Source organism: Rhinolophus ferrumequinum, chromosome 10, assembly GCF_004115265.2.
Source record: "Rhinolophus ferrumequinum isolate MPI-CBG mRhiFer1 chromosome 10, mRhiFer1_v1.p, whole genome shotgun sequence".
NCBI classification, from domain to species: domain Eukaryota; kingdom Metazoa; phylum Chordata; class Mammalia; order Chiroptera; family Rhinolophidae; genus Rhinolophus; species Rhinolophus ferrumequinum.
The window spans coordinates 56023123-56298837 of record NC_046293.1 but is presented as its reverse complement, the minus strand read 5'-3'; the positions used below and the strand labels follow the sequence as shown (position 1 = coordinate 56298837).

Genomic DNA, 275715 nt, shown 5'->3' with positions numbered 1-275715 from the left:
GAGGTTGGGATAACAAATGTCCCAGCGCTTCCCTCCACACATCAAACCTCTCGAAGAAAGATCTCGGGAAGGTGTGTGTCATGTCTCATTGCCCACAGATTTTGTGAAACAGGGTCTGTAGGAAAATCCCTGGGGTTGCCCTTCAGGGTGGAAGGATGGATATCGTTAGAGGAACTGGTTGGGAAGTTCTTTTGTCTGTTGGGCTTTTCTCTGGACCTCAATGGAATCTTCCTGTTCATAAGCCCTATGAAAGGATCTCTGTTTAACCAAATTTCTCCCAAAGCCTCCCCTTCAAGGACCACCCTATTACGAGGGATAGGAATAAGGGAGGGAAGAATGGCAGTCAGAGATTAGATTTCATAGTGGGGTCCAACCTCTTGCAGGATGACAGAAAAGGAGGTGCTGGAGTCGCCCAAGCCCTCCTTCCCAGCAGAGACTCGGCAAAGTGGGGTGAGTCTGGGCCTCTGACCATGGGGTGTGGGGAGCTGCAAAGCCACCGCAGCCCTTGAAAAGTGCTTGAATTGATGGCACTTATATGCGACTCATTTATTGTTAGGATGCTAGCCAGCACCTGCACCCGCCAGTACCCCCTAATCCTGGGGTGTGCCCCTTACCCCAGGTTAGGAACATGTCTAGTTAGCCTCAGCCTTACCTAGAGAGCATGACAATTCTTTTAACATTGGGTTTCCTTCATTCCCTCCCTCCCTCCCTCAGCTACAGCGGCTGAAGCAGTTATTCAGGAAGGAGTCTACAGGGACAAAGGAAATGGAGCTTCCCCCAGAGCCCCAGGCCAACGGGGAGGCAGTGGGAGCTGGGGGTGGGCCCATCTACTACATCTATGAGGAAGAGGAGGAAGAAGAGGAAGAAGAGGAGCCACCCCCAGAACCTCCGAAGCTTGTCAATGATAAGCCCCACAAATTCAAAGAACATTTCTTCAAGAAGCCCAAGTTCTGTGATGTCTGTGCCCGGATGATTGTGCGTGAGTCATGAAGGGAAGTGGAGAACGTGTGATGTCGAAGGCGGGACAGGGGGAAAGGGTTTAGCAGAGGAGTGTTTGTATAGCAGACAGGCTGTGGCAAGAATTGGCTTTAAGAAAATAACTGTTAGAGACCTCAAGTGTGGGCTCCCAGACAGAAGAGGGACCTGAGAGCTAGAGTAGCAACAACGGTACAAAGGCAGAAGGAAACAGGAGCCTCACCGAAATGTTCTCCCCTTCTCCCAAGTCAACAACAAATTTGGGCTTCGCTGTAAGAACTGCAAAACTAGCATCCACGATCACTGTCAGTCCTACGTGGAGATGCAGAGATGCTTCGGCAAGATCGTGAGTAGACTGGGGAGCCAGACAGTAGGAGGGAGCAGACAGGTGCCAGCTACCCCCTTGCCAGTCCCTCCTCAGGTCACCCCATCCATTTTCCTGCCTTTTCTTTCTCAGCCTATCTCTTAACTTCGAGAAGGGGTGAGCACTCATGGGAGAGATGGGGTTCTGGGCCCTACTGTGTTCTCTCTAATGCTTTCTCCCATCCCATCTTACCCTGCAGCCCCCTGGCTTCCGTCGGGCCTATAGCTCCCCACTCTACAGCAACCAGCAGTACGCTTGTGTCAAAGATCTCTGTAAGTGCCCCCCCTGGGACCTGAGGGAATGGGCAAGCCTAGATAGAGATGGTTTCAGCACCATCTCTAGCTTTGGAAGCCAAATTCTGAAACAGAAAGATTCTACTTCCTGTGGTTCTCTCTCAACCTAATATTTGAGCCATTTTGGATGCAGAGTCAATACTCCCGTTTGATAGCTGAGGGAGATAAGATTTAGCTAGATCTCCACACAGCTAGCAAGAGACAGAGCCAAGACGAAAACCTTCATCTGCCTAACTTCAAAATCTGTGCTCTTCATATGCAAAACCATTTTTAAGTGAACAAAGATTCTGACAATCCTCATCCTCCTTACAGAAGAATTCCAGACTCAGGGCCAGACCAAGAGCTGTGGACACCCTGGGCACATTCTTAATTTGGCAACCCTTACAAAACGTTATTTGACAATTGGCTCCACATTTATTTGGAGGAGAGGCTGAATTCTGTGAGGAGCATGGGTGTAAAAAAGAACTCACTGGTGGTGGCACCCCAGCTGGCACATGCCACTTAGTGGAACAAAAGCCAGCAGTTAAAGGACCTCTCTACTTAGAAGGAGAATAGTGATTCTGAGAATGCCCTGCCTAGAAGGAGTGCTGATAATATTTTTCTCGATCACATTACATTTCCAGTGATGTTTTTGGAGCTCTTTGTAGATTGATGACTTGTGTTTGCCCAAGTGACCCTTCCCTAATCTGACAGACACACACAGACACACGCACACACGCACGTATCTGCTCAGTCCCACCTCTCCCTTGCTTAGGCGGTGTCTCTGTCCTCCAAGCCTTGCTCTGCCTCCCCAGTAACAGCTTCTTTCTTCTTCCATTCCCACTAGCTGCCGCCAATCGCAATGACCCTGTGTTTGAAACGCTGCGCACTGGGGTGATCATGGCAAACAAGGAGCGGAAGAAGGGCCAGGCAGATAAGAAAAATGTGAGCGCCGCCCCTTCCTACTGAGATGCCTTCCAGAGACCCCAGGGAGCAGCACCTGGCTCCTCTCTGGAAAGCTGACAGACGCTAGGGATCCTTATTTCCTAAAATCGCACATAACCAGACAGACACATTTTGCATGCAATTGTAGAGGTCCTCAGGTTAAGAACTCCTGCCATAGCATGTGTTTTCTCCAGGAACTCCCTTCTGAACTTGTCAGATTAACCACCATAATGAACTGAAGCATTCCCCAATGCCAGGCCCCTAGCATTGCTCGACAACAGAAGCAAGAGCTATGCTTTGGATTTGGGGAAGAGAACTGGCCGTGCCAACTATTCAGAGAATTCTGAGTTATATAAGGGTCCGTGACGATCATCTAGTCTGACCCATTTATCCTATAGATGAGGTAAATGAGGCACAAAACTAGTGGCCAAAAGCAGTTTCATTTCCTTTTGTAATAGGGTTACTAGATTGGTAATGCCATAGACTTGCATTCAGTTCTGCTGGAATTTGTTCACATCCTTATGTTTTTCTGGACAATCAAGATGGACTAATGTGGATAATGGTTACAGTTAGATGGATTCCTAAAATTGGTTGAATGACAGTACCCAAAGGATTCTGGTCCTTTAGGGAGTGTCCAGCTAGAGGGAGATTTCTGATGCCTCATAACATGATTTGGTCCTTGGTCCTCACCTGTGGACATTTTTTTCACTGATGCAAATGAAGACATAAATCGTATCTCCATTAAGTTTGTGGGAAACACTGAATAATATATTCAAAAAAATCTTAGACTAGAGTGACTTTCAAGATGGCAGATTAGAGGGGGGAAAAAATCTTAGACTAGAAGAAAGGCCCAGATCTAATAATTTGAAATTTTGTAAGGAAAAATGTACATATCTGTTCTTAGATTTAAAAAGTTCAACTGCACAAAAACAGAATTAGAGATATGGCCTCAAAGTAGTTGATATGGAGGATGGGTGCAAATTAAGGATTTCTGTGAAGTGCGCTATGACTGTAAGACACTAACAATTTGATTTGACTGCATCCAAAAGGGCTAGCACATTCAGGTTCTATTTTTTTAGGGGAATTATAAAAACTTGCCCATTTTTTCTCTTACACACTGGAGTATTTTTAAGGAGGGTGATTTGAAGGGACTGAGAATGATTAGAGAAGAAAAGACAGGAAGGACATGTTAGCTATCCTCAGATCTTTAAAGGGACTATATTTGTTCTATAGTGCAAACAGAGGGCAAATCGGGACCAGTAACTAAAAGTTACAGGGAGACTGACATAGGCTTAATATAGGGAATTGCTCCCAAATTGCATGGGCTTTCTTTGCAAGGTAGTGAGCTACATTCAAGCATAATGGGTGACCCACCTACCAGGATGTTTTAGCGGAAGTCCCTGCATTAGGCAGGTGGTTGACTAGATATTTCTTCCAAGGCTCCTTCCAACCCTATTATTCTATAGTTCTCTGGCCTGACTGGAGAGCCAGGGCAAGCAAGAGTTCCCAAGACAGCATCTTCCTAACTATGGTGCCCCCTCCAGCCTCTAGCAGCCATGATGGAAGAGGAGCCGGAGTCTGCAAGACCAGAGGAAGGCAAACCCCAGGATGGTGAGTAACACCCACCTCCATCCATAGAGATGGAGTAGGGTCAGGGGCTCAGCCACAGGGGATGGAGGGTCAAAGGGCATGCCAGGTTTGGAGATAAAGGAGGCCCTACAACAGAAAGGTAAGAGAATGAAGACTACCCTCCAGGAGCCAATTTGTTGGTGTTTCCCATCCCAGGAAACCCTCAAGGGGATAAGAAGGCTGAAAAGAAGACAACTGATGACAAGGTGAGAACATTTTCTCCTTGCAGGGACCCCAGTCCTCTCCCCAACCCAGTTCCAACGCTACTCACAGCCTCAACTAAAGCTCACACTTACTCTGTGGGTTCTCATCACCCTTAACCTGCCTTCTCCACCACCTCACACACACACAACCAACACACTCCTCTTAGTTCAGGGACCTGGGAGGTAGATGGCCTGTAGTGTGTCTGGAGAATGCCTCTCCCTGTCTGGACTCCTGCCCCTCAGTGTGGGGAAAAGGAGCCCTGAAACTCATCACCCACCCCCTTTTACCCTCCAGAACAAGCAGCCTGGTTTCCAGCAGTCTCATTACTTTGTGGCTCTCTATCGGTTCAAAGCCCTGGAGAAGGATGACCTGGATTTCCCGTGAGAGCCCTTAGGATTGGGGTGGGAGTGTACTGGGAGTGAAGAGGAGAGAGCCCAGCTCCCTATGGAAAAGGAAGGAGGGAGGGGGGCTACTCAGGGCTTGGAGCCTATTGTGGCTGGACCTGGGTAGAGCCAAGGGACTGGATATATGAGTAAGGCCCCAAATCTCAGAGCCCCTGCCTCCTCCGCCAGGCCAGGAGAGAAGATCACAGTCATTGATGACTCCAATGAGGAGTGGTGGCGGGTAAGAGAATGACTGGGGCTAGGGTGGAACGTGGGTTGAGTTTAAAACCTGAGATTAAGAGACCAATTCTCCCTGCTGTCTCCTCTAGGGGAAAATAGGGGAGAAAGTCGGATTTTTCCCTCCAAACTTCATCATTCGGGTCCGGTCTGGAGAACGTGTGTACCGGGTAACGAGATCCTTCGTGGGGAACCGCGAGATAGGACAGATCACTCTCAAGAAGGACCAGGTAGCTCTGGTGCCCCAGTCCCCCCCCCCCCCCCCAGGCCCGAGGCTCCTCTGCAAACGGCACTCCTTGCAGATCTTAACCCATTTAATATATGGGCTTCCATAACTCTGGGCTCCCCTGCTCTCCTCTCCGACGTTTTCCTTTGATTCCTCTCCTCCCTAATCCTTTCATCTTTAGATCGTGGTGCAGAAAGGAGATGAAGCCGGCGGCTACGTCAAGGTCTACACCGGCCGCAAGGTGGGGCTGTTTCCCACAGACTTCCTAGAGGAGATTTAGGTATCCCGGCGCCAGCTGGCGGGAGAAACTCGTGCCCCGTTCTGGGCAGGCCCAGTGGAAATTGAAGAGGAAAGGGGCGAAAGCAACTATACTGCTGGGTGGGGGAGGGCAGGAAGGCCCGGCAGACCGTGACGGGGCTCCTGGGAAGGGACTGGTTCCCGCTCCCTCCCCTGACCTTGGGCTTCGGATATTGATGGCTCAGAGCCTCTCCAGCAACCCAGGTCCAGCTTTTGAGAACTGGAAAAAGAATGCGTCTCCACTAGGAGGCGCCCTGGGGGCGCTGGGGTGGGTGGGAGGCGAACTGTTGAATGTTGCGGATTTATTAAAAGTTTTGACAAAAGTTAGTAAAGTTTGTTCTTTAACTGGGATCCAAGGAGACAGGGAGGGGAGCGCCTACGAAGGAGTGGAGAATTCTCCACTGTCTTACCTCACTACCATCCGGTAACCCGAAACCCACCTGGGCTGAGCCCGGTGGGAGGCGAGGAGACAGGTGCGTCCGCCAGGTGAGGCCTCTGTCGTCGATGAAGAAAGCGGAGCTGGGCTGGGGTCACCGCCCCGGCGCCCCTGCAGCTTGGAGCAGGATCCCGTAGCCCGGTAGGTCCACCCAGCTCTCGGAGATTTTGCCGCGGGCAGCCCCTTCATTTCGGAACCTGGCTCAGTGCCGAGCTGGGCCGCCAGGGGGCGATGCAAGATCTCGGTTGGAGAGCGAGGGACGGGGCGGGGGCGGGGGTGGTGGGAAGAGGAGAGAACCAGAGACACGGAGCCCGAGACCCTGGGCCTGGGAGGGGGTGGGGTGCGTGCCGTCTCCATGGCAACACTTCCTCAAGTCCTCTGGGAACCAAGCAAGCAAGGCCGGGGGGCCTAACCCCTCTCGCGCGGCCCCCGCCCCAGCCCTTTGCGACAGGTACCAAGTGAGAGGGAGCCGGGCAGACAGCTAACCGACTCACGCGGAGACCCCCGCTGCGGCGCGCTTTATGTAAATGTTATTATTTGCATATGTAGATATGCAAATGCACCGGCCCTGGTCAGGGTGGCAGGTGGCGGGGAGCGGGAAGGTGTGGGGAAGGGAGCTGAAGGAGACGAGGAGTTTGGGGACCTGGGAGGCAGCCTGGGGTGGTCGCTGGAGTCGGGAAGGCGGAGGGTCTTGAGCTTGATGGAGTATGGGGGAGGGTCAGCCTGGCCAGCCAGGAGATCCTCTTCTGCCCGTTGTCTGCCAAGCCTGAGGTTGGCACCGCCTAGCAAGGTTGGCAGCGGGAGCCCGGGCACCATCTGCTGCTGGCGGGGGGAGGACAGAGGCTCAGCTGGGCTGGGGAAGAGGAGGGCCCGGGACGGGCTCTCGCCACTTCCTTCCAGAAGGCTGAGGTGCGGTGGGGGTAGGGGAAAGCACATAAGACTCGCTGGGTTCTGTATCCTGTTCCCTTTGCCCTTGACTGTCCTGGACTCCTGGGGGGACGACGGGGTCATAAAGGAAGACTCAGGCAGCCCCCCTTTAATCATGCCTGGGCTGGAATAGCAGATCACATGCTCCCCTCCACCACCACACACAAATCAAGCCTTTTGCCCCCATGCCTCCTCGGGACCCGCCTACCACGAATGGGGGAGGTGGCTAGGGCTTGGGTCGCATCTCTTCATCAAGCGGTCTGAGGGACTCAAAACCAGAGCCCCCCAGATCCTCGAGGGGGCCCCCCACAATGCTGAAGAAAAAGCAATTTACTGGCTCATTGGGCGGCGATGTCGGTGTGGGGGTACCGAAAAGCAGAGAGAGCGGCTGTTCTTCCCCCCATATACTCGAGGGGCACCCCCCTTCCCCGCCTTGCGGAGCCGGCAGCTGTCCCTAATTAGAGCGGCGGTTTAATTGGATTTATCAGCAGTTAATAGGAAATTAAGCAAAAGGCCCGAGAGAGGGAGGGCAGCAGGAGGAGCGGGAAGGCCGGCTGTGCTGAGATCGAAGGACGGGTGCTGGGGTGCCAGAGGTGGGGACACAAGGCCCAGTATCGCGATTGAGCCCCATGGTCATGCCCTCCCCCCAGTACTTGTCCGTTGGTTGAGCCCTGGCCCTCCGGGCGGAGAGCAGGTCTCTGGAGAGGGAGGTGGGAGCGACAGCGACCCTGTGTGAGCCCCCAACGCCCCTACTCCCCCAAGCAGCCGACTGGGTGATGGATGATGCTGCCTCACGCTGCAAAGGTCATAAGTCTGGGCCAAGGAGCAGACTGAATCGAAAATAGACGGGAGGAGGGGCCGGGTTACTAGGGTCCAGGACACAACCCGCACCCTACCCATCCCCAGTGCCCATCCAACTCTTAGCAAAGAAAGTGCCCCTTGAATTCGGAAGATTGGGCAGCACAGGGGATGAAGCACCTATGGCTATGCAGTGACCCTCTCTTCCACCCCCTGCCTCCTGGCTGTGTTGGGGATCCTGGAAGTTTGCCTGTGCAGCCACCAATGTCGCTCTATGGCTCCTGCTCTTCTTCCCAACTACTGGGGTTGGGGTTGGCTGGGTAGTTTGAGGACAAAGTGGCCCAAGGTCTGCACCACACGCCCAGGGAGCCAAGGAAGGAAGCTTGCAGGCAGGTGGTGCAGGGTCAACAGCCCCAGGAGCCTCCTGTCATCAGGACCTCATTATATGGTTAAGCTAACAGGGTCTGCTAACAGGGACCCCAGCGACCTCTCTGCCGGTCCACCACCGGACGGCACAGGCAGCAGCTTCTGCATATGTGTGGGTGCCAACCTCTGAATGCATGGTGGTGGGTGGGTCTCTGTGCCCCTGATAATTATGGGTGTCTATGGCTCTCGTGTGTAGTGTGTGAGGTGTCTATCAGAACCCCAGGTATGGTGTGTATGTTGGTGTGCCCCCGGTGTGTGCGTGATATATCTGTCAGTCTTGTCCCCATTCTGCCCCCCCCAACCTCTATAATTATTGTCCGTCTAAGCTCCTGGGTGTCATGGTGTGCATATGTGCTTTGGCATGTCTGTTCATTCTTCATGCCTGGGTGTGCCCCGCGTGTGGGTATTTCCGTGGGTCTCTGCCTGCAGGACTGTATGCATGAGAATTAGTAAGAGCCTCTGGTGAGTGTGTGTTGCTCTGGCGTCTCCGTCTGTAGGTGTGTGTGTCACGGTGACAGTACGTGGGCGTGTGCCTGGGTGTGAGCCACAAGGCGGCATGTATTCGAATGACAGTGTGACGCACGGCGCTCGCGTGCGTGTGCGCGTGTGTCTGTCTGTGTGTGTGTGTGTGCGCGCGCGCGCGCGCCGGAGTGGATCTCCCGCCCCCTCACCTTCCTCTCCCCATTTCTATTCCTCTCTCTTCTCAGGGCGGGCTTGGCTCCGCGGTCCGCATCATCTCCATCCATTATTGAAGAAACAGCCGCGTCGGCTCCAATCACATCAACACCCCCGCCCCCTCCGTTCTTCTTGCCCTGCGGCCCCTCTGGGTGCTGAGAGGCGGGGAGCCGCAGCGCGGCAAGGGCACCAGGCAGGAGCGGACTCATGACCCTGTGCCCCGAACCGGGCCAGGCACCGGGACGCCAGGGTCCGGGCGGAGAGCGCTTTGCATAAACAGATGGCGCGGGCGTCTTTGTCTCGCTTTCTCGTTCGCTCTCCGCGCGGCTCCAGGCTGCGCGGCTGTCTGGCTGATGCAATCATGATCATTTCAGAGCGTCGGGTCCCGGCGCCCTTAATAGAGGCAGAGGGGGTCAGGGGACCCGGGGATCCAGAGCAGATGCTGGGCACTGTCTTCCCTCCTGGGCGCCCCCTCCACGCCCCACAGCTTCAGAGGGAAGACGGAGGCCGCACCGAGGTGACGGGCATGAGGAGGTGACCGGGAAGGGGGCCCCAGGCAGTGCCCAGAGTTGTCCCTAGGCTGTCTCATTGGACTGCTGCAGCACCCACCCCACCCCCCAGGCAGCAAGCCAGGGAATGGGAGGGGGGAGACAGAGATAAAGACAGTGACTGAGAGGCATTTGTAAAGAGAGACCCAGCGAGGTAGAGAGATGTAGAGGGGAGTGACCAACACAGAGAGACAGAGAAACAGATGCAGAAGGACAAAGCCAGGTAGAGAGCTACAGAGAAATAGACAGACAGACACAGCCAGAATAAGGAAGAGACACGGACATACACAGAGATGAAGAGACAGAGACAAACAGGCAGGGCCTGAAGAAGAAAGAGGTAGAAAGAAGGGCAGCCAGAGACTAGGACAGGCAAAGTCAGAGGGCAGAGGGCAGTCCCAGGAAGGACAGGGAGCCCCAGGCGTCTGGAGCCACCCAGCCTCAAAGGTGTCTGCTTGAACTTGGAGTGCTCGAGGCTGGAGAGGTGGGAGTTTTCGCGTCCCCTTTCCGCACCCTCCCGGCCCACTGCGGGACCCATTGCTTTGGCCGCCGAAGTGACAGGAGCCGCGCGCGGGGCGGGGACCCACATTAGGCGCTGACTTACCTGCGGGCAAGTCGTGGGGTGCAGGGCCGACGCGGCACTACAGGGGGCGCCCGAGGCATCTCCTCTGAGAGCTTAGGAGAAGCTCGGCCTCTAGGGGGCGCCCACGGCCCCTGCCTCCAGCTTGCTGCGCCAAGTCTTGCTGCTTTTGACGTGCGTCTCTGCTTGCACCGGGAATAGTGTCCTGCGCGATTTAGCGTTCACAATCCGGTCCCGGTAGGATCCCGCCCGCCCCCGGCCTCGCCTAATCCTCAGCTAATGACTTCTGCTGTCCCTCACCCGCTGGGTCATCGTGGCCTGGGTCCTTCTGCTGGGAAAAGTGCGGGGACGTGGGGACAGGTGGAATTTGGAACCCAAGGAGTTCTGTGTTCCAGCTCGGTCCCCAGCGGCCACCATGAGGGCGGAGCATAGAAATAGGGTCACAGAGAAAGGGTCAGCGACTGGCACCAGGAGCCGGTTAAAGGTCAAGGAGAGGCCAAATCCGAAGCAATCCTGTAATAGGGAACTCAGAGCTGGGCAGAGGCCAAAGGCGGGAGGATTCGCGGCACCTCGAGGAAAGGAGCGCGGCGGCGGAGGGTTTGGGACGCGCCAGGTTCACCTGAACTCAGAAGAAAGGACTCAGGAAAACGGGTGAGGGCCGGAGAAGCAAAGGGACACGCACGGCGTAGGGGCCAGACGTCCCTGTCGACGTCCTGATGCCCCAGCTGTGTCACATAGAGCCAGATGTGCAGCCCAGCTGTGCGGCCCCTCAAGCTTGAGCTCTGGAATTGATTTTTAGTCCCAGAGACTGAAGGGCTGGGGGGCACGGTGACAAGACACTCCACTCCCTGGCCCGACCCTGGAGGTGCGGGTGCTCAGGGAGGGCCGGGCTCTGTGCTGCTCCAGGCTCTGACATCCCGTCATTCCCCTCCCCCGCCCCACACACACGTCGCAGCAAGTCTCTGTCTCTTTGTTCTCACCGTGTCTCTGACACTTTATCTCATTATCCGCCGGAGGGAGGCGGAGAGCCGGGACCCCGCAGCCTAATTACAGCTGAGCTTGTCAGTGCAGGGGACGGGAGAGGTATCAGCACCGGGGAAAGGAATGGGGCCGTCAGGAAGGGCCCCCTCCCTCTCTATACCTCTGAGGGGCCCAGCGGTGCACAGCTCACCCCAGCCAGAGCTGCCACAGGGCTCTGGAGGGGAGAAGTGGGGAGCTCCACAGAACCCAGCTACCCAAGGGGCAGTAAGGAAGGAGAGAGGGTGGAGGCTAGCATGGGAGTGGGGGAGAGATGGTTAGGGCTGGGCTCCTAGGTCCCTAGGACCCAGTACCCCAAAGAAGGTGTCAGTGAGCCTTCTCATCCTGACAGCATAGCATACGCCTGAAGTGGAGGCAATCGCTCTACACTTCAGTTTGTGTCTTGTTCTCTTTCCTTCTCAACATCTTGTCTGTCTTTCCTTGTCTATTTCCCTCACGCCACTCTCTTCCTCTCCATCACAGCCAGAGGCAGAGAGTGGCCTCCTTGGGTGGCTCCACCTTCACCCCTATCCGAGGTGGGCAGGGCAGGCAAGTTTCTCAAGCCCCCAAACTTCACTGAGTGACTTATTCTGTCCTGAGTCAGGTTTAAGATACTCTGTTCCCCTGGCCTCCAAGTAGTATTCCAGGCCAACCATGCAACTTGGATAAACCACCAAGGACTAGAGGGGCTGGGGCAGCTTTAGTGCTGTTGGCCTGTCTGCCCTCCTGCTCCTTCCACTACACTATGGAGGGGACAGAACCAGGACCTCCAGGAGCTGCTAGATCCTGGATGGCTTTAGGAGTGTCAGGGAAGCGTTGCAGATGCTGTCAGTCTTCCCTGGTCCCACCTGTGAGCACTCCACACCTGCACTTTGCTGGAGGTCTGTCTACCTGTCTCATTCGGAGTTCCTCTCCCTACTTGTGGATCCCCTCTCCATCAGAGTCTGGGTCAAAGCCTGTGAGGCCTCTCCCTCAGACCAACCCAGAGCCCCAAGTATGATAGTGTCCCATGGCCAGGGTGTGGGCATCTGGAGGAGAGAGTGGGGGAGCAGAAATCCCTCTGCTCCCCAACAATTCTCCTCCCCGCTCTGAGCCTGGAACTGTGGGAAAAAGAAAGATGGGCGGGTGTGGGATGAGTCGGAGACTTCGGGGCCGGGCTGGGCAAGGTTGGGCTGGGTTGACCCCTCCCCAGCCGGGGGCGGGACCCCAGTAGGAGCGAGGGAGCCCGGCCGCTGGGGAGGACCAGACACTGGAGAGGCGTTATGGCGGGAACTAGTCTCGGGGCCCGCTTCTACCGGCAGATCAAGAGACATCCTGCGGTGAGTTCGGTCCCCAGAGCCACTGGTTCTAACTCTCGCTGCTCCGGCGGCCCCCAAATATCCCAGCCCCCTCCTCTTGCCTAGTTGCCGCAGTTCTCCTAACTGTTCTTTAGTGTACCTTAAACTATACTTGCAATGTGCCCCGGTGCCTCCTGAATCTCCCTCCGACAGGCTCGCTTTGGGGTGAGGGAAGCTACGACAGATACTGTGGGGTGGTTGGTTCCAGGTCGTCTCTCCCAGACGGGAGGGAGCGTCAGCCTGAAGCAGGGGTGGGAGCGGACGGGCAGAAAAGCTTGGAAAGGGCTGCTGAGAACCGCGGGGAGGGGGCTGACTCTGACAGTGCCCTCCGTCTTCCCCACAGCTCATCCCGATGATCGGCTTCATTGGCCTGGGCATGGGCAGCGCTGCGCTCTACTTGCTGCGGCTCGCCCTGCGCAGCCCCGACGTCTGGTAAAGGCCGCGCTTTGGACAGTGGTGGGGTCCTGGGTGGGGCAAGATGGAGCAGGAACGCGTGGACCTCTCGGGAACAGTGGGGATGGGTGGTCCTAGCGGAGATTCCATGGTCGCTCACTTGCCACGGCCCCGCCCGGCAATCTCGCGGCCGGAGCCCGCTCTTGCTCAGGGAGGGCCCGCCTCGGCTCGGGCCCATCCGACCGCTCTTTCCCCGGCGGCTCGCGACCGGGCCCACTTCGGGCTGCGGACCCCGCCCCGCTCCAGGCCTGGTTGCCATGGCGACGCCGCTCTGCCGGCAGCTAGCAGCCTTTGGGTACCTCAATCTCCTCGCCCAGGGGTTTGGGGGTGTGGCAGGCGAGCGGCTGGGGCTCCGTTGGGGCCAGGATGGCGCGGAGACACCGCTCTCGGCCAGAGGTGGCGAGGGGTGGGGGGTCCTCCGCACGCATCGGGAACATCCTCTGCGTTATCAGAATTTGAGACACATCACAGAAAACCCATCCCCTGGGGATCTCTGCCTGATTCCCACTGCTCTGCTCTGCCGGTTTGACCTAGGGTGGCGAGGAACGGTCGTAAACCTAAGCCAGGTTATCATTCTGTCACCCGGCTTCACGCAGACAATGGTGACAACCTTCTTGCCTCACTTGTCAGCAACCGCTAATGTGCCACCTTCCCTGTCAGTCTCTGGGAAATGGGTTCCCCACGGTAGGAGGGGGGTACAGGCATAGAGGCAGAGACCCTGGGTAGAGTCCTAGCTCCCAGAAAGGAAACCATAACCCTCACTCCCTCTCCGCAGCTGGGACCGAAAGAACAACCCGGAGCCCTGGAACCGTCTGAGCCCCAATGACCAATACAAGGTACCTCTTGGTAACTCTAGGGTTGCACCTCCATCCTCTCACCTCCTGGTCCCGGGACGACCCCTCAGCTCCCCGAGCCTCCCCGCAAAGGGAGGCCTGGGGCACTCGGTGCAATTCCCCCCAATAGTTCCTTGCAGTTTCCACGGACTATAAGAAGCTGAAGAAGGACCGGCCCGACTTCTGAGCCTGGCTGCTGTGCGCATTCCACGTACACCACCGTCAGCCAGCCTCATTTCTTCCACTCTCTGCCCCGAGGCCCCAGGGCTCCACTCTAGCCACCCTGTCCAGCTCCTGCATACACAAGCCCGGTTCCCACACGGAGAGGCGGCTCCACCCCCGCCCCCCTTCCCTCGTTCCCTACAGCGGAAGCACCTCTGACCCTCAGCTTGAGTCCCACGCGGGGGAGGAGTTAGGAGGGTGGGCAGCAGCCGGTTTGACCCAAAAGCCCCAAGCCAGCCCCTCTGCCCTGCTACCGGGGCATGGTAGGGTGTGGCACAGGCTACGTGTTGAGCGTGGCTAACGTGAGCCAAGAGCAAGCAGGGGCCTCTGAGTGCCAAGCGACGTGGCAGGCCCATTGGCTCAGGCGCCAGCGCAGGCGGAGCTGCTCCATTGGGCTCATTGCCTGCTGCCCAGCCTGCCCTGGAGGCACCTATGCTCAGGCAGGAGCAGCTCACTCCTTCCTCCCTGTGCCCAAGCCCCCTGCCTCCCAAGATAACAGGGACCCCCTCCTGCCTTGCACCTGGGCCTTCCCCTGCCATCCCGCCCCTCCCTTGCTCCCTTCTGTCCCCGGGGATCAAACAGAAGCAGCAGTGGGCAAAATACAATTTCATTTAACAAATTGAATTTGCTGCGCCTGCTAATCACGTCTGGTGTCGGCTCTGATCAGAGACAGAGAGAGGAGGCTGCAGCCCCAGGGGTCCCCGTGGAGGTGGTAGGAGGGAAGGGAGGAACACGTGGAGGGAGGCAAACCACCACCTGGCCCAGGGGACCCCTCCCCACAGTAATAGAAGCTTAGGTCAGGTTAGCATTTTATTAGATAAAAACAGAAAGGAGGGTGCCTACCCACCCCTTCCTCTGGCTCACAAGAGTAACTCCCCTACCCCCAAGTAAGAGCAGGAGTCTGTAACACTGAAATAATGGGAGAGGTTAGGGCCGAAAGCCCTAGCCTCCTTTTTCTAAGTCTTCTTACAAAAGAAATCTCAGCTACAAATTCTGGGAAGGGAACTACACCTGGCTCTTTTCCTAAGTAGGAGGCCTTCCCTCCTCCAGCAAAAAACACTGGAAGATAGGCACCTCCACCACTGGTCCAGGTAGGGAGAATAATAATTTCAAGCTGTGGGGCTCATTTCCTTGGCGCCGTCAGTGCTCTTCAAAACCAGGCATGGGGAAAGCCCTGGCAAACTGCTCCACCCGTTGCTTGAGGTCAGCCAGTCGCTGTCTTGTTTCTGCATCCTGGAGGAGGAAGGATTTGAAATCCTGGAGTTTGGCTAGAGAGGAGTGAGAAAACACGTGGTCAGAGCGTGGTCAGAGCTGTAGGGAAGGCAATTAGCTGACTGGGGGAAGGGCATATGACGACTATAAACTGGCTGGCTTAGGGGAGCCTGGCCCTTACCGGTCTTGCTCTTCACCTCCAAGCCGATCTTGACGCCTTCATCTATAAAGTCCACAACTCTTCGGAAGTCATCTTCTCGAAACTGTCTAGAGGTCAAGGCTGGGGCCCCTGGGAGAGAGGCAGAAGAGGATGAGCAGAGGCCCAGCCTTGGCAGCCACCTTTCCCTCCTGGAACCCCAGGTCTCACCAAGCCGAAGGCCGCCCGGTGTGATGGCACTTCGGTCTCCAGGACAGGTGTTCTTGTTGGCTGTGATGGATACCAGCTCCAGCACCCGCTCAGCCCGGGCCCCATCCAGGCCCTTGGGCCGCAGGTCCACTAGCACTAGGTGGTTGTCAGTGCCACCTAAAGGGGAAACAATGAGCGGGGAGTGGTGAGTCCTGGGCCTCTGCCTGAGGCTACAAAGGCTCTCAGCCACCCCCCTGGCTCACCAGACACCAGTGAGTAGCCTCGCTCTAGCAGGGCATCAGCCATTGCCCGAGCGTTCTTCAGAACCTGCAGGGAGTACTCCCGGAACATGGGGGTGCCAGCCTGGAGATGAGACAGCAGCACCTGGGCCCCCAAGTCCTGTCCTTTCTGCTCCTCCTCCCCCAGCACAGTTGTGACCCCAGCCTTGAACCCTCCCCTCCTGACACTTTCCTTCTAACAGCTCCAACTTCAGTGAGCATGGTATAGGGTCTGAGCATCCACGCCAATGCCCACCCCCCAACAAGAATAGGCTCCCCAACCTGCTTTAGAGCCACAGCCACTGCAGCAATGGCATGATTGTGGGGGCCTCCCTGCAGGGATGGGAACACAGCAAAGTTGATTTGGTCCTCAAATGTGTAAGGGATCTCCCGGCCAGTCTTGGGGTCCACAGACCGCACCCCCTTCCGGTAGAAAATGAGTCCTGACCTGTGTGGGAAGAAGGCAGTCAGAATCTAAGCTGAAAAGAAAGGGCAAGGGATGGGAAGAGCAGAGGAAGCTGGCTGGCCCGAGCCCCCCGAGGGCTCTCAGAGTCCACCTCAGTTGTGCTCAGTGTGCCGGACTCCAGTACTGGGGGGGAGCAGACCCTCCCTCCCACCCCCAAGCCCCCTGCCAAGGAATTGCCACCATGGGAAAGAGAAGAATTGTCAGACTGGGTAGGAGTCTTCAGGTGGAGTGAGTTCCTCTCAGATCCAGCCCAACAGTGCCCTGGGAATAGGGCATGAAGGCAGGGAAAGGCAAGGCCTGACCTCAGGGAAGCCTGACCTGGCCCCTCGAAGGGTCTTGTGGGTGGTAGTGGTGACAACATCTGCATGCTTGAAAGGTGAGGGGATCACCTTGCCAGCCACCAGGCCACTGATGTGGGCCATGTCTGCCAGCAGGTATGCCTTGACTTCATCACACACCTGGGCAGGTAGAGACAGGCCTCAGCCTGGGGAGGGCCCAGACAGGTCTGCCCAAAGCTGCCCCTCCTCCAAAATCTCCACACTACCCCTTGGGGAGTGGTCAGTAGCCCAGGCCTCCACCAACCTCTCTCATGCGGGCATAGTCGATGAGGCGGGCATAGGCGCTGGTGCCAGCTATGATGAGCCGCGGTCGGAAAAGTCGAGCAGTGATTGCCAGCTGGTCATAGTCAATAAGGCCAGTTTTGGGCTGGACAGAGACAAAAAGCTAAAACCCTGAGAAGAAAGGAGAGCAGCTCACTCCCCTCCTTCACCCTGCGGACTGCCCAGGGCTCCAGCCTCTTTCCCAGAAGAAGGCCCCCACAGTACCCTAGGGCACTCACGTTCAGCTTATAGGGCATAGACTCAAAGAAGATGGATGTGGCCGAGATCCGCTTGACATCAGACATATAGCCATGGGTGAGGCTGGGAGGGGAGGAGAGGAAATAAGAAGGCGTCAAAATGGAGTAACCCTAGACTTATCCTGCCCCACTCCAAAGGCGCGGCCCGGGAACGCTGCGCTTAGCCTGGCTCTGTCCATTGTGCTGAGCACTGGCTCCTCGGGTCTCACCTTCTTCCCGCACTGTAACTTGCAGGACAGGAAGTGGACGTTCCATATGCATGGCATATGGTAGAGGTTCAATAAATAACTCCTCTCCCATACCCATACTGCCCCGAGCCCACCCGCTCCATACTCACTGGCCCCCGTCAGGCAGGTCCAGCCCCATGATTCGGTCGTGAGGTTGCAGAAGGGCCGTGTAGGCGGCCAGATTAGCTGGGGACCCGGAGTAGGGCTGGACATTGACTCCCCATTGTGCAGGATCCAGATCAAAGGCCTCCAAGGCCCGGCGCTGACACAGCAGCTCGATTTCATCAACTACCTCTGCTCCTCCATAATACCTGCCATGGGAGGGGGGCATATCAGGGCACAGAGAAAGGGTTCCACCATCCCCTTTGACCAGCAGCAAAGGACAGGGAAGGCCACTCCTCTAAATGCACTGGGAGGGTACAGGCAGTTATCCGCCACTGGGAACACCATCCCTGAGGCTGCCCTCTAGCCCTCTGGGCTGTCCCTTACCTCTTGCCAGGATAACCCTCTGAGTACTTGTTGTTCAGACAGGACCCCAGGGCCTCCAGCGCAGCTCGGCTGCAGAAGTTCTGGTGGGGGGGGAGGCAATGTGAGAAGATACTGAGCCCCTCTCCCTGGCTCCCTACAGTCCACCCTGCTCGAGTCCTGGGCTGGGTGGAGCTGGGCTCTACAGAAAGCTCTGTTCATTCAGGGGGTCCTTGCCAGGCCTGGAGCAGGGCCAGAGAGAGCATCCTCAGAAACCCAGCTACCACGATATGTCTCCCCAGCAAGGCCACCTCTCCACCTGTGCTTCCAGGTTCCTGTTTTCTCTTGGGAGGGTTAGGGACCAGACTCGATTGTAGGGTCCCTGGAAAGCTCTGGAAGCTCTCTAATGCCTCCATCCCATAACCCGGACTGGCCCTGCCTTTGCTTCAGAGGAAAGTAAGAAGACTGGGAGATAAAGCACAGCAGGAAGGCACTGAGTTTGAAAGGGAGACTGGAGAAACAGCGGTAAGATGACCTGCTACTTCTTGCACCCATGGTGGCCCAAGCCCTGGACCCCTCCCCAGGCTCCACCTCGGAGGCAATGAGTTCCAGGCCTCGACACTGCCTGTCCTTCTCCCTCTGCAGCAGCTCCCACATCTCAGGGTCACTGTCTGACAGACTCTCCTGGCCTGTCCAGGCCTTGGTTGCTTCTCTGGTCTGGGTCTGGGCTGCCTCACTGTGTTGGCACCTTACGGCCATCCTGACCAGCTGAGCACATCTCTGCAGAGGCTGGGGAAGAAAAGCCAGGGTCAAATAAAAGCATCCAGATAAACAGTCTCCCAACAACTCTCAGCTAACTCTCAGCTATGCTTATTGGGCCCTCTGGCTCCAAACCCAGCAGCCAGCTGTCCAGCCTGCCTTTTCCAGTTTTCACCACCCCACCTTCAAAAGCCAGTTCTAGAGCCAAGGTTGAGATCAATGTCCAGGGGGTGGTTCTCATTCGGTCCATTCACCTCACCTCAAAATCTTCCTCCACCTTGACCCATGAACCACTCTGCAAAGCCACAGAGTAAAGGTAAAGTCTGTCTTCTGGAAGCTAGAGGTTTCAGAACCTCCCCACCCACAGGAACAAAAGGGGATTCCCTGTAGGGCCTCCCTAAACGGATTCCCCAGTGGGGGGTAGGGGGAGGAAGCCGAGTTTCAAGGGACAACAGGCTTAGAGGTGGTTCTCAGAACAATGGAGGAGGCGGAGCTGACCTTTAGCAGGACCTCGGGAAGAGGAGTGGGAGTGGGGGTGGGGGGTCTGCTGGCAGGAAAGCCAAAACCCACATCCTGTCCTTTGCCCGGCTCCCTTTTCATCTCCTTCCAGCCCACTGACCACTGATGCAAGCAGTGGCGCTTGGTTGCATCATCTGCATGGCCCAGAGCGGGCAGGAAAGACTCAGCTTGCCTGTCCAGGCCGGGAACCCTGCTCGTTCGCCAGCACAGGGTCCACGGGGCACCTGGTGCAGTTCTTTCCCTTAATGCCACATGGAATGGATGATCACAATGCCCTGGGGCATCTGGTTACCAGAATGGGGAGGGGAGGGGCCCCCAATTACCTCACGCGCACCCGGGGGTCTCAGGGAATCCTAGTTGCGCGTCAGCTCCTGGAGGACCCAGACCATGTGCGTGGAAAAGCCAGGGGAACCCCAAAGTTTGTGAATGGGAACTACGGTAGGAAGGGAGCTTGCTTTCTACTAGTCGCCCAGTCTCCGGAGCCCCATTCTTACCTGAGCCCTCCAGAGCAAAGAGAAGGACAGCATCGTAACCCGAGGTCGCAGGAGGTCCAGCCACCAACTCTTGCCGCGGGAAGCAGAGGGGTCGGAAAAAGACTGATCCAAGAGCGCGTGCGCGAGAAGAGGGGACCAAGAAGCCACAGTATTAAGGGGAGGAGCCTACGCATGCGTGTGGTGACACCTTTATGGTCTTCTGGGAATTGTAGTTTTTCCACCTTTCTTCCGCTTCATTTCCCGTCTGTAGCCCCAGGGTCAGAGGCTCCTGCTAGAATGTAAAGAGATCCAGTGCCGCCACATCTCCTCACTGTGCTGGAGCTCTTCAGGATTTTTTTTCCTGTTATCCAGACAACAACCATTTATTGGACGCCTACTGAATACCTAGTATTATTAGGCACTCTGGGAAATACAAAGTCTCCTATACAAGCTAAAGAGCCATGATGCACTGGAAAGCACCTGATTACCTGGTCTGGAAGGGTGAGAGACATTAAGTTCAAGTTCCAGCTCTGGGATTAACTAGCAAATTAGCCGATTTGAGCCTCAGTTTCCTCACTTGTAAATAAATAAGATGTGGTGGGATTAAAAGAGGCTTTGCATGTAAACATACTCTGGGATGGATTGTTACCCCCTCCTCCTCTGACTGACAAACCTGCTTCCTCCTTGGCCTTCTCCTCAGATATCTGGGAGCTGAGTGAGATGCCCCCTCCTGTCATTACACTTGTTGAATTTTACCTGTTCACCTCTTGCCACCCTAGCAGTCAGTGAACTATTTTTATATCCCCAGGGCTATAGATCCTTGGAACTGGAAGGGATCTTCCTTTCGACCTGACTTCCTCTGGACTCATACTTTGGGGGAGGGACTCACTGATCCCTCCAGGAACAGGTTCCCAAACCTGGACATCAGAATTGGTTGGGAAATATGATATAAATATATGAGTGTGGAGCCTCTCTCCTCAGAGGTTCTAGTTCAATGGATCTGTTTTTCCTTGTCTTTTTTTTTTAATTTATTGGGGTGACAGTTGTTAGTAAAATTACATAGATTTCACGTGTACAATTCTGTGTTACATCATCTATAAATCCCATTGTGTGTTCACCACGCAGAGTCAGTTCTCCTTCCATCACCATATATTTGATCCTCAATGGATCTTAAAGAGTAGTGGGCATTTGCCCACTCGTGCTTACACACAATGAAACCTCTCCTCAATAATTCTGATAAGCAATGAACCTCACATAGCAATATTGCCTCACATAGCAATATTACACATTCATTCATTCAGATGTATTGAGCTCCTACTCTGTGCCAGGCATGCCATAGCCCTGGAGATATAAGAATAGATCACTGAGTGCTGGGACATCAAGAAGTGAACAGGTCACAAAATGCAGCAAGTACAATTACAGGCAGGGGCACTTCACTCTGCTCTCAGATATCCAGATGTTCAAAGAGGAAAGGCGGGGAAAAGGAGGAGAAAAAGGAGAAGAGGATGGTCTTGGAGGAGGCAGATTTGTGTCAGAGAAAGCGGGGAGAACAATTCATCACAAAGCAAGTTCACATGCAAAGTATCATTTAATCTCATGCTATTTTATTATTGCTTTACAAGTGAGGAAACTGCAGCTCAGATGGGCTAACTTGTTAATTCCAATCATTCCCATTTGGCTCTCATACCAAGGCCTCAGAAGTCCCCCCTAACTCTAACATCCTTCCCTCCCACTCTAGCCCCAAGTGTTCTCAGTTCTTTGCAGTAATAGGCCTGGTGTTAGGAATCTGCTGGGTTATTCTCCTCCCTCCAATCTCTGACCCAGAACCACTTCCTACCTTCCTCCTTCTTTCAGTTGATCCTGTTATTCATCCATCCATCCAATATTTATTTTCTCCTTACCGACTTTTCACTCCCAGGCATGTCTGGGTCACACTCACCTTTCACTCAGTTTCCCGCTGATTACTCAGTGGGCAATCCCCTGGAGAACACTGTCCTCTCCGAGTCGGTTCCTAGACCCAGGACTTAAGGCCAAGGAAGGCTGAAGACGAGGCGTCGTTCCGTGCCGCAGCTCGTCCATACCCTCTCCCTCGTCCCAGTCAGTGGTCCCGAGGGGTGGGGGGAGGCTGAGCTTGAGAACTGCTAATGAAGCCGCAGCCAATTAACGCCTGGGCGAGGGTTGGGGGCGGATAAAATTAGCAGCCGCGGCTGCTGGAGGGAGCTAGAGGCGGGGGTGAGGACGGTGGGCAGCTGGCTGAAGGGGGCCTCGTTTGCAGGCGGCGGCGGCGAGGACCAGGCCCGGCTCTCCAAACTCGCGCTCTTCCCTTCCCCCACCCCCTCGTCTCAGGCCTCCCTCCCTCCCTCCCTCATCCGTCTGCAAACTCAGCGCCCACGAAATTAGGAAGGAAAAGGAAGATCGATGACTCCAGATGCTGCAAACACCGTTCGCCCTCCCCCACCTGCCGCCTCCCGCCAGCCCCGCGGAGCTTAGCAGGTTGTCAGCGCTCTACTTACACTGTCCCTGCATCTCCTTGAATGGGAATTCTAGGTCTATACCTCCACCCCCAAGTCGTGTCAACTAGTCCGCTGGCAGTCCCCTCTCAGGTTTAATCCCCATCCTGTTACCTATGTCATACCCCAAGGGTCGGCCTCATCTCTGTCTAAGTAGTCTCGGATGACCTCCAAGGTGCTAGGTCCGTTAATATTTGCATGTTTCCCCGCGACGGGGAGGAGGCCCTGGCCAGGTCTCTGCCAGACATAAACCCACATCATTCCCCCTTCCCTGAAAAGGTCTCACACATACTGGTATTGGATTTCACTTTATTTTGTTTCCTTTCTCGACTGTTTTGGAGTAGAAAAAATATCACGGAGAGGAAGCAACCGGGAAAGGGGCAGGTGGACCAGGACTACAGCGACAGGAAGGAGGCAGGCATAGGGCAGGGGCTGGAGTCCATCACGTACCCAGGAGTCTTCTTTCGCTACCCTAATTGGAGTTTGAGGGAAAGGGGACAGGCATACGGCAGGCAGAAGGGAATGAGGATAGGCCGCAGCTTATACTGCTTTAGTCTTTACGTGGGAACAGGGTGGAGCAGGAAGACGAGCGCCTGGGGGCAATAAAGTCAGGGTAAGAGGAGGGTGCCAGGCCAGGCATTATTAAAGCTGTGGGCAAAGGGAATGTCCAGCCCAGCGTCAGGAGCGTAAAGGGGACCCAATGTGGATGTAGGGAACGCTGGAACCGCCTATTCTGGGCTGCGCTTTGCCCCTCCACTTCGGGGTGTAGCTGAGGAGACTACCAGCCTCATAGGCACTCCCAAAAGGGAAAAGGGGACTCACGCCGGCTGATGTTCCCCTGGAGGGCTGTTCCTCTCCGCCCCCAGAATAAAAGGGTGGATGCGGCCACAGGACTTGGGGGCATGGGGAGGGGTCCCACTTAGGGAGGCCGGGATTTGGCGGGAAGTTCGGCCGAGGGAGGGGCGCACTATCCAAAGTAGGGGTGCTCGCTCTGGAAGTTATAGTCTGGGCACACCTTCTGCACCAGTTTGTAATCAAAGCTGAGGAAGGAGACGAAAATGCAGATGACTTTGAAGGGCTTGGCACAGAGCCAGGCAGCCTGACTCTGCGTATGCTCGGTGAAGCACACCTGTGATGGGTCGTACAGGCACGGGCGATGCTTACGCGCACGGTTTGTCTTCTCATACTCCACGTGGCAATTGAAAGCTCGTGACTCTTTGGCCCCAGGCACTCCGAGCGAGCCCCCAAGTGGGCCCGCCAGCGCTCCCCCAAGGGTACCTCCTAACCCTGACCCTGTGGCCGCCAGCCCCAGCGGGGGCCCCAGTCCAGGGAGCACCCCCTCCAGGGCCAGGGTGGACTGCAGAGGGTGGGGAGCGGGGCCCGGCAGCCAGACGCCCCCGAACTCGACACGCTTGGAGGGCGGCACGATACTGACGCTGAGGTTGCCCAGGCTGGACGAGTTGTGGCGGAAGTACACGCTGAAAGTCCCGTTCACATGATCCACGATCTTGCCGGTCACCAGCAGCGAGAACTTGAGGGTATGCACCCGGAAGTAGAAGTCTCCCCAGCCAAAGATCTTTTTGGCGCGGGCCGCCTTCATAGACGGCTTTCTTTTGGTGCGCGGCGCTGGCAACGCTCCCGCCGCTCCCGCCCGGGCCAGTGCAGTGGTGTGGTTAGCGGGCCACGCCCAGCTCCAGGAGCCAGCGGTGCCCAGGCCGTCGGAAGACTTGGGCGCTGGGAGCTGTTGGCCAGGGACGCCCCCTCCGGCCGCTGCGGGGCGCAGCTCCACATACTGTGGCCTCCCGGACTCCGGTATCTGGGCACTGACGGCCTGTGAACACAGAATAAGGAGGAAAAAGAGACGCTGGGGTTGTCCTGTTAGCCTGGGATGATTGTATTGCATGTCTGTCTACCTGGAGTGATGTGTATTTGTGTGTTTACCTATGGTGATGGGTGTGTGGCCACCCCGCCAGAGCCCTACCCACACCAGCCCCTTTCAAAAAGTCCCTAGGAGACCAAACGGAATCCGGCAGTCCGCTGTCAGTGGTACAGGGAGTGTGCATTGGAATAGACTTGCAGCCCTACCAAGCTATGTATGTGGTGTTGGCCAAGTCACTTCACCTATCTAGGCCTCAGTTTCTACATCTGTGAAATGACACTGAGAATCCTTATGTTCTTCCAGAACTCCGATGCAGCTGAGAAAGCCCAAGCCAGTGTGGGTTTGAATAGGGAGTGGAGCTGGGGACCTGGGCTCCATTTCCTCCAGCCTGGAGCCTAGATGGTCCAGAGTGATGGGCCAGGGAGGAGCTGGACTCAGGCAAGGGAGGCCATGACCGCTGTCAACATCCAGCATTAAGAAAGAGGTGAAGACCTCCCAAAGTCTCTGCTGAGACTACAGCCCCCACCTCAGTCTCAGCCTTTACTCCCTTGCAGGAAGGGGCACGGAAAACCGCTAGAGATGAGGAGAGCAGTGGAGAGTCTGGGCGTGTGGGTTGAGATTTGGGGGCTACACCACTACCCCTCCCAGTCTCCAGTGCTCTGGCAGTGGGGGGGGGGGCTCCTGGTGGTCCTCTGGGCTCAGAGGCAGGCAGGAGGAGCCGCCCTGGCCCGCCCCTACCCGTCTCCCCTGTCTCAGGTGGCTGCGATCTGGGAGACAGCTTGGGCACGAGTACAAGATAGATCGAGAGGCAGGAGCAGCGGGGCCAGGCCCAAGCCATCAATTATCTGGGGGTGGGGGGGTGGGGGTGGCCGGGAGTGAAAAAGACGGGTGAGAGCAAGAGGAAGAAATATGGAGATGCTGCTCCAGTAAGGGGAGCGAGGGAGAGGAGCTGTGTGTGTCAGTCAGACTGTGCTAGCTGTGGCCGTTAGTGTGGCTCTTACTGCGTGTGGGTTCAGACAGGGGCGGGGTGGGGGCAGGGAGTACTACGTGTATCAGTCTGGGGTGGTTGTGTTTCTGTTAGCCTGGGATGATTGTATTGCATGTCTGTCTACCTGGAGTGATGTGTATTTGTGTGTTTACCTATGGTGATGGGTGTGTGTCTGCCTGCGGTGTCTGTGCAGGGTGGGTGGCTCTGTGTGTGGCCCTGGTGACTGTGTATATCTGTCTGTATGCCCATGTGTATCAGTCTGAGGATGCTGTGTACGTGTGTCTGCCTGCTTGTGGTGGCTGAATGTCTGTTGTGTCAGTCTGTGGAGGTTATGTATGTATGCCTGGGTTGTATATGTGCCTGGGTTGGCTGTGTGTACGTGTGTTAATCTGAGTGAGGCTGAGTATCAGTCTGTGGTTGTATGCCAAGGTTGGCTGTATGTCTGAGGGAGGCTGTGTGTGACTCTAGGTGTGTCACTTTTCCTGTGTGAGCTATCTTCTTGTGTCCATGTCTCAAGCTCTTTCTAAAGGGTGTGTGTCAGTATATTCACAATGATAGAACAAGTGTGCTCACTGTGTTTCCCCTGGGCGGGGTGCATGTGTGTGAGCTGTATATGAATGGTCCCTGCTGGCTGAGCTTTGGGTAGGTAAAGAGGCCTGTCAGCACGGGTGTCACCCTCTGTTTGCACACACCCACGTGTATATACCATGAGTCTACAGGGGACAGGAACAGCAGAGTCAGGCTGCGGGGCTAGAATCTCCGCTGCCTGGTCCCCTCCCCTGCAGCGCTGCGATCCTGGGTTATTAATGCAGCGACACCCGCTCATCATACATATTTATCGCCCCCCCATCCCTCCTCCCAGCTCAGGTGAGAGGGTTGGGGGAGGCAAAAGTGATTGACTCAGACAGACAAGCTTGAATAGGCAGTTAACACCCGGAGGGTGAGACTGAGAGGGGCTGGGAGAAGGGGTTCTAGGCCGCAGGGGGACGGAGGAAGGGCCTCCTAGGAGGAGGGGCCAATGCCCCCGCCCCGGGAGGTGGGCTTTGAGGGGGCAGGGCTCCAGCTCCAAGCTCAGAGGAGGGCATTGGAAGATGAAGTGTGTGAAGCTTCAAGAGAAAGTCTAAGGGTGGGGCTGGGGGGCACCATTTGAACTCTAACACTTAACTCCTCACCCCTCTGGGCCCAACCACTGCTTTTTCCCGGAGCTTCCATCGGTCCCCACAATCTGCAGGTACAACCCCAAATGTCTCCAAGCCACCCCGCCCCTAGCACACCCCAGCAGCACCCGAAGTCTTGCACCCTCCCAGTCAGGGGCTGGGAGAGGGAAGCAGTTTTGGCTGGGTTGTGAAGGGTGCCAGGTTTCTCCCCTCTGATCCCAGACAAATTGCTGTCTACGCTTCTCTGATCCAGGCAAATCCCTGGGCTTTGGGCACCCGCACCCCCCACCTGCCCAGGAAACAGCCACGATAAAAGGGAAGAGTTGGGGGGGGCGGACAAAGCGACCTTGTGGGGGTGTCGGACAGGGAGGGGCGAGAGTCTGCGAGGAAACGAGCCGAGAAATGGGAACATGGAATAAAATAAAATCAAATCCTCCCTCTGGCTTCCTTGCTCGCCGGCTTGCTCTCCCTCTCTCGCTCTCCCTTTTTCACTGTTTTGCTCTCTCTCTCTCTCTCTCTCTTCCCCACTCTCCTCTCAGTCTCTCTCAGTCTCTTCTTCATTGTGTCTAATTTTCTCCTTTCATGATTCTGTTTTTCTCCCTGTTTCTGTCTGTCTCTGGTTATTTCCCTCTATCCTTCAGGTTGTGTGTCTCCAATTGCGGGTGGGGGTGGGAGTGAGGGCAAAGCAGGGTGACAAGGGAGCCCCTCTTTGCCCAGAATCATGGTGCTGTCCCTCCCCCTCTAGGACTGAAAGTGAAAGCAGGGTTTTGTCCGAGGAGGGGTCCCCCTTGCTCCAGAGCTGGTTTAATTAAGCTAATTGAGCACGATGACATTTGCGGAGGGGAGAACCTAGCGGGACTGTGGCCTGGGGGGCGGAGGTGTTCTGTGGCAGACAGGGAGGGGGGTGAGGGGTGAGCTTCACCAGGCGTGCTTCCAGGCCCATGGTGGGGGGGGCGGGAGCCGAGCCAGGAGCTCTTTGCCCCCAAGGCAGCAAGCCCACGCACTGGAGGGGAGTTGAGGCTGCCTCTTGCTGCTGAACAAACTCCACTGGGGGAAGGGGTTCTTTTGGGATGGGACTGCTGGGAAAGGGGGGGAGGATCAGACTGTTAGCCCCCCAGCCGCATTGCAGAGTGCACCTCCCCGGGGCCTCCAGACTGGTCGGTAGCTTCTCTCCTGCTGCCTGGGTCAGGCGGGGCCGCTCAGGATTCCGACGGGGGAAGGGACAGCACCCTGTGGTTGGAGAAGAAACAGTGCTCCCTGCCTGGGTTGGGGATGAGGAGGGAAGAGCGTACTGAGCTCTTGCACCTAGAAAGAGGAGGGGGCACTGCAGTCAGAACAGGATGGAGTAGCTGGGGTCTGGCTGAGAACCAGGGATTGAGATGGGGGTGAAGTCAGAGGTAGGGTGGACAGGACAGGCTGGGGTGAGGACTGGAACAGATATGGAGGGGCACTGGGAATGCAAACCTGCATCTGGAAGGCACAGGTACTGGGTGCAGAGATGAGGATGAAACAAAGGTAGGAACATGGATGAAGCTTGGGAACAGGAATTAAGAGGAAATCAGAAATGGTGGACAGGCATGGGCAGAGACAGGGACGCAGATGGGGTAGGGACCAGGGAAATGAAGAGAGGGGACAGAATGGGATGGGAACCAAAATGAGGATGCGGGAGGATAGGGATGGTGGATGAGGGATGGGCAGGAATGAGAATGGGATGGGGACTAGGAGATGGGGATGGGGACTGGATGCGGGTGGGAACAGGAATGGGGAATGGGACGTGGTTATTGGGCAGAAACAGGGATGCTGAGGGATGCAGAGACCCAGGGGGTGGGGATGGGGAAGGTGAAAGGGGACTGGAATGGGAAATCGAGGACAAGGAAGGAGGTGGGAGAAAGGGACGAAGACAGAAGCTGAGGACAGGTATGGGAGACAAGTGAGAGGAAAAGGCAGAAGAGCAGGATTGGGCTCTGAGAGGGGGCCAGGCAGGTGGAGGCGCAGATACCTCCATCCAGACCTTACTATAGCGAGAGGGGGCGGGGACCGCTGGTGGGGCCAGCTCTGCCCTTGGGCCGGGCACCCCTCCCCCTCAGCCCCGCCTGCCCGCCTGCTCTCTGCCTGCAGCGCAAGGCTCACCGTTATCTGAATTTTGATTTTATTTTATTTTATTTTATTTCCCTGCTTCCTAGAGCCGACGCGGTCCCCACGGGAACGGCGCCCCCCGCCCCCCGCCCCGCGCCTCACTTTATTATTGCAATAAATGTGCCTATAAAGGCGCGGGCTCCAGGGCGCGGTGAGGGGGGTGGTGGGAGCCGCGGAGCTGCGATGTAATTTCCCGAAGCCGGAGCCGGAGGGGGAGTGGGCGGGGTGGAGGTGGAGGAGGGGCGGGCGAGGGAGAGGGGGAGACTCGCCAATTTCCAGCACTCAAGGCGGAGCTCCCTGCTCCCCACCCCACACCCCGCGACTCCCCACTCTGCCGGGCAATGCCTGAGCCTTGGGACCCCTCCCACAAGACTCTGCCCTCTCTGTGTTATCCTGCCCCCCTCCTGGGCCCCGCCCACGTGGAGTTGAGAAGCTTCCTCCAAAGTTGTCGATCTCTTTGCCAATGACTTCATCTCTGACTCCTGCAATGCCCCCTCCACTTACCTAGTCTCTTTCACCTTTTCTCTCTCCCCTTCCCAATGACTCCGTCTCTGACCCTAGTGACCCTTCTTTACCTTGTTTCTGTTCCCTAATTACTTCACATCTTCTCCAGTCATCCTGTCTTGGATCTCCAGTTCTTCTCCCAGCCCCACTGGAGACCCTCTAGATCCTTTCCAGCGGGTACCCCTCCCACACTCGCAGGCTTGGGCCCAAGGGAGCTGTCAAAGCGCTGCCCCTCTCTCCTGTGCCCCTAGCCCAGCTGCGGCCCTGATTACCCCCAAATCCCCACCAACAGCTCCAGGCCCTAGCCCAGGCTGCACCGTGCCTAAGTGGCCCAGCCAGAGATTAGCTGGGGGGCTAGAGGTGATGATGGGAGGGGGTGGGCTAGACACATGGCCAGGGCCAGCCGGCTCCAGAGACTGGAGACTCCGGCTTAATCCTTCCCCGAGGCATTATAGAGCTGGAAGGTCCCACAGGGCTCCACCCCTGCCCTCCCCCAACTAATTAGTAATTAGTGATTAGTGATTAGTGACTATTGATTGCCTGCTGCTTCTCCCAGTAGGCAGCTGCTTTGGCAAGGGGTGGGGAAGACACACACAGAGAAAGAGAGAGTGAGAGAGAGAAGAGTCAGAGACCAGACGGTATTAGAAAGATACTGAAGAAGGCCTGGCCCAGAGGGCAGGGCCCCAGGGCCAGTGGAAGGCAGGAGTCCCAAGCCCTGAGAGATGACCAGGAGCCATGAGCAAAGAGAAAGGAGAATGAGCTTCAGGAGGAGGGGGCAAGTGAACAGGGTGAGAGAAGGCAGGGTTGTTACCTATCATGGACAGTTAGGGTTTCCCAAAGAGCTGTCTTGTAAACTGTCCCCCACCAGCCTCTTACCCAGTGTCCACCCACTGCCAACCCTGCCAGTGAGACAGCCCTGGGTGCACACACATACATAGGCTACACTCAGATACACAAACGCATCCTGAGCTTTGCAATCCCACAATCAAATGCACTCAAAACCATAAGCACGTAGATACACTCACAAACCCTGGAGACTCATACAGGCAACACATGGGCCCCAGCACACAGATGCACTGGAGACCCACCTTGGGGTACACACATTTGCACACGACATACTCACAAGTGTAGACAAATGCACACATCTTTCTACACATATACCCCCACCCACAGTTATAAATATTCTCACCCCCACAGTCTGTATACACAAGTAAACACAGGTTCTCACAAACACACAAGCTGGACTAAATGGGAGATACACTCCCCCCACACTCATTCCCAACACAGAGGCCCACAGCTGCAGCTCACATACACGCAGCTACATCCCCATTACTCACGTCCTCGTGCTTACTCTCCCTCAAGTCTCCACCAGATGTTTCATTCCCCTTCAGGGGGCAAAGGAAATTAAACCAGATCTGTCCACAGGGGAGTTTATGTGATGGGGAGAGTGAAGAGGAGAGCGGGAGGAAGCAGAAAGGAGGGGTGGGGAGTACCATCCCTCCCATCCTCTCCACCAGGCCTTCTTCACACACAGTAGGTTGTGGGGCACAGACTCCCCCCCCACTGCAGTCCTCTAAGGGCAGAGCTGGGCAGCAAGCCCAAAAGAAGCTCTAGCTAGTGGGAGCAGTTTCTGAAGAGGGGGCTCCTTTGCCCACCTTCCAGCCCCTCAAGGTCACCAGGCAGGTTTGGGAAAATCAGGGAACTCAATCACCAGCTTCACTGGGCAGCCCCTGCCCTTCTGGAGCTGCTGAGAGCGATTTGGCTGAGCAGATGGAGATTCAAATGTTGAAGGGAGAACTACACCCCTTCCAGACTCTGCAGGGGCTGGGGATAGGGTGCAGGGAGTAGGGTTTTAGGAAACCACCTGCCTGCCCCTAAACTATGTAGGTCGGGGTGCAGGAAACAGGAAAATCATGGGCAGGGGAGCTGACTGAAGGAGACAGGGGGCCAGGGCCTCGGTCCCCAGTGTGGGACACACAGCGGGGCACAGATGGCTGCACTGTGAAGCAGGCACCTGCACTCACTCCTTCAAAGCCAACACAACACCCCATACCAGCATATACATGCACCCTGGTCCCCAGCATGGAGACATCCAAGTCTGCCCCCCCCCACATGCATGCACACAGGTGCACACGCTGCCTCACACACTCGACACCAGCACAGATGAGCACACCGTGTACATGAGTTGAAGCCTCCAAGTCAGGAGGAAGGCAGATCAAGTCTGGGCCCCCTTAGCCTCTGGGTCCTCGCCCCAGAGCCTCAGGGAAAAAAGGCAGCCTTGGGAGGTGGGGCCTTGGAGGGCACGGGAAGAGAGACTCCCCTTCTAGACAGCCCCCACCCCTATCAGCCGGCACCAGAGAGGGGTGTGTCTGTGAGGTTGTGCAGGGGAGATGGTGTCTCCGCGGGAAATATGATGGGAGACTGTAGCCAAGTTCGGCAGTATCTGTGTGCGTCCGTGTGTGCGCGCGTTTTGGGGCCGTGTATGTTCGGAACACAGTGCCCACCTGGCATGGTGACAAGTGCAGAGAAGAGAAATGGGAAGGCACGAGTGGAGGGGTGGAAGGACAGACAGAGAGGGAGGCGAGCGAGGTTGGCGCGGAAAGGCGGCAAGGCTGACACCCTGCTGGCTTGTCTGTCTGTCTCGCACTCCCGCTCTGTCTGGCGCACTCGCGGGTCGGGCTTAGTCCCCTCCCCCGCCGCGCCTGAAGCCAGATCCGAGTCGGGCCTCCACCCTTGCCCCAGTCCCCGACCCTCAGCCAACTTGCACTGGGAGCGCGCCTATCCTGGACTGGGGAGTCTGTCTGTCCGCGTCCTCCACGCGGCGCAAAGTTGGGACGCTGGGGGCGGGGCGGGCGCACGGAACCCCTCGCACTCTGGGACCTTTGCATGCCGGACCCCGCGCTCGCGCTGCAGCCCTGCTGCTCTTACCTTCCTCAGGAGCCACGGGCCAAAGAGCAAGAAAAGCCATTCCGGGAGCAGCCGCATCTTCCTGGGCGGCGAGCGGGGCGGGTGGGTCAGGTCCCGGGGCAGGCCGGAGCCAGGTGGGAGCAAGGGGTTCCGGGCTGGCGTGCGGGGGGTAGCTGCCGGAGCGGCGGAGCGGCGGCGCGGCCCGCGGACTGAGCGCTGGCAGCGAGCGCGGCGCTGGGGGCGGGGCGCGGGCGGGGGAGAAAGTTGGGTCCGACACGGGCGGCGGGCGGGGGCGGGGCTCCGCGGCGCTCCAATCCCGGCCGCACCCCGCGCGCCCCCTCCCGCCCGGCTGGGGGCACCGAAGGTGACTTTCAACCCGACACGCCCGGGACACGCCCCCGGCCCAGGTGCGAAGTAGAGAGGGCGACGGGGCTCAGGGACCATGAGCCAAGGGTCTGGGTCTGTGCACGGATGAGGAATAGGGCAGGGCGTGGGGCTTGAGCTCCAGAACGGTGTTCCCAAAGGGCCCAGCACGACCGGTGTCCCTCGGTGCTCCGGGCCAAGGTGGGTCCCTGGGCAGGAGCAGGGCCGGGGCCGAGGTGAGGGCGGGCGGGGTCTCGGGCAGCTGCTACCGCGCGGCGCTGACGGGGATGGATGGGCGCCCCGCGGCTCTTTCGGCCCGGAGATGAGAATCATTGATCACGGACGGAAACCCCATCACGTCTGTCAATAGGGCTGACAAACGGCGCCCGCCGCTCCCACCCCCGCCCCCAGGGCACCTCCGCTAGACCGGCCGTTCACCTTTGCCCCTCGCCCCCCGCCGCTGACCCCTGCGCGTCCCACGCAGAGTGTCCCTGCGTGGGGGTTGGGCAAGAAGTCCCCCTCAGCGCCGCCTGTCCGGCCTTTTGGTGCAATCTCTATCCCTTCCCTCTTACTGCCCCATTTTTCACCATCAGCTCCTCTCGATCCCTGTCTCCTTGCTCCTATGTCTCTGTCCTTGTCTCTGTCCCCAGCTCCAGCCCTGTCTCTGTCCCTATCCTCTTGGCTGTTTCTTCACTGTTTCTTCCTCCCCCAGTCTCTCTCTCTCTCTCTCTCCTGCCCGGGAATCTTCATCTGTCAGCTGTTGCTATGCAGTGAGGCTGTGGCTGAGGTTGTGGTATGACCGACACCTAGACAACTAGAGATAGGGACAAGCAGAGAGATAGAGACAAGCAAAGAGATAGAGACGGGCACATACTCTGAGACACCAACACCCCCACCCCAGCCATGCACGCAGATGCTTTCACAAGTGCAAGCCATACCATACAGGTGAGCACACAGGCAGAGTGAAACACATCCATGCAGAGATCACACACTAGAGGCACAATGACACACAGGCGGACACACTTGGTTTACACACACACAGGAGCACACAGAGACATGCACGCTTGCACCAAGAGACAACTACACCCAACCAGGTACTCAGAGCCCATCCCTGCTTTCTTGCCTTAGTAGAGAGGCCAACATCCACAGGCAGAGATGGACACACACACAGGTGTCCACTGGCACTGACAGTCCTAAAGACAAGCCCAGACACATGCAGACAGATATACGGATGTGACAGACAGACACACACACACACACACAAAGATCAGGGATACTGAGAAGATGAGGCAAACAGAGACACCCAGAGAGAGATAGACAGTAGCCAGGAGAAAGGAACCTGGGTGCATGTGGGGCAGAGAGGAGAGAGGCAGGAGGGAGCAGGAGTGGCCAAGGCCCGAAGCTCCAAGGCTCCAACCAGAATCCTGAGCTCGGGTGGGTTCCAAGCCCAGGGGCTGCAGCAGTGGGTGGGGGCAGTGGGCACACCTAGGCCTATAGTGCCTAGGACAGAAACCCATCACTAGGGTCTTGATCTTCTGGAGTCCTGACCCACCCCACCTCTCCTCCTTTTGCTGCAATCTCAGACACACACACAACACACACACACACACACACACACACACACACACACACACACCGCTCCCCTTTCTGGGTTTTTGCCTCTGTCCCTGTCTCTCTCCATATCTGTATCTGTTTCTCATTCTGTCTATATTGCCTCTACTCCCGTCTCTTCTCCATCTCTTAGGACGCCTCTGCCCTCCTTGCCAGGTGGGGAGTGTTCCAGGATTGCCTCTTGGTAGACCCTCTCCTGGTGGGTCCTGGAGGGCAGAGGGAGGATGCAGAGGGAGGGGTGTGCGTTCCAAGCCGCAGCTGGGAGCCCCTCTCGCTTTGCCCAGGATCTTGAGGCGACAGGCAGAGAATCAGTGGCTCCCCGGGGGCGCCAGATGCACGGCTGGCAGAGGGAGTGAGGGGGTGGGGATGGTGGTGGTGTTGTGGGGGGAGCAGGCAGGCGCTGAGGAGGGAGAAAGCCGGCTGGAGGAGGGTGGAGGGGGTGTGGCAGAATTGCCTGAGGGAAGCAAGTGAGAGGTTGGGCTGGGGTCCGCCCGCAGGTGCATAATTAGTGTGTTGGGGAGGGGGCTGTGCTGGGCTTCGGGATGAGCGGCGCTGCAGGAGTGCGTACGCCACCTGGTGGATAGATGGGGGCACAAGCCTCCCTCTCAACAATCGACGAGGATGCCCCTTTTTTCTCAGCAGGGTCTCTCTGCCCCGGGGCCCTTGGGGCCTTTGGGCCCTGGAAAGCACGGCGACAGTAGAGGATCTCAGAGTTGGCTTGGAGACTGAAGTTGGAGATGGGATCTCAGGGCTGAGAGGGCTTTTGTTTTCAAAGGTGCCTAGACCCATAGCTTCGTCAAGAAAGGAGGAATAGACTGAGGAAGTTGAAGTAGGGAGGGAGGGGTAATGAAAGGCAATGCTCCCCCTTTGGGAGTTGGGTAAGGGTTCTTTGTAGCTGCCCTCTCTAAGCTCGTATTTGCTGTTGAGGGGAGAGTGGGGCTCTAACCCTGTCTGTATTGGACAGTGTAAAGCTGTGTGATCTTCTGTAACAGGTTCCCCTCTCTTGGCAGGGTTGAAGTAGACCTGGGACCCCTTTGATTGTAGCTGTCCTTTCCTGTCCACCCCTGGGATGTTTAAAATGATTGGTGAACTGGGTCTGTTGGTGGCCCGTGGGGCCTGGCAGACTGGTTTTCCCAGTTCTCCTTCACTCCAGGGTCCCCCCTCCTCCTGAATCCAGGATTCTACTCTTGGCATCTGGTTAGTTTCCATGAAGTATGAGATGTTAGTGCTTCAAGAGCAACCTCAGGCAGAGAGCTGTACAGGACCACCCTGAAGGATTATAAAGCCCTTCACAGCTCCAGGATGTCCATTTCTCATGTTGGGATTTCTCACTGTGGGAGGTCATTTTGGATAGGGTTGGTGGTGTCCCCTAAAAGTGATAATGCACAGAAACAGATCTTGGAGTTAGTATCCTAGAGCCAGAGGGAAACAAGACGCAGATAGGTGAAGTCACTGGCTCAAGGTCACACACCCAGGAGAAGCAGGTCTTTTTTGTCAAGTCCAGTGCCACCCCCTTCTTCTGCCACAGCGAGATGGAGACAGAGGGAGCTCAGAGAAGGGTACTGAAGACCAGACTGAAGCCTGCCTCCAGCACAGACTAGGGCTACCTCTGGTGGCTGCAGCAGGCAAGCACAGCCCAGCTCACAGAGTATCGCACTCATAGGTAGACACAAGTGGCATTTTTCTTTCTCTTTCTTTTCTTTTTCTTTTTTTCTTTTTTTTTTTAACAATTTTATTTATAACAATATCTGTGTTATTTAGTTGTAAAGGAATTCAGCAAAAATTATTAAAACGTTCATGTCCCCAAAAAGGGGCAACCCACTTACCCTTCCTTGGTGTGCCCCACCTCCTCCTTCTCCCCAGGGGAAGAGAGGCTGGGGGACTGTTTACCAAAGTCTCCAGCCCGGGGAGCCACCGTGGGGGCACTGGAGAAGGGGGAGCTGTCTGGGAGGGGTATTGAGTATGGCCATCTCAAAAGTGCCTCTATAATGGGGGCTGGGGCATGGGATGGCCTCCCCCAAAACTAAAAAACTCCATCCTTTCCTTCCTACCTCAGCCAGAGCCAAATCTTCCAGACAGAGGCAGCGAAGGACTCTCCCTCCCCAGAACTAGCCCTCAAGGAGTTGGGAGGGGTGAGGGGGAGGATGACAGGGGAGAGCCCTGACAAAGTGTCTTGTACAAGGAGGGGAAGGCAGCACCACCAGCTCTCCCAGTGGGGGTGCATTTTGGTGGGCAGGGCCCCCTTATACCTGTAAGCCAAAGGAACCCCCAGAGCCCTGCTGTCCCAGCTCCCTGAAGGCAACATGGGGGGTGGGGTTGCTGAGGAGCAGGCAGAAGGAAAACGGAAAGAGATAATACTGTGCTCGCTTGCTCGCTTGTTCACTCACATATAAAAAGTAATTCCTTCATTTTTACATTTATACATCCCAGCAGGGCTGGGGAGGGCTTGTTGGGCAGGAGTGGGGCTCATTGAAGTACTTCTCTGGCAGGGGGCAGGAGGCTCTCTGGGGGAAGTCCGAAGGGCAGGGCCCTATGCCAAAGGGTCTCCTATCTCGTCCTCAGGGCCCCGGCCCAGGAGTTCTCGTTTCTCATCCGTGCTGGCCAGGGAGTGGCGGCTGCCGTGACCACCCATGTAGAGTGTGGCGTACACAGGGTTGGTGAAGTTGGTGGGCTGCAAGGTGACAGAAGGTTCAGGTATGGCTCAGGGTCTGGGCTCTATGGCCCAGGTATCCTACCCACACCTCCACTCCATCATCCAACCCAACGCCCTTAGTCATCCCATCCATAACCTCTTGCCCCTGCCCTGGAAGTTACCCCCTCTTTCCTCCCAGCCCACCTTGTCCGGGTCCAGGGCAAAGTCAGCATCCAGTAGGCCCCCTACATCATCAGGCTCCCCGCCTTCATACATCTTATAGGTGGGGTTCCCAATCTCCACGTTCATGGCCCCGTTGGTCATCCGTTGGTGCTGGAAGCCCTTAGCCCTGGGGAGAGGCAGGAGTAGAGGAGTAGAGATTCTAGGGGGGTAAGGCTAGGGTGGTAAAGTAATGACCAGAATTTTTCAGACTCCTCGTAACTCACCCCCGGACTCGCCGCTTGTACCAGAATACTGCTCCCGCTACCAGAAGCATCAGCAGCAGCAACAGCAGAGGGATAAGGATGGAGGCCATATCTAGAGGGGAGGAGGTGGGGGACTCAGTCCAAAAGGCCTAGGAGGCACAAGCACCCCCACCCGATTCCAGGCCCCAGCAGCCCTGCCTTCCCACCCCCTGCCACCTACGTCCTGGCTGCTGTTGGCTGACCACCTGCTCCTCACACTGGGGTCCTGCCATATGGGGTGGGCACCTGCAGACAGGAGAGCAGAGCTGAGCCGACATGACTTCCACAGCCATGGCTGCCAGGGAAATGGGGAGGGGCCGCAGGATCCTGATGCGAGCTCAGATTTGGGGAAGGGGGATGATCTAGGCCTCGAAGAAGCTGAGGCCCAACTCACTGGCACTCAGGCATCATTTTGCTGTTCATGGTGCAGGAACCGCCATTGCTGCAGTGGCCATCGCAGGTCAGACAGCTGGGGGCCACCCGGCCATCAGAGCAGCTGTAGGAGGGAGTGAAAGGCTGGCGTGAGGCTGGTGAGGGGTGCCTGAGACGCTGAGGAAGAGGCAGGGCAGGGCTGGGAGGGGCAGATGGAGGGCGTAGAGCTGTGACAGGGCAGAGTCCAGCCAGGCACAACTGTGGGGCCCCACTCACTTGCAGGTGACATCCCCACTCTGCTTGTTGACCACGCAGGCTCCATTGAGACAGCGGCTGCACTTGTTCACTTGGCACCTCGGGCCCTCGAAGTAGGCGGTACAGCGGCACTGGCGGGAGCCATTAGCAGCCATCTGGCACGTGCCGAAGTTCTCACAGTAGCCAGAGCACTGTCCTGTGGTTTGGGGTTTGGGGGAGAGGAGGTACTTCAAGTTCCATTCTCATGAATGTCCTTCATAGGTTGTGGGGTGAGCTAGACACTTGAGGGGGCCCCCAGGTCTTTTGGGTGATCCCTACCTTCTCCTGAGTCCCCGGCAGCCCCCACATCACAGACTGCAGGAACAAGGACATCCCCGAGCATCCTGACAGGGCACTACTTTTGCTTGAATAATCCTGGTGCCAGAGGGCTCACTACCTTGGGGGAAGTGCCGACACCTCCACAGAGGAGCACCAGCAACTTGGGCCTGGCTGAGCTGAGAATGGCCTCCCTCCCTAGAACTCACTCCTGTGGCTACCACCCTAGGCTCTCAGGTCCCCCAGCTACCCTCATTCCTCCCCTGGGTCCCAGGGATGGCTGACTCACGGTACTGGCAGCGGTCACCCAGGAATCCAGGTAGGCATCGGCACTGGGGCTGGTTGCCCTGGTTGACAGTGCAGGTGCTGTTGTTGGCACAGTAGCCCGCACACACCTGCTGGGTGCATTTTGGGCCTGTGAAGCCTGTGGGGCAGCGGCACGTGGGCATGCCTGGTGGGAGACGATGTGTGAGTGGGCCTGTGGCCCACTGAACCACCTGGCCCTCCTGCAGAGGAACAGGGCTGGAAGGCCCCAGGTGGGAGGCAGGTAGCAGAGGGATGGGACACAGGGGTGTGGCAGGAGGCATGAGGGGACGCAGAAGTGACGCAAGGTGGGGCAGGGCCAGTGGATTGGGGGGCTGGGGTCACGGGGCCAGGAGCAGTCCTGGTGGGAGAACTGAAGGCCATACCAGAGGGGGAGGCAGCGCAGGTGCCTCCATTGCGACAGTGCTCCCAGCACTGATCGAGCTCACACTTGTCGCCTGTGTAGCGGGGCTGGCAGCGGCACTTGGGCTGCCTCCGTGCATTGAGGAAGCAGCTGCCACCGTTGAAGCACTGTAGATTACAAGTTCCCGGCCGAGGAGCTGCAGGAAGGACCATGGGGGCAGAGCCAGGGAGGGAGGGATTCAGGGGCTGCAAGGAGGAGGGTTCTGGGGCATGAGGGGAGGGGCAGGGGAGGGATGTGCGCATACCATCTGGTGGGGGTGTTGGTGAGGGCACAGCCACACAGGTGCCATTGTCCAGGCGCTTCCCGTTGGGACAGGTACAGACAGGCCCACTGGGGCTCAGCAGGCAGAGCCACTCACACTTCTTGCGGTCACATGGGTTGGTCACTGTAGGTGTGGGCCAGTGGGGGAGGATGTTGAGCCCTGTGGACCCAAGCCCTGTGGACCCCTGCCCACCAGGAACCGAGGCCGCAGCTTGGAGACCTAGTGCCCCTAGGCCTCCCTGCCCCAGCCTGGGCTCTCCCTCCTTGCCCACCTTCAGGCTGCTTGTGCTGGTGGTATAGGACCACATCAGAGGCATGGTTCAGGCCTCCTGTCAGGTTGATCAAGGGGCTGTGTCCAAACTTATGGATCTTGAAGACACGATTATTGATGTAAGTGACACCATAGATGTAATCCTCAAAGACATCGATGCTGAAGGGGTGACTTAGGCCTGGGGGAGGAGGACATGGACTCAGAGGGGACTCAAGCCCGGGTTGTGTCCTTCAGGACACTGGCTCTGAGGCACCTCAAACCTAAGATGTCCAAAACCAAATTCTTCCCAGCCTGTTCCTCCTTCTGTGGCCACTACTGGCAAAATGTCCCATTACCCCTAGACTTCTGAGATGAGGACTGACTTCTGTTGCCTCTCCCCACATTTGCTAAGTTCCTACTGCCACCTATGTTGCCTCCACGCAGTTTAATACTCATTGGTAGAACAAATGAATGGACAGGTAGGCCAGAGGGTCAGGGTGGGTGTCAGGCCTGCAGTGCTGGTGCAAGGGAAATCCCATTGGGAGAGGCCTGGAAGACACTGCACGATGGTTGGGGGCCAGGCTGGGGAGGATGGCAGGCGCTGGGGGAGGGCTTGGGCTCAGTGGGGAGGACAGGAGGCCCCAGGTCCAGGCTGGCTGAGGCTGCTGTCAGATGCTGACCTCGTTTGCTGTCAGCAGCCACGATGGGGTCTGTGCCATTGAGCCGGATACTGCCGATGACTGAGAGTTTGGCATCTGCCCAGTATAGACGTTCATTGTGATAATCCACGGCCAGGCCTGGGGGAGGCAGAGAACATGATGAGGCCCAGCCCCTCCCGCCTGAGGCTGGGGGAGAAAGAACTGTGTCTGTGTTGGGATGGCTCCTCCCTGTTCCCATGAGCACTCCCAATCACGTCTTCTGGAAAAGCCTCCACAATCCACCTGCCCCATCCCAGTCCAAGCCCCTCCCCTCCCACACTGTCCCCTGCTGCCTCAGACCTGTGGGCCACTGGATGTTGTCCTGCACCAGTGTCTCCCGCAGTGTCCCATCCATCGCTGCTGTTTCAATCTTAGGGTGGTTCCCCCAGTCTGACCAGTACATGGTGCTGGAGAGGGAGAAGGGGTGAGTGTGGGTAGGACCTGGGGCTGCCAGAAAGGCCAGTCAAGGTGGGCCTCCAGGTTCCTGGCCTGGGCACAGAGACTTCTGGGTCTTGCGAGGAGGGCATTCTGTCTGCCTCCTTCAGAGAAAACCAGGGGGAGTCAGCTTCCTGATCAGGTTAAGAATCTTTTGTTGTAAAACCACAGTGTGCTGCGAAGTGGGCAGAGCTGCCCCCTGGAACAAAGGAGCAGCCAAATCTTGGCTGCCCAGGACAGCCAGCCAAGTAGAAGTCAGGTCCCTATCCAAGCCCTGGGCAAAGGCAGGCTGGGGTTGGCCAGACTGGGGCAGACTGGGCCAGACTGGAAGACCCGAGGCAAGGAAGACTCAAGCTCAGGGAAGGGCAGGCTTGGGATTCTGGGCCCCTGCCCCTGTCCCGGCCTTCCCCACAGGATGCATACTCCCAGGACCCCTGCCTACCCCCTCAGCGGGTCCACCACAATGGCGTGGGGCTCATCAATCATGCCAGAGATGAGCGTCTTGCGGTTCTCGCCCTTCATTTGTGCCACTTCAATCACGTCTCGGCCTGAGTCAGTCCAGTACACGTTCCCGGCCACCCAGTCGATGGCAATGCCCCTTGGCATCTTGAGCCCTGAAATCTGAATGGCGGGGATCACAGTGTCAGGGGCTACCACCTTTTGTCTTCTTGCCCATTGTCTACCCCCAACTCTGCCAGCCTATCCCTCCTAAACAGTCATGTCAGACTGAGCCAGTTTCCTGGCTTTGAAGAGATTCAGTGGACACTTATCTTATGGGCCACACTTAGCACTTTCACATGTTTTGCTGGGTTAGATATTACTACTCTGCTTTATTGAAGAACAAAGTGAGGCCCAAAGAGGCCAAATAGGTGTTGGCCAAGACTGACACAGTAGGTGGCAGTGACAATCAGGAATTGTACATGGCTCTTGTGCTGAAGGCCTGTGTGCCCAGGGTGCCCTGCTGCCTTGGGCTGCAGTGTGGCAGAGCCAATGACAGATTCTCACTGCTCTGTCCATCTGTGGCCTGTGCCTCCCGACATAATCCTGACTGCCCTCGGCCTCCAGTCTTAGCCTCTGCCCATCCACTGTCTTTTTCAAACTCTGCTCGAAATTAGCTGCTCTTTGGAGTCTCTCCACCCAGTCAATCCTTGTAGACTCCACCCCAGGCTGGGTGCTCACATTGAGGTGGGTGACACCTCGGTCAATCTGTCGCCGATGGCGATTGGAAGTAGTGGGAGGCGCAGCAGGGGGCAGGCTGCGGTAGGAGATGGTGCCCGTGTGCCAGTTGGTCCAGTAGACACGGCCAGCCTTGACGTGGACATCCATGGCATCGATGCGCACAGTCTCGTCACCCTGGAAGGCCTGCTCGTAAGCCGAGTGAGGGTGACTGGGGAACAGGCTGCGGATCTCATTGTCATCAGCAATGTACAGGACCTGATATTCAGAGCCTGGAGGAGCGAGAGGTCAGATGTCAGGTGTGGGGAAAGACAGGGGCAGGAGGCTAGGCCTGGGCGTCAGGGCTGGGGGCTGTCGGGCCCGGTTTTGGGAGGAATGTGCCTGAGATATGCTCCTACACCCAGCCCAGCCCCTTTCACACGAACAATGTCTTCTCTCCTAATCAAACCATCTGCACCAGTCAGAAACCTCTGCTCAGCCCACCCCAGTGCCAGGCCCTAGTGCTAGCTTCAGCTCTTGAAGGTGTTTCCTCCTTTCCTCCCCTCAGCTGATCTAACGGGACCTGCTACTCTGGAAAGCTGTCCCTGCTCCTCTAGTCCCAGCGACTTCTGACTCATGGCCACTGGCTGGCATCACCATGCTCCCTGCTCCACACTGTCTGATGTGTGCCTGTGGGTGCACGTGCATGTGGATTTAAGTGCACAGGCATGAGGGGTGCAGGCACCCATGGCATGGGCGTGCACTTGGGAGTGTGGGGTGGGGTTGTATGTATATGCATGCCCTTGAGTGTGCACGGGGGTTATGTGCATGGGTGTGTGGATGTATTTGGGTACAGGCACGAGGAAGCTGCAGGTGCTTAGGCATATGGGGGACAGCTTGCATGTTCTCGCCAAAAAAAAACAAAACAGGTAAATATGTGAGGTGATGGATGTGTTAATTAACTTCATGGGGGGAATCCTTTCACAAGGTGTACATGTATCAAATCATCACACTGTACACATTAAATATCAGACAGTTTTGTCAATTACATTTCAATAAAGCTGAAATAAGAAAAGCATAATGGGAATATGCAAGTGGGGTACACGTGAGTGTGGCAATGTGTGTCTGTGTGCACGCCTCCTAGGAGTGGTGGGTGAGGAGGCATGTGTGGAAGGAATATGTGCTGCCCCCACCCCAGAATTCCTCAGATGAGCCAGTCCAGGACCTGTGCCCAGAAGGCTGCACCTGTGGGTCTGGGGTTCCGCACTTACACAAGGGTGTATGGAGGAAAACATCCCACTCTGGGTCCACCCATTTTATATCCTGGTGTTGCAAAGCCCTGCCCACTCTTCCTGTCCTCTCCCGGCTCAGGCTTCAGTACCTTCGGCCTTGCAGGTGTTGTGCGTCTTCATGAAGTTTCGAGCACAGCTGCAGAGGTGTCCGCCCTTGGTGTTGTTGCACAACTGTGAGCAGGTGCCGAAGCGTAGGCACTCGTTGATGTCTGGGGATTACATGGGAGGGTCATGGAGAAACGCCATGTGGCTGGGGTTTTTGTCCCAGGCCCCCTGGGTCCTGCCTTCTTACCCTGGCATCCCGGCTGGCCTGGCACGGTGTGGAAGCCCGAGCGGCAGGCACAGTAGGCAGCTTTCTCGGTGCGCACGCAGCGTGCCTCATCTCCACAGATGCTGGCGTTGGTGGCGCAGCTGGTGAGCTTGGGGTCTGTGGGGGGAACGAGAGTGGGTTCTCTCCTGAGCCGCCCTACACCTGGACTTCGGTTCTCCACGCTGCCATCCCTGCACCTGCCCTGTTGCCCCCACACACCCCTCTTACCAATGCTGCAGTCCTCCTCATCGGAGCCGTCCCCACAGTCATCGAACATGTTGCAGCGCAGCGAGGAGGAGAGGCAGCGCTGGTTCCGGCACAGAAACTCCTTCTTGTCTTTGCAGTGGGGGGTCTGCGCTGTGGGTGGCTCTGGGGAGGGCAGGGAATTCAGGTCCTGGGTATTCACCACCCTTGCTCCCTCCTCCCTTAGGGGCCTCCAGTCAGTCATGGATACAGGTAGGACACAAGCCTGGCTGTTTGTCAAGCTTGCAGGGAAAGTGGGTTAAACGTGCAGGTTCTACCTCAAGACCTACGGTATCAGGAAGCTGCCAGTGCCTTTCCCCAGGAGCTTCTCCCTCCGCAGGAAGGGCCCCCAGGCTCCCAGCAATGGAATCTACTCTTCCTGGTGACTCCAGACACAGCTCCCACTTGGCTCACCCCATCCTCTGTAGCACCCCACTATGGGCCCCCAAAGCGTCTTTGCACTGGCCCCTTGCTCACCACAGTCTTCTTCATCCGTCCCATCCCCGCAGTTGTCGGTGCCATCGCATTGGCGCCCAATCCACAAGCAGACGCGATCGTTCTTACAACGGAAGGGTCGGTTGGGAGGGCACACAAACCGGGCTGCAGGAGACAGAGCCAGAATCAGGCCTGGGGGGCGGCTGTGGGCCCCTGGGGAGCGTGAGAGCCCCGTCTCCCAGAGCCCACCCCCCTGCTCTGGGTGCCCGCTCTGCCCTCGCCCTGGAGCCTCACCGCACTCCTCAGGGTTCTCATCTGAGTTGTCCCCACAGTCGTCCTCGCCGTCGCACTTCCACGCCAGGGGCTTGCACAGGGTGTTATTGCATTGGAACTCATCCAGGGGGCAGGTTCGCACTGGGCGCCAGGGAGAGCAAAGGGCAAAGACTGAGCGGAGCCCCAGGCTGCTGGAGGCAGGACCTTGCCCACACCCCTCCCTCCACAGGTGGAGGCCAGAGGAGTCACCAGGCTAGCAGTGGTACAGCCACATTGAACCCAGGTCTAATTCTCTACTAGCTGAACAGCCAGGGCAGAACTGCTTCCTCTGGTATTTAGGGGAGCAGAAGAGGCCTTCTTGGGAAGAGTGCACTGAGGGGTCCAGAGGGTCCTCTTTCTCTGGGGGTTGTGGCAGGGCACGGGGGCCTATTGCGTAGACCAATGGCAGGCACAGAGGAGGAACAGTGGGCTTGGCGTGAGGAGACCTAGTACCCGTCCCTGTCCTCAGCCCACCAGGGCAGAGCCAGGATGTCTACCTCACAGGTGGGGTCTCTGCTCCAAGCCCCAACCTTTTACTCAGGTTCACACGGCCCCCTCTAGGCTGCAGAGCCCACGCTGATCAGCCAGGAGCAGGCACTACCTTATTGCCCGAGAAAAGGAGAGAGCGCAGGAACTTTGTTTCTCAGGGCAGCCGACTGCCTTGTGGGAACGTATGGGGTAGGGCCTAGAGGGACACAGCCCACAGGTTTCTGCTGGATTTCAGCCCAAGTGGCTCTCTGACTAAGTGCTGTTATGGGGTGGGGGTGGGGAGCGCTCACCGCCAGTGCCACAGGCTTCCTCATCACTCCCGTCCATGCAGTCGGCATCTGCATCACAGCGCCACCGCAGGGGGATGCAGTGACCACTCTTGCACTGGAACTGGTCCATGTCACAGCGGGGGGTGCAGTCTTTCTGTGGGCCAGGAAGCAGGCATCCTGGTCAGATCTGGGCACCCATCCAGCCCTGCCCTGACTCTCCCTCCTTCCGGTTTCCCTGCCCACCTCGTCTGAGCCATCTGCACAGTCATGGTCCCCATCACATTTCCAGCGCCCAGCGATGCAGCGGCCATTGGCACAGGAAAATTCACTCTCAGAGCAGGGCCGAGGGGCTGGGGAAGGATAAGGGACAGACAGGCCCCAAGAAGGTGGGCGTGGGCACTCAGCCCTGGAGGGCATCTCCAGCCCTTGGCAGAGTGATGCTGCCCATATCTGTGTCCGTGAAGGCCACAGCGGACTGGCACAATGACCAAGATGCTCAACCAATCCCGGGTAGCCAACTGGCTGCCCTCATGGGACCTGCCAAGCACAGAGGGTGCTCACTTACCCCTCTGGGGCAGACACAGGAGAGAGGGCATGGGTCCCTGGCCCTGCCCTCAGGACAGACTGAGTGGGGAGGGTAGGGGAGGGACAAGACCACTAAGACAAGCACCAGGGTTTAGGGAGCGGCCAGTAAAGGATGATAGGCTGAGGCACAGCACAGGGACAGGTGGGCTCTGGGGCAGAGGCAGGGGTGAGGTGGGAGCACGGTACATCAGAGACACCTACCTCTGTAACCCCAAGAGGACAGTGTGAAAATGGAGAGAAACATGAGATGAGGTGAAATGGTACAAACTCAAATACACAACATGGAGTGGGGTGAGGAGGGAGGGGCTCCTGACCCCTAGCCCTGGGGGTGGCCACCTGCTCTAGTGCAGCCTTGTCGTGGTGGGAGCAGGGCTGCTGAGAAGGGAAGTGCCCAAGGTCTACCGGGGAAGAGCCCCTGCTGGGCGGGGTGGGGTGGGGTGGGGAGGGGACATACTGCAGCTCTCCTCGTCTGAGTTGTCCCCACAGTCGTTGTCATAGTCACACTGCCAGCGGCCGGGCACGCAGCGGTTGTTCTTGCAGCGGAACTGGTAGGGCTCACAGGTGCGCTCGTCTAGGGGAGGCAAGGTGGGAGGGCAGTCAGGGACCGAGTGAGGGGCAGACCTCAGGGTCTCACAGCGGCATGGCCAGCATGGCCAGGAAAGGTTAGGGCCAGGAGGGGGAGAGTGGGCATTCCAGCCGGAGAAGGTCAGCATTAGGAGGCCACATTCTGAGACGCAGGATTTACAAGGAGGTTCTGGGGTAGGGGAAGCTGCTTTGGGAGGGGATGAACAGATCTAAGAGATTCTGCACAGGTATGTGCTGAAGAGGCGCTGGTGGGCACAGGGACAGGAGAATTAGGAAGCGGTGGCAGGAAGCCGGGTGCCAGGCGATGCGGACACACAGCTCTGCCCCCATGAGTGGACATCAACCTGCCTCCCCAGGCAGGAGGCCTTGTCCTGGGAGTCAGGGCTCGGCAGACTCACCGCACTCTTCCTTGGGCTCGTCAGAACCGTCCCCACAGTCGTCCTCCCCATCACACTTCCAGCGGGCCGGGATGCAGCGGCCTGAGTCCTTGCAGCGGAACTCATCCACTCCGCAGGTCATCTGGGCTGTGAGGGGGGGGCTCCTTTCAGGAATGTGCTGTGAGGGTGGGGAGGGGGTCCCATGTGGGGGTGGTGGGAGCAGAGACACCATGGAGAAAGGGTGGGCTCCAGAGGCGGGGGGGGGGGGGGGGGGGAGCCAGGGGGCGGGGCTCCTGGGGAGAGGCAGGCTCTAGGCTCCGGGGTGCTGGGCAACTCACTGCAGTTGGCGGGCTCGTCACTGCCATCCACACAGTCATTGTCGCGGTCACACACCCAGACTCGTGGGATGCAGCGCTTGGTGATGGAGCACTGGAACTGGTTGGGGGCACAGGTCACCTCGGCTGCGGGGTAGGGGAGAAAATGAGGACCCGCATGTTCTGCCTCCCACCACATTTTAAGAACACCATCTTCTCCCTCTTCCAAGCCCTGGCCCCTACTCCCCCAGGCACTGCCAGCAATTTCTTGGGAGGAAGGTACAGTTTATTTCCAATTTTAGTGCTTTTTATTTTCTGGATCTGCACATCTCTCTACCGAGCACGATGATTTTATGAGCAACCAAGTCACACTCCATATAATATATGTTGCCCTCTAATAACATTACTTGCGAGCAACACAGCCCCTGGAAAACAGTGGTGGGAAGAAGCCAACATGCCCTGTGTGTGGTGCTGTTTGCCCACCACCCTGTGCCCTGCCCGCAGCGTGCTGCACTCACGGCAGTCCTTCTCATCTTCCCCGTCTCCACAGTTGTCCTGCCCATTGCAGCGGAAGATGCCAGGAATACAGCGGTTGGTGTTGGTGCACTTGAACTGACTAGGCAAGCAGACGTGGATGTCTGTGTGGGGGGAGGAGAGCAGGGTAACTCATGGTGGATGGAGGACTCGGGCAGGGCGCTGGTGCCCCACTCCCTCAGCGGGAGAGGCAGGCTCAGGGCCTGGGGAGCAGGACGCCAGCCTGGAGAAGAGGCTGCTGGGGGCTGAGCTTCCTCGCCCTTGGAGCACAGTGTGAAACCCCCAAATCCCAAGGAAAGACAAGGAGGGGAAGGAGGGCAACCAGTGGCTGGACAGCCCTTTACCGCAGTTGGCCTCGTCACTGTTATCCTGGCAGTCATTGTCCCCATCGCAGATGAAGGCAGGGTTCGTGCAGATGCCTGTAGAGCACTGGAACTGTCCTGGGCGGCACTTGAATTCGGCTGCCAGAGGGGAGGCTTAGCATCAGAAGAGCTGGGGGTGGGCGGGCCACACAGGGCCCTGGAGTCAGGCCGCCCCTACACGTGACCCTCTCTCCACCCCTGCTCTGGGCACTCACGACAGTCCGGGGGCTCGTCTGAGTGGTCCCCACAATCGTCCTCTGTGTCACACTTCCACCAGAAGGGGATGCACTTGTCGTTCTTGCACACAAACTGGAGGGCAGGTGGGGGCAAGAGGGGTTGGTGGGGGTCTGGGGAACTCAGAAGGTTTTCTTTTGAGGGGCTGGGATGTTTCAAGGAGCAGCAGGGTCAGGGTACTTTGGGAAAAGGTTGAGCAGGATGGAAGGCTGGGATATGATGAGTGCAGGAGGGCCAGGCAGGGGAGTATCTGTGTGGGGGTGAGGTTGGGGGATTGGTGAGGGAGGTCAGGGTTAGGGTGTAGGGGTGTTTGTGTGAGGTGACGGGTGTAAAAGTATTGCTGTGGGAGACAAGAGGTAGGCAAGAAATGTAGGGGTGTTAGCGTGGGAAAACCAGATGCATGAGGACATTAGAAAGGGTGTTGGGGTCCAAGGAGGAGTGGGACGACTGGTGTGGGGGGATCAGGGGAATGAGGCAATGACGAATGAGGGCCCAGGGGAAGAGCCTCACCTGGCTTGCCGTGCAGTTGGACACACAGGTGCGTCCGTCGCCGCCCAGGTAGAAATTGGTGGGACAGGCACATTTGTGGCCGCCCCCAGGGGACAGTAGGCACAAGTTGCTGCAGCCACCATTGTTGACTTTGCAGGGGTGATTGGGCACTGCCAGAGAAAAAGCGGTTCAAGGGCGGCCGACTGTGCCAGTTTATGGACCACTGCTCCCTGAGCCACTTGGCCTCTGGCAGAGTGAGGGCAGCACTAGCTGCTAACACATTTTCTGGTCTTTCCAAGGCTGCCCAGCCCCCTCTATCCTGGGCAGACGTGGGATGGGTCCAAATCCTGCTCTTTTAGGAGAGAGCTGAAGCCAAAGACAGGAGAGGACTCTCTTGAGGTCCCAGGATCAGAACAGTCCTGAAGCCCACACACGGCCTCACCTGCGCCGGCCCTCAGCTATGGCCTGCCTGCCTTCAGGGTCCCACCTCACTGGTCTGCACCCAGACCCACCCGACTTGACCGGCCTCAAGGCCTGGCTGCTACAAGACTCCAGGGCTGGCCTCAGGCTGGAATGAGCTCCCAAGAGCCAGCCCAGAGCCTGTCTACAGCCTCCTGCATCTCCCAGCATCTGGCAGGAAGCCCTGGTCGCTTACCATCTGGCTGGCGCAGGGCGTGGAAGACATGCAGGTCCATGGGCCGGTGCAGTGTGCTGATGAGGAGCGTCTTGTTGGTGCCCGTGGTCTTATGAGCTCGGTTTATGGACTTGGTCTCCCAGTCAGTCCAGTAGACGTAGTCCTCAAACAGGGTCAGTGCAAAGATGTGCGGGATGTCCTGGTTCAGCACTGCAGAGGGTGGAGAGGACAGGCCCGGGGGCAGGCAGCGCTGAGTATGCGCTGGGCGCCTTCCCTGCTGTACCCTCTGATCCCCAGAACAATCCTGTAAGGCAGGCGTTAGCCTCAGTTCCAGATGGGTAAGTGGATTCCGAAGGTCGCACAGCTAATAAGTGGCAGAGCTGGAACTCAAATCCAGGTCTGTCTGACAGCAGGCTTCTGCGTCACAGTATTATATGGTTTCTTGTCAGGAAGTGGGGAGTACTGAAGTACCCCAACCCCAGGCCTCCCACTCCCATCTGCCTTGGGGTCGCATCATCTGGGACTGTACATGGGGAGGGTCCTCACGCCTGGGCCAATCCCAGTAGTGCACCCTTCAATGCTCTGAACCCACGCACCGCTGGCGGGTGGTGTCCTGGGACCATGCCCTCTGGCTTTTATGCTCTTGCCCTGAAGGCCTGATCCCCTGCAGCGTCACTCTCCATCCCCATCAGGTGTGCTGTGCCCAGGCAGCCTCCCTGGCATACTGACCAACGTGACGATTGGAGCCATCTAAGCTGGCAAACTCAATGTAGTCTTCCCGGGCATCGGCCCAGTAGATGCGCTCGGTGACATAGTCCAGGGTCAGGCCATTGGGCCACGTGATCTTGGTGTCCACGATGACGCTGCGTCCAGACCCATCCATGCCAATCCGGCCAATAAGTGAGTGGTCACCCCAGTCTGTCCAGTACAGGTACCTGGCAGGTGGGTGGGCAGTGAGCTCCAAGAAATCAAGTGACTGGTCCCTCCAGCTCCCACCTGCATGTGGGGAGGCTGGGCCTGGCTGCCTGAGTGTGCCATGTCAACTGCTTTCAGAGGCTCCCTCAACCCTCCTTGCCCACTTACCCATTCTGCACGTCCACCACCAGAGCCCTGGGCTCACGGAGGCCAGAGCTGACTAGCACCGTCCGATAGGCACCGTTGAGCTTGGACACTTCAATGGTGTCCCGGCCTTTGTCACACCAGTACAGGTTGCCGCCCACCCAGTCCACAGCCAGCCCGTCGGGGTTGCTGAGGCCAGTCCGGTGCAGCACCTGCAGGCAGGGAAGGAAGAGCCTGGGTGCCCTGTGGTAGGACTCTCAGCCTCTCTGGGGCTCAGCTTCCCCATGTGTAAAGCAGGGAGGACAATGGAGAGAAAAGGCACAGCTTTGGGCCTGATGTCAGTTGAGGGTCTAGGAAAGGGGTCTATAGATGAGCGAGACCACCACAGCGCCTGGGAGCACAGGTTTGAGGGAGGTCAGACATCAGGGGGAACCTATGGGTAATTAGGGATAGAACAAGAGGAAATCTCCTAGGTCTTCCTCTAGGCTTAGAGAGGAAAAGGCGAGGACAAGCAGTCATGTAGATTCAGTAGGGAAGGGGGTGAAGAAAATAATTGTGGGAGGTGGGTGGGGAGAAGGGGAGATGGCCTTGAAACAGTGCCCTGTGGGGAGGGGCAATGAGGCTGGATCTCTGCACCCCCACAGCTGTCAGCTGGGGAGTGGCTGCCCCGGGCTTACCTGCACGTTGCTCCCATTAAGGTGCATCCTTCGGATCATGCTGCCCTGGGTTGTCACGTCCGTCCAGTAAATCATCTGCTCTCGGTAGTCAAAGTCCAAGGCGACGGCGTTGTTGAGGCCCTGGATTAGGGGGTGGAGAGGGATGACGGCAGAAGACAGGAGGGGTGGCTGGATAGGTCAGGAAGGGGTGATGGCCATGGGCCAGTGGGGAGGACGTGGGCCTGTACTGGGTGAGGACAGTAGCTCTGGGCCTGGGACACGGTAGGGGGAGGAGGTCTGGTACCTGCTTAAGCAGGGTGTAGTTGGAGCCGTCCAGGTTGAGCTTGCGCAGGTAGTACCGGTTGGCGAAGATCAGAAATGGCTCCTCATCTGGAGACAGGATTCTGGCTCAGCCGCTCGCTGGGGCATATTCTGGGCACCCCTGGTCCCCAGCCTGTCGTGAGCTCTGCTTCCCCAGCCCTCCCACAACAGCCCTCAACTGGCTGGGCCATCTCACCAGTCACAGCCTTGCAGCTGTGGGGGTCACCGCCGCGGGGGGCATAGCCCTCCACACACAGACACTTGTAGCTGCCGTGGGTGTTGATGCAGCGCTGGCTGCAGGGGAAGGTGGTACTGCACTCGTCCACATCAGCACAAGTGCGGCCGTCATCCTTCGGCCGGAAGCCGGGTCGGCAGCGGCACTGCAGGCACAGGGAGCTTTGGCTGGGGATGGGGCAGGGGTCTGGGCCTCCCCGTGAGCTGACAGCCTCCCACCCTAGAGACCCTGGGTCAGAAGCCTTCATGGGGCTCCAGTTCCCTTCACCCTGTGTAGCTGGCTCTGCTGGGGAAGCCTAGCCTTGCTGGGGGAGGCAGGCAGCACACAGATACTGCGCCAACCACGCTAGTTATCTGGCTCTCACCCCACCCAAACCACTACATTGAATCCCCAACCACCATGTTTCCACGTCCATAGGGCGGTGCTCAGGCCTTACCTGGGCCCGTGGGCACCATTTGACAGAGCTGAACGTGCTCCTCTCCAATGGTTTCTTCAACTTGCTCTTCTTTAGCCCTAGCATCTGCCCATTTTCAGGGGCCTCCGCTGCTTTCCCTCACCTCCCAGCCCTCGGGGTGGCCGAGCACAGGGCTCAGGCTTCGGACCTCCCCTCTTTTCTATCTATGCTCACTCCCTTGGGAATCTGATCCAGACTCATGGACTTAAATGTCGTCTCTATGGTGATAACTCCCAGATTTCACTCTCCTGTCTGGCCTCCTCCGTGAACCACAGACCTGTGCAGCGCCTACTTGACATCTGCACAGGCTTTTCTCTCACAGTCCTTCTCTCATCTTCCAGCAAAGCTGCTGGTTCTACCTTCCAAATAGATGCAGAACCCAACCAAGCAGAGTTCCGTTTTGTTCACTGCTGGGTCCCCACTGCCTAGAATGCTGCCTGACAGAGCAGGTGCTGTGTAAGCCTTTGTAGAATGAATGAATGAATGAATGAATGAATGGTAGAAAAAGAAGTTCCCAACCAGGCTTGGGGGTGTGGAAGCTCCCACCCTGGGGCGGGGCACACCTTGAAGCCAATCTTGAGGTCCTCGCAGTCCTGGCTGCAGCCACTGAGCTTGCGGTTGAGACACTCATTGACATGGCAGCCACGCTCGTCTGAGCCGTCGCCACAGTCGTCCTGGCCGTTGCAAAGCAGCGCCTCGGCCACGCAGCGCCCGTTGCTGCACAGGAACTGCGAGGAGGTGTAGCACTTGTGCTCTAGGGAGGGGTGGAGGTGGCAGGTCAGCAGGGTCTCCAGCCGTCTGGGGAACAGGTGTAGAGGGGCAAGGCGAGAGCGGGGAGTCAGGCATCGGGCCCACCTGGGCTGGTGCAGTGTGGGTTCATGGGGGCCTCATCGCTCTGGTCGTGGCAGTCATTTTCACCATCGCACTCCCACTGGCGAGAACTCAGACAGCGCCCGTTGGCACAGCGGAACTCATTGGGGCCACAGGTCGGGTACTCTGGCGGAAGAGGGGACGGGTGAGGCTGGTGGCCTGGGCAAAGCCCATCACCATGAGGGCAGGGCCTGTCTTCCCCCATGGCCCCAGGGCTCACCACACTCGGGGGACTCATCGGAGCCGTCGGCGCAGTCACGGTCATGGTCACACACAAAGTGCTTGGGGATGCACTGGCGGTTCTGGCACATGAACTCGCGGTCGTCGCAGGTGCTGTTGTATACTGTGGACAGAGGAGGACGTGGCCCCTCTGCTCCTGCCTGACCAGCTGTTGACTGTCACCCCCTGACCTTCCTGTGGTCCACGTGGTAGAACGGGCAGAGCAGTGGATAGGGGGCCAGACACCTGGGTTGTAGCTGGGGCTCTGCCACTAACGGCCTGAGTGACCCCTGCTGAAGCACTTCCCTTCCCGGACCTCAGTGCCCCTTGTGTAAAAGCAAGCCTGTGGCAGTCGTTGCCCACCCCCCTCCGCACGGCCCGTCACTCACAGCAGCCAGCTGTGACGCTCTCATCAGCACCGTCAGCACAATCCTTGTCACCGTCACACAGCCAGCGCTCGGGGACGCACACGTGGGTGCCGGGGCAGGAGAAGGAGTTGGGGCCACACGTCTTGCCTTCTGTGGAGGGAACAGAGAGAGGCTGAGAGAGCAGGAGCAGGCAGAGGAGAGTTGGGCAGCGGGGTGCCATCCCCTGTGCTGCGCGGTCCTTCCTGGGGCGCCTCCCCGACCTGGCCCCGGCCGCCCCTCACCACAGTGCGCCGCCTCGTCCGAGCCGTCACCGCAGTCGTCACTGCCGTCACACAGCCACTGCTTGGAGATGCAGCGATGGTTCTGGCACTCGAACTGGGCCTCTGAGCAGAACTTGTCTGGGGCAGTCAAAAGCCACAGTTAGATGGGGGAGGGGCTAGTGGGTCACTCAGGTGCCACAGGACGAATGGGAGAGAGACCCCTGGTGCCCCTCTGTGGAGGGCTCAGCATGAGCTGGAGAGATGACACCCCTCTGCTTAGGGTCTGGGTGGGGGGCCTGGGGTGAAGGCCCTGGGTACCCTTCTCCCAGGAGGACATTTCCTGGGAGGGAGCTAAGAGGTGGGGCCTGGACTGGGTCTTAGTGGCTACGGGGAAGCCCGGCCCCCTGCAGGTGCTCTGGGCCCCCAGCTCAGGAGATGGGGTGCTGTGGTCACTCACTGCAGTGGGTCTCATCCTCGCCGTGTTCACAGTCGTCCTCCTTGTCACATGTCCAGCTCATGGGGATGCAGCGTCCACTGGGACAAGCGAAGTAATTCAGGGGGCATCTGGGGCGCTTCACACCTGGGGGTGAGGAAGGCATGAGGGCCCTGCTCCCCTCGGGGGCCCATGGCTCCCCACACCCCCGACTACTGGCCAGACCTGGGCAGTCGCGCTCGTCGCTGTAATCCCCGCAGTCGTTCGCGCCGTCACACACCCAGCTGGGCGCGTAGCAGAGGGAGGTCTTCTCACAGGGCTGGAACTGCACGCCTTTCACCCCCAGGCGGAAGTAGCTGCTGCAGTTGGTAGCACCTGGTGGGGGTGGGGGTGAGGAGTGACATCAGGTTCCTTCCAATCACCCTCCCAGACAACTACTGGCCCACTGGGGCCTTCGTGTGTTTTGGAAAATTGAACAGTGTCCTTCAGGTGGGGCGCTGCCCACACCTTCTACTCACTGCCCTCTCCCTGAATCCCCGGGGAGCCCAGGCCTGGAGGCAGGGAGCAGGAGTGAGACAGGCAGGCTGTGAGTGAGGGGACGGTGGCAGCCCTGTGCGCTCAGAGGGAAGGTAGAGAGGAAGACTGGGCAGGAGAGGGGGAGCAGCACAGCAGGAGACAAGGAGGGCTCAGGAAGAGGGTACCACTCACTGCAGTTCATCTCGTCTGAGGCGTCCTCACAGTCCACAAACTGGTTGCAGCGGCTGGAGTTCCCGATGCAGGTGCCGTCCCGGCAACGGAACTCGCCCACACCACAGGCCGTTTCTAGAACAGCGCCCACCCGGTATCATCAGGCCAAGTCCTCCCTGTGGGGCCCAGGAGGGCACAGGCCAGATCTCCTGGCCCAAAGCCTGTCATAGAGTACCCTGAACCAGACCCCTTGGGGCCCAAAGCTCGTTAAGGTGGGGATGGTGCAGAGTTTGGGGGGTGCAAGGCCCGGGCACAGTGTCCCACTCACTGTTGCAGAGAATCTCGTCAGAGCCGTCCCCACAGTCATCTGCCCCGTTGCACCACAGCATGTTGGACACACAGCGCCCGTTGTTGCACTGGCGGAAGGTCTTCTTGCAGCGGCGTGTGTCTGCAGGTGGGGAAGCAGGCCTTGAGTCAGCAGCAACTACAGCAAAGGGGCTGCCTCTTATGAGACGTTATGCATTTGTTCCCTTGACAAACTGTGCAGACCCGGCTATGGGCCTGGCACAGGGCTCACGGTGGTTCTGCCCTCCATGAGCTCCCAAAATTCCTTCTCGGGCCATGGAGCTCGGTCATGGAGCTTTTGCTCCTCTCACTCCCATGCCCCACCCTGCTGGGGGCTGAGGCTGGTCGCTGGAGGCCAGGGGTCTGGGGGAGGCAGCTCCTTACTGCAGTAGGATGGCTTCTCGTCAGACTTGTCCTTGCAGTGGGAGACGCCGTCACACGTCAGGCTGAAGTTGATGCACTCACCATTGGCACACTCGAACTCATCTTGTGCTCGGCAAGAGGAATTCACCGCTGTGGGGGAGGGCAGGAGCGTCATGATCCAGGGCCCTGGGGCCCTCTGTGCCCATGCCCCTCTCCCCCAGGAACTGAGGTCATCCTCAGTTTCTCCTTAGTGAAAGGATCAAGTTGCTGGGCTGTTGGAGAGTCTGGGAGGAGCTGGTCCCCAGTGAGAGCCCAGGGTTCCCCACCAGTGCCTTCTTCCCTCTCTCCCTGTCTCACCCCGGCAGGTGAGGTCCTCCTGGAGGATGCGGCCCCCTCGGCAGGAGCAGTTCACATGGCCTTGGTGGGTGAGCAGACACAGTTCCTGGCAGCCCCCAGTGTTGATGCGGCAAGGGGAGAGTTCGCCTGAGCAGGGAAGGAGGATAAAGAGGTAAGAATGTTCTCTGCTGTGCACCCACACCCACTCCTACAGCTTCACTGAGCTCCTGGGCACTGGCTGTGGCACAGTGATGGAGGGCCAGGTGTTTGGGGTGGGGTGGGGGGGGCTGAGGTGGAAGACGTGTGTCCCCTTAGGTGGGGTGCTATGGAATTCAAGGCATGCTTTGGGGAGATTCAAGTCTAAGAAGCCTTGAGACTATGTGTGTAGTGGTGGGGCCCCCAGGGCCTGTGTGAGTGGCCCAGGAAAGCTTCAGGTTTGTGTGGGGGACACTCGGTCAGCTAGGCCCAGTGTGGGAGTGTGTCTGTGCACGTGCACAGAGGGTGGTGCCGGCAGAGCCGGGGCTGTGTGTGTGTGATCAGGTTCCAGGGGGACGTGTGGCTCTGGGTGGGAGGAATGGTGAGAACATGCACTGGGGTGTCCGAGGATGTGGATGAGACCAGAGTGGGTGAGGTGTGCGTGCATGTGTGCGTGCATGCGTGCTGGCATGGTGGGCAGGACAGCGAGGCTGGTGGCAGCGGCCCCACTCACAGCTGTTGGTGTCATTGGCCACAGCGATGATGCCCATGGGCTGCTGGGGGATGTCCACGCGCAGTAGCTTCATGTCACTGCCCACATACTTGTTGGCCCGTTGCACAGCCCGCCGCACCCAGTCGGTCCAGAAGATGTGCTCCCCGTACACAGCCAACCCGAAGGGGTGGACTGGCTCCGACTTCAGGATCACCTGTGGACAAGCACCTTGGCCGTCACGGGTATCGCTCAGGCCTCTTGCCCGGACTCCACACCCCTGCAGCTGGCTCCAGGGACGAGGGGGCCTGGCCCTGCCCTAGGTCCCCTAGACACAATCACAGAATGGGTAGGACCCACAGATTCATCTTGCCACCTCGCTCATTTAATTGATAAGGGAAAACAAGCCTGGAAGGTGAGGATTGCACAAGGCCACACAGCTAAGTGGCAATGTCAGGGCCTGGATTGGACTCCTCATGGTCCGCGTGGCTGTTGCCAGCGTGTGGCTTCCCTTTCTGCTGCTCTGTGCCTGGGTGGTCTCCTTCTTGGCTGACAGGCCATTCCCTGACCCCAGCCCCCTTGTTCCACGCGTCCTGCCTGCCCTGGAAACTCACATAACGGTGGGAGCCGTCATACTCGCACCGCTCGATCTTGTCCAGGGTGGCATCAGAAAAGTAGAGCTTCTCAGCACGGTGGTCAATAGCTAGGCCATTGGGCGTACGGATGTCCTTCTCGATGAGAGTCAGGGCATTGGCTCCTGACAGGGCTGCTCGCATGATGCTGGGGTGCTGCTCGTTCCAGTTGGTCCAGAACATCAAGCTGGGGGACGACAGAGTCATAGGGAGGAGTCAAAGTCAAGGGGTCTGCCATGGAGGGCCCAGGCCAGCGCGTGCAGATGAGCAGAATCCAGGGGTCAGCCAGGGTGTGACCCAGACCCCAGTACCACAGGGAACCTCCAAGCCGCCAAGGCCAACACAATCCTAGTGTCCAGGAAGGGCCTGGCTACTGCAGTCTGTGAGAGCAAATGTTCCTCAGTGTCTGTGTAATGACCATCTGCATTTACTGAGAGAGAGTGTAGCCAAGTGAGTCAGGCTCTGGGGTTCTAGTTGTGGCTCCACCACTTTGCAGCTAGGGATCCTAGCAAGTTACTTAACCTCTCTGTGCCTCAGTTTCCTCCTCTATGAAATGGGGATAATACTACTACCTCTCCTATAGGGTGGCCTGAGGATTAAATGAGTTAATATTCATCTTGATGACAGCCAGTAAATGCTCTGTGAGTATTTTCTATTATTTTATTAACTGCTCTCTTCTCTCCGTATCCAGGAGACCCTTGTTCAGTGTCTACTGTGTCCTAGGTCCTGGGGATGCATGGATCCTACCCTTAAGAAGCTCTTGAGAATCTCCTTCTCCATAATTTAAGGCCTTTGCACATCTGGGTCTGAGCCCCAGCTCTGCCCTTGAATGAGCCTCGACCTCCTCTCGGTAAAGGAGGTGGGAGAGCAGGCTGGCCATGCCGTGCTCCTCCCCGGGTGGTATGGCCCCAGAGATGGATGTGGCGGACCTCAGCGCTGGTCAAGCACCACACTGGCTGTGACAGTGTGGTCCTTACACTATCGGCATTGGATCGTGATTCCTGGGTCCTCGGTCCCAGAGATTCACTGGGTTAGGCCTGGAGTGGGGTCGGGGAACCAGCGCTCCCCGGGCCACCCTCATGCATCCTGGAGTTTGAGAACCACTGAGCTGCACAGAAGCCAGTTCTGTTCTCCAGTTTTATCAGAGGAGCTGCCCTGCCTGCCCTCAGCTCCTCACCAAGTACCTCTGTGCCTGTCTTCCTTCCACCCCTCTGAAGTTCTGGCCCCAGAGCTGTTCTCCGGCCAGTGGACTTACCTGGCTTGTGTTCTGGACTCCTTTGCAACCTGAGCCCAGCCTCCTGAGCCATCCTCAGCCTCCCACCATGGGAGCCCTTTGAATGGGCGTGGGAGGTTCCTTGCAGCCCCTCCCTGCCTAGAGCTCTCCCTCCTCCGGCTCCTGCTGAAAGCACTCCCCTGTCTGCTCTGCCTTTCCCTGGTCTCTCCACTTCCAGGCGCTGTGCCAACCTGCCGCCTCCGTGATACCTCTCAATCATCACGTACAGCCCTGTGCTGGTCATCAGTACTTCCCACCAATATGATCTCTCTCCCCAGCTAGGTGGCTTGAACAGGCCCAGCTCAAGGTGTCCACATAGCAGGTGTTTAGTGAGTAATCTTTGCCTTAAGCTTGGAGTCCCAGAAATACAGAGGACCTACTATGTGCCTTGAACATGGCCTTCTAATGAAGGAATCAATTAATCACAACTCAGAAGGTCCTCCACAGCCCCCAGATCTTCCCCTAGGTTCAGGTACCGTGTTTCCTTGAAAATAAGACCTAGCCAGCCCATTAGCTCTAATATGTCTTTTGACGAAAAAATTAATATAAGACCCGGTGTTATATTATATTATGTTATATTATATTATACCCAGTTTTACATTATATTAAAATAAGACTGGATCTTATATTAATTTGTGCTCCAAAAGACGCATTAGAGCTGATGGTCCGGCTAGGTCTTATTTTTGGGGAAACATGGTCCCTGAAATATTATAATCCGCATATTACAGATGAGGAAACTGAAGTTCAGAGAGGTCACACAGCTGGTCTAAGGTCAAACAACAAGGAAGTGGTTGATCTCAGGTTAGAGCCAACCTCTCCTGCTCCTGCACCGCCCTCCCAGGTCTGCCTGGGGCAGTTTCTGCTGCCCTGGGGCCCACCCTTCCCCATGCCCTGGGCTTGGCAGCTCACTTCTGGCATTCGTCCAGCACAAAGGCCCGAGGGTGGTCGTCTCCAGACATGGTGATGACTGTCTCACGCTCGAAAGCCCCTGGGCGGGTCTGGTCTACCGTGTGGCGGGTGATAGTGGATGTCGTGTAGCTTGTCCAGTAGAGAGTGTCCCAGCCACGGTGATAGGCCAGGCCTTCTACGGAGCCCACATCTATGAGGAGAGAGGAGCAGCCATGGGTTAGGACAGGACCAGAGAATAGAGCTGAGGGGACAGCCTGGGCAGGAGCTAAGGGGGATAGCCTGTAGTACCTACTTCCCTGGCATATGTGGGGTTGGAAGAGAACTGTGGGGGCTGGGGACCATGTGGGAGCACAGCCCTTGATGCCTCCAATGCCTCCTGTATCACCCTATTTCCAAATGGCCCGTGGCCCATCTCCTTGACCCTTTTCCTCCGTCTTCCCACCACTGGGTAGATTTGACTTCCCTTGAGCTATAGTTCTGCCATGTTGAGTGCGAACTGGATTTCAGTAAATCAAACCCTACTTGGGCTGTACTGGGAAGATTCCTACTTAAAAAGACCCTGAACTGGATTGTTTTGTAGACATCTTAAACTCAGGTTAAAGAAGTAAGTACACAATGAGGGAGATCCAGGGGAGCAGTCACTTCAGAGAAAAAAGACTCAGGGGTTTAGTGGCTTCAAGCTGTATGACGAAGTGGTTGTCAGAAGGCTGCCTTAATAGACGTATTGTAGCCTGAACAATAGCCTGACGGGAGAGGACTGTTCTGCCAGTCTCTGCTGATCAAGCCAAGATTGCAGCGTATCAAGTTTAGCATAGGACACTACATTTTTAGACAGACATGTGGACTGGACTATGTGAAGCAGAAAATGTCCAGAGGAGGCTGAAAGGACAGGTCTGTTCTCATCACCACTGTATTCCTGGCACCCAGTTCACTGTTTGGCAGGTCTTTCTGAATGGGATGAATGAATACATGAACACATGAATGAGACAAAGGACCTGGGGGGTATCCAGCCTGGAGAAGAGAAGACTGTTGTGGAACAAAATTGCAGTTTTCAAAGACCTGAAAGGCTGTCTTAGGATGACAGCTGTAGCACCCACTACCCTTCATGGAGCTCCACCACATGTCCTGTGCTGATCTAAGCTTTTACATGTGCTGCCTTGGGTGCTCCTGTCTCTTTACATAGACAAGAAATCTGAGGCTTGGGGAGTGTAGGAAATTTGCCCAAGTGACTGAAATCCTGTGTCGGGGCCTGAACCCAGCCTGTCTCTGCAGCCTGTGCTGTGAGACTGGCCACGCAGAGTAGAGCTGGGGCTTATTCTGTACAGCCTGGTGTTAACCAGGACCAGAGGGGGAAGGAAGAGGGGGCCAACTCTGCCTCCAAAGGGGGAGAAATATCCAAGTAACTACAGTGGGCACGGTGTGACCCGCTGGCCATCTGTTGGGGATGCAGAGGTGGGATTCAGACAGGGCAGGGGTGGGCTGGCTGAGATTTGCCAGCCCTTCTACCCTGAGTCTCTGCTGACCCTCTCCCTTCCCCCCACTCCCATTCTGGGAAGACTTGGAATCTGGGCTCACTTTCCACAATGGTGGTCCTCCCCGAGCCATCGTCATTGATCTGCTGGATGTTCCCAAAGTGGATGTCGCTGAAGAAGATGCGATTGGGGGTGCCTGGGGAGGTGCCGGCTCGGTAGTCGAAGGCCAGAGCAATGACGTTCTTCATGTGCTCAGGGTCCTCGAAGGGCTGCACAGGAGCGTTGAGGTTGCGCTCGTCCGACAGGTGGATGCTCTTAAGGATGGTACGCTCTGAGTAGAGCAGGTAGCCAGCGTACTCACGGCATGACGCCCCGTCTTCGGCCAGCATCCCATGGGCACAGGCACAGGCCCGCTGCCCACCGCCCCGGTACAGGCACAGCTGCTGGCACCCACCGTTGGCCACTGCACACACGTTGGTGCCTGGGGGGAGGGCATAGGGGAAGGAGGAGGTTACAGAGGGCAGGGCCCACCTTTGGGAAGGACTCATTGGTGCCTCTGTCATCTCAGCTGAGGTGGAAATTCTGGGTGGCACCCTGCTCTGCCTCAGTTTCTCCAATTCAGACAACCCTCCAGACCCCTGTGCCCAACACCAGATGGGTTCTGGAGCTCCTCGGCATCTCCTCACCACCCTTGGGTGTCTGGGGCCACTGGAAAGTGCCCCTTTGGGTCTTCTCTCCCAGCCCCCTTCACTCTGGGTTATCTGGGGTCCCCAGCCCAAGGCCCTTCTGGCCTCTCCCGCGCAGCCCAGAGCCTGGCCTCACCTTTCTGCCGGTCCCGGTTGAAGACCTTAATGTCTTTGAGCTGGACACCGATGCCCGTTCTCAGGGGCACAGAGTCTGTGGCATTGTCTTTGCTCCCACGCTTGATGGAGCCGTTGGCATGAGTCCTAAGGGAAGGGAAGAGCCATGAGCAAGATGTCAACTAGGGTAAGGAGGGAGGGAACAGACGGCCGAGGAGAAGGCCACGACAGAAGCCCTCACCTGTCACTCCAGTAGATGAAATCCTCAAACACAGACACCGAGAACATGTCCATGTTGTTGTTGGACAGAACCACCTCGCGGTTCTCACCTGTCTCCAGGTCGATCCGCTCGATCTTGTCTGTCCGGGCATCGCACCAGTACAGCTTCCCATCCTACATGCCAAGGCACCCACCTCATCTCCAGGGCACCAGGCTCCTGGCAGCCCCCACGTCCCAGGCAGCAGGGAGTGTCCCACTCACTCCTGACTCATGCCTTTCTCCTCCTTCCTCCACTTCCTCCTGCCCTCTGACCTGCTGACCTCTAGGCTTCTCTCTAGTCCCCACTGCTGAATGACCTCCCACCCACCATCTCTGGGATGGCATAAGTCGTACTCTGGGTGGGGGCCAGAAGACCCCATGACTCGCTGGGTCCATATCTTCCTACCAAATGGGGGGTCATTACAAGGAGTAGGGCAGAGTATAAGGGGAGTTTCCCTCCAGAGCATGGGGTACACCCCTCAGGGCCATCCTGCATCCAAACCTGATAGTCCACCGAGATGCCGTTGGGCCAGCTGATGCTGACATTAACCAGCACCACTCGCTCAGTGCCATCCAACCGAGACCGCTCAATACGAGGATACTGGCCCCACTCAGTCCAGAACAAGTACCTGTGGGATGGAGGTAGAAGTAGAGTGTCAGTGTCCAGAACATGGAGAAGAGGCCTCGTTAGTGTGGGCTGTGGCCTGGGTGACTGGGCCAGACCAGAGGCAGGAATGGGGATTGGCTAGCCTGTCCAGCTCCTTACCCCTTCTCCGGGTGGACAGTGATGGCCCGGGGCTTGTCCAGGCCCTGGGAGATGACCACATAGCGAAAAGAGCCATTGAGCCGGGCCACCTCGATGACGTCAAAGCCCTGGTCCGTCCAGTAAATGTTGCCTGAGGAGGGAGTAGGTGGTGCTCAGGGGTGTGGGGTTGGAACGCATGTACCTGGTCCCCTCCCAGCTCCCAGATACTCCTGCTGCTCCCCTATACGTTCTTGGCCACCCCTCCTTCTTAGATACCACTTTCCCCCATCCTCTTGAGCTCCACATCCTCACCTGCGATCCAGTCCACTGCAATGCCCTCGACGCGGCCAATGCCATTGGTCACTACATCCTCGCGCCATGTCTGGTCTCGCTTAGCACGGCTGATGGTGCTTAGGCCCATGTCCACCCAGTAAATAGTGTCATTTTCTAGAGGTGGAGGAGCCAACATGGGGAAGCCCAATAAGGCAGGGGTGAAGCGAGGGGTCAAAATCATACGGTGTCAGGATAGAGATGAATGAGTGCTAGGGGGCCGGGGAGCTTGGACGGGGAGATGGAGGGGCAGGGGGCAGAGGCGGCTGTGGTACACACCTCCCCCTCACGCTGTGATCAGGTAGCTTCACACTGGACCCCGGCCCCCGCAGAGCACACCACCCCCAAAGGTCATGCCCCACTCCCTCCTGCCATCAAATGGCTCACCAGCATGGAAGTCGATGCCAACAGCCAGGGAGGTCCCTGACACTGGGACCAGGGCATCTGACTTGTCATTGGGATCCAGGGGGATTCCCCGGATTCCCTCATGAACAGAGTACAGGAGGAAGGAGCCCACACCTGAAACACAAGGACACTTTAGGCATGGGCCTCCCTGATACTGCTTTATACTTGGCTTCTGTCACCCTCAAATCCGTTCTTCTCTGCTTCCCTTTTGATATTTCCCCCCAGCTATCACACTCCCCTCTTCCCCAACATACATACATATATGTCTCCTAGTCTGAAGCCTGGAGCCTGGGCAGGGAGGTCACCTGCAAGACCTCTAGCTGCCCACTAGAGGGCAGCAGAAGCCCGGCTGTCTCTTCCTGCGCTATGCCCTCCCGTATGGTTTCCCTCAAATACAGCCCTGCACCCCCAAAGGCTGTGAGGGAGAATCTGGGGAGTTCAGACAACACAATCACACTGGATGACTCCCAACTCTAGATTTCCATCTTAGTTATCTCTTTGTCCTCTCCTCACTCCAACACCTGAAACTCAACATTCCCAACACCTCGCCCCTGAGCATCTCCTTCCGTTTCCCCACGCCCTATAATGAGGTGTCATATCTACACATCCCAGAATCCTCCCTTGCCGTTATCCTTTGATAGTGTCCCCAAATGAATCCCCAAATGGATTCTGGTTGCTCGGGTTCCATGAAAAAAAGGATTCATTGAGCGAGTTTGGGAAATTCCAAACACTAGTCTTCTCTTGAAAAATAGTGCCAATGAGCCTATTTAATGCTCTGAGAATTTCTGCAGCACAAAAAATAAAGAAAAAGAAAAAGAAACCACTAAAACTTTGTTCAACCCAATATTTCTGTAACATCTACCCACATCAAAGAGGGAGGTGTCCAGGAGTGCACTTTGGAAAATCCTGTCCCAGGGCAAGCTCGTAAATCAGTCAGCAGATTCTTGAAAAACGTCTCTGAGAAATGTCTTCAGCCCCAGCTTAGGCCCCATCTCCTAATACTGGGATTACTCTAACAGCCTAACTGGTCTAACTGCCTCGGTTTCTCTTCCCCCACTCTGCTGGCTCCCTGCCGCCAGGGTAATTGGCCCCAAACACCACTTTCTGGGCACTCCTGGCTGAGAACCCACGGCCCTGCCCTACCTCACAGCCTATCACCATGACGCCCCCACACCCTGCCCACCACTCCTGCTTGGCACCTTAGCACCCATTCACATACCCTTCTATAGTTCTGGACCCCTTGCCTTGCATATTGTCCCTTCTTTGAGCCATGCACTTAAATCCTAGTTGTCCTATAAACCAGCTCACAGCACACCTCTTCCATGACGCTGGCCCTGGTATTACCTTCTGATGCCTATTTCTCCAGTTTCCTACTGAAGGCAGAGCCACTTCATGGTCCAGTTTCCCCTACATATTGGCCCCCGCTTCTGGCTGTAGCTGCAGAGCACAGGGTCAGCGACTTCTCTCCCCGGGCTTCCCCCCTCGTACCCAGTACAGGGTGGCTTACTAAGCATCTAACCCTGAATATTACATGGCGAATACAGTCTTGTTGCCAAGGTGAGGAGAGGACGGTAGGGCTGTAGGATAGGACGGGTCAAGGTTGGGGACTTGGGCCAAGAGATACTGACCCTCACAAGCCTGCTGGCCACTCCGGAGGCTGTAGCCAGCTGTGCACATGCAGGAACGGGTCAATTCTGATGTGGGCAGGCAGAGCTGGGAGCAATCCCCATTGTTGACACTGCAGGGGTTGGTGCCCTCATGCTCTGGGGGAGGAGGTGGGAGGCAAAAAAAACACGTTAGTGGCTCTTTAGGACCTCTGTGCAGGCTCATGCTGCCCAGGGACAGGATGGTCACCACCTTTACCCTGGACCTAGTAGGGATCACCACCCAAACCAGCTCTCAGGTCGTCTGTCCTCCTGGCGCCTGGCCCTGTGACCAGGGGGGCTGTGAGCCTATAAGCTGTCCCAGTGAGAATTACAAAGGGGAGCCCCTTTGGGTGGTGAGCAGAGCCCAACCCATTTTCATTCCCATTCACTCCCTTGCCCGGGGCCCCTGGCCACAGCCCTGACCGCTCTGACCCCCACCCTGTAGCCCCTGTCCCTTGCCCCCTGCCTCACCCAGCTGGATGCTCTCGTCATAGACCTTCATGTGCATCACGAGAGTCGTGCTATTCCGTAGGACCACAGACCCTGAGCCATCAGCCTTGTTGCATGTGCCCATCTTCTCCGACACTTGATCTGCCCACCACAGCTTGTCCCCTGGGATGGAAGGAAGGGATGAGACCCTTGGGAAGGCCCTCCCCACCAGCTCTCCTGAAGGGCCTGCCGTACCAGGGCAGGCAGGCTGCCCCCCAGGCCAGCCCCCATCTCCCCAGCAAGTCCAGCCTGGCCTGCTCTGCTCCCACCCAGTAGCACTCACCCATGATGGCCAGGGCAGTGGCTTTGCCCAGCTGATTCCGCATGGAGTCAATGATCTCGAGCTCGCTCCCATCCAGGTTGCAGCGGTTGATGGTGTGGTTTCCAGAGCTGATCCAGTAGAGTTTGCTTTCAGGGAAGTCAATAGCCAAGCCTGGAAGAGGGGGGTGTCACTGCTGGAGGGTCTGGCACCAGAGCTGGGGTCCCAGAGCCTGACCCCACTGGGCTGCTCACCTCCAGGGTTGGACACATTGTATGTGTGAGGGGTGCGTGGTTTTCAGGGGAGAGTGGCGAGGACAAACACTAAGCTGGGAGTTGGAGAGACAGGGGGGCAACTAGGGGACCCTGAGAGCATGTCCTGGTTGAGAAATTAGGGAAGAGCTGCAGGGTAGGCAGGGCAAGCTCGTACCCACAGGGCCCTTCTGGCCACTGAAGAGCAGGGTGCGGTTGCTGCCATCCATGTTGGCCATGCTGATGTTGTCCCCATCGGTCCAGTAGAGCTTCCTGGGGGGAGGGGTGCAGGGAGAGGAGACTCAGAGTCCTGTTCTTCCTCTACCCCCCGCCCCCACACGCCCTAACCCTGGGCCCTGGACTGACCCACGCAGGGGGTGCACAACCAGGCCGTGGGGCTGCTCCAGACCCTGTACCACAGCATTCTTGAAGGAGCCGTCCAGCCGGGCCACGTTGATCTGCTTCTTGTTGGTGTCATAGCTTGTCCAGAACAGGTTCCGGGACACCCAGTCCACAGCCAGCCCATGGGCATTTGGCAAGTCTGGGGGCACATTGGGGAGGTGGTGGTTGGGGGTTTGTAGGGCAGAGGCTGGGAGGTGGAGGAGGCAGCCTGGTTTCTGTGGGAATAGGGATCAGGAAACCAGGTTGGAGTACTTTGAGGGACCCAGAGGGACAGGAAGTGGGTGCTGGGGGCCGGGGGGCGGGGCGCCTGTGTTCACAGGGACAGGCAGGGCCTAGACAGAACCTGCAGAGACGACGGTCTCCACGCCTGTGCCGTTGATGAAGGCACGCTTGATGGCCTGCGTCCGCACGTCAGACCAGTAAACACGTTGCTCTCGGGCGTCATAGTCCAGCACTGTGACATTGTCGATGTCGGGCACAGTGAAGGAGATGATGTAGTTGTAGTAGGGGGCATCCAGGTCCACCCCCCGGATCTCCATCTGACGTGCGTACAGCAGGAACTTCTTAAACTCTGTGGGGCACAGGGCAGGTCAATAAGGGCATAAGGGCGTCCCCCCACGTCTGTGCCTCCCCCCCACCCACCCAGATTAGGGTCCCTCCTTCTCGTTACTTTTGTTTGCTACTGACACTTGGCTATCAGAAGTGCCTTCCTGGGGTGTAACCTCTTCTTACAGAGGCTGTCCCTGGAGCCTCCCCCACTGGGTCCCTCCCAACCTTCAATTACAATGGGCAGCCTGGGCGCTGACACCTTCCCCTGCAGCCTCAGCTTACCACTGGCTCTGGAGGGAGGGGCCTCCTACCATAGCAGGTGGTGTTGTCCTTGTGGAGCTTCATGAGGTGGGGACAGGCGCAGGAGACTGTCCTGTTGTAGTTGATAAGACACAGGTGGGAGCAGGGGCCCCGGCCCCCGTTGGCCTCACAGGGGTTGGGAGCTGGGGGAGGGAGAGGAGAACATCCTGTGACTTGCTGGCCCCTCCCTGGCTTTTCTCACTTGAATCACCCCTCTTCAGCCCTTCTCATCCTCCCTGTTCCAGCATTGCCTGCTGCCAGCCCTTTTCTGTCAGCCTGTTGCCCCACCCCCACCATTCCAGCACAGACACCTTCCTGGTCTCATCTTCACCTCCTCTCTTTAGGGCTCCTAGTGAGGCTGCTGGCTCCTTCTGGCCTTACCCATGGGCTGCCGAGAGGGGTGGTACACTTGCAGGTCGAAGGGCTGGGTATTGGTCCTCTGCACCACGGTGACATTGTGGCCGGTCCACTTGTTGGCCTTGGCCAGCGTGTTTGTTCGCCAGTCTGTCCAGTATACCTCTCCGCCATACAGCGTTACTGCAAATGGGTGTGACAGGAACTCGTGGCCCCGAAGCACCTCCATATGGCCGGAGCCGTCGTAACGGGCTGAGTAGATGGCATCTGACCTGAGAACATGGTCGGGGCAGAGTGAGGATGCCAGTTGGGGCTGCAGCCTCAGGGCACCCTGCCTGGGGGTGCCCCTCCCAGGCCTGGGCCCACTGCCCCCCACTTCAGCACACTGGAGCATTCCTCCTTCCAATCCTGCTGGCCAGGGAAGGCAGACCAACCGACTGAGCAGTGGGGACCACCTGGTGCCATGTCTCAGATCCCCAACTTCTGTACCCCCCACTCACCGTCACTTCTCCCCAGGGCAGCCAATAGCACCCAGAGCTTTGGAGAAGATTAGAAAAAGGCCTCCTCTCTCTGGGGAGACTAATTAGAGACAGTTTCCCCTTCCCCTGGGCAGACTGAAATCCCATCACACACTTTGCCAGTAGAGTGTACAGATCTGTGAGAGCAGGAGGCTGTATTTCAGCCCTCGGCCAGGCAGTCTGAGCAGGGTGACAGCTGGCCTCCACCCTCTTCTATCCATAACTCTCCCCGAGCCCAGTCTCTCCCCTCACTGCAGTCCTGCTGTGTCTACATCAAGCCCTTGGCCACCCTTGTTCTGGATCTAACTCCCCCAGACTTTCTTACAACCCTTCTCATTGCCAGGTCCTGGGATCCTGGCCCACCCTGGCCCTGGAGGGGAGGGAAAGACAAAGGCCTCCTGGGGATGGTGGAGGGCACTGACCTGGCATCGATCCAAAGGATGCGCTTCTCCAGGTAGTCCACAGTGAGCCCATTGGGCCAGCCACCCGAGCCTGTTTCCCGGTGGATGGTGCGGCGCCCAGCCCCACTCATGGAGGCTGCCTCGATTCGGGGCAGGCTGGCATCCCAGTCTGTCCAAAACAGGATCCTGGGGAATGGGAAGGAAGTCAGGAGGGGCAAGATTGGGGGCCTGGGGGAGAGGATGTAGTAGAATCCTAGGTAAAGGGTAGAGGGGGGCGAGTGGCAACAAGGAGACAGGTGACCCTGTCTAGGATGAATGAGGCTTCTGGGGGACCACGGGGCCAGAATAGGGCTAGGCAGGGTCCTCACCCATCTCGAGGATCCAGTGCGATTGCCCTTGGGTGCTCAATGTCACCAGCTAGCAGGGTGGTCCGAAGGGTCCCATCCAGCTTGGCCACCTCAATTTGGTCCAGGTTACTCTCTACCCAGTAAATGTTGCCTGCAATCCAGTCTACAGCCAGGCCCTCAGGGGTGGCCAGGCCGTACTGAATCACCACCTCGAAACTGGTCAGGGCTAGAGAGAAGAGGGTCATGGGAAGTTAAGAGTTCCATGGGGTGGGCTGGACTGAGCTCGAGGCATCCCAGGAACCCTCTATGACCCACCCTCAATCCTGACGCCTCTGCCAATACCTCTGATGGACCCTGGATTCAACTGTGGTACCCAGGCCCCCCCAACTCTTTTCAGTCAGGTCTCCCACCCGACCAGGAGGTTAAATGGGAGAGAAGCCTGGCTTCCAGAACCCTGGAGAAGGGGAAGTGACTACCATCTTCTGCCTACAGCTCTCTGGAAGGCTAGCTAACACATGGGAGGAGGTCAGAGCAGAGGGTGGAGGATTTATATACCTAGACCCAATATGAAGAGAACAGAACTTTCTAGAAGTTACTCTGCAGACTGTCTTGGAGATTTTCTCATGGAAATATATGCACATGGACCTCATTACTTTAGAAACTCTTGCATAGTGTGAACATGATCACAGTCTACTTAGCCAGTCCCTGGATGATAGACATTTGTCTTTTGAGGTGGTTCCAAGTTTTCTCTACTACAAATGATACAAACTCCTCTAGTAAAATGTGCTTCTTTCAAGTCTTTGCTCAGATGTCACCTTCTCAGGAGGCCTTCTTTGACCATCCAATTTAAAATGTCAATCCCCATTCTCCCTACCCCACCCCCCTGCCTCCTTTCTTTTTATCCATAGCACTATTCCCTTCTGTCACATTCCACAGTATACTCATTTGTTTTGTTTATAGCTGTTCCCACTGGCATGTAAGTTCCACGAGGGCAGACATTTTGGCCTGCTTTGATCACTGCAGCCTCCCAGGGCCCAGTGTGTATGGCAGGTGCTCAAAATGTGTGTTGAGTGAATGAAAGAAGTCTGTGATGGGCCAGGCCGCCTTGGGACAGAGGCAGAGTTCAGGTACATCACTCCTAAATGCTTGTTTCCTTTCAAGTCTGTAATTTTAGAATTTGGGGAGTCATGCTCCAGGCAGTTTCAAAGAAATGCTGATCATTTTGTTAATTATCAGGATGGCAGCTCCACTGACAATAACTAGGGGGCATCAGGCAGTGAGACCCACAGTAAAATCTAACCCAATTAGCAAGAGTGTGAGGGGTGGGGGAGCTAAGGGCCTCCACTTTGGGCTGAGCACCCAAGAGCCCTGCCTCAGTCCCGGGTACGTAGGGCGGGCGGGCGGGCAGTCACCTCCGTTGTCCAGCAGCTTCCCGCGGTAGATCTTGTCTTCCACCACGTCCGTCCAGTAGAGGGCACTCTGGCTGAGGTGGAAGTCCAGGGCGATGGTGTTGCGCAGGCCCGGCACCAGGACACTGTAGTCTCCTTTGTGAAGGTCAATGCGACGGATCTCATGGCGGTTGGAGAAGATGATGAATGGCTTGAAGGGGTCTAAGGAGGGGCGTGATAGGAGTCAGCAAGGGGTTTGTGCCTCTGTTCCACTCTGTCCACGGTGTGGACAAAAAAGGGGCCACATACTAAACCTGACAAATTCAGGGGAGGCCGGCATGGTGGACCCTAGAAACTCAGAGACTGAAAGAAACTACATGGGATGGTCTGAACACGAAAATTCCTAGCTGAAAGCGAGTCCTAGGCCTATAGAGTCTTTGACAAAGTTCAATCTTTACCTTAAGTGAAATTGTCTATTATCTTTTTTGCATCTAAGATAACATACCTTTGAAATGTCGGAGTAATCTTCTTTTCCAGACCCCTCAAGGCACAACCGCTGACACCAGAGCAGAAGACCACAGACCCCTCCTTGTTATCTTCCCCCCCAATACCATCTCCATGTGCTGTAAATGTTAATTATTAACTCTCCTGTACCCACCAACATAAAAGAAGTATGTCTCTCTGTTTTGCTTTTTATCCAATCCCAGAGATTTCCTGCTATGCTTTCTTTCATTCCCTTAATCTACCACCAATGGATCTACCTCCCTACATGTCCTCATTTGATTCTAATGTATAAAATAAGCTGCAAAACTGCCATTCTCTGGAGCATTTTCTCAACCCATTGAAATTTTGCTTCCTAGCAACTGTCAATTTGGCTCAAATAAACTCATAAAAATTCTCTACAGGTTTGAACATTTCTTATGTTGACATTAACTTGGCATAGTCGGCAGGATTCCAAAGAAGCCCACCCAGGACCACCCTGCAGACCCAGTGCTAGGGACCAGGAGGGGCCCATTGTGCCCCATTGGCTCCCTGCTTTGCATCGGGTAAACATGGGTGAGTTTTTCTTGGAATCTGGGCCTTCCTATTTTAAGATAGGAGGCCCTGACTTTATTTGAGCTGTTCTAAATAATCAGTCAATCAATCCATCCATTCTTGAGGTGGCACTACAGGATAAGGGTTGAAATAACCCAGGCTAAGGATAAGGGTTGAGATAACTCAGGGACAGGAGGAAAAAAATGGGTGGCTGGTTTTTAATTTTGGCTTTTCAACTGGCATTGCTTACTGAACGTCTGAACAAAACCTTTTGCTAGATAAATGAGTCTGCACTCGTTCAGCTCTAAAGATAAGGGACATTTACTCCATCCATCTTGAATTTCGGTTATTCTTAGGTGACTAAGAATTTATGTGGAGGTGTCTGAGGGTACCCCTCAAGACAAGCAGGGCTCGGCTCCATAGGGAATTCCAACACAACTGTAATTAAATAATTGACTTGTCTGGCGATGCACAAATAAGGCCGGCTACTTAGTGCTCCAAGTCCTCACTCTTGTATTAGACAGCCAGGGAGAGATACAGCGACATGTAAGAGAGTTGGAGCGACCTGGGAGGTGACAGCCCCTTGGAGCGCAACCCGTAAGCAGCGCACTTCAACCCACTACACAATATCCCCAGAAATTTGTTCAGACTCTGCAGATCTCAAAAGAAAACTAAAATTGACCTGGGAAACCGTGTCTTCAAGGCTGACAAGCCCCCAACCCCCAGCCTCCATTAATACTCCTACAGATAAATGTAGAATTTGTAGGGAGCCTTTACTTGCAAGTACTTACAGAAATGGGAAGATTTATCTAGAAGTGATATCAACTTAAGATGGCAAAACGGAGCTCTTTCGACCCCTACATTAATTTTTTGCATGCACAACAGAAAAAAAAAAAGCCAGCTCTAAAACCAAACTGAATGAACGGGAGGCTTACTTCAATTTGCAAATAGAAGCCTCTAAAACAGAGCACAGAGAGACCTTCTTCTCTCCAGAAAGTTAATGAGAAAATTTTAGAGTCTGAACTAAAGAAGGTTTCTAAAGCTGCTCAATGCCAATATTCCACTTTTCCCTCTTTTTCAACTGCCCTGCTGTACCCTTCGTTTTGTTGTCCTAGCTTATTCTCTTTTCCTCCTCCCCACTCTCTCTCTCTCTTCTACTCCTCTTCCACCACAGCTCTTTACTGACCTAGGGGACTCTCAGAATAGAAAACCAGACCAGAATAGACTGGGAAAGAAAAGAAAAATCAGGAATTCTGGCAGGACCCTTAGAAGACAAGCCGGTCTCAGGAAGAGGGGAACCAGCGACTGTATATGTTACTTGGATTAGACCAGAATTAAGGGATCTACCTGAAGATTTACCTGACCGTCTCCAGGACCTTGATGGGTTGCCAAAGGAATTTGACTTAACTGTTAGAACATATGGTCCTGGCTATTCTGACCTATTCCAATTAATATACCCATTGGTTTCTAAGAGCAAAGCAACAGAAAGGCAAAATAAGGTTTGCTAGGAAACTCCCATAGAGGACTTAAAAAAAAAAAAAAAAGACAGACTGGGAAAAACACAGGTAATTAGCCCACCGCTTTATCAAGCCATAACTAAAATTTCCCCCCCAGAAAACAGACTGGACCAAGGTCCAGCAATGTAAAAGAGAGCCTGATGAACCAGTGCTTGGTTTCTTTGAATGTTTCAAAACACTTGCAGACAATACTGAGTCTGCCTCCAGACAGTGCTAAGGATCATCGGAATGATGCCTTACTGAACTCAGCATTTTTGGAAGGACAAATGAAGAGCTTATAACTTCGATTAAACAACATAAATTAAACTGGCCGACCACAGGTACTAATGAACTGGCAATTCTGGCCGATCAACTATCTAAAACTATTCAGAAGAGAGAAAAAGACAAAGCTGCCAAAGTCGTGAACTTACAGCTCCAGTAATTAAGCAATCAGGTCAGATTTTCCCGAAGGTCTTTTAGAGACGGGGAAAGAAGAGTCTGTTTTTATTGTGAAAAGTCAGGTCAACCTTAAGAAGGACTGTAGAAAACTGAAAAGGGATTTAGAAAAAGAAAACAAACAGAAACAAACACAGGGCTATGAGAGGGCATTGCCCCTTCTCCTTATTAATACTTTGGGAGAAATTGAAATTATATAAAAGGGGAAACATTGGGGCCTTGTTGATACTGTGATTGCTTTATCTGTTCCTAACCATACCCATTAAGTTGCCCTCTCCCTTAGACTAAGCTTCTGTACGGATGGTTAAGGACATCGAATCAACCAATATCTATTTTTAAATCAGAATCTGTTCCCTTCCAGCTAGGGAATGTTACACGTTAACATATATTTTCACTAGTCAAATCTGCCCAAATTCACCTGTTAGGGAGAGATTTTCTTGAAACCAATGGTAATCCACATATTCCTTTCCCAGAAGGGCGAAATATATTCAGAACTAAATGAATCAGATATTAACCAATCGGGAAAATAATGATTTTAAAGGAACCTCCACAAGAGGAAACTATTCTTGAGATTGACAGGATGTTTCAATGCAACTTTGGGCCTTTTCCAGTAGAGACATTGACAAGATTAAGTCAGCCACTCCTATTAAAATAACTATTGACAATATTTTGCCTCTACTTGATATTCACCAAAATCCTTTAAGACCTGATGTACTTGCTGGAATTAAGCCCATTATACAAGATTACATAAAAAGGGGGCTTATAATTCCATGTACAAGCCCCTATAATTCTATCCTTGCAATAAAGAAACCCAACTGGAAAGGATAGAGATTTGTACAGGATCTCATAGCTATAAATAAAATAGTTACTCCCAGACATCCTGTGGTTCCAAATCCACATAAATACCCTATTACCAGCTATTCTTGTGGACCACCAATATTTTTCAGTGATAGACTTACACAGTGCCTTCTTCAGTATTCTTGTAAAAATAAAAAAAAAGACAGTAAGTACCCCTTTGCTTTCACCTAGGAAGATCAGGAGTTTACTTGGACAATAATACCCCAGGGATATACGAAGAATCCCACTATTTCTTTCAGATACTGAAATGATTTGAATGATGTTGAACTTCCCAGAAATTCTACTCTAATCCAATATGTGGATGATTTACTTTTATGTTCTAAGACATATTGGACTCCCAAGAGCACACAATTTACCTATAAAAGCTAGCCTTTAAGGCACATAGGGTCTCAAAGGACAAGCTTCGATTCTGTTTACCCCAAGTAAGATACCTTGGTTATCTAATATCTAAAGATGGGCTACTAATTAACCCTGAAAGACTCAGAGGAATCCTATCCTTTCCTCTTCTAAAAACAAAGAAAGAAAGAAACAAACAAAAAAAACAGCTTAGAGGGTTCCTGTGTCTGACTAGATACTGTCATAATTGGGTCTCAAATTTTTCATTAATGGCCCAGCCTCTGTATGTCTTATTAAAATCAGATTGACCTGATCCAATTCAATGGAACCCCGAGGGGAAACAAGCTGAAGAAGCTCTAGAGGAAGTGTTAGCTAATGCTTCTTCCCTGGGAAACCTTAATTACAAACTTTCCTTTTCTGCATGAAAATAAAGGAAATGCTTTAGGAGTTTTAACTCAAGAACATAGTGATCATCATAGACCTATAGGATATTATAGTCAATTAGAATCAGTACCCCAAGGGCTCCCTCCCCGAGACAGCCATCTCTGCGATAGCCACATTATGCAAACAAACAGAAGAAATAGTTATGGGCTCTCCTTTATTTATGTTCCTCATCTGTTGAATCTCCACGGAACTCTCATCCACACTCAACACTTCTGTCAGTCCACTGGCTTCTTATGAAGTACTGTTGCTTTCTGCACCTAATATTACTTTAGCTTGATGTAGCAGTCTTAACCCAGAAATTTTGCTATCATCTTCTTTGCAGGATGAAGACGTCCATGACTGAGTTTTTCTTACTGACCACCTTCTTGTTGCTGTAAAGCATTTTTTTTACAGGAAACTCCTATTGATAATGCTGACTTAATTTCAGATCTTATCTGAAAGATGAACAGGGACATTACTGAGCTGGATATGCAGTAACTTCCATGGTGGACATAAGCGAAAGTTCTTATTTATCTGAATGAAATAAGAGCTGCCCAACAAGCTGAATTAATTGCTCTAACTCAAGCTTGTCAATCAGCCAAAGATCAAATAGACAAAGATCAATAGACAAATTTATACTGATAGCTGCTGTGCCTTTGGTGTAGCTCACAACTTCAGAATGTTGTGGAAGCAGCAAGTCTTCTTAACTTCCTCAGGGCAGCCCACAAAGAATGGAAAACAGGTTGTAGAATTATTAGATGTCTTACAGTAATCAGAACAATTGGCAATTATAAAATTCCAGAACATTCTAAAGCTGCCACCATGGAGACAAAAGGAAATAATTCAGCTGATGCTGCAGCTAGATAAGCAGCAATAAGTAGCCAAGTTATCTAGATCTGAGAATGTTTCTTGCTCCCTATTAAATCAATAAAAGATTCTCTTTTATAGTTCCAAAGGACAGCTACAGAAAAAGAAAAGACGATATTGCAACAAAAAGGGGGAACTTTGATCCAGATAAATGGCTATGGTTTGGACCCAATCAGAAATCAATCTTACCTATAGAGGCTCAAGTAGCTATACTTCAACATGTACGTGAGCTAACACATTGGGGTCCTGATAAGATGATTTCATGGAGTAAACAGTATTACTGGAAACTTTCTCCTCCTGTAGCTCATAAAGTGTATAGCAGATGTTCTATCTGTCTAAAATATAACCCTGGAAAATCACTCCACACGTCCCAAGGACATTTCCCACTTCCTTTAGGCCCATCTGAGGTATGGTAATTGGATTTTATCCAAACGCCACATGTCAAGAACACAAATGTGTGTTAGTTATGATTTGTATGTTCTCTTATTGGGTTGAGGCATTTCCTTGCAGGACAGCAACAGCCTTGACTTAACGGTAGGTAAATTTTTATTGGAAGAAAAAAATTCTCAATTGAGGACTTCTGTCTGAGTTACATAGTGTCTGAGGAACTCATTTCACTGGGCAAATAATGCAGTTCATTTGTAATATTTTGTCTATTCTACAGCATTGCAGTTATCACCCCAGTCCGCAGGATTGGTGGAAGATACAATGGTATAGTCAACCAGGTAAATGTTCAGAAGCTTTTCTTTCTAATTTTCAAAAGGTTTTAATCTCCCTTGGCCCAAAGCTCTCCCTATAGTGCTCCTCAACCTGAGATCTACTCCTTTTGGTAAACATAGCCTTTCTCTTCATTAAATAGTCACTGATCACTCTAAACATGTGGATGGAGGGACATATGAACCCACCTGACTAAAAGAAGACATTCTGCATTGTTATCAAGGATTTATTCACCACCTTAAAGAAACTCATAAATTCGTAACTGATTCATTTCACAGTGTGCTCCTGGGAGATGAAGACTTCAAAGACCATGATTTATAATCAGGAGATTTTGTCCATTGGAAAAGACATAAATTAAAGACTCTCTCCAACCTTGTTAGAAGGGACCTTATCAGGTATTACTAACTAACCCAGCTAAACTTAAAGGGGTGAACTCCATGATTCACATTTCTCATTAAAAAAAAAGGAGCCCAATAGCAAATGGACAGCTTCCCTTGACTCTGACACTTGCCTCGCCTACAGCGGACATCAGACTCCTTGAGGCTGAGAAGTCACTGACATCAGAGGTAGACAGTTTTCTCAAGACATTGACAAAGTCTATACACCTACAAACTGATGTCGAACTTAAAAAACATGTATTTGATAGTCTTTACCTGTCTATTAATATTAGTAATAATAGTTATACTTGTTCTTTGGGCTTTTCTCAAACCCTGTTCTTACATGGCCCCACTGTTCATAATTGATGAAGGTGTATAAGATAACTTTTGTATTATCAATAATACTTCTTATGGTTTCTCTTTTGAAATTTAGAAGGAATGTTATTGCAGATGATAAGAGATGTGTGTGTTTTTTAGAGAAGTTAAAAGAAGTAATAAGTTGTTTTTTTCTACATGAGTAAAAAAGAGACAAACTAAGAAGGACAAGGGAAGCTGTAGGTTTGTGGAAAAAGAATCTTGAGAAAGGAATTTTATGTAAGAATAATGCTAGAACCCAATTATGGGAATACGCTTACCTCCTAAACCATTGAGGACTACTATGTTAATTCAGATGGAAGCTGAAATGGCTATGAAAAACAAAAAGTGGCCCTTTATAATGGCTTCTGAGGCACAGGAAGTTTACTTACAAAACTCTTACTGTCTTCCTGGCCTCTGGAAAATTTTTTGATGGCAACTGTAATTTATGTCATTGTGTTCTTATAGATTTGGCCCCAAATAAGCCTTAAAGTTATAGTTCCCAATTGTACAACTAGCAGGAATCAGATTAATAATGAAGGACACTTGAGTGCTTCCAATAGGAAGTAGATGGGCCTTATTAAAATAATAATAGTAATAATAATAATAATAATAATAATAATAATAATAATAATAATAAATGGGAACCCATCTCATGGCCAGATTGTGAAAACCAAAGAGGTGTATGGTTGTGCCTTCAAACTATAAGTAAATGTTATACAAGATGCAAAATACAGAAAAGTGAGACAGACAGCAAAACTTGGATCATGATAGCTTGCAGGTTAGAAACGATCCAGGGTGTTTTTTCTTAATGAAGGCCCATAAAACCTGACTGCTTCCCATTTATCTGCTTTTCCCTTTCGAAAAAAATTGGCCTTGACTTCCATCCAAGGTTACAGTCTTGCCCTGTCCTCCGTGGTCCGCCATTTCAACAAGACAAATGATGACACTAAGACTTCTTAGGAATCAGCCTGCCTAGCACTGTGGAAACACATTATCTAGCCAAGAGGTTTGTCATTAATGCATCCTTTGGGTTGATTTGTGACCAAAAGGGGGAAGTGTGGATGAGAAAAGGGGCCACATACTAAACCTGACAAGCTCAGGGGAGCCCAGAATGGCGGGCCCTACAAACTCAGAGACTGAAAGTAATCACATAGGATGGTCTGAACATAAAAATTCCTAACTAAAAGCCAGTCATTGGTAGTCACGTCCTAGGCCTGTAGATTCCTTGACAAAGGTCAATCTTTACCTTAAGTGAGCCTGTCTATTGTCTTTTTGCATCAAAGATAACATACCTTTGAAATGTCAGAGTAATCTTTTCCAGACCCCTCAGGGCACAATTTCTTCACCAGAGCATAGACCCCTCATTGTTATCTTGTTCCCTCTATACCCTCTCTAGGTGCTGTAAGTGTTAATTATTAATTATCCTGTACTCATCAATGTAAAAGAAGTACGTCTCTCTGTTTTACTTTTTATCCAGTCCCTGAGATTTTCCACTATGCTTTCTCCGGCCCCCTTAATCTACTACCAATGGATTTCATGTAACCCTCCCTACACCTCCTCCTTTGATTCCTAATGTATAAAACAAGCTGCAAAACTGCCATTCTCTGAAGCATTTTCTCAATCTGTTGAGATCCTGCTTCCTGGCAATTGTTGTTAGTTTGGCTCAAATAAACTCATAAAAATTCTCTACAGGTTTGGACGTTTCTTACGTTGACAAGAGGCAGGCAGGGTCTCTGTTGGCCCTGGCACTGAGCCTGGATGGAAACCTCAGCCTTTGACATTTGGCTGCCCAAGCCCAGCCTACTACAGCTCAGAGGCCTGCCCTGGCCTGCCCAGCTGCCCAGACACCCTGCCACCCCTCACCCATGTTTTACCCAGGCTGCGGCAGCTCTCGCCATCTGGCTCCAGCACCCAACCCTCGTAGCAGGAGCACTTCACGCTGAACTTGTTCTGGTCGCACTTCTGACTGCACTTGAGGTGCTTGGCACAGTAGCTCTGGATCTGACAGGTGTGGTTGTCCGGCCCCAGCTCCATGCCCAAGGGGCACGAACACACAATGCCTTCCCCAGGTGCCACTGTGCAGTTGTGGCTGCAGCCGCCATTATTCAGAGAGCACTGGTCTGCGAGACAAGGAGCAGGGGACAGGATCAGGGTCAGGATTCTGGAGGAAGCAGGACCACTGCTCTGCTGGGCCCCAAGTCCGGGGCAGCCCAGACAGAGCCCTGGTACCCTGCCTGTGGTGTTCACCTTTTCCATTCCTGGCCAACCCTCTGTCCCACTGCTTCCTAGGCTTTCTCAGGTCCTGGGTTGGGACCCGAGCGCCCACCACTGGGACCACCCTTCCTCTTTCCCTTTCAACAATATGGCTGCATCTCTCTGGTCTCTACTTCCCTACCCCTTTTTGAGCCCATGGTGGCGACCGCAGCTTCTTGCCTCTCTCTCAGAGGTTTGGAAATCCATTCCCTTTCCTCGATCTCTCCTGCTCTGTGGTGGGGCATGGTAGGGAATGTCCTGCCCTGAGTCCTGACACACCCTGGGATCTGCCAGCTCTGACAGATGACCCATCAGCAGTTCTCAGGGCCTGTTCCGACCGGCCTTATCGCCCACTCCTCTCCTTCCAGGAACCCCATGCCCTGCCTGGCTCACAGAAGATAAGGCTGCTCTGCCCTGCTCCTCATCCCCCAGCGTTCTGGGTGGCCCTCCCTGACCCCCTACGTGTCTTTTGATCTTGCATGCACACCCTCCTTCTTCCCTCACGTTCTCACTCCCTCTGAAAGATCTACCCGTCATGAAGAATCCAGTTAAATCCCTGCCTCCTCTGGGAAGCCTACCCTGATGCACTCAACCTGGTGCCTTCCTCTGCAAAGCTGGCTCTGTGCTGCTCTGTAATACGAGTGTGTGTGAGGGGCCTGGGCCCGCCGCCTCGGGGTTGCACTGCACTGTCTCCACGGCACTTTAGGAGCTGTGTGACCTTGGACCAGTTATTTAACCTCTCTAGGTCTCAGTTTTCTCCTCTGTAAGATGGAGATGATAACACTATTGCTCCACAGGGCTGCTGTATGGATTAGATGCTACAATAGAGTGATGTGCTTAGCACAGCCTCTTGCTGAGGGGAGTTGTAAATCAGCGTGGGTTGTTGATAACTGCCCTGGGCACTACTCGTCCAGCAGTCAGAGGTCCCCTTTCTTAATCTTGGACCTCTCCCCACAGGGCCCTGGCCCTGGCCCAGACTCCTTCCCCAGCCACCCTCCCCACTCCTCTCCTGGGGCCTCTCCTAGGCCTGGGCCTCACCGCAGAGCTCTCCCTCATCAGAGCCATCTCCACAGTCGTCGTTGCCATCACACAGCTTGTCGGGGGGCAGGCAGACCGAGGGGTTGTTGGCACAGGGATGCGAGGGCGGCCTACAGGCTAGGGACTCACAGTTCTTCTCATCCGAGTTATCTTCACAGTCCCTGTTGCCATCACACACCCATGCTTTGCTGATGCACCGAGCTGAGGGAGGTTATAATATGAGGGGCAAGGCATGGACTGCAGGGCCTCCCTAGATCCTTCCCAGAGCCCGTGGAGTTCTCTAACAGGGTCATGATGCAATGCCGTAGGGCCCACTAAGGACTCGGAGGCTTTTTGTGTCAAATTCACATAGGCAATGAAGGAGGCAGGAATCTGCAGGAGGTGCTGAAGCTTAACTCTGGTGAGGGTTTTGGTTCCCAGGGCCCTGAATGCAGGCCCAGGCCCCATCATGTCTTCCCCATGTATCATGCACAAGCTTTTCTGTGTTGCCTTTTGCCTCAATGTCCCCTCCTGCACCCCTCACAGTATAGTGCTATCTCCCTCGCCACTGCTCTGCTCTCAGTATGGTTTCTTCCTGTCCATGGTGCCCCATTCCATGCTCCCTCCAATACTTCTTTTTACCAGAGTCCTTGCAGCCAAACTTGACGTTGGGGTCACAGACGTGGGTCACTCCCTCACAGCTCTTCTCGTCACTGGAGTCCATGCAGTCAGTGTCCCCATCACAGCGCCACCTCAGGGGGATGCACAGACCATCCAGCCGGCACTGGAACTCATCATTGTGACAGCCACCAGGAGGCCTTGTGGCTGCAGGGGGACAGGTGGGAGTAGGGGCTCCAGGTCACTCATTCCCATCTCTGCCTTCCCAAACCCCCTCCTGCTATGCCCAGCCCAAGTCTATGAATAGAGACAGAGATGGAGAACTCTCTGAGTCCTTCTGATATTCTGAGGGATGTTACATCTTCCAGGACCCCAAAGATCATCTCGTCTAACCTCCCTATTTTACACAGGAGAGCATGACTGGATAAGCAATTTGCTAGGCCAGAGCTCAAATGGCCCCCACCTTAGACTAGCCTCTGTTTCATTCATTCACTCCACAGACACTTATTGATTGCCTACTGTGTGCCAGCCACTATTCCAGCTGCCAGCATGAATAAGATGAAGTCCTTACCCTCAGAGAGCTGAAATTCTAGTGGGGAAGACAGACAATGAAGACATGACACAGAGACCAGAGTGGAATGGCAGGTAGTGATCAAAGCTATGGAGACAAAGCCGGGTCAAGGCTACAGAGAGCTGGGGATGCTACTTTAGATGGGGCAGTTAGGGAAGCCCTCTGAGCAGGAGACATTTGAGCAGAGGCCTGAACAGCGTGAGTCTTGAGAATACCTGGAGGTGTATTCCAGGCAGAAGGAACAGCTAGTGCAAAGTCTCTGAGGTAGGACATATTCAAAAAAATGCCCAGGGCATATTTGAAGCTGCACAGCTGGAGCAGAGTGAAGGAGGAGATGGGTGGCAGGAATATAGGTCAGAGACGGGGGGAGCCCTGCAGGCCACGGAGCAGGGTTTGGTATTGATTCTAAGCATGTGGAAGCCAGTATTAGCTTGAGGGCAGAGCTGGGGCGTACTCTGACTTAGGTTCCGCAGGATCACTCTGGATGCTGCCCTGAGATCTGACTCAGGAAGTTGGGGAAGGAGCAGGAGCAGCACCTGGGAGGCACAGGTGACTGTGCACCAGCCTTACCTCACACTCACACGGCTGCCACAGCCCCACTCCTCCCAGCCGCCCCACCATGAATATGGCTGAAGTTCTTGTGCCTGAACTTCAGCAGCAACCTCCAAGCTGATTTTCCTTCCTTGGGGCCCCTGAACATCTTTCCAATCTAATCCCATTTCAGGACTACTTTCTGGAAGATCTACATCTTATCACCTTCTACCCTTGCAATCCTTTGAAGGTCCCCAGTGCCTGACTTCCACCTGCTGTCATCTGCCCCCTTCGACATAGCCTCATTCCTTACTGTTCTCTCCAATCTGAGGGGCCCTGCCTGGCCCCACTGTCCCCTGTGGGAGTGCTCAGTTTCACCCTCTAAGTCTTACTGCTGAGTTCTCCAGGCCACCCCAAACCCCACCCTGAAGACCCGCCCACTTGCCCACTTACCCAGTCTAATCGCTCATCGGGGCCCAGTTTAAATTCCACCTCGTCCTGAATGGTCCCACACCATTCCAGCTCATGGCCATAGTTGACAATCGCTACCAACCACAACGTCCCTGCTCACGTGTGCCAGCCCCACACCCCCTCTCCTCTCATTTCATAGAGGAGGAAGGCAAGGCATAGAGGACGCAACCTGCCCAAGTTTGCCCAGCTCTTAAGTGAAGGGCAGGAGCTCTTCTTACCATGCCGCGCACAGGCTTTCAGGGGCCCTTTCTCGGAGTCCCAAGGCACTGTTACCTGTTCTACTCACCCAGCCCTTGTCAGGGGTGGCCCTGGAGACTCAGTTACTGTCTCCCGGGCCTGTGTGACCCTCCCTATCCTCCCTCTCAGTGCTGGGCTCCATACTCAGTACTGTTCCCATCGATGTGAACCTCCACTCTACATGGCAGAGGTTGTAAGCTGGTGGCCTAGGGGCCAGATGAGGCCTGCGGAAAGATTTTGGCCTGCGGTGTTTTGAAAACTTTAAAAATCAATTACCAGTTGTTACGATTGATTTGTGTTCCCTAAAAAGATGCCGAAGTCCTAACTCATAGTAGTTGTGAATGTGACCTTATTTGGAAATAGGTCTTTCAGGATGATCAATTTGAGGAAGTCATTAGGGTGGGCCCTAATCCAATATGCCTGACCCTTACATAAAGAGGACGTATGGACACAGTGACGGGCACACACACAGGGAGAACGTCATGTGAAGATGAAGTTTGTAGCATGCACAAGTCAAGGAATGCCAAAGCTTGCCAGCAAACACCAGAAGTTGGGAGACAGTCCTGGAATAGATTCTCCCTCACAGCCCTCAGGAGGACCCAACTCTGCCAACATTTTGGTCTTGGACTTCGAGCCTCCAGAACTGCGAGGCAATAAATGTCTGTTGTTTCAGCCACTCAGTTTGTGGTAATTCGTTGTGACATCTCTAGGAAACTAATATACCAGTATTTAAAAATGGGTAGATTTTACATAAAAATCTGCGTTTCTGACTTCTCTGGAATGTCCTGGGCCTGTATTCCTCCGTGGTAACAACTGGCCAGAGCTGAGAAAGCAACATCCCTTGAGAGGGTCTGTGTCTTCTAGTGAACTCAGGCCCCACTGCCCCCTGGAAGCCTGGGCACCAGGACCCTCACAGAGCCAACCCCTCTCTCCTTTGTCCCCACTGCATTCATTCACCCCTACCCCTCGGAGCACCCCCTTTCCAAGGTCCCAGCTCCCAAACACAAGCCACATGCTGAGTGCTTTTCGTGCATGATCTCGCTGAACCCCCACATCAGTGCTGTGATGTGGGCGCTATTATTGTCCTCACTTTGCAGATGAACGCACAGAGGCCACCAAGATTAAGCAACTTGCTCAAGGCTACCTAGATAGTAAGTTGCAGAGCTGGAGCTCAAACCTAAGGCCACCCAACTGCAAAGCCTGCGATCTTAACAGTGTGTGACAATGAGCCGTCGGCAATCTCCCTCTCCCACAGGACTGAAAACTCCAGCAGGATAAGCGGCACGTCTGGGTTATCTCTGGTTCCCAGAGGGGAACGACATGCAGTGGAGGGAGGGTGGCTGGCTGAGTGACGGGCTTGTGCGCAGTCTCCCTCCCGCCCTGCTGGCCCCGGGCACCCACCCTGGTTGGTGCAGTTGGCGTGCATCTCGTCACTGTAGTCCCCGCAATCATTGTCCCCATCACAGGTCCAGTGCTCGGGGATGCAGCGCCCGCTGTTGCACTTGAACTGGGTGCTAGAGCAAGAGTGGCTGCAGCCGGCCTCGTCACTGTTGTCCCCACAGTCATTGTCTGAGGGGAGGCGAGAAGGGGAGAGGCAAGGAGGGGGTCAGCAAGCAACCGTCTCTGTGACCCCAGCGTGGGGCCCCCATTCCCACCTCCCCATTCCCATCCTCGGCCCACCCCAACCCCCCACTGAGAAAAAAACAAACAGAAAAGACACAGAAACTGCATAGACTGCAGCATGCACCATGGCCCATGGGGGGGAGGGGCGGCGGGGTGGGCTCCAGAAGGGCCCTTCCCTGGATTCCAGGAGGCTGGGAGGGAGGGGGACAAAGGATATGCTCCTTTCCCATTTGAGCAGGGTGTGGGAACAGGGGTCTGTTTGCTTTTGGGGAAAGGCAGTGATTTCTCTGGGTTTGGAGGGAAAGAGAGAGGTGGAATGTAGGTGAGGCCTCTGCGGGGAAGGGAAGGGCCTCATCAGGCCCCACCCTGAGCATGGGCATTGCTGGGCCCCATGTGCTGGGCGCCTGGCTCACAAGGGAGCAGCTGGGAAGGGTCCGGACCACTTCGGGAAGGCGTCTGAGGGACACTGAATGGATGTCCTGCTTTCCAGGCCTCGTGGTGGGGGCTACCAGACTTCCCTGTACACTTCTCGGATGCTGGGGAAGATTGGGGTTTGGCTCTCCTCCTTGGGTTGTGTTGCTGCCTCTTTCTCAACTGGACTTGCTTCTCTTACTCTCTCCTCTCACTAGGTCTTGGTCTTCTTGTCCCCATCGCGCTGTCATTTCTTCTCCCCTGAGAGGTTCCCTCTGCCCTCTCTGCTTCTTCCCCTTCCACTGTTTGCTTTCTCCTTCCTTCTATCACGTTCTCTCTCTCTCTCTCTCTCTCTCTCTCTCCTCTCTTTAGCTTTTCCTTCACATCCTAGGAGCTCTGGGAGGGGAGCTGCCTGGGGGTCCTGAGAGGTGGCCTGAGGCCAGCTGGGGCTCTGGGGGTGATGGTGCATGTGCTTCTATGCACTGACCGGCAGGCTCAGGACAGGTCTTTTCGTCAGAGCCGTCCCCACAATCCTTCTCTGAAACACAGAAACCGCCAGGGCAACCATTGGCACAGGAGACATGGCAAAGATGAGGGGCATCGTGGCGCTGACCCAGTTCACCCTCTCACACGTCAGCCAGGGCTGGAGCCACTGGTACAACACGTCACAACACCACACAGACACAACCAGAACCCTGAGACGGCACACACACGACGATCCACTGGCCCCCGTGGCTCAGGGCTGATATCACCTGGTCCATGGCTGACCACCAGGTGGGCTCCTGAGCCTGGAGGGTGCACCAAGGACCTCAGGAGATGGGGTTTGCAGGAGGAAGGGAGCTGGGCACTGGGCTCTCCTTGCTCTGCCCCACTCCTCCCTGGCCCTTCCTGCTTATCTTTCCCTGGCCCCAGAACCCCTGCCAAAGGATGCACAGCTCAGGCCCTGCCTGGGGAGGGATGGCGCAGACAGGCGATGGGCAGGGTCCCCCTCAGTCCATCTTGGTTCCTCCATGGCATTTCTGTTGCGTCCCCATTTCTCCCAGCCAACCCAGTGGGGTATAAGTGAACTGGCGGGAGGCCCTGGCTTGATTCTAAAACCTGTTGATCTCCCACCCGGGGCCTGGCTGCAGCTTCCAGCTTTCCTGGGAATCAGGGCAGGTGAAGGGAGGCACGCTCTTACCATTGTCGCATCGCCAGTTGATGTTGATGCATCTGCCATTGTTGCAGGTAAACTGAGTCAGGGGGAAGCAGGTGGGATAGGCTGTCAGGGAGAAAGCATAGCTGAGTAGGGCCCTCAAGGTTACATAGCATCATAGCATCGAGCAGGTGGGCACAGGGTTTCTCCCGTAGCCAGCAGCACTTAGCCCAGCCAGACAGGAAAGAGAAGGCTAAGCAGCGATGACTCAGTCTGAAACTCTGCCCATTCATCCCCACCCTTCTGAGCATTCTTTTCTAAAAGCTATTAGTTACCAAATATGAGCCCTGTGCTGAGTGCTTTTCATGCGTAATCTTACTGAACCTCCACATCAAGCTGTGATGTGGGTGCTCTTATTATCCCCACTTTGCAGATGACATGTACAGAGGCCACTGAGATTAAGTAACCTGCTCAAGGCCACCCAGGTACGAAGTTGCAGGGTCTGTGCAGCACCCCTGCCCCAGGGCATGTTCTCATAGTTGGCCTTCCCCCATCCGTGCCAGCCGGGCTTTCCCGCTATCCCTCTTACCACACGAGGCTGACTCATCAGAGCGGTCCCCACAATCATCGTCCAGATCGCAGGTCCAGGAGATGGGGATGCAGCGACCACTGGCACAGGAGAATTGATTGGGTGGGCAGGTGCGAGCTGGGGACAGGGAAGGGCGTGAGTGCTCATAGTCCTGGCTCTCTTTCTTAATTTCCTTTTCTTTCCTATTATTCTCTGCCTATCAGGACGTCTTCCTGAGGATCTCAAAGCCATGTCTCTTAGAGAGGAGAAACGGCTGCATCACCTCATCTCTCAAGGGGTCCCTGGTATCCTCCAGGAAGATCTAGCCTGCCTTGCTGGTAGGTCCCATTTAGAGCTGTGCTTTGTCCCCTGCAGGTTCAGTCCTGCCAGCCAACCCTGACCTTCAGGGGAAGGGGGCGGCACCTCTCCTGCTTGGGACTCCAACTTCTTTGACACAAGACTCCACACTCCTTTCTTTCCTGAGACCCTTCCGTCTTCCCAAGCCTGGCTCCCCACTCCCCTGCCTCCCCGATGGAGGGGTGCCCAGTGTGTTCCACCCCCCCATTCCACACCTGAACAAGTGGCATTGGACTCATCTTCACTGTTGCCACAATCGTTGTCCCCATCACAGAGCCAGCGGTTGGGGATGCACCGGTTGTTTTCGCACTTGAAGCGGTCAGAGGGGCAAGTGTGCTGATCTGGGAGGAAACAGGTCAGGGGTCACCGAGCAGGCAGTGAGCTCTGCCAGCTGCCCTGCAGGCGTGCACCAGACTTACGGCAGAGGGCCGGGGCCTCGTCACTGTTGTCCAGGCAGTCGTTGTCTCCGTCACACTTCCATCGCTCCTGGATGCAGCGGCTGTTGGCACAGGCAAACTCTCCCGGCTGGCACTGGGGTGGGGGCACGTAGGACGGGTTCGCTGTGGGCACCACAAGGGTGTGAGGGGGAAAGTCAGACTTAGGTCATGGGACAGGTGCTCTGTGTGCTTGTTTTATTATTTAAAAATAATATCACAGGATAATTTTTCCTAGTGCATACTTCTTCATGAACAAATATCTGGATGGAAACCGCAACTTTCTCTCAAGCCACAAGGGTGACGTTTACACTCATATGTCTCGTACTTCAATGTGGCCTGAGAATAACCAGCTCCAAGAGAGTGCAGAGCCCCATACTTTTGTCCCCACTGAGCAGACCGTGCCTCACCCTTTCTGCTCCTTGGAAGGCATGTCTGGGACCCTCAAAGTCCTGCCCTGGTCCCTGAATTTCTTCCCTCACAGATGCATCATTTCCACCAGCAGGAGTGAAAACAGGCTCCAGAACTCTGCTGGCTCCGTGCTCCTGTCCCTTAGCACTCACCCCTCACCACCATCATCTGCCTCGGGCTATTAGCAGTAAAATCACTGCATACTTTGTGTTTGCATCAATAACCTCGAGAAGCCCAGGACTCCCACATCAGCCCCTGTCCCTGGACCCTCCAGGTCTGTGCATCCCCTTTCTGACCCATCTCTCATCCCCACTCTACACTCTGACCCTTCCTAGGGGCCCTGGGCAGCTATTTTCTCTCCCACAGCCCTTGACCACTGGGCCTGGAGGTTGCTGTGTGTCTCCCTTGCTTCTCACTACTGCCTCCCGACTACGCCTCCTCTCTCCTTTCTGAAAAATCAGCGTTGACTTTCATGTTATCAGACCCTCCCAACCCCTACTTCTACGGGCACCCAGGCTACTCCCTGTCATCCTCAAGGGTTTCAAGCACTTGGCTCAGTGTCACTTTCTCAAAAATCACTCCGGCTTTAATTCTTCGTAATTCCAATGTCCATGCAGATGACGCTTTCATTACCCTAGCCACTCAGTTCCCCTTTCTACCAATGCCCTTGCCCTCTCTCATTCTTAGCTGTGCACCAAGGCCCCATTTTTGCTTCCAGGATTCTATCATAAGGAATCCACCCAGAATATGGGAATGGGCATGAAGGTGTGAGAAATAGCAGAGTGGGTGATTAAGAATCAAGGTCTGGGTCAGACTTCCGGCTCTAACTTTCCTGCTCTAACTCAGTTTCTTCATCTGTAAATTATGGAAAATAAAAATACCTTCCCTATTTTAAGGAGTAAATAAGTTACTGCATGGGAAGTGCTTATAACGGTGTCTAGTGCATAGTTTATGTTCAATAAATGTTGGCTGTGATCACAACAAAAAACTGGAAGCAACCTAAACAACCAACAGCAGAAAAATGGTTGAATAAATTATGGAACATTTACTAAATGAAATATATTTACTAAATAAATATATTTAATATGATTTATTTATTTATAAATATAAATATGTTAAAAATTCTGCCTATGTATTCATGACATACTGTCTAGGGACAAAAGCAGAGTAGAACAGTATGTGCAGCACGATTCCATTTAAGTAAAGGTAAATGCGTAGAGAAATGTTTGGGAGGGGGTCCCCCCAAATGGTAACAGTGGTATCTATGGGTGGTGAAATTTGGGGTGACTTACACTTTCTCCTTATATTTTTCTCCAATGTTTGTTTATTTATTTTGACAATGAACAAAACTTAGTTTCATTTTAAAAACTGAAGCTATTTAAAATAATGCAAGAATAACAGAAAATGCTATGACACAAGGGCAGAAGAAGCTATTTTATAATATATACAGTATGATTACAGCGTTGTAAAAACCAACCATATAACCCATCTAATGACAAACTGACGGTGTACAATTTAGCACAATGCTAATAATCTAGTGGTGTGCACGGGTGGGATTTGGGCCTGTTTTCTCTTGTCTAATCTCCAATACTTAGAACTATTGTTATACGACTTTAATAATGGGGAAATAAATGTGAAAGAAGAATATTTTCTTCTTTCCATAGCTGCCCTGCTCACCACTCAGTTTCCCCTAAGCTCTGTGCCTTCTCACACCCTTCCCACCCCTCAGTGCTCCCTAACTAACCCCCTTCTGGCCCCCAGAGCCTTCTCTCATCCCATCTCTCACCTCCCGTTGCGCCCACAGGGCCCTCTTTGCCTCCTTCATCTCTGATTGGACCCTGTGGTCTCCTCCTATTGGGGTCTGCTTCCCCACCTCCCACCCCAGCTGGCCCCTCGTACCCAAGCAAGTGACACCATCTGTGTCCAACACCTGGTCCTCAGCGCAGGCGCACTGGCGGCTCCCAGGGGTGGCCAGGCACAGGCTGCTGCAGCCACCGTTATTCACCCGGCATTTGTTGGTACCTACTGTGAAAGAGGACCACAGGAAGGGGTCAGGGGAGGAGAGGGAGGGCAGGAGATGGAGGGGAGATGAGAGGATAGGGGAAGAGATGCATTAAAGTGAAGAGACAGAAAGGGAGGGAACACGAGCATGTTGAAAAGAAGGAGATGCAGATAGGGGCAGGAAGGGAGATAGGGAATACAGAGTCAAATTGGGTTGGGTGGCCTCTCTTTTGGAGTCTCAAAAGTCAGAGTCTAGGAGCCCTGGGCAGTGCCTTCACCCCCTACGGAGTCTCAACCCCCATCGAGGTCCCACCCTATCACCAGCCCCAGCCCCAGGGGGTACCTTGCTGCTGCTGGGCATCATACATGCGGATCTCAAAGATGGGGGGCCTCTCGCTACGCAGAAGGGTCACGGTGGGAGGTGCACCTCCTGTGCCCCGTTCCAAGCGGTAGACACTGCCACTCCGGTATTCAGTCCAGAAGAGGTAGTTGCCATGGTGACACAGGCCAAAGGCATGATTCAGTTCAGGACCCTCATACACAATCTAGGAATGGAAGGGAGGTTACTAAGGAGCTAGAGACAAATGGGGGGCCTGAGGAAGGCCCAAAGGGGTCACTGTTTCATACCCTCATTTATCCATGTCCTGGGTCTGAGTCTTATTGCTCCCATTACATGGGAGCCCCTGAGGGTGATAGCTTTGCACAGAGTGAGATGCCAGACGCTGAACCCATCAGAAGGCTGATGGTGACATGGTTTTCTCTTGGGCCCATTCATATTTGTTCATATCCCTCCAACATGCACACGCACACACAACACACACACACACACACACACACACACACACACACACACACAGTACTGAGCAGACAGCCAGAATTCATCAGTTCATTTTTTCACCCAACAAACATTTGCCAAGATTTATTAAAGGTCAACTTGTGGTACACACCAAGAAATGAAAAAGACATGGTTCTTGCCCCAGAGCCACTCATTGTCTCACGGAAGGCATACATGGTAATCCAGGGTGGAAGAAGGGCCTAGAGATAATACTAGAGGAGGTGGCCCCTGAGCAGTGTGCCAGGTGACGAGGCGCTGGGTGGAGGCAGAAAGAACTGCATGAGCAAAGGCACAGAGGGCAGCACTTTATGACGTGTGCTGGGAATTACAAGCTGTGGTCCAGCCTGCAGACAACCTGCACAGTCACAGATACACTCTAATAGAAGCAAACCTCAAACAACACGACACGTAAGACACAAAAGAACACAAATGTATACATCCATGGGGACACAGGCAAACACACAGGAAGCCCACGGGCCTAGACACACACAGAGCCTCACCCACAGGCAAATATGGTCTAGCAATGCATACACGAACACACACCCACAGGTGCACACTCGCCCACCTTCCGGTCTGTGCCATTGAGCAATATGGTCTCGATGCGGTCGTAGAAGGCATCCACCCAGTAGAGACGCCCAGCTGGGATGTCCAGGCTCAGCCCATTGGGCCACAGCACTGTCTTGGAGGTGACAAAGATGTCTCGGTGTGAGCCATCCATCCAGGCCCTCTCCAGCCGCCCTCGCCGACTGTCCTTGGGGTCTTCCTCCCAGTCGGTCCAGTACATCCACCTGTGGGCAGTGACTGGTTAGCACGTGGGCCACCCCTGCCGTCAACAGCCTCCCTGTGATGCTAATCCATGTATGCTACAACCCTGGCCCACACATTTCATTCATTTATTCCTCCATTCAACAAATATTTGATGAGTGTCTACTGCAAGTTGAGCACCGTCTGGCATTTGGGAACCCAGTGGAGACCAAGGCAACCAAGGCCCCTGCTCTCCTGGAACTCATGTCCCACCCAGGGAGGTGGAGAAGAAACTAGTCAACCAAGAAGGCCTCACACATCAGAGAGTAATAAAAGCCAGGAAAGCCACAAAGCAGGTGACAGCATGGACAGTGGTCAGACAGCAGGTGGGGAAGGCCTCTCTGAGGAGGAGGCATTTGAGTTGAGATGTGGATGTTGAGAAGGAGCTAGACCTGCAAACACCTGGGAGTTCCAGGCAGAGGAACTCTTAAGAGCAGAAGACCTGAGGCAGAAAGAGCTAGGCTGTCTGTTTGAGGCATAGAAAGGAGGCAGTGGGGACAGAACTTCCAAGGGCAGGAAGTAAGGTGTAGATGAAGTCAAGCAAGCTGCAGGCAGACCCCGAAAGACCCCAGGCATAATAAGGAATATGGGTTTCACTTTAAGGGGAAGGAAGCCAGAGGAGGGCTCTGAGCTGGGAGTGACAGAATCAGATTTCCATGTATGTGTTTAAGGCACCACTCCCATTGCATACAGGGACATCTTCTCCCCTTTCAAACTCCCATTCTTGCCTAAGCATCCCACGTAGGTTCACGTAGGTTCCCTCCCCCATTCACTCTCTGTCTCATCCCCCATTTCTGAGACCCATAATGTGCCCGGTCCACCTACCCCAAGGCCCTGGGAGGACTCACCCATTGAGTGGATCCACCACAATGGCCCTGGGGTGTGTCATTTTGCCCTCTATTAAGGTCTTGCGGGTCTGAGCAGCTTTCTCCAGCCTGGCCACGCTGATGGTCTTCTTGGGTCCATCATCCGTCCAGTACAAATTGTCCCCCATCCAGTCCACAGCCACACCCTCCACATTGTGGATGCCTTTGGGGAGTGAAGAGGGCAACGATGGAGAGCCTCAGAGGAAGCTCAAAACCGCCTGCCTCTGCCCCTCAGGATGCATGTATCTTTGAGCAACTTGGCAAGCAGCGGGGGCAGGGAGCCCCTTGTGCCCAAGAGGGTGGGTGGGATGGGGATGGGAAGATGGAAGAAGGAGCTGGAAGACCATTTGTGTTGCCATATCTGTGTTGACGCACAGAGCCTCTCAAAACTGCACATGGCAGCCAGTCCACCTACGTGGCGGATACAGGCTTTCATGTGAGGGCATGTCTGGGCCTGAGCCGGGGTGGACAGCTGAAGCAATGTGCTCTGGGCACAAGTGTGATGCCATGTCCCTGGCCTAAAAATCCTGAGCTAACAAAATGAATAAATCAGGAAGTGATTTTTCACTTAGCTAACGGCTTCATCTCCAGTGTCCTTTAAATAGCAGTTCCCCTGGTATAGGGAACCCCAATCTTTTCCTGATGAGGAGTTACTTTTGATTTCCCCCAAGTCTTATGATTGCTGACTGCTGAGGTTCTCTGACCCGCGGTGGGGGGTGGGGAGCAGGGCAAATGCTAGTAACTGGCGTCAGCTAGATCGATCGGTTAGGACACCCTGGGGGCCCATGCGCAGGTTTGGCAATTCCTAACGCAGATAGGGAAGCGGCAGAGCTTAGCTCAGAGCCTCATATCCATCCACACAGATATTCACACATGGATGTTCAGAAGACAACGCACTGTTGACCTGCCTGAGCAGCTCAGAGGGAAAGACTGGATTCAGTTCACAAAACATGGAAGCCTGCAGCGTTCGGCGGCTGTGGCGTCTGGCTGCATAGACCTTGCGTGTGCAGAGGGGTGTCAGGGTGCCTGCTCCGATTCAAGGCCTCAGGCCTCTCCCCGGCTGTGTGCTGCTTCCAGCTCCAGGGCTCAGAGCCAATGGCTGAGAGACCCTGAGTTTTCCCAAGGGCTGGCAAGGACAGCCCACACTGCTTAATCCATCCATCCTCCTGCTTCTTGTCGGCTCAGCCAAGAAGGGGGTCACACAGGGGTCAATCTGTCATCCCCTCATCTCCATGCCAACCAGCACAGCCAGCCAGTCAGCAGAGGACTCTCCATGCTGAGAGGGCACTGGGAAAGAGAGGCCGAGGCCCCAAATCGCTTCCCATCCCAGGGGGCCACGTCCCTCGGGAGTCCATTCCACATACCTCCCACTTCCAGGGCCCTTACCATCCTTCAAGATGGTCTCCCGCTCAGTGCCATCGATCTTCTGGCGGCCAATTAGGTAGCTGGTGGTGTCAGCAAAGTAGATGAAGCCGGTCTCAGCGTGGAAGTCCAGGGCCCGGGGGTTCATGAGGTTCTCAATGGGGATCATGTGCTCATCTGGGACCTTGGCCCCCATATCCATGCCCCGGATGATGCCTGGCCGGCCCTTGCCATACACAAGGAACAGCTCGTGTTCTGGCTCTAGGGCAGGCACAAACAGAGGCACATAGTCAGACACACACGTATGCATGTGTGCAAGCGCGTGTGCGGGCGTACACACACACACACACACACACACACACACACAACTGCCATCCAGCTTTGGGGGCCGTGGCCCCAGTGGCTGCAATGTCCCAGCTATACTGGGCCTGGGGACGTGGGGGCAACTGGGGCACTGGGGCACGTGGACAGACACAAAAATATGTAAGGACCAGGGGACAATGCCCTGGGGGTTTTAACCTGTCCTCTAATGGGGCAAGTGTAGCAAGTAGCATGTTTTCAGGTAAGTGCACTGCTCAGCAGTGAAATTAGTGACGCAAAAACAGCATCTTCAAAACATGTTGATGCTTTTCACCACTTCCTCTGCTACCATCCTAATCTATGCAACATCACTTCTTCCTACACTACAGAAATAGCCTCCTGCCACTTCCCTGCTGTATGTCCTCCACCCAGCAGCCAGGGTGATCTTTTTACAAATGTGAATCAAATCATGTCACTTTTCTGCTTAAAAGAGGCCAAGCTCACACTGGCCTCGGAGCCTTGGCACTGTTGATTCCCTCGGCCAGAAATGTTCTTGCTTCAGGTAGTGAGTTACATGATTCACCTCCTCACCTCACAGAGAGCTCGCTTCAAATTTCATCTCTGTAGAGAAGCCTTCCCTGACCAGTCTATCTAAGTTGGAGCCCTCAATGCCACCGCTAACTCTGTTTATTTTCTTCCTAACACCTACCACCACCTGAAATTATATTTATTTGTTTGTCTGTCTCCCCTGCCAGACCATAAGCCCGTGGAGGCCAGAGATGACATTTATCTGTTCACTGCGGAATTCTCATTGCCAGGACAGTGCCAGACACATAGCACACGCTCATACTTATTAGTTGAATGAAGGAATGCATGAAAGGGCTAGTATAGTCTTCTATGGAGCTTGAGTGGGATAGTGGGAAAAGCCCTCTTTTCAGGTGTGGGTTCAAATTCTGCCTCTGCCCCTTACTAATGGTGAAACTGGATAAGTTCCTTCATCTCTCTGCATCTAAGACAGAAGTGGCTGAGCTGTGGGGAGGCAGATAAGGAGACCTTCCCACCCATCCCAGTAGGCAAGCACACCCTGCCCTGTTACTCACTTTTGCATGACTTCCCATCACTGCCCAGGCTGAAGCCGGAGCGGCAGCGGCAGGTCCGTGCCTTGTGGCTGTTGGCCAGCAGGCAGATGTCGGAGCAGCCACCCGGCTTCCCATACTGGTCATTCTCACAGGCATGGCTTCTCACTGGGGGCAGGTTGGAGAGCTGGTCAGGACCCCTCAGAGCCCCCATGCCCAGGTCTTGAGAAGGCTTCCTAAAGTCTTCCCACAACCATTCCTGCTGTGGTCTTTGTGCCTGTTGTTCCACTTGAGGACTTAGAAGCCACAGATTGGGACCCCTCTGACCCACCACAACCTAGCCTTCAGACTCAGGTGGGGGCTGCCATGGTCAGGCAAGAGTCACCCAATTGCCCATGGCCAGGTGTTTCTCCTCTAGACTAGCCAGGGGACTGGGAGGGGCACTCTATGAACTTAGCAGGAGGAGAAAAGGGGCTCCCTGGGGGCGGGATATGGAGGCTGCAGGGTAGAAACGGCTGGCGGGGGAGCTGAGGAGCCAGGGGACATAGTCTGGGGTGGATGGTTAGGAGAAGCAGTCATGATACGAGAATCAGGGGTTCGCACCGGAGGGTTCCTGGAGGGGCTGTGGAGCCCTGCTCACCTCGAGGCTGACGCCGCTGGTGGTAGATGTGGAGGGCGCCACCCTTGTCCACACGGGTGACGACCTGGTAGTCGGTGCTGTTGAAGCGGTTCACGCGGATCACGCTTGTCTTCTGCTGGGCATTGGCATTGTCCGAGTTGGTGGCATAGAGATAGTTCTCAAACACGGTCAGGCCATACAAATGCTCGATCTGAGACGAGAAGAGTACCACACGAGAAGGGAATTCTCCCTCTGCCGCCGAAGAGGTCCTCAGCTTCCCAGCCAAACTTCATCATGTGCATTCCCAAATTCATTCCAGACACCTAACTCCATGCTTTACTCCTGTCTCCTCTGGCTGAACTATCCTGTTCTTGAGACCTTTGCTTGTCAAAATCCCACTCATCCTTCACAGAGCATCTCTTTGAAGCACTTCTGGAATCTTCAAACCAGAGATGGTCTCTCCTTCCACATTCCATCTGTCTTGCTGTTTTCCACTGTCTGGTGATTTGTGGACCTACTGTACCCACTCTGCTCCAACCCCTTGAGAGCAGGAACTACGTCTCCCACAGAATCAGGCACACAGTAGCTGATGGCATGATTCTGGATTAAATTGGAGTTGGGCCCTAAACTCTGTCCATCGAGAACACTCTTAGCCTGCCTCCAGCCTCCAGTTTTGGGCGGGTTCAGAGGACAGACTGGCCCCACGCAAGCCCTATAACAGCCTCTACTACCCACATGACCTACCTAAGGGAACGAACTGTCCTAAGTTGTCCAAGACTAACAGGCTTGCTGGTTCGTGGGACTCTCTGGGCTAATACCAGGACAGTCCCAGGCAAACCAGGACGGACGGTCGCTCTATTCGAGAATGGAGGTGCCATCTCTGAGCTGGCAGGGCTTCTAGACCAGGTTTGAGTAATACTTCCCAGCTGTGTAACCTCAGGCAAATCACTTAGACTCTTGAACCTCTGCTTTTTTCATCTGCCAAAAGGGAACTGAGTATTGTGTTCATTCATCAACCAGGCGTTATTGTAGGGATCAAATGAGAAATGGGAAGTACAAGGTGTCTCTAAAATAACTGTTCCCATCAGAGTGGAAGTCACATCCTGTCCTTTCCCCAAAGTGCTCATGACCAGACCTCTCCCTCCCAGGGCGCTCAGGGCCACCACGCTGCCACCCCGAGCAGTTCCCCGCAAAGGCTTCCTCCTCACCAGGATGCCCTGGATGATGGTCTGCCGGCCCTTGCCTTCGTAGTCTACCACCTCGATGTAATCCAGGTAGGCATCGGCCCAGTAGACGAGGCGGCTGACCAGGTCCAGCGTGATGCCATGAGGAAACACAATCTTGCTATCGACCAGCTTGGTGCGGTTCTGCCCATCCATGTCACAGCGCTCCACCTTTGGGATCTGCCCATAGTCAGTGAAAAACACTTTCCTGTGGGCAGACGGCACGTTAAAAGGGTTCTGGACATTGAGCACCCACCCTTCCACTGTAGACTCTGCCTCCCCGCTTCCAGGGCTCAGACCCTGCCTGCCCCTCTCACCCCATAGTAGGATCCAGTGCAATGCCCTTGGGGTTGTAGAGCTCCAGGTCTAGCAGAGTGACACACGTGTCCCCGTTGCGATTGCAGACAAAGATTCTATCATCAATGTCATCCACAAAGTAGAAGTTACCCGTCAGCCAGTCGATGGCCATCTGCTCCACGTCTGGAGAGTGTGAATAAAAGAGCTATGGAGGGAGTCCTCCCACAGACATGCCCACCCTGTCTGGTGCAGAACCTACTGCTGAAGCCCACCCCCTCCGGGCCGCCCTCCTTCACCACCCAGGCGACGGCTGTCTCTCTTCCCTGAGCATCTATGGGAGTTGCCGACAGGGGCACATTTTGCCATACGATCTTTGCCATCTTTCCACCTGTCTGTTCTCTCCAACAAGAAGTCTCTGAGTATCGTCCCACACAGCCCCATTCTCAATGCTGAGCCAGGGCTGGCACAGGGGGCACTGGGTGTTGGTTGGGTGGTTCATTGACCAGCCCCTCCTTGAACAGTCCCATCTTCTTGGGGTCCCAACAGGCAGTGAGGACAGGTCCACTGCCTCATTCTAGTTTTTTTCTGTGTTTTTTTTTTTTTTTTTTAAATCTGCTTTTACTTGAGATAAGAGCACTCAGGCTAACTAAAACATCACATATCCTTGCTTTTGGCTGGACTTGCATCAATTTTATACGGTAAGTTGAGTTATCTTATGCTAGCCAGAGCACTGACTGGAAGCTGTACTGTTGCAAAAGCAGGGCACTCAACAATTAATCCAATCTGAGAGAAAAGATTGCCAAAATATGGAGACCACATGGATGGAAAAAGGATGGCCCATGGTGGCAAAAGTCTGGAACCAGAGACGTAGGCCAAAATAAACTTCTTCTACTCACCCCCACTACCCTGTTTTTTCAATGTCCCTATCGCTCAATTTCCTCATATTAGGGAGGGTGGGACTAAGATATAGGGCTGGAAGAGAGAGCACATAACAGGAGGGCCATCAAAGGACTCTGAAGGTAAACTGAGGCATGGCTCAGAAAGAGGGGGAGCTTCAGAAGGGTGGGAGTGGGGGAGGAGGATGGAGACCAGGTACTACATCAGTCTATGCCATGAGTCTGGAGGAGATCCAAGAGGACAAAAAGGGCCGAAGAGAATAGCGGTGAGACAAGGGCAGCCAGAAGTCTAGGAGGCAGGAAGTCTGGGGACAGGCACCCCTCTTGGCCTCCTCTGGGCCCCTCCTCTCTAGGACCCACTGGCTCTGTTCCACCCACTGCCTCCTTCAACTACTACCCTCAGAGGTGATGCCCCTTGCAAATTGTGAAATTTCCAAGACAGTGACTCCCTGGGACCCCTGCCTTGCACTCTTACCTCCAACTTCCCCAACAGGGAAAGAAACTTTTGGATGACCTGCCTTTGGCGGAAAATCACCCCACACTTAACCTAGTGGGGATTATTCTTTCCCCACTCAGCTATAGGTGTGATGACTGGGCATTCGGCTCAACCCCTCCCTAGTCCTTCTCCTCCCCATAGGGACTCAGGCTGTTTCCTAACAGTGGGTGGGGGGGGGGCAAAAGGAACAGGAACACGGTTCCCAAGGAACTTGGCTGGGCCCTGACACTGACTCAGAGTCACAGGACTTGGGCTGGGGGGGAGGGGAAAGAGCCAATTTGAGGCTCTCATCAAACTAGTTCCCCCTTCAGGTGCCCCACCCCCACTGACCTTCCCTCCGCGGTGAACGGGTGAACGGAGAAAGACACAGGGATGCGTTACCCCTGTAAGCGTTGATGTTCCCCTGAACCCAGCCACTCTCTCCGGTACTGACATGATCAGAGAGAGGGGGCAGAGCAGCCTGGGGATGTGGGTGCCAGTTCAGATAGGAAGAGGGTCCAGTGCAGGCGTAAGGAGATCAAAATGCCCCCCACACTGTTACCACAGAGAACAGAGATTAAAATGAACGCTGCTGGGCCACCTCCAGAGGAAGCCAAAGTCGGGGGAAAGGGAGGTTGTGCGTGGGTGGGGGTGGGGGGTTGGGCCCGCAGCCCCAGGCAGCCAGCAAGGTGGTTGAAAGGCAAACAGGGCTGTGTGCCCTTTCCTTGGTGGGCACAGTAGGGCTCTGGGGGTTTGCTGGCATGTAGACGAAATTCATCATTTGAAACTGTTTTCCCAGCACCAGCGGGTGCAGCTGCATCCTTCTCTCTAACTTCTGAGGCTTCCGAGTCACTACCCGGCTCCAGGGCTGGCAACACCCTGCCCCGCTGCTCTGCACCCACCTTTCCCTTGGCAGGAGGGGAGGAGGAAGACACCTGAAGGGATCTGATGTCCCCCGTCCAGGTGCAGTTCCACAATAATTCTCCCACGGCTCAGGACGAGGCTGAACTTTGGGACTCCCTCTTGGCTTGTATTCCATCCCAGTTCCAGGAAGGAAGGCAGAGGGACCGTCCTGCTCTCAGATATTTACCATTGGCTGGTCTCCCCTTCCACCTCCCAAAGGCCAGGCAGGGCCCCACTCAGCAGGCCGGTGAGGAGTTGGCAAGAGCTGGTCTCCAGCCCAGCCTGGCCTCCCCTTTGGTATTTTTGCAGCTGGAGACTATTAGTTGCAAGTAGAAATCCTTTGTTATCCAACCCCCTCCACCACATTATTTTCCTCTCCCCTAAAGTCCAGATTCCTCGGCCTGCCCCACCACACATATGCACAAATTCACATGCACACACATACGCTTGGCCACTCACACCACTCCAGGGCCAGTGTAGAGATGCGTTCAGATTGGGAGAGGGCGCCTTCTCTCCCAGGCTCCTCCACAGGCAGTGTCTAGGCCACTTCCCTCTGTCCGTGGATGGCATGGGGGGAAAGCAGTGTCCTGGGCTTGGGCCTAGAGGACCTGAGCATTCTGACCCCAGAAACCCAGAGGGTAGCTGCCCCCTCGTGGCCCAGCCTTCTCAGAGCTGACCCACCCCAGCACATCCTCCAGAGGAGTTCTGTCCAAAGGCCCCAAATCCTGAGGACAGAAGAGTCTCAGGTAAACTAAGGGAGCGACGCTGTGTTATGGGAGGAGCTTGGGGGGTGGTCTGGGGACCAAGGAGTTTGGGATTCCAGCGTAGAGAAGGCTGTTAGCAAGCTGGGAGGGAGATGAGACAGCCAGAGGACAGACCACAGCCTGCCTGTGATGTCGCAAAAGACTTTCAGTTCCAGGCCCCAGAATAGACCTGGGGTATGAGTGTAAGTGCTGAGCCTTCCCTGTACCCTGACTCCAGTGTTCAGCACTCTATACTCCCCACAACTCCAGTTTTTCTCAACTTATCCACCATTCACAATGTCCAAGAGGCATTTCCCTAAATAGTGGAGGCTTTTCCAAGAACAACAGACCCTACCCTGTTCCTAAGAAGACCCCGGCTTCAACTGCAGGATTCCAGCCACTCTCCCTAAAATAAATCTGGGGAAGGGGACCTCTGTGCCTTGAGGAAATATCCTCAACATATCCACACACCCAAAGATTGTAGGATAGGGCATGAGACCCCTGGGTGAGGAAGAATGCCATTTCCTCCTTAATCATAATCTCAGGGAACACGTTGCACCTGGCTAGTATTTTAGGAACCTCCCCACCTTGCCCACCACTCTGTTCTGCCATGGCCCCAGCTGGGGCTCTATATGCCAACTGCCTGGGTTTGAGTCCTGGTTCGGTCACCTTCCAACTGTGAGACTATGGGCAAGTGACTTAATGTCTGAGTCTCGGTTTGCTCATCTGTAAAATGGGTGGTGCATTAACAGCACACAGCACAGGACCTGGCAGATAATAAACACGCCACAAACGGGAGCTGTGGTTTGTATCATCGTCCTCCTTCATCTCCACCCCTTCCTTCCCTACCTTCTCCACCAAGTTACTGTCTGTGCCTTCAGCCAGAGCCCTACGGCCTCCTGACTAAAGATAACCCTCCAGGTAGGCAGAGTACAGGCTCCCATAACCCCAGTACTTCCTTTTATCACAGCCTGTTTACCTGACTACAAGTGTTATGAGAGCAGGGCGCTGTCTTTCATCTTTGTTCCCAGCTCCTGACAAACATGTACTGATTGATTCAACAAATATTTGTTGAGTACTGAGTCCTCACTCAGTTGTCCCAGAGCTGAGATCACTTTTTCCCTTCCCTTCTACTGCCAGAATCTTCCTTCTCTGAATGCCCGAGACAGTGGAAGATGCCATCTTTCTGGTAATCTTCCTGCTTGTCAGAGCCACTCAGGGATCTCGTCCTGAGGGCCGGGAGGATAGAAGGAGGGCTGGGGAGATGATCAAGAGTCTGGGGCCTTCACAGGTAGACCACCAGGCAGGCCTGACAGAAGCATTGCTAAATGGTCTGCCTTCACGCTCCTGTTTCCTGCCAGGTCCTGACTTCAGCATTTCTTGTTCCACTAGCAAGTCCGGGGCTCAGCCACATAGTGTCACCTCTGTCCCCTGGGCCCCCTTCCTGCTCGTACTTCCCCCTGCTTCCATCCCCCACCTGGCCCATGTCCAGTCCACAAAGGTATTCATGCAATCCTGGGTCCCAGGGATGAGACGTCTGGATTCTGCAGCTCTGATTCAGAATCAGAACCAGGGTCTTCCTGCTATTGAAAAATCCTTGCTGGACTCTAAAACACGTCTTTTGCTTAAGTTACTTCCTTTGGCTTGGAAACAGTGTGTGGGGGGGGACGGGGGGTGTTGGGAGCAGGCTGGGTGGAGAGGCAACTTCAAGGAGACAGCGGGGGAGGAGAGGACAGGGCTGGAGCTGTGCCTGAGACACAGGGCAGGCCCTGGCCTGGGAGAGAAGAGGAGAGGAGGGCTGTTAAATGATTAGGAAACTCTGAACGGGAATGGGAGGCAAAAGTACCAGGACGCAGGGGGCCCAAGGCCAAAGAAAGGGGTGGCTAGAGCCTCCCAATATTCTAATACTCTGTGTGTGAGAAAGGCCAAGGAAGGGGGTGGCTGGCTTTCATACATAGAGTCTGGAAGTGTTCCATAGGCATGGATGGGGTAGGAGGCTCAGAGGGGTGCCCAGTTCAGTGGGAAGACAGCTCCCCTGCCAGCTGAGGAAACCAGTTCTTCACAGTCTCAGAGGGGCTGCTCTCTGCCCCCTCTCTAGACAAATCACTACTCATTTCCTGTTGTGATTTTAAACACACACACACACACACACACACACACACACACACACACACACACACACGGGAGGGAAAGGAAAAGTGAAGCTGGCCAGCTGGAATTGGGGACCCATTTCGCAACCTTGCTGCCTGCAGCTAGGGGGCCTTTTCTGGGCCTCCCCGCCTACCTTCTTCCTCACGCAACATAGTTCAGGGGAGAAGCCCTGGGACTCTTGAGGGCCCCTCCAGAGCATCCTCATACACAGCCCCAAACTAAGTGACGTCAGCATACCTTATTTCCTTCAAGACCTCTATTTGTAACTCAGACCCTCCCCTCACCACACACACATACCTTCCCCGGGCTCTACTCCTGCAGTCTGCCCTCATTCTTTCTACAGTGGACATATCCTCAAAATCGAAGAGAAGACAGGTAAGAGGACTGCAGCTTAGGCAATGCAGCGCTGGGGGTGGGGTGGGGTCAGGTTTCCCGAGAGGGTGGTGAGAGGTGGTGGGTAGGGAGGGCAGGCCAGGCATAGCTCTGGTACTTCCAGGCCTGTGCACCCCTCTGGGCCTCAGTTTCCATAACTTCAGTCTTTCGTGTTTCACTTTCAAAATGTTTGCCATGTTTATGTATAGGTGCACTGTTACTTACCTGCTATTTCGTTTTAAATCAACTCACTTATTTTGCTGCATCTTAAATAATCTGTGAAATCATAGATTTGATAGGCTAGTTATAGGAGTTTCCTAACGGGAATTAAGTAAAAATGTAACTATAATAATAGAAACAATGCACATCTACGTACAACTTAAAATCAAGGCGTCCCTGGCTTTGGGAAAGGCAGTGTTAAAAACCGAGGGGCCGGCCTTGGTCCCCCCTAAAGGTCTTCCGGCTCTCGTTGTCATGTTCTCAGTCATGGAATCAGAGTCCTAAGAGATCTCCCATCCTGCTGGGACAGCAGCAGAAGGGAGGATGGGCCTTGGGGTGACATCCCAGGAGGATGAGGAAGAGATCACCCCAGTCCAGGGCAGTGAAAGCACTGGGGCTGGGGGGAGAGGGCCAGCAGCCGAGGCTTAGGTAAGGGAAGAAAGCACACACACACACCTTTCAGATTCTGGGACTTTGATCAATAACTGTCCCCCACTCTTGAGTACAAACAGAGGGAAGAAACTGGGGTCAAGACAGGAAAAAGAAAGAGCTTCAGTCCTGAGCCTACTCCATGAGCCTCTCCTTGAAGCTGCACCAACCACCGGTCACCCCAGGGCTATGGGGGGGCCCTCTAGGGCTCTGAGGACTCGCAGCAGATCTGGCTCACACCCATGTGAACCAGGACCCATGTGAAAACAGGCAAACTTCCTGGCCTCCTCCTTTCCTTTTATTCTATTTCTGTTTCCAGAGTTTTCTCTGTGGCAGGCTCTCCCTTCTTGCCATACCAGCAGGCAGGCTTCTTTCGGCCTCTTGGCCTCTGAGCACCAGCACCTCTCAATTGTCAGACTCTTCCCTCTTGCATGGGGCTCAGCCCAGGGGTCTGAAGGAGGTCCTAGTCATAGCCAAGAATGGAATGATAGCAGGGAGGTCTCCCCCAGAGGGCAGGGAGAAAGCAGGAGAAAGCAGCAGCCTTTCTTCTTCTTCCCCCTTTGGGAGCTAATTATAGGCCAGCAGCCCACTGCACAGGTGAGTGCCTGGGACCAGCTGCCCTACACACCAGGACAGGCCATTTAGCCTCTCCTGGGAAGGGAGGATAAACTGGGGATGTGGGGAGGGCACTAGGGGAGAGACACTTCCTATATCCTCAGCTCAGGGCCCATAATTAGTTTGTGGGATGAGAGAAAAACAACCATCCTCAGGGTGACGGCCAGACATCCAGGCGGCATGGGCTATGGGGTGGAGGCAGGGCAGGGAGGAAGGGACAGAGGCTGGGGGCAAGAGGAACCCACTCCTTAACCCCACTAGCATTTCTCCCTAGAACCTTGGACTCTTTTGGCCTTTTGGACTCTGCCCCAGAGGGACCCAATGAACCTAGCAGACTGGGAGGCAAGGCTCTGTTTGCCAAGGGAGGGGTACCCGCCTGAGGTTATTTCCTGCCTCTCCTGGGGAGGAAGGCAAGAGAGGGGCCAGGCCAGAGCAAAAGCTGAGAAGGTTCCCATCAGGGCACCCCCCCTCCCCGCCCACCCATTCCCCCAGTCCCCAAGAGCCCATGGTCTGGCCCTCGGGGCCAGGGAGGGAACTGCTAGAGCTGTTTGCCCAGACAGGCCTGTTGGGAGGGGCCGCCAACAAGGAGCAGGGAGAGGGCAGCTGTCTCATGGGGTCTCCCCCCAATCCTACCCTATCTATTATGGGGTTTCCTGCGCTGCCCGCCTCCTAAAGCTCAGCCAAGCAGATGGGGCAGCCCCCAGCCCAGCACTCCTAGGACATATGCCTGATCACAGGTAAGCCCTGGTCACCAACAGCCCAAGGACACCACGGAGACGCTCTGGAGGACTAGAGCCCAGACGTGGACCATAGGATGAGGCCATCGAGGGCAAGGACTCTCAGAGGAACACCTGCTCCCCCCAGAACTAAGCCCTGTGCCCTCCCGGGGTCTTTGTCTTCTGTGGGGATCATCACATGGGGACCCAGTGAAGGAACCTCAAGATCTAAACTGGCCCAAGGTTCACCACCCGAAACCTTGTGTGTGCCGTCCTCCAGTTATGTCTGGCTTTCACTTCAATTTATCTGATCCGGACAGGCAACCCCAAACTCATTATGCAAATTAGAAATCAAAGCGGAGACAGGGAATTCTGGTTTACTCAAGGTCACAGATCCAGTTACCCTCCCCCGTGGGTCAGATCAACCACAGGCCCCATCTTTCCCTCAGCCCTGTGGTGCATTTCCTGGGAATGTGATGATGCCAGATGTTTTGTTTGTTTATATAGCAGCATCTGAGCCAAGCAGGACTGCTCCAAGCAGTGTATCTATGCCCTGGCCCCATCCCCACCCCCAGTAACACCCCTTCTTCCACCCCTAGGACAGCAAAGTACAGCCTAGGGAGGGAGCCTGAATGGCAATGTCTAGGGTTTCCTAAAACATTCAGGTGGCCCCAGTGCCCACCGCTCCTCTGGTCTTATCCATTGCCACAAACAGCCCCAGGACCCCCACACTCATGCTGCAGGAGGAGGTCCCTTCTGGAGACACCCCCAAGGGAAACCATGGGACATGGAGACAGACCCAGCCAGGCCCTGGCTGCTTTGCCCTCAGCCACAACCTAACCAGGCTCCACAGGCTCTGGGCCCCTTTTTCCCCTTGCCTTGGTTCCTGCTGGTTGGGAAAGCCCCTTGTCGCCTAATAAACATTCCTGTCTCTTAGAAGGGATAGTCCCTGATCTCTGGGGACTGCCCACTTGTTTCTCCTGCAAGGCCTTCCTCAGATCTGGGCCAGAAAAGCACAGCCTGACTCTGTCCCTACCACAAACAGGTGTCAGCATGTGCAGCCCTTGCCCCAGCCTCCATTGGCGGCTTCTTGTTTAGGCGCCTGTGCCAGACAGGGGTCATCCTGCTTAACTCTCGGCCTCTGTTCCGGTCAGGCTCCATCTCCCCTGCCCTCCCCTGCCCTCCAAGCTGGGAGCAGGTGACTCACGGTGCAGGCTGAGGGAGATGTTGATGGTGTGCTCGTCCACGAAGCCCTTCAGGCCAGGCATGCGGGCACACTTGAGCTGCGTCTGGGCAGCACTGTCCCCAACGTGCACCCAGCACACAGTCTCGTTGGCGTAGCTGAAGTCCATGGCTGTGGTCTGCCGCGTGCTGGTGGGTGTGATGGTGGACACCTGGGCCCCGTTCAGGTACGTGGCCAGGATGTTCTGAGAGTTGGCAATCAGTAGCACTGGGGGCCGGTCTACGGGCTCTGTCGATGGAGGAGAGGAGGGTCAATGAACCAAGAGACCCTAGGACCTCTCAGGCCACTCCCCATCAGGGAACAACACTGAGGGCAGCTAGCATTGTGACCACACCTGACCCCACGCACCGTTCTTGGCCTTGCAGGATCGGTTGTCTGGCTGCAGCAGGTAACCCTCCACACAGCCGCATGTGAAGGAGCCGTCTGTGTTGCTGCAGAGCTGGCTGCAGGTGCCGTACACTGAGCACTCGTCAAAGTCTGCAGGGAAAAGGGCAAAGGTGTGGTCATTTCCACTGTGACAAGGGCATGGAAATGGGTACCCTCAGACACTACCACTGGGTGTGTCCATCCCTACAGCTACTTTGGAGGACAATTTGGCAGAACCTATTACAACAAGAAATGTGCAAACTTTATCATCCAGCAAGGCCAGACTTGGAATCTACCCTATAGAAATATCCACATATGTACTCATCATCCATTCATTCAGAAAGCATTTCTTCAGTACCTACTAGGTGTCAGTACTGTCCTAGGCTTTGGGGATACATCAGTGAATAAAACAGGTTCAAATTGCTGTCCTCATAAAATGTAAATTATGATAAAAACTGAAATACTGTTATTACAATAATAAATAAAACAAAAAGGTAAATTATATTTTTTTGAGGTGCTAGTGCCCTGGAAGGTGACTGGTGCCATGGGAAAAATATTAAGCAGAGAAAGGGGACAGAGAATGCAGGTGGTGGGGGTGTGATTTTAGAGTGGCCAGGGATGGCCTCACTGAGAAGGTGGCATTTGTGCAAAGACTCGAGGGAGGCAAATTTAAAACAGAAAAGTTTGCATTGTTTGTAACAGAGAGAAATTGGGAACATCTTACTCATCAATAGGGCGATGGCCAAGTAAACTGTGGTAAGTCATACATCACAGTTGGTTTTAAAAGAATGAGGGAGATCTCTACATGTTAACATGGAAAAATCTCTAGAACATGCTGAGTGAAAAAATTGAAAACAGATACGTACAGTATGATAGTTATGTAAAAAAGAGCAGATGCATATAAAGAGTGCTTTCACTTAGATTTTCGGTGAGTACATGCATACAGATGTACAGAAAGAGGCCTGGAAAGAGAGAGAGCAAACTGATAAAAGAGTTGACTTCCAGAGATGGGAAAGGGACCAGAACTGAAGAGGATTTGTCAAAGTGGGCTTTGGTTTTCTCTGTAAGGCTTTAATTTTTTTCTTTTTTTTACAAGAAAACTCACACATGACCTATATAATTTTAAGATGAATTTTTAAAAGTCTGGTAGAAGCAAATGGGCTCGCAGTCATGCCTGGAGGCTGTAGGGAGTGTACTCGTGCCTCCTCTCTTGCACCTTCCATCTAACTTTCTCCTACCCCAGCCAGCCTGCTGGCCCTGCCTCCCTCTTACTCCCACCAGCACGCAAGCACTTGCAAGCATTTACCTTTGCAGGTCTTGCCATCTGCCTGCAGCTGGAAGCTGTTGTTGCAGTAGCAGGTGGGCCCGTTGAGTGTGGGGACACAGTGGTGCTGGCAGCCCAGCTGAGAACAGTTGCTTCGGAGCTCTGTGGAGGGGGCAGGCGACACATGCTCAGGCCCCCAGACCTGGCAGCCACCCCCAGACTGCAACTTTCCCCCAACTCCCGTCAACCCTTCAGAAACCACATTCAAGGCCTACAGTGTTGGAAATGGAAAGGGTTTAGGAAGCGTCTATTATATTTTGCAAGAGGGGAAACTGAGACCCAGGGAGGGTATGACCGCCCAAGTTCACACAGCCAATTATGACATAGAACCACATACATCTCCCTGCTCGGCTTTTCTCTGTCCCCGTGGAGAGCGGTTTGGTAGATGGTTGGGCTCAAATGGAGAGAGGACAGAATCTTAGCTCCTCCATACGCCTTTTGTCTGCACTGCCCGGAGACTATGATGTTGGCTCCAGGGCTGAGGGTGAACAGTGGGTATGGAATCGAGTCATTCCCTGCAGGATCCCAGATCTGGCTTAGAAGCACCCCTGCAACCTATCCCTTGAGCCCTAGAGACCTCTGAGAGAAGGCCTAAGTAAGGTCCAGGTGGAGGATGGGAGGAGGAGCAAAATTGTTTCCCTCGGGATCCTTCTCTAATCTTTCTCCTGCCACTGACCCACTTCCACAGGGGAGACAGAAGGGAATGAGACAGGAGGGGGGGAGAGGTGGGAGCAGCTGCCCCCCCCAGACCAGCGACCCAATTAATGGCCTTGCGTGGGGCCAGGCGGCCTGGCTACAAAGACCCCTTTGTCCAGCTGCCTCACACCCCCACCTAGGAGTGAGAACGGCCCGAGAGGCTAAGACGTTCAGAAGCACTAAGCCTGCCAGGCAGAGCTGGGATGGGGGGCCAGACCCCAGTTATTTCTTTTCTTCCACACCTTCACCCAAATGTGCTGCCTGCCCAGCCTCCCCTCACAAAGGGGGAAAGTACTGTATGTTCTGGAAAATCTAGAAAAGAGTTTCTCTTTGTAACATGGGGTAGAAGGATAAGGAGATCCATCTTCTGTAATATCAGAGAAGGAAGTTCAAACCCTAGCTTTTTGGGGCTTTTTGTTGTTTTTGAAGGTGAAAAGGTATTCAAAAGGAAGCAAACTTGAACATGCACAAACTGATGAAATGTGCGTTGTAATTGAAGTCAGCCTCTAGGTCTACACTCTGTGTCCTATCCCAGGAGTTTCAGACAAAAAACATGCAAAATCAACCAAAGCAGAGGATTAAAATCTTCCACGAACGCCCTTGCTCTACACCCCCTGCCTTAGTGAGCAGAATCTGGGTGTCTCCTTCCACAGGCTGGCGAGGCAGGCGAACGAAGCTCCAGACCCCCGGCCCCAGCTCCAATCACGGCATCAACTCTTCTCTGTTCATACTCATGTTTCATGAAACCATATAGAGAACTGACCCCACTATTTACCAAATAAATAAATAAATAAGAAAACCTTGATCTAGTATAAAGCTCTCATTTCACAGGTGGGAAACTGGGGTCTGGAGAGGGGTAGTGACTCATCCAAGCACATACAGAGAGAAGTGCCAGGCCAGGGCCCTTACTGAGGCCTGCAGGGCTGCTGACCAAGCTCCAAGCTCAGAGCACCCATGGATTTGGTCGCTGCCGGGTAGTAATACTGTGTAGGGGTGCAAGACAAGGCCTCATGTCCACTGGAGGTGTGAGGACACTCCTCGGATGGCGGGCCTCCATACGACACAGGTGCCCCACTGAGAACTCACTGCACCCATCTGGGACAGGAGAGGTGGAGGAGCCCTTACCTCGGCAGTGGGGCCCCTCGTCCGAGCCATCCATGCAGTCCTGGACGCCGTTGCAGAGGCGGGACATGAGAACACACAGCTCAGTGCCCAGGCAGTTGTGCTCGTTTGGCTGACATCGCTGAGCCTTACTCTGTGGGCCTGAGGGGCAGATGGAAAGGTTAACATGACCAAGCTGGCTCGAGCGGCCGTCTGGCCAGCTGCTCACGGCGGGCAGAGGAGGCGAATTGAGCTTAGGGTTTCAGACTTTTTAGATCTCAGGAGGCCTCAGAGGTGGTTAGATTCTTCGACCTAGAGTTCTACACCGTTCCAAACAGCAGTCACACACCTGGGAGCAGCCAGGCGGAGGGAGAACTAGGCCTTCAGCCAAGAGCCCACTCTCCCAATGCCTCCACATTCTATACTCAGAAGACAGGCTGAGGTTAGAGGTGAAGGTTCGGATGAGCTGAGGAAACAGTCCGTGGCAGAGAAGCTCAAACGATAAAAGAAAACACCTCCTTCCCATAGGCCCAGGGCCTGGGGCTGACAGTGGGTCCAGGTCTTCCAGAATTGCACTGTCCAATACATACCGCCAGCCACAGAGAGCTTGAATTGTGACTAGCTCAAAATGTAAGTATAAAATATACACGGGCTTTTGAAGAGTTAATACCACACCCCCCCCCCAAAAAAAAAAAGCAGAACTCATTAATACTTTTATATGAATAATATACTGAAAAGATAATATTTGGGACACATTGGGTAAAATAAAATAAAAATTTCAACTGGTTATTTTTACATTTCTTAATGTGGCTATTAGAAAACTTCAAAATCGCCTATATGGTTTGCATTGTATTTCGATTGGACAGCATTAGTCTAGACCCCCAACCCCAGAGCAGCCTGCCTGATGGAAGGATTTGGGAAGGGTCAAAAGTGGTGGCCCACTGGTGCTATCTCTGGTACTTCCTTTCTTGCCCAAGAAGATGGGCTTAGGGGCAGGGTAGAGCTGCTCAGAGAATCATCAGGAGGCCACATGGGCTAGGATGCCAGCTGAGCCCATGAGCTGGAAGACAGACTCCTGCCTACGGGCTCCCAAACGGGCACAGGGTGTGTGAGTGAGAGTGTCTGCATGTACGTGGGAGGATCTGCATGCACAGGTGAGGGAGGTGTGTGGTGTGGACGAGGGTATATCTGTGGTCTCCATGTGCTGGTGTTTCTGGCCTCAGTAGGTGCATTTCCATGTCCTTTGGGGAGTGAGTCTGAGTTTGTGTGTGTCTGGGCATCTGTCTGAGTGCAGGTTGTGCTTTTGCATCCCCTGTTTGAATGTTGACTGTGTTGCTGTGAGAACGTCTGTGCTGGTGTCTGCCTTTGTCTGTGTATGTCGGGGTGAGGGGTGGCGAGGTGGGCGAGTCAGTGCCCAGGAGGGGCTGTGTGTGAGTGTGATGGGTCCAGGAATGTGTATGAGTGGGGACAGTGTAGGGATGTATATAAGGTAGGGTTTGCATCAAACTAAAGGAAGAAGGAACAAAAAGAGCCAGATCCGGCCCCTCTGCAAGGCTTTCTTAATCCTTAACACCAAGCATCAGGTTAGAAATGCGGGCTGTAAAGGTGGCATCAGACAAGAAGACGCTGCAGGCTGAACCAACCCCAACCCCACCATAGGAACACGTGAAGAATATCCCTGGCCCTCACTCCTCCAGGGCAGGGGATAGGGGTGAGGCTGAGAGAGCTGGTGGCTCCCGCTCTGGCCCTAAAATTACCCCTGATAATTATGGGTGAGAGCTGGGGAGAGCACAGGGGACCGGGCTGGAACAGAATAAACCCAGGAGAGAGAACAGAGGCAGACCTAATACTATAAGGGGACCCTGGCCCAGATTAACCAAGAAGGGGAGAGGTTGAAAGCGGAGACCTCAGCACTCTGTCAGCTGCGCAGGACTCCGGGGGTCCAGCCAGCAAGTCCTCCACCCCCCACTGGCAGGGTAAAGGCTGGGCGGGGACCTTTCTCCCAGTTTAAACAGCTGCCTCTGATTACACCACTTACTGGGGGCAGGGAAGGCGGGGGTGTCGGGAAACGCATAGGGGTGGGGCTTCTGGTGCAGAGACTGAGCAAGAGTTGGTGGCCTTTGGCCTGGGAGCCTGAGGACAGGAAGGGGACCTGGCCCGACCTGGGGGTACTCAACAAGGGCCAGGAGACTCTGAGGTGGGACAAACAAAACAAAAGTCAGGTTGGGCCCTCTCCTTCCAACAGAATTATCGGTGCAAAAAACACAGTCTCTGGCAGGCTTGGGTAGGTAGCGGCTCAGGGCGCAATCGGATGTGTCATTTCTGAGCACACCAGCCGTCATGTCGGCACTCCAAAGGTTGGAGAGGACAATTCTAGCTGTGTCATGGACAAACAATTACAGAGCAAGGTCTACACCAGGCTAGAGATCAGCAGTCCTCATTCCAAACTGCCTGGGCCAAGAGGAAAAGGGATAAGCCAGGGATTTGGGAGCAGGGACCCAGAAAAGTACGTACAGATCTCAGGGGCCTCATCAGATCCATCCGGGCAGTCCCTCTCACCATCACACCGCCAGCCCTTTGAGATACAGGTGATCTGGTCTCTGCAGGCAAACTGCTTGGGGCTGCAAGTCTTAGGGGCTAAGGATGAGGAAAGAAAATGGGGTGTAAATGAAGGCTGGAGGCCAATGTGATGGCCCTAAAGCCCCCCTAGGGCTCCTCCTCCTTCCCCAGCATCAGTTCCCATCTGGTCCAGACTCTGAGCCACAATCCATGTGTCTGGGGAGGGAGCAGGGGTGGGGGTGAGGGTGGCTGTGTGTCACTCCTGGAACACTGTGTACCTGTGGTGGGGGTAAGGGAAGGGTGCAGGAAGCATATTTTATTGTCCTCTACCCAGCCCCCTAGGTAGCCCCTCTTACAGCCCTCGGGGTCAAAGCCCTGCTGTCCCAATTACTCTGGCCAGGCACCAGCACTCCTGGCTTTGCTGACTGAAAGTGCTAGTGAAGGATGGGACACTTAGGGGGCATTGACATGTTTTCTCTCTACCTTTCTCTCCCTCCCACCAGGAGTCCAGAGCTGGTCTTTTTCAACCGCTCCACTCTTCTGCCCTCTGGTCCCTGGAATCTATCATCCCACCCATCTCCAACTCCTAGCCACCAGGCCCCCAGAAGAAAAGTGTGTTTGTGGGGTGTCCTCGGTACAGCGGGAGCTAGGTATCACAGAGGTACTGGAGGGCAGGCTGGGCAGGGCAGGGCAGAAAGCCCAGCCTCCACCTCCATTCTCTAAAGATACAGCCTCCCTTGTGGTTAGACCTCAGGGAGGACTTTCGGCAGACGTCCTCAGAGGTAAGATGCACCTAAAGATTGCTCGAGATCATGGAGTTGGAAAGCCGAGGCAGGGGGATGGCTGGGATGACCTGTGGGAGCTGATTTTAGTCCAGCCAACCCATGAAGTTACTATATCCAGGACCTCGTCGCCCTGTCCCTTTACCCCTACCAGCCATTCTCTTACATCATTCTCTAAGGAGGAATTACGAATGGTAACACTGACTCTCATTGTGGGCTCCATATGTGCTGGGAACTGTGGTAAACCAGTTCTTTCCATGTATCATCTTATTTAATCCTCTCCACAATATAAAGTAGGTATCACTAATACCACAGGTTCATAGATGAGGAAACTGAGCCTCAGAGAGGGGAGGGTCACATAGCAGGCAAGTGACAAAACCAGGGTTCACTTGGTTTTGAGCTGACTCTAAGCTTTTAGCCAGGGCAGTCTATACCAGTCTCCCCATTCCCATGAGAGATACTCAGGAGCTGTTCCTCCCAACCCCATTACCATGTCCTCTAGGGGAAGAAAAGTCTCCCCATGCCTTCAGCCCCACCCATGGCTGGGTTCCCAGTCTCCCTGCTCTTCATCGCCTTTTCCTCGGCCTATGTCAATTCCATTTCTATTCAGCCGGCCTGCACTGGAGACAAGCTCTGTGCCAGGCACTGCACTAGGTACTGGGGTGCCAAGGAGGAGCGAGATGCCTTCTCAGGAGCTTTAGCCCCTTAGGAAGACAGCTGTATATCACTACCTTGAATGCACGGCAGAGTGAGCCCAGGGCTAGGACAGAGTACAAGTCAAGTATGTCAGGGCTCTGACAGGGAGGGACAGAGTCTGAAGGGGGGCCACACAGAGATGTCCTCCCTCCCTAGCCCCCATCTCTGGCAGAGGGGACTACACTCAGGCCCCTGGCCAGGATGAGAGTCGAGTTCAGGAAACACATCAAGGATAGCTGGGCCAGGCCCCCCCTCCCAGAGTCCCCTCCCTTACCCCCCACCCTGAGTAGGGAATAAAGGCCCCTTGAGGAGGTGGATAATGCTGAGTTCATTGCCCCACTGGGCCAGCTGTGAGGTCTTCCCGGGAAACAGCCCGCCAGCCTAGTTAGCATGCTGGAGAACGGTCCTCTTCCCCTGGCCAGCCAAGACCGGCTGGTGGTGGTGGTGGTGGTGGGGGAAGCTGGTAGAGGGGGCTGGAATGGGACTCAGAGGCAGATGGGCTGTTTGGAGCCCAGAAACAGTCCCCATGCCCGCCACCCGCCACCTCCCACCCCGGACTTAGTCCACACCCCCACTCCTCCTGGGCCAGTACTCACAGCCTGGGCCTGAGGTCACTGGTTGGTCACTCCAACCTCCCCTCCATTCTGTGCCCCAGCCACGATACCCCCTCCTTTGGCCCTCACTTTGTCCCCCCTGCTGTCCCCCACCCCCATTTTTGGCTTGAACCCGACAGAGGAAACAGCAGCTGGCAAACTCCGAAAGCTGGAATGAGAGAGATTCACAAACCAGATGTGCTTTTGCAGAGGGAGGGGAGTGGGGGATGGGGAAGTGAAAGGAAGAGGAGCCCTCGGGGGCCCCCTATCCCACAGCAGCATCTCTTCAGGCCCAGGGGCAGAGGGACTTGGGGGTGCACATCACCCAAGGGCCAGGGCAGCACAAGGATTGTGGAGAGATAAGTGAAAGAACTTCCTTCCAGTCAGGGATGGTAGAGAAAGCCCTAGGAATGTGGAGTTTGAAGGCTCAGGCCTGTGTTTGATTTCCTTCAAGGGGAGGAAAGAAACAAATAACCTACTTTGGGTCAGTCTACACAGCCAAGGGAAGCCGCACTCTGAGTTGGGAGGGAGCTGCAGTGGGGGTGGGGTAGGAAGCTGGTAATCTGCTTAGAGCCTCCAGCCAACCCCACTCCCCTCAGCTGAGCATTCTGCATCTGATGCCAGTACCCAGAAAACCCACCTTTGTGGCCCTTAGATGAGGGAATAACATTGTACTAAGTTCAGCCCTAAATTTGGGATCATCTACAAGCCTCCCCTGCTGCCTGCCCCTCATGAGAATTGGGGCTTCCATGTGATATGAGCATTCTTCAACATGGCCACTATGAGTCAGCCACCAAGCTGAAACACTTTGTACATATCAACGCATTTAGATCCTCACAATCCTGTGAGGTGGACACTGTTGCAATCCCTATCATAGAGATGAGGAAACCAAGGCACGGAGCAATTATTAACTGAACAGGTGGTTTCCTCACTGGCTATGATGATGATGCAGCCAGATAGAGACGGATGAAGAAGTGAAACGGCAGGAAGAATATTTTGGTCCTCTGGCACCGGGTGTGAGGAGCGGGATTATAGTGGGTGGTAGTGGCCTTCAGGGCTCCTCAGAGAGGAGAAGAGGGCATGGAGAAGACGAGAGGGACGAGAACAAGATAGAAGAGGCAAGAAAGAGGAGGGAGAAGGAGAGGACTAGAAAGGGAGGAGAACGAGCAAGGTTGCAGAGAGAACGCCAGGATACAGGGGCCGTCTGTTCTCAGCTTTGCCTGAAGATGAATGTGACCGCCATGCTAACTCTGGCCAACACCCCTGCCTCCCCTCAAATCCAGGCACCCAGCCCAGCCATGGCCCCCCAGGGCCACCAAGCTGGAGCCAGGACAGGAGGTGTAGGGTTGGGTGTGCTTCCAGACACAACACGGACCCCACTGCCCTGCTTGGGCCTTGGCTGTCGTCCTCTATCCCATTCTGGGACCTTGGGGGTGGGGTGGGGAAGGGGGGTGAGCGTGCTTGGCCAGAGAAGAGAGAGTGAGGAAAGTAAAGGCCCTGAGGGAGTCTTCTCCAGAGGAGGGGACTCATCCGCTGATCTCCTTGAGAGCAGTGAGGCAGAGGAAGAGAGGTGAGACCTCAGATGGTGCTTCCTAAAGGACCAGGAGATTTGAGGCAGGAAATGCATGAAAGAGACCCTTGAGGCCCTTTTCAAGAGCAGATACAGCAGAGATAGGCTGTGTGTGGGGGGATGTTTTCTAAAGGGAACCACATGATATATCTAAGGGAACAGAGGAGCCAAGGGGTGGGGGGTAAGGGGGTAGCCTGCAGGAATCTAAACTTTCAAACATATGGGAGTGGGGCAGCAAGGGCCTCCCAAACCCAAACCGAGAGCTTTTCACTGAATTTTATGCATTTTGGGTGTTACCCGGTGGCTCCTTCCCGCAGCTCAGTGAGGCTCAGACACATTTTTGTCATTCCTGAGTCTGGGCCTCTGCTTTGCGGCCTGGACAGATGAACAGACAGGATGGCTTGGACTGCCAGGGGAGGGGAAGGGTCTCCCCCTCCATCTTGAGTCAATATTGACTCAGCAGCACATTAGCCTGACAAGTGACCTCCCCACCATCTTTTCCTTTCCTCACAAATAAAATTCAGACCCTTCGAATGCCCCTAGAGGTCATCGTATCTGTTACCCGGCCTTTATAAGCCTTGCCCAACACACGCGCATGGCTTATACTCAGTAGAAGTAAGAGCTCTAAGCTCCTGACCCATTCCCCACACCTTTCTCTAGTTCTCAGGTCATGAGGAAGTTCTGCCAGAAGTCTAACCTCCCTCTTTCTTTCTGAAATATTTCCTTTCTCCGTCTTACTCAGCCCACAAAGGGTATCAAGTTCTCGTCTCTGTTTCTTGCAGAAACATTCTCTCCAACATCCATTCCCAAAATTAGTGGAGGGGAATAAGAGAGAAACTTGGAGGAAAGTGGAGGCGGAATTTCACTGCCAAACTAGATATTCCCAGTCTGGCCTAGGAAGGGAAGAATAACTCCAAAATGGCAAGGTGGGAGCTAGGGAGCATGTGAGAAAGCCCAGGAGAGCTGCCTGCTTCTGGGTAGCTTTCAGGAAACTGAGAGGCTGGATGGAGGTGGATGGAGACAGGCAGAGACAAAGCAAGCGACAGAGACTGAGAGAGACAGGACAGAGAATGCCATGAAGGATGGGCAACAAGAGAGATGAAACAAGAAGATGAGAGACGGAATTTCTGAGAGGCCAAGATTGCACACACGGATGATAGACAGTCAGAGGCAAAAAAGCCGAGGTTGCCAAGATAACGACACTGTTGTGTTGGGATGAACCTGGAGAATAACAACCTCCCTGAGACTCAGATTAGGGTGGGATATATAAAGCATATATAAAGCATATATCCTGCTTTAGATAGACGGAGTCTCTGCCCTACCAATGTGTGACCCAAGGGAGACCCAGAATAGGGAGGGACTACTGCCTCCCACAGAATTGGGAGGGAGGGAAGAAGGAAGACAGGGCTTTTCAACCATGGAAGCTAAGGCCCGGGGAGACTCTGACCTCCCCAGGATGAGTAAGAGGGACAAATGCCTCTCCCCCCACCATCCCTCACCTCACTCCCAGGGAGGTTTTACACTGGTGCCTGGGGCTACTGCACCGGAAGCACTCCAGATCCAACTGCTTCCTTTTCCAAACAATGCAAGATCCTGCTAACTGGGCTGAAATTTGGGACTGAACACAGGGGGGGTGGGATTAGGTTCTCCAAACACTCACACCAGCTGCCAGCTCCACCAGGTCAGGGATCCTTGTGTGGTCCCACTCAACTGGGCAATGAGCCCCACCCCCATCCAGAGCTGAAGGACTTGAAAGCTGGAGAGTCCACAGAGGTGGGTGGGAACCGTGAAAAAAAGACTACTGAGAGGGAATAAGCTCTGGGCTTGGGGTTCTGATGTGCAAGGTGGAGACTGCAGCAGGAGGAAAGAAAGACTTGGGTACAGAAGGGCTTCCCAAAGGTAAGGAAGGAGCTTTGAAGACTTGGGGGATTCGGACAGGATCTAGCTCTGGTCAGGGCCCCAGCTGATATCCTCAGGAGGCCCAGTGATAGGGGAGGGGTTGGGGGCAAAAAACTAGGGAGAAAATGGAGCAAGGATGGAGTAAAAGGAAGTCTTGTAAAGCAGCCTCAAACATCAAAATATCCCCCCAATCTCAAAATCAATGTCCTACACGTCCCTGCTTTGAAAGATGAGGGTGAGGGGAGATGTTCAAGGATCCAGATCCGACCAGGGGAGAAAGGAGTTTCAAACCTTCTCTCAGAGAGTCAGGAGGAAGACACCTCAGCCTCAAAACTCACTTCAACTGTCGAGCTTGTCTGCTAACTGGTAATACACTGGCTCAAGGGGGTGTGTGGAAGGCGGAGGAAAGGAGGCAGTCCGCCTTCTCTGTCTGAGCCACATCTGCCTGGCGCTGCCCTCCTCACTACAAAATGTTCTTAATCTGAGCAGAGTCCTCAATAAACCCTCTTCCCATTCCACACTCCATCTGTTTCCCCATCCTCTCCAGTAGCGATCAAGCACACTCAATTCTGTCTACTCACGGCAAGTGACATTGCCCCCCAAAAAGAAGGGGATCTTGGGGTAGGTTCAAGAATAGCAGTGAAAGCAGAAGAAGTGGGGCAGGTCCTGAGGGCTGCTCCTCTGGAGGGAAAGCAACCAGGCCTCAGAGCAGCAGGAAGGAAGGTTAGACACTAAGTCAGGTAAACTGGGGCCAAGGGTTTTCTTCTCTGAAAGGAGGAAGTTCTGTCAGTGGGCTTGGGGTGCGAGGGCAGGGGTAGAGATAACGGAATCCCCTCGGCTACCTGGATAGCACTGGCCCTACGGATCTGTGCAATTCCCCTTTCTCACCCCAAACCTGGTGAGACCCATGATTCATATCTCCAGTCCCAAGGTAAGAACAGTAGTGTGTGTTTGGGGAGGGGTCCTTTCCCTGGGACTTCTGATACAGTTGGTTTGAGCTGGGGTTACAGCTGTGGACTGGGTGAAATTTGTAAGAAAGGGTAGAGACAGTTAAGGAGGACACGTTCAGTCTCCTTCTTCCATTTACCACCAACCAACTTGGTGTGGCAAATAGAACTGTTTTAGAATCCTGGGGGTGACGTGACTGGGTTCATCCCTGATTGGGCTGGGAAACTTTTCTGCTGCTCTCCACAGAGACTCACCCCCCCTTGCTTCTAACTCCATCCATCCTTCGACATGGGGTTCCTGGTGGTCTCTTTCTCTTTCTCTCTTAAATATTTTTACCTATCCTTCCTAGGAGCTGCTATACCCAAATCTCTCTGCCTCGATTTCCCCTCCCACCTCACAGGGTTGAAAACAAGAGGAAAGAAAGTGCAAAAGAGAGGAAGTCATGGGCAAAGGCTGGCTGTGAGGGCTGGTCTGGAGGATATTCAGGGCAGATCCTCTTTCCTCCTCTTGGGCAGATAATTAAGGTAGTAGGGGGCGGGGGGGAGGAGCAGACAGTCCCCCAGATGGCATAATTGAGGGCCAGTGAATACGCTGTTTTTCTGGACACAGCTACTTCTTGAACCCCTAACCTCCCTCCTGCAACCGAAGCAATTTGGGAGGAGGGAAAGAGAGGGAGAGATAATCTGGTTTCAGAGAAAAACTTTCCCAATCCCAACCTGGCAAAATTTAGAAGATGGAGGAGGGGTGCATGATGGTATTAGGCCATTTTCCCCCGGATGACAGAACTAAAATGACGGGAAGTGATGAGATCCCACTGCTTCTCAAATCAGGGGCCCAGCCCAGCCCAACCCTGTGTCCCCAGCTTGGGCAAGACTTGAACCAGTGACTCATAAGTAAGAGAAAAAATAGCTGACATAAAAAGGGGAGAAGGGGCACCCCATATCCCCAAAAGGACAGAGTTCTAGCCCAAACCTAACTACAGTATACAAAATATGTGTATATGAAGGCAGGAGGGGAAATGGTGGAGAGAAATACACATTTACCAAAGGAGCAGAGAATTGGGGGGTGGGAGCATAGCCATAACCCCCACCCACCCAACCTCCAACTCTCCTTCTAGTCCAAACTGTGATCAAGCCAGAAGTCAGGGAGAAAGCAGCCTTCCTCTACCCTCCCACCTCAGCATTCCAGACTATTCTCCAGTCCCCTTCCCCAGCGATGACATCTGACGTTTTTCATTTCACAGCTCCCAGGAATTAAGAAAAATTCAGTCACATAGCATCACTTGCTTTTTTTCTGCTCCCCAATACAGCCCTATCCAGGCTACTGACTGAGGCTCTGAGAGGGGGTAAGTGCCCACTTCGGAACCCAGGCGGGCAGCCATCTGGATCCTGGACCCAGGCCTCAAAGCCTGGTCTCCCAGGCCCCGATTCCACACCCAAGCAGGGGGCACTCTCCGTGGCCTTCCCTCTCTACCCACAGCCTTCTTGGGCCTGACTGCCCTCTGCCTAGCGGGTCACCCCTGACTTGGCTCTCCCTTTCAGATTTAGAGGCCACTGCAAAAGGCCCTCCACCCCCTTTTGGAGCCCTACATTGCAAATCCGGATTCCTTCACAATTCAGATGGGGGTGGAGGGGGGGAGGATGTAAGGGAGGTGGAGGCCCTCCCCGACCAGAGATAGGAAGAGAAGGCCTTTGGATCCCGGGATCAGAAAAAGGGGGAACCCTCCTCTCCATTCCCAGGCCTCTGGTCTTTGTTTGGGCTGGGGGGCCCCCCCGGAAGCATCATTTGCCCAGGGCCCTCATCCTCCAAATTGGACCCCCATCCCCACCCCCAGTTGGGCCGCTGCGGTGTCAGCTGGACTGGGATAACAAAAGGCACCCCCTCCCGCGCCTCCCTTCCCCATCCGAACGCAGGAGTGGGGGCTGGGGAGTGGGTGTCCCCAGGGGTCCAAGGGGGCCGCAGAATCTCACTCACCATCGATAGCGGCCGAGACCAGAGCTGAGAACAGGGACAGTAACAGCAGCTGCGGCGGGGTCAGCATGGTGTGGGCTGATGCAAGCAGCAGCCCCCTCCCCTCTGGTCTTGCTACTTCTCGCCGTCGCCCCCCCAATTGGGGGGTCCCCCTTTTTCCTCCTTTCCCCCTCCTCCTCTATTCTTATCCTAGCCCTCCGCAACGCGCACCAGGGGCGTGGGTGAAGAGGTAGAGTTCGGAGTCCCTTAGGGAAGGTCTGTTGATGGGGCTGCACCCCTTGCCCCCAAATCCAAACCCTTCACACCCCTGCTTTTCTCTTCGCTCCTCTATCCCCCTCCCTGGGCGAAGCTCAGAGCCCCATCTCCGGGCCGCCTCCGGCTGCAAAAATGCACAATTGGGAGGAGGCGGGGTGGGGGGTGGGGGGCGTGGACCGGGTGGGGGAGCCCTTGGAAGGGGCCTGATGGAGCTCTGGGGGCTCCCCTCGTTTCCGCCTCCTCAGTGCACGGGCCTGGAGCTCGCACCACAGTTCCCCGGACAGAGGTGCCGCGGGGCGGGCTGAGGTGGGGGAGAGGGAGGGGACGGGTAGAGGAAGGAGGGAGAGAAGGGGCGGGGAAAGAAAAAGGGAGGGGGGAAAGAGCTACGCGGCAGTCCTGTGAGTGCGCATGCGCAGATTTGGCGCGCTGCCCTGGGGAGGGGGCTGTCTGAGCAGCTACGAGATTTGGAGCTCTGGCCAGCGGTTCTGGAGTGGTGGGATCTGGGCGTCGCTAGCTGATTTGGGGCCAAGAGCGCCCTCTCCCCTAATTGGGACTTTCTTCCCCAGGCTGCAGATTGCTGAAGGGGCATGGGGGGATTGGGCAGTGGACAAGGAGAGCGGAGCGGCTTCTCTTTGAAACTGGGTGTCATGCCCTAGGATTTCAGGCGGGGTCTGGGGATCCAAGACCTGGGGATCCAAATCTGGGCCGAGGCCTGATTTCCACCGAGAACCTGGACTGTGCCTCGCCTGCCTGGGGTGGGGGCAGGGGCCGCCAGTCTGCAGGGAAGATACAGGGAAAGGCTGAGCTTTGATTTGGAGACTTCGTAAGACTGGGACGAGGACTGGGGCCTGCGGCGAAGGGGGGCGGGGTAGGGGAGGGGCCGCGAGGGCCCGCCCCCACCTCGCTCCAGGGCTCGGAGTAAACAGGGACACCCGCGGGGACACGCCGGAGCTTGTCTGCCCGCCTAGGACTTGGAGATGGAGCCCACCTTAGCGCCCGCCCCGCCCTGGTCGCCTGGCATCGGGCGCGGGAGGGGCAGTCTCTGGTTTGGAGGGAGGTGAGTCACCAGCGGGTGGGGTTGAGGAAGGGCCACCCCACTTCGCCCCAAGAGGTAGGGGCTCATTTATTATTTTTTCTTTGGTGTTTTGTTTTTTTATACCTTCTGACTGGCTTCTCACCAAGTCGAGGTTTTAGATTCCGAGCAAACAGGGATTTGGAATAAGATGAGGGACTCTGGACCGGAGTTCTAAGGAGATGTCTAATGAGTGCGGGACCTTTGTCCCGGCTCTGAGCCTGTACGGGAATGCTACTTTGAGTCCAGAAGGCGAGGCTGTTTCCAGAGCCCGGTGAATGTGCTTCTGGCCACTGCCCCCTTCTGGGCGGCGTTTTAAGGCTGTACCCTGGCTGTCTTTCTGGTGTCTGAAGTCAGAGTTCAGGGAGACAGCAGGCGACCTTGGCTGCCAGAAATTGACGGTTAGGCATGAGAGAGGGTTGCACCACGCTCTCCCTTTTAAAATTCTAGTCAAGGAAGGGCCCCAAGTCCTCACTCCTGTCAGTTCTGGCAGAAAGCAGAGCAGCATGGAGGACTTGTCAATTGATGGCAGTGAGGAGGAATCCAGAGGGAACCTGACCTTTCCCCCAAACCAGAGCTTCCTCTGGGCTCACTTTGCTCAGGGCCAAGGCCATCTGCCTGTAGTTTCCCAGGCTAGAAACCTCAGACTCTTTGCCAACTATATCCAGTCTTGCAAGGCTATGCTCAAGGTCTGTTATTTTTTTCCTTTGAAATAAAGCTCAGATTTCCTCCATTTTCCACTGCAGAATTTCTTCAGGCAGGGGTGGGACTTACTCATCCTTTTCTTCAACCATCATTGGCTAACACAGCGACAGGCACATGGCAGGGACGCTCTAAATGTTGTTAATGAATGCCTCCTAGGTTCCTTCCTCTCTCAGGACTCCCAATATTGTGGTCCAAGTGAAATCAGATTGAAACAGATTTCAGACAGCTTTGAAAGGAAAAAGCTAGCTGGATTGACCATATGAAACTTATGAAGGGGGAGTCTCATTTCTCTCCCTGCTAACTACCTTACACACAGTTGAATCTTCCTAAATCTGCTTTCCCTGTTTAGTCTCTTCCTGGCTGGTGAACCGCTACTGGGTGTCTGGAGATAACGGAATCAAATGCTAACTCTTCTCCCAGTCATGGCCATCCAAAATCTGACCTCAGACAGCATGTCAACACTTCTCACTTGCTACCTCCCAACCCTTACTAGCTCCTGAATGTGAATGTGTTTTTATTTTTATTAACTTTGTGTTATAAAAAGTAGTAATAATTAGTGGCTAAAAAAACTCAGAGTATAGGAAGGTACAGGGTGAAAAGTAAACTTGCTGTTCTCCACACCCATTCTTCAGTTCCACCCTCACAGTAACCACTACTGAGAGTTCCATGGTTCTCCTTCCAAAAGATTTTTTTTTAAATGATAAATATATATAAACATCCTTTAAAACCACAAATGAGCTCATACAATATATACTGTTCTGTAACTTGGTTTTTTCAATTAACCTGTCTTGATCCCTTTCCATAATGTACACACACATCTAGCTCACTCTTTATATTGGCTACTTGGAATCTCCACTATTTTTTGGGGTTGTTGGGCACTTAGGTTATTTCCAGTATGTAAACTGCTGAGGGTGTCTCTATAAGGTGAAAGATTGCATATTTCTACCTGAGCCTTTAATTATACTGTTCTCCCAGCTCCTCCCTACCCTCTTAAGAAAAGCTCTCCTGTTAATTCTCGCTCTGCCCATCTCTCCTGTTCCGAACTGGCACTCAAGATAGCCTCAGTGGGCGGCCGGTTAGCTAGGTTGGTTAGAGCACTGTGCTCTTAACAAAGTTGGCGATTTGATCCCCACATGGGCCACTGTGAGCTGCGCCCTCCACAACTAGACTAAAACAACTACTTGACTTGGAGCTGATGGGTCCTGGAAAAACACACTTAACTAAATAAAAAACTTGAAGAAAAAAAAAAGATAGCCTCAGTACCTAGACATTAGCACCTAATTTTGCCGGGTCTATGTCCACCACCAGACCATAAACTCCTTAAGGGCAGGGATGTCTATGTCTTTTACTTCTTTGGATCCACCCAGGGTTAGGAGCTTTCGATTAATGGTGAGGATGCTGGCAAGAGCATTAGGACTGGGAGGACCTGTGCTGGTTGAGGAGACAATCAAAATTAATTCCTGTCAAATGGGATGTGACTGTAAGCATCTTCTCCATATTTCTTCTATAGTAACTCATTATGCAATCCCTCTCTGTCTCCAGCTTCTTCTCCCACTTCTATTCTTAAGAAGCTTTTTCCATCTTCAAATCCTTGTATGGAGAATAGTGGGAAATCAAGGAAGATTTCTCTGCAATCCATAATCAGGATACCTAGGATGGTGACAGTGGCAAAGAAGTTGGTGTGGGAGAGGATATCTCCTTTTTTTTGGATCTCCCAGCAAATCATTAACCATCTCCTTTTCCTGTCTGAGAGTAACAGGCACTGGAATGGGGCATTAAGGGGCAGCTCTGGGACTGAATGGCAGGCCAGAGACTGACACCACCTAGTGGTCAACTAAAGAGGTGTAAATGGGAGGGTGTCTCTGACAGGTCTGATGGAAAGGTGGGAAGAGAACCAAGATTTATTGGGCACTTACCATGTACCAGGTCCACGCAATGGATTTTACATGAATTAGCTCACTTGAGTCTCATAACTACCTTGTGGAAAAGGTGTTATTTTCACTTTGTAGATATGGAAATAGAGACTCAGAGAGATTAAGGAATCTGTCCCAAATCACAATGCAGATTGGAGGCCAGTTTTCATAGACTGAATAAACATTTATTAGGTACCTCATATGTGCGAGGCACCTTGCTAGGCAGTAGGGACAAGAGGTAGAAATACGTAGTCTCAGCATTCAAGAAGCATACAGATCAGTGGGGCCGTACAACAAGATGATTGACAATTACAACACGGTACCTTAATGCCTACGATAAAGGCAAGCACAGAGGGCCATGGGAACCAGGGCAGGATACTTATTCCAGATAAGGGGGTCAAAGCAGACCAGGGTAAATGACGCCTGGCTACATATTGAAAGAAAAGAAGGAAATGACAAGCAATGACAGGAGAAAAGTGTGTTTTAGGCTGGCAGGCAGAGGCATGGAGGCATGAGGAAGTTTAAAACATTTGAGGAATAACTGATATGATATGACTGAAGTTTAAAGTACTTATTGGGGAGGGTAATGGATGAAGATCAGGGAGCCTAAATACAAAGGGTGATTTTAGCCACACTAAGAATTTAGATTTTTGTTTTCCTAGAAGCAGTGGGGAGCCAGGTGAAAAATTGAGGAAGTCCCTAATACATCAGCCAGAGAGCTGGAGAGGAAGAGGATTCCTCTAAGGAGGTATAATCAAGTATACTAATTGGTTTATCATATTGCCTTAGAGGATAGGGACAGAGAAAGCTGGGTCTGGAAACTTTGGCTCACATTAGAATGTTCTTAAAGTATTCAAATTTGGGCTGCACATTAGAGTCACCCAGGGAGTTTTTAAAATCCCAATGCTACATACTACTACTACTACTAATAATAACAACAACAACAATAATAAAATTAAAATTTAAAACCTCCAAACTGGAAGAGTTACACTACTTCAAGAGTTGTAAACTACAGTAATCAAGACAGTGTGGTACTGGCATAAGGATCAACAAACAGACTCATGGAACAGAACTGAGGGCTAGAAATAAACTCACACTTAAAGGTCATTTGATTTTGTCAAAGATATCAAAGCAATCCATTGGGGAAAGGACTGTCTTCAACAAATGGTGCTGGCACAACTGACTGTCCATATGGGAGAAGTAAGTGAACTTTGACCTCTACTTCACACTATATGCAAAAATTACTTCAAGATGGCTCAGAGGGTCGGCGGTGGCTCAGGCAGTTAGAGCTCCATGCTCCTAACTCCGAAGGCTGCTGGTTCGATTCCCACATGGGCTAGTGGGCTCTTAACCACAAGGTTGCCAGTTCAATTCCTCGAGTCCCTTGCGGTGCGCTTTGCCCCCTGCAACTAAGATTGAACACAGGCACCTTGAGCTGAGCTGCCTCCCGGATGGCTCAGTTGTTGGTTGCAGCATGTCCTCTCAACCACAAGGTTGCCGGTTCGACTCCCGCAAAGGATGGTGGGCTGTGTCCCCTGCAACTAGAAACGGCAACTGGACCTGGAGCTGAGCTGTGCCCTCCACAACTAAGACTGAAAGGACAACAACTTGACTTGGAAAAAAGTCCTGGAAGTACACACTGTTCCCCAATAAAGTCCTGTTCCCCTTCCCCCCAATAAAATCTTTAAAAAAATAATAAAAAAATGGCTCATAGATCTAAGCTATAAAAGCTAAAATTATAAAGCTTTTAGGTGAAAATACAGGATATCTTCATGACTTGGAGGTAGTCACAATTTTCTTAAGTCATATAAAGCAATAACCACAAAAGAAAAAAAATGATAAACATCGAAATTTAAAACACTTGTCAAAAGACACCGTTAAGAAAATAAACAAGTGGGGTGGTTGGTTAGCTCAGCTGGTTAGAGCGCAGTGTTCTTAACAACAAGGTTGCCGGTTCGATTCCCATATGGGCCACTGTGAGCTGCGCCCTCCACAACTAGATTGAAGCAACTACTTGACTTGGAGCTGATGGGTCCTGGAAAAACAGACTGAAAATAAATAAAAGTTAAAAAAAAGAAAAGAAACAAGTAAGCCATAAAGGTAAGTAAAATATTGATGTGATGAAGGACTGTTTCCAGATATATATAAAACTGCTATAACACAGTAATCGAAAGACAACCAAATTTAAAAAAAAAATGAACAAAAGATTTGAGCAGATACTTCACAAAAGAACATATGAATGGCCAATAAACATATGAAAAGTGTTCAATATCTTTAGTCATCAATAAAATGCAAATTAAGACCACAATGAGATAATTCTCCACACTCACTAAAATGGTTAAACTTTAAAAATTTGACAATGTCAAATGTTACTAAGAATGTAGAGCATCTGGAACTCACATTCTGTGTTGGGAATGTAAAATGTACTATCAATTTAGAACAACATGTAGGAGTTTCTTATAAAACTAAGCATATACCTACCCTATGACCCAGCAATTATACTTCTAGTTATTTATTCAAAAGAAATGAAAACATGCTCACACAAAGATTGGAAGAAAAATGTTCACAGCAGTTTTCTTCATAATAGGCCAAAACTGGCTACAGCCCAGGTGTCTATCATTTAAAAAAAGGATAAACAAATTGTATATCTCTACAAGGGGATACTACTTAGTAATAAAAATGGACAAACTATGGATACACACAACAACATGGATGAATCTCCAAACATGGTGAGTAAAAGAAGCCAGATATAAAAGCATGTCCTGTTTTATTCTGTTTATATGAATTCTCCAACAGACAAAACTCATCTACGATATAAAAAAAAATATCAGAACAGCAGCTCCCCTGAGGATGGGGCTGCGACCAGAATAGTGATCTATATCTTGACAGGGGTTTGGATGTCATACAACAACCAAGTTGTAGGGCAGGGATTTGAACCCAGGTGGCATGGCCTCCGAGGCCATGGTTTTAATCACCATATTACATTGCTTTGCTCCTCGGATGCTGCAGCCTTGGGTGTGGACGAGATGACTCAGGAAGAGTCACCTGAGAAGACAGGAGACTGAGAGAGAGGATTCAGAGAGGTAGAAGAAAGACCAGGAGAGAGGGGCCATGAAAACCAACAAGGGTAGAGCTGACTCAAGAGTGGCTAACAGTGTGGAATACTGCTGAGAGTCCAGCGAAAGAAGGGCAGAGACAGGCCATCATTCTCAACACGTAGGAGGGCATGTGTGACATGGGCCAGGACAGTTTCATTGGACTAGTGGAAGAGGGTACTGAGGAGGTGAGGGAGGAAAGACTGAGTGTGAATAACTTTCCCAAGGAATTTGGCTGCACAGGGGAAGAGAGAGAGAGGGAGAAGACAGTAATTAGAGTGCTAGTTAGAGGGCTGGAATTTCCTTGCCGAGGCTCAATCTTAACCACAGCTGGCTCTATCCAGAGATGCTTGGCTTTGCCCACCCACCAGGGCTGCTACTTGTCCTTCTGTGAGGCGAAGGTCTGTTGGCCACAGTAAACCTCTGACAGGCCCAGGGCTTCATTGGGAACCTTGAGATCAGCTGACCACCACCATTGCTCACATCCTGTCATCCTTGGCAGGCCTCAATGGGTGTCTACCCTTCTCCACTCAGCCCAGTGCTTCCTCTTCCTGACCACCCTTACACTGCTTCCCACCCTCGCCCTTGCACGAAGCCCTGGGCTCAGATTGTCTTTGCTCCTCTTTGCTTGTCTGAAACGTGGCTCTTCCCTGAGGATGCTCTTCCTTTAAAGAGATATCACTTATTTTTCCAAACGCACAAGAGAGGTAATAGTGGGAGCATGGGCAGTCAGCCTGCTCTGGGCTCTTCATTTCCTATAGTCAGTATGGCTCACTTAGGGATGCATCTAGCAGCAAGTAACAGAAGACCTGATTAAAGTAGACTGAACAATTTGGGAATCTAGAGCTGGTCCAAGGCTGGTTGATTCAATGAGAGTTTTCTACCTCTTTGAACCGCTAGTCTATCCTCAGTGGCTGATGGTATCTCTCCTCATGGTTGCAACACGGTTGCAGCTGTTCCAATCCTCGTGTATAGACTTGACATTGAAGAAGAACAAAATCTTTCCCAAGAGCCCCCTAAGGTCCTATTGGCCAGGGGAATGGAAATACTGTGATAGGCCTAGATCAATAAGATTCATTCCCTGAATGCATGGGAGGGAAACACCTGTACAAAATCCAGACTTTTTCAGCAAGGGAGAAAGGCTTGCTGCTATATAGGCACCATCAGTGCTTGCCCTGATAGTCATAAAAATTCCTCTTCCTTTGAGGGCCTGCTCTTTCACCTTCCATTGAGAAAATGCGTAGCGTGCAGCTTAAGGGCAGCAGTGCTCGCACCAAACTAACTGGATTCAAATCCCAGCTCAGTTGCCTTCCTTTTGGCCTTGGGTGGGTTACTTAACCGTTCCACACTGCAATTTCCTCATATGTAAAAATGAGGGCTATCAGCACTATCCAATAGAACTTTCTGTGATGATAGAAATATCCCATGTCTGTGCTAATATAGTAGCCATTGGCCATATGTGATTATCGTGCATTTGAAATGTGGCTCGTGCATCTGAGGAATTGAATTTTTAAATTAAAATTAAATAGCCACATATGGTTAGTAGCTACCATGTTAGATCCATAGTTCTATCTCATAGTATTGTTGCAGGATAAAATGTACAGGACTTAGATGTTTTTAAAGTAGGAATTGAAGTAACACATAAAGCCTCACTAGACGTTAGTTATTTTGCTGTCATCTACTGATGTCCTGGTCACTTGCCCACATTCCTTGAAGACTTTGACATCTGACTCACTGTCTCCCCGTGCACCCCAGGTCTTTTGCAAGCCAGATGGCTTCAATGTTCATGCAGGTACTCCAGCAGCACCCTGGCCTCTTGGTTCCTTGCCCTCCTCAACTCTGATGACTCACCTCCATGTTGCCACAGTCACTTACTCCAATAGCTACAACCTGTACCACACCCTGCCAGGAGAGCTGGACTGAAATCTCAGCCCCTTGTCTCTGAATACAACATTCCAGCCCCTAGCTTTTTCTCTCCCTCGCTCCCAAGAAGGCTGTTCGTTAGGCCTGTTGAGACTCCCAGTTCCTTAACTCTATTGTTTCTTTACGCATTGGCTCCTCATATCTTTACTTCTCCTCCTAACCAGACTTGATTCCATACTGCTTCACCTCTACTCCACCAAGTGGTCTCCTCCTCCATATGAACTGTTCTCCTGGCTTCAGACTTATACTTTAAGTCCATCCTCCATCCCTACTAAACATCATCATATTACTCACTTGCCCTAAATCCTCTAATGCTCCCCATTGCCAAACTACTACCTATATCCAGAGGTACCATGCTCCCACAGTATCCATGCTTTTGCACATGCTAGATCCTCTTCCTGGTTTAACGCTTCCCTTGTTCCTTGACTGAATAACTCTTATTTTTCCTTCAAGGTTCAGTTTGGGCATCACCTCCTCCAGGAAGACCTCCCTGATCTCCCCTATCCTCTACCTAGTTTAGGTTCCCCTCCTATATGCTTCCACGGTACCTTGTGCTTCACTAGAATGACAGCTCCCGTTATCCTGTAGTATCATTGTTAACTAATTGGATTCCCCCTCTCAGCTTTACGAGCCTGAGAACAGATATCCAACAAATTTTTGTTAAATTAACTGGGCATAGATTCTGGGCAGATTGGTTTTGTTTGCTTGCTACCAGTTTCATTTTGTTTTTTCAAAGATGGGAGGGATTTGAACATGTTTATATGCTGAGGGTAAAGAGTTATAATAATTAGAGAATGAGAGGTTGGAGATTTGGAGGATCCAGGGAACAATGAACAGAACAGTGCCTGGAGAAGCAGAAGGGAGGGGTCCTGAGCACAGGTGGAAGAACATACGTTGGGCAGGGGCAGGGACACAGACACCCTCTCTCTGAGCCTGAGGGAGGGCTCAGGTGATGATGAATATGTCTGTTGGTAGAGAGCAGGAAATTAGGAAGTTTCCAGCGGAGGGTCTCTCTTTAATCTAAGTGGTGAGCTAGTATTAAGATGGAAATCTGGGGACAATGGCAAAGGCCTGGGACACAGAACTGACTAGGGGTCCACCGCTGCTTCCTACACTTCTTCAGTGACCTTTTCCTTCTGTCCCTCAATCCTCCCCAAATCCCAGCCTGCTGCCCAGGGCTCCTGAACATGGCACCCACTCCTCTTGTCTGTGAAATGTACTGAACTCTTGCTATCAATCCATCACCAAGTTTAGTCCTTGTATAAGAGAGTGTATGTAAAACATTTAGCCCATTGCCAGATACACAGTAAACATTCAGTAAATGGTGGTCATTGTATTTACTAGCAAGAATGAATGTTGTCTTTTCTAGTTACACAGCAGTGTTTGCAGAATGATATGAGTCCCCGCCCTCCGGGAGCTTATGTTCTACTCAGAGAAGAAGGATATACCCATAAAATAATTAAAAAGCAATGCAAAGTGATTACATCCAAATGCGTTTTAAAAAATCTCAACCTGCACTAAAATGTATCTCTTACATCAAGACCTAGAACTCAGATACACATATAAAATTGAAACAAGTTTCATTAGACACTACCCATCCTTACTTTGTGTGATGCATACTGGTATTTTCTATTCTACTTGGTTTTAAAAAAGTGATGGTCAAGGTTCCCTATTACGGGTTGAAATGTGTCTCTTGAAAATTCACATATTATATATTGAATTCCTATGTCCCTCAAAAATTCATATTCATATGAGGTACCCCCAGTGCCTCCGGATATGACCTTGTTTGGAAATCGGGTCTTTACAGACGTAATCAAGTTAAAATGAGGTCATTAGGGTGTGCTCTAATCCAATCTGACTGGTGTCCTTAGAAAAAAAGAGGAAATTTGGAGACAGACCTGCATAGAGAGAACACCATATAAACATGAAGATGGTAGCTACAAACCAAGGAGAGAGGCCTGGAACAGATTCTCTTTCACAGCCCTCAGAAGGGACCTGCTCTGCCAATACCTTGATCTTGGACTTCTAGCCTCTAGAGCTGTGAGACAGTAAGTTTCTGTTGTTTAAGCCGTGCCGCTTGTGGTCCTCTGTTATGGCAGCCCTAGCAAACTAACACACTCACCAAATCGATTTTATGACTCAGTTGGCTTGCTGCAGTCCACAGACCCAAAAGTTCTTTTTTCCCATGTTTTCTCTCATGCAATCTTAATTGCCATTTGGTGGGATGGTAGGACCCAGAGGAGAGTGAAACAAGGAAAGCACTCATTCTCAGGATTGTGCAAGTAGGGGTGTCATGACTGAAAGTCTGGCCAACCCTGCAACTGCACGACCTGAAGATGAGTGCTTCCTTAAATTTTGCACCCTAGTCTAGGCTATGTAAAGAAGATGTAGTTATTGTCTCCATTTGAGGGTTTGACACAAAATGGAGTTAGACCCAAACCAGATTTTCCTCTAAATTCTGAGTTCTTTCCATGACATCACAGTGTCCCCACTGGTGCAATCAATTAGAGAGGATGACAAAAACTATTGTTTTCCTACTAGTATTTGTTCCTCATCTTCCTACCCCCAAAATGAAGCAAAGTTAGAGACTGCATTCACTCCTTCCCTCCTCTTGCCGAAGTTTGGGGGAACTTGGACCTTCTAAGACCCTTAGATGCTGGGACCTGAATTCAGCCACTGTCTGTGAATGTCTGCAGGCAGCATGAGCACCTGGGAGCACATGCAAACTGCATACACCGTGATCGATCCTAAGACAGATTCCCTGCTGGCCATCTCCACCCCTGCTCTCCCTCCTCTTCAATTCACTGCCTTTTAGACACAATAAACACATAAACACACATACCTCTAATAGGCTCTGTCTTTGTAGAGCTAATATCCCCGAACCCAGGGACCCCTACGTAGGATGGAAGCCCTGTTGCCTTCCTCATGTCTGGTTTATTCTGGGAAATCAAAATAGTGCCTAATGTTTAGTACCAGGCACTGTTCTAAGCCTTCATGTGTATTATCACATTTCACTCTCACAACCTTATTAGTTAAGACTATTATTTGTTCCATTTTACAGATGACAAAACTGAAGCACAGAGTAAATCACCCAGAGCTGTGCAGTTAGCAGTGTTGGCAGGATTTGAACCCAAACAGTTCTTAACTGGTACCCTGTTGACTGGCTGGGCCAGACACCCATGCACTCCTGAGCACACATGCCCGTCCACGTGGGGTGGGAGGGGAGGAGCTGGGGTCTGGGAATCAGTTCAGGCACCAGGGGGCAGCATAGGCCTAGCTTTGGCCCCTCAGCCCAGCCCTGTCAGGGTGAGAGCCGGGGTGGAAACCTCCTCCCACCTCCCAAGTTCCCCCAGAGCCCACCCTTTCCACACACCTTCTCTCAGGTTTGGGAGTGTGAAGGTCTCTCTGGGTCCCTTGGCCTCCTTCAGCTCCTCCTCTAGCAAAAGCTGCAGAAACCATCCACTAGTTATGATGGATGATGACTCAGAAGCTGAGCAAGCCTTGTGTACGTGTGTCTTCTTGTAACTGCATATGGCTCTGAGTGCTGACATGTCTATGAGCCTGCCCGCACGTGTGTAAGCATGTGTGTGTGTGTGTGTGTGTGTGTGTGTGTTCTTGTGGCCAGGAAAGTTGTGCATGTGTGTTCCTGGGTGTGTCTCACTCAGTGTTTACCCCAGAAACAGGAACTTCACTAAGGCTGTACAGCAGAGTCATAATCCAACTTGTCCCTGGGGAGTCTGCAGGCAGCAACTTCAGCTTGTGCCGGCTCCAACCGGGGTCTGAGGAATAGCAAGCACCCTGGGAGGAGGGGGCAGAGACGGTCAGTCTGAGGCACTCCTGGAGTCTTGCAGAATTCTGAGCTTGGGGACCCGCACTCCCTCCCCTCAGTGGTCACGCGACCTCTAAAGCTTTCTCTGCCAAGAAGGGAGGGGGACCTAGGCCTTAGGACGTCAAGCTTCCCGCTGCTTTTCAGGGTCCTCCACTGGAGGGAGCACAGAGCCCAAAGGGATTTGCTTTCCCAGAGGCCACGGGGAGCCCAGTCACTCCGGAGCCCAAATCCCAGGGGATCTTGCAAAAGTTTGAGTATGGGAGAGGCAGTATGGGGCGCATGTCTTTGCTTGATAATAGATGACTTTCTGGAGGAAAGTTTATCGCTTTTGAGAAAACAGAGTAAGTGGGGATCAGCCTCCCCTCCAGCCTGGCCCCAGGACCCTGAGCCCCGTCCTGGCTCCCCCGCCCGGCACAGGAGGCACATATCCTCACCCCACTTTCTTCCTCTTCCTCCTCCAGCCTACTTTCTCTTCTCTGTGTCGTCAGAGCTCCAGGGAGGGACCTGGGTAGACAGAGAAGCCGGAAACAGCGGGCTGGGGCAGCCACTGCTTACACTGAGGAGGAAGGACGGGAGAAGATTTTGTGTGTGTGTGTGTGTGAGTGTGTGTGTGTGTGTGTGTGTGTGTGTGTATTTTTTCTTTTTGGTGGTGATGGCGGAGGGCGGGTGCTCGCAGGGCCAGCCCTGAACTCGCTGGACAGAGCTACAGACCCATGGGGCCTGGCAGTGCCCGCTGAGAAAGGGAGAAGACAGCAGAGGGGTTACCAAGGTGAGGGGATGGTGCCGATGACGGGAGGGTCGGGGTCTCTGATTATCAGCGTATGGGAGGGTGAATTAATTAACGGGGTGGGGGGGCTCTCAGGATCCTTCCTTGGGCGGGGCGGATGGTCCCCAAGAAATTGTTTCAGCTGGTGTTGGTAGCTGGTGGTACCGGGTTTGGGCAGTTTCGAATCTCAGAGGAATCTGGGATGGGTACAGGCCCAGTGCTCACACCTCCCCCTCATGGGTCACTTTTTCCACACCCCTGCCTCCGGAACCTCCAAGGACAAGTAAAGACTGGTAAAAGAGGGCAAGCTGGTGACCCTCTGCCTGCTGAGTGCGTGTGGGGGGAAGTGGCTGCCCCTCCCTAGAAGGTTGATGCCAGAGGGCAGTGGGTCTTTGACAAACTCCTGTCTGGTTCCCCTATCCAGGTTCCTGTTCAGGAACTGGGGGATAAGTGATCCCCAGATATAGACCTCATGGTGCCCCAGAGGAGGGGGAATTTCCCCCTCAAAATTGCTTCTCGCTTGGCTGCTGTAGACGCCGAGATTTCCCAGCGGCGCGGCGTTAACCCTCCTCGTGCTGAACTGGCTCCGCCTCCCTGCACCCTCTCCCCGCCCCCACCGCCACAAATACACATTGGGCAACTCAGAGAAGCTCTTTTGACTTTTGATCCTGTGGTCCCACGGTCAGAGGACTCGGGAATGTAGTGGTTGAGGTGATCAGGTTTAGGTCACGAAGTGGGTGATGAGTACCCTGGACGTCGTGCTTTTCTTCCCAGTTGGGAAGGAAATCTTGGCCCCACCCCCTCATGTTGTGGCTCCTTCGTGTCCCTTCTAGTCTTTAGGGGCCTTTATGCAGGTGATGCTCCTGTTTTGGCGAGCCGATCGACCCAGCCTCGTTATTGGGTGGGGATGGGGGAAAGTGTGGCCTCCTGAGGTCTGAGGATGAAGTGGGGGAGGAGATTTGAAGCTAGGGCCGGGCCAGAAGGCTGGTCACTCAACACGGAGACATAGAAGAAAGGGGGGTTGCCGATGGCTTAAGGATCGCCTCAGTCCTCAATAGGGTTAGGGTAGAGGGTCAAAGGTCTGAGCATCAAGAGAAACAAGAGTGGAAGAGAGGAGAGAGGAACGGAGTCCTCCCTTGAATTTGAAACACAGACCAAAAGGTGCCTCCCCCCCAAAAAAAAGGGGTAGAGAAAGGCCTGTTGTATTGGAGGACCCTGAGCAGGAGTGGGGAGGATTCTGCTTTTGGGAGAAAAGAGCTGGGGTTGTGGTGCTGGGATTGGGGAGGAGGGGCAAGAGGATTCTAATGCTGGGAGAAAAGAGGGGGGAGGACTGGGGCTGGGGGAGTTGATCTTGAAGCAGGAGTCTCCAGAGAAAGGGATCCTCTGTTCTCCATCCTTTTGGAAGTCCTGGGAGACGGAAGAGGCTAAAAGCACAACAGGAGGATTTGGGGTTACTGGGTTCGGGGTTGCCCAGGGAGTTTCCAACCCCTTCCTCTCCCTCATCTCTGGGAGAGGGACATTATGAGAAACATGAACTGAGAGACCCCTGGGAAACCACTGGTTTACCCACCCCACCCTGCAACCCACCCAGAAATGGGGACACAACCCTCTCCCCTACTCCCATCTCCTCCTTTCCTCTCTCCCTCTTTTCTTCTCTGTCCTTGGCCTTTTAGCCAAGCCTCTAGCTTCCTCTCCCCCTCTTCTAGGCTCTTCACTCCAGGCTTAACTCCACTTTTTCTTCATTCTCTCTCACCTTCTTGCTGAGTTCTCTCTACTTTCCCCTTTGCTGGGTCACCCCTTCTTCGACTCTCCTCCCTCAGCACTCCTCGTAGGATGATGGGATTTGGATCTGGAAGGGATCCTAACAGTCCAATGTGGTGGTTAATCCCCATTCAGATTCAAATCTTGATTTCCAACTAGCTTGCTAAGTGGCCTTGGCAAGTTAGAGAACCCCCTTGAGACTCAGTTTCTTCATCTATGAAAGGGGTTAATTATATATTTTTAAAATTTTGTGAGGCTCTAATGAGCACTAACATAGAAAGTGCTTAGTAAACGGTAGCTATTATTGTCCTACATCCTCTTCTTCATCATCTAGCCGGCTAGTTTTCAAATTATCTCTTGGAGACTTGGAACTTTGAAGAGTTTCTCAGGGACACCTTTGGGGTCAGGAGGTGGGGAGAGGCAATTAGAAGAAGTAGCGTTCAAGGCCTACCATACTTGCCTTCAACAGAGAAACTGCAATTTTTATACCTTTTATATAATTGGGATTCCACAGATTAAAATTGTCTATTGCGTTAAAAAGTTTGGAAAGTTCTGCACTTATCCGAGCCTCATATTTTATAGATGAGAAGACTGAGGCCCACAGAGGGAGGTTCCTTGCCCACAGTACCAAAGCCAGGTCTACAGATGGAACCCTCGTCCCCTGCTTTCTCACACAGAGCTTTCCCTACTGCCCGATCTCACCTGTCTCCCCACCTCTCTGGCTGCAGCTCACCTCTTCCCACCCCTGTGTCTACCACTGAGGGATACCCTTGTCTCAGGCACTGACCAAAGATGTCCCTAGTTTGATGTGGTCTGGCTGTGAGTGGTGGGGGGTTGGTCTCTGGGAGGGCTGTCTACAGGAGGTCCCTCCCCCCCAGAACATAGGCCACCTTTTTTGGGCACTTCTCAGTGGCCTGTTCCTTTCTCCAGATGCCCTCGAAACACCAGGTCATGTCTCTGTGGGGGCTGGTCTCCCAGATGCCCCCAGAAAAATTGCAGCGGCTCTATGTCGACTTTCCCCATCACCTGCGGCATCTCCTGGGTGACTGGCTGGAGAACCAGCCCTGGTGAGTTCTGGTTGCCCCATGCTGGTCCCCCATGTCCTCCCTACCCATTTTCCCTTTCATTAGATTTTCTTGCTCCATTTTGGGACTTGGGACCCATTATTTCATATGTGGTGGCCTAGATGTAACAGGGAGTCTGTGCCGCATCCATCAGACTATGAATGTTGACACATGGAGTCCCCTACCCTCTTAGGAGGCTGAACCAAAGAGGAGGGAGGTCAGGGGGGCTAGGGCAAAAGCACTTCCCATCACAGCTGGAAGATTGGGGAACAAGGGGCAGATAAAAGCTGCAGAGGACCTTCCCATCCTATGGGAGCCGCTTAGCTGTTTGCTATGGGGTGGAGGGTCAGTAGAGCTGAGGAAGTGCTGACCCAAGGACTCTTCATCCTGATCTTCCCACAGGGAGTTCCTGGTCGGCTCAGATGCCTTCTGCTGCAACATGGCCAGCACCCTACTTTCCGCCACTGTCCAGCATCTCCAGGCCTCCGCCAGAAAGCAGGGGGAGGGGAGTGCCATCTTGCAGCACATCAGCACTCTGGAGGTGGGGCAGGAGGGGAGGGGTCAAGGTTAGAGTCGGGTTGGAGTGGAACTGGGGTGAGCATTGGATGCTGGAAGCAAATTGGTTGGACACTGGAAGCAAATTGGTGTTCCTGTTGTTAGCTGTTAGCTAGCATGCAAATTAGACTTTAAAAGCATGCAAATGAATGAAAACTTCAGGAGTCTACAGTTGTGTTGCCTTTCAGTGCATGTGTGATTAGGGGTTGGGCAGGGGTTGAAGGAGGAGACTGACTGGGTAACAGCCAGGCTAATCCTGTCCTTCATCCTTTGTTCCTATAGAGCATATATCAGAGGGACCCCCTGAAGCTGGTGGCCATTTTCAGACAAATACTTCAAGGGGAGAAAAAAGCTGTTATGGAACAGGTATTGTCATACCCCACCTCCCCCCCCAACTCAACTTCCTGGATCATTAGCCTGAGCCCTGAGAAACTAGAAAGAATTTGAACTTCAGGAAAGGCTCAGTGTTCTAGTCCCAGGATGAACCAAGAAAGTTCTGAGGGTAGTGAGGTCTATGAAGGAGTTAAGCGCTGATTCTGCCAGGAGAGAAGTTTTATCTCTGGAAGATTCCAAAAGGTCAGGAAGAACAGTCAAAGGGAAGTCGAGGCAAGTGGCATGGCAGCAGGCATCCCTTTAGGGAGTGGAGGCCAAGTGGGAAGAAATCGGCAGAATATTACAATTCAACTCTTGGCGTCTGTCCCTCCTGCGCAGTTCCGCCACCTGCCAATGCCCTTCCACTGGAAGCAGGAGGAACTCAAGTTTAACACAGCTCTGCAGAGGCTGCAGCACCGAGTAGGCGAAATTCGCCTTCTCCGAGAAGCCCTGCAGCAGGGGACTGAGGCTGGCCAAGGTGGGAACCTAGGCCTGGAGCCCTAAGAGGGTTCTGGGGAGTGTGTGGGAGCGACCCCTTCTTGGACCTCACCCTTAACTGAACCTCAAATCTATCTGCACCCCTGATTTCTGCCCTTACCCTCAGTGTCTCTGCACAGCTTGATACAAACCCCTGCCAATGGGACTGAGCCAAGTGAGGTGAGTAATGGACTGAGAGGTGGAGATTGAGCTCAAAGTACAATCTTTGAGTCATCTCAAATCTGTGGAGGAATGGAGATTAGACCTCAGAGAGACAGAGGTGGGGTAAGGGAATGGCAGAGAGGTGAGAAAGATAGCCCTCTCCTCAGGAGAGCGGGGTGAGGAGGCAGCATGTGGCCCTGGCTCAGGCCCTCCCTGCCCGCAGGCCCTGGCCTCGTTGCTGCAGGAGACTGTCGGGGAGCTGGAGGCTGTCAAGGCCCTGGTGCTGAAGAGGATCCAGATTTGGAAACGGCAGCAGCAGCTGGCAGGGAACGGCGCCCCATTTGATGAAAGCATGACCCTACTACAGGAGAGGTTGGAGCAGGGCTGACAGGGAATGGAGTGGAATGGGGTGGGTACCTGCTGTCTCTGCTGGAGGAACCATGGGTGTGAGAGGGAAAAAGCCAGGTGAGAGGGCCTTGGAATGAGCCAAGACTCAGAAAAGCCAGTCCCAGCAGAGCTATGCAGACTGTTGCTCAGGTTGCATCCTGTACAATTACGCCTGCCAGCGCCCTAGGGGCCACAAGCGGGAGTTTATCGAACCTGCGCTTCTCTCTTCAAGCCCCATGCCCAGGGGAATAGGAAGCCTTCTTCTGTTTGACCTATTAGGCAGGGCACCTCTCAGTTTGTGCAAAAGCACCATACGTGCTCGCAGCTGACCTGGGTATCAGAGCCCTGGGGAAGAGGTAGCGGGGTTTTCACAGGGGATGCAGGCACTGAGAAGGAACCCCCTATCCAGAGCCAAGGTAGGTCCCAGAACCCTTTCAGCACAGGTGTCTTGCAACCACACCCATTGCCCATCCCAGCCCTCCACACACACTATCCTGCTTTCTTCCAGGGTTTAAGGGTAGGGTGTCTGGGCTGGAGTAGGTAGCCTGAATCCTGTGTCCCCTGACCACTGTCCTACCCCCAGGTGTGAGAGCCTGGTGGACATTTATTCCCAGCTGCAGCAGGAGGTGGGGGCAGCTGGTGGGGAGCTTGAGCCCAAGAACCGGGCAGCACTGATTAGCCGGCTGGATGAAGTCCTTCGAACCCTCGTCACCAGGTATGCCCTGTGAGCCCCTAGCTTGCCAGACCCCAAGGAAGGAAGAGGGTGAGAATTGCAGGGAAGGCACCAGGAGGGACCCACCTGCTGACTCCTCTTTTGTTCTTCTCACTCCTCCCAGCTCTTTCCTGGTGGAGAAGCAGCCCCCCCAGGTTCTGAAAACTCAGACCAAGTTTTCGGCTGGGGTTCGATTCCTGCTGGGCCTACGGTTCCTGGGAGCCTCAGCCAAGCTTCCACTGGTCAGGGCCGACATGGTGACTGAGAAGCAGGCGAGGGAGCTGAGCATGCCTCAGGGGTCTGGGGCTGGAGCGTAAGCTGGGGCTGAAGAAGGCCTCTTGGGGTGGTGGAGGCCAGAGGAGCCTGGGGGACCGGCACCTCCAAGAGCTGTGTGATCGAGAGGGAGGGCCATGGGATGATCAAGGCAAAGGAAGGGGAGGGACCCATCAGTGCTGGAATGGGGTGAGAGCAGCATGATTTGGCCAAGACGGGATGCCTCCCTTAAGAACCCAGGCGGGGAGATGGAGATTTGGAGCCAGAAGTCCATGCCATTCACCCAGTGACTCAAGGTCCTCCCCATACCTGGTCCAGCCCGCTCACTCTCTGGTCTCCCCTGGCAGAGAAAGCACCGGGGAAATCACCAACAACACCGTGCCCCTGGAGATCAGTGTTTCTGGGAACTGCTGCTCTGCCCTGTTCAAGAACCTGGTGAGCGTTTCAGGGCAGGGCGGCGGTCGGGATCCTCAGATTATGGGACTCTCCTTGGAGAAGGTGCTGGAGCCCAGGAATCTCTGTCCTTAGTCCTGCTGTCCCTCACTCCACCCTTCAGCTTCTGAAGAAAATCAAGAGGTGTGAACGGAAGGGCACCGAGTCTGTCACCGAGGAGAAGTGTGCTGTGCTCTTCTCCACCAGCTTCACTCTCGGCCCCAACAAACTCCCCATCCAGCTCCAGGTAAACTGAACCCCCAGCCCTGCCCAGTCTGGGGCCCCAGGGCCCCTCCATGGCACACACTGGGGTCCTGTATCCTCACTCCTTCTTCATGACAACCCCCTACGCTGTGCGTCTGGGACTCGTGCACACTGGGGCCAGGTGAGCAGGGAGAATCAAGAGCATGGAGTGCATGTGTCAGAGAATAACAGTGTAGCAGCAACGAGCATCTTCTTGTAGACCAGGGCACTGTTTTAAGTGACACACTCACACACAGTTCTCATAATAACATCAGGAGGAGGGTATCATTTCTAACCTCCTTTTATAGATGAGGATATTGAGACACGGAAAGATTGAGTAATTTGCCCAGGTCACACAGCTACTAAGTGTTGGAGCTGGCATTTGAAACCTGGAGGTCTGGCTCCATAGCACTGACTCATAACCACTTCTCTACAGTAAGGCCCTAATTGAGCTTCAGAAAGCATTTGATAACATACTATAAGCTTTTAATTATGTTGTGTGAGTCCAATAGCTTTCCCCTCAGAGCCAGCCCCTGAGGAAGCCCCTTGCCCAAATAAGAAGAACCCCCTCTCCTTATCCCATTCAGGCCCTATCTCTGCCCCTCGTGGTCATCGTCCACGGCAACCAAGATAACAATGCCAAAGCCACCATCTTGTGGGACAATGCCTTCTCTGAGATGGTGAGGAAAGACCTGGAATGGGGGGTACAGGGGCAGAGTGGGCTCTAACACGGGGGGTGGGGTACAGGCTGGTGGGGGTGGCAGGCATGTTCAAATGTGAGTGACCTTAACTTCTTCTCATGGACCTGCTTTCATACTTTCAACCTCTTTTCATACCAGTCTTAACTATCCTGTCGTAGCACCCTGCACTATTTTTGTTAAAGCACCATCTTTGTGAGAGAGCTCAGGGGACAATGCCTGGGAGGGGAGGTGGGAAGAATGAAGGCCCCTCCTGAGGAAGAATGGGGGTGATAGCTGAGGCACCCTCTCCTTCCCCTTTCACTCCAGGACCGTGTGCCTTTTGTGGTAGCTGAGCGGGTACCCTGGGAGAAGATGTGTGAAACTCTGAACCTCAAGTTCATGGCTGAGGTGGGGACCAACCAGGGGCTACTCCAAGAGCACTTCCTCTTCTTGGCCCAGAAGATCTTCAATGACAACAGCCTCAGCATAGAGGCCTTCCAGCACCGTTCTGTGTCCTGGTCACAGTTCAACAAGGTCATTCCCCTGCCCTTCAGACCTCCCAACCCCAAGCTCTTCATCCCTGGGGCACTCAGGGCCTCCCCAACCTCTGCCCAGGGACCAACTGCTGGGATTTTCACCATGCCCCACCATGTTCACCACAAAAGCCTGTCAGGAGGCGGCCCGGAGGGAACACCTCTCAGCTCAGGGGCAGCCTGGAGGATGCATACTCTGACCCCTCAGGCTTTGGCCCTCTGTCCTCCCTCTTCACCAGTGACTTGTATGAGTCAACCAGATTGTGTAAACACAGCTCTGATTCAAAATGACTTTGACCCATTGGTAAAATAGTTCCCATTGCAAAAACAGGGATGAAATCCCACAGGGACATACACTAGTAATACCAGCAACCATGTGTTGACAGTTTACTATATGCCAGGCACTATGCTTAGCATTTTATGTATGTTATTTCATCCTCCCAACATCCCTTCAAGGTGGGTACATTAGTATCCCCATTTTACAGACAAGGACCTGATGCTCAGAGGGGTTAAGTAGTTTGTCCAAGCCTCCCAGCAGGTGAGTAGCATGGCTGGGATAGAACCCCATATTTCTGACTCTTACTCTTAGCTACTATATTTTACTCCCTCCAAAATAAGGTGGCTCAGAACTGGGTCTGTTACAAGAACCCGGAGAAAAAGAAGATCTGAGTGTCTTGGTTGACCACCAGCTGGGTAAATGTAGTCATGTACTGCTCTCTTAGATAAAAAGGAAGAAAGAAAAGCCCACACGACCAGAGGATGTATTAGCAAAGGGAGCAGGACCCACACCTGGCGGCCGCCTTCTCTGGACTCCACTTCTACCAGGCCTCATTAGGGATGAGTGGAGCACAGTGGTTATGAGGGGCCCCAGCCCTAACTTCCTGGGTTAAATCCCAGCTCTGCCTCTCACCAGCTGTGTGGACCTGGGCAAGTTATTTGACCTTTCTGGGCTTCCATTTCTTTATCTGTAAGATGGGATAAGTTACAGGGTTTCCCTCCAGGGTCTTGAAAAGATCAGATAAATTAATTTATGGAAAGGGCTTGGAATAATGCCTGGCACATGGTAAATGTGAGTGTTGGCCACTGTCATTGATCAGGGTCTCAGATCCAGTTTGGTCCCTCAGCGCTGCGACTGTCGTGTGGGCACACACAGCCTAGTGCCTACCCCAACCAGGCTCCAGCTCTGGCCTTTTCATGCTCACACTAGCTCCTCCTCACGCCACAGGAAATCCTGCTGGGTCGTGGCTTCACCTTTTGGCAGTGGTTCGATGGTGTCCTGGACCTCACCAAACGCTGTCTCAAGAGCTACTGGTCAGATCGGTGAGTCTTTGCCCCAGGTGGCCTGAGCAGGTGTCCATCCAGCTTCCTCTCCACATCCAGTGCCTCCACCCCCATCCTCTCCTTCATCCTGGCCAGGTTGATCATTGGCTTCATCAGCAAACAGTACGTTACTAGCCTTCTTCTCAACGAGCCCGATGGGACCTTCCTCCTTCGCTTCAGCGACTCAGAGATTGGAGGCATCACCATTGCTCACGTCATCCGGGGCCAGGATGGTGAGGTCATCACAGCCAATCCTGTTTCTGTGCCTCTGGGATTTCTTCTGGGAAGGAAATGTTTTGCTTTCCTTGATGCCAACCCCGATCTTCAGAAAGTTCTTCCTTTAGGTCCAACTTCTCTTCTTCCTTCTCTGGCCTAAACTGCCATCTTCTCACTGTGAGCTCTGTGGATGGAAATTAGTGGTTCTCCCTCCCCAAGACCCCCACCTGAGGTCCTCTTCCTCTTGTCTTGGTAGATTGAGAATGAGTTCTGTGTGGGGGCCGGGGAAGGGGAAGAAAATCTGGACAGAGGGGACTCAGGGTCTCATTCCTATCATAGGCTCCCCACAGATAGAGAACATCCAGCCATTCTCTGCCAAAGACCTGTCCATTCGCTCACTGGGGGACCGAATCCGGGACCTTGCTCAGCTCAAAAACCTCTACCCCAAGAAACCCAAGGATGAGGCTTTCCGGAGCCACTACAAGCGTGAGCTGGAGCTAAGAGCTCGGACTCCTTCCTGTTGCCCACCTTCTCCCTGCTACCAGTTGCCCCTCCCGTGTCCACTCTGTGTCATGCCTGACTCTTCTCTCCATTTTTGTAGCCTCACTTCTCCTACTTGCCCATCAGCTATGCCCCCCTCTCCTCCCTCCCTTCCTTCCTAACCCTGGAGCATTCCATAGTTCTCCTTTCCTCCCCACAACAGATGAACAGATAGGTAAGGATGGCAGGGGTTACGTCCCAGCTACCATCAAGATGACTGTGGAAAGGTGAGTCATCACTGGTGGTGATGATGAGTGGGGCCTGGTACTTACCTGTAGGAAGGGGTGGTGGCATCAACACTTGGTCCGTCACATGTGTCTCCTTCCCTCCTCCAGGGACCAGCCGCTCCCCACCCCAGAGCCCCAAATGCCTCCCATGGTGCCCACTTATGACCTTGGAATGCCCCCTGACTCCATGACCATGCAGATCAGCCCAGATATGGTGTAAGGAGCTTGAGAGACAGCAATGGGGGTGGTCTGTGCAGGCGGGCTTTCAGTATGGGCCGCTGGGAGACCTGGCACGGGGGGCTGAAGGAGGGAATTTTCCTTTCCATGAAATTTCCATGAATTTTCCTTTCCCATCCGCAGGCAGGGGCTGGGGGTGTCCAGGAGAAGGGCTGGCATCCAGCAGTCTTGCTTTCTTTCCCCAGGCCCCAGGTGTACCCACCACACTCTCACTCCATGTCCTCATACCAAGCCCTCCCCCGGGAAGAATCAGTCAATGTGTTGCGAGCCTTCCAGGAGTAAGTGAAGAGCCTCTCGGGGATAGGGTGGGGATACCCAGCTACAAGGGGGAATGGGCACTTGCATTTGTTAGGAGAGGTTCTTCTGTGAGAAAGGGGCAGCAAAAAGCTTTGTCTCTTCTGTCCATTCCATTGAGGCTTAGTGGTTAAGACCCAGACTTCCCTGGGTTCGAATTCCAGCTCCGCTACTTACTGACGCAGGGCAAATTACCTAACTCTGGTGCCTCATCTGTAAAATGGAAAATAATAATACCTTCCTCGTAGGATTATTGTGAAGGCTAAATGAGTTAATAATATGTGTAAAGCTAAGCATAGTACCTGGCTCATAGCAAGAGCTATTTTTGTAAGGATTAGTGTTCGCTCCTGCTCCTGGAATCCACAGTCACTTACCTGCAGTCTTGATTTTTATTTACTCATCTGTTTTGACCTTGAAGTGGTCTAGACGTTTCTGTATCCCAGAGAGCACTCAGGTACTTATTAACTCTTAATCAAGACATGACATCTCCCCTCCCAGGAATTCAGGTGGGGGACTTAGAATCACCAAAATTCACAGTGCAGAGAAACATCAGAAATTAGTTAATCCAGCCCCCCTCTCCTTCCAGTCCACCACACCCACCACACTTCACAGATGGGAAGACTGAGCTCACAGTTGTAGAGAGAGCTTGCTCAAGAATATGCAGTCAGGATGAAGTGTTGAAATTTGTTTCCTTACTCAGTGGTTTTGACTTTGCAAAAGCTCTTGCCCAGTCTTCCTTTGACTGTGCCCTCTTTCCTGCTTCCAGACCTCACCTGCAGATGCCCCCCAACCTGAGCGACATGAGCCTGCCCTTTGACCAAACGCACCCCCAGTGAGTGACAGCCCCCATCTCGATCCCATGTGCCCTATTCATTTCCAGCCTCCCCTGCCTCAACATCTTACTTTTCTGGTCGAAGCAGGGGCCTGCTGTCGTGCCAGCCTCCGGAGCATGCCATGTCCAGCCCCGAGTCCCTGCTCTGCCCGGATGTGACCATGAGGGAAGACAGCTGCCTGAGCCAGCCTGTAGGAGGGTTCACTCCTGGGACCTGGTGAGTGGTGGCCTGGGGGTGGCAGCTGAGTGGGGGCTAGAGGAGTGCCTATCCCACGGCTTCTCTCCTTCCTCCTCGTAGGGTTGATGAAGACATGTTTCCGCACTTGCTGCCTCCCACTGAACAGGACCTCACCAAGCTTCTCCTGGAGGGTCAAGGGGAATCAGGGGGAGGGTCCTTGGGAGCCCAGACCCTCCTGCAGCCCTCCTCCTATGGGCAGTCTGGGATCTCAATGTCTCACTTGGACCTAAGGGCCAACCCCAGTTGGTGATCCCAGCTGGAGGAGGAGCCGAGAGAGACAGCTCTTCTACCCCCATGGACCTGCTCTGGACACCTGCCCACGCTCCTGCCAAGCAGCAGACAGGGAGGGTGTCCTGTCCCCACCTACTTCCTGGTCAGGAGGAAAAGACTGCCTGGAGAAGGCACAGTGGGTGGAGCCTATCCACTCCTTCCCTCTTATCACATGCCCCTGCCCTCTCCCTTCCAGTACCGGAAGAGAAATTCAGGTTCCAAAGTGACACACCCCAGCATGCCTGCACACGCACCACACACACACACTCACGGCTCTCTCCCGGAGATGGGACTGAGCAGGAAGTGAAATGGGCAAGAGCAGAAGTTAGGTATGGAGGGCTTCTCCTCCCACCCATAGCCAGGACTCGGGATGCACAGACACATGTGCACACTTGCACTAGAGGCCGGGGATGGGCTTGGGTCCCTGGGGGATGAGGAAGCAGTTTAGGAGACCCTGAGTGGGAGAAGAGGGACTTGTACACTTGGTTATTGATGTGGGTTACACCTACGTTAAAAATCAAATCCCAAACAGCTCCAGATTCCTGTCAGTCAGAAGCTTTTGGCTGTGTATGTGAAATGCATGGCCTGAGTTTCTTGGTGTATAGCTATGTGAAAGTGTGTATACCTGAGACACGTGGACATACAGATGTCACACATATTCATCTTCTGGCCACATAATCCGATTTTGTCTACGTGACAAGTTCTGAAGCGTGAAACACTGCAAAAAGACACTGGCGAGTGTGCTGACCTCTCTGATGTATGCTAACCCAGATGTACTCAGCTCTGAATATGACTGTCCAGGTAGGACTATGTACCTGTGACATCTGCATGTGGCTGCAGCTTCCGTGTCTCAACATCACCAGTCATGCAGGGGTGAGAATTGGGGGCCACACCAGTTGTGTGATCCCCTCGGTGTATTAGGGTCTCTCCCCCATTGCTTCCTTTCTATTTCCCCAGGCACCTCCACTCTCCTATCCCATGCCACCCTTTCTCCCTCTTGGGAGTCATAGATCCTAAGCCATAAAATAAATTTTATTCCAAAATAACAAAATAAATAATCTACTGTACACAATCTGAAAAGAAAGATGCTCTAACTGCTCGGACAGGTACTGTGGTTTAGCCCCCAGCTGAGGGAGACACTGAGTCCAACCCAGGCCTCCCATGGGGACAGATGAAGGGAACCCCACATCCACCCCACCCCAGAGAGGGTAGGGCAGAAAGGAAAACATTGCTGAGGATTTGGGGGAAAAATGGGGATAGATGAGTAAACTGCAGCACTTATTAAATTATAGAAACAAACTAGAAGCACAAAAATGGGGGAGCAGAGGGGAGGAGGATCAGGTCCAGTGTTCCCAGGCCCCCAGTTCTGGGGGAAAATGTTTCCATTTTTAGCTGCTGGACCTTCCCAAGGAAGTCCCCTTTCCCCCATGTCCAAACTGAGTCCAACTGCTCACACCACAGGTTCCAACTAGAGAGAATGGGCGTGTGCTGTGTAAGGGAGGGGAGAACCCCAGATACCCTGCAGACAGAGTCCTTGCCCCCGAGCTCTGGGCAAGGGTGAGAGGCAGCACGCACCCTCCTTGCATCCTCTCGTCAGGCCCCTACTCATTATTGCTTGAAGCCCCATAGTCCTATGCCCATGGAGCAGTTGGGGAGGCAGAAGGGCAGCAGAAGGATCCAGGGTTGTGACTAGATGCCAGGGATTGACAGTGTAGGGATCTGTGGGAGCCAGAAGTCCGGGGGCCTGGGTCTGAGAACACAAGCCCACTCCTCACTGCCGGCTGGCCTCAGCCTCCACTTTCACGCTGCTCCTGCGACCTTCGACCAGAGCTGGATGGGGTCCTGGGGCAGGGCATCGGTCCAGCAGCCCTTCCTCGAACTCTGCAGGACAAAGGGGTAGTTAGGAGGCTGCGGGGTGGACGTTGCAGAGAAAGGGGGTTGAGAACAGAGGCAGGGGTAGAGAAGGTAGCAAGAATGAGCTTGATTTGTTGCGTTACTGCCTCCTGCCCACCGCGTATATATGGGGGGCTTCCATATCCAAATGTGTGTGCCCCCTCCTCTTTCTGGCTGTGTGTAGCTCTCTGTCTCTGTTTGTGTGTCTCTCTTTCTCTGTCTCTCTTTCTCTGTCTCTCCCGCCTCCTCCGCTCCGCTGGAATTTCTGGTTCTGTCAGGAGCTGTGGGGGCGGCTTGGCTCTGACCTCTCCCCCTCCCCTCTTCCCAGGCTCTGCCGCCCCCACTTATCTCTGGCCCCCTCCCAGATCCCAGCCAACCAACCATGCCCCCCAAGTTTCTCAGAAGCCAAGTCAGGGGGAACACAGGAAGCCAGGCTCCCAGTTCCTCCCCAAAGAAAAGCCCCCTTTTCAGTCCCTGCCCCCACTTCTCACCCACACAGTTTAAAAATACCAAGCCAGGGTTGGTGGCTTTGTCTGCTGCATCACTCTCAGCCCAGCCGCTGCCCAGCAAAACTGACTGGCCCTTTGCTAGTTTACTCCCCTTTTCCCCATCCACACACAAAGCATCCCCCTCCGGGCCCCTCCACTTCCAGGCTGGGCAGCCCCACCCCAACTGCTAGCTCACTCCACCCTCCTGCATTGGTGGAAGTGCTCGCCAAGCTTCCCTTCCAGGTGACCCTTCTTTTGCTCCAGATCATCCCCATTCTGTCTCCCTGTTCAACACAGTTCCCCCTTCAGAGATCTCCATTATGGTCAGACCCTCCCCAGTGGGAACAGTCCTGCAGGGTCCTCCTCTTCTCTGCCCAAGGCTGGTTGGCTGGAGCCCAACCATCCTACTGCCCTCTCTGGGGACTACATCCCTCTTCCTCCCACCTGGCCCCAGGACACCAGGATTGCTACTGTGGGGCCTGGGTGGTGGGGGTGTTTGGGGACAGCACTGCTGGCTGCCTCACCTGCAAGAGGCGGCTTTGCAGGCACACAGGGGCTGAGGCGGCCCACGCGGTCGTGGGAGACGAGGCGGGCTAGCCGCAGCCCCTCATCCATCAGTGTCTGCTGCAGGATGTGGCGGCTCCACAGCCCATGGGCTGGCAATGCCAGAGGCAGGTCAGCAGGGGGCGGCGTCAGCCTTGGGCATGACCCCACAGCTGTGGGCATGGGCACTGGTCAGGTAAGGGACTACAGTCAACAGAACCCCCACCCTCAACCACACAGCTGGACCCAAAAGGTCCAGGCCCTTTTGCCCCCATCCAGCCAGGCCTCCCAACCCTGTTCCAGGCAGTTGCCTCCTGGCTCCCTCCTCCCACGCCTTCCACCTTCCCTCCCCAACCCAGAGGAGAGAAGTGTTCTGATGCACACTCACCCTGCAAGTGTCCATCTAGACTCTCCCCAGACAGGCTGGCGCTGTCTTCCTCCAGGCTAGGGCGGTATGGGGGTGCATAGGACTCAGGGCCTGGGGGAGGTTGCTGGATTTCAGAGTGACTTTGCTCTCCAACCTGTGGATGCCCCAAATGGGGAAATGAGGACCTAGCAAGGGAGGAAATTGGGGAAATCTGCCCTAGTCCCCTACATAGACCCTGGAAAACCTACCTCCTGTTTCAGCTTCTTCAGTGGGGGCCCTCCCAATTCTTCAGGGTGGAGCCTGCAAAGATGGAGAGAGCAATACGGAAGGTGAGGCTGGCGAGAGGGACACATGATAGGCAGGGCACAGAATCTTGTGAGGGGCACACATCATTTCAAGACCCTGGAAAGACGCTGGCTGAGCATGAGTCTCCGGCTCAGGCACTAGGATTGTGAGAAGGGGGGTCAGAGGAGACCTGAGGTGGATGGGAAGAGGGACCAGACCTCAGACAAGTGGACTTCGCCAAAGTCAAGACATGCAAGTGGGTAGGAAGCAGGCCTGGAAGCACCCGAACTGGACGTTAGGACATGACCCAGCTCCTTGGCAAGATTCTAATCTAGAAAAGACCTGGAGCAGGGGGCCTTACCTGGAACCCTTCAAGGAGGACAGGTAGGTGCTCTCTCGGGCCACTTGGCGTGACAAGGAGAAGAGCTCAACCCTCCGCAGTAAGAGTGTGTTGTCCCTCATGCAGAACTGGGCAGCAGCCTCATTGATGGTCAGCTGTGGACAAAACCGCCAGAGCAGTCAGAATCCTAACTCCCCACTGCCTGTCCAGATGTCCTCACAATCCTTCACCATCAGACAAATGAGGCCCACCCGTCAGATGCTTGCTTGGGTTTTGACACTATGCCGATTTCTGAGGAAGACAGAGGTCAGCACCCACAGCTTTTTAGGGGCCTGGAGCCTCCTTCACTCTTGTGTGGTCCTGAGCAGATAGGACAGGTAGGCTCTGCTTCCCCTCACTTGAGGAGGAAAGCATTGCAAGAGCTGGGGTTGGAGTGGGAGAGAAGGGGTCAGGGGCGGGGGTCCTGGTCAAGGGGTAATGAAACAGACTTGGGAGTGTGCAGATTCTCAGAGGTGAGTAGGTTGAGGCCTGGCAGCCAAGAGCAATCCTGGGAGGCTGGGGTCCTCACCTCATGCAGGCTGAGCTGCTTGCCCTCCCGCCGCTTAGAGTCAAAGCGGCCATAGATAATGCTGTATTTGCGGATCTCCTCCTCCTTCTGGCTGTCGTTATCATCCATCTCAAAGATATGACCCACACTCCGCGCCAGCTTCTTGTTCAGCTTCAGAAGGGAAGTCACCTCCCCAGAATCCCCCCTTGGGAAGCTCCGGAAGATTCTCTCCACACTCTCCACCACCATGCGGACCATCTCTGGCTCCAGTCTATCCGGACCACTCCCAGACCCAGTTGCTGCCAAACCCCCAGCCCCGTTCCCCTCAGGGACTCCTCCTGCTGCAGGTGGGGAGAAGGAGGGTGAGCCAGCCTCCTCTTCTCCTCCCACCCCAACATCAGACTCTGGAGTGCTCCGGCCTGGCCAGATTCGGGCATCCCCAGTCCCAGGTCCCCCAGGCAGTGGTGACAGCTTCTCTCCAAGTTCAAGGGGGCTCTTTGGGCTAAAACTGCGAGCACTGCCCGCCTTTTCCCCTGGGCTGCCATGCCCATTGCTCATGCTCCCTTTCCGGGTGCCTGCAGTCTCTGATATCTTGAAGAGCGGAATACTGGAGACTGGCACAGCAGGCACTGGCTGACTGAAGAGCCCTGGATTGGTGGCCCACTCTCTCAGTGCCTTCTGCAGGCGTCGGACATGGAGGGGCTTGGTGGCCATGCCCACAAGTGCCATGATTTCCAGGAACTCCTCCTCACCCGCCTCGCACAGTTGCTGCACGTCGTCCCCTCCCTGCTGGATGAAGGTCTCATAGTAGGAAAGAAGATTGGCGCGCTGCAGGACCCGGTACAGCTGCAGCTCCCCCAGTGTCCGAGGAAGTGCCATGGCTCGGGCACTAGGCCTGAGGAGGAGGAGCACAAGAGATAGAGGGGGGCAGTCAGTCCTCCTACTGGGTACCAACCCACACTCACAATTGTCTTCTTTCCTGCCTGCTCCTCTTCCTCTCTTTTGAATGCCCTTTCTGCCCAGTGCCCAGACTATGAGAATCAGGCACTGTTCAGAGGCACAGACACGCCAGTGCCATCCCAACTGACCAGAAGTACCAAAAGCCAGCCCAGTCTCTGCAGAAGTCAAAGTCTCTTAGCCTCTATCCACAGCTTTTACCTTTCTGGCCTGGGCAAGGAGACCTTGAGCACTGAGGCGAGTCAGCACACCCCAGGATGGCTAGTTCTTCTCCAGAACATGGTCCTCACCTTCCATTCTAAATACCAGTAGGTCTGCCCATTACTTGGTGATATCTCACACTGAGGTGAATGTAGGACACCCCCTTCCCATCCTCCCCATAGGGGATACCTTGGACCATTGCTGGCCAGCTTCACTCCCTAGTGGCATCCTGCCCATGTGCCTGAGAGGGGTGTGGCCCCTTAGCTGTCCTTTCCCATTCTGTGAGCCCGGTGGACCTCTGCTCTCCTCGCTACCCTCAGCTTTTTCCACCAGTTAGGCATTCTTAGCACACTCTTGCTCTCTCCTTCCAGGACCTCCCCTCTGCTCAGTGCCACCCCTTCCCCCTCTAGCCCCTCTCGCAGCAGTGACCTTCCCCAACTGCTCTGTAGGTAGGCCTGTCCCTTCAACTCAGGCAGGGGGGAGGGGAGGAGTGCCTCAATTGTTCTTCTCTGGGCCTGTTCCGCCCACACAAACTCCTACAGTGGTAGCGTCTGCAGGCGAAAACCGCCGGGGGGCTCCCGCCTACCCTCTCCCTTATTTTCCACCCACATCTCAAGTGGAGTGGGGGAGCGGCTCAAGTCCTCGTGAGGGAGGGGCTGCACGCCGAAACTCCCCTCCCCACACTGTAAATAAAGGTACAGAAAATCCGAAAGGACGCCTAGGGTATCCCCTGCTTCTCCACAGCCCCGTTGATACTCTCTTGGATCAAAAGCGCCGGCTTCTGCCGGATCCCTGGGCTCGCGTGCCCCATGCCAAAGACAGGCTGAGCCAGCGGAGCGGCCCTCCCCCGACAATGCTACCAGCTAGAGTTCCAAGGCTTCCCCTGGCGCTTGGGGGCCCCCACGTTCTTTGCAGGGGGCTCACATGCCAGGTCATGCCCATAGAGTAAACGGGGGATGAATTAGATACTGTTCTTTCACATCCAGCTTCATCAAATCTCCTGCCTGCTCCCAGAGCCCCCTAATTTGAAGACTCACCCCCTTTTCCATCAGTCTCCACCCCCCACCTCCGTCCCGCTTCCCCTCGTCCTCTCAGCGACCTCCGCCCTCCGGACCCCTTTCCGAGTCCAGCTCCACCCATCTCCACTCCCCGCCGCTTCCCTTTGCCCACTAACTTGAGTCTGGGCTGCGGAGTCCGGCGGGCGCTGTCCCCTCCGCCAGGCGGCTGCTCGGCTGTGGGGGAGGGCGCTCTGTGCATGGACGGCCGGAGACCACCGGGGCTACCACTCTTGATGCCCGGCGCTCGGCGCCTGGTGCGCGCTGCGCTCTTCCCGGCGCGCGAGGCCGTGTCCGCCGCGGTCCGGGCTCCGTCCCTCCCTCCACGTCTCCTCTCTCCAAGCCTCCGCGACTCTGTCTGTGCCTCTGCCCCCCCACTCCCCGGTTGCGCTTGCCGCCTCTCCGCGCCTCCGCCCCCGCAGGACGCACGGGGAGCGAGGCCCCGCGCGGTGCTGGCTGCTGGGCGGGCGGAGGGCGTGGGTAGAGATGGGGGCGGAGGCCGGGGGCGGGGGGCGGGCGCCCGGGCCTCTCCGAGGGCCTCGGAGACACCGCGACGGAGAGGAGAGGCGGAGACTGGGGGGGAGGGGGTGTACAGCAGGAGGCGGGGGCGGGGATTCGGAGCCGGGGCGCCGAGGTGGGACTAGGGTGACCGAGGCCGGGATAGGGAAGGCGGGTTTGGGGACCTAGCGGGAGGGGTGAGGTCGCTCCATGCCACCCACGCCGGATGCACAGCCGGCCCTCTTCTCGCCCACTTACCCACGTGAGCACCCAGGAGGCGACATTCCTCCCCCCTCCGCGCGGAGAGCGGAGTTTCTCAACCACGCACAGGTACACAAAGACACAGAGAAACGCACGGACGTACACACGCGCCTAAACAACTACGCGGACGCCCACTGCCCACACTCAGGACTCGCGGTGGTGGACGTGTGAATGTTAGGGGTGAGCCGAGCAAAGTTGGCGGAGTTTCAGGGTGCGCGGCTCCTCTCGTGCATGCATCTGATTCCCATAGTGTGTGCATTTGTGGCAGTTCTGTGCGATTGGGGCTTTGCAGGAATCTCTTAGGTATCCCAGCGCTCTTCTCCGGCCAGGAAAGGAGTAATTTGAAGAGACCACTTTGGGAAACCCAGGCCTTCCCCATCCCTGCCTCTAGTTCAAGCTGAAGTTCGGGGAACAGGAATGGGCGGGTTATGCTAGAACCTACCACTTAGACGCGTTCATTAGACGCGTAGGGTTTTGTTAGCGCATAGGTCAGGCAGGGAGGGGAGGGATACCCCGCCTTCGTCTACTATTCGTACCCTATTTGCCGAGGATGGGAACCTGGTCCTGGGGAATCCTGTGTGGCAAAGCTGGGATATGGAGAATACCCCTTCTGGGGGGACGTCTATTAGGGAACTTCGCTCGAGAGTCTAGTGGAGAGTCTAGTGGAGGCTGGGCAGGAGGCCGGGAGCCGATGGCGCGGCTCCCTACGGAGGAGCTGGAGGGAGGAGCTCCTTCAAGGATCCTAGCCCCTTCCACAACCCACCATCCCTCCCCCCTTTGTTTCTTCTAGCCCCATCTGGTTCCCATTACACTCCCGCCCACGGCTGGGAGGACTGGGTTGGGGACAGGCGGGGGTTCTGAGGGCCTGGCCCTGCGGCTCTAGGCCCAGAGGAAACGATGGCTGGGGGAAGGGGGAGGGAGACTGGAAGCGAACAGACTGGCCAGAGGCAAGGTTCCCTCGGTCTGAAGCCTCAACTCCGCCCCATCATTCCGCAGTTCTGAGTGGCCCGGGCCCGGCAGGGCGTGGGCGGCGTGTGCGGAGGCTGGTTCTACATTCCGGCCTGGCGAGGGGACCTTTCGGTCTCCGCTGGGGGCAGAAGAGGAGGGGTACATCACTGGAGGGATTTCAGTAGCTAAAATTCTCTTTCCCGCCCCATTAAGCCCCAACCCAGTGTGGGGTGATAGGACAAAGCTGAGTCCCTCCCTATCCCCTATCCCGCGACTGGGGGGCACGGCTAGACAGGCTCCTTGGGGGGGTACTCTCCGACCCCCTGTGTTCTGTGTGGGCGCCCTTCCCCCATCCCCCTCTGGTTATTTTGGAGTCTGGGCTGCCAGTCGCTGGCCGCGGGTTTCCACGTGCCTCCTCCCTCCCCCTGCCCACGCTCCCCGTGACGCACATCCTCCGCCCACGCAGCCTCTGCTGAGGCGCCCCCCTCCCTCCCACTTGGCCCTCTTGGGGCGGTGCTGAGCCCCCGTATCCTGAGGGAGACGCTGGACTGAGGAAGAGGGCAGTTACCCACTGGGCGCCGGGCGCCTAGGTCCCACCCCAGGAAAGAAGACGAGGGAGGAGCCAATTCAGAGGCTTTCACTCCTCTGTCCTGGGGCGGGTACTCGGCCGAAGAGGGGAGAAAAATCCCGCCGACAGAACCTGCCATCTCCCCTAGGTGTCTGTCGGCGTAGGAACCTGTGTGTGAAACTCCTGGGCGTTTCTATCTTTGTTTCTCAGGGTTGTCAGGAGGTTCAAATGAGAGGACGTATGTGAAAACTCTGTAAATACATTGTAAAATGCTAAGCAAATTTAAGATATTATAGCCAGTTCGTACTTCTGTAGCCAGAGACTATGTATTTATTTGTATGTGTTTCTTTACATCCACTGTGTATCTGTGCCTCTGTCTAGGTTTGTATGTGAGCCCCTATGTGTGGATTTTAAAATGTATACATTTAAAAAATCATTGACTTGTCAAGCCCCACCAAAAGCCCAGAGCACCCCCGCAGCCAGGGCTGCTGAGATGTCTGTTCTTTGCTTCCCTCCCACTTCTACCACCCCCATCTTCCCTCCTACTCCCTTCCGTTGAGAACAAGGAATTTCCAGTCTTTAGCAAAAGGAGAGACACAGAGACAGAGAGGCTGAGACTATGAGAAACTATAGAAAAACATAAAGATAAGGGGTGGTGTGTGTGTGGAAGATGACAAAAAGTGGGTGGGACAAAGATCTTCATTTCTTCTCGTTTTCTGCGTGGGCTCCATTTTCTCCAGGGTGGCCCAGGACCACTTCCCTACTTGACTTATCTGCTCCCCCCACCTCAGAGTTCTCATAGGCACGCAGAGCTACGGATCCCCTTTAATGAAATGATTTATTGTCAATGAATAATTTATTAATAAATAATTGACTAATTTATTGTCTATAGTGGAAGAGTCCAGGATGGGAAACAGTATCCTCAGTCCCAATTTTCCAAGAAAAGGGGAAAAGACGGTGAAGAAATTGGGTGAAAGAGGAGTGAGGAAATCCCGAACCTGGCGGACTCTCATTCCCAGGGATGTGTACATTTTAATTAGCAGATTGCACGTCTAACCCGCATCCCCTCACCCCGCCCAATTTTTCACCAGGCTGAATCCAACTTACTTTGCAAGGTCTGGCTCAAATGTCACCTTCTTGGACCCTCTCCTTCCTGTACTCCCTCTGGGCAGAATTGCTCCCATCCCTCAGTGGCCTCATGGCTCTGTGTACACTCACTTATAGTTGCTTGTTTCACCCATAGCCCAAGACCTCTGCGGGGTAGCTCGGGTATCTGGTGGGCCCTCTGAAACAAACGGGTTGATGATGCTATTTCTAGGCCCGAGCAACTCTGAAAAGGGCAATTGACATAGATTTTACTCCAAAAGGAGCTGAACGTGGGCAAAACTGTTTAAGTGGAGACATTTGTTTTCCATGTCTCCATCCTTCTTAAAGTTTCCAGCAAGTCTCACAAGTCTGGTTCCTTGACCTTCTAAAATGTCCACTATTCTGGTAAATTAATTCATGCCCAGGTGTTAAAGGTAGAAGGCTGAAATCTTTGCTGATAATAGAAAAATATAAAGTAATGATCCTTTTTTCCTTTTTCAGTAACATATTAGAATTATAGTCTAAGGAGTGTTATCCTTCAATTTAGGCATCTTTGAGGAGGTGCTTCACTGTGCCTCAAAAAGACAAAGGAACTGCCTTTAAGGAGCGCATAGACTCGTAGGGGAGATGATAGACGGATAAACAACTACAATGTAATGCAATAATACGGGGTACAAACGGTGCCATAAGTATAGGAAGCCAGTGATCTATTCTGCCTGGAGTTGTGAGGGACAGGTTTTGACAGACATCTAAAGGAGATGATGCAGCCTGGGATTCTGAAGTCTGAACAGATTTCCAGAAGGAAGCCACAGTCAAGTCAGAGAGAGCAGAATGTAAACTTACCTGGAAGTATGAAACAATATGTTTGAGAAACTAGAAATTGTTAATTATTGCTGGATGGGTGGTGGTGGTACTTAAAAAGGAGCCCAGGGAGGTGTACGAGGCCATTAAGGATATTATAGACTAGGGCTTCTCAAACTATAGTAAAGGACCAATTTAAGAAATCCCCATCTATTGTCCACTACGTCTATAAAATACACAAAAAGTGAGTTAGTAGAAAAATGAAATAAAATCCCCATTTTTATTAGATTCAATAAATATAAAACTTTTCTGTCAAATTGCTATAAAAGTTTCTAAATGCTTACACTTAATTTCTGAAATTGTTTCATTGCAGATTGGTAACAAACTTTGAATAACATTGCTATAGTTGTGTCTTTACATCTACCTTTCAGATCATAGTAAGGACCCTGGGCTTCATCACAGGAGATACTGTAGAACCATAAAGACTTTGTAACATGGGAGTGACATATTCAGATCTGCATTTAGGAGTAGTGTGGAGGAAGGGCTTTATGGCTGCAAAAACAGCAGGGAGGCCAGCTTGGAGGAAACTAAAGTGGTTCCAAGTGAGAGATGGCAAAGTGCTGGACTAATCACTGGCATGGGATGGAGAGGAAAGGACAGATTTTAAAAGATTCAAATCAATAAGACCTGATGATTGAGTGACTAGGGTGTTGAGGGAAGAGAGGAAGGGTTAGGGTGACTCTCTAGCTTGGGTGACAGAGTAAATGGAATGGAGTGCTTCTCCTCAAAGCTTTGGGAATTGTCTTCATCAAATATTCATTGTCTGCAATCCTTTTCCTAAATAAATAAAAAAAAAACATATATATGAAAACCAAGTCTTTTAAATCTCATTTGATGCAAAACCTAATTTGACCTGAACTTACGTTGTGGCAAACCTGACCTAAACTTACATGAGGTTATTTGTAGTTTTTGTTTATCACACTTAGGTTTATCCCATAGCTTTATCCTAGAGTGACTATTCACATATCTCATTGCAGAAATATTAATTTGTTTGATTACAGAGTGTCCCAGACCCCATTGGGATTGTTGCTTTATATTGTATATGCACCATATTACCTTTCTTAAATCTAAAAAATTCTGAAACACATTTGCTATCCAGATTTCCCACCCCATTATACTCATCAGTCTTGGCTTGAGTTCTTTTGGTTATTTGCATACATCACATCCACCTGCAGATAATGAATATTCATTGCAATGCATGCTATAGAATCCGAAGATGATTCTCAAAGTGTTTTGAGCAGTGTCCTCATTTTTAAAACAATGTTAAAACCTTTGAGTGATTACTGTGAAGTGACAGAATTCATTTGGATGGTAAGGTGTGATGTGTTTATGTACATTACTTGTACACCTCATTTTGACATATAGCAATCAGTGATCAGTGATCTTTGGGAATTACGTAGTTCCCAAGTTTGGAATTAATTCCCCTGTTCGCTGGCCTTTAGTGAAAACTAAAGAGTGAGCTCTGAATGGTGAGAATTTGGGGTCTGGTAGAAAATGAAGTGGGGTGTGTGTGTGTGTGTGTGTGTGTGTGTGTGTATACACAAATTATTTTTTAAAAGTTTTATTAGATTTACAAAAAAATTTAGAAGATAATACACAGAGTTCCCATATAACCCACATCCAGTTTCCACTATTAGTACAGTACAGGTGCCACCATTAATGAAACAGTATTGTTATTAACTAAATGGCTATAGTTTATTCAGATTTCCTTAGTTTTTACCTATTTTTTTTTCTGTTCCAGGATCTCATACATTATATCATATCATATTTGGTTCTCATGTCTCCTTAGGCACCTCTTGGCTGTTAGTTTCTCAGACTTTCCTTGTTTTTGATGACCTTGACAGTTTTAAGGAGTACTTGTGGGTATTTTATAGGATGCCCCTCTATTTGAATGTTTAATGTTTTCCCCATGATTGGATTAGTTTTATGGGTTTGTGGGAGGAAAACTACAGAGATAAAATGCTATTTTTCACATGCTATCAACTGATTTATTACTGTTGATGTTGACCTTGGCCTATCTTAGCCTTGGCTTTTTAAATGGAGATAATATTTGTCTCACAAGATATTGTGAGGAATAAAACACTTTTTCTTAATCCTTATGGTCATTTTGCTTCCAAAAAAAAAAAAATCCCTGTGGCTATATTCTTATTAATATTTTTTTTAGGAGGGCGCAGCTCCCAGTGGCCCATGCAGGGCTTGAACCAGTAACCCTGGTGTTATCAATGCCATGCTCAAACCAACTGAGCTAATGGCTATTTTTTAAAATGCTAACATTTATTCCCATAAAACACAATTTTTTTCCCCCTTTTTAAATTGTTTAGAACCTCGGAAGACAACAATCGTCTTACTTTAAAAAAATTGTCCCTTCAGGACCCTACTTGTAAAGAGGTTTCAATTACAAGTTTCCTAGAACAAAAAGATCGTGATAAGAAGGAAAGAAGGAAAACAACTTCACACAGTTTTGATGGAAATACAATGGTACCTCGGTTTTCGAATGTAATCCGTTCCGGAAGACCATTTGAGTTCTGAAACGTTTGAAAACTGAGGCACGGTTTCCCATTGAAAGTAATGCAAAATGGATGAATCCGTTTCAGACCTTTAAAATCAACCCCTAAAACAGCAATTTAGCATGAATTTTACTATCTAATGATACGATAGACCCATAAAATGATACACAATGAAAGCAATAAACACAATATACTATACTGTAAAAGCAATAATAAACAATGTAAAAACAGTACTGTAGATGATAAAAATGAAAATGTAATTTTTTCTTACCTGCAATGATGACAGTCATGGTTTGGATGGGGGGTCCCCTTCAATAATCATGATAGGTGAGTGTTGTTCAGGTGTTCTGTGGTCCTCTTCCAGAATCACAATAGGTGAGTGTTGTTCAGGTGTTCTGTGGTCCTCTTCCAGAATCACAATAGGTGAGTGTTGTTCAGGTGTTCTGTGGTCCTCTTCTAGAATCACAATAGGTGACTGCTGTTCAGGTGTTCTGTAGCCCTCTTCCAGAATCACTGTAGGTGACTCCTCTTCTGCCATTCCTTCCCTTGATTTTTTTACACCACTGACACCTGGTTTAGACTCACTGGATCTTTTCCTCACTAAACATTTTTCAATTGACATTTGCTTTTTCCGATGTTTTAAAATTTGTCTGAAGTGAGACATAGCATTATCATTGAAAGTGTTAGTGGCATGACTTACAGCAGCTTTATCAGGGTGATATTTTTCAACAAAGATTTGCACTTCAATCCATTTTGCACACATTTCTTTGATCAGTGCAGTAGAAACACTTCCTCTTCCCTCCTCCTCCGAAGACAGTTCCTCAGTTGCCGCCTGTTGCTGCTCCGTCAGGATGTGCTGAAGTTCTTCTGTGGTGAGTTCAGTCTTGTGGTCCTCCACTAACTCCTCCACGTCATCACTACTCACTTCCAAGCCCATGGACTTTCCCAGAGACACAATATCCTCAACAATAGGAGCATCCTCTTCAACATCCTCAAATACACGTTCAGGGACAGCATCTGGCCACAATTTCTTCCATGCTGACTTCATTGTTCTGTGAGACACATCCCTCCATGCTTTGTCTATGAGATGTAAGCAATGTAGGATATTGAAATGATTCTTCCAGAACTCTCTGAGGGTTAGCTCTGTGTCCGAGGTCACCTCAAAGCACCTTTGGAACAGTGCTTTGGTGTAAAGCTTCTTAAAATTAGATATGACCTGCTGGTCCATGGGTTGGACGAGAGGAGTCGTGTTGGGGGGCAAAAACTTTACGTTGATAAAACTGAACTCTTCCATCAACTCATCCTCCAAGCCTGGGGAGTGAGCTGGAGCATTCTCCATAACAAGCAGGCACTTTATTGGAAGATTTTTCTCTTGGAGGTATTTTTTTACACTTGGCCCGAACACTTCGTGAACCCACTCAATAAAAAATTGCCTGGTCACCCAAGCTTTGCTGTTTGCCCTCCACATCACATGCAATTTGCTTTTTATGACATTGTTTTTCTTAAATACCCTGGGGTTCTCAGAATGGTAGACTAACAAAGGCTTCAACTTAAAATCCCCACTTGCATTCCCACAAAATAAAAGGGTTAGCCTGTCTTTCATTGGCTTGTGTCCTGGCAATGATTTCTCCTCCTTTGTTATGTAGGTCCTCTTTGGCATTTTCTTCCAAAAAAGGCCTGTCTCATCACAGTTGAAAACTTGTTGGGGAAGGAAACCCTCTGCCTCTACATAATCTTTAAATTCCAAAACAAATTGGTCAGCATCTTCTTTGTTGGCACTGGCAGCTTTACCATGTCTTACCACATTGCGTATGCCACTTCTCCTCTTAAACTTTTCAAACCACCCTCTACTTGCCTTGAAAATATCACTCTCAGGACTTGTTCCAGGGGTGTTTTTGATGAGGTCAGCATGCAAATGTAAAGCTTTTTCACAAATTATGCTCTCAGAAACGCTGTCACCGGCCAACTGTTTTTCATTTATCCATATGAAAAGCAATTTTTCCACTTCTTCAATTGTCTGTGTTCTTTGTCTTGTAAGTGTTTTAACACCTCTTGCAACATTGGCTCCTTTAATGGCTTCTTTATTTTTTAAGATGGTAGAAATTGTAGATTTCGCAATACCAAACTGCGTTGCCAGATCACATACACGGACACCACTTTCATGTTTGGAAATAATTTCCTTCTTCACCTCTATTGTTGTTCTGTTAATGATTCTCTTGGCTTTGCAGCTTTTATCCATTTCTCACAGCAAGGGGTGATTGGCAGAGGGCTCCTGAGATGACATGAACAGAGATTGATTGCACAGTCACAAAAAACAAATTGGTTGCAAGAGGGCCACTTAGATTAGATGAACACAGATTGATGCACTGGGTTCCACACATTCACAAAAACAAATTGGTTGCAAGAGTGCTCTTGAGATGAGATGAGCATAGATTGATTGCACACAGTCACCAAATAAGCCCAAGTATCACCTCCATGTTGCGTGGGTGCTCAGGACTCAGCAGCCGACAGCTAGGCCTCAGGATCTTGCACTCAGCCGAAGCCGCCAGTGACATGTTCGACTTCCGAGGTGTGTTCGAAAACTGAAGTATTTACTTCCGGGTTTAGGGTGTTTGTAAACCGAAATGTTCCTGGATGCAGTCTTTGGAAAACCGAGGTACTACTGTATCAAGATTGGTCAAGGAGAGCTCGCCTATTCTGATTTTCTATTGGCTAAACTTAACATCAATCGCATCAGTTGTAAATAAACTGGAGACGGAAGCCTGTTGTTAAGGGGTGGGATCTTCCTGTCGCCATTGCTAAGGTGAGAACTGTTTTCTAATAGGCTAAAAGCTGCTTCTCCCGCCCTCTCGCATCAGTTGCTAAGAGGCGGGATTATAGGGTCCGCAAGGGACTGAGTGCTTGAAGCCCCGCCCATCCGATTGGTTGATAGGGGGCGGGTGTAGTAGCGGATAGGCTGTTGGCCCTGCCTGTTCTGGATTAGTTGCTGGGGAGAGGCACGTGAGGAGGCGGTGGCGTGAGGCGACTATGGCGGGAGGAATGAAAGTGGCGGTCTCTCCGGCAGTTGGTGCCGGGCCCTGGGGCTGGGAGGCCGGGGGCGGTGGGGCAGTGCTGCTGCTCCTGGTTCTCTCCGGCTGCTTGGTCTGCGGCTCAGGTACCGCCGGGGCAGCAGCTGCCAAGGGGGCGGGTGCGGAGGGGGTTATATTTAGAAAAGTGGGGAGTGTTCCCAGGCGCGGCGGGTTACTCTGCAGAGTGGGGCGGGTGTACGCGAAGGAAGAAACCTAGTCGGCTAATGGGCGTGGGCACTGATGGGTAAGGGCCTGGGGCGGCCTGATGGAGCTACCCAGAGTGAGGAGGAGCCTGGAGCCTCTCGGCGGAGACCGGAAGGGAGGCCTGGACTGCTGCGTCGCGTTGCACCGGCCTCCTCGAGTTTCTTGGTTAAAAAGGAAGGAGACGGAGAACTGTGACGGGCAGACAGAGCTGTCAGTGGGAAGGGAGCATCCCATTCATTCCGCAAATTAGCAACACCTTCTGAGCGTAGATTCTGTTAGAACTCGGGGCTCGGGTGGCTGAACAGATAGTTATAGTTCGCCGAAATGCAGTGATCTCTCATGTTTTCTGCGCTTGTAAGATTCTGGCCCCTACTGGCCTTGTAGAACGGACCTGGAGCTTTTAAATTCCCATATCAAAAAAGAAAAAAAAAGATACAAGCGCCATTTACCGCCGAATAGGTTTCTTTTGGAAGTTTCATTCCTCAGGCAAACAAATTTGATATTTACTGCTGGATAATTGGCTTTGGGCTGGGATGACACTTTTCCTTTTCCACTCTAGTCCAGAAAACCTAGAGTGTTTGTAAGAACTTCCGTCTGCCCCTTGTCCTTAAATGCGAAACAGAAAAATAAGTGAGGGTTCCAAACCTCCACTGGAGGGAGTTGAAACTCACGGGGTTTAGGATAATTTTATCTTGTCAACACATATACTCCCTTACCTATCCCTTCGTTTGCTGCCTATCTCATGCTGTCACTTACAATTATCCTTAGCTGCAGCTTTAAGGTTGTTTCAGGATCCATAGATCTAGTTCCAAAGTGCAGCGTCCTTCTGAGAGATTTTTTTTGGGGGTGGAAGGGGTAGGTATCTAGAAGGAACTTTTCTAGAGGCAGGGCCCAGAGTAACATTTGAAGGGCTGTTTATGGTCTGAATGAACTTGGGCCAGATGTTTAACCTCTAAAATGGCGTTGTGGATTGTGGGGATGGAAGAGAAAATATATGCAAAAATGTTCCTATATAGAGCTCAATCAGCAATCTCTAGCTTTCTTTAGTTAGGAGGAACAGGGACTCTTGGCTTAAAGAAGGGTAAACTCCAGGGATGATCTTTGTTCTGTTGGCCTGATACATGTGGGTGGCAGCTACAACGTAACAATCATGTAATAGAGAAGAACTTTCTAAAAATCATAGGTACCTAAAGACGGAATGGAGTATTTCAAAAAGCAGGGAGTTCTTTCTCACTGGAAGTTTTTGAAAAACTTCATTATAAAAATAATGCGAGTTTATTTTAGACTACTTGGCAAGTACAATTACTATAAAGAAGTAGGAAAAACCCTCCCTGTTTATTCAGTGGTGATCCATTTTAGCACACTTGCTTCTGGTCTTTTCCAACATGTTTTTAATTAAATAATTTTTTTTTTAATTGACAGTACATTCATATTTCTGTCAGCAATCCTGTTGTCTTCCCTGGAGGCCACCGGTTATTACCAGAGATAGTTTTCTCATTTGATCCTGTAGCATAAGCATTTTCCTATGTCATTTAAAATTCTTCATAGATGTTACTTTTACTTGTATTCAAAGGAAAGAACATTTGTTTAATGTTTCTGAATTAAACATTTGGTTGGATATTTGTGGTGTTTCTAGTTTTTAATTGTAAATAACACTGTGAACATCTTTGTGTGTAAGTTTTTATTGCATTTAGATTTTTTTAAAGGATAGATTCTCAGAAATGGATTTATTAGATCAAAAGCTAAAATATATTTAAGATCCTTGAAACGTCTTGCTAAAATACTTTCCTGAAACGTTGTGCCAGTTTACGCCACTATCAGCAGTATTTGCTTGTGACCCTTGCCAGCATTCGAGATTCTAGATTGTAACACTTTTGCTAATTTGTGGTATTTTAATATACATTGCATTTGTTGGATTATTTGTGAGGGAGCATCTTTCAACTGTTTATTGGCTATTTAATTTTCTGTTTTGACTTTTGAATTTTTTTGAGTTGTGTCCTTTGTTCTTGGCTTATTTATTGTGATTACTATTTATTGTGATTTTTGTGTACTTTTAAAATCAATTTGTATAAACTTTTTTATGCATTAAGGATATATATTTATATTGGTTTATTACAGAACTTTAATTTACTCCCTTTTATCTTTTTAAATAGAAGATTTATATTTTTATGTGGTCACTTGGTTTTATTCTTTAGATTTATTTCCCTTGCTTTAATGCTTAACCCTCCAAAATTGAATTGATAGTATTTTTTTGTGGTACAATTTAATTTTTTATTTTATTTTTAACCTATAATTAATGTTCACATTTGGTGTGAGATAAAGATCTAGATAGATTTTATTTTCCAAATAACCTGTCAGTTGTTCCAGCATCCCATTGAATAATCCTTTGCTAAGCCCACTGATTTAAAATGTTAGTTTTTAAGGAAGATTTTAAGTATGAACCGGATTACCTCTTAACAGAAACGAATAGAGGCTACTTAAGAATTAGAAGAGGTTGTTTTTCATGACTTTATAGTGTCTCTTCTGGTCCTCACATACTATGAATTCATTTTCATTACCTTCTACCTGTAGATGTTAAATGATCAGTGTTGTTGATTGAAAAGCAGGTGGAAATAAGTTTGTAATGATCGTAAGTAAATATGAAGTGATTAACCTTTGAATAGCTGCTTTATGGGTAAATACAATAAGCACATTGTGATTCACTGAATTCCAAGAAGGCATTCTCTGAAAATAAGTAGATCTTTGGGCTCAGAAAGCATTTTCCTGAATGATTAATTCATTCTGCTTTTTAACATGCTGGCTAACTCACTTTAGAGAGAGAAGGAAAGGTGGTGTATGTCCTTTTCTATGGGACGTACAAGGTTCTAACATGAGCATTTTAGTAACTTGTATGTGTTTAAGGTCATTTGGTTTAGTTCTGTGTCTCTAACAATTTAAGCCATAGCTGGAGTGGTGATTGTTTCTACAGATTATCTAATCTTTTAGGCTGAACTGGAATATTTTACCTATCAATGAATTTCCACAGATGTGACTGGCCATGGTGCTGATTTGTGTAGGAGGTTACTGTTAGAAAGATTTGTTTGTTTATTTACTTATTTATAGTTTTTTTCCCTTGAATGGTGTGGAACTCTGGAAAAGGAAGAACTAGATTTTAAAAGATGTTGCTTTTTGTAAAATAAGTTTATTTCTTTAGGAAAATGACATTGGAAAATTTTAAAGTTAGTTAAAAACACGATTGCCTTTTCTTGGCATGAAGTTTGTCAAATGGCCTGTGCTAGTGACACAGTCATTATTTGTATCTTACTACCCTCTTGAAAGTAATAGTGGGCTTAAAAAGGTACAGTTGTTATATTGGTGCTGTGGGTAAGAAGGGGTTAATAAGTGTAAATCTTCTTTTAAAAAAATTGTAAATACAGTAGTTTTAAGCTTCACATAACCTTACTCTCTTACAGTCTCCAGAAGAAAATAAACTCTTGATCCATATTCGTGAATGAGTATTCTTTAAGTATATTTGTGAGACAGATATCAACAGGATTTTGAAAAGGTTTCATTTTATGAAAGATAGGCTTGGAGGAAATCCAACTTAGTATTGGATTAAATCCTAGTAAAAAATTGATAGATAGGGTTTAGGACACACTACTCCAAAATATGGTACCTTGGCATATTGAACATTTTAAGTTGAGGGAATTTGAGAAAACAGCAGAAGCAGGAAGGTCACTCTGACCTCCCCCCTTTTGCCCTTCTTCCCCGAAGCAGGTCATAAAATCCTCAGGTGAGAGGTGCTTTTCCTATACCTGGAGGAAAGGAGCCTGCTTATTGCCGAAGACAAAGGGACCCCAAGAAGAATCCTAAGAAACAGGCCTTGCTCAGTTTCTCCCAGTTCACCACAATTACTTCATACTCTTAAACCTGTCTTGTTTCTCTAGGATTGTCTACTCTTCATCAAACCCAGCATAAAAGTACATAGATCTCACATTTTTGGGGGGTCATTTCCTTTTGAAGGCTTTTGTGTCACGCAAAACATTAAATAAATTTGCTTTTCTCCTGTTAATCTGTCTTTGTCAGTTTATTTTTCAGACCCAGCTAAGGAAGAGGGTCAAGGAAAACTTTTTCCTCCCCTACAATATCAAGACTGAATTAAAAAGAAAAAGTTGAGATATAATTCACTTAGCTAAACTCCCCCTTTTCAGTGGTTTTTAGTATACTCACAAGGTTGTGAATACTTCCGGAATATTTTCATCCTTCCAAAATGAGACCCCATACACCTTAGCATTCTCTTCCCATTCCTTTCTCCTCCCAGCCTCCGGCAACCACTCATCTGCTTTGTCTCTCTGGATTTACCTATTCTGGACATTTTGTATAAATGGAATTATTCAATTTGTGGCCTTTTTTTTTGTCTGGATGCTTTCAGTCACCATAATGTTTTCAAGGTTCACAATGTTTTCAAGGTTCATCCGCGTTGTAGTATGTATCAGTACTTCTATGGCTGAGTAATATTCCATTGTATTGCTATACTACATTTTGTGTATCCATCAGTTAGCGGACATGTGGGTTTCCACTTCTTGGTTCTGGATATTGCTGCTATGAACATTTGTGTACAAGTTTTTGTGTGAACATTATGTTTCGTTTCTCTTGGGTATACATAGGAGTGGAATTGCTGGGCCATGTAATAACTCTGTTTAACTTTTTGAGGAACTGCCGAACTGCTTTCCAAATAGGCTGCACCATTTTACATCCCCCTAGCAGTGTATGAGGGTTCCAGTTTCTCCACATCCTCACTAACACTTGGTATTGTCCTAGTGAGTGTGAAGTGGTTTTTCATTGTGGTTTTGATTTGCATTTTCCAAATGACTAATGATGTTGAGCCTCTTGTCATGTGCTCATTAGCCATTTGTGTATCTTCTTTGGGGAAATGTCTATTCAAATCCTTTGCCCATTTAAAAAATTGGGTTATTTCTCAATTGTTAAATTGTAGTAGTTTGTTACGTATTCTGGATACTAGACCCTTACCAGGTATATGATTCGTAAATATTTTCTCCCATTTTGTGGGTTGTCTTTTCACTTTCTTGATAGTGACCTTTGAAACAAAAGTTTAAAATTTTTATGAAGTCTGATTTATCTGTTTTTCCTCCCTTTGGTTTTCATATTTTGTATAGCATATCTATATGTTATATATCTATTTGTGTCATATCTACGAAACCATTGCCTAATCCAAGATGGTGAAGATTTACACCTGTGTTTTCTTCTAAGAGTTTTACAGTTTTTGTTCTTACATTTCGGTTTAAGGCTGACTTTAACTTCAAGATTCATCTTAGCTTCACCCTAAAACCATTTTGGATCGGTGGGCATCACTGCCTTTTTGTGTGTGTAACTTTGGCTTTTTAAGGTTTGGTTGAGGGGTGTGTGCATGTGTTTAGTTTATTTAAATCTACCCACTTTTATACTAAGAACCAGAGAGATAACTAAGTTTCCACTTAGAATAGCACTCAATAAATTGGTAAGTACAATATAGACAGAACTCAAGGAAAAGTTATTTAAATGTTTTGTGGTAAAGAAGGTAGCTCGCAGAACTTGGGAAGATGCAAAGAAGTGGTCACTTTAAAACCTTAAATTAGCTGAGATTGAATACAACACTTCTGAGGGAGAGAATAAATCTTCTGTTTTGGTAAAATCAAAGGGACTGCATATATTCATTGGCTGTTCTTAAAACTTGAAACAAAACAGCTGGAAAAGCAGCTTTGCAATATTTTAGTATCTACTTAAAAGTGCTCTGCATATATATAAAATGTTGCCAGTTTTGTTCATTCAGCTGTGGAAAGGGATAGAGAAAAGCACCAGATGGGTTTACTTTAGCTATACCTTTATAATGGAAGCAGGACCTGGGTGTGAGTCTCATTTAAGCTATTTACTGTTTGTGTGACTTTTGGGTAAATTCATTTTTCTTAAACATCAGTTTCCTTATTTGTAAAATAGAGATTATGAGAGTGCCTACCTCATAGCATTGTTGGGATGATTAATGAAACAGACAGCCTACTGCCTGTCTTAATATAACACTTAATAGTAGCTTTTGTTATTATTCTGGGTTAGTGACTGTAATATTTAAATAACTTTGCCTTGTTTCTTTTCTTGTTTCTTGTTTCTCAGTCACTGACATTTTAATCCCAACTTGAAGAAAGCGGTCAGTTTAATTCTTTTTATAAAATGAGTTATTAGCTTGTTATGTTTAATTCTTATTTCCTTTCTTTGCATAAAGCTGGAATTGATGTAAACGTGGTCATGCTTCAGGAATCCCGAGTTTATAATATGATCACTAGGCAACAATTCTGTTACAGAAATGTGCTTATCCCAAAGTGGCATGATGTATGGACACGGATACAGGTAATAATTTGGAGGCCCCTGGCACAGGCAGCTTCTGTGAATATTTGTCTGTATTAGTGAGTACTTTGATGTGTTTCTTTTCTTTCACACATAATTTTAAAGAAGTATTAACAACCTTGGTAGGGTTGAGATGATCCTGAATTGTGTTTTCATCAATAAGTATTTATGCCTGCTTTGTGTTCCTCTGTCTCTTCCTTTAAGTATCTTACAAAACTTGGCCCTGAGTTTTTTTCCTTCCTCCTTTCCCCAAAGAAACTGCTTCCTTCTCTTTTACACACACACACACACACACACACACACACACACACACACACACACACCCCTCTACACACCTCTGTCTTTTTTGAAGACCTTATGCTTTCTTTGGCCTGGAAACTGTTATGTGTTTGTCAGGATGTAAACTTTTTTTTTGTTAAATTTTATTTTGTATTGGGGAATATTGGGGAACACAGTGTGTTTCCATCAGCTCCCAAGTCCAGTCGCAGTGTTCAGTCTTTAGTTGCAGGGGGCGCAGCCCACGCATTTCATGTGGAAATTGAACTGGCAACCTTGTTGAGAGCTAGCGTTCTAACCAGCTGAGCCATCCGGCTGCCCCACTGGAAGCTCAGCGGCAGCTCATTGTCTTCAATCTAGTTGTGGAGGGCGCAGCTCACTGGCCCATGTGGGAATCGAACCATCAACCCTGTTGTTCAGAGATCACGCTCTGACCAGCTGAGCCATCTGGCTGCCCCAGGATATAAACTCTTGCCTTGCTGCTCCTATTTTGATTCTACACAAGATGTTTCAAAAACCCCGCAAGTTTCCCCTTGATGGAATGACTTTGGTCTCATTTGTTTCACAACACTGTTAAGCCACCTGGCAAGCAAGATTACCTGGCTATAATAATGATTGAACAAAATGAGTCCTTTTGGAAGTATTGCTGCTGCTATAAGCAAAGTTACTGATAAGGGCATTTGTTGTTCACATCAAAAACATAAGGGTGGGCTTGTGGGTTTTTTAAATTCTCTTATTTTATTGTCTGATATAAAGATCATATTCCATCTGGGGCAAATTATAACCAACATTTACCCATAATCAGTGATTTGTGACAAAGGGTTGAATTTCTCAGCCTGTCATTACGGGAAACATTTTTGGGGCTGTTTATGCCTGGTAATTTTCTTAATATTCTAGATCCTTGCTTTATATGATCTCTCACAAATAGCTGTCTTGATAACCCTTTCAGCTTGGAAGTCCCCTCCGCACCCCATCTATGTTCTGTCCTAATAGTAGATTCAGATCATGTTAATAACAAGACATTCTAACAGCTGCCTCTGTGTACCATGTGCAATGTTTTTTCCCAATTACGTTTTTGCTGCATCTCTCTCATAAGGTTTGTAGAAAACTAGTACCATTTCTGATTCAGATACGTACTCTAAAGTTTTTTTTAAAAAATTGTATTTGTGAAAAATTTTAATTACTACTCCCTTTTTTCTCATCCTGATTTTATTCGTGTTACAGATCCGGGTAAATAGTTCCAGATTGGTACGAGTCACCCAGGTGGAAAATGAAGAGAAACTGAAGGAGTTAGAGCAGTTTAGTATCTGGAACTTTTTTTCCTCCTTTTTAAGAGAGAAATTGAATGATACCTATGTTAACGTGGGTTTATACAGCACAAAAACCTGCCTCAAAGTTGAGATCATAGAGGAAGACACCAAATACAGTGTCACTGTGTTCCGCAGTAAGTCTCACCTCTGCTTTTCTGATAGATTCTGTAGTGAGAAGGGACTGAGCTTTGGAGGGTATAATTAGTGAGACAAAGAAGTCAGCCCAAGACAATTGCATTTTGGTTTTGATTATAACCTGAGTACACCACTGCTCCAAACAGTTTAGAGACTCCACTCCACATTAAACCTTTTAGGCCCAGAATCGAGACTTCCTCTTAGATCATTCTGAGTACCTCCTTATCTCGAATTGTGAAGATGAATATTCCTAATACTTCCCATGGCCCTGACCTGATATTCCTAGTATTCTTTGGAGTAAGAAAGGTATATTTCTGCTTTCTGGGCACTTTTAGACAAAGATAGATGTCCTGAAATGTACAGGTTTACATTTAAAGACATGAATGCTTAAACAATAAAAACTGAAGAAAAGTAGAACTGACTATCAATACTTCACACATAAAAAGTATTTGTGGAACCATAAATAAATATGAAGATCACTGCAGTTCCGGCTTATTCAGTACAACTAGGAGAAGTTTTCCTGTCTCTGAATGTGAGAAAATTTCACAGAGGAGATAGGTCATTATCCTGTGGAATTCTCTATGACTTTCGGTTTCTCCTTGTTACTACCCAGGTTTCTCCTTGTGTTAGTAGAAATATTCCTGGGTTTTGCTACGAAATAGTTTGTGACTTTCTAATTGTCCTAGAATTCCATAGTTCTTTGGTTCGATGGGAGTGGCCTGTTTTTTTGGTTTCCTTTTTCATTTACTGATCCTTCTTGCTCCTGTTCTGTTTGTGGACCTCCCCTAGACTTAGAGCTCTTGAATGTGAAAGCTGTGGGAGTGTCTGGTATGCCACTAAGACCTCTGCTTGGGCCCCTGGTCCTGGGTGACATGTGTTTGAGTGTAGGCTTTTCCAACACAATGGTTGTGTAGCGAAATGAAGTAAGTGGTGATGTGGGGTAAGAAAAGCAGCCAGTTAGAGAACAACAGAGGGCCCTGACCCAAAGTTCTGGGCAAATCTGCTGAATCCTCGCCTGTGAATGACTTAAGGCTTGAAAGACAGATTGGTAGAGACCCCTTGTGGGCAATTGCATGAAGTACTGATGGCACTATGCCTGGCTCTGTCCGAAGGAAAGCTTGGTTTCTTTTAGCCTTAGTGTAGGTGGTCAAAATAAAAATAAGATCTTTGGGAAGTACAGGTTAGACAGAGACCTAATTGCACTTTCTCTTTAGAAGGGTGTCCAGGAATTTACAATGTGTGGAATTTACAATGCTGTCTAAGAGGGCTGTTTGCATTTATTTTATTGGATGACCAATGATGCCAACATTGCTTTTATTCTATACAGTTGTTCCCCCTTATCCATGGCTTCGCTTTTCTGTGGTTTCAGTTACCTGCAGTCAACCTCTGTCTAAAATATTAAATGGGAAATTCCATAAATAAACAATTTAATAAACAACTCGTAAGTTTTAAATCGCATGCCATCCTGAGTAGTAGTGTGATGAAATCTCGAACTCTCCAATCTGGAGGCGAATCATCTCTTTGACCAGTGTATATCCATGCTGTATATGCTGCCCTCCCATTAGTCACTTAGCAGCCATCGGGGTTATCAGATTGATTTTCACCGGTGATTGTGCTTATGTTCAAGTAACCCTTAGTTTACTAACTAGTAGCCCTAAAACACAAGAGTAGTGATGCTGGCGATTTGGATAGGCCAGAGAGAAGCCATAAAGTGCTTCCTTTAAGTGAAAAGGTGAAAGTTATTGAGTTAAGGAAAGAAAAAAATTGTATACTGAGGTTGCTAAGATAAATGGTAAGAATGAATCTTCTATCCATGAAATTGTGAAGAAGGAAAAAGAAATCTGTGCTAGTTTTGCTGTCGCACCTCAAACTGCAAAAGTTACAGACACAGTGCGTGATAAGTGCTTTGTTAAGATGAAAAAGGCATTAAATTGGTGGAAGACATGAACAGTAAATGTGTTCCAATTGATGGCAGGCAGTGTGTTGCACCAGAGGACATTGAGCCTGTATCCAGCGAGGGATCCTCAGAAATGAGTGACCACATTCACATAACTTTTATTACAGTATATGGTCGTAATTATTTTATTATTGTTGTTAATCTCTTACTGTGCCTGATTTATAAATTACACTATCATATATGTATGTGTGTATATATATGCATATAGATATATGTATACACACATACATATAGGGTTCAGTACTATCCACATACGAGGTGTGATCAAACAATACGGTGAATGTTTAAATAAAAAAAAAATTTATTACAGTAAAAGACATTGCCATTAATCCCCTTCAATATACCCCCTCCCCCCCCCGCTTCGAACACACTTATCCCATCCACACGTGTCCCAAACTCAAGAACAATGGGATCAGTGTATTCAAAGTGAGGGGGAGTATTTTGAGGGCCATGTGTCTTACACTGTAATAAATTTTTTTAAAATTCAAACATTCACTGTGTTTTTGTGATCATACCTCATATATAGTATACATAGGGTTCACTACTATCCACGGGTTCAGGTATCCCCTGGGGGTTTGGAATGTGTCCCCCATGGATGAGGGGGACTACTATACTGCCTTAAACTGCTTGGTTCCCCTATTAAGCAGAAGTCTCTGTTTATTTCAGGATTTGACCCCAAACTCTTCCTCGTTTTCCTACTTGGACTTATGTTATTTTTTTGTGGAGACTTGCTAAGCAGGTAGGTTCCAAAGGCTAGAGTGCGGAATGACGAGGCTTAGAGCCACCCTGCTTGACTTTTATCATAAGAAGTGCTGCCATTCCCTTTTCCAGAACCTTTATGGCTAAGCCATTGTCTGCTTGGGTGATTTTTAAAAATACTTGAATATGTGTTATGATTTTTTTTCTTGTATAGAATATTACAAGAGTGACAATAATGCAGATTGACAATAATGAAATCCCCCCCATTGGGTTGACCCCTCTTGTGATGGGATTTAGCTAACAAATCATCCACTCTTGCCACCATTAGAAATAATGTGTTAAGTCCTTATTTTTACTGGACTAGGTGTTGATAAGTTTCATGCCTCCAGAGGTAAAGAAACAGGCATGAACTACTTATAATAATTCATTTCATGTCTTTAGGAGCCTACTAGCTAAGCTAGGTGAAACTGACATGTACAAATATAAAGAAAACATAGATAACTAAACAAACATTAAACAAAGGTAGAATCAACATTAACTTTGTATACAAGTGAAAAGAATATCTGTGAAGTAGTGAATGAAAGATGAACAGCTGGAGTTTGAAGTTGGACTGGAGTGAGATTGGTGGTATACCGTTCCTTCTTTTGGGGATCTTTGGAGAAACTCACAGTGAGGGAGGAATAACTAGAGAGTCTGGAATAGGAGTAGGAGCTCTCTGTTCTAGGCCCTGTGTTTGGCTTATCCTGCTGGGTAATCAGTTCAGTTCTAGTTTCCAGTCTCCACGAGCAGTATTCTTGTCCCTTTCTTCTCTCCAGAGAAGCTGTACAGTTCCTCAGAAGAAAGATTCTTATTAAAAATTGGGTTGGGCGAGATGCTGAGGATGGGAGTGGGAGACTAAGCAGAGGTTTATTATTGGGATATATTCGAGGGGACCGCCTTGATACTGATCCTCATAATCTGGCAGCAACTGCATTGTACCAATCTCTTCAGTTTTTTGACCTCAAGTTTTGGGCAAATACCTGCTCTAATCTTGTATTTTTTCCCTTATCTTTTGGCATAGCGTGAACAATGCCATGTGTGAAGAATACACACACAGTCATGAAATACATTTTCTCTTTGCAGAAGCCAAATCTTCTACTATTCCACTGGGATAAGTGTAGGAATTGTGGCCTCTCTACTAATCATCATTTTCATACTGTCCAAGTTTATGCCCAAGGTAAGTAGCAGAATACTCATGTAGTTAGGATGAGCTTGCATAGTTGAAGGACTGTTTTCTTCGATAATGTTACAGCACTGAAAATTTGCATTGGTGGCTGAAAAGCCAGTATCCTACTTTCTTTGATTCAGAAAGGTACTTTCCGTGATGAAACTTGGAGCCTGATTACATACAAACTCTCGCTTTTTATTTAAAATTCTATGCTCATTGGGGGATTAAACCTTTTCCCTGTTTGCTAATAACATAGTCAAGCTTTTAAATTATTTAGCATCTCATTTTCTCAGTGTTCTTTTCAGACTGTACTGTTTTAAATATAAAGGACATCTTTTTAAGAGAGGTGATTTTTAGTAGATTGAATTTATTTTTTTAATCACAGTTCCATTTTGCTTTTATGTATGGAAAGCCTGTTGTAACTTTTGTGCTTTCACTTCTACTCTGTCTTAGAAAAGTCCCATTTACATCATCCTGGTGGGAGGCTGGTCCTTTTCGCTGTACCTCATTCAACTAGTATTTAAAAATTTACAAGAGATCTGGAAGTGTTACTGGCAGTATCTTTTAAGTAAGTGTTGTCGGTTTTGCTTTCCTTTTTATATGTTTATAGGCTGTTTTAGTTAATTTGCTCATGTTGCTTAAGGAGTTTAATGATCCATGACATTTTACTAACTTTTAAGAATCATAGTTCTCCACTTATTTCTATCCCCTCTACATTTGTCACCTTCTCTTAAATTAAAATGATGTTGCTAGGGAGAAGACTGTAATTTGTTGGTGTTGATAAGTACACCTTTCTTTACACAATAGGCATCTTTCTGAAAAGCTGTAAATTTTCTTTATTACTATAATCATATTTTAAATAACACTTGAACACCTTAAGAAATAAAGAACTCTGCAGTGAATCTTAGCTATAAAGCAAGAATCCTTTGGATGTACAGATAGTAACCCTTAATCTACCCTTCGAGAGGTGATTAATCTGAATTTTCATATATTGGGTTTTTTAAATAGACTATTCTAGAGTTGTTCAACATGTAGCAGTGCTCCATTTAAACCAAATAAATTTGGGACAACAGAAAGGATAGAAGATTCAAGAGACTAATATATCTGAATAATGAAAAAAAGTGAATAACTGAGTAAAAGTCTTGTCCATTTTCCTGGTACAATAGGTGCTATATAGTGAATTTACTGCTGCTCCCCACACAAGTTATTTTTACCTGTTATTGATGAAAAAGAATGTCTTCTGGTAACTCTTGTCATAGGCTATGTCCTTACAGTCGGATTCATGAGTTTTGCAGTCTGTTACAAATATGGGCCCTTGGAGAATGAACGAAGTATCAACCTCCTGACCTGGACCTTGCAGCTGATGGGCCTGTGTTTCATGTATTCTGGTATCCAGATACCACACGTTGCCCTCGCCGTTATCATCATCGCCCTGTGTACTAAGAACCTGGAGTACCCTGTTCGGTGGCTGTACATCACCTACAGGTGACTGAAAGGCAATGAAACTATTGAAACGTGCCATGTGGGATGCAGTTGCAGCAAAAGGATACAGAAATGTTGACCTGGGAGCCTCTTTGTTAATGAAAATTTATTGTATTTTTGCTTCTGCTTGTGTTCCTTCCTGAATCTCTTTTTTTAGACTCTGTATAGACATGTTTATAATTTTATTCCATCATTTTATATAAAAGTATCCAGTAAAGTGTCATGTGTTCCTGTTACCACTAGGTGGTGCAAAGTATATTACTTTTATATCACATGCCTCAGGTCACCTGGTTTCAGATTATTTCACATTGGCTCTCAGATTGCTCTGGGAGTCCTAGTCTTAATTTAAAATGTAAATCATAGCATGTTATCACCTTGTATAGTGAAGGAATGGTTACAGGTTCTAAGGTTGTCCTATTACAGATAGTCAAGATGATTCCTTCAGTTTGGGAATCCAAATTAATGGACCACAATCTTATACGATGGTTTTCTTGTCATTTTTCCAGTTACTGGAAAATAAATATTTTATTTATCATTTATTGGAAAATAAGTGACTTTATTCACATTAGTGGATAATATTGACTACTCTGACTTGGCACTCGTAATCTAACCTGTCAAGAGTACATTATAAAGGTATGTGTGGAAAGAAAGGTGGGAGTGATGACTGTTACTGTTCAGGCTCTCTGCTGTATGGTTGGCCCACTGAAGGGAGCTAGAGGTGAGGGTGGACACAGATTACTGATTAATGATTCATGGTGTTATTTTGGTGAGTACAGAAAGATGTGTAAGGCAACAGAAAAGACTGTCCCCCCTCGTCTCCTGACAGAAGAAGAGTATCGGATACAAGGAGAGGTGGAGACCCGAAAGGCTTTAGAGGAGCTTCGAAAATACTGTAACAGTCCAGACTGCTCTGCTTGGAAGACTGTTTCTCGAATCCAGTCTCCAAAGAGGTAAACTCTTGGACAGATATGCCAAGCATCTCTTAGGGTAATTGTGACCTTGAGTTTTAACAGAGATCATAAACTTCTAGATAATCATTTTGTAGTTGTGGCTTTATTTTCCTGTTCATCTAGGAAAATTAAGAAAAAAGTGTGTATATCATCATGTATTAAGCACTATCCTGTTTTTTTGGTTCCCTAAGGAACGACGTACTCTAGCTTTGATTGTAGCATTGAGATGAGAAGACTCCAGTACCATATTAAGTTTCCCCACTGATAGTTTTGCATTGCTCTCTGAGTGTTTTTTTTTTCTTCTTTTTTGTGGGAGAGAGGGGGTGGGTTTTTCTTTTTTTTTTTTCCTTTTTATTTGGGAGCAACTATACCAATGAATATGTGAAGCTTCAGTTTGGAATCCTGATGGCATAAAGTTTATTGGACCATAAATGAATGTGTAATGACCCTTAATCTTCTCTTATCAGGATTATGGCTGACTAAAGGAACCTTAGCACTTCCATAACTAAAATGGATAGGCTTGTGCTTATCAAGCACGATGGGGTTGCAGGGGATGTTGGCCTATGATCCCAGCTTTCCTTTGCTCCTTATGTCTTGCTTTAATTGTTTTAACTGCCAGAGTAAGGATAGGGATGATATAATTTGAGCTGTGAGCATATCCAGGGTTTCAGTTTATTCTCATTTTGAAAGAAAACCAGAAAGGAAAGAAGGGTTTCAATTTATTCTTATTTTGAAAGAAAACCAGAAATGACAGAAGATTCCTAATGAGTATTATCTTCTCTTTTCTAGATTTGCTGACTTTGTGGAAGGTTCTTCTCACCTCACACCAAATGAGGTTTCTGTCCATGAGCAGGAATATGGATTAGGAAGCATCATTGCCCAGGATGAAATCTATGAAGAAACATCCTCTGAGGAGGAGTACTCAGTTTCTCGCTACCCGGCTATCACGCAGAACAACTTCCTGACTTAGGGGGTGGTCAGTTATTTTTATGTGGACTGGCTTGGTACCTTGATGGTCCATATCGCATGTGTTGTGCAATTGCTTCTCAGCTCTTTGAAACAGAGTGAGATAGATAGTGCAGAAATTCCCCCACTGAAATTAGAGGCCTGAATAGGCCTCTCTCTGGAAATGATCTTGGTGTTCTCTGTGGGATCCCTGAGGAATGAGAAGGGATAAAATAATGAATGCTTCCCATTGGTTAAGCTGTCATCGCGCCTTTGTTTCCAAAGAAACTGGATGAGTACAGCTAGCACAGCATTCTAGCTTCTCTTTGAAAATTGATTCAGTCGTGGCATTTCTACCACTGTGGCTGGCACTCAGAAGTGAGAACTGTTATCTGTGTTGTAATGCCTTCAGACTATAAGCTACATCTTCCAGAGGAATCCACAAGTCTGAGCCTCCTTCACTTCTGCTTTTATTTCAGTGACTAGAATTATCCTTGTTTTAAGAGGAAAATAGGTTTTTATTTGTTTGTGTTATGTTTTAAAATGTAAAGAAACTCATGTTTCTCTACATTTAAAATGAATATATGTTTTAAAATGTAAGAAACTCATGTTCCAGAACCAGCAAGTACTCTAGAGTGACTAGCCCCACAGGCCCCTACATATTTATTAATATGGATTATCCATTAAAACCCCAGAAGCTGTTGTGTTGAGCTCTGAATTAGTTCTCACACATATGATATTCTAAGGTCTGTGTGCTTTTAGGAACATGTCTGTAAGCTCTTCTGTAGGGATGGTCCATTGGGCTTTTTATTATTTCAACGTTCAATTCCATCTTAAAAATACATTTGCATTCTTCCTTTCCCATTTGTCCCTTCCCCTTTGCCTTTTCACGTAGGGTCTGGTCCCTTACCTGTGAAGTGTGTACGATTCAGAGTTTGTTTCATTTCTTATATTATCTTCCACTTGGTTTTTAGCATTATTCCTGCTATTTAGGAGAAGTGATCTTATTTAGGAAATTTAAATGCTTTTTATAGGTCCTCCGTTTTTCTTGTCAGTGGGTCACATATCTGAGTTTCTGTGGAATCAAGAAACGGTCTTCTTTTTCCTTCCCTTCCTTTGTCTACCCATTCTTCCTCTTCCTTCCAGCCTTGCCTTACCGCCTATGCTCTTGCCCCATGAAATCTGCTAATCCGTAAGCCCTGAAACTATGAAGTGTCTTGATACAACATACAAGTTGTAGCTATGTAGCTGCCACAGTTTTCATTGCCAGGAAATAGACTTCCAGGTAATTTTCATGCCTTTGGAGGCTCATTCAACCATCAGGGTCAGGCACATTTTCCCATGAGTTTATTATACTTATTTGCAATTCCATTTCTGATCAGAGATTTATGCAGCCTTTTATTACAGTGGCATTGGTTTCAGATTCTTTTGCCATTGGAAACTACCCTTATAAACCATCAATGCCATTTATGAGGGAGCAAATTCCCAAGTCTCTGTCATTAACTTGCTTCTGTCTTTGTGATCTTCACCCTCATACCTTCCTCCAGGGAGAAAGCTATAATTACTCCAGCTCGGAAGGTAGAAACTGATGGCAAGACTGTAGCATTAGACTTACTGGCTTACCACGATTATAGAGAAGGCCAATGGTTTTTCAAAAAGTCTTAATAACTCTGTCAGACCAGCCATTTAGCAGATAATTTTGAAAGGCCCTGGGCTCCATTACTGACTTCCAAAATGTCAGCTCTGAGACTTCCCTCTAGGTGGCCAGTTGATTATTTCCAGCAGTGTTTCCCACAGCTTTAAACTGTCCTAAAGTGACAAGTACTTTAATTGGCAGCAAATAGACGTATAGTAGAAAATGAAAAATAAGCAGTATTTGGGCAGATGCTGTGGGTTAAAGTTGCAGGGTAAAGGAGCTTTATATTAGAAAACCTTTACACCCTTGTGAATTATGTACATGGTAAATTTTTATCCCTCTACAAAGAACTGTTAAGACCTCTGGAATATACTATTGTTGTCTTCATTTACAGAAATTGAGACCTAGGATATTTGAGCATAAGTTGATTTGAAAAAATGATTCAGCTGTACAAGTGGTCTCAGATTCCCTTGAGACTTTGGGGCCTTCCCCCAAATAGCTACTTAGGGAGGTGGTAGGTAGCTTGCCTCCAGGGTGACTTTTCCTGACATGTCCGTATTTCAGTGAGAAAGCATTGCGAGGTAGGGAAAGCTTCTCCTCTTTTTCTGTTTAGTAAGCTTGTGAAATACAGTTTCCATCTTAAGACCAGTTTTATTCACTGTGTTTGAATTTGGGTGAGTAAAATCAAACTCAGTTTATTACATGCTTCCTGCCTGGTAGCTGGAGACTGAATGGTAGATAGTGGAGATCACAGTGGGTGCTGCAGCGCGAGAGGTGCTCTGAGACAGGGAAGGACACTGCCTCTGTTGTGCTGTGTGTCCAGGCCCTGCGTGCCTGTGTGGCTCTTCCCCAGGTGCTTCCAAGCCTCCGTGTGCCCGGAGATTGCTTGACTTCGGAAACCTTCTTTAGAAGCTGCTCTTGTCTCCCTGTTGGCCACTTAGTCTGCTGGCTCAGTCACTACTTGAAGCCCCCATTTAATTTTCTCTGGCAGTTACAGCTCTTGCAATTTCAGCATAGTCTCATCTCTCAGACTGACCTCATCAAGAAGGATTGAAGGGATAACTATGGAGTTAGCCGAACGTTGGAGCCATGTTTGCTGCTATGTCAGCATCTTGCTCTGCAAACATGAAGCTGTAAATTGACCCTAGGGCTCAGGGACTCATCGGCATCGGAAATCTATTGCCTCTAATCGGTCGGACCAAGTTGTGTAGGGCATGGCTCCCATTAATGGGAATACAAGAGCCACCTGGCCTAAAACACTTCCCCTTCACTTTCCCACTCAGATTGCTTTCATGAGACCACTGAACAAAAAATAAGGAAAATTTAGCAACTTCGATACCTTCTAATAAGAAATTCCTATCAGCCACTTCCTCTCACCAAAACTAGTTTATTTCTTCCCCCAAATTCATGACTTTTATGTCTGTGCAAAGGGGATTTTGCTGGTAATAGTTCCTTTATAGTTCCAATGTTCCATTTTGTGCTAATACATCCCTGTGGAGGTTCTAGCCCTCTCTTCATTGACTGTTCCCTACAACCCAATCTCCACTTGGTACATACAAGAGAGATTTGATGAATGAAAGGACCCAAATAAGCCAGACGGTCCCCCAAGGCCCTGATATCCATAAAAGGCTTGGGAATGGATTATGCAATTGCCCTTAATCTTTTTGTTGTTCCAGAAAAAATGATGGGCTCAGATGGATGCCTGCGTAAAAATGGTTCCTCGCTGTGTGCTTATAACTTTTCTCTGAATTGAGTAGGAAAGTTGAAGTAGGAGGAAAGGAAATTAAATGTCCTTTTAATATTCCTTTGGACTCAGGTCTGACATAGGAGATGATAACCTATATTGAAATGCCAAGAATTTTATCTGAACCAAGGAGAGGACAGTGTGACAGATTTATTATGCCTTCAACTTACATAGGCACTGGAACCAAGTAATAAACATAAAAATAGCCATTGCACAAGGCATAACCTTTTGTTTTTTTGATATAGCAGAAGTAATTTTTTTAGGGAAACCTATGCAATTGTGGTGATCTGGTGGTGTGTCTCTTGCTAACTTAGCTTATGAATTCAGTTGCTGTAGAGTTGGATTCTAGATGGCTACTATCTTGAAAAGGGTCTTCGGTGCCTTATGTGACGGGAACCAGAGCCTGCTAGGAATAAACAACACAGATTCACGGGAACGTCAATGTAGAGCTTTTGTGGGGATGGGAATGGCACACAGCCTCTCAAAATGTGAGGCTTTGGGCTTCCACACCCTAACCCATGTGTCATCTTCCCCTTCACAATCTTGACAATGAGTTGAAAATGGTGAAATAACCTTCTCCCAACTTTACTAGAGATGAGTGAGTATTAGAACTCTTACAAGCCTGCAATTGCCTCAGTTTTCCATTTTTCTAGAGTTGCTGATGAAATAGTAGGGGTAAGGAATTACTGGGTAAGTTTTAGCCTGTGGGTAATGCCTTAGTGTTATTTAAAAAGATTTGTCATTTATATTTAAAATAAATGTTCATGAATGTTTGAAAGGAACAAAATGATCAGGGATGACTCTTTGCCATGAGTCTTATTTTCAGTCTTTTCTGTAAGAAAAAATAACAATGTTATATATTTTTTCACTTTTATTGTACAACTTTGTAAGTAATCCCAATTTTAATAAAGTTTTATAGTGGTTTCTCTTAATGAACATGTACTTTTCTTGTTTGGATTTCTTTTTCTCAAGTAATCAGCAATTAGCTCCTCAGTTTCATCTTTCTAATGAGATGGTTTCCCATGCCATCTGTTTTCGTTTTTTTCATAACCACTGCTGCCCATCCTGGGTCTGACTTGCTCTACTTCCATCCCTGGACTTGATCATTTCCCAGGATGCCAGATCTCTAGGGGTATTCTTGCAGGAGTAGCAGGTTTTACCACTGTTCTGTCTCTTAGGAAAAACAATGTATAGGCTATTCCTGCTCCAGGGAGCTACTCTGTACTTTAGTTCTTTAATATTTTTTTTAATGGCATAAAGTATTTGTTTTATATCTCCACTGGGGCGAGGGGAAGACCTGTGGATCCAGCTGTGAAATGCCCGCCAAAGAACTTTGTGTAGGATAGAAGAGGGAGCAGGGCTGTAGTGAGCATTCAGGGCCACGGAATAAAAACTTCAATTATGTCTAGGCCCAACTTATGTAGTTGGAGTCTGGAACCTTCCGTCTTCCATGTTTTGGCCGTTTTCTTGGCTCCGAGAATCTGTTATAGCATTTGCATTAATTCTGTACCTGTCTTTTCTTATTTGTTTAGACTGCATGGAAATCCGTTGTCCATGCCTCAAAGATGGTGAAGGAAGAAAACAGGATGTGGATCAATGGGAATTTATGTAGGTGAATGCACACTAATGGGATGTTTTTTCCTGTCCCTTCTATAACTATACTAAGTAAATAAGAGACACAGATGGTCATTAATGGCTGACTTAATAAAAACTTAAGGTGTGATTGCCAGGTGTGCTTTTATCCCCCAAAACATCATAGGGTTTTAGGGAGGATTAAAAAAAAAGGCGTTTAAAGCAGTTCTCAAACTTTAACATTCATAGGAAACATCGGGGAGCTTATTAAAATGCAGACTTCTGATTCAGTAAGTCTGGGTTGTGGCCTAAGATTCTGCATTTCTTTTAAATTTATTGGGGTGACCATTGTTAGCAAAATTACATAGATTTCAGGTGTACAGTTCTGCATTACATCATCTATAAATCCCATTGTGTATTCACCACCCGGAGTCAGTTCTCCTTCCATCACCATATATTTGAAGATTCTGCATTTCTAATAAGCTCCCAGGTGATTCAGACGCTGCTGGTCTGGGGACGTCACCTTGAATAGCGAGCACATAAAGCATTTGCTTGTTGCCTGGCACACAGGAAGTACTTGATCGATGTTGTTACTAATTGACACCAGATCATTTGTGAGAGTCAAGAAAACCCTGTACTACCACATCCTCCCAACTCGATCAGAAATCACAAAAGGATTTAGAATTCTTTCTTTTTGCCAGCTCTATTGAAGTATAATTTATATACAATAAAATTCACCAGTTTTAAATTTTGCTGAGTTTTGACAAATGGAGACCGTTGTGTAACCACCACCACAGTCATGATACAGGGCATTTCCATCACCCCAAAAACTTTGCTCATGCCGCTACACGGACTAGAAATTTTAATGGGGGAAAGAGGAAGGGGATTTCAGAGTCAGTGGAGGAAGATATACAAGCTCCAGTTGCTTCAGCTTTGGGAAGCAGGAGATCATAATCCTGCACCCCACCTCCCAAACCTCCTCCCCACCTCCGGAATGCTTTGACAGGTCTTGAAATCCCAGCTGAGTTGGATGTGTATTTCATACCTTGTTAATTTAGAGTGACCTACTCATTCCAATTTGCCCAGAACTCTCGTAGTTTTAGCGCTCACATTCCTGTGTCCAGAGAACTCATCTCAGGTCCCAGTCACACCAGGACTGTTGGTCACCCTAGCTGTGATGTTTATGCCATTGTTTCTAAGCCTGAGCATGCCGTCTCATTTTAGAGTCACTTCTCTTGTGGGCACATAGTAGGCACTCAATAAATGAGTGAATGAGTGGACACACAGATAAACTCAGTTGTAGGTGGCTGCAGATTCCTGGCCTGGGAAACAGGAGACCTGGGTTCTGGCCCCAGCTCTGTCAGGTTTGCTGGGTGTGTTCCTGGGAAAGTGGTTTCTCACTCTGGGTCTGTTTGTTTCCTCCAGTGTAAAACGGAATCTGTTGTCAGTTCTGCCTCCGACACTGATACTACTCTACCTATATATGGGATTATGTTCTGATGTCATTTCCACTCAGCTTTTTCTCTTTTCCTTGCCTTTCCCCCCTTCAAATATATATAGTAGATCAATAAATTATGTAAGGGCAGGTTGATAATGGAACTGCTGATGGGCCAGGCTTATGCAGAGTGCTTTTGCGAAACAATAGAGCTTGGACCTTGAACCAAGCAGCTGTGACTGTGAGTTGGAGAATCACGTCTCTATCTTCAGCTAAGTGTCTGTAATTACCTAATTTGCCATTTGTGCATGCCTGGGAGGGAGGACGGTGGGCAGAGAGCCTACTGTTTAGGAATTTCCCTGGGTGGATGAAGGGGTATCCTGGAAAATAGAATTTTATAAGCTTTTATCTGTCAGAAGCAGATATTTCCAGCTGGCCTAGTGTCCAGGAAAGAGGCTCTCAGGGTTTTATTCAGTATCTGAGCATAGAATAAGGACTAAAATTAGAAGTAGCTGGACTTGAGCTGGAACCTGTGGCCGACAGGGTCAGGAAGCTGCATTCTGTTCCGGGTTCTGTGGAACTGTGGACACATTCTGTAACCTTTCTGAGTCCCGGTGTTTGCCTCTAATTTTCCTTTTTAATGGAGTATCTGCATGGCCTACCTCACAGGGTCAGTGTGGTGTGATTCAGTGCGACGATACAGGTAGGAGTTCAATGAAACTGATGTGTATACAAATGTCAAGTGTTATTACTGACTTTAATCTTTAGATTTGTATGATGGGGTCTGATTCATGGCAGGGAGGAAGTAGAGAGGAATTTGGGGATGTTGTCTGCTTAATTCCTCAAATAATGTCATTGACAACCCCGACTCTCAATAAGATAGGCAGTGTACTGATTCTTTCTTAGAAAGACATGCAAGCCTACCTTCCTCCTTGGCAAAAGTCATGACTTTTGGGAAAAGCTTGTCTTTGGCTTTATATTCCACTTCTTCTCTCATTTCCAAATTTTGGGGGCAATGGAGCAAGAACTCTACTTGAGCCGTTCAGCTAAGGCCAGCCAGACACCCTTTCTAGACACCCTACCTAGAGATCACTTTCCCTTGTGGCTGAGTGTCTGCCTCTGGGCCTTCAGGACTGTGAAGGGTTAAGCGAGCCACACCCTGCGCAGAAACATACTTGGACTTTGTGCTGAGCAGCCATCCCTGGCCTCTCCTGGTTTGACTGACTCAGGGAGCCCTGAGCTGGAGGAGGCAGCACAGAGAAGGTCAGAGGAGTGGACAGGAGCGAGAGGAAGGCAGCCTCTTCCCTGACCTCCCCGACACCATGGACAGCTCCTGCTAGCAAGGGCACCTCTCCACCGTCGGGACCTGGGCACCCTATGCTCCCTTCCTGTCAAATTGGGAGTGCATCCACTGTTCTCCAAGGGACAGTGAAATTACACCCTGCTTCCAGTGTTGGGTGAGTCTTGCTGTGACCTGTCACTGCTCCTCATTTTACATCTTGGGGACTACTTCCTTTTCTCCTTCCCTACCTCCAACCAATCACAGGCCCACTTCCCTTAAATCCAGATCCAAAGAAGGTGCCTTCTCCCAGCCCTGTCTCTGTTTCTTACCCTTCCCTGCCAAGTTACTTAACAACTGAACTTTGTTTTCAACCTGGAAGATGGATAATGATAATACCACGCTCATGGGGGTGTTGTAAACATCAAGTGAATGAATAGATGTGGGGTTTGGAGCCCTCCCTGGCCCGTGGCAATTGCTATGCGATTGCTATTATAATTATTTGTATTTCTCCTCTGTTACGTCCTTCCAGAAGGTGGCAAGTGCTTTCTTTTCCTGGAGCTCGGGGAAAGTAGAGTGAAGGGAGAAGGCAGCCTGTGTCCCCTTCTTGTCCCTCTTCCATTCCTGTTTCCTTCCCCTCCTCCCGCCAGGCTCAGCAGTGCTGGAGAAGAGCAGGACATGGCTCTTGTCTTCCTGTTGGGGACTGGCACGGACCACTGTACTAATGGCTCTGCCCTGCACCCGGCCACTCTGCCTGCTGCGTCCCACAATGAAGCCTGACGATGGCTCGGCTTCCTCCTTAGGACACACCTGCCTACTGCTTGGGGCTGAGCCCGGCAATGCTCCCTGCCCCTCCAGCTCTGCTTTTCCTTGCCCATTCCCACCAGCTACTACAAAGCTGGGTGTGTCCCTCTGGGGCAAAGTTCATGCCAGGTTATAGGAATGGGTGTAAAAGCTGGAGACAGAACTAGGGACGGAAGTGTAGGCACATCCAGAGGTCCTGACAGTTACTTGCTTGTTGGGGAAACAAATCTCACTTTGATTTTCTTTGGGATATTCCAATCTTTTATGGAGGAACTCCTGCCTCTGTCCTCAAACTCATCACCTTGTCCGGTCCCCATGTAACACATGAATCTCACAGTGACAATGAGAGGGGAGGAGAGACCTTTGGAAGAACTTTTGAAATGGACGTGGGTGGGTTGGCTGAGTGAAATAGGGGCTATGGGAGGTAGGGAGTTGAAAAGGAGAACTGGGGACACATGGCCAAGGAGTCTAGACCCTGGCCAGGGCCTCAGTGCAGGAAGGAGACAGCTTCTGACACCTGACTATGGCACAAAGTTTGCTCACCCTGCCTTCCCCAACCTTCTCTCTCGCAAGCACAACTGTGCTCCCCCAGTCATTACCTACTGATGCCTTCCTCACCCTGGTGGTCAGGGGGCATGATCCTCTCGTCCCCCTGCCTTGCCCCTGCCCACCTGACCCAGGGAGCAGAGGATTCCCCCACCTCATGCTGAGTTTTCTGCAGCCTTCCACAGTTAGCTTGGGCTAGTCCAGAGGCTTCTCCTAGGTGGGGGCTTTCTCCACGGCCAGGACTCGGGGAAAAGAAGGCTCTCTTAGGTCCTTCTGCCTTCCTTTCCTCAGTTACTGGTCTTTAAAGCTGAGCAGACATCAAAATGCCTCCTTTACTCCCAGGATTAGTAGCCCCTCTGGACATGGCTCTCCTGGAAAATTCCGTGGGGGTGGAGGACCTTGTGCTCCTGGAACCCCTGGACGAGGAGTCTCTGCTCAAGAACCTCCAGCTGCGCTATGAAAGCAGAGAGATTTATGTGAGTTGTTATGGGTGCCCCTGAAGGGGGTGTGCGTCTAGAGTTCATGTGTTCCCATTCCCCTCCGTCCCCCAATCCCCACCTCTGCTCATTTCCTTCACCTTCTTCCCTGGCTCCAGACCTACATTGGGAACGTGTTGGTCTCAGTGAATCCCTACCAACAGCTGCCCATCTATGGCCCAGAGTTCATTGCCAAATACCAGGACTTTACCTTCTATGAGCTGAAGCCCCACATGTGAGTAGAGGGACCGGAGGAAGCGGACGGATATTCCTGATGATGAGACACCCTAATTTTCTCTTTCTCCTGAAGGAACTTTGCCAGCTGCCCCTTCTTCCCCTGGCCCTCTGGAGGCCTCTTCCTAGTCCTGCCACTTGCCTCAGTCTGGTCCAAGTGTGGAGGGTGGATGAATTTGGAGGCTGGGGCTCGAGAGAAAGATGGTGTCTTGGGCTGGCTCCATAGTAGTCATTACCCATTTCCTCCCCGAAGCTACGCACTGGCAAATGTGGCGTACCAGTCACTGAAGTTCCGGGACCAAGACCAGTGTATCCTCATCACGGGCGAGAGTGGAGCTGGGAAGACTGGTGAGGCACCTGACGGGGGAAAGCTGTGGAGACCCCGGCTACCCTCTTGTCTCTTCCCAAGCCAGGCCTAGAACGCCCCTGCTCCACCCCTGAAATTCCCTCTTGGTTTTTCTGACTGAGGGGTCTGAGGTGCTGGAATGAGGGTGGTGTGGGGACTCATGCGGGTTTCTCTTGCACAGAGGCCAGTAAGCTAGTGATGTCTTATGTGGCGGCCGTGTGTGGGAAAGGAGAGCAGGTGAACTCTGTGAAGGAGCAACTGCTTCAGTCAAACCCAGTGTTGGAGGGTGAGAATTCCAGGCTCTGCCCACTCCACTGCCCCCCACCTGCCGCCACCCCCAGAGTCACTTAGTCCAAGACCCTCTTCCCCAGTGTTCCAAAACCTCTGTTCTCATTGAGCCTGAAAAGTCTGAGCTTGGCACAATTCACTGGAAGACCTTGCTCCTTTCCCTTCTCTGTAATCCCTCTTCTCCTCTCAGCCACCTCACTGCCCCTTTCTTATCTCTGCAGCTTTTGGCAATGCCAAGACCATTCGCAACAACAACTCCTCTCGATTTGTGAGTGAACATTTCCCTGAGCTGGGAGGACAGAGTGTGGGGGCTTGAGAGGGAGGAATGCGGCCCCCACAGACCCCTCCTGGACGGGGTGGTGAGAAGCGGAGGAAGCAAAGTCTCTCTCTCTCTCTGGTCTCTGAAGGGAAAATACATGGATATTGAGTTTGACTTCAAGGGATCCCCCCTCGGTGGCGTCATCACAAACTGTACGTGTCTCCCCATTCCACTTACCGCCTGTCTCTTCTACCTGCCCCCATGTCCCTTCTGCTAAGCTGCTGCTGTGGGTAGGAGGAATATTAGACTACTGGGCTTCCCAACCACTAGGAACACCAGGGATGAGGGCAGAATTAGAGGGAAGCTAAGATATCTTCCAGACCCTCAGGACATTGTTTTCTAATTCTTTGCCAGATCTGCTTGAGAAATCCCGAGTGGTGAAGCAGCTCAAAGGAGAAAGGAACTTCCACATCTTCTATCAGCTACTGGCCGGGGCAGATGAACAGCTGCTGAGTATGTGTCTGCCCCAAACTCCATTCTGTCCCCTCTGGGCCCCTGCGGCCCTCTTCCCTTGAGCCCCTCAGACTTCTGCTTCCTGCATTCCTCATTCTGAGTCTCACTCACTGTTGTTGGGAACTGTTTTCTCTTCCTTTTCTGGGGTTTTATTGCTAGGAATAAGCTTTCTTGCCTCTTCACTGCACTTATTCTTCTGTCTGGCTTGGGTTCCTCTTTCTCCAAGATGGCTTCAAAAATGGAACCCTCATTTCCACCTACCATCCATTCCTATCTTCAACGTAAGGGACTTTATTGATAGTTCAGCAGGAAATCAGGATGTTGCAAGTGTTCAAGAACTTTCAATGAGCTTTGAAAGTTGTCCTGGTTCTACATCTGCCTCACCTAGGATCCTGTCCTTGATTTCCTCTTCGTAGATAGTTCTACATAGGTTCCATTCATTCATTCATTCATTCATCAAACATCTGTTGAACACCTACTGTGATAGAATACTGTACCAGCCTCTAGGGATATGGATTTGACTGACATGGACCTTGTCCTTGAAGAATGCACGGTCTCCTAGGATGGCAGATGTGTGAACAGATACACTGCAATACAGTGTAATCAGTGCCAAATGGCCCCTGCAGATGGCTATAGGAGCAGAAGGCATGGAGCATGCTGCCTTGTCTTGGGGAAGAGCCCATCCCAGCTTGAATGCTGTAGTGGCCTGAGGTGGCTCTGGTGGGCATCACAGCAGGGTCTGCTGGGACTTAAGATCCTGCCCGAGTTTGCCTCCCAATCTCGCCTCTAGCTGTGACCACTGTGGATATCTGGCCCCACGGACCTGTCCCTTTGGTTTCTGGTTATTCTATGCTGGCCTTGTGCTAATCTCCTTTTCCCTCTGGGAGATCACTGTGGTTCAAGAGCCCCTGCAGGTCTCATCCTCCCTCCTGGCTTAATAGTCTTGGTTGTATTCAATTTGTCTGAATCATAGACACTAGTGTCTTGTTCTGGCTGAGTCTCTCGTCATTGGTTTAAGTTGAGTCCAGACAGGGCCTCCCTCGTGTCACATCCCAGGTCCTTTCTGACTCATTCTCTGTTCAGACGCCCCTCTTTAGCAAGTTTCAGTTTCAAAATTGGTATCTTAGGGGAAGCTGCCATTAAATTCTAATTTGAGAGACACTTCCTGGTTTTCAGATCATTTGAATAACAGATAATTGATATCCCCAAAGCTCTATGATTAACCCAATCCTTCCCACCTCTGGTAAACAACTTTGACCATTCCCTTGATTCATTTGTTAAAAAGAATAAAGTTCTCTGCATGCCAGCCAAACACACAATATATGAAGATAAAAAACAGTTCCAGCACACAAGTTGTTCACTTATGGGAGAGAGGAAAAAAAACAAACCTAGTTCGTGTGATTGGGGCTGAGATAGAGATGCACCATGGGGGCACACAAGAGAGCCATTTGGCTCAGCCCCACAACACCAGAGAAAACCTTCCAGAAGAGGGGTCAGGGTTGGGGAACATAGTACCTGCCACTTTGTCATTGCTTAGTGAACAAATAATGAATGCACCAACCAGGGTGAAGGATTGAGGCTGGGGAGGGATATGTGCTCACGTTTCTTTCCTGATTTTCATCCTCCCAGAACCACTGAGACCTGAGCAATATGGAGGGTTTGCTTGTTTATTTTCATTGTTTAGAACCCTGAGGATGGGGAGACAAGTAAAATGATGCTTTTCTTTCATAAAAGTTGGGGGAAACTCCAACAATTATGAATACTTAAACCCTATATACCACTTAAAAATTTAGTCTGTTATAGGAATTAATGATCCCAAAACAAAGGAGGCAAGGGGAGAACCTAAACCAAAAATGGCTCTTTTGGATAAATGAATGAACCAGCCTCCGGCAAGGGCTATGAGGGTCAAGGCTGGAGGGCTCCAGAGAACCATGTGCTAACTTTCTCCCCGCACCCTGGCCCTCCCAGAGGCGCTGAAGCTCGAGCGGGATAGAAGCGGCTATGCCTATCTGAACCAGGAAGTGTCCAGAGTGGATCAAATGGATGATGCCTCCAATTTCAAGGCTGTTCAGGTGGGTGCCCAGCGGAGAGGAGCCCTAGGGCCTTAGCCTGTCCCCGGAGCCCAACCTCTAGCTTTGAGAAGGGAGGCACTGGACAGTTCAGCTTCTGAATTCTTCTGCTTTTTCCCGAAGAGTGCAATGACTGTGATTGGATTCTCGGAGGAGGAGATTAGATGGGTGCTAGAGGTGACGGCCATGGTGCTGAAGCTGGGGAACGTGAAGCTGTCAGAGGAGTTCCAGGCCAATGGGATATCAGCAAGTGGCATCTGTGATGGGAGAGGTCTGCACCACCCTGCTAGAGCCCCCACCCAGCTCCCTGAATTTCCTATTGCAATTTCTGTTCTTCCGCTATCTCCAGCGTAATCAACTTCATTCTGATTTAGTCCCACTCAGCCTGCTCCTGAGTTCTTCCCCAAACATACTCATTGAGAACTCCCAGTAAGCCATATTGGAACGAGGTTTTGAAGTTTGATAGACGTAGCTTCTGGGACCTCTCCAAGTCTCAGCTGATTTTTTTGCAAAATGAGACAATTACACCTATTTCAGGAGATTCTCATTTTAAAGTAGATACTGAATGCAAAGTTCCTAGATCTCTCTTTTCTCCTCCCCCTCCCCAGAGCTTCCTCCAGGGCTATGTTCCGGATTGGCTGCATGGACTTCCCCAGCAAAACCCAGGGACACCAGTCTTCCAGCAATTTCATTTGTCAGCCCTTCCTCCCTCCCCTAGGAGAAAGCCCTCTCTCAGGCCATGTTGTATTTCCTCATCACCTAGGTGTTCAGGAGATTGGGGAAATGATGGGTTTGAATTCAGAGGAACTAGAGAGAGCTTTGTGCTCAAGGACCATGGAAACTGCTAAAGAAAAAGTGGTCACTGCACTGAGTGTCATCCAGGTAAGTGGCCCTATGGAAGGGGCTGATTCTGAGTCTGTTCTGTGGCTGCCACACTAACCAGCTTGGCCCCACCTGCAGGCTAAGTATGCTCGAGATGCTCTGGCTAAGAATATCTACAGTCGTCTCTTCAACTGGATAGTGAATCGAATCAACGAGAGTATCAAGGTGAGAGACGGCCCTCTTCCCTCCACACCCCCCTGCCTGCCTCACCTCCCTTGCCCCGGTCACCAACCCCATACCTTGGGTTCTGAGCTGGAACAGAGTAGTGACGATGAGGGGTAGTGTACAGTTTCTTCCAACACTGTGTCATTGTGAAACAGCACTGGTTTTTGAGTTTGACTATCTGGATCCGCTACTTATTAGCAGTGTGGCCTTTCAATTTCACAAAGATTCTGAACCTCAGTTTCCTGATTTGGAAAAAGGGACATTAATGCCTACCTGCTTCACAGGTTTAGTGAGGATCAGATAAAATTATGTACATGGTGACCATATTACTCCAGCAATTCTACTCCTAGGTATATATCTACGCAAATTGAAAACAGATACCCACATAAAAACCTGTACACGAATGTTCATAGGGGCATTATTCATAATAGCCAGAAAGTGGAAACAACCCAAATTTCCATCAACTGATGAATGCATAAATAAAATGTGGTATATTCATACAGTGGTACGTTATTTGGCCATGAAAAGGAATAAAGTGATGATACACACCCAACATGGATGAACCTTGAACACATGTTGAGTGAAAGAAGCCAGACACAAAAGGCCACATTTTGTATGATTCCATTTATATGAAATGTCCAGAATAGGCAAATCCATAGACATGGGAAGCAGATCAGTGGTTACCAGGAACTGGGGCAGTGGGTAGAGGGGAATGGGGAGTGACTGCTAATCGTATGGGTACAAGATTTCTTTTTGGGATGATGAAAATGCTCTGGAATTAGGTAGTGATGATAGTTGTACACCTTCTGACTATTCTTTAAAAATCCACTGAATTGTAAACCTTTCAAGGGTAAGTTTTATGGTATGTGAATTAGATCAAAATAGCATTATTATTTTAAAATTATGTACATGAAAGTGCCATCAATTTAGAAGCTATTACTGGAAGGCAGCAGGGTGAAGTGTGATTTGAATCTAGGTTTGGGTAAATGCTTAGCCCTTTTGAAATTTGATTTTTTTCATCTGTAAAATGGGAATAATCACATCTTATAGCGTTATTATGATCGGATTAATGAAATAAGAACATAGAATTTTTGTAATTCTCGTGGGAGCACCATCCTGGAATCTATTTGCATCTTCCTTTTCCTCCTTGCCCCCCTCTGCTGTCCTCCAGTATATAGAGGAGGAAGGAGAATAAAATCACAATTCCTTTCCTGCTTGATCAAGCTCACCCGAGTTCTATTTGATCCTTGCTCCAGTCACATCCACCGCAGAAGGGCCTGGGTGGTGTGCAGCTGTGCCCTGCCATCAGATTTATCTTTTCCTTCTCTTCAGGTGGGCACCGCGGAGAAGAAGAAGGTAATGGGAGTCCTGGATATCTACGGCTTTGAAATATTAGAGGTAAGAGAGCTTCACCCAACCTCAGTACCCTGCTTCCCTATGGTTAGGGGCTGATGGGTTCAAAGGGGCATGTGAGAGAGCAGGGGCAGGGCTGAGAGGGAGGAGGCGTCTTCGGCTGCGTTGGTCTCTCTCTTTAACCTGTGTACCTTCCGGCAGGATAATAGCTTTGAGCAATTTGTGATCAACTACTGCAATGAGAAGCTACAGCAGGTGTTCATAGAGCTAACACTAAAAGAGGAGCAAGAGGAATATAAGAGAGAGGTAAAGTCAGACATCTCCCTACCTTTCTCTCTTAAATGACTTCTAGGCACGTGCCGGATCTTTCTTTCTTCTTGATCGTGAGTTCCTCTCCATTGTCCCCAGATAGGAACACAAAGGACAAAAAGTTTCCCCTGAACAGCTGAACACTCCAGCATTACCAAGAAGCTCTAATTTTCTGCTCTCTATCCCCTCGTTCTCCGTCCTCCCACTCCAGGCCAGACAAGGAAGGGGCAGATTGATGGAAGGGTGTGTGTGTGTGTGTGTGTGTGTGTGTGTGTGTGTGTGTGGCAGGGGGGAGTCCTGACAAGAGTGAAGTGACAGCTAGCTTGGCCTATGGCATACTGTGAGCCAAATTTAGAAGGGACGTATCTCCTGGGCTTGGCACCCGACCACATCCCTTTCTGCGTTCTTCTCTAACATCTCAGAATCCTTTGTCCGCTCCAGGCCCTGGCTGCTGTCGCCTTCTGCTTTTGTAGCACTCTGATCCCAGACTTCCCCACCAGCACTGCCCCATGGCTCAGACTTCCCACACTCCTTCCCATGTTCAGTGAAAAACCCTGTTCTCTGTGGCTACGTGTGAGAATGGCTATCTGATTGAGCTAATCCACTGCAAAGTGTGAATGGCTGAGTCTCACTCATCAAAACCCTCCTAGGGACGCTCCCTGTGAGCTCTCAGAATCTGTTGTGGCAGAATTTCAGGCCATGTGGTCCCAACGTGTGGACAAGTTTTTTTAGTTGTTTGTATATTTTGATTTAAAAAATTTAAATCATCAAATAGACAATACATTCCCATGTTTCAAAATTCAAAAAGCTTAAACAGGTGTATAAAGAAAGGTCTTCTCCCACCCCGTCCCCAGCTGGTTCTCCTCCCCATCTAGAGGCACCTGAAATGGGCCTCCTTGCAGAGGTCTTTGATGTGGAATCAAACAAATCTGTAAATATATTTTTCTACAAAGTTGGTTCAAGTAGCAGTGAATATACTCTCTTCTATGCCTTTGTCTCATAAGTTAACAAGATGTCTTTCTGTATCAGTGTATAAAACTGCTTTTTGACAGCTACATAGGATTATAATTCATTTAATCAGTCGGGGAAGGCATTTCTGGAATGAAGTGGGAGGGCAACATTACTTAAGACCTGTGAGGGAGTAGGGAGAGAAAGGCTCGTGTTCCCCAGTCACCCCTGGGAATAGCCTGAGCTGGGAAGTCTGGCCCTTGGGTGGGATCAGGAGCTATCCTGCTTGCAGGCCTTATGCTGAAGAAATACCTAAAGCCGAGAATGATTGTCTTTGGGTCTTCTGCTTCTGTACTGTTCTTGCTTTTTTTTTTAAAAAAAAACCATTATACAGTCCCAAAGTATCATGTAGATCAGTGATTCTTAAAGTGTGGTACTGGACCAGCAGCATTAACACCCTCTGGGAACATGTGAGAATGCAGATTCCCAGGCCCTGTCCCAGACCCGCTGGCAGGGGCAGTGATCTGTGCTTTAACAAGCCCTCCAGGTGATTGCGATGCACACTGAAGTTTGAGAATCATTGCTGTAGGTCTTTGTAGGTATGAAATTAGCTTTGCTGTTTGATGATAAACTCACTTACGTGCTTTGGTTCCATAGTTTGCTGCCAGAGCAGTGTGGCCGTTTGCTCTTCCACATACTCAAGGATCCTTCCCCACCCCCACAGTGGGGTAGCCCCTACCCCAGTCCTCACCCAGCATCTTACACTTCCCTCTCCACCCTACAGCACCTACAGGGCTCTCTGCATTGTCTCCCCTTCACAGCTGCTCTGTCTCTCCACCCACCCCACAAATTCTCCATCAACCCTGGAAAAATGGGGACATAAACTGAAACCACACTAAGGACCCCTCTGAACTATAGGGCTTTCTGAGGGTCCTTTGTGGGTTGGGTGGAAGGGGCCCTGGGTGTGGTGAGGTCTTTGGAGACTTATCGGAGACCTGCTCCCTATAATTTGTCATGTTTCCCCTTGCCAGGGCATACCATGGAAAAACGTGGACTTCTTTGATAATAGCGTTATCTGTAACCTCATTGAGCGTGTGAGTTATCCTTCTTATCTCCGGGGCCTCCCTGAATTCCCTTCCCCTGTCTCTCTCTCCCCCCTCCCTTTACCCCACTTGGTAAGGGTGGTAAAGAGGGCAGAGAGGCAGCAGGGAGAGTTCGGACATCTTGGAGGACCAGGTCTAGGTTGACCTGATCTTATTCCCTTGGCCAGAATCAGCAAGGTATCCTAGCCATGCTGGATGAGGAGTGCCTGCGGCCTGGGGTGGTCAGCGACTCCACCTTCCTGTCAAAGCTGAACCAGCTCTTCGTCAAGCATAGTCACTATGAAAGCAAAGTCAGCCAGTATGCCCAGCGCCACTATGACCGCACCATGGACCTCAACTGTTTCCGCATCTGCCACTATGCGGGCAAGGTGATATGGCAGGGCGGGATGGTCAAGACTGGGGCCTGAGCACAGGCTGAAGGCAACGGGGGAGGAACTGGGGGGAGATGAGAACTGGGAATACCTCACAATGAGACTGGGAAGGCCGAGTGCTGGGACAAGGTCGTGGGCTCTCCAGACTCACAGCTGTTCGTCTACAGGTGACATACAACGTGACTGGCTTCATTGACAAGAATAACGACCTGCTCTTCCGGGACTTGTCCCAGGCGATGTGGAAGGCCCAGCACCCCCTCCTTCCGTCCTTGTTCCCTGAGGGTGATCCCAAGCAGGCATCTCTTAAACGTCCCCCAACTGCTGGGTCCCAGTTCAAGAGTTCTGTGGCTATACTCATGAAGAACCTGTATTCCAAGAACCCCAACTACATCAGGTGACGTGATGGGCACACAGGGGAACATGCTAGATATGTGCTGGCACATTCAGGGTCCATGCACTGTGGAACATGTCCTTGGGGGCAGATGTTTCTGGAATAAGGATATCAGAGGCCCTTTCCCCATGGAAAACAGACCCAGATGAGGAGATGAGAGTCCTCTATGAAGGAGAGCATCAGATTTTGGTAGGGACCATACCACAGTGAGTGAAACTAGAATGGCCAGTGTGTCCACTTCCTCTGAAATGTTTCACCTAAGGGGAACCTGTATGCAGATAGGGGTGTAGAGACCAGGAGGGGTTACACTGGCAAAGGTGAAGCTCCTGAAGCCTGTGCCTTGCCCCACCTCCCACCAGGTGTATAAAGCCCAATGAGCAGCAGCAGCGAGGTCAGTTTTCCTCGGAACTGGTGGCAACCCAGGCTCGGTACCTGGGGCTGCTAGAAAACGTGCGGGTGCGACGGGCAGGCTATGCCTTCCGCCAGGCGTATGGGCTCTTCCTGCAAAGGTACCGATTGCTGAGCCGGAGCACTTGGCCTCACTGGAATGGGGGAGACCGGTAAGACTCAGTGGGGAGCAGGGGAGGGCAGTGCAGGGAGCATCTGTGGGGGAAGAAACTCTGAAGTCTTCTTGGTCAAGCCCTGAACTTTTCTCCTATGGTGGAGAAAACCATCCCTTGGGTTGCCCCTCGACAGCTTTCCCCATCTGCTCCGTAGGGAGGGTGTCGAGAAACTCTTTGAGGAGCTGAGCATGTCCTCAGAGGAGGTGGCCTTTGGGAAGACAAAGATCTTCATTAGAAGCCCCAAGACGGTGAGTTGGAGAGCGCACTTATGTTTGGTGGGGGTGGAAGGTGGAAGAGTTGGACAGCTCATCTGAGTAAGAGGCTGGGTGGGGAGGGGAGCATCTATAACCTGGAAGTCTCCTCTCTGCAGGGACTGAGTCCTTGGGTTCCCACCCTGGCCTGAGCCCTGGGAGGCAGGTGTGCTTGCTCAGCCCTCTCTGAGTGCCTCTGCCTGCAGGAGGACTCCTTGAGCCTCAGGGGGATGAGCTGCTCGTGTCTAAGTTTCCAAACCCTAGCATAGTGCCTACTACAGAGTTAAGAGTTTGGTAGGTGATTGTTAAATGAATGAATAAATAAATGAATGAACTAAGAAGACAAAGGAATGTTCCTATAAAACATTGGCTGGGAAGCCCCTGGTGCTGTGGGGTGCAGGAGGAGAGAGCGCTGTTCCCCTAGGCCAGCTTCTCTGTCCCACCCTTCCACCTCTCTACAGCTTTTCTACCTGGAAGAGCAGAGGCGCCTTAGAATCCAGCAGCTGGCCACGCTCATACAAAAGATATACCGAGGCTGGCGCTGCCGCACCCACTACCAGCTGATGCGCAAGAGTCAGATCCTCATTTCCTCCTGGTTTCGGGGCACCATGGTACCAGTCACCCCCAAAGTCGTCCCATGCCCCTCCCTCTAACAGGAGACTGGGAAGTGGGAGAGGTGGTTCAGGAGGAGGACTTTTTCTAAGAGACCCATTGTTTTCTACAGCAAAAGAAACGCTATGGGAAGATCAAGGCGTCAGTATTGTTGCTCCAGGCTTACGTGAGAGGGTGGAAGGTAATGGGGAAGGGGAGAGGGGTTCCCTCCCCACACATGGCTCCCTCCCAACACTGTTTCCTTCCCCCGCATGGTTCTTCCTGCATTGTTCCAGCTGCTGGGGGTAAGGAGCAGCAGAAATCAAGTCCTGCCCACACCCAGGACGTACTTCTGGGTGATGGCACGTCTGTGTCTGGGCTCCATGTGTGTCTGGGAGAGTGGCTGCATGTTGGGAGGTCTGTATATATGCCGGGGTGTGTCTCTGACTTGGCAGCAGAGCTCTGCCTTCTGCTTTTAGTGTCCTCATTGTCAACTGTCTGACTTTCCTCCCTCCAGCTAGTCTCAGCTCTTTATCTTACCCTGTTCTTTGTGTGGTTGGAAAGGGGTAGAATCTCTTCTAGGTCTATCTTCTATCTCCTTGGTCTAACAGTGTGTCTTTACTTTGGCTCCTCTCTTGTATGTTCCTGCCAGGCCCGCAAGGACTATCGAAAATACTTCCGGTCAGGGGCTGCCCTCACTGTGACAGGTTTCATCTACAAGAGCATGGTAAGTGGTGGGCATTGAGGGTGGCGGAGGGGGGGTTGGGAAGGGAGCGACAGATTTAGAAGAAGCAGATATGAGGTTTGAGAAGAGGTGACTCAAAGCTTTCCCCCAAGAGCCTCCCTGACCTGCATGTACTTCATTCAGTCCTGGGAGGAGAAGGGCGTGGGGCAGCAACTTGCAGGGAGCAGACCCTCCCCAGCGTAGGGGCCCAGGGGTACAATCAGAGCACATTTGGCCTGAGTGGGAAGTGCAGGTAACTCTGTGGTAGGAAGGGGTCCCAGCACGTCCACCAACTATCCACAGTGAATAGGCCCAAGAAGAGACTGGGGCTGGATGGTTAGCAACAGTTGAAGAGGCTGAGCCTCATTGGAGAACAGAGTGAGGACACACATGGGACTAACTAACCCAACTTTCCGAGGTCCATTTTAGGGTTGGGATGAAGCAGGAGGAACCATATCTTCCTTCTAGCTCTTCTGAAACTATAGCAGACGAGTCGGAGATTAAATCTCGGAAGGATCTTATTCTGGAGAACTCAGGTCAGAGAGGGCAGGAGGAAGCAGGACCAGGCCTGGACGTTCAATCTAAGGGCAGTTTCCAGTGAGAGGAAAACAGGCACAGAGAAGGGAGATTTCCAGAGACATCCATCTGACAGCGATGGTGCTTCTGGAAGTGTCGGTGGGAAACTAGACAGGGAGGGAACAGCACTTCCAGTGAAGTCTTGGGAAAGGCTGGAGAGGAGGAGGAAGAACGGGAGGTCTTGGACAGAGGGCTGGGGTAAATGAGAACTGCCCTCTGCTGATTTTATTTTGGATGGTTATTAGGATTCTTACTGACTAACTGTGCTCATTCAGATATGAGACACGTTCATTGGAACTCTTCTTTGTTGTTGGAGAGGCCGGATCCCTTGGCCAAATGGGGGCTCTGGGCCTCTCCATTGCCTACCTGAGCCTTCTTTGTGTCCTCTGCCCCCCTCCCCAGGGAAGCTCCATTTTCCTAGGCCTCTTCTGTTGTCTGGTCTCGCCTCAGCTGGCTCCAGGGTGTCTGCCTTCTCAGACTTCCTGTTTTCTTGCTGCATAACTGCATACCTGAGACCTGTACTCTGATTTTGCTTTTATCTCAAGACTTGCCCCTCTTCCACCTTTTCTTTCACCTGTGTATTATCAGGCATCTGCTGAATATTACCTCGGGAGCAGTTGGGTGCAGATCAGGATTTCATTGACTCGCATCCCCCACAGAAGGATGCATGTAGGGAGCACTAGGCATCGATTCCCTCAGCGTTTCTGACTAGTCTGTATTTTGCCATTGCCTTGCCTGTAACTAATACTAATGCCTGCTGTTTTTTTGACTACTTAACTATGCACGAAGCCCTTTACATGCATTAACTAATGCTTCCAACAACTCTGTGAGGTAAGCCCTTTTCTTTCCCCCATTTTATAGATAAAAAACTAAGGCCCAGAGAGGTTGAATAACTTGCTAGGAGTCCCCCAGCTGGTAAGTGGTAGAGCTGGGATACAAACTATTTGACTCCAGAGTTTGAACCATTGCCTAAGACTGCCTGGGCAACCAGGCATACATGGCCCTGGGTAGACCCGGGGGCAAGAGGGCTGCATAGGGAAAGGCGGAACTTTATAGACCTAGGGGGAAAAAAACAACAAAAAAAGAAAACCCTCAGAGATTCCCCCACATCATTTGGAATCTGGGGGATTATGGGAGATGCTTAGGAATGTTTATTGAGTTAAATCAAACCAGACCAAGGATTAGAGACTCCAGGGTGATTAGACCAAACCCACTAGGTCTTTGTAGTGGAAGATACAAAGAGCATGGGTAGTTCCTGGAGCAGTATACCATATGCTCTGCCTTTTTCTATTTTAATTTTTTTTAACCGTATGTCTTAGTGTAAAGTTTTCTTGAAAATTCCAAAAATTTGGAAGTGCTCAAGATCAAATCATTTTCTATACCTTTGATAATTCTATCCCATAAACAAAGAGGGTGCTGGGTACTCCTGAGATATAAAGACTTGAGTCCTGATTCTAGATTGGGGGAGCCTTAAATAGTCAGGTGCTACAGGTGACATTCGACTGGGTCCTGGAACAGGATATTTTCAGAAGTTTATAAAGGACATTAGGAGAAATTTGAGTATGCTTTGCTGTTGGGTGAGTGTATCTAATTAATACTAATTTTCTTAGGTGTAGCAATAGAATTATGATTATATAGGAGACTGTCCCAGTTCCTGGAAGATGCATGCTTAAGTTTTAGGGGAAAATGTCATGATATCTGCAACCTACTTTAGGATGACATGGCAGTGAAGATTGGTATATATCTGTGTATTTATATGCATTTGTATATGTGTGTTCATATGTTAACGAGAGAGTGTGCAGAAAGAGCAAGATGTTAACATTATCAGTTGGTGAATTTAGGTGAGGGGTATATGGTATATAGACGTTCATTGTAATGTTTGCTTCAAAGTTCATGGAAATTTAAAAACTTTCAAAATAAGAAAATAAATTGCATTACATTTTTAAAAATCTCAAGTCAGATTATGTTACTCTTCCCTTTAAAATCCTCTACTGGTGTTCATTTCACGCCGAACAAAAGCCGGTGGTATTACCACAGCCTACAAGGCCCTTCGTAATCTGTCCTGGACCAATCGTCTCTCTGATCTTCTTTTCTCTTGCTCAATTTAGTCCAGTCACGCTGGCTTTCTTTCTGTTTCTGGAATATACTACCACTCATTGCTGTCTCAGGGCCTGCTTTTTTGCATCATAGCACATATAATTATATGGCATTACATTACATATGTTTATTTGCTTGTGGGCGATCTCCTTCCACACCCCCTCAATGAGAATGGACTTCATTTGCTCTGTTCACTGCTATGTTTCCATACCGAGAAGAACAGAGCCAGGCACAGAGCAGACACTCAATACAAGTTGAATGGTGAAAAACTCAAGACCTGGGAGACTGACTCCCCAGCTGCCTAAAAGAGGGAGAAGATTTCCATGCAAATAACAGTAGTACAAAAACAGAAGTATAGCCAAAGTGCCAGGGGGCTCCAAAGAAAGGAGAGGTACCCCTGGCCCAGGGAATTGGGAAGGCTTTGAGCTGTATCTGAAAGGATGGGTAGAATCTGGGCTGGCAGAGTTGAGCTGAGAACAGCATGAGCTAAGGCACAGAGTGGTAAGGGCATTGCAAGGAGTCCTGTCTGGTTGGTGTGCCACGGTAATGTAGGAAATTCTGTGACAAGAGGTTGGGCTCTAAGTAGAGGACTTTGAATACCAGGTTGAGGTGTGGGGCTTGACTGACCAGAGAGGAGGGGAGACTTGTTACCTGTCCAATCCCTAACTCAGACAGTGGCAGCCAGCTGTAGGTAACTGTGAGCTGAGAAAACAGGAAACTACAGGAGCAAAATATTGAGGCCAGGAGGTGGCTGGTTAGCTCAGTTGGTTAGAGAGTGGTGCTGGTAGCACCAAGGTTGCCGGTTTGATCCCCGCATGGGCCACTGTGAGCTGCGCCCTCCTTAAAAAAAATTAAAAAAAAAAATTGAGGTGGTTCCTCCCACCTCACTACCCTGGGGAGCAGGTTAGCAGGTCTCTGCTTGGAACTAGTCCTTCTCTCCCTTTAATCTCCTATTCATGCTCTTACTGCCCAGCCTCAAGCCTACACTTCATGCAGAAAGAGATCCAAGAGGTGACACCCTTCTCTCTCCTCAGCTCCACTTGTTGATTCTCACTGTGTGTGGCCTTCCTCCGTTTAAGTGGCAGGATCTGGGTGCGAGTTTGCCCGTTGAGAGGTCTTTCTTCTCATCATTCCACTCTCAATTCTCCTGCTTCCAACCCAGGTACAGAAATTCCTACTGGGGCTGAAGAACAATTTACCATCTACCAATGTCTTGGACAAAAAGTGGCCAGCTGCCCCTTACAAGTGCTTCAATACAGCTAATCGGGAGCTGCAGCAGCTCTTCTACCGATGGAAGGTACGTGTGCCCAGGCCCCTCTCCTCTCATTTGTGTTGTTTTCCTCCTCCCTCTGATTTTCCTCTTCTGCCTCCCTCTTCCACTTTTTTCTTTTTTCTTTTTCTTTTTGAGTTGTGGTAAAACATACATAACAAAATTTACCATTTTAACCATTTTGAAGTACGCAGTTTGGTGGCATTCAGCACATCCGCACTATTTGGCAATCATCACCACCATCCGTCTCCATCCTTTTTTTCATCGTCCCCAACTGAAACTCTGTACACATTAAGCAATAACTCGCCATTTCCCCAACCCTGAGCCCCTGGAACCTATAATCTACTTTCTGTCTCTATGAATTTGGCTAGAGTCATATGCCACTTAACATCAGGGATATGTTCTGAGAAGTGTGTTGTTAGGAGATTTTGTGGTGTGACATCATAGAGTGCGCTTACACAAACCTAGGTATAATCGAAGTATAGCCTACTCCACACGTAGGCTGTCTGGTGTATAGTCTAGTTCCTAGGCAACAAAATTGTAGAGCATGTTACTGTACAAAACAACACAAGATTAAATCAAGCACGAGAGAAAATGATGCAATCAAGAGACGCAATAAACACGAGGCTGCTTCTGGAATAACACAACGTACTGTTTTACAGCAAATTTTTTTTCTATAAGTAGAAAGAGTACACTCTAAAATAATGACAGAAAGTATAGTACAGTAAATGCATAAACCAGTAACATGGCTGTTTATTACCATTATCAGATATTATGTCGTGTACTTAATTGTATGTGCTATACTTTCATGTGCTATACGCAGTAGGTGCGTTCACACCAGCATCACCATAAACACATGAGTGATGCATGTGCTACAATGTTACCACGGCTATATGTCACTGGCCAATAGGAATTTCTCAGTTCCGTTGTAATCTTATGGGACCACTATCGTATACACAGTTCATCGTTGACTGAAACATTGTTATGTGGTGCATGACTATACTTCAGGTACCTCATATAAGTGAAATACAATATTTGTCTTTTTGTGGCTGGCTTATTTCCCTTAGCACAGTGCTCTTCTATTCAGGAAATATTTATTGAGCACCTGTCTGGACTGTGCCTTGTGCTGGGTGCTGGGCCTACAGCCCTCATGGGGCTTATATTTGATTGTTCCCCTTCCCGTCACCCAGCATCCCTCAGTCCCCATCCTCGCTGGGGTTTCTAGCACCTGTCCTTTTCCCTCTGTCTCTCTTCTCCAGTCCCTGCTCCTCTCTTTCCACGTCTCAGTGTTCTCCCCATATCCCTCCCAGCCCTGCTCTCTTCCTCCTTGATTGTACCTTCTGCCCCTCCCTACTCACAGTGCAAGAGATTCCGGGATCAGCTGTCCCCAAAGCAGGTCGAGACCCTGAGGGAGAAGCTCTGTGCCAGCGAACTGTTCAAGGGCAAGAAGGCTGCGTACCCCCAGAGGTGAGGGCTCGTGGGCTCTGCACAGTTTCATCAAGAGCAAAGCGAAGATTCCCCGGGCGGGATAAGGCAGTGGGTGTCAACTTTTAGTGGGCATCAGATTCATCTGGCAGGCTGATAACACCCCGAATGCTGTACCCCCTCCTCAGAGTTTCTGATTCAGCAGGTCTGGAGGTGGGGCCCAAGAATCTGCCTTCTAACAGGTTCCCGGGGGATCCTGGTCCTACACCCTGCTCTGAGAACTGCCGAGATACGTGGAGGAGGGAGGCAGGGGCACTGGAGGACTGAGATGGGAGCTCCGTGCGGGGAGGTGCAGGGCCTGGGGGTCAGTGTAAGGACTTTGTCCCCACTGCATACTTCTTGTGTATCCTCAGTGTTCCCATTCCATTCCACGGTGACTATGTTGGCCTGCAAGGGAACCCCAAGCTGCAGAAGCTGACAAGCAGGGAGGAAGGGCCTGTTCTGGTGGCGGAGACGGTGCGGAAGGTCAATCGCGGCAACGGCAAGGTGAAGGCCCGCCTCCCGAACTCCTCTCCCTGGCTGATGCAGAGCCCAGGCTGTAGCTGGAAGGGTGGGGGTTGATCCCGCCTTTCCTCATGCTTTCCTGTTCTATCCCTAGACTTCCTCTCGAATTCTCCTCCTGACCAAGAGGCATGTGATTCTCACAGACTCCAAGAAGTCCCAGGCCCAAACTGTCATTGGGCTGGACAGTGTGGCTGGAGTGTCAGTCACGGGCTTCAAGGATGGTCTTTTTTGCTTGCATCTGAGCGAGGTATCAGAGTTGGGTGGGGGCAGGGCCTCAGACCGGAGAAGGTGGTGGGCAGCACAGGGCTGGGGCAGGCTGGAGGTGGCGGAGACCAGGCCTCTTACTCTGCGCCTTTGATGTCGCTCAGCCTGCTCCTGAGGACAGAAAATGAATCCCTTCCCTGCTATACGTTTTTCTCTTCCTAAGATATCATCAGTGGGTTCCAAGGGAGACTTCCTGCTGGTCAGCGAGCATGTGGTTGAACTGCTGACCAGAATGTACCGGGCTGTGCTGGATACCACGCAGAGGCAGCTTCCAATCACCGTGACTGAGCAGTAAGGCCGTGAGCTGGGGCTGAGGGATGGCTGGGAGCAGATGACCAAGCTGTTGGTCATTGTGAGCAGGAAAATGCATGCAGTCGGAAAGCGAAGTTTACTATGTCAGGGCAGGCCGTAGAGGAGCGTCTTAGTCTCCCCACCCAAGTTCTCTGGGGCCTTGAGTCTTCTGACACAGAGGGGGGTGGCGGTTGGGGGATGTAATTGCCTCCAGAAGGAGTGGGGAAGCCATCAGGAAAATAATGAGAGTAGGGAATGAAGGCACTAGCTTTGGCTTTCTGTCTCTTCCCCCTCCAGGTTCTCCGTGAAGTTCAAGAACAGCAATGTGGCTGTCAAGGTCCTCCAGAGGGGTGATGGGAACGGCAAGCTAACCTGCAAGAAGAAAGGGAGTCATTGCCTAGAAGTGACTCTGTCTTGAGGAGGTGGGGCCTAATGCAAAGACAGCCATTTCTCCCTCCTTGTGCAGCACTAACCCCACCCACCCACCTTTGTGGGAGGACCTCACATCTAACCGCTCTGATCCTGGGGTGGTGCTCAGAGATTTAAGACGAACTTTCTTCTCTCAAAGCTTCCCAGTCCTTTCTCCAAACTTAGCTTCCTGCCACCCTTAGCCTCTTTGCCCACTAATAAAACAAGTGACTTTCCAACAGTTTGGTTAGTGTGGGCGAGTGGCTGTTCCCCATCTTCTCACGGGCTTGTATCTAGGCCTACTGTCCCCCTCCCTTGCCCCTTCTTCAGGCTCTTTGGAGCCAGCTAACGCAGATAATAAGAATGGAAAAGAAGGGAAATTGTCTTTGGGTCCTTGACCGGCTGAGCTCTCGCAGGGTTTGGAGAGACTGAGGTGGAGGCAGAGATGGGTCTGAGGTCGCAGGTGGCCACTAGACTGATTCATTAAGCATGTCCCTGGAGGGAAGAAACGAGGATCCTGTCTTGGTGAAAACTGGGGTCCTTTGGAGATTCAGCCTGAAAAGAGACCCAAGGCTGGAGGGCTCATGTGAGCTGAGGTTAGCTCAGGAATGCAGGGTCCCCTGTACCCAGGAGCTCTAACACCCTCTCTCCCCCCAGCTCAGCACTGGGCTTCATCACACCTGCCCCACCCCTGTACCCCCTTCCTTTCCATACACCAGAGATGCCAGGCTGCTGCCAACAGTTGTCTTGCTAATCACTGTCCACAGCTGGGGCCTATAGCTGGTGGCACTTGACATGGGGAAGCTCCCCCCCCACAGTCTCTCCCATCCCTATGACCCCTTCCCTCTTGTCTTCAGATATTTTCCTGGGTCATCGTCATTATTTGTTTTTCGGTTTCCAACTGTCTCACACTATCTCATTGTCCCCGTTTCTGTGGGCTCTGATGTTAATATGTAATATTTTGTATCATGCCTTAAATATTTCCCCCTTCATATGTATTTCCTCATAGACTCTGTCCCAACCTCTCGCACCCCGATGTCTACCTTTAGGGAAAAAGCAGCTCCTATATTTGCAGTAAAATTTAGATCTGTGCTCTGTGAAAGTGTGCAAATGACTGCCTTCGTTTCTGTCTCTGGGTGTCTCTCTACCTTCTTTCACGATTTGTGCCTTTCTTGCCTCTTCCCTGTCTCCACCACGGAGCTCACTGTGCCTTGAGGCTGGGGTCTCCCTCCACTTGCTTCCATGCACAGGCAGCTCACGGCCCCGGGTCATCATGCTGAGGGAGGCCTCATTAACTTCTCTTCTTGCCTGCAGATTAATCTTGCTCTCTGAGCACAAGCCCATTTTCTGGCACAATCTGCTCTGAGCTGAGATAGGACCCAGGAGGGTGAGGGACTAGAGCTTTTGTGGGGGGATGTGTCTCAGGTGGAGGTGGCTCAGATTCTGTCTAGCCTTCCACCCCCACAGCAGCTCCCCTCATCCTCGACTTCTCAGAACCAGGCTGAGGAGATCCTGTCTGGTCAAGAGGGGGTGGTGACCAAAGCCTGACCTCCCCTGCTCTCTGCCTCATCTCCTGTTCCCAGGGCCCAAATTGTCGTCACATTTCCAGGGAAGTGCCTGGTCATTTTCAGAAGCAATTTCAGGAGAATATGCAGCTGCTGCTCTCTACCCTGCTTTTCCCTTCCTGGGGCTGAAGTCACTGTCAGCTCTCAGGGCACAGATGCTGGGAGGGGGAAGGCCCAGGGCCCTGCTCTCTCCTCTGTCCCCCCTCCCACCAGTCATGTGGATAGATACTCTTTGAAGAAGGGTGGAGGTTCCTCTCCTTCTTTACTCTCCATCTCCTTCCTCTTTCCTATCTCTCCCTCTCTTCTCTTCTAGAGTCCAGGAGTGTGTGTTTTTATTTCCTGAAGTCTACAGGGGCTCAGTTTCCCTGCCTGGGTTATAAGGCTTGAATTGGCTCCATCATGATGGGAGAAGCTGGAATTCTGCTGCCCCCTACTCACCCCACTTGGCCAGTCCAGCATTTGCTCAAAGTCTAGGTTGTTTCAGCCTCTGAGGGACACTAGCCATCCTGGAGCCACATAACCCCCATGAGGAGCCATTCCAGCATCTCACGGCTCACGCCTTTCTGGCTCAGCCATTTCTTCCCAGGCTCTGAGGGGCTCTTTGAGTTCCTTGCTCTGTGGAGTATCTCCAAGCTGTCTCCTGGCTGTAGGACTTGGCAGGACACAGAAGTTGCCATCCTTCCATTCTTCACCCAGTGTCACATATGGCCTGGCCCCACCCTTCCACCCCGCAGTACCCCTCCGGGATGTTGAGGGAGCCCAAATGTTGCACCCAAGCTGTGCACGTGGTGGGCCTGTGCAGTCATTCGTGTGCACAAGCGCATGCTGGGTCGGCTCCACCTCTACCCCCTGGGAACAGCTGCCTGACCCTTCTCGTCTCAGCTCAACTGTACACTTTTTCCTGTACCTTTTCCTGGCCTCACCCCCAACCCTCCCCAACAACAAGGCAGGCAGTTCCAGAAGGAGGACCTGCTAGGAATGCTGCTTCTCTAGGCGAGTGATAGCATCTGAGTTGTGGCTCAAATAAAGAGTTAGTGTTCAAAGGAAAAAACACCTCGGTGCTCTGTAACTGCAACACCCACTTTACATGCCATTTGCACATGATTTGTGAGCAAAAGGAAGCCTGGCCTCCCCCTAGCCCTCTGAGGAAAGAGTGAAGAAACAAAATGGAATCACCATAGCCACGCTAACAAAATTACTTAAATCGTAATGGACTGAAACATGTGGAATAGATTTTATTTTACTTTAGCCTGTTACTTAAGTTTACTTAACTTAAACTTTCCGTGTGCATCGGTGCTGGAGATATACAAAATTCCTATAGATAACTCTCTGAAGAACTTAGGAAAAAATGTTCACATGTCTAGACCACCTGACATCTATTATCTAGACCATCAGACATCTGGAAGATTACCATCTTGGACGAACGCAGAGGCTAAGAATGCAGGACTGATTCTTCTCAAGAATGTACTTTTAACTGTAAGAACTCTCAGCTTTTTCCCCTTTGGCACACTAGGTGTTGCTTGGGGTGTTACTTGATAGTTGTTTTTTTTCTTTTTTTTTTCTGATTTGCAAATCTTAAGATCCTTGAATAAAACTTTGTCATTTAATTCTAAGGAAGCCTCCTGATTCATTTTCATTTGGTGGATACCTCCAAAGCTTCTCTATCGCCTCTCTGATTTAGTTTAGCATCAGCTCTTTCAAGTCTTTGCTAATCCCAGAGATCAAGGCATGATGAGTTCTCCCTGACATTGCCTTGCTCCCCCCATCCTGGACTCCTGCCATACTCTGTGAGATGCCACATCATCAAAGGACATTATTCATGGTGGACCTTTGCTGAAGCCCTGCTTCCCTAGTGCCAGGGCTCGCGGGCAGGGATGGATGGGTTGGTGGGGGGTGGGAGGCTGTCACAGAGATGGGACCCAGGAGGCTTTGGCCCTGAGCCTTCAGTCTTCCTCCTCCTGCACCCCCAAATTCCTCCAGCCTGCCTAGCTTAGACTTCCTCTAGATGGGTTGGGGGAGGAAGGGAGAGATGACTAGGTCCAATGAGAACAGCACTGAGCTTCTCAAAGACATGAGCCAGTCATGCCATTTACATGTAAACAGCCTCCCACTTCTACCCATCATCCCACCTAAGGCTCCCAACCCTGGGTCCTGATCCTGTAATTAGGTGGATAACGGGAAGCTGTTGATGAGGCCCCATTAGCCTATCACATAATAAAGGGGCCTCAGACCCAGCTGCTGCCCTCACTCAGGGGTGAGCACGGGGCCTGTGTAGCCAGTGACTTCTTTCAGTATGGCGTAAGTACCAGGGTGGGTGGGGTGCGAGGAGTGTAGAGGGGGAGACAAACATTTCAGACCCTAGCAGCGCTTGAGAGGCTCTGTGGATGATCCACGTGGTGGGCTGCAATGAAAGAAGCTGGGCTCAGACTTCCTTTTTGCTTTATAGATGAATTTTTATTGAGCAGCTATTTATATGCCAAACACTATAAAGCTAGGGATCCAATAACAAACAAAACAGACAAAAGTGATGCAGCCCTTGTGATGCTGACATTCTGGTTGGGGGGTGCGGTAGACAGACTCCAAGTAAAATATTTAGTATGTTGGACGTAGTAAGTGCATGAAGAAAAGAAAGGTGGGCGGAGAGGAGGAGGCAGCTGCACTTGGACTAGGGACGGGTGCCTAGATAGTTCAATATGGAAAGAACAGTCTTTTCAGCAAAGGTTGCTGAGACACCTGGAGATCTGCACACAAGAGAAGGAATTGGAACCACTTCCTCCTACCATCCACAAAAACTAGGTGAAAATGGATCACAGACCTAAATGTAACAGCTAAAATTATAAAAGTCTTGGAAGAAAATATAAGTAAATCTTAGTGATCTTGGCTTAGGCAAATCCTTAGGTATGACACTAAAAGGATAAGCACAAAATAAAATAGATAAATTGGACATCATCAAAATTAAAAACTTTTGTGCCTCAAAGGACATTAAGAAAGTGAAAAGACAACCTGCAAAATGGGAGAAAATATTTGCAAGTTGTATCTAATAAGGGACTTTTATCTAGGATATGTAAAAAAAAACTCGTATAACTCAATAATAAAAGACAAATAACCTGAAAAAAAAAGAAAGAAAAGAAAGGTGGGTGATGCAGAGTATGGAGTGGTAGTAATTTTAAACAGGGTGACTGGGGAAGGTATTGGTGAGCAGGCTTTGTAGTAAACACACAACAGAGCTATGGTCCTTTCCCTAATCTCAAGATGTAGGACAGTGCGAGGTCCCAAATCTCCAGGTCTCTTGGGGAAATAGGCCACAACTTCCTCTGGGAGAGTTAGCTGTTCCCTTGTTCGTTAAAGCTCATAGCAGTATAATAAAATGAAGGGGAGGTTTAGAGTGAGAAAACCTGGATTTGAGACTGTTGTCCAGTAGCTGCATGTCCTGGAGCATGTGACTGAGCTTTGTGAGCCTCAGTTTCCTCATCTGAAAAATGGGAACATCTTCTATTCACATGGTGGTGCTGATGAAAATCAAATGGATTGCTCTGTGTGAACCTTGCAAATGTTCAAACCCTGAACCCATTATAAACACTGGGAGTGATGAATCGCCCTGAAGCAGTTTTCACTTTTCCTCTCTCCTCATCTCTTTCAGCAGCATCTTTTCTCTCAATGTCTCCTTTCTGATCCTGGTTATGCCTCTGATTCTCCCCTAAGGCTCCACCTTGGATGTGAAATAAGCAACATAAGCCCCCTCCACAGTGTGGGGTGTGAACAAAGGGCTTGAAAAGTCAGGGGAGAAGGTGCCTGAGCTGCAGGAAGACAGATGAGAGTGGGGGAAAATGTAACTGTGAGGAAATAAAGAAGCAAATAAGAGATTGATGCTGGGGTTGAGGGTGAATGTGGGGGAGCTCGGCTGTAGGGTTCTGTTCCTCCTTTCTGAGGTTACAGTGGGGCAACTAGAAGGATGCAGCTAAGTCAGGCTGATTCAGGGCTCCAGAGGGAGTGGAGTGGGAGAGGCCTGGGCAGTGGGGGTGGTGCAGAGAGCCAGACCCTGGGGGTCTCTGGAGTCAACAGCAGGGAGAAGTGCTGACCCGCAGTTCTTTGGAGGACCAGGGTGACGGTTCTACTCCAGCTGAGAGGAGGACAGAGGGGGAAAAGAGGACTTGAGGGGATGCCAGACTCCCCTCCCCATCCTTGGGGGCTGAGCCTGGCCGTCCTGATGGTGGGAGGGCTAGAGAAGCACCAGACTGAAACTGTTCTGGCCTGGCAGTCTAGTCTGAGGGTTTAAAGGGCAAAGAGCTGGTGAGTGAACAAGGAGGAAAAAGAGGCCCAGGGACTATACTTATTGAGCTAGACCTGGCTTGGAAATTTTGTGACAAACCATACACATATTATTCCTTCGTATGCCGAGCTCAGGGGCTGTTGGAAAGTGGGCTGCCAGATAACTCCAGCTCACTGCTGGGTTTGTGGTGTGTGTGAGTGTGTGTGTGTGTGTGTGTGTGTGTGTGTGTGTGTGTGTGGCTGCAGCCTATACCTTCCTTCCTACCAGCCTCCCCGCTCCTCTCCAGCCACCCTGGGATTGGTGATTCTCAGCCCCTCCCCCAGCTCCCCCAGACTCTCCCAGAGCCTTTATCAGGGAGCTTGGGCGGAGATCCTGCCACATTCCCAGATCCCCTCCATTCCCCCCGCTTCTCTCTTCACAGCAGCACCAGCTTCACCAGCTTTTGTGGGGAGCAGGCAGTGCTCCCGGCCAGCTCCCTGATCCTGCTAAACCATCCAGCTCTAGGCTCAAAGCTGCTCCACAGGTAGGCACGAAAGGGAAGGACTGGAGTTGGCACCAAAGGACAGGGGCCAGAGTCAGGAGAAATAAAGGAGGTGGCAGCCTTTGATCGGGAGCAGGGCACTGGGAAGTGAGCAGAATGCCGAAAGAAAGAGGTTGAGAGCTAGTAATGTTTGGGTGCAAGCTGATTGTTTCATATTAGAAAGTTTTTGTCTAAGTCTTGGTGTTGCCTAGTGCTGGAGAATAACATCCAGAATCCCTCTTCAAGCTAAGTAAGGAAAGAGATCTGTGCATATTCTATAAATCTATCATCTTCCTTCAGAGCCCAGGGTCCCTGGCCCTATTGCACCCTTGCTCATTGCCAGGTGCACATCCTGGGAAAATGTCTGATGGGGAAGCAGGTGAACTGAGCCCAAGGGATGTCCCCCCCTGCTCGGAGGTGCTCACCCTGACCAGGGCTCGCATGCGGGAGTTGGAAGCTGGGGAAGCAGGGCTACTGGTTATCAATGTTTCCTGCATTCGCCCGTGTAGCATCCTTCACCCCACCTTCCCTTTCTGTCCCTTTGCCCTCCTAGGCACCATGCGGAGTGCCCTGCTGTTGGCAGCCATCCTGGCCCTCAGCCTGGCTCAGGGGGCTGTCTGTGAGGAGTCACAGGAGCAGATGGTACCTCGTGGGGGCCGCAAGGAGGTAAGGTACCCCTCCCTCTGGGCCCGCCCTGGCAGAGTACTGGGCAACATCACGGGAGCAGCACTCTGCTGGTCCCAAAAGCTGTAGGGGGGAAGGTGGGCAGAATTATCCGTCAGAGGGCTGGGTTTCCCTGCGCCTCTTGTCAACTCCTGTTTTCACTGTCTGGGTGTTGGTGTCTCTGTCCCTCTGCGTGAGTTGGACGCCTTGAATGTAAAAGGTGCCTTACCAATACGATGGACCGGTGACTTGGTGACTAGATGGTAGTGCGAGGGGTAGGCCAGGGGGTCTAAGGTTTTCGATGGTCCAGCTCAGGTTCTGTCCCTTTGCAGGGGGTGCAGATCCTTTCTGCTCCCCGGATGTAGTGAAACACAGAATTTCTCTCCCAAATGGTCAATTGTATGCTATTTTATCTATCAGTTATGTGTATTATTTTGTTTACAAATTTCAAATAAACTCCCTTATCCCCTGCTCGTCCACCCCTGGTCAACTCCGGTGTTCCTAAGATCCCAAGCCTTCCCTCCATCCTCCCCCTTTCCCTCCTCCAGCCTCTGCTTAGTCAGGATGGGGAAACAAACAAACAAACAAACAAAATGGGTTAGGCCCTGATTTTCAAAGCTCTTCTAAGAAAAGAATAGGACTTGTCAGGATAGGGCTACAGAGGGAGAAGAAGGAGGAATTCTTCTTAGGGTTTTGAAATGATAGCAATTATATTGGTACAAATGCTTTTAAGACGATTATAGGTGGAACTTTTTACGAATTCAGTGTGTGAAGTCTACCTGCCTCTCCCCCTCAAATCTGTTTAGCATCTCTTTATAGGAGGTGGGCAGAGCATTTGAATAATTTGCGGTATGTGGTTACCTGGGAAGCTATGTGCTGGGCAAAGAGAGAGATCACCAGCCTTCATCCAGCTGGTGGGGTGTCCCAGGGCCCGATGGGCTGACAGCCTGGCAGATGGCAGCAGTTGTACCACATTCAAAAAACACATGGGAAGTGCCAAATATGGACTGGACACTGTGTTTGGAACCCAAAGTTTCAGCTTAAGATAGAATTTCTGGGTATATTCCTCTGACACAGATTTGCTTTGAGACCTTGCTCTTGGTCAATGAAAGAGATTTCTGTCATACCGCTTCCCTCGCAGGTCTGTGACGATGAGGGAAATTGGGGTGGGAAGAGGGTAGGACATATGAGTGCCCAAGCAACTGGGTTGGTCTGTATGGGGTGCAGCCTGTGTCACTGTGCTTCTGTGTGTGCTCAGCAGCCCAGGGACGTGTGGACTCTGGACAGAGTGGCACCTCTGAGATTCAAGGTGAGAATCTCCAAGCATGATCACTGTCAGTCTCCCTGCAGCTGCAATGAGCTGGGTATGTGGTGTGTGCCCACCAAGCATCCTGCTGTGCCCAAGTTGCTAAAAAAAAAAAAAATCACCAAGACAATTGAGAGCCCCTGCTTGGCATCAGGTCCAGAATCTAGGGGTCGTTTGTGGGTGGAGGAGAAGAGGTATCACTCTGAACGTGCTGCCTTCCTGGAATTTTAAATCCAGGATAAAAAAGGGAAGAGGGAGAAAAATCCAGAGACAGAAACCCATGGAGAAAAAAAGAGTGAGCGGCAGTGGGAAACACAGAGAGAAACATCCACAGACGGTGCAGAGTGCGGGTATTTCAGGGCTGCAGATGTGCCCCAGTGGCCTCCCCTCCCCCGTCCCCAGGACAGAGTCCTGTCGGCAACTCCGTCATGGAGCACAGACCAGGGGACACTCGCTCTGTCTCATCAGCCTTTCTTGTGATGGGGGAATTCATGGCTCACTCAGGGGGGCAACCGCACCCTCGGGCAAACTAGTCCCTGATGTGCCAGGGAGCAAAGAACTGACAGCCCAAAGAACCGAGGTGGCAGGAGCTGGGAGAGAGCCTCAAGCAAGAGGGCTCAAAAGGGCCCTGGAGTTGGAGATCACATGACGAACTGTCTCAGTTTTGCCAGGACCATCTCAGCTTGACGAACTGTCTCAGTTTTGCCAGGACCATCTCAGCTTGAGCACTGAAAGTTCCACATCCCAGGAAGTCCCTTAGTCCTGGGCAAAGTGAGACAATTGGTTAGTCTCTAAGGGATGCCCAATGTGTTCCCTTTCCCAGGGCTTCTCAAACCTTGGTATGCATATATGCATATGAGTCATCTGGGGCCTGGTTAAAATGCAGATTCTTAGTAGGTCTGGGGTAAGACTGAGAATATGCATTTCTAACAAGGTCCCAGCGGTGGTGCTCCTGGGCCATGGACCACATTTCTCTTCTGTTGGATACCAGAGGAAATCCTGAAAGGAATGAGATGTCAGGTTCAGCTGTGATAGTCTCTACGAGAGGCTGTTTCTCATGGGAAAAGAGGGAATAGTTTGGATGTGAGCCTCCTGCCTCAGCCCCCTTTGTTTCTTTCCCTTAGAAAGTCCCGGATATCAACCAGTTGCTCAAGACACTCTCCGGCAGCGGCTCGGTCTCTGTGGATGAATTACTCAAAACTCTGGGCAAGGCTAGCCAGGGTAGGATGCAGCCCTGGGGACAGGGATGTGGGGGGCAGAATTCTGAAGATTCAATGGGCCCGGGAGACCCCTTTCGGTGGGAAGGAGCCTGCAGCCGGCCTAGTGAATAACTGACGGTTGTGATCTGAACCACCCCCTAATGGTCACTTTCCAGATTCCAATCCCTAGGTATATACCTGTTCTTGCTTTCACAGATCCTAAGAAATTGTCACTCTTCCAGAAACGTGAGTAGCCTCTTCCTCCCTCTCTCTGCTGACCACTTGCCCAGAGCATCACGGGCATGCGGCCCAGTGACTATTTCGGCTGGCCCCATCTCAGCTGGCACAAACAATATGCCAGCTGCAACGGTTCAGCTAGCCTCTCCTGAATTGGGGGGCCACTGGGAACTAGGAGGAAGCAGGTGTGAGGGACGTGGTGGACTCTCCCTCTGCTGGCTGGTCATTGGGAACCAAGAGGACGTCTTGGTGGCTGTGAAGATTCTAAGCCAGGCATCTGCTGGGGCAGAGAATTCTGAAAATGTGGAGGAGGGCGAGATGGGTGGAGAGGGTGGGCTTAGGGAAAAGCCTGCTAACTGTGGGGTGTCAAGCTGTGGCAAGAGACAGAAACAGAGATGAGAAATCCAATCTCAGAAGACTTGACACGTGTCTCAGGGAACACATCACCCCCTCATTGTCACTGTGGGCAATGTTGGCCTTTTTTTTGCAGGTGACATGCATGACTTCTTTGTGGGACTTATGGGCAAGAGGAACATCCAGCCAGGTAGGAGTGTGTGGAAGGGTTCAGCGTATCGGCCACGATATGCAGAAGTCAAATATCTCATATTTGTCCTGAGAGGGAAAGTCATGACTTTTCTCAGCCACAGTGAAGGTTCTTCAGCCCCTTCTCCCCAATCAGATTGGATCCACAGTGCAGCCTTCTCTGGGAGCAGAGTGGGGAGACCCTTATAAGATGGTTCTGCAGCAGCTGGGAGCAGGAGTGGTTAGGGAGGCCCTGCTTTCTCCTCATCTCCTGAACAAAGCACGCCTCTTCCTCCCGACTCTGTCTTCCAATGCTGCCTTTCACATCCAGTCCCTCATTGTCGGGTCAGGGTGAAGGTCACATTCAGAAAACTCCCTCCTAACGACAGTGTTTACTTCACCCCAGACTCTCCTATCGATGTGAACCAAGAGAATGTCCCCAGCTTTGGCAGCCTCAAGTATCCTACCAATGTGGAATGAGGTAAGGATTGTCGGTGAGGAGAGCAGGGGGTACTATGTGTGTGTAGGTTGACAGAGAAACATTTTGTCTCACGCTACAGGCATTAATGCTCATAAATTTGCCCTAAAATACACTGCCAGTGCCCCAAACACAGTCAAACACACCAACACTTAGAGGTATGTGCTTGTCTGCGAACACACACACACCCACACACACACACACGCACACACACACCTCTCTCTTTTTCATCACTTTCCTTTGGGGCTTCTCTGATGGGCAACTTCTGTTGTTTGGACCGCGTTCTCTCCTGATCTGTGCAAAAGATGGAGAGATCGTCATCTGATAATTACACGTACCACATCCAGTTCACAAGTGAAGCATTTCGCCTCCTAGGCAGGCTCACTGTTCGGATCATTCAGAATCTCTGGTTACTGGGTCTAGTGCATAGTTCTCCAAAAGGGTGATTTAGGAAGAGATGCAAGGAACTCTGAAATCTAATGGGTGCTAGCTGGAAACTGTATCTTAGTTGCTCTGTGTAGTGTAATGGATAAGAGGATGGCTTGAGTTTGAATCCTGGATCTGCCACTCACTAGCTGTGTCCCCTTGACCGTGTCCCTCGATTTCTCCATCCGAAAAACGGGGATGACGATAGTACCTTGCAGGGCTGTGGTTTTGATGACTGAGTATAGGTAAAGTGTTCCGAACAGTGCTGGGCACACAGTGCTCTGCTGGCTTTGTTATGATTGTTGCAGTCTGAGCGGCATGAGGAATGTCCTAGTGTTGGCCCTGGCTGGCTCCGGTCTGTCTGCCTAGAGCAGTCTGGGCTGGACCCCAGGCCTGAGTGGGCTGACGGATCTCTCACTTGCTCTGCGAGTGTGAGAGTACCCCAGGGAAATGTCTAGTCAGAACACGGAAACTTCTGCCTTGACACTATCTTCCCACACATGGCAATAGCAGCTTAACTGATGGCTTTCTTTGCACTTGGTTCCAAAGAAAGAAGTGGGGGGAGAGAAGAAGAGGGATTGGGAAGCCTCAGTTATCACGGAGGGACTGTTGCCCCTGTTACCCACACTCATTGGTCTCAAGGGAGACCCAAGGAGCAGGAACTGGCTCTCGATGAAACTGCGCATGACTCCCTGGGCCAGAGATGAGGTCTGGCCCCCATTCAGTGTTGGGTGAGAGGGCGCAAACAGCCGTAATAACCGTAACTCGCTGATTACATGGTACTTACCGTATCATTTTGCTCTCATTAGATGGTTATTTCAGTCCTGCCGACCGCCAGATAATTATACGGACAGCTATATCTGGATGACATACTCTCTCCCAGCGTTATGCATCGGCCGTAAAGATAATTACAGTGTAATTTTGCCATAGTATTTTATACAAATAGCAGAAACAAGTGCATTGTGGAAATCTACTTTTACTGCTTGCTGGTGAATCTAGGCTCTTTCAGAGGCCCATAATTGCAGCCTTCATAATCTCACCACTGATGGAGCATTCTCAACCTGTTAGGTGCCAGGAAGAATAGGACATAAGGTCCCTGGTGGCTGGCATTTAAAAGAGATTAGACTGGATGAATCAACAAAGATCATTGTGTCGTCTTATTTCATTCAGATGAAATTGCTGAAAAAGGAAGTGGTCCCCAGGCTTTCTGGGGTTTCTGGAAAGAGGAGGAAGGACTGGGTGAGGCTGGGGGAGCATTAGCACCAGGGCGCAGTGGACGGGGCTGTGTGTGTGCCTGGCTCATGCGGATGCTAGGATGATATGAACTTTGTCGCTACATCTTTTGCATAGTCCTCAACAGAACATGTGCACAGGTGTTTATAAGTGAATGAGAAATACACAGCTGGAAAGGTACAAACACCTGCAGCTATGAGAATTCAGTCCTCTAGTTAAACACTGAGGGATAGCTGTGCATCAGACTTCCGTTCTCTCCCCTTCTCCCTTACAGATGCCCTCCCCTTCTCCCAGTGCTTCCCTAGCCCGTGGTTGGTGGGAGTTTTACAGGATAGAAAATGTGATTTCCTTTTTTTGGTTCTCAGCAGTTCACTTCTGGACGCCTGGGCTGCATCATGAAGACACCCTGTTGCCCTCTCTGAATCCCCAGGTGCATGCACTCCTACTTTCCTTTCTCTTCCCAGCCTTGTAACACTCTCGTGCTTTGACTCCTTCCCCATCCCTCAACCCCATAGTGATGTAGAAACTGTTCAGTGGGCATCGCCTGTCCCAGCTGGCATTGACTGTGGATTCCCCTGGTCTCCTCAACAATAAAGGATTTTTATGTATGACCTAGAGTCATGTATTTTGTTGGTGCGTGGGGTTTTCTTTTTCTCTTGCTTGACTCTTCCAGCTACATCATACACACATACATATATATGATATGCAAACATACACACGTGTATCATATATAAATGGAAGTATCTTTATTTTGTACACGTGAATTTTCCCGACAGTGCCTTACTCAGTGCTCCATACAATTAGCATCAGGAGATTTATTTAGTGATTAAAAGAATAAATAAATGAATTTGGAAGATGGTTTCTAGCACTCAAAAAAGTTCACAGATAAAGAAAAAACATATTCTGAAGGGCTTGTCTGTATTTCTAGGATGGGCCTGTGAGATATTAATCCCTGAATCTGACTCTACTTAGAGAAGGGAGGTGGGGATCAAGGCTGTGCAAAGAGCCAGCCACAGAAGAGTATGCATCTCTAGCACTGTATCATTATTCTGTCCCCAAATGTCAAGAATGGGTCCTGCAATGGGTCATGGGGATGAGACGGTGACCCATATACAGTGTTTACAGTCTAGCAGGGCCGTGGACAAGAAAAACAACTCTTGATCTTGCCAGGATGGGAAATGGACAGAGAAGTTACTGTAGCAGCTGAGAAAGAAGGGAGCAGATGTTTTCAGTGTTAACTGGTCACTTTAGTTATTATAAAGGGGAAACATTTATTTCAGACTCTTCTATAATACACTGTTACCGGCTCCTGTAACACTGTTCTAGTAGTTCACAGTATATGTAAGCCACTTAACTGAGGTGTGTATGGGTGTTTTCATTAATATGATGTGCCAACTATCACAGCCTACTGATCTCAAAGGGAGTTCTGTACCCTAATGGAACGGCCTGGGAAATCCTCAGATTCTCTATCTTAGACCGGTGCAGGGACCTTGGCCAAGTCCCTCAACCACCCTGATACAAGTCAATATTCAGCTCTCCCAAGGAAGTATAAAGACAGGACCATGGAGCCAGAGGCCACTTCCTGCAGTTCTTTCAACATAGTGAAAGTTCCCTCTTCCCAGAACTTGACTGCGGCAACTTTGCACTCACAGCTGTATGTCAGGACTGAGAAAAAGGGCGAGCTCACCTCAGTATCCTTGGTGTCAGGTGAATTGCTAGAGGTCAAAGAATGCCCTCACCCCAGATCATTAAGCCTTTTTCCGGTGAGTCATCTTGTTGGCTTTTCAAAATGATCTATTTAGAGGGTGTAAAAGTAGGGTATCTTTTGCAGAATCTGGGGGATTTATTTGGGTCATGAAAGCTTCAAGAGTTGGTTCTGCTCAAACTTGGGAGTCTGGCATGTGTGCTGAGACGACACACTTTGCCAAGTAGGAGCATAAATGCAGAAAGGTCGCTCTCTGGTGGGACTGATAAAAACTGCAGCATTGAGGATTCCAGGGAAAATAAAGACACATTTTAAATCAGATTCCGTTTTTGTACTTGGAGAATGTGTGAAGGAATCCTGGCTCTCCTCTTCCTGTTATAAAGAAGTTGATGCCTAAGGATACCTGGCCAACAAGACTGGATTCATGGCCCTTCTCCATTCAGCTTTGTGTATGTGTGCTATTGTGATTGCATGATTTATTTTAAAAAAGATTCAGTATTAAAGGTTCTGGACTCAATTCCCACATGTGTGCAGTGGGAGTTTTCCACACACCAAGCAATGCTCCGACACTATCTACCCAGAGATGGTATCAGATTTTATGGGTTGAGGGCTTATTCTGACAAGACTCTAACCTCAGATGCCAATCCAGGCCCAGCTTCTTACCTATGCTTTAGACTGACAGCCTACAGATTGGAGGTTCCCATGACCTGCTTCCTGGGTTCAATTAATTTGCTAGAGTGGCTCACAGAACTCAGGAAACCCAATTATTCACTAGATAACCTGTTTATTATAAAAGGACACAACTCGGGAATAGCCAGAGGGAAGAGATGCATAGGGCCAGGCATGGGGCAAGGGGTGTGGAGCTTCCACGCTCTCTTTGAATACCCAACTCTCCTTTCCCCGAGTCTCCAAGTGTTCACCAACCTGGGAACTCGCTGAACTTTTGGTTTTTATGGAGGCTTCATTAAACAGGCATTGAGAAATCAAGTGAAGAAATAAAATGGAATCACTGTAGTCAAGCTACTAAATTACTAAAGTAGGTTGAGGCATGAGGAAACAATTTTAGTCTTGTTTTAACTAGGCTGGGCACTTAAATTTTTTAACTTTCCAGTCCTGTATGTACAGCGAACCTCCAAATAACCCTCTGATGACCCCCTGAAGGACTAAGGATAGAATGTTTACATATCCAGACCACTTGACACATCCATTATCCAGACCAACAGTCACCTAGAGGATTACCATCTTGAACCAATCCAGAGGCTAAGAATACCAGGCTGATTCCTCTCAAGAATGTACTTTTTACTATAAGAACCCTTAGCTTTTCTTTCTTCTTCAGAACACTCTGGGTATTGCCTAGTTGTGTTTCTGGTTTGCAAACCTTAAGACCCTTAAATAAATCTTCATCATTTATTTCTAGCCAAAGCCTCCAGACTCTTTTTGATTTCACTTGACAGCGTAATTGATTAAATCATTGACCATTGGTGATTGATTCAACCTCCAGGCTCTCTTCCTCCTTCACTGGAGGTCAGGGGGTTGGGACCAAAAGTTCCAACCATCTAATCAAAAGTTTGGTTCTCCTGGCAACCAACCCCCATCTTAGGTGTGGTCCAAAAGTCATTTATTTATAACAACAGACACCTTCATGGTTCTCAATCACTTAGGAAATTTTTAGGAGCTCTGTGCCAGAAATGGGGATGAAGACCATACAAACACAGGCATATCTTGGAGATATAGCGTGTTAGGTCCCAGACCACTGCAATAAAGTAAATATTGCAATAAAGCGAGGCACAAAACTTTTTTGGTTTCCCAGCGCATATAAAAGTCATGTTTACACTATACTATAGCCTATTAAGAGGGCAATAGCATTATGTCTAAAAAAAGCAATGTACATACTGTAATTAAAAAATGCTTTATTGCTAAAAAATGCTAATCATCATCTAAGCCTGTTAGAAAAATGGTGCTGATAGACTTACTTGATGCAAGGTTGCCACTGTTAAAAAGATAAAATTCAACCAAGTAAATTTAAGATCAAATTGGCTTTATTCAACCATTCATGATCAGGCAATCAATCCCGTGTTTTTCTATTTGCTACAATAGAAAGGAGCTCCGAAGGGCTGTAGAAAAGGAAAGCCTTCAAAGGCAGAAAGAGGTGGGACAAGGAAGTTATTTAGCAAAGAGTGGATTGTTTCAGGCAAGGTCACCTTCCTCTGAGGGCCAACAGGGTTTTATTAGGCAGATTACCTCACTAGTGCTGACCAGGAAAATTCCAGACTGACTGGTTAAGGTTACATTCCTGAGAGAGGCTGAAACTGCAATTAGGTTAGGTATTAAGTCTTTGTTTGGTAATATAGCTCAGCACAAATGACTCCATTTTGGGCCTGTTGTCTCTTTTTAAATAGATGGAAGGCAGTTGGTTAAAAAGATTGAACAGGCTCAAGACTCTTGCTAAGTCTTGCAGCCTATGTCTCAGAGTCACGCTGGAGGTTTGGAGTATATTCATTGTGTGATGTTCTACTTCAGAAGAGCTTGGCCAACTCATCCAGCTGTAGGGCTTGGGCCTGTCATGGAAACATGTATCAGTCTCCAACTGACCCTTTCATGAGAGAGAGCTAAATGAGACTGCCTGCGCCCAAAGAAGATCAGGTCATGTGGCTGTTTTTACATCTCCTTGCTAATAAGTATTACATGTTCGGCAGCATTTAATATTATGCTTGCTTTTGGTGTGATCTACCATCAGTTAGTGAGGTTGTGGAAAAGGGGACACACAATCTCCCAAATTCATCAAAATAACTCATGATTGCTGAACAGCCAAACTGGCTTAGATCAGTTGGCATCGTCCGGTACGTCCCCTTATTCCCATTCATCCATCCAGCAATTACTGAACTGTAGCATGTGCCTGCCTTGGGGGTTTGTGCCTGACTGCCCTTTATCATCTGCCAGTGGATGAGATAGGAGAGAGACTCAAACAGAAGGGTCCTGGAGACTAAGGGGTTCCTATGTATTGAAGAGGGAGGGAGAGAGAACAGGAGAGGCGAGGAGAGCTTAGAGTTGGCAATAGGGTTTTTCACTTCTCCAGGTACCAGGACGAGGAGGGAGTGGTTGGAGTGCTTCAGAAAAGCCAGAACTGGGCGGGGTGGTGGTGGTGGTGGTGGTAACGTCGCAGGGCCGCGCGGGGTCTGGGGAGCGGGCCCCAGGCTTGGTGGCTTTTCACCCCTCCCGCCTCGCTCCCGTCGCCGCCATGGGGGGGCGCTGCCTCCTCCCGGGCGGCGGGGGACGCTGAGGTCCAGCGGCGGGGGGCGCTGCCTCCTCCGGGACGGCGGGGGGCGCTGCGGGCCGGGCGACGGGGGCGGCCCGGGCCGGTGCGGCGAGCGGCGCGGCGGATGGAGAGTCTGGCCGCGGCCGGCGGCGCCGCCTCCTTGTCGGGCCGGGCACGGCGGGCCGGGGCCTTTGTGTGAGGCGGCGGCGGCGATGGTGCTCGGGCCCCGCGGAGCCGGGTAAGCGCGGCCGGGCAGAGGGCTGTCCCTGGCCGAGGCCCGACCTCCGTCCCGTCCTTTCTCTCGCTCTCGCTGTGTTCCTTCCAGCCCACTCCCCTGCGCTGGACCCATCCTCCCCGGCCGTGCGCCGACCCCGGATGGCCCCGCCGCGGATCCCTTGCTCCCCGGCCGGCCCCGCGCCCTGCCGCCTGCCCCCCACCCCCTCCGGAGTCTCCCAGGCAATCGCCGGTCTTTGGGGATGTACCGGTGCGCTCGGTGCCCTCCCGATGGAGTGCCCCAGCCGGATCCAACGCCCTTCTTCCCGGATTCGACCTTCCAGAGGGGAGACTGCGGCGCCACGGGATTGTTGGGGTGCCTTCTCGGAAGTTCGGAATCTGCCTCCCTCTTACTCCCCACTCAGACTTCCCAGTGCCCTGACCTGCTGACCGTTGATATGTATCCATCAGGGCTCGGGAGATGCTTGGCTGGTACCCAAACAATGCTCAGAAGCTTCCTGGGCCCCAGAAAAAGTTGGGAATTACTAGAATGGTGAGGTGGAGAAGGGGGCTGTGTTACGCAGGGCGAGTTGTGAGACAGGACGAGAATGCAGTTAACTTATCTTTAGGCTTGTAGGACTCGAAAAGGGGAAAAAGTGGTATTGAGCAAGCCTTTTAGGAGTCTTACCTATATAATTTGATGCATCAAGATTTACTTGATGCGTTCTTATGGCATCAAGTAAATCTCTTAGTTCTGGTCAACATAAGCATAAACCCCAGAAAGGGTGGTGAAAAGAAATAAAGCATAAAGCAATATTAAGTACTACAGTTGTGTTCTTTGCTTTACTCCTTTGGGCTCTGAAGTGTTTTAACTTCTGAATGGCTCTGGGTTGTGAAAAGATGAGAGTAGGCAGGTAGCACAGGTAGGGAGAGATGGGAACTCAAGAATGAGCACAAGATTTATTTAGAGACTGAAAGGACACAGTAATGTTAGAAAACTAAAAGGTGGAGTGGAGCATCTTAGCTTTTCCTCAGTAGCTAATGGAACTTTGATAATTGTGTTCAAGTGTGTATATGGCATTTGGCATCGTAAGGGAAGAGAATGTACTCAACGAGATAGGAAAGCCTGTATTCAGGAGGAAATTAGGAAATTAATGTGAGAAAGATTTGAGCCTGTTGCTCTGGAAGTGAAGTGTAAGATTGTGTCTGAGACGATATCTCTGGCCGGATACCTCTACGGCACTAGCTTCTGTCCAACCAGGCCTACAACCTCTCTCACTGACTCTTAAAGACTAGGTATCAGATCAGTACTCTTGGATTTTGTCATAACTCTGTATTTGGGTATATACAAGGAGAGAGGTCATTCATTGTCCCATCATTTTTGCTGTCCTTGCCCCTGGCAGAATGGAGCAGCTTTCCATGTCTGTTCACTCCTGCCCCCTCAACTTGGGGCTTAGAGACACTCAGACTGATGGTATTTTCTCCTGCAGAGTGCCTCACTTGCAAGGATGTGTTTGGCCATCCAACTTTTTTTTTTTGCTGTCCACAGATTAACTGTGCTGATAAGAAGGCAACTTCATAGGAGCTGCTAAGATGGGCATGAGGATCAAACTGCAAAGCACCAACCACCCCAACAACCTGCTGAAGGAACTCAACAAGTGCCGGCTCTCGGAGACCATGTGCGATGTCACCATTGTGGTGGGGAGCCGCTCCTTCCCAGCCCACAAAGCTGTGCTGGCCTGTGCGGCTGGCTACTTCCAGAACCTCTTCCTAAATACTGGGCTCGATGCTGCCAGGACCTATGTGGTGGACTTCATCACACCCGCCAACTTTGAGAAGATTCTGAGCTTTGTCTACACATCGGAGCTCTTCACGGACCTCATCAACGTTGGGGTCATCTATGAGGTAGCGGAGCGTCTGGGTATGGAGGACCTCCTCCGGGCCTGTCACTCCACCTTTCCTGACTTGGAGAGCACTGCTGTGGCCAAGCCCCTGACCAGCACCAGTGAGAGCCACTCGAGCTCCCTGAGTTGTAGCTCAGCAGAACCTCCCCATCCCCTCGGAGAACTCCGGGGTGCTGGGGAACCCTTTGGGCCTGAGAGAAACTATGTCTTACCGAGTGATGCTGGAGGAAGCTATAAAGAGGAAGAGAGAAATGTTTCTAGTGACACTAACCATAGCCTGCCTCAGCCTCAGCAGCCACTGCCACCAAAGACAGAAGACCGCGATACTCCTGCTCCTTTCACGTCTGTACCTAACATGGTGACTCAGCCCGTCCTAGGCACTGTCGGCGTGGGCATCCAAACGAGCACAAGCTCCTGCCAGCCATACAAAGTTCAGAGCAATGGAGACTTCAGTAAAAACAGCTTCTTCCCCCCTGACAATGCAATAGACATTACCACTGGGACCAACTCCTGTCTGAGCAATAGTGACCACTCCAAAGATCCAGGCTTTGGGCAGATGGATGAGCTCCAGCTGGAGGACCTGGGGGATGATGAGTTGCAGTTTGAAGACCCCACCGAGGAGATAGGCACAGCGGAGGAGGTGATTGAGTTGAGTGACGACAGTGAGGATGAGCTGACTTTTGGAGAGAATGACAGCCGAGAGAATAAGGCCATGCCCTGCCAGGTGTGCAAGAAAGTTCTAGAGCCCAATATTCAACTGATCCGACAGCATGCTCGGGACCACGTGGACCTGCTGACAGGCAACTGCAAGGTCTGTGAGACCCACTTTCAGGACAGAAACTCCCGGGTGACTCACGTTCTGTCCCACATTGGTATTTTCCTCTTCTCCTGTGACATGTGTGAAACAAAGTTCTTTACCCAGTGGCAGCTGACCCTTCATCGACGGGATGGAATATTTGAGAACAACATCATTGTCCACCCCAATGATCCCCTACCTGGGAAGCTGGGTCTGTTTTCAGGGGCAGCCTCCACAGAGCTGAAATGTGCTGCCTGTGGGAAGGCATTGGCCAAAGATTTCCATGTGGTCCGGGGCCACATCCTTGACCATCTAAACTTGAAGGGCCAGGCCTGCAGTGTCTGTGACCAGCGCCACCTCAACCTCTGCAGCCTCATGTGGCACACTCTCTCCCATCTCGGCATTTCAGTTTTCTCCTGCTCTGTCTGTGCAAACAGCTTTGTGGACTTGCATCTCCTCGAGAAGCACATGGCTGTGCACCAAAGCCTGGAAGACACCGTCTTCCGCTGCCACTTGTGCAGCCAGAGCTTTAAGTCGGAGGCTGCCTATCGCTACCATGTCAGCCAGCACAAATGCAACAGTGGCCTTGACCCACGGCCTGGTTTTGGGCTACAGCACCCAGCTCTCCAGAAGCGGAAGCTGCCAGCAGAGGATTTCCTGAGTGAGGAGCTGGCTCTGCAGGGCCAACCTGGAAACAGCAAGTACAGCTGCAAGGTCTGTGGCAAAAGATTTGCCCACACAAGCGAGTTTAACTACCACCGGCGGATCCACACGGGTGAGAAACCATACCAGTGCAAGGTATGCCACAAGTTTTTCCGAGGCCGCTCAACTATCAAGTGCCACCTGAAGACGCACTCAGGGGCCCTCATGTACCGCTGCACGGTCTGTGGCCACTATAGCTCCACCCTCAACCTCATGAGTAAGCACGTTGGCGTGCACAAAGGCAGCCTCCCGCCCGACTTCACCATTGAGCAGACCTTCATGTACATTATCCATTCCAAAGAGGCTGAAAAGAACCCTGACAGCTGACTGGGTCCCAGCAGAGCTGGGGGGGTCTCCCAGGTGGCAGCCAGGACGTTGATTTTCTAATGGCTGTTGGTCTCTCCCCAGCTGAAGTTACAATTTTGCCTTGTTAGGAATTCTGTCTTGTATTTAAAGAAGAAAAAGAAGAAATAGCACATGAGCTGTTACTGTTTTTGAGAAGCAACGGCCCTATCATGTTTACCTCCTTACCGATTCTTGCCCTTGAGGGCTGTGTTTTTGGTTCTTTTGAGGCTGGTCTTGGGATCTCGTCAGGCAGGTGCCAACTAGATCCCCTTCCCCAGCTTCTTGAGTTTTAGTTTACTGATCGGTTTTATGCTGCTAAGAATCCAACCAACAGCCTCACTGGATAGAGGGGGTGGAGAGAGGTTTTCACTGTGGGTATTACTGCCAGATTTCCAACTGGGATAACCAGCTATGAGAGAGATTTTGGGAATGTCATTCAGAAAAGACTAGTCAGCAGGGCAGCTCACCTCAGGTTCCAGGCCCAGCCCTCAGCAGGGAAAGGTGTCAGGAACAGAGGTGCCTGCTTGTTCCATGGCTCTGATCTGCTGACTGGACAGTAAAATCTTTTGGCAGCTAGATCCAGACTGGGGACTAAGCTTTCTATTTAGGTTAGAAAGCTTTGGGATGAATCCTTGCCAGCCGTCAGTCCTGCAGTGCCATCAGAAGTACCAGCCTGGATGGATAGCAAGGGAGGTTTCTGTTTTCCTCCTCAGTTCCAAAGAAACATGATATGGAGTGATGGCCCAGGACATCCGGCCTTCTCTGACAGGGAGCCATTTTGATATCGTCATCTGTTATCTGGCTGCCTCCATGGACCTTGAGTTTCCTGATAGAGAGGTGGGGATGTCTCTGACAGCAGCAGCCTTGCCTTAATTTATGTGCAGTCTCCCACTTAGAAGTGTGTTTGGCTTATGGTGTAGATGAGAAGACCCCACGAGAAGACCCCACGAGGTGGTGGAGTGGTGGATATGAGCCCTTTCAGGGTTAAAGGGACCAAGTAACTGGTGGCACGTAGTGGGATGTGCGTTCTGTCTATCCCAGTTGGGTAACCTGTTGTTTACTTTGTGCAACTGGGCAGGAGCTTTGGCAGCTCACCTTTGACCTGCTGGAATTTATCCTGATCTGTCTTTGCATTTCCGCCAGGGGGTGCTATCGGTTGGTGAGCTGGTTCAGACCCTCCCTAGGTGGCTGGGAAATGTGTCTGCCTGGTCCACGGGGCTGATTGGTCTTGTTCTTGTTGGCTTTTGAGGGGTCTTGCCCAAAGAAGGCTTGAGGGAGAGGGCCCTCAATCTTGTAGACTCACTAGGTGGCACCTCAGTAACTCATACTACCTCACCTGCTCAGGCGAGCTCTGGAAGTCCCTGGCCTCGGCCCTGACACTGCCCCGGTGGGACTCAGCAGCACTGCGGGCTGTTTCACAGCAAGTGGTTTTAATTAACTAACAACGCCTTTTTGGATGTTAATATTTATTTATTTTTATTTTTGTATACATATTACCCAGCATCTCTTTTGGATAAGAGACTTCAGGAAAATGAGTTTCTCCCCAGCACGGAGCCATATTCCAGGGGACAGTCCTGGCCAGAGATTTGGGAAATCGGCTAGAACTGGGGGAGAATGTGTCAAGCTTCTAAACAAACAAGTTCTTTTCTTTATCTCCAGATAGTCTCTTGCAGAATAAAGCCAGGGAACTCTTTAGGTAATAAATGTAAATTCTAGAAAGTTGGGGCTTGTTAAATTCCTAGGCCTTTCATTCTCCTTCCATCCTATGATGGAGTAGATTAGGGACTGAGTTGAGGGGATCAAGTCACACGAAGGATCTGTTTTGCACATTTTCTCATTCTTCCGAAACTTGGAAAGTTATATGAAGTCATACAGGAAAACCCTGTTGGACCTGCTGCCTCTCTCTCTAGCCCGAAACTGTTAAAGCCTCTGAATTGGAGTGCATGGCTCTCCGGTGGGGTGACCATTACATGAGGGACTTGTACAAGTGGCCACCTTTTACCATCTATACCCCACCTTGTTAAACGTTCCTTTGGGAATTCTTATCAGGAAAGCAGTACTGAGACTTTTCATCCCTGACCAGTTTCTCCCTCTGTCTCCCACACTGACCATTAGAAGTTTAAGAAGGAAAATGTGTACAAGACTACCATCAAGTGTCTACTAAGCTTCTCAAGCCTGAGTGATTCCTCCCAGACTGTTGGTGAGGACTGATTTTTGAATGGCCGGATTTAAGAGAGGTGGTACTTACTGGAACCCAACCAGATAGCCGAGAATGGATCAGTATGCTGGAGAAACCGTTTTCCTAAACGGAGGGTGTCATGGATGCTGGGTAGTCTGTATACTTAACCTGAAACTGTGAAGTATTCCCTTTTTGCCAGTAAACCAAAAAGCAAATCCTTGAAACTTTGCCCCTGAAACACTAAAAAAAACCTGCACCTCCCTGATCCTCCTGAGGCCAAGTGGTTGTTCAGGTTGGCACAGTTGGTTGCAGTTAGACATGTAGCAGGTTCAGCAGCTCATGAGGCTCATTGACCAAACCCTGTTTCTCCACGTGTCCCCCATATTCACACCTGAGCCCTCCCTCTGTTTGGAGTCATGTTTACTGCCTCGGCCTCTCACTCACCCTTTTCTGAAATGTTTTACTTGAAACTCTATTGTGGCAAAGGGCACTCTAGGATCCCTGGTGGAAGGTATTCGTTTTATTTTGAGTTTTTATTTTTTCAATCTTCTGTTCATTTGAATTTGTTGCACCCTCTGCCCTGGAGCCCAGTTTAGTACCGTCTCCTGCTGTATTGTTCTGAGGTTCTGTTTGACCCTTGAATGTCTTGTCTTCTCCCTTTTCCTCCTGTTTCTTGTTCTATACCCTGGACCGACTACATAATTGGCAGTGCCCTTTGTTTAAAAAATTAAGAATTTCAAGATGGCAACTATAGAGCATTAAAGCAAGCACGAGGCCATTCCCAACCTGTTTCCTGAGGGGAGGGTAATACTTGTATGGCACACTGGGGTAAACAGCAGAGGCTGCATGTGGCCAGAGGAGGGGATCAGGGTCCTAGCTCTCCTGGGACGCACTGATGACTCACTGATGCCACAGCACCCACTGAGAAGCTCTGCGTTACCCTCATATTTAGTCCTGCATTTTAAGATTCCATGGGTTCTCTATAGTTCACGTTAGTTGGGAAGAAAGGAATTGGGGGTGGGGAGTTTCTGGTCCAGGTGAACCCTAAGAACCAGAAAATGGGTAAAAGTTCTTTTTGACTTCTGATCTGACAGCAAGCACCCTTTTGTCTCCAGGACAAGCCTTTGGGCTTAAATACCTTCTCCCCAGTCAGGTTTTGCTACTGATAAGTTTTCTTTCTCTTCTGACCTCCTGCTGTGCCCTATTTTCCCAGACTACTCAACTGTGGAAGTGAATTTAAATCCCTTTATGGATGGACACTGATTTTGTTGGCACGAAAGGAGGCTGTGTGGAGACGTCTGTGCCCATCTGCGAGTCTCTACACATCCATTTTCCTAAAACCTGCACGAGTGAGTCAGGAAGCAGGGCACACAGCATTCGTTTCAATGTGATTCCTCGCCATAAACTTGACATCAGGATGGAAATAAAACTTTGGATTTCAGTGTTTCTTTAACACCCTTCCCGTGTCCAGTCCACCCTCCCCTCCCACCTCTACTAGCTAAAGTCTCTTATGAAATGGAGAAGAGTTGTTGACGTCTAACTCCTTCCATTAAATTAATAAGTACTGACCTCCTAATATTTAAGTGTTTACTATCTATTGCTGTAAAGTTTTGTATATTTTGTAAACTTTTCCCCCCAAATAGTAGATGTCTAAAATCGTTGTACATCTGATTTTTTTATATTCCATTGTTCGGCACAAAGTGTGGTTTTTTATTTAGAATAAAAAAAGGAAATTGGATATGGGAGTTCTTTTCCTATTTACCGTGATCATGCTCATCCCTGGAGTTCAGACTACGTGGGCTGTCATCTCTTCAGTAGCAGTATTCTTTCAGGTAGTACATTTTTTCTTTCCTGTAGCTGGAATTCCCCAGAGTTAACTTGTTGACCTGTGTCAACATGGTCAATGACCCAACCTTTTCAGGGAGACGTCCCTAAGGGGAATCTTCTGTTGGCCCAGAGAGTGCAGTGGACCTCTGGTAAATGTCTGTTTGGACTCAAGATTTGGCCACAAATTGTCTTGCCAGTGCCTTTTAATTCCCTGTGACATGGTGTGTTGGAGTGGAAACAGGCAGATGAAATACCGGAGATGGAAATTTGGCATAATTTCCTGTTGAAGTTATGGTGTGATATGGTCCATTTGGTCTCAGAGCACATTGCGGCGGGCCTGGCTCCCATCCCTGCTCAGTACATGCTGAGCAGTCAGCACAGCCAGTTCCCTCCTTCCAAGGCCCAGGAAGTATTCATGCTGCCAGGGTGGTGACTGGTTGATGATTTTGGGGAAGTGGCCAAGATCTGAGGTAACCTGGGATGTGGCATGTAAAATTAGGTTTCCTTTATGAAACTTCTCAAACCCAAGTCAGAGGAGGCAGTGATAAAGAGCATTGGATGTTGGCTTGGTTTTTATGTGGGCACAAGGGAGGAAAGTCTTTTTAATGCATTTTCTGCGTTGTTAGGTTAAGCCCTTAACTGCAACCCCAGGTCACAATCCAGACTCTCCTGGTTGAAAAAGCCTTCAGCTCTGTGCCACTGAGCAGCTACTGGTAGCTTAAGACCCTTTGAGGTTTGGGCCCAGTGAGCAGGGGGACTGTAGATACAGGTTTTCCCCCCATGCTCCTGACAAATGGGTACATACAACATTGGTACATACACATGTTTAATGCATCTGGTGAATACAGTTTCAGATTTCTAAAAGCAGAGGAGACGGCTCCAGGTCGGTGAGGAGTTATTCCAAGTTAAACATAGACACACAGTACTGAGCAGGACAGAGGCTCTCAGTGGCTATGACCACAAGCCATTCAGTCTCCACAGGCAGGGTTAAGACCAAGGACTTGGAACTGGCGGACTTGGACCTGTTCTTAGGCTTTTACTTTAGTCAGAGTTCTTCATGGTCACAGTCCTAAGTTTCCCAAACTGATAAATGAGCCTTTCCAGAAGACCTACTTGTTAATAAGAGAAATTATTTTATTATCTATAGGGCAAGTGTTAATAGAAGACAGACAAATTATGAAAAGACTAGGCCAGAGAGAAGTATACAAGTGAGAACTGACGGAAGAATACTGTCAGATCTCTGCTCTGTGCCAGAATTGGAAATTTTCTACTTCCCGTCCTGTGAAGAGAACAAAGGCTGAGGGACAGAGCATCTGTCAGTGCCTGCTGCTGGCTGTCCCAAGGTCTGCTCCCAGAATGGATGTCCCTTGATGCTTTCCTATGATCTGGAGAGAAAGGGAGCAACAGTTGGTAGCTTAAGACCCTTTGAGATTTGGACCCAATGAGCAGGGGGAATGTAGATAAAGATTTCCACAGGGGTGGATTTCTGATAACATCTCTTCCCAGATCCAAAGCTGGGAGATGGGTTGTGAGGAGCATTGAGTCTGGGACAGCTCCTCTGCTTTGGGGGGTGGGGCACAGGATGGACAAGCCAGGGGGAGAGTATCAGCAAGGAAATGGAGAGCTTCCTGACTGGCGGAAGGGGGTGGAGAACCATTCTGCCGACCCAGCTGCTGGGTGCCTGCTCAGACCTTGGCTCCCCCACCCCCCACTGCTTCCCCATTCCCTGCATTTATCACAGCACTGAGGATGCACTGCTAGGAAACCGTCACGCTGAGGCCTCCTGGTTCCTTGGCCTCTGGCCTCTTGTCCCCACAATCTGCATGGTGCGCTGGGAGATAAACAAGCACACAAACACAAAAGGAAAGTTTTGTGAGGTTCCTGTGGAGCTCACTCTTTCCGGGCAGGGTGATGGCTGCAATGAGTGTCTAGGTTCAGCGAAGCATCTCTTTAGCCTTAACTCCTTTCTCAAGCACAGCTACAAGTGCAGATTTTCCCAGAGATCCAGAGTCATGGCTGTTTCTATTATTTATTTCATCTTTTTTTCCTGTGTGACTGCATTAGACACGAGAAACGAGACAAATAGTACACCAGCAAGGGCACGTTCTTTATCCCTCCCGGCCCCTGCTCCGTCTCCCCACCTCAAGATACAAGATAAACTCAAAATTGACCATGGGTGTTCTGATCCTTTCCCCCGCTCCCACTTCCCCCAAATCTCTCACCCACGCCTCCAGCTTTCTACTTCACTGAGGAAGGAGACTGGAATCTACCTCAACTAGCCATAAGAGATTGAGGAACAGAGCTGGGGGAGGCATTTGGTGCCTGAAGGTTCCGGGTGGAGTGGTGGTAGAAGCCTGCTGCAGTGGGCTGGGTGCCCTCCTTGGTGATGACGATGGAATGCTGAGTGGAGGAGGAAGAGGAAGAACCACGTTTGCCTGCCCCAGCCTGGACCTTGGGAAGGTAATGCACCACAGCGCTCAGCAGCCGGCTCCGGAAGCTCGGACTGAGAAAGTTGTAAAGGATGGGGTTGACGACACAGTGGAGCATGGAGAAACAGTCGATGACGTCGTAGAAGAAGTAGAGCAGGTGGACCAGGTAGCAGTGGAGGGAAAGGTGGGTCTCGTGCAGTGTGAGTAGCAGCAGGGTCACATGATAGGGCAGCCAGCAGATGACAAAGACAGCTATGTAGGCACACACCAGCAGGTGGTGGCGCCGGCCATCGGGCCGTCCTGCCTGCCGAAGCCGGCAGACCGTCAGCAGGTTGAAGACTGTGATGAGAAGGAAGGGCAGCAGAAAGCCCAGGATGGTGGTGGAAAGGGTCACCGCCAGGGCCCATGTGCTGTAGGTTTCAAAAGGTGCCATGAAGAGGCACATAGGCTCAGAGCTCTGTACCAGCTGCATGTGGACCACCTCGGGCAGCGGGATGATGGCCGAGAGCACCCAGACCCCTGCGCATATCACCCGCCGCACTCTGTGCTGGTGGCGCTGCCAGGAGGGAGAGGCGTGGGTGAGGGTGACATAGCGGTCAATGCTGAGGCACACCAGGAAGAAGATGCTGCTGTACATGTTGGCAAAGTAGAAGTAATGAGTGAAGCGGCAGGCAAAGCTGCCCCAGAGCCAGGTGTAGTCCAGTGTGACTTCCAGCATCCACACGGGCAGACACAGGACAACGCCCAGGTCTGCTATGGCCATGTTGAGGATGTACAAGCCCAGCAGACCTGCCCGGCCCGAGCAGCGCCAGTTGACCCAGATCACCAGGAGGTTCTCCACCAGCCCGACCACGAAGATGGCCAGGTAGAGTACAAACAGGACCACTCGCTTGGTGCTCTCACTGAGCTCCGTGTGGCACTCAGGCAAAGTGTGGTTGAAGAAGTAGAGCAGTTCGGTCCAGTTGTGGATCTCTCCAAGGTCGCCGGCAGACCCTGCAGTGACCTCCTTAGTGGGACTGGACCCCATGCTGGCCATGACTGACATCAGGACCAGCAAATGCCTAGTGGGGAGAAGAGAGGGTTGGAAGAGAAAGGAGACCAGGAAAATAGCCTTGTGTTCCCCAGGTAGCAGATCACAGGGACCAAGAGGCTTTGGGGAAAGATTCTAGGTCTGAAGAGGCAAGAAAGGGAAGTTGAGCATTCAAATGGTAAAATAGTACACAACTCAGTTTTGACCCAAGAGCAGAGATATTTTGCTAAGGGGCCTCAATGGTGGGAAAGACCAGAACTCTTTGTGCCAAACCAGATTTCTATACAGCCTGGCCAGTCCCACTCTTCTCCAGCCCCGGGTGGTCTCCAACCTCCACTTCTCTCCTGGTGTTTCACCCGTTCACGCTGGCCTTCGTTAGGGGCCCTTGCTCTGTCTTGCCATTTGGGCTATGGGTTTGGGACACACACACAGACACACACACAGACACGCACACACCTCTAATTCATCCCTGGGAACATCTGTGGACCATGCAGGAAAGGCAGTGCTCTCCAATCCCTTCTTCCCTGAGAGACAGCGACACTCACCTGAGTTTCCTTTGGAGGGCCAGCGGATCTGGACTGGTGGGGAGCTGCAGGGAGGCTGGAGGGACTGTCGCAGTGGCGCTGGCTTTGCTTTGGGCTTCAGGGCCGCCCTTCTCATCCGGCAAGCAGTATCACTGGCCGTGGCAGAGGATTGGGGTTTTTCCTGCCTTCCCCCAATCCAGTTAGAGAGGAAGTCACAGCAAAAGACCCAGTGTGCCCTAGTGGGGAGGAGTCAGGCTGCAAGCATTAAAATCCAGACTCGTCACTAGCTGTGCAAATTTATCTCTTAAAGCCTGGTTTCTTTCCTGAAAAATGGGACAATAGTATCTACTATTAGGGGTGTGGTGAGAATTAGATGAGACATCACGGTGAAGTGCTTGGCACAGGGGTGGGCCTGCATTAAATGCTTTACATATGTATGCGTTTTACATTCTCTAAATAGGCTTGGAATCCCACTCTTGCCTGTCTTGATTCCTACTAAAGCAGAACTGGATGAGGGGTGGGAGGGCTAAAATAAATGTGAAAATCAGTCAGACTTTTAATCACTCTGGTCCTTCCTCCACTGATTCATGCCCACCCCCTGCTATTCTCTCCAGTCTTCATTTTTTGATTTCAGTTGAGAATCTGGAGAGATAGGAAGACTGTATGTGGGGTGGGGAAGGGGCAGCATTGAGCTTCAGGGAGACTCCTGGATGGAGAGGAGCAGGAGAATAGCAGTCTTTCCCCCATCGTTCCATACTTCTCATGAAGTGTGTGCGTGGTGGTGTGTGTGTGTGTGTGAGAGAGAGAGAGAGAGAGAGAGATTGATTGATTGATTGATTGAAAGTCACTAGGCTTCTCTCTCCTCCAATCCATGGGGTAAGTCTCACAGCATGGATTTCGTTGTTGGTGAACATCTCGTGTCAGCAGAGCTTCCTGCTTCTCAGAGCACTTTCACCTCATCAATCATTTGATCCCTGAGGTACCTCTGTGGAGAGGAAAGTGGGCTTCCTTATCCTCTGTGAAGCCCAGAGAGGTTGTGTGTCTCACATCTGCTCAGTGCAGATGGCAGAGCCAGCTGGAGCTGGCCCATGTTTTGAGGACGTAGGACAAAAGTGTGTTGGCTGGAGGGGATTAGGTTTATATATATTTAATCGAGGTAAAATCTCCATAACAATATTAACCATTTTAAAATGTATAATTAAGTGATATTTAGTACATTCGCATTGTTGTGCAACCACCACCTCAATCTAGTTCCAAAACATTTTCACTACCTCAAAAGGAACCACCATACTCATTAGGCAGTCCTTCCCTTTTCCCCTAGTCGCTGGAAGCCTCCCTTCTGCTTTCTGTCTCTGTGGATTTACCTATTATGGATATTTAATATAAATGGAATCATACAATGTGTGACATTTGTGTCTGGTTTTTATTCACTTAGCATAATATTTTTGAGGTTCATCCACATTGTAGCATGTATGAGTATGCCATTCCTTTTTATGGGTGAGTAATATTCCATTGCATGGATATACCACATTTTGTTTACTCAAAGAGGGGATTTCTAAAAAAGTTTGCTAATTAACTTTTTATTGTGGCAAAATGAACATAATATCAAATTTCCCATTTTAACTATTTTTAAGTATATAGTTCAGTAACATTAAGTACATTTACATTGTTGTGCAACCATCACCACCAACTATCTCTGTAGAAAGGAATGGTTTTTAATTTTTCTTAAAGCCTCTATAGAAAAATTGTTTCTTTACTCACAACACTTCTGACACCAAATGTATAGGGTTCCCCCCGATGCCAACCAATTATCCAACTCTTCGGACACCAACTGGGTGTCCTATAATTTAATTCAATTCTGACACGAACCATCTAAAGTTAGTGTCAGACTCCACATGCTTAAGGTCTCAGGCCCACAAGATTGTTCTTATTTTATTTTATTCCCTTAAAATTATTCTTTTTTAAACTTAGTTACAGGTGTACAAAACAACATAGTGATTAGACATTCATATACCTCACAAAGTGATCACCCCAATAAGTCTATTACCCATATGACACTGTACATAGTTATTACAATATTATTGATTGTATTCCCTATGCTGTACTTTATATCCCCATGACTATTGTTTTAAAATTATAATTGACATTCAGTACTATTTTATATTAGTTTCAGGTATACAGTGTAGTGGTTAGACATTTATATAATTTATGAAGTGATACCCCAGTAGTACCCATCTGACACTATACATAGTTTTTATAATTTTATTGACTATATTCCCCATACTGTACTTTATATCACTGTTACTATTTTATTGTTGTTTTTTTAAATTAAAGTTTATTGGGGTGACAATTGTTAGTAAAGTTATATAGATTTCAGGTGTACAATTCTGTAATACATTATCTATATCTCACATTGTGTGTTTACCACCCACTGTGACTATTTTGTAACTACCAATTTGTACTTCTTAATCCCTTCACCTTTCTCACCCGGCCCACCAACTCCCCTCCCATCTGGTGCTCATCAGTTTGTTCTCTGTATCTACGAGTCTGTTTCTACTTTGTTCGCTCATTTATTTTATTCTTTAGATTCTACATGTAAGTGAGATCATATGGTATTTGTCTTTCTCACCTGACTTATTTCACTTAGCATAATACACTCTAGGTCCATCCATGTTGTCACAAATAGTAAGATTTCATTCTTTTTTATGGCAGAGTAGTATTCCGTTTTATATATGTATCACAATTTCTTAATCCAATTGATGGGCATTTTCGTTATTTCCGTATCTTGGCAATTGTAAGAGGTTGTCCTTATTTTAGATGCCAGTCACAAGCAATGGGTCTCCAGGTATGCCACACTTATATTCACTATGGTCACAACTCACCCTCAGTTTCAATAATTTGCTGGAACTGCTCACAAAACTCAGGTAAACATTTACTTACATTTTCGGGTTTATTATAAAGGATACAGATAACACCCAGATAGAGAGGTACATAGGATGAGGTTGAGAAGTGTCCTGAGCTTCTGTTCTCATGTAGTTGGGGTGAACCACTCTCTTGGCATGTGGATATGTTCACCAACCCAGAAGATCTCTGAACCTCACTCATGGTTTAGGGACTTTTATGGAGGCTTCATCATGTAGGCATGATCGATTATTAATTTAATTTCCAGACCATCCTCTCTGATGAGCTATGATGATATAAAATGTGGTTTACGTGGATTTTTCAGATGGTTCTACTCTCTCTCTCTCTTTAAGGTCTCAAACTCTAGCCTATGGATATCTTTTCTCAGTAAGGAGTCTTCTGAAAATTTTTACTTCCTTCTCCATGCCTTTGACCCATGCACATGGAGACTCCATTAGACCAAGCCCCCTCCTGGGAGACCATAGTTCCGGTCTCTGTTCTGTCCACATGGATCACACATTCCAACCCATGGCCATTTCCATTCCTCTCAAGACTACATTTTAGTAGTTCATTTCTCCTAGGTCTCTGAATCTTCCACCCCAGGACCTGTTCCCTTCCCTATGGAGACATTACCTCTGCAGCCTCATCTCCACCTTCTCCCCAGCCCCCTATGACTTCACATCACCCAATGTGTATTTGCAGCCAGAGGAACTAATGGTGATCCCTTCTGGTAGAGACACAGAGGGAAATCTGTTCCCTCAGGAAGAAATAAGTGATAGCTCTGCAGTTTTAATGTGGATGTTTTTCATTGGAGGGAGAAGGTGGACAGCTGGAAAGAGAGACTGGAAGGAAGGGAAGGAGGGTGGGACAGGAGCCCAGGCTCCTTGCCAATCTGGGTAGGAGGAGGGGGACAAACAGCTTTGCTCCAAGCAAAAGGAGTGGCAGCAGTGAAACAATTCCTGGAAATTTACTCTTTCTCCTCCCCAAACTCCCTTTAAAAAAATGTAGACAAGACATTGTAATCAACAATCAAAAAGGAAGGAAAGTACCAGGGAAGAGTTATTGGGAGGTACAGATAAAGGCAGGCATCTTCCCAGGGTTGAGTGGGGGCCAAGCTTGTGCCTGGCCCCTGGTGGAAGAGGTGGGGTGGACTGTCCTAGGAATCCCCCTCACTTGTGGCCTTTGTGGCCTAGGAGCCTACTTCATGTCGCAAGGGCAGGTGGGCTGTGAATAGGTTAAGGCTGAGGAGCTTGGCAACAATTGCAGTCCCATCCTCAGCCTCAGTTTCCAGAAGGTCACTGAGCACAGAAGCCAAGTCCGGTCATAGAAATTGCTCTGCCTTCCTGCCATGGGTTCCCTCTATGAGGGAGGCAGCCTTGTCTGCCCAGTAGCACCAGATAAAGGGCTCCCCAAGCTCCCAAAAGAAGGATGTGATCCAGCAACCCTCTTTGGCTTGGCTCAGCTCTTTCCTGCTCACTCACACTTCACCGAGACACAGCAGCGTTAACACTAGTTTGGGGACCAAACCCAAACTTGTTTAGGTATACAGCATAGTGGTTAGACATTTATATAATTTAAGAAGTGATCCCCCTGGGTGGCCAGATGGCTCCGTTGGTTAGAGCACGAGCTCTCAACAACAAGGTTGCCGGTTGGAGTCCAGCATGAGATGGTGGGCTGCACCCCCTGCAACTAAAGATTGATCCCCTCATCCCCCTCCCATCTGGCAACCATCAAAATATTCTCTGTATCTATGAGTTTGTTTGTTTTGTTTGTTTATTTTGTTCTTTAGATTCCACATCTAAGTGAAATCTCATTGCATCTGTCTTTCTCTATCTGACATACTCCACTAAGCACAATACCTTCTAGGTCTAGCCATGCTGCTGCGGGTCTATCCATTCCTTTCCCTGGATGAGCAATATTCCATTGTATACATGTACCACCTCCTCTTTATCCATTCTTCCATCTACAGACACCCAGGCTGCCTCCACAGCTTGGCCACTGTAAACAATGCTGTAATGAACATATAGATGCACATATTTCCTTGAAGTAGCCTTTGGATTTCTTCAGATAAATACCCTGAAGTGGGATTACTGGGTCCTTCTTTGTGTCTTGTTATAGCCTGTGTTTCCCCCCCCTTCTTCCACCTCCCCCACCAATCGGTTCAAGCTGTTGTTTCTCAGTCTAGTTGTGTAGGACACACGTCCCTGGCCCATGCGGGTATTATCAGCCTTGTGCTCCCCTGGCTGAGGCAGTCGGAGGCTGGTCGTCGGTCAGCTGCTCACAGCAGCTCACAGCAGCTCTCACCGGCTGTTGCTTGCTTACGATGGCTGCCAGCCACTCACGCTGGCCACCGTCCACTCACACTGGCCACCGGCCACTCATGGCAGCACACGGTAGCCCACAGCAGCACACAGCAGCCCACGGCAGCCCACGGCAGCCCACGGCAGCTCATGCCGACCTCCAGCTGCTCACGGCAGCCCATGGCAGCTCATGCCGACCTCCGGCTGCTCACGGCAGCCCAGCTCCAGGGAGAGCCGTTGTTCACAATCATTAGTTGTAGAGTGCGCAGCTCACCAGCCCATGTGGGAATGGAACCGGCAACCTCGGCGTTAGGAGCAGTGCGCTCCAACCATCTGAGCCACCAGGCTGGCCCTAGCCTGTGGTTTAAAGTCTATTTTTTCTGATAAACATATTGCTTTCTTTTTTAAAATTTCCATTTTTATGAAATATCTTTTTCTATCCTTTTACTTTCCATCTGTGTGTGTCTTTTAATCTGAAATGGGTCTCTTGTAGGTAGAATATGTAAAGGTCTTGTTTTCTTATTCATTCAGCCATCCTATACCTGTTGAGTAGAGCATTTAATCCATTTATATTGAAAGTAATTGTTGATAGATATGTAGCTAATGCCATTTTATTATTCATAATTTTGATCCCCACTCCCCTACCCCCATCTTAAAGAAGTCCGTCTAGTATTCCTTATACTACTGGTTTGGTGATGATGAACTCTTTTAGCTTCTTCTTGTCTGAGAGGTTCTTTACCTGTCTTTCGATTCTAAATGATAGCTTTGCTGGATTGAGTAATCTTGGTTGCAGGTCTTTACTTTTCATCATCTTGAATACTTTAGTGCCAATTCCTTTTGGCCTGCAAAGTTTCTGTTGAGAAATCAGCTGACAGTCTTATGGGAGTTCCCTTTTAAGTTACTAGTTGCCTTTCTCTTGCTGCTTTTAGGTTTGTCTCTTTGTCCTTAAACTTTGCCATTCTAATTATAGTGTATCTTGGTGTGGGCCTGTTTGGGTTCATCTTGTATGGGACTCTCTGTGCTTCCTGGACTTATATGTCTATTTTCTTCATCATGTTAAGAAAGTTTTCAGTCATTGTTTCTTCAAATAATTCTCAATCCCTTGCTTTCTCTCTTCTCCTTTTGGTAATCCTATGATGCAAATGTCGTTACGCTTGATGTTGTACCCAAGATCTCTTAAACTATCCTCATTTTTTTTTTCCTGTTCTAATTGGGTGTTTTCTGCTACCTTGTCTTCCAAATTGTTGATTCAGTCCTCTGCTTCATCTAGTCTGCTGGTGATTCCTTCTAGTGCATTCTTCATTTCAGTTTTTGTATTCTTCACTTCCTACTTTTGTATTCTTCACTTCACTTCCGTTTTGTATTCTTCACTTTTTTATGGTTTCTATGTCTTTTTTTATGCTTGCTATCTCTCTGTTGAAGTTCCCACTAAGTTCTTTGAGCATCCTTATAACCATTGTTTTGAACGCTGTATCTGGTAGGTTGCTTGCCTCCATTCTGTTTAGTTCTGTTTCTGGAGTTTTCTCCTGCTCTTTCATTTAGGACGTATTTCTTTGTTTCCTCATTTTGGCTGTCGCTCTGTTTTTTGTTTCTATGTATTAGGTATATCTGCTTTGTCCTCCAGTCTTGGCTAGGTGGCCTTGTGTAGTGGGTGCTGTGTGGGCCCCAATGGCCCACACCAGATGCTCCAGGATCACCTACACTGGGTGCTCCAGGTATGTCCTCTGTGTGGGTTGTGAGTGCTCTCCTGTTATAGTTGAACCTTGGTTGCTATTAGCACATTAGTGGGTGGGATTGACATTCAGGCTGATTGGCCTGAATCCCTGAAGTGACTTTGGGGGGTTTAGAATGTTTTACTTCATGGGTAGAAGATGGTAAATTCTTACTCTGTAAGAATGAACTTCTGGCCACTGCTTGAGCAAAGGATTTTGTGACTTGAGTGGTTCATTTCACAGCAAGCCAGTAAATCATTTTAGCAGCAGAGGACTTGAGGTCAGCTTATGGAAAATGGACATCACTTCCACTAGACCCTTGAAAGAACCAAGAAGAGAATCAAAGGTGCCCTGATCAGGACTTCACGTACTGACCTTTGTACACTGTAGTATCCACAGTGACACAGAGTTTATCAGGAATCCTCCTGACATTTTCCCCGAGGCACCCGGTGGCTTGTGCTCATGCCATCATATTATGAAACAGTCTGTGGCTCTGATTGTTTAAATCACCCGCCATAGAACTTGAGAGAAGCTGTCACTCGAGACAAAATGAGCATGAGCCACACAGTTAATACATCTACCTTCCCTTATATTTTCTTCCAAGACCTGATTTCCCTTGTCAGCTTGGGAAGTGGTATGTGCCTACAATAAAAACCTTTACTTATTTATTTATAAGATAGTTGTTTTTCTAATTTAGCAGGCGGTAGAAGAGAAACTAGTGAAAACATGTCCCATTGTTACATGCCTAAGCAAGTAATAAGTGGGTGGTAGAAGTACATTTTCAGTGTGGCATCTGGATACATCTTAAAAACTGTAGTTCTCGGGCCGGCCCGGTGGCTCAGGCGGTTAGAGCTCTGTGCTCCTAATTCCGAAGGCTGCCGGTTTGGTTCCCACATGGGCCAGTGGGCTCTCAACCACAAGGCTGCCAGTTCAATTCCTTGAGTCCCGCAAGGGATGGTGGGCTCCGCCCCCTGCAACTAAGATTGAACACGGCACCTGGAACTGAGCTGCACCCGTCACAACTAAGACTGAAAGGACAACAACTTGAAGCTGAACGGCACCCTCCACAACTAAGACTGAAAGGACAACAACTTGACTTGGAAAAAAAAAAAAAGTCCTGGAGGTACACACTGTTCCCCAATAAAGTCCTGTTCCCCTTCCCCAATAATAATAATAAAAAAAATCCTTTAAATTAAAAAAAAAAAAAACAAACAAAAACACAAAACTGTAGTTCTCAGAAGTCTTGTCTGGGTCCTCTTTGTTCTTGATTTTTGGGAAATCAATGTGATGACCCCATTCAGCATTTATTTAACGGCCACTAATGAGGGGTCTTTTTCTCTGTTTTTATAAGCACCTGGAAAACTTTAAAAAAAACCCCTAGAAACTGATGTAGTTGGTCTCAGGTGAGGCCCACACCTTTTCTTTAAAGTCTCCCTAGTGAGTCTAACGCACAGCCACGGCTAAGAATCACTGTGGGTTTCATATGGTTTCCCGAGTGCCAGAGTTCCGGCAAGCACCTTCAGGTTGGCCTTACGAGGAAGCGAATGAGTACAGACAAATAGAAGGGGCTCTTGGCCATTCCTGTGCCCTCCTCTGCCTGAGAAGCTTCCCTGTTGTCTGTTGTACATATTAGCTTGCTGTGTAGATTTCATCTGATTTGCTCTATTTTCCAGTCATACATTGAGTCACTGTCTCCATTAAGCCATCTTGAGTGAGTGCTTCTGAGTGTTCTTTCATTTGGGATGCATTTCTTTGTTTCCTCACTTTGGCTGCATCTCTGTATTTGTTTCTATGTATTAGGTAGGTCTGCTATGTCTCTCAGTCTTGGCCAGGTGATCTTATATAGTAGGTGCCCAATGGGGCCCAGTGGCACAGTCTCCCTGGTCACCAGCATCGGGTGCTCCAGGAGTGTCCCTAGTGTGTGCCCTCCTATTATAGTTGAGCCTTGGTTGCTATTGGCATGTCAGTTTGTGGGATTGACTCTCAGGCTGATTGGCTGTGGAGTTTGGCCACATCCACTGCTTACAGGCTATTGTGCAGGGGAGTTTACCCCACGGAGTGGGATTCACCTCAGCAGGCTCTGGTGCGTGTTGAGATCGCCCTTTGTGTGTGCTGCTTGTGTGGCTAAATGGGCGTGCTCTGCTGTGGTATGAAGCCAACCTCCAAATATGTTAGTTCTGGGGCCTCTTGTGAGGGACTCCAGTGCAGGCCCAGGTCACCCATTCCCTGAGACAGACTGGCCAGGGACTACCTGGTAAGAGCTACAAAGTGATCCACAGTTGTTCGCTGCCTGTGCTAACCCTGGAGGCATGGGGGAGAGGCCACGCTGTGAACCAAGGATGTCTGCCACCAGTACTGGCCCTGGGACAATTCTACAAAATGCCAGGACGCCCCAAGGCCTGCTGCCACCTGCCAGCTCCCTTAAGGTTCAGCCACTGATAAAGCCTCATGTGGTATGCAAGTTGGGTGAGGCAGGATTTCAGGGAGTCACAAGAGTGGGAAGAGTTGTGGCCACCAGGTTAATGTAAATTCTGGTTTGGTGCCAGTGCTGAGCCTGAAGGTACTCAGCAAAAGTCTCAGAGACCCGCCTGGGGTCTGTTGGACTCTTGATAGTTTTCCAAGAAAGAGTGCAATGTTGGTGTGGCTGGCTGCTCTTGGAAAAAATGCCTCCGGTGTTGGGGGAGTTGGGTGCCAGTGAGTCAGCAGGGTGGAGTTTTGGATCTCACTAGACCATTCACATTCAGATTTGGCCATAAGCATAGGGGGAGGGCTCAACAAAGAAAAGATGGCACCAGCCTGCTGGCTGCGTAAGAGGAGGATGCCTCACAGGGAAAATGTTAACTGTCCTTTAGTCTTCACCTCAAAGCCATGCAACTCAGTTGTCCCCCATATGTCTCCAACCCTCCTGAGTTACTGACCCTCAACTGGAGCCCAAGGTGAAGCCTGGGAGTGAGACAGTCTGTGCACGGGTCCTTTAAAATGATGCCTGGGTTTCCTGCCACCTTCCATCACACTTCGATGGTCAGAATCCTCACTGTGTTTCACAGCCAGATGTTGTGAGGGCTCCTCTTCCTGGCACCAGTACTCTGTGCTGGGAAGGCTTGTGTGGGGCTGGGGTCCCTCACTCCTCTAGGGAGAAACTCCATGGCCGAGCTATCCCTCCTGATTCTCAATCACCACACGGAGGTTTGGGGTTAGCCAGTTCCATGTCTCTACCCCTCCTACTAGTCTTGACATGGCTTCTTTATAGCCTTAGTTATAAAACTTCTGCTCAGCCAGACTTCAGATGGCTCTCCAGATTGATTGTTCTATAATTTAGTTTTAATTTTAATTTGTTCACAGAAGTAAGCAGACACCGTATTCATCTACTCTGCCATCTTGGATTTCCATCGAGCATCCTTATAACCAGTGTTTTGAACACTGCATCTGGTGGATTGCTTGTTTCAATTTTGTTTAGTTCTTTTTCTGGAGCTTTGTTCTGTTCTTCCATTTGAAATATGTTTCTTTGCCTCCCCATTTTAGCTGCCTCCCTGTGCTTGTTTCTATGTATCTGATAGAGCTTCTATGTCCCTTGGTCTTAGTAGAGTGGTTTATGTAGTAAGTGTCCTATGAAGCACAGTGATGCAGTCTCCCTGGTCACCTGAGCCAGCTGCTCCAAGTGTGCCCTTTGTGTGGGTTGTGTGTGCCTTTTTGTTGTAGTTGAGCCTTGGTTGCTGTTTGGATGTCAGTGGGAGGAATTGACCCTTGGGCTGATTGGTCGTGAGGACTGGCTGTAACCACAGTGGAGGAGCTGTTGTGCAGGGCCTGATGCTATGGAACAGGATTCATTTTAACAGGGCTCTGGTGCCAGCCCAGTCTGACTTTCTGGTGTGTAATCCTTTGAAGCACCCGGTAATGCTTATTTGGTCTGAAGCTGGCCACTGGGCATGCCAGCTCCAGCACCTATGGTAGGGGCCTGGCCATAGTCTAAGTTTAACCATAGATTGTGTCCTGCCTGGGGCCACCTGGCATGAACCACAAAGCAATCTGCAGATCGCCACCACCTGCGCTGGGGTTGGAGGTGCCTTGAGAGGCCAAGCAGCTAACTGAGGCCAGTTGCTGCTAATGCCAGGCTTGGGTATGCTCAGCCAGACATACAGGACACACCAAAGCCAGATGCTGCTTGTTTGGGTTTTGAGAATCTTTGAAGGATTTTAGGAAAGCTCACAGCATAAGCCAAGACAGAGCATTTGTATGGAAAAGCCACTGGAAGTGGCTTGTGTGTGCCCAAAATTTAGGTGGGGCAGGGTCTCAGGGAATCACCAGGGTGGGGTGAACGATCAGTGTTAGCCAGGTTGATGGAGACTCAGATATCATGCCTGGCTGGCTGCATCTGCATGCTAGGAGAAGTGAGGCCTCAACAAAGAAACCTGGCTTCCGCCAGCTTTTCTCTCCAGGAGAAAGCTGCCCCTCCAGCCCTCACTCTGAAGCCAGACAATTCAGTTTATCTTCTTATGTCCCTGACGCCTTTCATACTGCTGCCCCAGTGCTGGAACTCAGAGCGAGTCAGTCCATCAGTGAGTAAATTCATGCATAGTCCCTTTAAGAGGAGTGCCTAAGACTGCAACCGTCCTTTGTCTCACTCAGCCACAATCTCCACTGGTTTTCACAGCTAGAAATTATGGGGACTTCTCTCCCAGCACTGGAAACGTGGGCTGGGGAGCCTGGTGTGGAGCTGGGGCTTCTGGCTCCTCCAAGGGGAACCTCCACAGCTGAGATATCCCTCCCAATTTTTGATGGTCATACGCGGGTGTGGGACCAGCCTGGTCTGCGTCTCTGCCTCTCCTACCAGTCTTAAGATGGCTTTTTCTGTGTGTCCTTAGTTATAGGGCTTTGGTTCAGCCAGATTTCAGGTGATTATCGATGACGGTTGTTCTGTAGTTTAGTTGTAAGTTTGATGTGGTCATGACAGGATGCAAGCACAAGTGTTTCTCTACTCTGTCATCTTGACCCTGAATTCACACTGAAATCATCTTGGTTCTCCTCCTTCATTATAAAGATGTGGGGAATGGAGGCTTTGGGGAATCTCATATTGTCCAACAATGTAAGAAATTCAGGTGAAAATAAAGAGTGAATCAGAATATTGCAGTGTCATCGACCTCAATATTCATATATCTCTGTTAGATACTAGGCACTGCCAGGTGATAGAAGTATAAAAATGATGAGACTCAGTACCTTCCCTCCAGGGGCTTCAAGTCACCAATGCTCTAGTGTTCAGCACACTCAAGCACATTCTAATTTGCTTCATTAAAGTGAACCATTATTTTAGGCTTAACTTGTAGCAGACTTCTAGATTTGTCATTTTCTTCCCCCAAAACAATGATCATTGATCCATTTAGTAACACTTGAGGAAAGATGTTCAAGATGCTAGCAGGTCTCTGATATCTGCTAGCATTTCTGGAAGAACAAACAGCACTGAGGCTTACTACAGGGCTCCACCTGGGGCTACAACTGAAGGGCTTTGCCACAATGGAAAGAAAACTGCTTTGACAAAGAGGTCCAGTGCAACCCAGCTTCAAAGTCCCTCAAGCCTCAGCCTGCCTCAAGATCCTAGCAGGCCTGTTTTCCTGATGAGGGGATCTGGTACAGTTCTTAGAGCCCAATCTTGTCAACGCCACAGAGGTGCCATGAAAAGTTGCCTCACTCCTACCTCTGTTCCACTTGCCATTTCACCCCCTTTTACGAAATGGTTTCCTCTACCTCACTATTAAAGTGCTCAGGGGAAGTGAGCTGTCTTTGCTAGTCTCTAGTCTTTTCTTTAGTCTCCTGAGTGGGCAGCATCACCCTGATACAAACTGAGCTGAGATCTTTCCAGTTATGGAAGTTTACAGCCCTCCCTGATGGTGAAAGTAAGGACTTGTCCTTGGTCCCTGTTCAAGTTGGTCCTTTCTGCCTTTGGAGTCTGTATCTCTGTCTGGATTCTCCACGTGCAGCCAGCATGGGAGAACTTCAGCACAGGAGAGGCAGAGGCTATGTAACTGGGCACACAGGGTTGGGGACAGGGCATATCCATGGAGTGAGGGTCACAACTCTTAGTCCCGTTTTGCCAAAGTCATTTTTTTAAAAAAACTTTTATTTATTTTAAGTGTGTTTTTCCAGGATGCATCAGCTCCAAGTCAAGTAGTCTTTCAATCTAGTTGTGGAGAGGGCAGCTCATAGTGGCGGGGATCGAACTGGTAACCCTGGTGCTATCAGCATCGTGCTCTAACCAACTGAGCTAACAAGCAGCCCCTTGCCTAAGTCTTTCCATTCCATCCACCCAACCACTGGGGAAAGTTTTACTAGTGAGTGTGTCCACCATATTCCCTTCTCCATTTTCTTGGCCTCTGAGGTCAGACATCCCCTGTTGTCTCCGGAACACATTTCTGTCCCTGAAAGTTACTATATCAATCAGCAAGGGACTTCCTACTCATAACTTTTCCTTCTAATTCTAGAAAGTGACACACTTACTTTACTCAGGAAGGAATTCTGTGCTGAGCTATTCAGGGAAATCCAGCCTCAGAGACTAAGCCAGCTGCCAAGGTCACACAGTACTTGGAGCACAGATGGGTTTTGAACCCACGCGTGTCTTGATTCAAAGTGTATCCACTTTGTGAGAATCTCCAGGAGGTCAGGGAGGCCAGGGTCTGGAACTTGAGCAGGAAAAAGGTAAGAAGACAGCTCTAAATCATGAGATCATGGACACAGGGGCCTCCATATTGGGGGGAAAGTGATGGAGGTAAAGGTGGCTAGAGGGAAACAGGGAGGAGTGGGAAAACCAGGAGAAAGTGGTTGGGAAAATTATCTTCAGGTCAAAAGAAATGCAATGGCATCTGGCATCTACTAGAAATGGTATAAGTACACCCAAGAGCAGACAAGTTGGGGCCAGAATCAATAAAACAAAGCACAGTGAACAGGAAAAACCAGAGGACTCCATGCCAGAGAGTCTGGCGGTTGATGTGGTAACTTCCACCCAGTGTGTTCTTAGGTTCTGCTGTCTGAACACTGACCACATTCTTGTTTCTCCTCTGCCTGCCTGCCTGTCCCCTGCAAAGCCATGTGGCTCTACTTGGCAGTCCTTGTGGGCCTATACTACCTTCTGCGCTGGTACCGGGAGAGGCAGGTGGTAAGCAGCCTCCGAGACAAGTACGTCTTCATCACGGGCTGTGACTCAGGTTTCGGGAACCTGCTGGCCAGGCAGCTGGACCTGCGAGGCTTGAGGGTGCTGGCTGCGTGTCTGACGGAGAAGGGAGCTGAGCTGCTAAGGAACCAGACATCGGACAGGCTGGAGACGGTGATCCTGGACGTCACCAAGACAGACAGCATCGCTGTGGCCACCCAGTGGGTGAAGGAGCGTGTGGGGGACAGAGGTACAATGCAGGTTTCTCACTCTGTTTCTTCCCTGTCAGTGAAGGAGAGGCCCTTTGTCCGCTCTCTGGGGAAGAATCCCAATGTGTTTGCCAGGGCTTGAAGTCATGCTAGCTTTCTGCACCTCACCCAGCTTACCAGCCAAGCCTCTTCTCCTTCCACTGCCCTCCACCTCCTGACCTTGGATCTCTGCAGTTTCGGGGAGAGTTTGCCCTGACAAGGATTTGCCTTTGTCTGCATTTTCCTGTCTATGGCTTCCTCTCCTCTCTCAGCAGAGGTTCTGGAGTTCTAGATGCTGAGTGCCAGGGGGCGATCAGGGCCCACAGTCTGGAGGAGGGTTAGAGAAGGGGGCACTGGCCTGAAGACTTACATGGCTGGCTGGTGGCAGCGCTGGAGCCGGGCTCCTGTTCTTAGCACGTTAACATGTTCTTGCTGGTGTCCCATAATTGTCTGACCAGGGAGCTGATATCACCCATGTTCAGGTGAGGACCCTGAACTTGTAGGACTTGTCAAAGGAAGGTCAGAGAACTAGTGCGGGGTCACTTCCTCTCTCTTTCTTTTACTGCAGTTGTGCCTGCTTTATGATGGGAAAAGAATAAAAACATCAATTGCCTTTGTCTAAGAATAAATGCAAAACATGAGCAATGTGAAAAATAGAGAAAAGCACAGGGATAGAGAAAACTCACCCATAATTTTACTACCTAGAGATAAGTGCTGTTAACATATATACATATGGTATTATATTTTGCACATAGTGTGTATTCTTTTCTTTGCATTAAAAGATGAAGGGAGGCCGGTTAGCTCAATTGGTTAGAGCGTGGTTCTAATAATACCAAGGTTGCCCGTTCCATTCCCACATGGGCCAGTGAGCTGTGCCCTCTAAAGCTAAGATTGTGAATAACAGCTCTCCTGGAGCTGGGCTGCGGTGAGCAGCTGGAGGTTGGCATGGGCTATACCGTGTGCTGCCATGAGCGGCTGGTGGCCAGTGTGAGTGGCTGACAGCCAGCGTGAGTGGCCGGCAGCCATCGTGAGCAGCCAGCAGCGGGAGAGACTGCTGTGAGCGGCCAACCAACCCACGACTGGTGACCGACTGCCTCAGCCGTGGGGGTGGTGGTGGTGGGGTTAGTGCAAGGCTCATAATACCAGCATGGGCCAGGGAGCTGTGTCCTATACAACCAGACTGAGAAACAACAGCTTGAACTGGAGTGGGGGTCGGGGGGGCGCAAGAAGGCAGAAATAAAAAAAGAAAAATTTCCAAGTAGCAAAGGAAATTTAAAAAAAAAAGTGAGATATTATACAACATAATGAAAAATTTCAAAAACGTTAATTTAAAATAAAATTCAAATTTTCAATTACAGTTTATATTCAATATTATATTAGTTTTAGGTGTACAACATAGTGATTACATATTTATATAACTTATGAAGTGATTCCCCCGATAAGTCTAGTACCCCCCTGACACCATACATAATTATTACAACATTAATAACTATATTCCCTGTGATGTACTCTACATCCCCGTGACTATTTTGTAACTGCCAATTTGTACTACTTCTTTTTTTATTGAGGTATATTGGGCAACAGTGTGTTTTTCCAGGACCCATCAGCTCCATGTCAAGTCGTTGTTTTTTCTTCAATCTAGTTGTGGAGGGTGCAGCTCAGCTCCAAGTCAAGTCGTTGTTTTTTCTTCAATCTAGTTGTGGAGAGCACAGCTCACTGGCCCATGTGGGAATCAAACTGGCGACCTTTGTGTTATGAGCACCGTGCTCTAACCACTGTGCCAACCAACCACCCCAATTTGTACTTCTTAATCCCTTCACCTTTTTCACCTAGCCCCCCAATTCTCCTCCCACCTTCCAACCATCAGTTTATTCTGTGTGTCTATGAGTTTGTTTGTTTTGTCTTTTAGATTTCACATATAAGTGAAATCATATGGTATTTGTCTTTCTCTGTCTGACTATTTCACTTAGCATAACACCCTCTAGATCCATCCATGTTGTTGCAAATGGTAGGTTTTCATTATTTTTTATGGCCAAGTAATATTTCATTTGTGTGTGTGTGTGTGTGTGTGTGTCACAGCTTCTTTATCCAATCGTCTAAGGACACTTAGGTTGCTTCCATTTCTTAGCAATTGTGAATAATGCTGCAATGAATACAGGGATGCATATATTGTTTTGAATCAGTGTTTTGGAATTCTTTGGATAAATACCCAGCAGTGGAATTGCTGAGTCATAAGGTAGTTTTATTTTTAAATTTTTGAGGGACCTCCATATTGTTTTTCATAGTGACCGCACCAATATGCAATCCCACAAACAGTGCACAAAGTTTCCCTTTTCTCCACATCATTGCCAACACTTGTTGTTTATTGATTTTTTTGACGATAGCAGTTCTGACAGATGTGAGGTAATATTTTATTGTGGTTGTAATTTGCATTGCTCTAATGATTAGTGAATGTTGGCCATCTTTTCATATGCTTATTGGACAGCTGTATGTTCTCTTTGAGGAAATATCTATTCAGGTCCTCTGACCATTTTTTAATTGGGTTGTTTGTCTTTCTGGTGTTAGGTTGTGTGAGTTCCTTATATGTCTTGAACATTAAACACTTATCAGATGTATCATTGATGATATCTTCTCCCATTCAGTAACTTGTCTTTTTTTTTTTTTTTTTTTTTTAAGATTTTATTGGGGAAGGGGAACAGGACTTTACTGGGGAACAGTGTGTACTTCCAGGATTTTTTCCAAGTCAAGTTGTTGTCCTTTCAATCGTAGTTGTGGAGGGTGCAGTTCAGCTCCAGATCCAGTTGCCATTGTCAGTTGCAGGGGGCGCAGCCCATCATCCCTTGCGGGAGTCTAACCAGCAACCTTGTGGTTGAGAGGATGCACTCCAACTAACTGAGCCTTCCGGGAGCTCAGCGGCAGCTCAGATCAAGGTGCCATGTTCAATCTTAGTTGCAGGGGGCGAAGCCCACCATCCTTTGTGGGAGTCGAGGAGGTGAACCAGCAACCTTGTGGTTGAAAGCCCACTGGCCCATGTGGGAATAGAAATGACAGCTTTCCACATTAGGAGCATGGAGCTCAAACTGCCTGAGCCACTGGGCCAGCCTGTCTTTTTGTTTTGTTGATGGTTTCTTTTGTGGTGCAAAAGCTTTTTAGTTTGATGTAATCCTATTTATTTACTTTTTCTCTTGTTTTCCTTATCTGAGGAGAGATATCCCTTCCCAAAATATTACTAAGTGCCATGTCAGAGAGTTTACTGCCTATATTTTTTTCTAGGAGTTTTATGGTTTTGGGTCTTACATTTAAGTCTTTAACCACTTTTGATGTTTTCTTGTATATGGTATAAGAAAATGATCTAGTTTCATTGTTTTATGTGTCTGTCTAGTTTTCCCAACACCATTTAATGAAGAGACTGTCTTTACCCCCATTGTATGTTCTTGCCTCCTTTGCAATAGATTAATTGACTACATAACCGTAGGATTGTTTCTGTGCTCTCTATTCTGTTCCATTGATCTATGTGTCTGTTTTAATGTCAGTACCATGCTGTTTTGATTACTATAGCCTTGTTGTATAGTTTGATATCAGGTAGCATTATACTTATACTTACAACTTTGTTCTTCTTTCTCAAGATTGCCTTGGCTCTTCTGGGTCTCTTGTGGTTCCATACAAATTGTAGGATAATTTGTTCTAGTTGTGTGAAAAATGCCATTGGTATTTTGATAGGGATTGCATTGAATCTCTAGGTTGCTCTGGGCAGTATGGACATTTTAACTATGTTAATTCTTTCTATCCATGAGCATGGTATGTGCTTCCATTTATTTGTATCTTCTTCAATTTCTTTCTTTAGTATCTTACAATTTTCTGAGTACAGGTCTTTTACCTCCTTGGTTAAATTTATTCCTAGGCATTTTATTTTTTGATGCAATTGTACATAAGATTGTTTTCTTAATTACTCTTTCTAATAGTACACTATTGGTGAATAAAAGTGCTACCAATTTCTCAATATTAATTTTCTATTCTGCTACTTCACGGAATTCATTTATCAGTTCTAATCATTTATTGGTGGACTCTTTAGGGTTGTGTATATAGTGTATCATGTCATCTGCAAATAATGACAGTTTTACTTCTTCCTTTCCAATTTCGATGCCTTTTATTTCTTTCTCTTGTCTAATACAGTGGCTAGGACTTTCAATACAGTGTTGAATGGACGGGTTGAAAGTAAACATCCTTGTCTTGTTCCTGATCTGAAAGGAAACGAAAGTGTTCATTTTTAATGATTGAGAATATTCTCTTTTTATGAATAGCATTACTTCCTAAACAGTACCTAATGGTATGATATGAAATTGTTTCCTACATATTCTTCATCACAATCAACAGAAATGATGTTTGGGAAACTTCCTTTTACTCAAATCTCTATTCTATAGCTATGTGCATTGATTGGGTTCTTAGAAGAAAAATACGCATATGTGGTGGGAGAATATGATTCCTATAAGGTCCAGGGCATGTCTGAGCGGGCCAGGGACTCAACTCTCTGGGTCAGTACTTCCGGAGTCCCCATTGACAGCCCTTGCCCCGTGTCCTCATAATCCCTGCTCTTGTAGCCCTGAGGTCTGTGGTGGGTAATAATACTTTATGTGCTTGAGACTTTGTCTTTGTGTTTTGCAGAGAAATGTCCATGAAGTTGGGTGCGGTGAGCCCAGGAAGGTGGTGGGGGGAGAATGGCTTCCTGTGCAGGTGGGAGGAGAGGGTGGCATTGTCAGGGGCTGAGGGCGAAGTCTATGCCCTAAGGTGGGGAGAGGCAGTTTTGGGTCCCCCTCAAAGTCTGCCCTTGGAATTCTTCGAGGTTCCTGCAGGAACAACGCTCCATATTGCAGCCGGGTGTGTCAAGGCTAGTGCCCTGAGCTCAATCGCAGGCCAGTTATGCATGTTCCCCCACATCTGGAATTTCAGGTCTCTTTTACCCACCCAAAGAGTTGCCAGATATGCACCATCTTTTGTCCTTTTGTGTTTTATTTATTGTGCTTGACTTCCTCTCGTTGTCTTCCTTCCTCATTCTCTCTCTCGTTGTGCCTCTCTCTTTCCCTCATCGATAGTTATGAAGCACTCACTAAGGAAGCAAGTTCATAAATCGGGAAATGATGACGAATGTAAAATGTCTGCAAGGACAACATTAATGTGTGAAGATCCAAACATGACTCTCCACACTTGATCCACACTGTGGATCTTGATCCACACTGTGGACTCCCTAGATCTCAACATTATTGCTGCCTCATTAAATCTGGATGATTGCCCTCTGTCTTGCAGGCACAGGGCTGAGTCTCAAAGAAAAAAATCAGGAGGAAGTCATCATTTTTCACCCAGAGTTTACAGGGTCTGCACTCCCCCAAACCCTTCAGACCGTATGTTATCTGTTCTACCCACTCCCCGTCCACCTCCCCCATACTGCGCTCATTCAGTTGGAAGGTGAACAGGAATCATAGCTGTGTCCTCACTACAAGGTCACAGCACAGTATTGCTCTCTCCCCACATGTGCCCAGGACTCTGGGGCCTGGTGAACAACGCTGGCATCTCTGTGCCCACGGCACCCAATGAGTGGCTGACCAAACAGGACTTCATGAAGATACTCAACGTGAACCTGCTAGGGGTGATTGAGGTGACCCTGAGTCTGCTGCCCCTTGTGAGGAAGGCGAGGGGCCGTGTGGTCAACGTTGCCAGCGTCTTGGGTCGTGTGTCCTTGTATGGTGGGGGCTACTGCATCTCCAAGTACGGCGTCGAGGCCTTCTCGGACTCCCTCAGGTATGGACCGAAACAGAGACCCTCCCTCCATACGCCTGCCTCTGCGCTTCCAGGGGAGCCTTTTCCTGGGTGTTCATTTCATACAGCCTCAGAGGCTCCTCCTTCCACATCCTTCTTTCTTGTTTTGTGCCAGAAATTCACTGGGAAGCTCCTCTTTATCCTTGGGTGTCTGGATGGGCCCCAGGTCAACAGAGTTTCATTCCACCTCTTGGCACTGGAGAAAAGCCCAGTTAGAATAAGTCAGAGACAGAATTGTAACCGATCTAATTTGGCTGCACAGCACATCCACGTGTACGAGTGTAACTGCCACAATAATCGGGTTCGGGAGCTCTGTTGGCAGTGTAACCCCAGGGAAGCATTTTATTCAGGGGAGCTTCTTCATCACAGCAGCAGTAGAGACTGCACTGGCTGTAGGGCAGAGGGTGGCTGTGGTGTGGAGGAGCTGAAACTGCAGGCGGAGAGATGCCCCTTAGAGGACAGATGGCTGGAGGTGGAGTGGGTGGGAGCGTAGAGGGAGGGGACTGAGGCCTATGGGAAAGATGTAATTGGCACAGCCTGTTGATGCACTGAGAGTGACAATCATACGAGATACGATTTGGGCATGCCTTGAAGCACAAGTGGTAGGATTTAGAGCTATGGGCACATGTACGTGAGATATTTGGAAAAACACTCAAACTCTATAGAGAGGGAATTCCGTCATCATAAGTTTTCACCCCCTGGCATCTGCATTTCACATCTCCCCTGACATTTTCCCACCGCCATCGTATATTGGTGTCTTATTGTTTTTTCATGTGTTTTGAACTTTGTTTTGCAAGTCCTCTGACGTCCTTGCCCTTCTGCCTGTGTGCCTGGCAGGAGAGAGATCTCCCATTTTGGCGTGAAGGTGGCTATCATCGAGCCCGGTTACTTCAAGACTGCTGTGACTGATACTGAGATGATATCTAGGACTTTCCGGGAGAGATGGGATCGGGCCAGCGCAGAGGTCAAGGAGGTCTATGGGGAGAAGTTCCTGGTATCCAGTGAGTGCTTTGTGGTCTTGGGGAAAGAAGCCAACTATTTCCTGGAAACGGGTCCATCATTAGAACCTCTTACATTCTCACGTCCATCCTCCAAGGCCCTGACCTGGAGGGGACCTTTACATCCACCCACATAGTTGCGTGGTCAACTGGTAACCTAAGGAAAGGATCCAGGCTTCTTTGATCTGGCACCACTGTCTCATCTGAAGCCCTCATTATGTTGAGGAGGGGATTAAAGCCAGCGAGAAAAGACACCTGAGGACTCCAGGCCAGCTGGCGTTAGAGCATCTGGTTTCCAGCTCTTAGATTCGCAGTGTTTGTAGAGACCTCCAGTGTAAGGATCTGATAGTCTCGGGAATAGAGCCTAAGGCAGTTAGTGTGCAACTTTTGCTCCGGGGTAGCAGTTGGGGCACTTTCTAAGGAATTTGGGTGCATTTAGTTTAGGGGAGTCAGGAATTCTGGAAATTCACTCTTTAAGTTGATCTTATTGTGGGAATGGCTCGAGGTGGGAATATATCCGGATTCTTTCTCGTTCTGGACAGGCATGAAAATGATTGAATTGATGAAGAAACAGTGTACGCAGAATCTGTCCTTGGTGACGGACTGCATGGAGCACGCCCTGACCGCCTGCCACCCTCGCACCCGATACTCAGCTGGCTGGGACGCCAAGTTCATCTATCTTCCCCTGAGCTACATGCCCACCTTCCTGGTGGACGCTATGATATCCTGGGGTTCCCCACGGCCCGCCAAGGCCCTGTGACCCAAGACTGGGGTTCATGGTAAGGCAGAGTTGGGTAATGTGTTTGGGAGGGGATGCATCAGGGGTGCAAATATGGAGGCTCTCCGGTCTCAGGGGCACCTACTCCACCACCCTCCCCACCTCACCTGTTTCCTTCTTGGACATTACTCAGTACTCTGGGGATATTAGCAGGAAAGGACCAAGTTTTGCAATTGAGAAGCATGTATCCAAACGCGCACATCTGTGCTTTGTTCCTTAGCAGCCTCTAAAAGCTCTGAGCCACATGGCCCTGCTGGCACCATGAGGACTCCACATTTCGGGAGTGTGTGAGAAGCTGTGAGCATCTCTGGCCTCCTCCTCAGAGTGTGCCATGATCTGTCCTGTCTCCCCCTCCCACAGTGTGGCCTGGGTAGGTGAAGGCCCCCTTCACTGAAGAAATCTTTGGATAGTAGTGGAGGCGTGGAGTGTGACTACAGGCCTGAGCCCTCACCCTCAGGTACCAACTCAACAAGGAGGACTGTCATCTAAGAGTTTGATATATTCCTAATCCTGGAGGAATAGCTCTCTATGGGATCCATAGAAAATCGATAGGCACAGCAAATAAAGGGCTTCATGTGATGACTAATTATCATATTGTCCTCACTGTGTAAGAGATCTATGTTGTCCATAGAAACGTCTGGGGCCTTATGTCACTTTATCGTATGTAATATTGGAGCCAATTCTCTGAAATTGCTGACATTCTCCAATGTAATCCAATATAATAGAATCAGCACTGTCGTGCGGGGCGTCAGGTGGGGTCTCTGGTCCCGCTCCTCACATAAGAACGCAGGACATGGTGAGGCCAAACAGGAACACCCACGGAGCCATAAGTAGGGGAGTCATATCTCTATACTCTCGCTGGCGTCTGGGTTGGAGACACAGGAAACAGGAGCCACACAATTCTCAACCCTCACTGTGCCGCTTGCAGGCTCAGCCACCATCTCCTTGCTAGCTCCCCCCTTTTTTTTTTTGCTACTAGCCTAGCCACGGCAGTTATATTCATGGCTAATGGCTCACTGGTTACAGCTGACGGCCAACTAGCCACAGCTGCTGGCCATTTGATCACAGTCGATGGCCATTTACTACCTGAGCCAGCACCTTTCTATGTGAGGCCGAGAGCCTGGAAACTGCTTTTTGGGGCTTTGTCCCCACAAGCACCCAAACAGGTTTTTGTATTTTATTTTCTCATATTTATAAGCGACTCACTGCTTCCAATCATTCATATTTATTGAGCATTTACTGTGTACCAAGCACACTAGAACATACTGAAATCATCTCTCCTGCACTGAGGAACTTATATCCCAGAAGAACATAAAATATACCTTTCTTAATATGGTTATGTTAGTTTGGTGCTTACTGAGGAAACATTCTCTAGGGTCATCTTTTGTTGTAATTTAACCCCGTTATTCTTTAGAGAATTGAAGAGGAAGCGTTTCAAGGCAGGCAATGAGAAACTATTCAAATAGGTAGATGTGATATGCAGAAGAGCCCTTCAAAGACGTTCATGTCCTAATTCCTGGATCCTCTGCATTTGTTACCTTACATGGCAAAGGAGAGTTAAAATTACAGATGGAATTAAGATGGCTAATCATTTGATTTTATGATAGGGGGATTGACTGGATTATCCATGCAGGCCCAATGTAATCACAGGGCCCTTAGAAGTGAAAGAGAGAGGCAGAAAAACAGGTCAGGACCATGTGATGTGAGAGGGAGTCAACCTGTCTTTGCTGCCGTAAAGACAGAGGAACAGGGTGCAGCCAAGGACTGAAGGTGGCCTCTAGTCTAGATCCTGGAAAAGATGGAATGAATTGTTCCCTGGAGCCACCGGAAAGGGATACAGTCCAGCAACACCTTGGTTCTAGCCTAGTGAGGCTACAGCCTGTGTCAGACTTCTGACCAATAAGACTGTAAGATAATAAAGGTGTGGCCTGAAGCCAGTAAATTTGTGATGGTTTTATTAATGCAACAATAGAAAACAATACAGTAGGGATTAGAGGAACCTGAGCATAATCTCATCAAATGACGAGGGATTTGCTGCGGTAAATAAGATGAGGAAATAGTTTGTGAGACATCAGCAAAGGACCTAGAGTGGCAGAGGATGAGTAGTCAAGATCATGTATCCTTTCTCTAAGTACAAAGCCACCAAAGTAGAAATGGTTGGTGACCAGATGGAAAAAGAGAGAGAAGGCTAAAAAAAGAGGGTAATATCCTACACCTGACTAATAGGAAGAATAAAGATTCCTTGAGAAATCCACGAAAATTAAGAAAATTCCAAGGTGAAAAAAAAGGTATCAAGAAATTCTTAAAATCTTGTCATGATTGTTACAGATTGTCATGATAGGTCGAGGGCATGTTGTCTTCCTTAATTAGAAAAAGTTGTACTCTAAAACATAAATGACACACATTACTTTATGCAGATAGACTGTCCCCACTTCCCCCCAAAGAAAGAGAAACTGATTTTTTTTTTTTCGAGGAGAGGGGAATGGGACCTGGCTGAAAACAGTAGTATTTATATTAACAGTATCTTTGTCCTTGCAATAAACTTTATCCTGAGACTTGGTAAAAAGCATATTAGCTCTCAAGAAGAATAAGAAAAAAATTTTTTAAATATATAATTTCCTTTAGAGAATTTTTAGACGCCGAATACTAGTCTACATGAAAAGCTGTGGAGAAAGTAGTTCTTAGCTTGGTCTCAATTTTCTCTCTGCCTCCTCAGTCAGTCATCGGCTGTTTTTTTTCTCACCACCTTCAGTATTTTGCTCAATACCTGAGATCCCCTCCAAGAGAAGCAGTGGGCTTCTTTTATAACCAACTGGGAGAGGATTCCTCTCCTCCATGGGTCATTCAGCTCCTTGCTCAGTTCCAGACTCCTGTAGCCACCGTGTCAATACAGTGCTCTGCTCAGCCAGTCTGACCTTCCTCACCAGCCCGTTTTTACCCCTCAGTGCATGTTCTGGGTCTGAAGTAGGTGGTGGCAGACAGAAGGGGACACAACTGTCTGGGGGTGCAATGATGAGGCTGGGACTCTGTCTCAGGGTCGCGATGATCATAGACTCTGCCATCACTTTGACTCCTGGTCTTCCTTGCCATGGCTCACCCAATTAGTCAGTGTCACTGGCTTCAGAGTCCCTTTCTCCCACTGTCACCACATTCTTTAGGTCCTTCAGGCTCATCTCATCACCTCCAAGTGCCTGGTCCTGGGAGTTGAGGGGAAAAGGCCTGACACAGGGGCGGGGGGTTGCTCCCTCAGTCCTTGACTCCCACCATTTGCCTGGTCGCTGAGGAGAAGCAGGGCCTGCTTGCAGCACAGTGGAGGCTTCCCAGTGGAACCCTGGTACTGACTTACTTCTCAAAGAGCAGAGAAAGCATCCACAATGGCAAGTGTTCTAAAGTACGTATGTGCTCTAAGAAAAGGGTGTGGGTAGTCTTTTTTCTTTATTGCACTAAGGAGAATTAATTTTTTGCTTTTTCTTTGCATTTACATTCCAAGTATCTGATGTCCACAACACAATTCTCTCAGTAGTTACATTATTAGCCCTGGGGCCCTTGATCATTTTACTTCCAGGTAATTGGTGTCCCATGCCAGCAGCTTTCTCCATGGAAAGACGCTGCTGCCTTCTCCTTCAGGACACTTCAGGACAGTGGAGGTACATCTACCTTGGGGGAAATCCTTTCTTTCTCATGCCCCTAATACATAGACTCAACTAGAAGTAGAGAATTCAAAAGAGCTGATGACATGGAATTCATTTGTTTTCAAGTTTGGCGGGCATAGAACCAGATTTTGCTTTGTCTTGACGCCATGAATTTATCTTGATTGTCTTTGCCTTAAAATACAAGTTAAAAGTTTATATGTGCCCAGTGAGTTGACTCTGTCTCAGAGAGGCAAGGATGTGGGTCTAAAGGAAGAAGATTCCAGTGCCTTAGTGGAGGTCAGGGGATGAACAAAGTGACCTGACAAGGATTTGAGAGAGAAGTTGCATCATCATTGCCTCTACTTTCTTTCACAGATGTGAGGGGCAAGTGTTTTCTTTCCAAGATTTATCAAGTAACTGGGGGACACAGGATTAGATAGAAGACAAATAAGTAGAGGTCGCCAAGGCCTGGGCAGGGACCAGACCCTTCCCTCAGGGACATCAAGCCTCCTCTTTCCCCACCAGTAACTTCTATGAGTCCCCTTCTTTAGAGTCACCACCTCCATTCTCTGTCATCTCCCATTTTCCCAAGCCCAGATCCCCACCTCACACCCCTCCAGTGGAGGAGAGTTAGAGTCCCTTCTGAATCCTGGGATCATTTTCAGCTAACCTTTAATGAGCACCTACTATGTGCTGGGCAGGAATCCCCTTAATTTTCCAGTGTTTCCTGAGTCCCCAACTCTCACTGTCTCCACTATTGTGATGATATTCTGAGTGTGGCGGACTCACAGAGAGAGCCTTTGTACAAAGTGATGCAGATTCCTGAGCTGAGTACAAATTGCCACGTGTCCTAGTTTTCCTCCTTTAGTTTAAAATCGAGGACATGGAGCCTTTAGGGGAAACTTATGCTGCAGAACAATATCACTGTTCTTCGTGATAAGAGAGAGTGAAGTGAGATATTGCGGTGCCATTCATCCTCAAGCCTGTAGTGAGGGCTTAGAGTGAGACACAAGACTTCTGAAGATACGAAGGTGACTGGGAGGACCCTCAACGATCTCTGAGTCCTTCAATGCTTTGGTCTCAGCCTACTCAATGTCAATGCATGTCTCCCACTCAAATGCCAAGCAAGAGCTTCATGTTTAATATTACACACACACGCACACACACAGCCAGACATACCAAACAAACTGAATAAAATGAAGAATCATTGATTCACTTTATAGCTTCAAGTGTATGAGTTCAGAAGGCTTAGACTCGCCCCACAAGTCCTCTCCAGGATGTCAGAGAACTGCAAGGTTACAAAGCTTTATCCCTCAATGGTGGGCTCTACGTGGGGGACAACGCTGCCCCAAGATGGGTGCCATGCACCAAAGGGTGTGTTCTGACTCCAGGATGTCTATTTGACAAGGTGGAACAACAATGGCGGTGCAAAAAAGTCCAGTGCAAACCAGCCCAAGTCCTCACGCTAGACCTTCAACAAAGCCCCATCCATCCTCCTTCCAGGCTCCCTCCTTGGATGGCTGGACCTGTCAGGGGCTGCGATCCAGGCCATGAGAGTCCACAGGGTGCCACAAGGATGCTGCCCTCACTCTTTCCCTTTGTGGTCCTAGCCTTTTTGAGAAGTACTAGGTCAATGACTCCGACTCCCCACCCACAACTGTCATCCTCTGCATACTCTGGACCTTCACATCTGCAGGCAGGAGTGTATCTTAACTTTTTTGGATCCACACACCAGGTAGTAGGGCTGGGGGCCTGTAGGATTGGAAACAAGCTTGCACGACGAACCCTCACTCTCTGCCATTTCCAGCACTGCTTTTTGTTTTCTAAGCCTCCTCCTTTTCAAGACTCATACAAGGTATAGAACCGGGAATAGGTAGGTGGTGGACGCCCTGACTCTTGACAGAAGTCCTCGCTGAGACTCCGTGGGGGCCGCCAGGGGGCGCAATTCTCTGTTCCACTTGCCTACATTGCTCAGGGCGTTGCCCTGGACCCTGACCACACTGCCTCTGCCTAGCACTTCTTGTGAAGGATCTCGCTGCAGAGATTCACGGTGAGACTCCACCCTCGGGTGTCCCTGAAGGATTTCTCATTCTAGTCCCTGTAACTCCCAGGTGAGTGTCACCCGGGTTCCCTTTCTCTCTTACTACTTTCCTGGACACCTTGTGATTGTTCCCACCTCCAACGGCTCTGGAGCTCCTGGCACCTCCCCAAGCAGTCATATTACTTTCAGGGCTCACAGGAGTGAAGCAGCAGGATCGAGAGCTGGGGGATCTCTGCTTCATGACCCTTGGGAATTTAGAAGGAATGTGGTCACTGAGAAAGAAAATTTCCGGTTCCTTCCCAGTAAAAAAAAAAACACACCATGACCTTGTCCGATAGCAGGGTTTGGTGTCTGGTTAACGTTTCAATGTCACCTTGGCCTTCTGAGAGTTTCCAGGGCTCCTTCCTTCCTCCTTGCCTTCTTCCTCCCCACTTTGGCAAGTTCTTGTGGGAGGGCGCTGGCAGTCACCACAAGAATCTGGGACAGGCTGGTTTGTGCAGGATCAGCCTGTACCATGCTGCTGCCACCTCACAAATTGAGAGACAAACACTCTCAAGACGTTAGTCAAGTACCTGCAGATAAAGGTTATACACAGAAGATGAATCTGTGCCCTGTCTTTTCTGTTTGCTGGCATATGTCCGGGGCATTTGAGTCTGATTTCTGTGGGGAAAACTGCCCTTCCCTGTCCCAGTGCCTCTTCTCTTTCCTACTTACCAGTCAGAACTGTGATAAGGGTAGACAGTGAGGGGGACACACAGAACTTGAAACTGGCTTCTTCTGTCCCTGCCCCACTCCCAGCTGTGTTCCACTCGCTGTTCCTTTTATGAAATGCTTTCCTCCACTTCACCCTGATGGCCCTCAGGAATAGCTATTGTGGGCTTCAGTCTCTAGTTCTTTCTTTAGTTTTCTGAGGGGGCTCCCTCCAGCTGCCCATCATCACCCTGATACAAACTGAGCTGAGACCTTTCCAGTGACAGGGATTTACAGCCCTCCCTGATGGCTAAGGTAAGGACCCGTTCAAATCGGTCCTTAGCCTTTGGAGTTGTATCTGTCTGGATTCTCTATGTGTAGCCGGAGGGCCTCAGCACAGGAGGGCCAGAGGACCATGTACCTGGGCACACAGCGTTGGGGACAGGGCATATTCATGGAGTGAGAAGGTCACAACTCTTAGTCCCAATTTGCCTAAGTTTTTCCATTCCATCCACCCAGCCACTAGGAGAAGTTTCACTATTGTGTCCACCCCATTCCCTTCTTCTCCATTTTCTTTGCCTGAGGTCAGACATCCCCTGTTGTCTCTGGTCAGACATCCCCTGTTGTCACTCTTCTGCCACTGAGAGTTACTGTATCAGCAGGGTGTTCCTACTCTTTTAACTTCTTCTAATTCTAGAAAGTGACACAACTTACTTTACTAAGGAATGAATTCTGTGCTGAGCCATTTAGGGAAACCAAGCCTCAGAGACTAAGCCAGCTGCCAAGGTCACAGAGTACTTGGAGCACAGATGGGTTTTGAACCCACATGTGTCTTGATTCAAAGTGTATCCACTTTGTGAGAATCTCCAGGAGGTCAGGGAGGCCAGGGTCCGGAACTTGAGCAGGAAAAAGGTAAGAAGACAGCTCTGAACCATGAGATCATGGACACAGGGGCCTCCATATTGGGGGGAAAGTGAAGGGGGGAAAGGTGGCTAGAGGGAAACAGGGAGGAGTGGGAAAACCATGAAAAAGTGGTTGGGAAAATTATCTTCAGGTCAAAAGAAATGCAATACCATCTAATAGAAATGGTGTAAGTGTACCCAAAAGCATACAAGTTGGGGCCAGAATCAATAAAACAAAGCACAGTGAACAGGAAAAACCAGAGGACTCCATGCCAGAGAGTCTGGAGGTTGGTGTGGTAACTCCCACCCAGTGTGTTCTTAGGTTCTGCTGTCTGAACACTGACCACATTCTTGTTTCTCCTCTGCCTGCCTGCCTGTCCCCTGCAAAGCCATGTGGCTGTACCTGGCGGCCTTCGTGGGCCTGTACTACCTTATGCGCTGGTACCGGGAGAGGCAGGTGGTGAGCAACCTCCGAGACAAGTACGTCTTCATCACGGGCTGTGACTCAGGCTTCGGGAACGTGCTGGCCAGGCAGCTGGACCTGCGAGGCTTGAGGGTGCTGGCTGCGTGTCTGACGGAGAAGGGAGCTGAGCTGCTAAGGAACCAGACATCGGACAGGCTGGAGACGGTGATCCTGGACGTCACCAAGACAGACAGCATCGCTGTGGCCACCCAGTGGGTGAAGGAGCGTGTGGGGGACAGAGGTACAATGCAGGTTTCTCACTCTGTTTCTTCCCTGTCAGTGAAGGAGAGGCCCTTTGTCCGCTCTCTGGGGAAGAATCCCAATGTGTTTGCCAGGGCTTGAAGTCATGCTAGCTTTCTGCACCTCACCCAGCTTACCAGCCAAGCCTCTTCTCCTTCCACTGCCCTCCACCTCCTGACCTTGGATCTCTGCAGTTTCGGGGAGAGTTTGCCCTGACAAGGATTTGCCTTTGTCTGCATTTTCCTGTCTATGGCTTCCTCTCCTCTCTCAGCAGAGGTTCTGGAGTTCTAGATGCTGAGTGCCAGGGGGCGATCAGGGCCCACAGTCTGGAGGAGGGTTAGAGAAGGGGGCACTGGCCTGAAGACTTACATGGCTGGCTGGTGGCAGCGCTGGAGCCGGGCTCCTGTTCTCAGCACGTTAACATGTTCTTGCTGGTGTCCCATAATTGTCTGACCAGGGAGCTGATATCACCCATGTTCAGGTGAGGACCCTGAACTTGTAGGACTTGCCAAAGGAAGGTCAGAGAACTAGTGCGGGGTCACTTCCTCTCTCTTTCTTTTACTGCAGTTGTGCCTGCTTTATGATGGGAAAAGAATAAAAACATCAATTGCCTTTGTCTAAGAATAAATGCAAAACATGAGCAATGTGAAAAATAGAGAAAAGCACAGGGATAGAGAAAACTCACCCATAATTTTACTACCTAGAGATAAGTGCTGTTAACATATATACATATGGTATTATATTTTGAACATAATTTGTATCCTTTTCTTTGCATTAAAAGAAGGTGAGGAATTATACAACATAATGAAAATTTCTTCAAAAACGATAATTTTAAAAAAAATTTAATTTTTCAATTACAGTTTATATTAAATATTATATTAGTTTTAGGTGTACAGCGTAGTGATAAGATATTTATATAACTTATGAAGTGATTCCCCCGATAAGTCTAGTACCCCCTGACACCATACATAATTATTACAATATTAATAACTATATTTCCTGTGATATACTTTACATTCCTGTGACTATTTTGTAACTGTCAATTTGTACTTCTTAAGCTCTTCACCTTTTTCACCTAGCCTCCCAACCCTCCTCCCGCCTGCCAACCATCAGTTTATTCTGTGTGTCTATGAGTTTGTTTCTGTTTTGTTCATTTGTTTATTTTGTCTTTTAGATTCCACATATAAGTGAAATCATATGGTATTTGTCTTTCCCTGTTTGAGTGTTTCACTTAGCAAAATACTCTCTGGGTCCATCCATGTTGTTGCAAATGATTGGATTTCATTCTTTTTTATGGCCAAGTAATATTTCATTTTTGTGTGAGTGTGTGTGTGTGTGTGTGTGACAGCTTCTTTATCCAATCGTCTAAGGACACTTAGGTTGCTTCCATTTCTTAGCTCTTGTGAATAATACTGCAATGAATATAGGTATGCATATATCTTTTCCAATTAGTGTTTTGGATTTGTTCGGACAAATACCCAGAAGTGGAATTGCCGTGTTGTGAGGTAGTTCTATTTTTAATTCTTTGAGGAAACTCCATACTTTTTCCACAGTGACCACACCAATATACAATCAATCCCACCAACAGTGCACAAGGGTTCCTTTTTCTGCACATCATTGCCAACACTTGTTTATTTATTTTCTTAAAATATTTTTTTAATTTAATACAGAGGAGAGCTTGGACGCAGTTCCCCACTGATTGTTGGATTTTTTATTTTTTTTTAAGGAGGGCGCAGCTCACTGTGGCCCACGGGGGGATCGAACCGGCAACATTGGTGTTATCAGCACCGCGCTCAACCAACTGAGCTAACTGACCACCCCATGTTTGTTGATTTTTTTCATGATAGCTATCCTGACAAGTGTGAGGTGATATTTTATTGTGGTTGTAATTTGCATTCCTCTGATGATTAGTGATTTTAACCATTTTGTCATATGCTTATTGGACACCTGTATGTTCTCTTTGAAGAAATGTCTGTTCAGGTCCTCTGCCCATTTTTAAAAATTGGATTGTCTTTTTGGTGTTAAGTTGTGTGAGTTCATTATGTTTTGGATATTGACCCCTTATCAGATGTATCATTGGTGAATATCTTCTCCCATTCAGTAGCTTGTCTTTTGTTTTGTTGATGTTTTTTTTTTGCGGTGCAAAAGCTTTTTAGTTTGATGTAATCCTATTTGTTTATTTTTTTCTCTTGTTTACCTTAACTGAAGAGACATATCATATATATATTACTAAAAGCCAAGTCAGAGAGTTTACTGTCTCTATATATATTTTTTTGGAGTTTTATGGTTTTGGGTCTTACATTTAAGTCTTTAACCACTTTTGATGTTTCCTTGTACATGGTATAAGAAAATGATCTAGTTTCATTGTTTTATGTGTCTGTCTAGTTTCCCAACACCATTTAATGAAGAGACTGTCTTTACCCCCATTGTATGTTCTTGCCTCCTTTGCAATAGATTAATTGACTACATAACCATAGGATTGTTTCTGTGCTCTCTATTCTGTTCCATTGATCTATGTGTCTGTTTTAATGTCAGTACCATGCTGTTTTGATTACTATAGCCTTGTTGTATAGTTTGATATCAGGTAGCATTATACTTATACTTACAACTTTGTTCTTCTTTTCAAGATTGCTTTGGCTCTTCTGGGTCTCTTGTGGTTCCATACAAATTGTAGGATAATGTGTGCTCTAGTTGTGTGAAAAATGCCATTGGTATTTTGATAGGGATTGCATTGAATCTCTAGGTTGCTTTGGGCAGTATGGATATTTTAACTATGTTAATTCTTCCTATCCATGAGCATGGTATGTGCTTCCATTTATTTGTATCTTCTTTAATTTCTTTCTTCAGTGTCTTATAATTTTCTCAGTACAGGTCTTTTACCTCCTTGGTTAAATTTATTCCTAGGTATTTTATTTTTTGATGCAATTGTAAATAAGACTGTTTTGTTAATTACTCTTTCTAATAGTACACTATTGGTGTATAAAAATGCCATCAATTTCTCAATATTAATTTGATATCCTGCTACTGTACTGAATTCATTTATCAGTTCTAATCATTTATTGGTGGACTCTTTAGGGTTGTGTACATATAGTATCATGTCATCTGCAAATAATGACAGTTTTACTTCTTCCTTTCCAATTTCGATGCCTTTTATTTCTTTCTCTTGTCTAATTCAGTGGCTAGGACTTTCAATACAGTGTTGAATGGAGGGGTTGAAAGTGAACATCCTTGTCTTGTTCCTGATCTGAAAGGAAACGAAAGTGTTCATTTTTAATGATTGAGAATATTCTCTCTTTATGAATAGCATTACTTCCTAAACAGTACCTAATGGTATAATATGAAATTGTTTCCTACATATTCTTCATCACAATCAACAGAAATGATGTCTTCGGAAACTTCCTTTTACTCAAATCTCTATTCTATAGCTATGTGCATTGATTGGGTTCTTAGAAGAAAAATACGCATATGTGGTGGGAGAATATGATTCCTATAAGGTCAGGGCATGTCTGAGCGGGCCAGGGACTCAACTCTCTGGGTCAGTACTTCCGGAGTCCCCATTGACAGCCCTTGCCCCGTGTCCTCATAATCCCTGCTCCTGCAGCCCTGAGGTCTGTGGTGGGTAATAATACTTTATGTGCTTGAGACTTTGTCTTTGTGTTTTGCAGAGAAATGTCCATGAATTTGGGTGCGGTGAGCCCAGGAAGGTGGCGGGGGGAGAGTGGCTTCCTGTGCAGGTGGGAGGAGAGGGTGGCATTGTCAGGGACTGAGGGCGAAGTCTATGCCCTAAGGTGGGGAGAGGCAGTTTTGGGTCCCCCTCAAAGTCTGCCCTTGGAATTCTCCGAGGTTCCTGCAGGAACAATGCTCCATATTGCAGCCGGGTGTGTCAAGGCTAGTGCCCTGAGCTCAATCGCAGGCCAGTTATGCATGTTCCCCCACATCTGGAATTTCAGGTCTCTTTTACCCACCCAAAGGGTTGCCAGATATGCACCATCTTTTGTCCTTTTGTGTTTTATTTATTGTGCTTGACTTCCTCTCGTTGTCTTCCTTCCTCATTCTCTCTCTCGTTGTGCCTCTCTCTTTCCCTCATCGATAGTTATGAAGCACTCACTAAGGAAGCAAGTTCATAAATCGGGAAATGATGACGAATGTAAAATGTCTGCAAGGACAACATTAATGTGTGAAGATCCAAACATGACTCTCCTTGATCCACACTGTGGACTCCCTAGATCTCAACATTATTGCTGCCTCATCAAATCTGGATGATTGCCCTCTGTCTTGCAGGCACAGGGCTGAGTCTCAAAGAAAAAAATCAGGAGGAAGTCATCATTTTTCACCCAGAGTTTACAGGGCCTGCACTCCCCCAAACCCTTCAGACCGTATGTTATCTGTTCTACCCACTCCCCGTCCACCTCCCCCATACTGCGCTCATTCAGTTGGAAGGTGAACAGGAATCATAGCTGTGTCCTCACTACAAGGTCACAGCACAGTATTGCTCTCTCCCCACATGTGCCCAGGACTCTGGGGCCTGGTGAACAACGCTGGCATCTCTGTGCCCACGGCACCCAATGAGTGGCTGACCAAACAGGACTTCATGAAGATACTCAACGTGAACCTGCTAGGGGTGATTGAGGTGACCCTGAGTCTGCTGCCCCTTGTGAGGAAGGCGAGGGGCCGTGTGGTCAACGTTGCCAGCGTCTTGGGTCGTGTGTCCTTGTATGGTGGGGGCTACTGCATCTCCAAGTACGGCGTCGAGGCCTTCTCGGACTCCCTCAGGTATGGACCGGAACAGAGACCCTCCCTCCATACACCTGCCTCTGCACTTCCAGGGGAGCCTTTTCCTGGGTGTCCATTTCATACAGCCTCAGAGGCTCTTCCTTGCACATCCTTTTCTCTTGTTTTGTGCCAGAAATTCACTGGGAAGCTCCTCTTTATCCTTGGGTGTCTGGATGGGCCCCAGGTCAACAGAGTTTCATTCCACCTCTTGGCACTGGAGAAAAGCCCAGTTAGAATAAGTCAGAGACAGAATTGTAACCGATCTAATTTGGCTGCACAGCCCATTCACGTGTACGCGTGTAACTGCCACGATAATCGGGTTCGGGAGCTCTGTTGGCAGTGTAACCCCAGGGAAGCATTTTATTCAGGGGAGCTTCTTCATCACAGCCGCAGTAGAGACTGCACTGGCTGTAGGGCAGAGGGTGGTTGTGGTGTGGAGGAGCTGAAACTGCAGGCGGAGAGATGCCCCTTAGAGGACAGATGGCTGGAGGTGGAGCGGGTGGGAACGTAGAGGGAGGGGACTGAGGCCTATGGGAAAGATGTAATTGGCACAGCCTGTTGATGCACGGAGAGTGACAATCATACGAGATACGATTTGGGCATGCCTTGAAGCACAAGTGGTAGGATTTAGAGCTATGGGCACATGTACGTGAGATATTTGGAAAAACACTCAAACTCTATAGAGAGGGAATTCTGTCATCATAAGTTTTCACCCCCTGGCATCTGCATTTCACATCTCCCCTGACATTTTCCCACCGCCATCGTATATTGGTGTCTTACTGTTTTTTCACGTGTTTTGCGTTTTGTTTTGCAAGTCCTCTGACGTCCTTGCCCTTCTGCCTGTGTGCCTGGCAGGAGAGAGATCTCCCATTTTGGCGTGAAGGTGGCTATCATCGAGCCCGGTTACTTCAAGACTGCTGTGACCGATGCTGAGATGATATCTAGGACTTTCCGGGAGATATGGGATCGGGCCAGCCCAGAGGTCAAGGAGGTCTATGGGGAGAAGTTCCTGGTATCCAGTGAGTGCTTTGTGGTCTTGGGGAAAGAAGCCAACTATTTCCTGGAAACGGGTCCATCATTAGAACCTCTTACATTCTCACGTCCATCCTCCAAGGCCCTGACCTGGAGGGGACCTTTACATCCACCCACATGGTTGCGTGGTCAACTGGTAACCTAAGGAAAGGATCCAGGCTTCTTAGACCTGGCACCACTGTCTCATCTGAAGCCCTCATTATGTTGAGGAGGGGATTAAAGCCAGCGAGAAAAGACACCCGAGGACTCTAGGCCAGCTGGCGTTAGAGCATCTGGTTTCCAGCTCTTAGATTCGCAGTGTTTGTAGAGACCTCCAGCGTAACGTTCTGATAGTCTCGGGAACAGAGCCTAAGGCAGTTAGTGCGCAACTGTTGCTCCGGGGTAGCAGTTGGGGCATTTTCTAAGGAATTTGGGTGCGTTTAGTTTAGGGGAGTCAGGAATTCTGGAAATTCACTCTTTAAGTTGATCTTATTGTGGGAATGGCTCGAGGTGGGAATATATCCGGATTCTTTCTCGTTCTGGACAGGCATGAAAATGATTGAATTGATGAAGAAACAGTGTACGCAGAATCTGTCCTTGGTGACGGACTGCATGGAGCACGCCCTGACCGCCTGCCACCCTCGCACCCGATACTCAGCTGGCTGGGACGCCAAGTTCATCTATCTTCCCCTGAGCTACATGCCCACCTTCCTGGTGGACGCTATGATATCCTGGGGTTCCCCACGGCCCGCCAAGGCCCTGTGACCCAAGACTGGGGTTTATGCGTGGGCAGAGCTGGGTATGTGAGGGAGGGGATGCATCAGCAGGAGAAAAGTAAAGTGGAGTCTTTTCACTATATTTTCAGTAATGCTTTTTAAGTAAAATTAAGTAATTGAATTAAAGAATATGCATTTCTTTAAGGCTAAGGAAAGTTTTTGAGCAGGGGATGGACTAATATTGCAGGGCTTTCTTTTCTTTCCCATATATCCAGGGTCAAACTCTGTCTGCCCTCCCCCCCACCCGACTCCCCGACACCGTCTCCAGCTCACCGAATACCCTATGCCTTCTGACTTGAGGCTATGGGTCTGAATCACAATCTTTGTTGCATCTTTTCTCCCCGTCTTTTTCAAAGAGTTTCTCTGAAAGGTGATTGGGCTGGGGACGTAGGGTGATGGGCTGAGGGTGGACTTTTGGGAGGGTGAAAGGAATCAGTGACACTTTCTGGGGCCAAGTGTGCAGTCTACATTAGGGTGTGGCATGAGGCCTTCTCGCCTCCTCCCAAAGCCTGCCCTGGGTATTCACTGCTGGGTGAACTTTGGAATTTCTCAGCACAGGGAGAACTTGGCTTCCTTAGCAGCTATTGCCTTGGAAGTGAAGCAGGTTGTTTCAAAACTGTCCCCTGATGTCTAATGAAGTCCTTTCTCTAATTACCCCAATCTTGGGATTTCAAGTGTGTCTTTCCCAACCAGGCTGTGGAAAGTAATTATTCATGGTTTTTCTTTTTCTTATTTCTTTTTTTCCTCTTCTTTAGTTTTCCCTGAATTTCATCTGTCTCTTACCTATTTCTCTCTACCTGTCTTTGTCTCTCTCCTATAAGGTATTGCTGAACACTGCTCTATTGTCTCAAACTCTGTGCATGCATTTAACAAAGATGGTTTTTTTGCCTGTTGGGTTCCAGGCACCAAGGAACAGAAAAATGAGAAGTATCATCCCTGCCATCCAGTAGCTCAAAGAGTTTGCAAACCATGACACTCCGTAGCCACCATGTCCCTATTACCTCTTCTCTACTCTTTTTCCTTATACCATGTAGCACATTGTTGACTCAATAAATAAATAAACTTAATTGGAATGTGAATTGGAACCATAGCTATGTCCTCATTGTATGGTCACAGCACAGTAATATTCTCTCCCCATTGTGTGCCCAGTACTCTGGGGCCTGGTGAACAACGCTGGCATCTCTGTGCCCAGGACACCCAATGAGTGGCTGACCAAACAAAATTTCATCAAGATACTCGACGTGAACCTGTTAGGGGTGATTGAGGTGACCCTGAGTCTGCTGTCCCTCATGAGGAAGGCAAAGGGCCACATTGTCAACATCTCCAGCATCTTGGGTCATGTGTCCATATACGGTGGGGGCTACAGCATCTTCAAGTACGGTGTCGAGGCCTTCTCGGACTCCCTCAGGTATTGGACTGGGACAGAGACCCCCCCTGCATACTCTTACTTCTGTGCTTCCAAGGGAGCCTTACTCAGGGCATCCATTTCATGCAACCACAGAGACTCTTCCTTCCAGATTCCTCTCTCTTGCTTTGTGCCAGGTAGTCACTGGGAAGCTCCTTTTTATCTTTTGCATGTCCAGATGGTCCCTAGGCCTATAGAGTTTGATTCAACTTATCCAGGCCCTGGAGGAAGGCCCACAGTTAGAAAGTGCCTGTGGAAGAATTGGAATCTGGATAACTTGGCTGCAGAGCCATGTCCTTAATTCCTATAATATTCAGCTACATGCAGCCCTTGAACAGGAAGTATAACATTTTGTCTAAATTCTATAGATACTTATGTGAGTGCACAATTATTATGTTTGAGGATAACAAGATTTTATCCTTAAACTAAAAACTCTGGCAGTTGAGAAAGGGACAAGAGATACAGAAATTATGTGCGCATCTCTTGTAATGGTTGTGATCATGGTAGCCATGGTAGCCATGGTAGCCAATGGAATGAGGGGAATGTTCTGAGCTGAGAATTGAAGAACTGAACTTGGCAGCATGGCAAAGTGAGACAGGAAGGCTTCCTGGATATGGAAATGTCAGTCCAGGCCCAGGATGAGTAATGATTGATTGCTTATGCTGAGGGTTCCTTCAGGAATAACCGTCCAGGCCTGGTCTGGCAGGAGGGATGCTGGAAAGTGGACATGCTGGACTCATGGAGGGATGTGGGCCCTGGATAGGCCGTGGACCTTCATGTGTTGGCAGCAGATCTCCTTGGAACAGATTAAATCAGGGCAGCTAATTTGTCAAATCAGCCTCTAGAGAACCCACTGGCTGGAGGGTAGAGGATGGCTCTGAATATGGGGGAGCTGAAACCACAGGCAGAGAGATGCTCCTCAGAGAACGGATAGCCAGGGGGTTGACTAGAGCAGGAGAGGGGAGGGAGGTGACTGAGGAGTACAGAGGAGGTAAAGAGGGCAAATTCTGGAGATTGATAGGATTTGAAGGAAAATAGGAGGAGACAGCATTTAAATGGTGCTTTGCAGTGGAATAGGTAGGATTTAGAGCTAATAAGCTCATGATTATAAAATATATGGAAAAGTATTTCAACTCTATCCAAAGACTATGCCATCTTCATAAATTTTCTCCCCTTGACTGCTGCCCTTCATAATTCCCCAAGCTTTTAAGCTTATTGTATTCCAGTCTTTTTTGGGATTGTATTATTTTTGTTTGTTTCCCAAGTCCTCTGAAGTCCTTACCCCTTTGCCTGTCTGCTGTGCAGGAGAGAGCTCTCCTACTTTGGGGTGAAGGTGGCTATCATCAAGTCTTGTTATTTCAAGACCAACATGAGCACCCTGAGATGTTTCCTCAGGGCTTTCAGGAGAGATGGGATCAGGCCAGCCCAGAGGTCAAGGAGATCTATGGGGAGAAGTTCCTGGCATCCAGTGAGTGTGCTGTGGACTATGGGGAGAGAATCTAACCATTTTCTGGAAGCCTGGGTCCATCATTAGAGCCTCCTACAATCTCAGGTCTATTCTCCTGGCTGACCCATTCACACAGTGGGGACATTTATCTCCATCCTTATGGTTCTGTGTGGCCAATTTGTAACCTAAAGAAAGGGTTTAGCAGGGGTTGGCCAGGTGGCTCAGTTTGTAAGAGCACAAGCTCTGAACAACAGGGCTGCCAGTTCAATTCCCACATGGGCCAGTGAGCTGCGCCCTCCACAACTAGATTGAAGAAAACAAGCTGCCACTGAGCTTCTGGAGGGGTGGCCGGATGGCTCAGTTGGCTAGAGCACGAGCTCTCAACAACAAGGTTGATGGTTCAATTCCCTCATGGAATGGTGGGCTGCGCCCCCTGCAACTAAAAATTGAAAACGATGACTGGACTTGGAGCTGAGCTGCGCCCTCCACAACTAGATTGAAGGACAACGACTTGGAGCTGATGGGCCCTGGAGAAACACACTGTTCTCCAATATTCCCCAATAAAATTTTTTTTTTAAAAAAAAGAAAGGTTTAGGTTTGTTAGACCTGGGGACCTGAAGCCCTCATTATGTTAAAGAGGATACTGAAGCCAGAGAGAGAATTCTGTGAAATTTTCTTCCCAAATTAGAGCTGTGAATTGGAGAGGAGTGATGGGGAAGTATATAAAGATCTTTTCTTATTTTGAACAGACATCAAAATAACAAAAATTTTTTGATAAAATGCAATTTGCTACTCTTGTGACGAATGCATGGAAAGCACTTGATACTCACCTGGCTAGGAGGCCAAGCTTATCTACCTCCCTATGAGCTATGTGCCCACCTTCCTGGTGGATGCTGTGGTGTACTGGAGCTCCCCAAGGGCTGCCAAGGCCCTGTGACCCAAGACTGGGGTGTTCTGGGGGTCTAGTTAGGGTTCTATGTGAGGGTTGATGTTTCATAAAGAGGAAAATAGGGTGGAGGGAGTGAGCTCTCCAGTCTCTAGTGTCATGTAGTTTATCCGCCTCCTCACTTCTGCCCCAGGATTCTCCTGGGGCCTGGCAATATTAGGAGGAAAGAACCAGTTTGATGCTGTGGAACAGGGACCCAATACCATATATATGTGCTCTGCTCCTTGAGTAGCCTCTCAAGTCTCTGAGCCTCATGGCCCTGAATCCTCATTTAAGGGAGGGTGTCAACACTGGGAGGGGTCTCAGCCCCTCTGCTCTGCCTCTGTCTACCTCTTCAGAGTGTGCTTTTGCTCTGGCCAATCTCTTCCTATCACAGAATGGCAATAGCTGGAGGAGATGAAGGCCTCTCTCCACTGAAGATACCTGTGAACAGAGGTGGAGGTGTAGAGGGCAACCACCAAGCTGACCCATCGGCCTCAGGTGTCAACTCCACAGGGAGACCTGTCTTCTGAGACTGGGTGGCATTCTCAGGCCTAGGAAAATTACCTTCTGTGTGGTTCTGCAGCCTCCAGACATACTCCATGGCTTGCATTTTGTGATGTTGGAATAAGAGCCCAGGGGAATACTGCCAGCAATCAGTAGAGAAGCCCATGAGATGACGAGTCAGGCCCAGGTCTGTGCTGGGGCAACTCCAAGTAATCCTTTTCTAGATCCAGAGGCAACCTCGGGATCTCACCTGTCTTCTCAAGAACTGGGTTACTCCTGAGCTTGATCACCTCTCCAATGACATTATCTGACATCATCTCCCTGTCAAGACTTCCCTGTTCACTCACCCAGGAGGCAGAATTGAGAAATGCCTCCCAGATACAGTGTAGGAGGTGTTGTGCCTTGGGGTGGTTATGAAGTAGGTGAGATTTGCTTCTATCACTTCCCACATAGGCTTTGGGTTTGCTCCCCAAGGGTGGGTCCATGATCTGAACTCCTACCACCCTTGGTATAGAATGGCCAAGGTGTCTGGCTTTTTCCAAGTGACACCTGCTTTATCTGATTCTGGAGCTGACCAACCTTGGTAGATAGTGGAACATAGAGATGCATCCTTGTATCTTCACTCTGGGAATTTTGTGACCCCATTTCAGTGTCAGACCCTTTAGAGAGGGAAGGTGTGGACAGTTGGCCCTGGGTCTGTGGGGATGAGCTGGTAACCACGCTCATCCTGAGGAATGGTGACCCCAGAGGTTATCCAAAGAACCACTGTAGATTTCAGCATCATTCTGTCCCTGCATCTTAGGCAATCCTGGGTGTGGTCCCTCACTACTCACATCTCTGTCTCATATCCTT

At 50.4% G+C, this 275715-nt stretch overlaps 16 protein-coding genes and 1 pseudogene across 28 annotated transcripts in view; 10 read left to right on the top strand and 7 right to left on the bottom strand.

Moving 5' to 3' along the window:
• STAC3 (SH3 and cysteine rich domain 3) overlaps window positions 1-5859 on the top strand; it is a 6348-nt gene extending 489 nt beyond the window's left edge. The window contains exons 2-12 of one of the 2 annotated variants that reach the window (XM_033117372.1): window positions 384-450; window positions 715-979; window positions 1224-1321; window positions 1539-1611; window positions 2459-2556; window positions 4101-4167; window positions 4342-4391; window positions 4684-4769; window positions 4962-5013; window positions 5102-5239; window positions 5417-5854. In XM_033117372.1, the coding sequence (XP_032973263.1) occupies window positions 385-450; window positions 715-979; window positions 1224-1321; window positions 1539-1611; window positions 2459-2556; window positions 4101-4167; window positions 4342-4391; window positions 4684-4769; window positions 4962-5013; window positions 5102-5239; window positions 5417-5515 (1092 nt within the window). In that variant the 5' untranslated portion in view covers window position 384 and the 3' untranslated portion in view covers window positions 5516-5854. Of the gene's footprint in view, window positions 1-383; window positions 451-714; window positions 980-1223; window positions 1322-1538; window positions 1612-2458; window positions 2557-4100; window positions 4168-4341; window positions 4392-4683; window positions 4770-4961; window positions 5014-5101; window positions 5240-5416 lie in introns of both variants that reach the window. The other variant, XM_033117373.1, reaches the window with a different exon arrangement.
• A 5333-nt stretch (window positions 5860-11192) lies between these two features.
• On the top strand, window positions 11193-14370 carry NDUFA4L2 (NDUFA4 mitochondrial complex associated like 2). The gene is made up of 4 exons (XM_033117371.1): window positions 11193-12255; window positions 12617-12705; window positions 13502-13562; window positions 13690-14370. The coding sequence occupies exons 1-4, from the start codon at window positions 12199-12201 to the stop codon at window positions 13744-13746; spliced, it is 264 nt and encodes an 87-aa protein (XP_032973262.1). The 5' UTR covers window positions 11193-12198; the 3' UTR covers window positions 13747-14370.
• A 6-nt stretch (window positions 14371-14376) lies between these two features.
• SHMT2 (serine hydroxymethyltransferase 2) lies at window positions 14377-19561 on the bottom strand. The gene is made up of 12 exons (XM_033117370.1): window positions 19404-19561; window positions 18223-18420; window positions 17656-17735; window positions 17277-17477; window positions 16922-17003; window positions 16666-16788; window positions 16402-16541; window positions 15900-16065; window positions 15603-15702; window positions 15361-15516; window positions 15175-15282; window positions 14377-15049 (listed from the first exon to the last, which is right to left on the bottom strand). Exons 1-12 carry the CDS (start codon window positions 19434-19436, stop codon window positions 14922-14924), a joined length of 1515 nt encoding a protein of 504 aa, XP_032973261.1. The 5' UTR covers window positions 19437-19561; the 3' UTR covers window positions 14377-14921.
• Window positions 19562-22190: 2629 nt separating this feature from the next.
• On the bottom strand, window positions 22191-31678 carry NXPH4 (neurexophilin 4). The gene is made up of 2 exons (XM_033116275.1): window positions 31485-31678; window positions 22191-23723 (listed from the first exon to the last, which is right to left on the bottom strand). Exons 1-2 carry the CDS (start codon window positions 31539-31541, stop codon window positions 22860-22862), a joined length of 921 nt encoding a protein of 306 aa, XP_032972166.1. The 5' UTR covers window positions 31542-31678; the 3' UTR covers window positions 22191-22859.
• A 3485-nt stretch (window positions 31679-35163) lies between these two features.
• Window positions 35164-120231, bottom strand: LRP1 (LDL receptor related protein 1). Of its 3 annotated transcripts, XM_033117434.1 has the most exons (90): window positions 119697-120228; window positions 111190-111312; window positions 108700-108837; window positions 106861-106980; window positions 105537-105665; window positions 105153-105416; window positions 96447-96609; window positions 96115-96337; window positions 94928-95117; window positions 94312-94455; window positions 92936-93172; window positions 91532-91712; window positions 90445-90667; window positions 89388-89589; window positions 88943-89068; window positions 86618-86758; window positions 86414-86539; window positions 85863-85979; window positions 85319-85399; window positions 84626-84676; window positions 83506-83673; window positions 80319-80501; window positions 79698-79898; window positions 78281-78526; window positions 69509-69706; window positions 68118-68322; window positions 67771-67935; window positions 66858-67102; window positions 66488-66619; window positions 65971-66198; window positions 65592-65766; window positions 65404-65498; window positions 64999-65148; window positions 64698-64838; window positions 64209-64343; window positions 62563-62694; window positions 62158-62292; window positions 61867-61996; window positions 61603-61729; window positions 61084-61235; window positions 60865-60989; window positions 60146-60523; window positions 58571-58760; window positions 56371-56575; window positions 55781-55973; window positions 55093-55218; window positions 54757-54885; window positions 54356-54475; window positions 54049-54162; window positions 53566-53715; window positions 53365-53487; window positions 52929-53045; window positions 52669-52797; window positions 52281-52403; window positions 52046-52186; window positions 51754-51944; window positions 50698-50881; window positions 50485-50570; window positions 50202-50321; window positions 49549-49736; window positions 49195-49400; window positions 48487-48675; window positions 47853-48001; window positions 47324-47417; window positions 47091-47207; window positions 46731-46850; window positions 46237-46359; window positions 45920-46045; window positions 45391-45507; window positions 44595-44701; window positions 44373-44505; window positions 43576-43695; window positions 43324-43446; window positions 42832-42972; window positions 42586-42720; window positions 42383-42502; window positions 41026-41294; window positions 40289-40467; window positions 39712-39818; window positions 39394-39510; window positions 38736-38912; window positions 38447-38587; window positions 38165-38338; window positions 37765-37926; window positions 37182-37356; window positions 36928-37029; window positions 36715-36779; window positions 36516-36606; window positions 36274-36418; window positions 35816-36108 (listed from the first exon to the last, which is right to left on the bottom strand). In XM_033117434.1, exons 1-90 carry the CDS (start codon window positions 119761-119763, stop codon window positions 35968-35970), a joined length of 13686 nt encoding a protein of 4561 aa, XP_032973325.1. In that variant the 5' UTR covers window positions 119764-120228; the 3' UTR covers window positions 35816-35967. The 3 variants fall into 3 exon arrangements, with proteins under 3 accessions (XP_032973326.1, XP_032973325.1, XP_032973327.1); XM_033117435.1 differs by lacking the exon at window positions 84626-84676 and having other exon boundaries at window positions 35164-36108; window positions 119697-120231; XM_033117436.1 differs by lacking the exon at window positions 79698-79898.
• Window positions 120232-132964: 12733 nt separating this feature from the next.
• STAT6 (signal transducer and activator of transcription 6) lies at window positions 132965-146121 on the top strand. Of its 3 annotated transcripts, XM_033116910.1 has the most exons (23): window positions 132965-133254; window positions 135595-135649; window positions 135943-136079; window positions 136479-136617; window positions 136914-136997; window positions 137343-137481; window positions 137608-137660; window positions 137866-138014; window positions 138613-138744; window positions 138866-139054; window positions 139362-139449; window positions 139571-139693; window positions 140277-140369; window positions 140697-140903; window positions 142128-142222; window positions 142319-142455; window positions 142778-142924; window positions 143142-143205; window positions 143314-143421; window positions 143628-143720; window positions 144503-144568; window positions 144654-144785; window positions 144867-146121. In XM_033116910.1, exons 3-23 carry the CDS (start codon window positions 135943-135945, stop codon window positions 145054-145056), a joined length of 2565 nt encoding a protein of 854 aa, XP_032972801.1. In that variant the 5' UTR covers window positions 132965-133254; window positions 135595-135649; the 3' UTR covers window positions 145057-146121. The 3 variants fall into 3 exon arrangements, with proteins under 3 accessions (XP_032972801.1, XP_032972800.1, XP_032972803.1); XM_033116909.1 differs by lacking the exon at window positions 135595-135649 and having other exon boundaries at window positions 132966-133254; window positions 144867-146120; XM_033116912.1 differs by lacking the exon at window positions 135595-135649 and having other exon boundaries at window positions 132967-133254; window positions 144657-144785; window positions 144867-146118.
• On the bottom strand, window positions 146088-152113 carry NAB2 (NGFI-A binding protein 2). Of its 2 annotated transcripts, XM_033116913.1 has the most exons (7): window positions 151872-152113; window positions 149561-150434; window positions 149014-149147; window positions 148616-148667; window positions 148389-148521; window positions 147982-148173; window positions 146088-146957 (listed from the first exon to the last, which is right to left on the bottom strand). In XM_033116913.1, the coding sequence occupies exons 1-7, from the start codon at window positions 151952-151954 to the stop codon at window positions 146848-146850; spliced, it is 1578 nt and encodes a 525-aa protein (XP_032972804.1). In that variant the 5' UTR covers window positions 151955-152113; the 3' UTR covers window positions 146088-146847. The 2 variants fall into 2 exon arrangements, with proteins under 2 accessions (XP_032972804.1, XP_032972805.1); XM_033116914.1 differs by lacking the exon at window positions 147982-148173 and having other exon boundaries at window positions 151872-152106.
• Window positions 152114-154927: 2814 nt separating this feature from the next.
• Window positions 154928-160757, bottom strand: LOC117029422 (tigger transposable element-derived protein 1). The gene is made up of 2 exons (XM_033118687.1): window positions 158753-160757; window positions 154928-156751 (listed from the first exon to the last, which is right to left on the bottom strand). Exon 1 carries the CDS (start codon window positions 160718-160720, stop codon window positions 158768-158770), a length of 1953 nt encoding a protein of 650 aa, XP_032974578.1. The 5' UTR covers window positions 160721-160757; the 3' UTR covers window positions 154928-156751; window positions 158753-158767.
• A 730-nt stretch (window positions 160758-161487) lies between these two features.
• On the top strand, window positions 161488-181401 carry NEMP1 (nuclear envelope integral membrane protein 1). 2 transcript variants are annotated; one of them, XM_033118100.1, is made up of 9 exons: window positions 161488-161635; window positions 168007-168131; window positions 169629-169848; window positions 172473-172545; window positions 173628-173721; window positions 174166-174280; window positions 174972-175197; window positions 175971-176144; window positions 176934-181401. In XM_033118100.1, exons 1-9 carry the CDS (start codon window positions 161509-161511, stop codon window positions 177112-177114), a joined length of 1335 nt encoding a protein of 444 aa, XP_032973991.1. In that variant the 5' UTR covers window positions 161488-161508; the 3' UTR covers window positions 177115-181401. The 2 variants fall into 2 exon arrangements, with proteins under 2 accessions (XP_032973991.1, XP_032973990.1); XM_033118099.1 differs by having other exon boundaries at window positions 161503-161635; window positions 174987-175197.
• Window positions 181402-184647: 3246 nt separating this feature from the next.
• Window positions 184648-205077, top strand: MYO1A (myosin IA). Its single transcript, XM_033118216.1, has 28 exons — window positions 184648-184933; window positions 186448-186581; window positions 186701-186816; window positions 187069-187163; window positions 187343-187447; window positions 187671-187717; window positions 187857-187920; window positions 188123-188221; window positions 190190-190293; window positions 190414-190561; window positions 191054-191172; window positions 191251-191337; window positions 192670-192735; window positions 192892-192996; window positions 194979-195041; window positions 195218-195418; window positions 195589-195815; window positions 196172-196372; window positions 196530-196623; window positions 197088-197237; window positions 197351-197419; window positions 197870-197944; window positions 201777-201911; window positions 203245-203351; window positions 203723-203855; window positions 203968-204120; window positions 204301-204428; window positions 204726-205077. Exons 2-28 carry the CDS (start codon window positions 186468-186470, stop codon window positions 204844-204846), a joined length of 3126 nt encoding a protein of 1041 aa, XP_032974107.1. The 5' UTR covers window positions 184648-184933; window positions 186448-186467; the 3' UTR covers window positions 204847-205077.
• A 5948-nt stretch (window positions 205078-211025) lies between these two features.
• On the top strand, window positions 211026-217838 carry TAC3 (tachykinin precursor 3). 4 transcript variants are annotated; one of them, XM_033117915.1, is made up of 8 exons: window positions 211026-211194; window positions 211745-211857; window positions 213116-213163; window positions 214285-214381; window positions 214576-214605; window positions 215087-215140; window positions 215525-215599; window positions 217621-217838. In XM_033117915.1, exons 2-7 carry the CDS (start codon window positions 211750-211752, stop codon window positions 215596-215598), a joined length of 411 nt encoding a protein of 136 aa, XP_032973806.1. In that variant the 5' UTR covers window positions 211026-211194; window positions 211745-211749; the 3' UTR covers window position 215599; window positions 217621-217838. The 4 variants fall into 4 exon arrangements, with proteins under 4 accessions (XP_032973806.1, XP_032973805.1, XP_032973804.1 ...); XM_033117914.1 differs by having other exon boundaries at window positions 213113-213163; window positions 217624-217838; XM_033117913.1 differs by having other exon boundaries at window positions 213113-213163.
• Window positions 217839-222069: 4231 nt separating this feature from the next.
• LOC117028836 (translation initiation factor IF-2-like) lies at window positions 222070-222897 on the bottom strand. The gene has a single exon (XM_033117694.1). The coding sequence runs from the start codon at window positions 222895-222897 to the stop codon at window positions 222070-222072; it is 828 nt and encodes a 275-aa protein (XP_032973585.1).
• On the top strand, window positions 222323-230050 carry ZBTB39 (zinc finger and BTB domain containing 39). 2 transcript variants are annotated; one of them, XM_033117520.1, is made up of 3 exons: window positions 222323-222454; window positions 223979-225927; window positions 229569-230050. In XM_033117520.1, exons 2-3 carry the CDS (start codon window positions 224023-224025, stop codon window positions 229587-229589), a joined length of 1926 nt encoding a protein of 641 aa, XP_032973411.1. In that variant the 5' UTR covers window positions 222323-222454; window positions 223979-224022; the 3' UTR covers window positions 229590-230050. The 2 variants fall into 2 exon arrangements, with proteins under 2 accessions (XP_032973411.1, XP_032973410.1); XM_033117519.1 differs by having other exon boundaries at window positions 223979-230050.
• Window positions 230051-232104: 2054 nt separating this feature from the next.
• GPR182 (G protein-coupled receptor 182) lies at window positions 232105-234383 on the bottom strand. Its single transcript, XM_033117522.1, has 2 exons — window positions 234187-234383; window positions 232105-233672 (listed from the first exon to the last, which is right to left on the bottom strand). Exon 2 carries the CDS (start codon window positions 233654-233656, stop codon window positions 232454-232456), a length of 1203 nt encoding a protein of 400 aa, XP_032973413.1. The 5' UTR covers window positions 233657-233672; window positions 234187-234383; the 3' UTR covers window positions 232105-232453.
• Window positions 234384-248072: 13689 nt separating this feature from the next.
• Window positions 248073-256831, top strand: LOC117028452 (retinol dehydrogenase 16). Of its 2 annotated transcripts, none has more exons than XM_033117036.1 (5): window positions 248073-248466; window positions 253999-254257; window positions 255113-255276; window positions 255816-256052; window positions 256412-256831. In XM_033117036.1, exons 1-4 carry the CDS (start codon window positions 248154-248156, stop codon window positions 256031-256033), a joined length of 954 nt encoding a protein of 317 aa, XP_032972927.1. In that variant the 5' UTR covers window positions 248073-248153; the 3' UTR covers window positions 256034-256052; window positions 256412-256831. The 2 variants fall into 2 exon arrangements, with proteins under 2 accessions (XP_032972927.1, XP_032972928.1); XM_033117037.1 differs by lacking the exon at window positions 256412-256831 and adding an exon at window positions 256272-256383.
• A 3610-nt stretch (window positions 256832-260441) lies between these two features.
• On the top strand, window positions 260442-271646 carry LOC117028451 (retinol dehydrogenase 16). Its single transcript, XM_033117035.1, has 5 exons — window positions 260442-261794; window positions 263706-264020; window positions 268534-268792; window positions 269648-269811; window positions 270351-271646. Exons 2-5 carry the CDS (start codon window positions 263708-263710, stop codon window positions 270566-270568), a joined length of 954 nt encoding a protein of 317 aa, XP_032972926.1. The 5' UTR covers window positions 260442-261794; window positions 263706-263707; the 3' UTR covers window positions 270569-271646.
• On the top strand, window positions 270619-273487 carry LOC117028835 (retinol dehydrogenase 16-like; annotated as a pseudogene).
• Window positions 273488-275715: the final 2228 nt, after the last annotated feature.

What these genes read in the sequence shown, in the direction of transcription:
- NDUFA4L2 (XM_033117371.1), top strand. Translation starts at nt 12,199, where the DNA reads ATGGCGGGAACTAGTCTCGGGGCCCGCTTCTACCGGCAGATCAAGAGA. An exon ending in AGATCAAGAGACATCCTGCG is followed by an intron (nt 12,256 to 12,616) that starts GTGAGTTCGGTC and finishes TCTTCCCCACAG; the next exon opens with CTCATCCCGATGATCGGCTT. An exon ending in CTGCGCAGCCCCGACGTCTG is followed by an intron (nt 12,706 to 13,501) that starts GTAAAGGCCGCG and finishes CCCTCTCCGCAG; the next exon opens with CTGGGACCGAAAGAACAACC.
- SHMT2 (XM_033117370.1), bottom strand. Translation starts at nt 19,436, where the DNA reads ATGCTGTCCTTCTCTTTGCTCTGGAGGGCTCAG. An exon ending in CTATGCCCTATAAGCTGAAC is followed by an intron (nt 16,789 to 16,921) that starts GTGAGTGCCCTA and finishes GTCTCTGTCCAG; the next exon opens with CCCAAAACTGGCCTTATTGA. An exon ending in TGGCTGTGGCTCTAAAGCAG is followed by an intron (nt 15,703 to 15,899) that starts GTTGGGGAGCCT and finishes TCTCATCTCCAG; the next exon opens with GCTGGCACCCCCATGTTCCG.
- NXPH4 (XM_033116275.1), bottom strand. Translation starts at nt 31,541, where the DNA reads ATGCGGCTGCTCCCGGAATGGCTTTTCTTGCTCTTTGGCCCGTGGCTC. An exon ending in GCCCGTGGCTCCTGAGGAAG is followed by an intron (nt 23,724 to 31,484) that starts GTAAGAGCAGCA and finishes CTGTGTTCACAG; the next exon opens with GCCGTCAGTGCCCAGATACC.
- LRP1 (XM_033117434.1), bottom strand. Translation starts at nt 119,763, where the DNA reads ATGCTGACCCCGCCGCAGCTGCTGTTACTGTCCCTGTTCTCAGCTCTG. An exon ending in GTGGTGGATCCACTCAATGG is followed by an intron (nt 90,668 to 91,531) that starts GTGAGTCCTCCC and finishes CACTGCCCACAG; the next exon opens with GTGGATGTACTGGACCGACT. An exon ending in CAACCGGGACCGGCAGAAAG is followed by an intron (nt 60,524 to 60,864) that starts GTGAGGCCAGGC and finishes CCCTCCCCCCAG; the next exon opens with GCACCAACGTGTGTGCAGTG.
- STAT6 (XM_033116910.1), top strand. Translation starts at nt 135,943, where the DNA reads ATGCCCTCGAAACACCAGGTCATGTCTCTGTGGGGGCTGGTCTCCCAG. An exon ending in TGGCTGGAGAACCAGCCCTG is followed by an intron (nt 136,080 to 136,478) that starts GTGAGTTCTGGT and finishes ATCTTCCCACAG; the next exon opens with GGAGTTCCTGGTCGGCTCAG. An exon ending in ATCAAGATGACTGTGGAAAG is followed by an intron (nt 143,206 to 143,313) that starts GTGAGTCATCAC and finishes TCCCTCCTCCAG; the next exon opens with GGACCAGCCGCTCCCCACCC.
- NAB2 (XM_033116913.1), bottom strand. Translation starts at nt 151,954, where the DNA reads ATGCACAGAGCGCCCTCCCCCACAGCCGAGCAGCCGCCTGGCGGAGGG. An exon ending in TCCTCCTTGAAGGGTTCCAG is followed by an intron (nt 148,668 to 149,013) that starts GTAAGGCCCCCT and finishes CCATCTTTGCAG; the next exon opens with GCTCCACCCTGAAGAATTGG. An exon ending in TGCAAAGCCGCCTCTTGCAG is followed by an intron (nt 146,958 to 147,981) that starts GTGAGGCAGCCA and finishes TTTGTCCTGCAG; the next exon opens with AGTTCGAGGAAGGGCTGCTG.
- LOC117029422 (XM_033118687.1), bottom strand. Translation starts at nt 160,720, where the DNA reads ATGGATAAAAGCTGCAAAGCCAAGAGAATCATTAACAGAACAACAATA.
- NEMP1 (XM_033118100.1), top strand. Translation starts at nt 161,509, where the DNA reads ATGGCGGGAGGAATGAAAGTGGCGGTCTCTCCGGCAGTTGGTGCCGGG. An exon ending in CTGCTTGGTCTGCGGCTCAG is followed by an intron (nt 161,636 to 168,006) that starts GTACCGCCGGGG and finishes CTTTGCATAAAG; the next exon opens with CTGGAATTGATGTAAACGTG. An exon ending in TGTCCAAGTTTATGCCCAAG is followed by an intron (nt 173,722 to 174,165) that starts GTAAGTAGCAGA and finishes ACTCTGTCTTAG; the next exon opens with AAAAGTCCCATTTACATCAT.
- MYO1A (XM_033118216.1), top strand. Translation starts at nt 186,468, where the DNA reads ATGGCTCTCCTGGAAAATTCCGTGGGGGTGGAGGACCTTGTGCTCCTG. An exon ending in TCTGTAACCTCATTGAGCGT is followed by an intron (nt 195,042 to 195,217) that starts GTGAGTTATCCT and finishes TCCCTTGGCCAG; the next exon opens with AATCAGCAAGGTATCCTAGC. An exon ending in CCTGGTTTCGGGGCACCATG is followed by an intron (nt 197,238 to 197,350) that starts GTACCAGTCACC and finishes TGTTTTCTACAG; the next exon opens with CAAAAGAAACGCTATGGGAA.
- TAC3 (XM_033117914.1), top strand. Translation starts at nt 211,750, where the DNA reads ATGCGGAGTGCCCTGCTGTTGGCAGCCATCCTGGCCCTCAGCCTGGCT. An exon ending in CTCGTGGGGGCCGCAAGGAG is followed by an intron (nt 211,858 to 213,112) that starts GTAAGGTACCCC and finishes GTGTGTGCTCAG; the next exon opens with CAGCCCAGGGACGTGTGGAC. An exon ending in TGGCACCTCTGAGATTCAAG is followed by an intron (nt 213,164 to 214,284) that starts GTGAGAATCTCC and finishes TCTTTCCCTTAG; the next exon opens with AAAGTCCCGGATATCAACCA.
- LOC117028836 (XM_033117694.1), bottom strand. Translation starts at nt 222,897, where the DNA reads ATGGATACATATCAACGGTCAGCAGGTCAGGGCACTGGGAAGTCTGAG.
- ZBTB39 (XM_033117519.1), top strand. Translation starts at nt 224,023, where the DNA reads ATGGGCATGAGGATCAAACTGCAAAGCACCAACCACCCCAACAACCTG.
- GPR182 (XM_033117522.1), bottom strand. Translation starts at nt 233,656, where the DNA reads ATGTCAGTCATGGCCAGCATGGGGTCCAGTCCCACTAAGGAGGTCACT.
- LOC117028452 (XM_033117036.1), top strand. Translation starts at nt 248,154, where the DNA reads ATGTGGCTCTACTTGGCAGTCCTTGTGGGCCTATACTACCTTCTGCGC. An exon ending in GGAGCGTGTGGGGGACAGAG is followed by an intron (nt 248,467 to 253,998) that starts GTACAATGCAGG and finishes ACATGTGCCCAG; the next exon opens with GACTCTGGGGCCTGGTGAAC. An exon ending in GGAGAAGTTCCTGGTATCCA is followed by an intron (nt 255,277 to 255,815) that starts GTGAGTGCTTTG and finishes CGTTCTGGACAG; the next exon opens with GCATGAAAATGATTGAATTG.
- LOC117028451 (XM_033117035.1), top strand. Translation starts at nt 263,708, where the DNA reads ATGTGGCTGTACCTGGCGGCCTTCGTGGGCCTGTACTACCTTATGCGC. An exon ending in GGAGCGTGTGGGGGACAGAG is followed by an intron (nt 264,021 to 268,533) that starts GTACAATGCAGG and finishes ACATGTGCCCAG; the next exon opens with GACTCTGGGGCCTGGTGAAC. An exon ending in GCCTTCTCGGACTCCCTCAG is followed by an intron (nt 268,793 to 269,647) that starts GTATGGACCGGA and finishes TGTGCCTGGCAG; the next exon opens with GAGAGAGATCTCCCATTTTG.